Source organism: Sturnira hondurensis, unplaced genomic scaffold (assembly GCF_014824575.4).
Source record: "Sturnira hondurensis isolate 20B ecotype Veracruz unplaced genomic scaffold, ASM1482457v3 Scaffold0006213, whole genome shotgun sequence".
In the NCBI taxonomy this organism is placed as follows: domain Eukaryota; kingdom Metazoa; phylum Chordata; class Mammalia; order Chiroptera; family Phyllostomidae; genus Sturnira; species Sturnira hondurensis.
In genome coordinates this window covers 3274182-3562539 of record NW_028078844.1, presented here as the reverse complement: position 1 = coordinate 3562539, position 288358 = coordinate 3274182, and the positions used below count along the sequence as shown (strand labels likewise).

Sequence of the window (288358 nt, the reverse complement as noted above, 5' to 3'; positions counted from 1 at the left end):
TATATAGAATTGTACATTTGAAACCTATATAAATTGTTAACCAATGTCACCTCAATAAATGCCATAAGATTTTTTAAAATTCAGTTCATTTAAGATTCTCAAGTTTCTTCTTACTCTTACCTTCTCTTTCTAAAGGATGGAACTAAGTTATTGGAAGGGGCCAAGAGCCCTATATCATTCTGGCATTATGGGAGAGGTGTCTGAGGCATGGCAAACCGTCTACGCTGGCCTCTGCTCTGACAGCCCTGGATTTAGCATCTCTTCCCACGGCACCTGCAACCCATTGTCCACCATCCTCCCTTGCAAACATGGCCCACAGTCCTCTGTCACATCCTTATCTCTAACCCTTTCTGATCCCAAGAATGCTTCTTAGTTCTCATATCCAAGATATATGAGAATGCTTGAAGCGTAAGAATGCTTATGTTTCAAGCATTGTGCAAAAATAATTTGGTGATTACTAGTTTGTACCATCTTAATATATTAGATTTTTTTTTGTAAAATTCAGATGGACTTCCCCCTTTAGCATTTGTTCACCAGATAAATTGCCCATTTACAGTTTCAGACTAATACATGTTTGCTCAGTTCTCTTCATAGCAGGTCATTCTACATCTAAAATAGCAGCTACATTGGAAAGAGAGCAACCAAAGTTTCTTTGAAGACAGAAGGAAACCGCATATGAACTCAATTAGTTATAGTTTCTAAAATATGCAAAGATTAGGGATGTGTCCAGGGGAGTTAGGGATCTCCTATTGGTAATTGGAATATAGTTCTCATAACCTCTTTACAGTTGTGGCCATTAGGGAGTCCACAGAAAACTGAGAGTCAGATGGAAGTCAAAGCATTTGACTGCATTAATTGGTCTAGCAAGTGCTTGAGAACCTCATAGGACAGGACTGGGCCGGCCTGGAAAATGCAGCTTGGAAATGAGAACTAATTAGAGGTCTTCCTGGGAGACACTGGAAAGAGCTTGGCCTACAAAGAAAATTTAATCTCCCTCCATATCCAGCTACACAAACCTGGCTGCTAGCAAATACAGAGAAAAAGTATCAAGAGATGGGCCCGTATTATTTTTTTCAATGCATCTATCCCTTTCCCCCAATAAAAATGGTGATCAATGAATACCCCCCAAGCCCTACACAAGTGTGTCAGCTACTCTTCCTGTCTCCGTGAGATAGAGCGAAGTGACTAAGTAGGCAAGTGTTCAATTCAATATACCCCCCTCGTATGAAGGGGGGTGAGAGTTTCTCTCCCCATTGAATAATGAAAATGGGAACCTGCACATTTCCCCTTATCAACTCTCTAATAGTGCAGTCAACTACAAGGAAGATTCCAGAAGAATCTGGTACAGTAGTAGCCTAAGAAGCTGATTTAATCTTGCATATTAGCACAGCTTCCTTAAAGTGGGGCTCAGGAGACAGAGGAAAGATCTTTGAGAAGGGTAGGGTTTGCCCCTCCCTCACTCCTCTTCCCCAACAAAACTGAGGGACTCTCCTTGGCACCTTGCTCTTCCCGATTTCCACAATCTCCACAAGACATCTCATGTTCTTGCCTTACTGTTTTTAAGCTGATGACTTCAAACTCTATATCTACAGCCTGAACCAAACTTCAGTTATCTACAAACTTCAGTTACTCAACCAACTGCCTGCCAGACAGTGGTGAAATTTCCCATAAACTTTTCAAAATCAATATAGCCCAAGTAAAATACTATGGAACTTATCTTTCTTACCTGTCCCCACCCCCAAATGTTCCTCCTCCAATATTTCCAATTACTGTTACTGGCACTTTTACCATCTACCCAGGTACCAACCCAGAAAACTCAGAATGACCCTAGGCAGCCCCTCCCTTACACATTCCATCAATTGCCAGGTTCTGCTGACTTAACATTCTACAAGTTGCTGAATCTGAACCCCTAACACTACTCTGGTTGGAGTTTTCCTTCATTTTTTTAACTTTATTTTTATTGTTGACACTATTACAGATGTCCCCATCCCTCACCTTTGCCCACCTCCTCCCTGTCCCTACCCCCTACTTCTCTCTGGCTATCACCACACTGTTGTCTTTGTCTTCAAGTTATGCGTCTATGTCCTTCAGCTAATCCCTTCACCATTCATTCAGTTCCACTTTGCCCTTCCCTTTTGACAGCTGTCAGTCTATTCCACGGATCCATGCCTCTGCTTCTATTTTGTTTGTAAGTTTATTCCTATCTGAACTACAGAAGCAATCTTCTAGCAAGTCTCCTCACCCCTAATTTTGGTCCCTTCAATTCACATCCAACAATGTCATCTATCTAAAGTGCACATCTGACCTCCTGTGCTTTAAACCCTTTGGCAATTTCCCACAGCTGACAGGATAAAATGCAACCTCCTCAGCATGACTCATAAGCCTTCCAATACAAGGTGCCCACCTACCTCTTAAAACTTCTATCCCTACCTCACTTTTTAAGTTCTAGTCAGCAAACCACTTATTCCCTCCACATTCTGTGATCATTCAAATCTCTGTGACTTTGTAAATGGTCCTTTGCCCAGAATATATTTTCCAACTTTTTTCCTCTAATTTTTTTTCATCCATCACAATTCAGTTCAGGTGTTACTTCTTTCTAAAAGCTTCTCCTAACCTCCAGATTCTGCCAAGTCCCCCTTTCCACCCTGTACTTCTCTGACACCTGTACTGATCTCTTTTTCTAAATGCACAACAGTGTACTAAAGTGATCTATGTACGTTTCTGGGGCTTTTGCAGTCAATGAGTAACAACTATCTTTCTCCCACCCAAGTTATACAGCAATTGGAAAATAAGAGGCCCGGGGAGCTGCACACAAAAATCTCACCTTTATGATTGAGAAAGCTAACACTGGAGAATGCGGCAGGGGTCTGTGAGCCAGATGGGCTAGGAGTTAGACTGACCCCTGACCTGGTGGCCCGTGCAACCACAAGCCTCCCCCAACCCTCATCCACATGAGGGTCTTCCTGGCCTGAAAAGTCACTTGGAGGAGTCAGAAAGAATGCATACTTTCTTCAGGTAAGCAAAGCCCAAAGAAAAGAAGAAAGAGGAAAGAGTGGAACCATGCAGGCTCTGTTCCTTCTCAAGAGAAGCCAGCCCTTCTCAGCCAGAAGGAGTGAGAGGAGGTGGGGCAAGAGGTCACATGTGTCACTCTGCCAGGGCTCCCCTCAAACAGGAACATGAAGCCAACATAGTGAGCTTTACCCCAAACACTTCTCTCCCTCATTAGATAATAAGTCCCTTGCAGACAAGATCACATCTTATTTTTCTTATCATCTACAAAGCTGCCCTCAGTGAATGCCTATTGAATTTACATGTTTCCTCAACTGTAAATTGAAATTAATTTTGGGTGACAGTAACCAAAGGCAGCACTGGAAAAATCAAGGTAAAGCAAAAGAGAATAACATTTAGCCTAAATTAGTGAAGAATTTTAAATGTCTGCAATGTAATACCAGAGCAGAAGGATACGGAAAAATGTATTGGAAATGAAAATTATTAGAGACTTCTAGCCAAGATGGAGGGGTAGGTAGACACACCATGCCTCCTCACGCAACCAAAATAAGGACAACAAAAATTTAGAGACAAAAAACAACCAGTACCAACAGAAAATTGAACTGTATGGAAGTCCAACAACCAAGGAGTTAAAGAAGAAACATTCATCCAGACTGGTAGGAGGGGCAGAATCAGGCAGCTGGGCAGAGATGGGTCATGGCAAAGTGGTGGCTAGCGAACACGGGTTCCTGAAGTGGCAGCAGGCGACACAGTGAGGTGGCAGATTGTGGAACACGAGCGGCGCACAAGGGGGCTAGCGGATTGGGTGGTCCCATATTCGCACACAGATAAACCAAGTAAAACTGGGGAGCAAGACAGACCATGCAACCCAGGGCCCCAGCATGGGAAAATAAAGCCTCGAAACACTAACTGAAAACACCTGTGAGGGTTGAGGTGCCAGGAGAGACTCCCAGCCTCACAGGAGAGTTTGTTGGAGAGACTCACAGGGTCATAGAATGTACACAAGCCCACCCACATGGGAATCAGCACCAGAAGGGCCCAGTTTGCTTGGGGAAAGTGGCAGAAGTGACAGAAATCAGGCAGATAGTGGAGCAAGTGCCAGTGCTCCCTCTCGGACCACTGCCCCACATACAGTGTCACAACCCAGGGATTGGGTTGCCCTGCCCTGGTGAACACCTAAGGCTCCACCTCTCACTACATAACAGGTGTGACCAGACCAATAAAAATGGCCCAAACAGAACATATCAAAGCTCCAGAAAAAATACAATTAAGCAATGAAGAGATAGCCAACCTATCAGATGCACAGTTCAAAGCACTGATGACAAGGGTGCTCACAGAATTAGTTGAATTTGGTCACAAATTTAATGAGAAAATGAAGGCTACACTAAATGGAATGAAGGAAAATGCACAAGGAACCAATAGTGATGGAAAGGAAATTGGGACTCAAATTAACGGTGTGGACCAGAAGAAAGAAAGAAACATCCAACCAGAAGAGGAGGAAGAAACAAGAATTTAAAAAAATGAGGAGAGGCTTAGGAACCTCCAGGACATCTTTAAACGTTCCAACATTCAAATTATAAGGATACCAGAAGGAGAACAGGAAGAGCAACAAGTGGAAAAGATATTTGAACAAATAATAAAGGAGAACTTCCCCAGTTTGGCAAGGGAAATAGACTTCCAGGAGGTCCAGGAAGTTCAGAGAATCCCAAAGAAGGTGGACCCAAGGAGGAACACACCAAAGCACACCATAATTACATTAGCCAAGATTAAAATAAAGGAGAGAATCCTAGAAGCAGAACGAGATAAGGAGACAGTAATCTACAAAGGAGTTCCCATCAGACTATCAGCTGATTTCTCAAAAGAAACCTTGCAGGCAAGAAGGGGCTGGAAAGAAGTATTCCAAGTCATGAAATCCAAAGACCTACAGCCAAGATTGCTCTATCCAGCAAGCTTTCATTTAAAATGGAAAGACAGATAAAGTGCTTCTCAGATAAGGTCAAGTTAAAGGAGTTCATCATCACCAAGCCTTTATTATATAAAATGTTAGATGGACTTATCTAAGAAAAAGAAGATAAAAACCTTTACAGTAAAATGACAGCAAACTCACAAGTATTAAACACCATACCTAAAACAAAAACAAAACAAACTAAGCAAACAACTAGAACAGGAACAGAATCACAGAAATAGAGATCTCATGGAGGGTTAGCAACAGGGGAGTGGGAGGGGGAAAGAGGGGGAAAGGTACAGAGAATAACTAGCATAGATGGTAGGTAGAAAATAGACAGGGGGACAGTAAGAATAGTATGGGAAATGTAGAAGCTAAAGAACTTGTAAGTATGACCCATGGAAATGAACTAAAGTGGGGGAATGTGGGTGGGAGGGGGTGTTCAGGGTGGAGGGCAGTGAAGGGGGGAAAATGGGACAACTGTAATAGCATAATCAATAAAGTATATTAAAAAAAGAAAATTGTTACATTGCCATTATAGAATCATTGGTGATGTTTTTAAATATATTTTATTGATTATGCTATTACAGTTTTCCCATTTTTTCCCCTTTTCTCCCCTCCACCCAGTACCTTCTATTCCCTCCAGCAATTTCCCCACTTTGTTCATGTCCGTGGGTCATGCATATCAGGCTTCTCTATTTTCTATACTATTCTTAACATCCCCCTGTCTATCCTGTGTCTTCCAATTTGTACTTCTTAATCTCTGCACCTTTCCCCCCACTTTCCCTCTTCCCCCTCCCAACTGGTAACCATCCAAATGATTAACAGTTGTAGACTGTTTAAGAGGAAGCACCTGGAAATTCCACAGTTTTTTTGCTGCCCAGCCCCCATTGGTTTTTGCAGCCAGGAGTAATGGGGACTTATCTTCCTGGCACTCTAACCCAGGGCTGGGTGGTCTGGTATGGGGCTGGGATCCCTCACTCCCAATATGTCTGTCCCAATTTTTATCCATCACATGTGGGTGTGGGACCATCCATTCCATGTTTTTGCATCTCCACCCCTCCTACCCATCTGAATGAATATGACTTCTTTAATTCCTTGGTCGTTGGATTTCCAGAAAGCTTGATTTTCTGGTGATTCTGGGTGATAGGTGTTTTGTAGCATAGTTGTAATTTTCTCTGTGGTTGTGCAACGAGGTGAGCCATGTTTACCTATGCCTCCATCTTGACCAGAAGTGGGTGACATTTTTAATATTTCTCTAACACATTTTTGAGGAAATGTTTTAATATACAAGGCTGTTTAGTAGACAGTTGTTATTTTATCAGCTCAGAACAGCACCTCCCTTATTTTGTGGACCTGTTCCTTCTCATCCCCAACCATGTGATTTTGTTAGGCTCTGCCTGGCACAGCTTCTCGCTTCTGGTCAGAAGGAAGGGCACTTGACCACAGCTCAACCAGAGTGCAGGCTAATCTGGCCAGGTGGCAGGAGAAAGCATTCCCACTAGAATTCCCTGTAGTAGAAAGGTTTGGTGTGCCTTGTAAACTGCAGAAACCCTACATACACTTTCTGATTAGATTTAGTGTAGTTGAAGACAAACCTTCCCTCAGAAAAGCAGTACCTGTTGCATTCTCCTCTTCTTCCTCTCCTTACCATTTTTCTGCTAGTGCTTATGAGAACAGCTGCTCAGGCCTTGAGGATTTGCAGCATCTCCTTGTGAAACAGCCAGCAGGGAACTCTGTTGAATCACTACACCAGACCCCAGAGCCCTCTTCCCAGTCATTTCTGGGAGTACCAGCACCTATCTCTCGGTGTTGAGAAAAAAGCTGGGCCAGCTGTCAATGGCCTCTCTCAGTTTTACTGTCTCCCTCAAGTCAGCAGAGACTCTGTCACAGACAAGCAGAAAGGTTACTGTTCCCAAAGGCCTTTCCAAGTGGGGTGCAAGGGGATGGGTGCCCCAGCTCAGAAGAATGACTCCCAAAGCTCCCTGAGGAATTTAAATAAGGTGACCATGGCCATACACCACCTTCCAGAGTTGAAGAGAGCCCAGCCTTGTTCTGGCTTCAGGGCTGGAGAGCCCAGATCCTCGTGGTCATCGCCAAACCACACTTGTTTATGCCTAATTAGATGTGTGAAATGTCCTTACTGGCTAACGATGCAGAAAATGCATTAACGTGAATTGCCTCCATTTGTTCATTTGTGTTATTTCATTTGTGTTCTCCAAAAGTGGGGTAGAAATAAAATTGAAGTTAAACCTTCTGAATTTTTCTATTCAGGAAAACTCATCATTATCGTTTTGGCCATGGTGCTCCTTTAATGGAATGTTTAATGGAGTGAAGTAAAGTGAGATAATGCTTCTTCATCTTACACAATTCTTAGTGAAAATAACTATCCCATTTTCCCCTCACAGCCTGTTTTCCCAGGCCCCACATTAACGTGAGTGGGGCTGTTCCAGGTACAAAAGAAAGGTCATCAGCACCAGCATGAACCCCTGACCACCCATCCTCCAAAAGTGAAAGCTCTGTTGCCACACGTCAGAATGGTGACATTCTTGAGCCTGCCATGCACCACCACATACAGCTGCTCCCTGCAGTGGGTATAACTGGATCCTCTGAAAACTCTACAGAATATCTCCTCAGAGCAAAATGCCTAAATGCATCAGGCTATTTACCGAGGTGTTTGTATGCAAAGTACGCAAATACTGTGTGTAACCCTTCTATATCAGCCCTCTTTAATAGAACTTTCTATGAAGTGCACTGTTGATATGTGCACTGTCCAGTATAGTAACCACTGGCCACGGGGGGCAACTGCACACTTGAAATGTGGCTAATGACACTGAACAGCTGAATTTTCAACTGTATTTGATTTAATTTAAATAGCCACATGTAGTCAATGATTACCACTGGACAGACCACTTCTGCAGGGGAAAAATTTGCTTAAAGTGAGCAAGAATTCCAAAATAGGTGACTAGAAATAGGTGAATAATATTAAAGTAATGCTGCTCAAGTTTATCCTTTAAAATACTCCTGATAAATAAATAAAAATGAAATAAACTTGTAACTCTGGGGCCTTGAACATATAAAATATTTTGGAAGTACAGTTTTTTCTGATGTATGCACAGTTTCTAATCAAATCAATACTATGTATATTTTTAATTAAAAATAATGTTTGAAATTACTTTATAAGCAAAAGTGGTATTTGTGAAAGGTGCTTCCCATACCCCCAGCACACGACTTGTTTCCTCTATGTCCATGCATTCCACCTTGGAAACGGGGCATTAAATGATGGACCAAAGGTATAGCAAGATGGAGCCCAGGGAAATGCAGTTTTTCTGGCCCCAACACTCACTCTTGTCTTCTTGGGCCAGATCCCGAAGCTTACTGCCATCCCTCTGCAGATGAAGGAGAGTAGAGGTAGCACGTGTCCTAAATCCCATTCACATTTGGGGAAATCCTCAAGAGGTCTGCTACGGTGAGCTTTGGATCTCTGTGAGAGGTTAGAAGATAAACACAGTAAGAGCCCACGGAGGGCCTTCCCCAGACAGCAATGTGAGGTCACTCTTCTGTTCCGTGGACAAATGCATCCCATGTGGACACTTTCCTTCCTGATCTTTCAGTGGCCCTTCTATCAAGGCACTCAGGGCTGCCACGTGACTGGGTATCTCTGGTTAACCTAAACAGACTCAGCTCATTATCTTTTTTTAAAATTTATTTAATTATTTTTCAAGTACAGTTTTCTGTCTATTACTCCCATCCCATCCCACCTCCCATGCTCCCCCCTCCCTCCCATTTCCACCCTTCTCAGTTGTTGTCCATGTATCCTTTATATAGGTTCCTCTAAATCCCTCCCTTATTTCCCCTGAAATTCCCTCCCCTCTCCCCTCTGGTCACTGTCAGCCTGTTCTCTATTTCAGTGTCTTTGGTTATATTTTGCTTGCTTGTTTGCTTTGTTGTTTAGCTTCCTGTTAGAGGTGAGATCATATGGTATTTGTCCTTCAACACCTGGCTTATTTCACTCAGCATAATGCTTTCCAGTTCCATCCATGTTGTTGCAAAAGGTAGGAGCTCCTTCTTTCTTTCTGCAGCATAAAATTCCATTGTGTATATGTACCATAGTTTTTTGATCCATTCATTTACTGACGGGCACCTAGGTTGCTTCCAACTCTTGGCTATTGTAAATTGTGCTGCTATGAACATTGGGGTGCATAGGTTCTTTGGGATTGGTGTTTTAGGGTTCTTAGGATACAATCCCAGCAGTGGAATTGCTGGGTCAAAAGGCAAGTCCAATTTTAGTTTTCTGAGAAAATTCCATACTGTTTTCCATAATGGTTGTACCAGTCTGCAATCCCACCAACAGTGGACCAGAGTCCCCTTTTCCCCACACCCTCTCCAACATTTGTTGTTTATTGCTTTGTTTATGATAGCCATTCTCACCGGTGTAAAGTGGTATCTCATTGTAGTTTTAATTTGCATCTCTCTGATAGCTAGTGATATTGAGCATCTTTTCATGTGTCTCTGGATCCTCTGTATGTCCTCCTTGCAGAAGTGTCTGTTCAAGTCCTTTCCCCATTTTTTAATTGGGTTAGTTGTCTTCTTAGAGTGAAGTCGTGTGAGTTCTTTGTATATTTTGGAGATTAAACCTTTGTCTGAGGTATCATTGGCAAATATGTTTTCCCATACAGTTGGTTGTCTTTTTATTTTAATGCTGTTTTCTTTAGCTGCGCAGAAGCTTTTTATTTTGATGAGATCCCATTTGTTTATTCTTTCCTTTATAGTCCTTGCTCTAGGGGACATATCAGTAAAAATGTTGCTGCGTGAAATATCTGAGATTTTCCTGCCAATGTTCTCCTCTAGGACTTTAATGGTGTCATGGCTTATATTTAAGTCTTTTATCCACCTTGAATTTATTTTGGTGTATGGTGTAAGTTGGTGCTCAAGTTTCATTTTTTTACATGTAGCTGTCCAGTTCTCCCAACACCATTTTCTGAAGAGGCTTTCTTTACCCCATTTTATGTTACTGCCCCCTTTGTCGAATATTAATTGACTGTAGAGAATTGGGTTTATTTCTGGGTTCTCTGTTCTGTCCCATTGGTCTATGTGCCTGTTTTTATGCCAGTACCAGGCTGTTTTGATTACAGTGGCCTTGTAATATAGTTTGATATCAGGTATTGTGATCCCTCCTACTTTGTTCTTCTTTCTCAACATTGCAGCTGCTATTCGGGGTCGTTTATGGTTCCATATAAATTTTTGAAGTGTTTGTTCTATGTCTGTGAAATATGCCATTGGTACTTTAATAGGTATTGCATTGAATCTTTATTCACAATCAGGTGTAACTGAAAAAGTCTGTGCTTTTTCCCCAGAGTGTGTACATTTTTAAAAAGAGTTTCCTGCTGAGCTAGGTAGTTATATGTGTGACTACGCTACTAAACCAGAGCATCAGAGTATGGGAGTGTGAGACGGGATCCGACCCCGTTTCAAGGGCTGGAGGCAATGCCCATGTGACTGTGCAGTGAAGTGGAAGCCTGAAGGTTAGGTGGGGTTTGGCGAAGCAAAGAAAAATATTCCAGGGCAGAGTAATAAAATAACATGAGAGAAAAATGAAAGTTAACAGAGAGTGAGTGGGGGCTGCTAAATTCTGTTCAGTAGTGGTGCAAGAGAAGGCCACATACGTAGGCAAGGAAACATTTGGTTTGGAGAATGTTGTGGTGTACAGCTACTCAGGCCATTCATGGTGGTCTGTACTCAATTCAGTATGTTTGAGAGATCACATAGTCTTTGCTCTAGAAAGTACCCCTCCACACACACCATTCATTCACTGGAACCATGATCCCCTCGGCAGATACCAGGTCTCTTCTCCACCTCTTTCATGTAAACAGCAACTCACTTTCAGAACATCTCTTCCATGTGTATCTGTATTTGTTCGTTTCTACGCTTTAAAAATGTGGAACACCCTCAAACTGAATTGCCTTTTGAAACCATCGAAGAGTCTCATTCAGATGCAGACAATGTAGGGTCAGAATGTGTCTTCCTGGATCAGATGGTTCCAGCAAAATTAAATAGGAGACATTGCTTGCACTTTGCATGCATACCAATAAGCCAAAACAAAAATGATTACTGCATCTGACTGCCAGAAAATTAATGCAAAAGCCCCTGTGTATAACATTCCCCTCAGACACCTGTGAATGGGTTCTAATTGTGTGAAAGGAAGTCTATTCTTCCTGGACTGGCATACATAAAACACTCTGGGAAAAAACTTTCTCTAGGCCTCTAGAGAGGTGAGACTGCTACAGGCCTGCCCTCCATGATTAGGTAGGAAGTTCACTCTTTCCTGCTGTGGAGGTCAGCACACCCACGGCAAGGAGAGGCGGAGTGCCTTGGCAGGGGTTGTGAAAGTGACCCAGACAGGCACAGACGAACAACTCAGGTTTTCTACTTTGCAGTCACTGCTTAAGCTAGAAAGCCAATCAGAGTGTGTACAGATTGGCTTAGCATGTGGGACTATGAGTAATTTTTTAATATGTTTTATTGATTATGCCATTGCAGTTGTCCCATTTCCCCCCTTTATTCTCCTCCACCCTGCACACCCCCCTCCCACTATTCCCCACCCTTTAGTTCATGTCCATGTGTCACAAGTTCTTTAGCTTCTACATTTCCCATACTATTCTTGCCCTCCCCCCATCTATTTTCTACCTACCGTCTATGCTTATTCTCTGTACCTTCTCCACCTTCTCCTCCTCACATAATAAAAACTATGAGTAATTTTTAATACTTTTCAGATGTTATATCAAGCAATTATTTCTTCTATAGACCCAAATAGCCACATTTCAATATATTGACTCTATAAGACTCAATATGGCTATTTTGGTGCCTGGGGAATGTAGCTTATCTTATCTCCATCCTCCTTTCGTAATAACGATTACCTTCATTATGACGCTGCAAAATAGCTGTTTTTATTCTCTTTTCATAGATGATGAAACTGAGGCTCATAGGGAATTAATAACTTGCCCAAAGTCACAAGGTCCTAGCTGGGTAAGGAGTCAAACCCATGCACAAAGTCTGTGCTTTTTCCAAGAAGCTACCAGTTTACTAAGCTTTTAGGTTTCTGGCATGGCATCTGCTTCAGCTCAGATCTGGCCGTGGGGAGCAAAGGGCAGCTGCGATCCTCTTTCTATGAGGGGCAACCGACCACTGCGGCAAGCCAGAAGTTTCAGAGAAACTCGGGGGTTAACAGTTCTCAGATGCATCCACGCAGAAGACCCCAGCCCTAACCCCAGGGTCTCCTTCTTACTAGAGCTCTGACTTCAGTGCAGATGATTTTGTAAGGCTGCAAATGCAGCCTTTTATGAAGTTCTGCCAATTTTACAACTGGGTGTTGGGCCTGGTCTTTATCAGAATTGGACTTGACCTAAACTTACTGTTTCCGCTCTGCAATTTATAATGGTACTCAGCAACAACCAACCAATTCTGCATGGTTGGAATTGTAAATAATGTGGAGAAGTCTGAATGATGCAATTAATAATATGGGAACACCTCTGAAGCCATGTGGTAGGAGCCCTACCTAACCCCATAGCAAAACTAAGGAAAAAGTATGGGTTAATATTTAAATAGTCTTGATTAAAGAAGGTTTTCTAAGTATTTCACAACAGAAAAAAACAATATAAGAAATATAGTTTTATTTATCAACTATATCTCAATAAATCTGGAAAAAGAAAGATTGATGGTTTTAACTGATTTTTAGATTCTTCAATAGTTTCTTTTAAAAAAATCTCATAAATAAAATAAAAACCAAAGCACACAGTGGAACACTTGTAACAGGTATGACGTGCAAACATAATACATGCATGTACGTGTGCATGTCTGTGTGTGATTCCTATATTCTTATTACAGCATAAATTTCTTTGATATCTTTTGAAAAAATACATTATATAAATATAGTAGGTGGGAAGATTACCAAAAAAATTAAACTTTAAGTGGTTAGAAAACACATGGCAACTTATACAACATTATGGTTTTAAATAAATTCAAACTCAAATTGTTATTATTTAATTAGAAAAGATTTTAATAATTACTTTTCATCCCTTACATGGAAATTTAAACTGTCTAAATGTTTAATAATAGAATATTTTTAAAACATATAGTTGTACATTCCTAACAATGAAATACTCATGCATTCATTAAAATATTTTATTATTCAAAATAATATGAAATAGGAAATGAGTTCACTGTATATCACGTGAAGCAACAGTTTTCTAAACCATATGGACAGTATCACCCTATACTTTAAAAATAAGTTATGTGTCTATATGTAGAGAAAGGACCTAAACAATGTTTCCTATGAGTGATGAAATAATTTGACTTTAATATTTTTCTTTTTGTTTATCTATTTCATGTACATTTCCTAAAGTGAGCATGCATTATTTTTGAAATAATATTTGTAGTTATCAGCTTTTAAAGGTACAGTTCTCCAAACTCCTCTTAATTAATATTCATTGGGGTATTCAACCACAGTTTTAACATTTTGGAGAGGAACTTGGGAAAATACAGATTGGACAGATGGACTCCTACTAGCTCACTGGAGAGTCATGGCGTGGAGAAGGGAAGTCCCCGCGGTGGACCTTGACTTTCTCCTCCTCCCTGCCCTAACAGCCACTCCCACTGCCCCACAGGCCAGGCCTCACCGAGGTTGAACAGTGGCCTCTGCTCTCGCTGGAGGTGAGTGACAGCAGCACGACTCCATTCATAGCCTCTTCATCAGAGTACCAGCCCTGGGCTACAATGCCCCACTGTATGCTCAGAGGCAAACTGCTTCGCTGGTGATGTCAGGAGTCTTGCATTTGAGGTTGAAGGTTCTCTACACTTCACTTAGGACCAGACAGAATTCTATCAAAAACTTTATAATAGTTAGGCCAGAATATGAATCATTCAACTGCAGTATTATGGAAATTTCACAAGGGATATTTCCTCTCAGAATGACAAGTATAAGATAGGCCTATAAAATAAGTGATAGTAATATGCAAAGCTTTTTTTTCTCCTTAGCTAACAGAATTGGTCAGATTGTCCCTTGTGGGCCTTGATGCCTATCTGTCATGAAAACTACCTTTCAAGAGTTGATGATGCGTTCTGTTTGCCTCTAACATTATAATGTGATTATGGTAAAAACATTTCTCAGCCAAGCCTCACATGTGGCCAGTCAAGGAAGACTGCTTTCTGGAGAGGCAAAGAGAAGCCTCTCCCTGAAACGCAGACTTCCACAAGCACAGCAGGCAACACGGAACACAGGCCATCGGGACAGAGCCCCAGGCCGCCCCTGAGCACTGGGCGCCAGGATTCAACACGCGGCCAGGCCGTTCCGATGACGCCGATGTGGCAATGTGTGTGCATTGAGCTTTCTGCCCAGAGACAAGCTCAAGAAATGGGTGACCTGCCCCACCCAGTCTGGCTTCTTGGTTTAGAGCCTAGTGAACAAGAGTAGAATAACTGGATCATAAAAGAGTTTGGTATAAGATTATTATAGGCAGTGCTGGAAGGGAATACATTTTCTCTCTTTCTTTATGCGGCAAACCATGAGCCGTGCATTCCCTTAAATGCTGAGGAGCTGGACCAAAGACAGACTAGGAGAAAGCCGGTCAGAGCATGAAGCTGGGTCACCAACACGTTTGACCAGCCAGCACCTCCAAGACCCTCAAGAGGCAGTTGTCGAACTTTATAGCAGCTTTCATTTGTACACTTGTTTACATATGTATCTAAATTTATGTTTACACATACCATCATACATTTCCCAGGTGTTTTTCTTTATCAAAGAGGAGGAAAGCCCTGACAGACTAAATGGCTTGGCTGTGCAGCAGCAGAGATGAGGCTGGGAGCTAAGCAAAGTGTTTTCTAGCCACATTCTTCATAAGAAACGCCCTGTCAAGCGTGTTGTCTTTTGAATGAGAAACACATCTGTGGGAGACAGCACAATGTGAGGCTTCAGAATCACGATTTTATCATTTTTAATGAGCACATGCAAGGCACTGTGCTAAATGCTTTTGTTACCAGAGAAACCCTGGTTCTTCTCACCAGTAAAGAATTACAGGTCAGCAAGCCTATTAGCGCGCAAGGAAAATTTATTAGTGAATGGGAGAGCAAATGAAAGGAGGGCCAGCACTCGGCTGGCCAGAGGCCTGAGTGGCCAAAAAGGGGTGGCCAAGGGCCTTGTGGCCAGAGACCCCCAGGCCAGAGGCCAAGTGTCCAGGGGCCCCCCATGTGGCAAGAGAGCCACAAGCCAAGAGAAAAGAGTGAGTCCTTTGTTCTGAGGACTATATAGTTGGTGGTGTGGGGGTGCAGGAGTTACATATTGATTGACGGGTAAAGGGGGTGCCCACTTTCCTGGGGAGACATGACTACCCAAACATAGGTATGGGTGGGGGTCTGTTAGCCTGAATCCTTATCTTGCTTCAGACTCTATTTGCTCATTTTGTACATGTGACGGAAGGCAGGCAGTTAACCAAAGTTGTTTGTTCTTTTCTTTGGACACTGTGGACTTCCTCCCCTTCTCCCTTCTGGGCCTTCGGATGAATACACAGTCTCAAGGTTTTCCTTTTCCCAGCTAGTGGGGATGATACACAGGGACTTTCAAGGGCTCCCTGCTCCCCACACTATCATGGTCTGCTTGTATTTTTCAGAATGCCTGGCAGCCTTAATGAGCCAGGCTCAGGACTACTGGGTCAGGGGTGAGACATGTCCTCCCTTGCTTTTAGCTTCCTGTATTAAGTTCTTTGTTAGTTTGCAATGGTGAGGGCCTGCCTTCATTCTCCTTTGGGCTACTCATTCTTAGCAGCTACCTAAGTATTAAAAGGTGTTGCCTGGCGACCAGGCTGGCAGCCTCTGGCCAACAACGGTAGAGCCGTCTCAGGATTCTTCCTATGCTCCCTTCTGCAACACTTTAAGGGTTACAAATACAACTGGAGGGGATTTTTTCTGAAGGAAGAAATTTTTTTCTGAAGGAGAGAGAAAGAAGACATAAATAATCCTAAAATAAGGTAGATGGAGGCATCATAAAAAAGTACAGAGTTTAAAAGGTGTGTTTGAGGTTGCTCCTCAACAGTAAGACTTGAACAGACAGAGAAAGAGGGGAAGTGTTTCCAGGTGGAACAAAAAGAAGGGACAGAGATGCAGGACTGGAAAAGTTCAGGACAGGTTTAGGACGTCTAGAGGACGTCCAGTTGACTGGAGGTCAGGGTGTTCTTCTTAGCCTGTTGGACCCAAGGCACAAATCCACTTCCAGCTTCTGGTCCAGGGGGCCCCTCAGCAGTAGATAACAGCCTTGGAGTTGCAGTTGGGATCTAATCCTGTCTGAGTCACCTCTTAGAGGACCAATCCAGATGACACTGGGCAAGTAACTTTGTTACCTCCGGTATTTAATTATTTATACAAGACAGGGAAGCAAATGGACTTAGACACTGACTTTAATAAACTGGGGACCTTACACCTACTTGCTAGCCAGAAAGCTACAACTTTGCACTTCAGAGGGCCACAGCAGTGTGCTCCATGGAGAAGACTGATACTCCTCCCCAGCCTCTGGTACCCCATTGTTGGGTGGCACAAGGGGGACTCCACACGCAGGCTCCTTTCTGGAGCCTGAGCACCACAACACAGCAGTGGACTGCAGCTGAAAACAGGCTAAGCAGCCAGTTGCTGGGCTGGAATGGACTTTAATATGAAGTAAAACCCTATACACTGACTTTTGTCTTGGCTTGCTGAGGACGAGACTGCACTTTTTCCATGGTGAGACAAAGAGATGGGACATTGGGATGTCAGGAAGGGAACCCCCTTAATTTTACATCATCAATAAAGTTCACAGAGCCCCGCCCTCCCATGGGGTCTAAGGTAATTCTTTTCCTCTGAACACTGCAAAAACTCATTTTCTACCAATAACAACCTCACCATTCTTTTTTTTAAAGATTCTATTTATTTATTTTTAGAGAGGGGGGAAAAGAAGGAGAAAGAAAGGGAAACATCAGTGTGTGGTTGCCTCTTACATGCCCCCTACTGGGGACTTGGCCTGCAACCCAAGCATGTGCCCTGACTGGGAATGGAACCAGTGACCCTCTGGTTCACAGTCCGCACTCAATCCACTGAGCTACACCAGCCAGGACCACCATCCTGTCTTGATTTTCTCATTGGTATATGAAAACAATAACACTGACTTTGAAGACTCTGAATATTCATTTAGTCAAATTTACCAACACGTCCTCTAGAGTGCTGTCTGGTAAGGATATCAGGTACCAAACAAGTGAGAGCTATTCTTTTATCGGTTTAGAAGGCTTTTTCCTTTCTGCCTCCTCCCCAGTCTAGATTAGGTCTCTTCCCCCCTTATTTTCTCTCATAGCTCTATATACTTTTCATTCAAGATAGTTGTCTTCATTTTAAAACATAAGTTTATTCACTGATAGCTAGATGAAAAGTAGGTGAAGAAAGTTCCAAGCAGGGCACGTTCCAGAGGCCTGTGTAATGCCCTTGAGGTGCGAAGGATTTTGGACCTCTCGAGGAATGAGAAACTCTGTGGGTGGTGTGCCAAGTGACCAGGAGACAGAAGGACTCAGGACACGGTCAGGGAAACAGGTGTGGGCCAGATCACGCGGGATCTCCCAGATCCAGACCCAAAAAATTGTATTTTATTTGTATTTCCATGGGAAGCGATTGATGGTTTTAACCCCAAAACGGCTGCAGTGAACAGACTTGAGTGAACACTGCGGTTTCCTCCCTGGCAGTTATTCCATTTCCCCCCAAGTAAAGGTGAGACTGGCCCATCCACGGGCAGTTACTGGATCAGGACCCCAACTGGCAAATGGGAGTGAACTCTGAGGATTCATTTTAGCAATTAGAGAAGAGAGAAAACCCTCCTCTCGCCGGGAGAGGCACACAGCCCCAGGAGCTGCTGCCTCTTCACCGTCAGGAGGGAGGCATACACAAGAGGTCCCCGGGGAGACTTAGCAGAGAGATGGGGCAGGAGCCCCGTTCCCACTGAAAATGCCCACTGAAGCCTGCCCCACCTGTGGACTCACTGGGTACACGCCAACAAATTTCACCTGCCATTAAAAATAAACAAAAAGAACATTATGACCCAAATGGTGACCTCAGCTGTAGAGCTCTCTAACAGGAACTAGAGAAATGGGAATCTGGCCAGGAGGCCAAGACAAGGGATCAGACCTTAGGCAAAGGAGTGGGTTCCACTCAGAGCCATGGGCCCCTTGAAGCCAAAAATGGAAGATAATCAGATCGAAGACCATGTACTTTCCTCCAACTCTTCATGAATTTTCCCACTACTGTCCTGCCCCTAACATAATTCAACTCTTCTTTCTCTACTTGCAACTGGCTTTTTTGTCCTCCACCCTGTATACACGTTTTTCTATAGAATAACTGTTATTTGCAACTTTGGCTCAGTTACTCATGTCCCAGGACGGCTCTCAGATCGGCCTCTTTCTATCATATTCCTCTTCAGCTTCAGATTCTACTCCCGGCTGCCCCATTATCCCCATGTTCCCGCATTGGAGTTGCAGAGAGTGGGAATCCAGCCAGCCCGGCTTCTTCCTCCCTGAACAGAGCTCCTCACACCAGACCACCTCACAGTCCTGGGGTTGACAGCCCTTTGGTCACAGGTAACCAGAGAGGGGAATCCCTGGCTCCGCCCCCTTCTTCCTGAGAGGTCCACGACACCCATCCATACATACCCTGGGGTTGGTGGGGTGGGGAAGCAGACACCTTGGAATCTCAGTTCAAAATGTTTATACTACTAAAAGGAAAAGTTTTTCATTTTTAAAAGAGTAAAATGCTATCCGTCTGGTGTCCTTGAAAAGACTTTCTTTGAACCTAGAAATAATCATTTACTTCATTAGGAAACAAAATGAACCGTGCAAATGGAAATTGTGAGTTACTCATTTGGAGACTAATTGGGGGAAAAACAAAGTCTGCAATCGGATGTGCATCTGCTTGAGAGCAGAGTGTCTGTGACGGGGCCAATTGTACTCTGTTGTTTTTCGCATTTTCCCCAGGCTGTTTACGTAGATGACATGTAACCATAAATCCAAGAGCATTTTCCTTATTGCTACTAGAGCCCCATGGAACTCAGGCATCCAAGGTTTTTAAGGAAAATTTAAGAGAACCCTGGGATTCTGCTGCCGTAGACGCCTGTCTGTGAATCTGGCATCTGAGAATTATCGCCTCCAGTCGGATTTATTTGCAGATGATCTCCGCCTTTACAGTCGGGGTGTCAAACTCATTTTCACCAGGGGTCACATCAGTAATTTTAGGCCTGTATAAATGTAACTACTCCGTAACAGTTAAGCAAGAGCTCGGTGCTGCTGCCGGGTAGAGACAAGGTGCCGGGCGAGAGAAAACAAGGTGGAGGACNATTTTTAAAAGAGTAAAATGCTATCCGTCTGGTGTCCTTGAAAAGACTTTCTTTGAACCTAGAAATAATCATTTACTTCATTAGGAAACAAAATGAACCGTGCAAATGGAAATTGTGAGTTACTCATTTGGAGACTAATTGGGGGAAAAACAAAGTCTGCAATCGGATGTGCATCTGCTTGAGAGCAGAGTGTCTGTGACGGGGCCAATTGTACTCTGTTGTTTTTCGCATTTTCCCCAGGCTGTTTACGTAGATGACATGTAACCATAAATCCAAGAGCATTTTCCTTATTGCTACTAGAGCCCCATGGAACTCAGGCATCCAAGGTTTTTAAGGAAAATTTAAGAGAACCCTGGGATTCTGCTGCCATAGACGCCTGTCTGTGAATCTGGTATCTGAGAATTATCGCCTCCAGTCGGATTTATTTGCAGATGATCTCCGCCTTTACAGTCGGGGTGTCAAACTCATTTTCACCGGGGGTCACATCAGTAATTTTAGGACTGTATAAATGTAACTACTCCGTAACAGTTAAGCAAGAGCTCGGTGCCACTGCCAGGTAGAAACAAGGTGCCGGGCGAGATAAAACAAGGTGGAGGGCCGGATTCGGCCAGGGCCTTGTGTTTGCCACCTGTGCTTTAAAGGAAGGGAACATTAGAAACCTTAGACCTTCCATGTAAAATACTGTGTCTGCCTTCCCTGGTCCCTTCTCTTTCCTTCCTCCCCACTCCACCCATCCTTTCCTCGGCTGCCAATTGTCAAGGCTAGAAAGGCCCCATCTCTGGGCTGCTCTTTTCATCTCCCCAGCCTTGCTACCCAGTCTCTCTCCTAAACAGCAAACCTGAAGGGAGATAGAGGTGGGGCGCCTTCCTCACAGAGGGACAACCAAGAGATCACAAGTAGGATCTCAAGTGTGGCATGTTCTGATCCTTTTTTCCATTTGCCTTAGAATCAATCCCCTTCTGTGACGTGACGCCTGCTCTCCAGATTCACAGGGCACTGCCATGAGGGCCGATGCAGCGCAGACAGAGCAGAACTTGTTGGTGACTGGCACGCTCGTGAGTGCTGTGCAGAGCACAGCAGTCCCTCTGCCCCTGTCACCTCACCTCCAGCTGTCAAGTTACCTGAGAAACTGTTTTGTCTTGTCCCCCTCGTGTTACAGATCAGAGGTCCGGGGGGGGGGGGGGGGCGCAATATTTGGCCCACCCAGGGATGCCAAAAACTGCTACAGAACAACAGGGGCCCCTCCCAAGGACAGTGTACTAATACCTACTGGGCTCATCTGTCCACCGCCAGAGGAAAGACATCTCTCAATGCCAGAGATTTGTGAAAAGGAAAGGAAAGGTTTATTTACAGCTATACACAGACTTAAAGTAGTGACCCAATGTCCCCATTAATATATCAAAGTCCTTTAGGATACCCACAGATGCCCACAGCGGTTCCTTCCCCCCTGCCCCAATTCGGGGTACCGTATCTCAGGAAAAGAAGCACACGTCTGTGTTTCAGGCCGCTGGCACCGTCAACTGTGTCACCATTCAGGCAGGATCTCTAATTACTCCAAAGCCGTGTGGCACTGTCTCACGGTCCTCTGGCAAAGAGTTCTTTCACCCTTCTTCCAGGCAAAGTCCCTCCTGCTTCCCAGTCCATGTGGCCAAAGGGAGCACCCCAAAGCCGCGTGGGCCTCTTCTACCAGAGCTTCCGGGGTCTGCACTCTGGCCAAAACTGCATGGTTCTTTCTTTCATAGGGCTGCCGCATCTGCCTTTAAATCCCCGCACCAGTCCTCCTCTGCAGTCTAATTTCCAACTCCTCCCACAATTGGATACACCTGCCAGGACCCCTATATCCTCCCAGCTTTACTGGACTGCCATCGTGAGTCTGGGTAGGCGTGGCCCGGTGGTGTGGAGCCAATTATCTCCAGGCTCTCACGCAGGCGCTGTAACCAGGGGGTGTTGCCTCACAGTTACATCCTGGATGGAAGTCACTCCCTTCTCCCTGGCTCAAAGCAAGACCACAGCTATTTAACATATCTATGAAACCAGTTAGAGGTTATAGATATGTTAAATGACCATTCTAGAGGTTATCTGCAAAACCGTTGCTATGCAAAACAGCTCTCAATGTCTCTCTCTATTTGTCCCTTCCCCAACTGACACCTGGGATGGGGGGTGGGGTGAGGACATCTTAATATTTCCTGGACACCCTGAGTTCTGGACCCCATTCCAAATCCTTTTGGGGGGGCTCCCTCTTGGCTGCACCCTGTTACAATGGGATCTGTGGTAAGCAGACTACCAGAGACAGAGGGATTTGGGCGACGTGTGCATTTATCCCAGACCTAGTTGGGTAGTGCAGCTTTAACGTGACCAGAACGCTCGTATCTACCAGACACGGTGTCTCCGTGCCTGTGAGGATGACAGATTAGCAATTATAGATTCATCTGAAACACTTGCTTTGTCCGTGTTCCTTAACAGTCATCCAAGACTCTGTCATTACACACCCTTGCGATAGACATGTCACTATTTCCAAGATGACAGCCTCTCTTTCATTGGTTACATTTGAAATTGATGCTTACTTTTTCTGGGGAAGCTGGGAACAAAGAAGCTCCCTGATCTTATCAGAAACACTTATCGAAACCATGTCCTCCTGAAAAGAGTTCTGTAGATAGGCAATCTAATTCATTTATGGTGCCTTATTAACTTTAGTTTCAAGTACTGTCATCTCCTGACTTGGTCCCCAAGTGGCTGGAATAGACACAAGTCTGAACCTGCAGCTGAGTTCCAGTGCCGTGAGTTCACTGCTGAATGGACACTGGAGGTGGGGGTGGGATGCGTGAGGAGCAGAGACAAGGTCCTCACCCCCGGTGCATGCGCACTCCGGAGGTAGAATCCGTCTCCCAAACCAAGGACAGTAATACAAAAACACACAGCATGTTAAAGTGGAGATACCGACATGAGCTACACTATGCGTTCAGGCTGGACAGCTTCAGGGACTCCATACTGTTGGGCCCTGTAGTGGGCTGAATGGTGGCCCCCAAAAGATATGCCAGTGCTTTAGGCTCTGGAATCAGTGAACGGGACCTTATCTGGGAAAAGGGTATTTACAGATGTAATTCAGCTCAGGGTCTTGAAATGAGATCACCCAGGATTACCCGAGTGAGCCCTGACTCCAGTGACAACCTTCTTATAAGAGACAAAGAAGCAAGAAGAGAAGATGACATGAAGACAGAGACTGGAGTGCTATAGCCAACAGAAGCTGGAAATGAAAAAGGCAGAGTTCTCCCCGAGCACCTCGGAGGGGGTGTGGCCCTGCCAGCCAACACCCTGATTTCAGACTCGGGCCTCCAGAACCATGAGAGAAGGAATGTCCATGGTTTGTGATCATTTGTTACAGTGATACAGGATGCAGCCAAGGGGGGGCCCAGAAAAGATTTGGAATGGTGTCCAGAACTCAAAGTGTACAGGAATATTGGAGGAAATATTATTAAGATGTCCTCACCCCACCCAGGTGTCAGTTGGGGGAAGGGATGAATGGAGCAGGGCCATTGAGAGCTGTTTTACATAGCAACAGTTTTGCAGCTAACCTCTGGAATGGTATTTAACATATCTATAACCTTTAACTGGTTTCATAGATATGTTAAATAGCTGTGGCCAAGTTTTGGGCCAGGGAAAGTGAGGGGCTACTACCCAGGATGTAACTGAGGGCTGATCCTCTGAGATGATGCCTGTGGGAGAGGCATGTGGCTCTAGGAGAGTGAGGACCCCCTCTTGGCCAGGTGAGGGAGAGAGCCACTCTGTTTTGGAAAGAGATAGACCCCTGTAGCCATTAGGAGAGAGAGCCACACGGTTTCAGCAGAGTGCAGACCCCCTCTTGGCCAGGTGAAAGGGAAGACCACGCAGCTTTGCCAGAATGGAGATCCCTGCGGCCAGGTGAAGAAGAAAGATGCACTTTTGGTGGAGTGCAGCTTTGGTAGATGAAGCCCACACGGCTTTGGCGTGCTCCTTTTGGCCGAGTGGCCTGGAAAGCAGGAGAGACTTTGACTGGAACTTGGTACAAAGAACTCTTNACATGAAGACAGAGACTGGAGTGCTATAGCCAACGGAAGCTGGAAATGAAAAAGGCAGAGTTCTCCCCGAGCACCTCGGAGGGGGTGTGGCCCTGCCAGCCAACACCCTGATTTCAGACTCGGGCCTCCAGAACCATGAGAGAAGGAATGTCCATGGTTTGTGATCATTTGTTACAGTGATACAGGATGCAGCCAAGGGGGGGCCCAGAAAAGATTTGGAATGGTGTCCAGAACTCAAAGTGTACAGGAATATTGGAGGAAATATTATTAAGATGTCCTCACCCCACCCAGGTGTCAGTTGGGGGAAGGGATGAATGGAGCAGGGCCATTGAGAGCTGTTTTGCATAGCAACAGTTTTGCAGATAACCTCTGGAATGGTCATTTAACATATCTATAAACTTTAACTGCTTTCATAAACATGTTAAATAGCTGTGGCCAAGTTTTGGGCCAGGGAGAAGTGAGGGGCAGCTACCCAGGATGTAACTGGGGGCTGATCCTCTGAGATGATGCCTGTGGGAGAGGCATGTGGCTCTAGGAGAGTGAGGACCCCCTCTTGGCCAGGTGAGGGGGAGAGCCACTCTGTTTTGGAAAGATGTAGACCCCTGTAGCCATTAGGAGAGAGAGCCACACGGTTTGAGCAGAGTGCAGACCCCCTCTTGGCCAGGTGAAAGGGAAGACCACGCAGCTTTGCCAGAATGGAGATCCCTGCGGCCAGGTGAAGAAGAAAGACACGCTTTTGGTGGAGTGCAGCTTTGGTAGATGAAGCCCATGCGGCTTTGGGGTGCTCCTTTTGGCCGAGTGGCCTGGAAAGCAGGAGAGACTTTGACTGAAACTTGGTACAAAGAACTCTTGCCAGTGGAAGGTGCTGCATGACTTTGGATTACTTGGAGATCCTGCCTGGACAGGCAACACAGCTCACGTGCCAGCGACCTGAAAAAAATGGACATGTGCTCTTTTCCTGACTTACAGTACCTGGAGTTAGGACAGTGGGAGAAGGGAGCGCTGTGTGTGTGTGTGTGTAGGTGTATACCCTTAAAGACTTTAATATTTTAAGGAAGGCATTAGGCCTGAATAGCATTAAATAAACATTTTGTTTCCTTTTCACAAATCTCTGGCATTGAGAGATGTGTTTCCAATTGGCGGCGGACAGAAGAACCCTATAGATATTAGAGTATTGTCCTTGGGAGGGGCCCCTGTTTTCTGTAGCAGTTTTTGGCATCCCTCGGTGGGCCAAGTACTGCCCCCCCCTCGGACCCTTTGTTCGGTAACACCCCCTCAGTTCGGTAACAACAGCAGCCAAGGAAACTAATAGAGTCCATTTGCCTGGGACACTCCTTGTTCCCCCAACACCTGAGATCTTGGCTCTGATGTAACTTCCTCAGAGCAGCACTCTGATGCCCTACCCCCTTTCTAAAGCTAAGTGAGGTCCCTTCATTATTCTCTTAGAGCCAACTTCAAACGCTTTCCCTTCCTAGTACTAATTAAAACATATTCTCACCTAAGCTAGGCAGACAATTTATTGAGAGGCTAATTAATGTTTGTGTCTATCTAAAAATTCCTCTATTGTTCTTCTCCAAAAAAACAAAAACAGAAACAAAAACTGGTCTTTATTCCATTTTGTTTCCTTACAGCCCAAGCTGCTGGGAAAGGAGAGCAGCAGCCAGAAGAGGCACAGTCCCCCAGCGATGCAGAGAGGGGTACAGCCCCCATTCGGCCCCCTGCCAGCCCCCACAGAGGCAGGGACACCTCCCAGGAAGCCACTGCACCTCAGGCCCTGGGGTTCAGGTCCTCACAGAGATTCCCAGCCCTGAGCACAGAGTGCTGGAACACAAGGGACCCTGTGGGACAGTGGTACGCCAGCAAGATCTAGTGTGGCCAGAGGGCCAATTACTGGGCTCAGCTTCCTATTGTTTGGTGCCACAAAAGAGTAGATGCACCCTCCAGTGGGGGACAGAGGGTAGTGTGGGGCAAGAACTGCTGTCGCTTCCTGCCAAGGCACCTTAGTGTAAAATGACATTCAAAGGGAACATTTCCTGTGTTCTCAGATAAGGCTCATATTACAAAGCTAAGAATGAAGGACATTAAGTACCCACACATTCCAAAGAAAAGTACCATGTCTGCAAAACTCAGGTTGATCTCTAAAACCCAGTCCAGCAGGCGTTACCCCCACAGAGGGACAGTTAGTACTAGAAGTAGTGATTGTATGTTGCAGATTCAGTGCGGGCTTAGGGAAGCACTAAGAGGGTGACATTTCTTCTGGAATGTGGAGGAGGAAGGGGAATAAGCTATTCTAAAAGTGTGAAGCTGGCCAGACCAGCCTTTAGTGACAAAGAACCAGGGCTGCTTCAGAAGTGGCCTGTGCTCCCACAATCATCAGTACCTCCCAAGATGCAGACCCTCTGGAAGAGAGGTGGATTTTGGTCATTCTAAGGAAAAATCCCAGCCAAGAGGACCACCTTGAGGGGCTGAGTAACCCCCCAAATGAAGTGTGTGGGGGGAACAGACTGCAGACAGAGGTGAGAACTACGGGGAAGAGAGCCCCCAGGGACGAGATTCTCTAAAGAGCCCTCAGAACCATCTTTTGGGAATTGCAGTAAAAGATCAGCTTCGGCACATCCGACACCCCCAGAGAGACCTGACACCAAGTCACATGAGTTGTTTTATTTTGTTTGGCTTTGCTCCTCACCTGTCTCCTCTTTCCTGCTCCAACTGTGGTGGAGCCAGAGGCAACTCAGCGCATTGAGCCTGGGGAAGGACCTGACTAAAGCATCAACAGAGACCTCCCTTCTCAGGCAGTCTCCCAGTCTGGGAGGGCTTAGCTGGAAAAGGGAAGAAACTGTGAATTGGATGAGAGGCTGGAAGTCATATAGTAGACAGGCTTGTACTCTCAATACCAGAAAAATGGAATTATTCATTAATACGTGAGAATGACTTGATAAAGCTACAGAATTTACCCAAGATATTATCCAGAAGTAGAGAAGGAAGCTACTCTGAATCTTGTTTAAAGGCAGTTGTGGGAAAAAAGAAAGATGCTTTCTCCTCGTGCCTTTCTCAGTTAGATCAGCCCAAACAAAAGCCAGCAGAGTCCATGGGTGTCTCCCCAACAGTGGGGCTAGGTTCACACATGGCTTTGGTAGTCACCCTCACAGTCCAGCCCAGGGACCAGCTGGGCCCAGGAAGAGTATGCACTGTGACAGGGTCAGTGTGGCCCTGATTGCAGTCCCCACAGTCACTGCCCATCTTTTCTCCTCAGGACTGAGGCATTTTCTTCAGCCACCCAACATTCAGTTGGGCCTTCTCAGATCTACCCCCGAAGACAAGGTGACCAACCCCCTCCGTGTAGAACTGAAGGAGACTCTCAACATGGTTCAGTTGACTACGTTTCCCTAAGTAAGATGTGGCAGCTAAGTAATGCTCCCCGGACCAAGATCTGTTTCCAGTGACCAGTACGCTCCACCCTGAGCATTTAAAAAACCTTTCTCAATGAGCACCCTGTATATTTCTGCCTTGATAGGCTCCTGTTACGCCTATGATTCCTTAAAACAAGAAACAAGAATATTGTTTTCTGTTGAGGGATGACAGATTGAGTAAATAAGAAGAGCTGGCCTAATAAAGAAAAGATGGGCCTTGACCAGGTGGTTCAGTTGGTTGGAGCATCATCCTGTCCACCAAAAGGTTGTGAGTTCAATCCCCGGTCCAGGCACATACCTAGGTTGTAGATTTGATCCCGTCGGGCATGAACGGGAGGCAACCAATCAAAGAATCTCTCTCTCTTTCTCTCTCCCTCTCCCCCTCCCTCCCTCCCTCCTTTTCTCTTTAAAACCAATAGGTATATCTTTGGGTGAGGATTTAAGAGGAGAAGGAGAAGAAGAGATGGACTCTAGACAGGCTATCAGGAGAGAGGAAGAAGGGAAAGCACCAGATCACATACTTGGTTGCGGGACCAATGCCCAGCTTCCATCTACTCACTTCAGTTCTTCAAAATCATTTTTGAAACTGCTGACTCCTACCCATATGGAGGCTAAAGAAGACAGGCAGCCTCTCCTGGCTGTGACCCAACTGCAGCCTGGCTGGCCCCACGCTGAGCGTTTGGATGCTAAGGCCCTGAGCTATTTCTCTGCTACAGGAAGCGTGAGAACAACAGGGGTATATGGCTTCATCACAGCTTTCCAGGGCTCAGTCCATAAAAATAGCTCTAAACAAAGGTACATTAGAAAGCACCCACATTAACTATCAACTGCTAATGAGCACCTTTTTAAGACTGTCCTGTGGAAAACAGAGCTTGCCACCTAGTAGCAATTGTTCTTAAGATCAGCTAGGAAAAAGAGTAGCTTTCCCCTGAAAATCAGGGTGGCTTCCCATGGAGACGAATGCCACATGCTGCAACAAGTTTATTGAGGAGTCTCAATTGTTGGGATAAAAAAGAAGAAACCTCTTTTTCCCCCAAAAAATTGCCGCGCGATGATACTGTGACATACCCATCTTTCTATTGACTAGGTTCCATAACATTTTAGTCAATTTTGGTTTTCAAAAATGTCTTACTTGAGACATTAGGAAAGTGTCTAGGAATCAGTTCTGTTCATTGCAAAATTTCGATTTCATCTATGATCCAAAGCTTTTCTCCTAGCTCCGTCCCTCCCCGGTCCTAATTCAAGCTCTCCTTATGGTTCCAGCAGCTTGTGGTGGAGGATGGGGCATGCCTGCCTCTCTCACGCCTCCTTACATCCCTCTCTCCAGTCAGGGAAGGCAAGAGGAAGGGAGAGAAACAGACATCTCCACCCTCGACTGAGCGCGGTCTCAGTTCTCTGCATCCAGGGCCCCCTTTTTAGGGCATTGACTGTGGGCTCCCTGTGAGCTGGTCGTCATCGCAACCTGCCCTTCTAATGAGCACTCTTCTCACCAGCATCAACTCTAGGCCTCAGCCATGGTTTGGGCAATGCCCCCTCATCTTGGACACCACCAGCCCATGGGGAAATCATCATCCCTGCCTCCATGTGGACAGCCCATCTCCTTTTGGCAGTTTCCTCACCAAGGCGGTGCCCCTCTTGATTCTCTTTGTCCCTTGCTGTGGTAACACAAAGGCAATCAGCAAGCCCACTGTTTAGGCAGAAACTCAACTAGGGGATAACATGTCATTCTCCCTTTCTTCCTAACCCCTCTGCCGCATCTTTACAAGGGACCCTTCCCTCTTCACTGCAGGGATGAATGATAACCAACCCCCATCACTTCTCTGTACCAGTGTAACAGGGCGCAGCCAGGAGAGGGCCCTAAAAAAAGGATTTGGAATGGGGTCCAGAACTCAGGGTGTCCAGGAAATATTAAGATGTCCTCACCACTCCCCGCCCCCAAGGGGAAGGGACAAATGGAGAAGGGCCATTGAGAGCTGTTTTGCATAGCAACAGTTTCGAAACTAACCTCTGGAATGGTCATTTAACGTATCTATAACCTTTAACTGGTTTCATAGATATGTTAAATAGCTGTGGCCTTCCTTTGAGCCAGGGAGAAGGGCGTGGCTTCTACTTTGGATGTAACTGGGGGCAGGTCCCCTGAGTCACAGCGCCTGTGTGAGAGCTTGGCGTTGATTGGCTCCACACCATGGGGCTACACTTGTCCAGACTCACTATGGCAGCCCAGTAAATCTGGGAGTGTATGGGAGTCCTGGCAGGTGTAACTGATCGTAGGAGGAGTCGGAAATGGGGCTGCAAAGGAGGACTGGTGTGGGGATTTAAACACAGATGCGGCAGCCATTGGGGAGAGCCACGCGGTTTGGGGTAGAGTGAGGACCCCCTCTTGTCCAGGTGAAAGAGGGAGCCATGTGGTTTTGGCAGAGTGCAGACCCCCTCTTTCCCAGGTGAAAGGGAAAACCACGCAGCTTTGCCAGAATGGAGATCCCTGCGGCCAGGTAAAGAAGAAAGACGCGCTTTTGGTGGAGTACAGACGCCTACAGCTTTGGTAAAAGAGGCCCATGTGGCTTTGGGGTGCTCCCTTTGGTCACGTGGCCTGGAAAGCAGGAGAGACTTTGACTGGAAATATTGGTACAAAGAACTCTTGCCAGTGGAAGGTGCCACATGACTTTGGGTTAATTGGAGATCCTGCCTGGATATCAACACAGATGACGGTACCAGCAGCCTGGAAAAATGGACGTGTGCTCTTTTCCAGGTAACTGATATCTGGAGTTAGGACAGGAGGAGAAGGGAGCACTGTGTGTGTTTGTGTGTAGGTGTATATCCTAAAGGACTTTGATATTTTATTGAAGACATTAGGCCTGAATAGCATTGAAATAAACATTCTGTTTCCTTTTCACAAATCTCTGGTATTGCAAGATGTCTTTCCAATTAGCGGCTGATGATCGGGCCTAGTAGGGGGTCTGGACAGTATTAGTATACCATCCTCTGGAGTCTGGGCCCCTGTGTATCTGTTCTGTAACAGTTTTTTGGCATCCCTGGGTGGGCCAAACATTGCCCCCCCTTGTACCTCTGCTCAGTAACACCAGCAGGTCTTGAGGGGAGAAAAACACCATCTCATGAGGTACACCGCATCACACTTCCCAAAGGCAGCCTCCAAAAATATCTCCCTGTCTAGGAAGCAGAGAAGTAGAAGACAGGGTAAAGCAGTTGGAGGAACAGAGAGGCAATTCTAGGCCACTTCTCTGAGCTAGAATTTTTTCAGTAAGCTCTGTGAATAAATGGCCATTGTCCATTTTGGCAGTTCTCTGGATTTAGGCTAATTGTGTTTGTGGACTTTTTTATTCCTAACTTTGAAATCTTAGGACAACAGAAAAATTCTCACATGACATTCTAATGCCAAGGTTGCCATGGAATAAATATATATAGTTTTCAACAATTCCAGAAAGACTGCAAACGTTAAGAACATTATATTCTAGTACTCTTTTCCTTGGACAAGTAATTTGGTGATGGAGGAAGAAGTGATTGGAAAGGGCCCAGTGTATAGAAAATAAAGCTCAATAAACAGAAGCTGGGTGTGTTCATATATATATATATATATATATATATACAAACACANTTTCCTTGGACAAGTAATTTGGTGATGGAGGAAGAAGTGATTGGAAAGGGCCCAGTGTATAGAAAATAAAGCTCAATAAACATAAGCTGGGTGTGTTCATATATATATATATATATATATATATATATATATACACAAACACACACATACACTTAAACTGCATGTCAAATACATCATGTACTTGGGAACAGTGGAGAATATATGAGATCCATTTATAAGAAACCACATACATTTCTTCTGGGCTACAAAAATTCAAGTGATTCAGCAGGGTTTTCATTACATACAATATCCATTACTGTCACTGCCAACCTCTCTATAACTGTATGTCCTTTGTTTATATTGGTATTATTCACACTTTCTGTTACTTTCATTTCTTTTCCTCTCATTCATTCAGTCAACATTTATCAAGTACCAAAATATCTTTGGAAACAAAGACAAATAAAACCATCTCCTCCTTCAAGGAACTCCCATTCTAGTGGGAAAGCAGACACACCAATGAATCATTGAGACATAAAACTGCAAGAATGGAGATTGGCCCAGTGCACGGAGCTGGCACTCAGGGAGCACCGGCTGAAGGAATAATGGAGAGGGAAGCGGCACCCACACTCGGGGGAGACGTGGAGGGTGGGAGGTGATCAGAAACGGAGCTGCCTGGGGCGGGGGGGAGGGCATTTATGCCAAGTCCTAAATAATGATAAACTGCCTCTTTCTGTAACAATATATCATGAACATTAATCTATGTCAACAGACGTAGCTCTGAATTATCATTTTTAAAAGCAGCCTAGCACACCATAAGAGAAATATACCATAATGTAACCACAATTCACACATACACATGTGCAGGTTCCACTTTTGCACTATTTTAAGCACTTAATGGCCACAGTTGAAACTTGTACAATTATTTTCGTAGGATGTTTACAAGCAGAACTGCCAGGTCAATGAGTATGCACATTTAAATTTTTGAGTATCCTTTGGAAATGTACCAGTTTGTACTCTCACCAAAAGTGCCACTTCCCAAAATTTGCTTTTTACACAGATCAGCTTGGTAGACATCTAGAGAACAAAGCAGAGGATGTTATGAACTGAACTGCAATTTCCAAAATTCCTATATTGAAATCCTAACCCCCAGTGTGGCTATATTGAAGATAAGGCCTTTGGAAAGGTTCATTGATGTTAAAGATCATAGAGGTGGAATCCTAGCCCACTAAGACTGGTGTCTCTGTAAGAGAGCCATGCAGGGTGTGTGCGCACCAGGTGAGGGCCATGTGAGGACGCCGCAAGAAAGCGGCCACCTGCCAGCTGAGGAGAGGGGCCTCAGGACAGACCAAGCCAGCTGACACTTTGATCTTAGACTTCCTGTCTCTAGAACTGTGAGAAAATAAAGTCCTGTGGTTTAAACCATCCAGTGTGTAGTATTTTGCTGTGGGAGCCCCTAGCAAGCTTGTTCAGTAGAAATGAGACCGAGACGGGAAGCAGTAAAGCCCATTTAAGAAGATGTGGCTGTAGCCCTGGCTGGTGTAGCTCAGTGGATTGAGCATGGGCTTGTGAACCAAAGGATCGTGCTTCGATTCCCAGTCAGGACACGTGCCTGGGTTGCAGGCCAGTTCCCAGCAGGGGATGCACAAGAGGCAACCATACATTGATATTTCTCTTTCTCTCTCCTTGCCTTCCCCTCTAAAGATAAATAAATAAAAATCTAAAAAAAAAGATGCGGCTGTAACCTGAGTGAGAAACGATGAGGCTCTGAAGCGAGACTGTGAGGGCAGGGGTAAAGAAGGAGGGAAACTTGAGATATACTTAGGAGGAGAAGTCCAGTGTTGCTGAGTAATGGTGTGATGTAACGCCTTGGAAAATGTACCGCTTAGAATGTGCATTTATCTTTTAATTTATTTTTATTGTATTTTTTCCATTACCATTTATCCCCCTTATACCCACCCTCCCGCTGCAGTCACCACACTGTTGTCCAGGTCCCTGAGTCCTTTTTCCTTTTTGCTCACTCCCTCCACCCCTAACCATGCCCCGCCTCCACCAGAGCTGTCAGCCTGTTCTCTATGAGTGTGTCTCTAGTTTGTTAGTTTACTTTGTTCATTAGAATATATGGATGAGAGAAATTATATGGTATTTATCTGTCTCTGACTGGCTTATTTCATTTAGGGTAATGTTCTCCAGGTCCATCTATACTGTTACAAAGGGTAAAATTTTCTTTTACATAACCATGTAGTATCACATTGTGTATAAATGTCCCATAGTTATTTTATCCACTCATTTACTAATGGACACTTGGGCTGCTTCCATATCTCGGTGATTGTAAATAACTGCAATGAACATAGCAGTGCTTATGTTCATTCAAATTAGGATTTCGGATTTCTTCAGATAAATTCTGGGAAGTGGGATTGCTGGGTTATAAGGCAGTTCCATTTTTAATTTTTTGAGGAAATTCCATACTGCTTTCCACAGTGGCTGCACCAGTCTGCATTCCCACCAACAGTGCAAAAGGGTTCCCCTTTCTCCACATCCTCGCCAGCACTACATCTGATTAGAGGTTAATATCTGAAATTTATAAAGAACTTACAAAACTCAAAACCAAAAAAACCAAACAATTAAAAACGGCAAAGGACCTGAATAAACACTTCTCCAAAGAGGACATTCACATGGTCAACAGATAAAAGAAAAGATACTCAAGGTCACTAATCATCAGAGAATTGCAAATTAAAACTACAGTAAGATATCACCTCACACCAGTCAAAAGGGCTATTATCAAAAAATCAGGGACTTCAGACAAGATGGAGGCATAGATGGAAATACTGTAACTCCTCCCACACCAAATTTAAGGACAACAAAGATTTAGAAACAAAAACACAACCAAAACAGACAGAAAATCGAACTGTACAGATCAAACTGCACAGAAGTCCAACCACAATGAACCATTCATCCATACAGGTAAGAGGGGCAGAGTAAGCAGCCAGCAGAGAGGGGTCGTGGCAGAAAAAAGTGGTGGCTGCCAGACAGACCCAGGTGCGCAGGCGGTGGTTGGCAGACCCCGGGTGCAGAGTGGCAACTGGCAGACCCAGTGAGAGTGCAAGGTGGCTGTCTGACTTCAGTCACACATTCATGCGCAGATAAACCCGGTGAAAAAATGGACAGTGAGACAGACTGCACAATGCAGGGCCCCAATGACAGGAATTAAAGCCTAAAAGCACCAAATGGAAAAACTTTCGGGGGTTGAGGTGCCAGGAGAGGCTCTCCGCCTCACAGGAAAATTCATTGGAGAGACCCACAGGGTCCTAGAATGTGAACAAGCCCATCCATCCACCTGGGAACCAGCACCAGAAAGGACCAATTTGCTTGTGGGAAGCAGCAGAGGGGACCGAAATCCAAGAGAGAGCAGAACAAACGCCATTGCTCCTCTCTGACCCTGCCCCCACATACAGCATCACAGCCCAGCAACATGGGTCACCCCACCCTGGTGAACACCTAAGGCTCTGCCCCTCATACATAATAGGCACAAATAGACCAAAACATTATGGCTCAAACAGAAGAACAGCTCAAAGCCACAGAGCCAATACTTCTAAATGACAAAGAGATAGCCAACCTATCAGATGCACAGTTCAAAACACTGGTGATCAGGATGCTCACAGAACTGGCTGAGTATGGTTGCAAAATAGAGGGAAAAATGAAGGCTATGCTAATGAAATGAAGGAAAATGCACAGGGAACCAATAGTGATGGAAAGGAAACTGGGACTCAAATCAAGGGAGTGGACCAGAAGGAAGAAAGAAACAACCAAGCAGAAAAGAATGAAGAAATAAGAATTCAAAAAAATGAGGAGAGGCTTAGGAACCTACAGGATATCTTTAAACATTCCAACATCTGAATTATAGGGGTACCAGAAGGGGAAGAGGAAGACCAGCAAGTAAAAAGCTTATTTGAACAAATAATAAAGGAGAACTTCCCCAATCTGGCAAAGGAAATAGACTTCCAGGAAATCCAGGAAGCTCAGAGAGTCCCAAAGGAGGTGGACCCAAGGAGGAACACACCAAGGCACATCATAATTACATTACCCAAGGTGAAAATGAAGGAGAAAATCCTAGAAGCAGCAAGAAATAAGGGGACAGTCACCTACAAAGGAGTTCCCATCAGACTGTCAGCTGGTTTCTCAAAAGAGACCTTGCAGGCAAGAAGGGGCTGGAAAGAAGTATTCCAAGTCATGAAAGGCAAGAACCTACAAGCAAGATTGCTCTGTCCAGCAAAGCTTTCATTTAGAATGGAAGGACAGATAAAGTTCTTCTCAGATAAGGTCAAGTTCAAGGAGTTCATCATCACCAAACCCTTATTATATGAAATGTTAGAGGGACTTATCTGAGAAAAAGGAGTTAAAAAATATGAACAGCGAAAAAACAGCAAACTCACAGTTATTAACAGCCACACCTAAAACAAACTAAGAGGACAGCTAGATCAGGAGAGGAACCATAGAAATGGAGATCAAATGGAGGGTTAGCAACAGGGGAGTGGGAGGAGGAGAAGGGGGGAGAAGGTAAAGAGAATAAGTAGCATAAATGGTAGGTAGAAAATACACAGGGGGAGGATATGAACAGTATGGGAAATGTAGAATCTAAAGAACTTGTGACACATGGACTTGAACTAAAGAGGGGAATAGGATGGAGGGGTGTGCAAGGTGGAGGGGAATGAAGGGGGCAAAATGGGACAGCTGTAATGGCATAATCAATAAAATATATTTTTAAAAAATCAACAAACAAGTTCTGGTAAGGATGTGGGGAATGTGCATAGATAATAATAACAGAAGATAGAAATCAAAAAGGCTTTCTTAAAAAGTGTATGTTTAGCCCTGACTGGTGTGGCTCAGTGGGTTGGGTGTCATCCCACAAACCAAAATGGCCACTGGTTCAATTCCCTGGTTGGGAGTGTGCAAGAGGTAATGTTTGTCTCCCTCTCTCCTTCCCTTCCCCTCTCTCTTAAAGCAAATAAAATCTTTTTAAAAATAAATAAAAGGTATACATTTCTTTCTTTTCACAAATGAAGTGGCTTTACAGAGAGGGAGGACCAGTGTAATAGATCCATGGAGTCATCAAGGACACTGGTTCCTTCCACGTTTCTCTGGCTTTCCTTAACATTTCACTCCTGGACCACGATGGCTGCCAGAGCTCCAGCCATCATATCTACAGTGCAAGCAGAAGGAAAGAGGAAAAAGAAAATTTTACTCTATTTTTAAAAGCTTTTCTGGAATTTCCTCTCAATCAGTTCCAATAAATCTCAATGTCAAGAACATAATCCTATAGCCAAGGCTCATTGCGTGAGATTAAGTATGATCTGGTCTAATGTTGCTAGTTTTTTAAATCAAGAAAGAAGGAAAGAAGCCACATTGGTATCTAGCAACTGGTAGACTCTGCTGTAACAGGGGGGCACTGCTAAATAAAAACCGCTAATATTAACACAGCTGCTAATAAAAACAATGGTTTTGCCCAATAAACAAGAAAATCTCATTCTGTAGCTGCTCATGCTTATACCAGCACAACCACATCCCACTTCCATGCACTATTTTCTATAAATTCTTACCTTCAACGTTTTCTATGTGACCAGTTTGTTAAGCACACTGAAATTGAAGGGGAACATAGAGAAAACGCTTTCTCCCTCCGCTGCCACCAATCTGCTTACTTAGATCTCTCCTCCCTTTATGATAAGGCAGGTGTCATAGCTCTTTAATCTATTTGGGGATGAAAATGGCTGGTCCACCTCAATCAAACCTAAGTCTGTCTTCCCATTGCATACTGTTCCCTTCCTAGTTAGTTCGGGCTTGACTCTGAGGGTTTGAGACCCACCACAGGGAAGGGGGAAGCGTCCCGAGTCTGCTCTGACCATGCTCCTGACTTCTTTTGATCATTTCCCTGCCACCCAAGTTCTAATGTTTCGGGCTCTTCTCAGGAGAGTGTCACAGACGGGGGTGGATTAGAGAAAATGGAGCTGAGATCTAAGTGGCTAAGGCTGTCGTGTCTGGTTACTGGCAACTTATTATAACAGACATTGAAAAGTGGGCCCTCTCAGCCCTGGCCAGGTAGCTCAGTCCGTTAGAGCGTTGTCCCAGTATGCCAAGTATGAACTGAACTGGGTTCAGTTCCCAGCCAGGACACATACCAGAATTAGCCAATGAATGCATCAATAAGTGGAACAACAAATCAATGTTTCTCTCTCTCTCTCTAAAAATAAATAAAATAAAACTAAATAAAGTTTAAAAAGAGAAAATGTGGGGCATATCTGTAGGTTCTCCAAAAATAGAGCAACCTACAGCAACTTTGCACTGTTCTTTCCGATAGGGATCATTACTCTGGCTCAACTTTGACCCTTGTCCCCCACCTCACCTCCTCAATGCCACCCAGCAATACCCCATGGCCTATTTCTGCTGAGGACCCCTCGCTCTGGTTGGCAGCCCCAAGGTCAGGGTTGGCTCTTCCCTGGCAGCCACCTGGCCTGAGGGGACTCACACATTTTTTCATCTCTCAACAAAGGCTGCTTTCATGACCTGCTGCCACCCTGCAGGCGGTTTCAGCCAGCTTCCTGTCTTCCGGATGGGGCCAGTTACCTTCCTTTGAAAATTTTTGCTGGGACATGTAAAGAAGTTTTATTTATCATATATGCTAATATTTGCATTTACTTCAGACCAGAGTCACAGAGAGGAGTGGAGGCAGCTATCGTAGGGGTCGGGGGCTAGCACAGCACCTGGAACACAGTAGATTGTTTAGTGAAGACTTACATTATTTCTGTGCCAACTTTCGGTACATTAAACTGACAGTCATTTGCTACGTCAATGCCTATTTTGGATGTTACACTATAATTTGGGTAATGAAATATTTTATTCCATTTTTTGCTTGTTTTTCAGGGGTTTTTTTGTTGGGGTGTGTGTGTGTGTGCAGTTATCTTTACCAGGGGCCACATCAGCCCCGCAGTTGCCTTCAAAGGGCCAAATGTAATTTTAGGGCTGTATAAATGTAACTACTCTTTAATAGTAAAGCGAGAGCTCAGCACTGCTGCCAGGTAGAAACAAGGCGCTGGGCTGGATAAAACAAAGTGGAGGGCCGATTCGGCCCGAGGGCCCTGTGTCTGCCACCTGTGCTTTCGAGGTTAGATGGTAGGGCCCATCCCTCCTCCTCCCACGACAGAATAGTATCCTTATTAGAAGTTCCTCAATCGCGGTTCGATTCCCAGTCAGGGCACATTCCTGGGTTGCAGGCCAATTCCCAGCAGGGGCCAGTTCCCAGCAGGGGATGCACGAGAAGCAACCATACATTGATGTTTCTCTTCCTCTCTCCTTCCCTACCCCTCTAAAAAGATAAATAAATAAAATATTTTTTAAAAAAAGAAGTTCCTGAGACAGCAGCAAGTCCAGCATGCAAAGTGTGAAGGGACACAGCCGGGAAGAAGAGGAATGGGAACCATCATCAAAGGATAATATCCGTCATCGCCGTTGCTCCTGGCAGCCTGCAGGTCCTCTTGTCCCCGTCACCACCCTCTCCATAAAACCCACTAACATGCAGGATCCTCATTTGCTTCACCTGGCACTTTCACCAGGTTCTCCAGCCACAGCAGGGAGTGCGTGGCCAGTGGACCTGCTTGGCCTTCTGCAGCCCCCTCTTGATCTTTTTGTTGGCCTCATGCCGCGCCTTCTTGTCGTTGTGCTTGTCCTGGGTCTTACTGTTTCCAACACAGCCCATAGTGGCGGTGGTGGGGCACGGGGTGCTCTGCTTCATGTGTGCCCTCAAACTCATGGGATCTGTTTTAGCACCTTCCAAAAACTCTCACTATGCTCCAGATCTGCAGCCATTCCAGGATGGACCTAGGTATTTCTACAGCTAAGTAAGCCCCCAGCCAGGGAGTGAGGTACCGATTTCCCTTCTTACAACTTCCAATTTTTCCCTCTTGGAGGTCCCAATCTCTGAGTCTTTTCCTTGGAAACTTCTATCACTTGGCTGGAAGGGGAGAAAGAGGACAAAAAAACAAGGCATTCTTCACTCTTACAGATTCTTTAAGTGAATGTCTTTGACACACCCAGTCTCCTCCTACACAGAGTGGAGGTGAGCGATAGATACCCTGCTTCATCTTCGTGCAGGTCTGTATGGGCAAGTCTAACGTCTCTGCTTAGAAAGTAAGAGAATACCCTCCCTATCACCCTTAGCTATGAGGCTTCTGCTGAAATTAGGAGGCAAGGACGTATGTCCCCTTTAACAACCTATTTATTGTATTTGGAAAAGAAACTTGACAGTTCTTTCCAAGAGTGAAGAATCAGTTTCTGTTTCATTTGATCTTAGTTACTGGGTGGCCAGAAGTCCTTTAGGATATTCACCATTTTCTTTAGAGAATGGGGAAGAAAAAGAAGCCAGAAACAGTGCCTTACCACCAAAAATTCCTTTTCATCTTTGGTATGTGTGAGTAACCAACTTGAACTTGTTTATAAACTTACTAGAAAGACTGGGGAAAAGGTAGATCCATTGCTTTTCTCTTTTGATACTTTTGGCAATGTAGAGCTTCCAAAAACTAAATTTGGACAAAGAGTAAGGAAGGCCATGAATGACTCAAGGGCATTCATTTCTTTCCAAGTTAAAAATCTAGTTGGTTGGGGTGGGCTGTAGGGGAATGGGAAACACAATGAGCAAGGTATCCATCCACTCTATTCAAGTGACAAGTATTTACTGAGCACCAGTTATATGTTAGGCTCTGTGTCTTACTGACCAGACTAAGACTTTAATATTGTCTTTGGATTTGTTCATTAAAATAGCAGCATCAGCCATGGCTGGGTGGCTCAGTTGGTTGGAGCATCACCCCATACAAAAAAAGGTGCAGGTTCCATCCCCAGTCAGGGTAGGCAGAAGAGGCATCTGATGGATCTTTCTCTCTCCCTTCCCCTCCCTCTCAAATCAATAACTGTATCCTCAAGTGAGAATTCAAATAAAGTAAAATAGATAAAATAAAATAGCAGTATTCTTCACTTTTATAGATGGCAAAATCTTCCACTGTTTCAAAGATGTAGTTTTCTTACATTTCCTAGCAATGAATAGAAATCAGGATTCAAGCCACATTACCCAATCAGATCTGTGAATATGTTTGGTCTGTTAGTATTCCTTGCCTGAGTGTGCAGCTTATAAAGATTCTAAGTATAGTTTTAACACAGCTGTGAACTCAGTAACAACTTTGGGGTGTGTTAGCTTCATGAGCCACACAGTGCCTCCTTTCTGACTTAGGGTCTCACTTAATGAGACCTTGTGAACTCAAGTTAAGTTGGTTCAGCCGTAGCCTTGGTCAGGACAGAAGGTTAGCTGGCAATTCTGGAGATGAGAATATTTTTCACAAAACTGAGAAGAGTTTCTGACTCAAGAAAAGTTATGCTCTCATAAAAAAATATCAAACTCTCATTGATTCCACATAAAGCTGTTAATATTAGATTCATTTCCTCCTAATACGCAGGAATACAAAGGGATGAAGGAAGAATTGGTTGTGACAGGCAAGGACAACTTTGGGATGCAGAAAGAGAGAAGAAAAATCTCACCATTGCTAAGTTTTTATTTCATAAAACCATTTAACAACAGGGTGTAAAATAAACAAGGCTCATAAACATCTATTTTATTTGCACCTGTGATCAGATGTAACTAGATAGTAAATTCAATTGAGAGGCAAAAAAATAAAATTTGAAGGGGAACACTCAACTTTTTTTTCCCACTAGATGCATCACATTCGCTCAGCATAGCTTTTCAGCCAATAACCCCTGAAGGCAGCTTTCTTTGAAGCTTGTTAGTCCTGTTTCATCGATTGAGTGGGCATTAGATTGACTTAAAAATTGCACTTAGGTTGCTAAGGCACCTAAAATGGGATAAAGCCAATCAGCAATTATTTACTGGGTATGATGATATGTTAAATAAGTAATAAGTATTACCTCATACCATTTATTAGTGTATGAGAAAATAATTATATATACTTATTAGACAACAAGTATAAGACACAATTCCTACTCTTAAGAAGCTTAGCATCTATTTCAAGAAATATTCTTTAACTTGCTGCTTCTTACAGGAGGAGGCAAGTTGGCTGCTTGAGGAATATTTGGATTTGAGTAATTATGACAAAAGTCCATTTTTGTGCCTGGCTCACTCACAAGATGTGTGAATGCACTCTATTGTCTTAATCCTTTCTAAGGTGGGTACCGAGTTTCCAGGTGAACTTTGTCTCCAAGCAATGGATCTAATCACAATTCCAGGGTTCTGGGTCCTTGGTGAGGAGGACCAGAGCTGACGACCACAGTGCACAGTAGTGCCTGAGTTCAGAAGAGGACCTGGTATCGTCACATCTGCCTATGAAGTTCACCTCTACACAGAAGCAAAGAACATTGCACAGTCCTCATGCATAGAGATGGCTCTTCTGGTTCCAACAGCCTGCATATCACTGCAAGAACAGTTGTTTTTATTGCAAAAGAAAACACTGAATAAAATGCATTTCTTTCATCAAGAAAGTGAGGTTCCATCTAATGCATGTTTCCAAATGACGGAGTATATTAGGCTGGTAAGTACTTGGCCCGTACTATGAATATACTTGGGAATGCAATTTACTTTTTATCATCTTTGGTTGGGTCATGAATTGAAATCACAGTAGGAGCACAAGGCTGCCAGGGCATAGCTAAGGAGGAAAACAGGGGTTGTTTCACAGAACATTCAGACCCAGTCAAGAAAACATGCTCAATGAGGCTTAAAAGGAAGTTTTTCTATCCCTATTCCACAAGTTCAGATCCATGGGGAAATAATTCCCCCCCGCACCGTAATACTTTCCACTTGGATAAAGCACTATAATCGCATTCACACTGATTACAACCAAGTGCACTGCATGATGATCCTTCAGTGACTCAGGTGGGCGAGCTGAAGGGCATCAAATTCAGAATCCGAAGACCAGGAATTTCATTTGCGCTCTGCTACTGACCAGCTGGTAACACTGGGCAAACTACAACCTCTCAGAGCTTCAGCTTTGTACGTGTAGAAGATAATACACAACCTGCCTATCTCACCCAGCTATTATAAATCTTTTTCTCTCCCTTCACACTCAAACCTCTAGAAAAATGGAGCTGTCACAATTTCAACTTCTCCACCTTTCCCCAACATAAAACTGACCTTCCACATAAATGCTCTGCCTAAGATCACTGTTGTCAAATCTAACAATGCACTGCAACCCTTCACATACTCTCAAATACCTTCACCAACACTGAACACTGCTCCATGGCTTTGTCCTTGGCCTCTACATTTTTATTGACTCTTTCCAGTCTTATTGAGATAAACTGACATGTAACATGTGTAAGTTTAAGGTATACAACATAATGGTTTGATAGAATATGCACATATTACAAAATGATTACCAGTTTAATTAACATCCATCACTTCATACAGTGACAAGGTTTTTTCTTGTGATGAGAACTTTTAAGACCTGCTCTCTAAGAACTTTCAAATGCACAGCATGGTATTGTTAACTATAGCCCTCCTGCTGTGCACTACATCTCCAGAACTTACTCACATCACTTTGGTTAATGCCATTCAGGCTACTCGGATTCAACTACTATCCATGAGCTGATGACAAGCAGATTCATCTCTAGGGTCACCACTCTCCTGAAGTCTATTGCACTTTTAAAACTCTCCTCTTGAATGTCCTACAGCTCACAAAATTCAAAAAATCTAAAATGAACTTCATTTTGTTTATCTCCCCTGACCACTCTCTAAACTGCTTCTTTCTCCTCCTGTGTTCCCTCTACCCATCTGAAATCTGGTACCTATCTGTGACCCATTTCCAAAATACTTCTCAAATATATTTTTACCTGCTATTGCCACTTCCTTGGTCCACGTCCTTTTCATCTCTTGAGTGGGTTATACTGCAAATGCCTGTAAATTAATCTCCCTTCTCTTGTGTCAGGTCCTCCTGAGGCATCTTCCACATGGGTGACAAAGTGATCCTTCTAAACAACAAATCAGATCCCTCTACACTGCCTTAAAATTGTTAATCATTCCCTTTACCCACAGATAAAGTCCTAACTTGTGAGTACAGAATAAATGTCCTCACCAGTATCAGTTTTTGGGTCTCCTACATTCTCACCTTAGGTTATAGCCATTCTGAATATTTGTTATCTCTACTTGCTAAATGACAACATGATGAGTTTGCAGTAGGTTGTCCCTTTCTGCCAATGTTCTCTCGTCTTCTGCTTATTGAAACACCATTCATCTGTCAAGGCTCACTTCCCACCTTCTTCCCTGTCACATGCTCCTGACCTACCTCCTACCTCAAGTCCTTTAATTCCCTCCACAACACCTTGTGCACACCTGTATCCCAACATACATGTCCCCCCATTGTCATTGTCACATATCTCAGCCTTTCTAAGAATAGGAAGGAACCATGCATGTCCTGCAAGGCCTCGGTAATTTCCGCATCTGGCCCCCACCATTTGCTTCAAATTCTCTAGCATTTATCTGGTTTCCCTGGGGTTTTTTTGACCCATTGTCTCCCACCTAGATTCTCTGTCTCAGCTTAGCCTTCTTGGCTCAACAACCCAATTGGATGTTCTGCACCAGTTGACAGAGCTCAGCCCAAGGTGGCAGCCTATGAATGCTGCTCTTCAGCTCCACACTCAGAGAGGGTAGTGGTACCCAGTCCCAGGTTCCTCAAAGAGCAGTCCAGAACCAGTGCTCTGAGCACCCACCTGTCAGATGTGAGAGACAAAGAACAGAGAGGGAGAGGCTGAAAACGTGGACCATATGGTCGCATCTCATGTTCTAATGGCAGCATTTTGAAAAACAACTGTGTACTAAGATGGCAGGTGCTCCGCTGACAAGCATCACTGCACTGCTGAAAGGACAGAAAACCACTGAGTGAACTGGAATAAGCATAGGAAAGAACACCAAGGTATGACTTAAGAAAATAATGAACAACATTGTTCTCAACCTGCATTCTTCCCATGCTGTCTTTTGTGATGTAATCAGAGGGATGGGCTAGTCTGAAGTCAGGTCAAACTGTCACCTGTCAGCTTTGCTGCATTGCTGCTGAAATGCACAGGAAGGCAGGTATCCAATGAAAATGCCAGACTATTTATTGTCTGCTCTTAGCTTTGAAAGACAAAAAATGGTGTTTTACCAATGTGTAAACTATTTCATCTAAGGTGGAAGTCAAACAACTAAAGATTTAGACAGCCAACCAGGAAATGTAGTATATAAACAAGAACACACTCTGTGCGTGCTCCCAGTCAACTCAAGGTTCAATAGTCTTACACCAAAGATGTTGAAATGAAGTATGTAAATTAAAAATCCTAGCATCTGTCATTGTTAGAAAAACAAACATGGGAGATTCTCTGGACATTATCTTTCAACAATAATGTTGAGTTAAGCATATGTCAGGTTGTCACAAACTCAAAGAGAATCTATAAAGGAACTCATTGTAGCATTCACACCTAGATTATGGTCCTTCTGGATTATAGGTTATTTTTTTAATCTTTTTAAAAACTGATTTGAGAGAGAGACACATCAATTTATTGTTCCATTTATTTATGCACTCTTTGGCTGATTCTTGTATGTGCTCTGACTGGGAATCAAACCCACAACCTTGGCATATTGGGACGATGCTGTAATCAACTGAGCTACCCAGTCAGAGCTGCATTATAGTTTTGAAGACTGCTGGAAAATGTTTGAGTACTTACCAGCTCCCTGTGTCATGAGTGTGATTATTTTCACTTCCAATAAGAAGATCCTGACGTAATGCGAATTCCCTTCAGATTCTAGGCTGAGACTTATTAACAAAATTTGCTTTCCTGCTAAGATTAAGAATTGTGCTTGTCCTTCCAGCTGGGCCCACAACTCCAACTATATATGGCAGAAAGAACACATGGTCTCTGAAGTGAAAAAAATGAGAACTGGAATGTTAGGTCCACACATTACCAACAGGACCATTATGACAATTGCGCAATGTATGAACTGCTCTGCCCCAAGGGTGCCATCTCCTAGGCTATGATGTGATGATGTCCCTGGTGCTGGGTAATGTGCTAGCCTTGGTGTGCCTTCAATTGCCTGGTAGAAAACTTGTGACCAGATGGAAGGCTAAAGAAATGCAGAGGGCTGGCCATAAGAATTTGGAGTCAGCTAACCAATACAAGAGGTTGCCTATACTCAGACTTGTAGTTACATGAAAACATTAAGTTTTACTTCACAAGTCACAGTAAATTACTCCAGTTGCAGCTGAACACATTCTAACCACTTCAGTATTTCTTACTCATCAAAAGAAAATACAATTATATGCCTTAACAAACCTGATCTCATGCTAAGTAAAATAAGTCACAGAAAAAAATCAAGAACCATATGATTTCACTCATATGTGGAATATAAAACAGAAAGCAACAAAGAAACAAATAAAGCTAACAAAAACTCATAGACACAGACAAGAGTGTGGCAGTTACCAGAAGGGAAGGAGGTAGGAGAGGTAGAGGAGGGAAGAGGGGGTTGCACATACTTTGACAGGAAAACTGACTTTGGATGGTGAACACTCAATGCAATATATAGATGAAGTTTTATAGAACTGTACACTCAAAACCCATATGATCTTATTAACCAATGTCACCCCAATAAATTCAATAAAAGTTTTAAAAGTATACCCGATAAGCTCTGTCCTGTACTTTGAGTCATTTGGCTAATGGACTCTTTATCAGTAACAACAGATTCCACTGTAATTTCCCACAGAAAGCTCATACAGGACTTCTCTTCCTGCTACGTCTCACCAGGTTATACCCAGGCATCTCTAGGGATATCTCACAGATACTCACAGTCCAGCTTATCATCTCTACTACTCCAGTCCTCTGCTTGGTGTCTGCTACCCATGACACCACAGAGGGTACCTCATCATTGCCTCAAGTTGCCTACCATAACGTTGCTGACATACATTTCAAGAAAATATCCTGTACTGTTCTCAAATCTGCCAACTCTGAAGGCATCAGAGCAGCACTTTGTTATACATAGAAATGGAAAGCATAACAATAATTATAAGTTATCAAGCACTTACCATGCCCCAGCCTAAATGATTTACACAGGGTATCTCATTTATTTCCTATGATAATCCTATTAATACATTACCTGTATTTACAAACAGGTGGAGTGACTTGTCCAAGATCACAAAACTAGTGGTAAAGTCCAAAGTCAAATTTAAATTTAACTTCACCGCAACTAGCCTCCTTTTCCTGGAACCTAAGGAGAATGAAATGTTAAATTGGAAGTTTTTTTAATGAGGTTCCACCATAAAACAGGCATAAAATTCCATAGTGATTTGTTACAAGGTGCAGACTTTGCAAGGAAGTTGGACGACTCTAAACTCGTATCAGGGATATAAAAGTGGAGAGTCAGAGAGGATTTGTGAAAACATTTGGAGAGAGCAAGAGAGTGCAATGAGAACTGTCCATTTCCAAAAGAGGAGGGGCAAAGGTGCAGCCCTACTTCCTTCCCTCAAGTCTACGGAGAGGACCTTCAGTGGGATCACTCCAAAAGCTTGACAGGTATCTTCTGAAGTTTGGAAGAAACAGTGGACTAAAGTCTGACACCTGCCTGAGAAATCTAATGGCTTTTCCTCCATAACAATGTGACCAGCTTGGTGTCCGAGGGTCACAGCAAAGTAGAGGCAGCTGTGCAGGGATTGCCCTGCCCTCTGAAGCCCTGTGAGTCGGAGGATTCATGACTGTTTTCCACAGACCAATTGTGAGTTCCAGGGGGACAGACACCAGACTGGAGCCTGCCCAGACTAGGGCTGTGAGGCAAGTGGCAATGGAGAAAGAGAGTTCATCACATGTGACAGTCAGTACAGCCCAGCTGGGGACCCTCCGAAAGGCCCTGAATGTGGCCACAGGGCAGTCATCCTTCTTCATCTGCCAGACCCAGAAAGCCTGAAGTTACTGCAAGACCTACTCACTGAAACTCTCTGGTCTCCTTTCCCCTTTCCCACTCACAGTCAGTAACAAGAGTAGCTAGTAAAGGAGAAGAAAAAAGAGCAAAAGTCAACCACACCCTCTTCCAGAGAGGGTAGGGGTCCACCCACTACAGGGCCTGATCAGAGAATAGGAAGTCTATACATCAGAATGAAGAGTTTTCTAACATATCAAACAAAGCATTTTGAACTAAGGAATCAGCAACTTAGAGTTACCTACTGTTAGGTAACATTACCTAATACTAGTCAGGAAAGCTATGAGCCTGCCCAAGTTTCATCCAGGGGTCTGGGGGAAACTTCCTCCACTGTATAACTTTCAAGAAAGTAAGGAAGACTCAAAAGGTGGCATTCAAGAATCCTGCAAATGGCCCTGGCTAGTGTAGTTCAGTGGATTGAGCTCGGGCCTGCAAACCACATGATCGCGGTTCGATTCCCAGTCAGGGCACATGCCTGGGTTGCAGGCCAGTTCCCAGCAGGGGCCAGTTCCCAGCAGGGGACCCACGAGAGGCAACCATATTGTTGATTTTAAAAAAAAGAGTCTTGCAAATGGATCAATACACAAATAATGCATCGGTGTCTAATCCTCCCTCAGAAACCATACAAAAAAGTTTCCTCAGCTTTTACATAGGACTTTATTGCCCCATGGAGCTTAAACAAAATCTACGGGAACTAAGGGAGAAAACAGACTTTCACCTGTAACTCAGGCACCCACTTATTCTCCTCCCCAGTACAGCAAAAAACTCAAAAACTTCAGGCAAAGTAATGCATACAGATCGATGTCTCGTGGGCCTCAGCACCCACTCAGTAAACACATATAGTCATTGTTTACTCATAGTGATGTCTCAGGGCAATATCCCTGCTGTGCTAGCAAATGGTCAACCCAGTTGTTAACAGGGGCAGTACTGCCCCCTAGGGGAAATTCTGGAGATCTATGGGGACATTATTCTAACCATGTCTGTACCCAAGAAATAAGCCATTAAAAAACATAATCTTTCAGCTCCCAAGATGGTAGAGGAATGAATGGAAGTCACGCTAACTTCTCCCCAGGACCACTCTGGAATTACATCTAAATTGTGGAGAAATCACCCGGAACAAACAATTGAACAATAGCAAGAGAGAAGTCTTGTAACCACAGAGAGAAGGAAGAATCAGCTTCAGCTCAGCCTGACTGGTAAGAAGTAAAGAAGAGATGCAAGAGGGCTGGCTGGGTGCCCACAGGTGGTAGTGCCAGAGATACCTGGTTGCTGGTTGGGTCACCCTGAGAAGAATGAGGTCTAAACCCTAAGCTGGGATCCCCAACTAGAACACCAGAGTCTGAAAAGTATATAGATAACATTCATCAGAGAAAAACAGCAGAGTTGCTCTCTACCAGAAACAGACAGCTGGAGATGCAAAGAGCCATTTAAAGGGCCAGTGCACAATTTTTCATTTGCAGTCACTTACCTTGGGCTCCAGTAAAGGAGCAGGGGAGACACTGAGGGCTAGAGATACCTGAGGAGAGACTGGGGACAGAAACTCTGGGGAGAGAACTGAAACAGTAGACGCTGGGATCCTGGTGCTAAGTCATCACCCATATGGCAGCAGCCAGCTTGCTCAGGCAAACCACTCTCCCACGAGCAGCAGCCTGAGGTGAAACAAAAGCCTGACTCTAGGAGGAACTCTGCCCCTACCACATGGTGCTTAAGCCTGATGGCTGATTGCAATCTGACTATATTAACAACTGAAGGAATTAGTCACAGACAGTTGATCCCTGGAAGTCTCAAACAGACTGACCATCTCAAATGGTCAGAGTGGATCAACATCTAACATCACCAGAGGCAGATCCAGAAAGAAAACACAGTGGTCAACACTAAATGCTACCAAGATGAAATCCACCATGATCTGCTCCGTGATTTGTGATATTTTCTTTCCTACATAGCTTTTGGGTCATCTCACATCCTTTTTCTCCATTCTTTTTTTTAAATATATTTTATTGATTATACCATTACAGTTGTTCTATTCCCCCCCTTCATTCCCCTCCACCCGTACACTCCCTCCCCCACCATTCTCCCCCCCTTAGTTTATGACCACGTGTCTCAAGTTCTTTAGATTCTATATTTCCCCCACTATTCTTGCCCTCCCCCTTATCTATTTTCTACCTACTGTCTATGCTATTTTCTGTGCCTTCTCCCCCCTTCTCCTCCTCCCACCCCCCTGTTGCTAACCCTCCATGTGTTCTTCATTTCTATGGTCCCACTCCTGATCTAGCTGTCCTCTTGGTTTGCTTTTCTTTTAGGTGTGGTTGTTAATAACTGTGAGTTTGTTGTCCTTTCACTGTTAATATTTTTCATCTTCTTTTTCTTATATAAGTCCCTTTAGCATTTCATATAATAAGGGCTTGGTGATGATGAACTCCTTGAACTTGACCTTATCTGAGAAGCACTTTATCTGTCCTTCCATTCTAAATGAAAGTTTTGCTGGATAAAGCAATCTTGGCTGTAGGTCTTTGGATTTCATGACTTGGAATACTTCTTTCCAGCCCCTTCTTGCCTGTAAGGTCTCTTTTGAGAAATCCGCTGACAGTCTGATGGGTACTCCTTTGTAGGTGACTGTCCCCTTATCCCTTGCTGCTTCTAGGATTCTCTCCTTCATTTTGGTCTTGGCTAATGTAATTATGATGTGCCTTGGTGTGTTCCTTCTTGGGTCCAACTTCTTTGGCACTCTCTGAGCTTCCTGGATTTCCTGGAAGTCTATTTCCTTTGCCAGACTGGGGAAGTTCTCCTGTATTATTTGTTCAAATAAGTTTTCCACTCGTGACTGTTTCTTTCCCCCTTCTGGTACCCCTATAATTCGGATATTGGAACATTTAAAGATGTCCTGGAGGTTCCTAAGCCTCTCCTCATTTTTTTGAATTCTCATTTCTTCATTCCTTTCTGGTTGGATGTTTCGTTCTTCCTTCTGGTCCATTCCATTGATTTGAGTCCCAGTTTCCTTTCCATCGCTATTGGATTCCTGGACATCTCCCTTCATTTCAATTAGTTTAGCCTTCATATGTTCCTCTAATTTGTGACTATAATCAACCAGTTCTGTTAGCATCCTGATAAACAGTGTCTTGAATTGTGCTTCTGAGAGGCTGGCAATTTCTCGGTTGCTTAGAGTTATGGGCTCTGGGACTTTGAGTTCTTCTTGCGCCATCTTTAGGGCTGTTCGTGCCTACTCCGTAGCAGGATTGGAGCCCTACGGTGCTCACTAGTGCAGGGCAACTAAGTCGCTGCCGCTGGGTTGTGACGCTGTATGTGGGGGCGGGGTCAAAGAGGGACTATGGCGTCCCATCTGCCGCCTGCCGCCGAGGCCCTCACCGGTGCTGCAGCTGCTGCTGTCACCGTCCCACTGCACGCAAGTGTGCCACCACCGTCAGCCCTCGCCCCCTGGGGCCTGCATGGTCCATCTCACTGTGCGCGAATGTGCGACTGTGGTCAGTCTGCCCCGCACCCCAACTGGTTCCGGGCTGCCTGCATGCCTGGGTTGGGGGCCCTGTCCTGCCCAACCCTGCTCGCTGCTGGCTCCGCCCCTCTTACCGTCCCGTTGAACGGTTAGATGTAGTCAGACTTCCGTATAATTCAATTTTCTGTCCCCTGGCTGTGTCTTTGTTTCTCCAAACCTTTGTTGTATTCAAACTTGGTTGTGGGAGAAGGCACAGTGTTTCCATCTATGCCTCCATCTTGGCGGAAGTCTTTTCTCCATTCTTATAGTAACTGCATTCTCTCCAACTTTAGCAACTCTTGTGTGTTGATATGGATAGGGTAGTTGTTGCATTTTTTGAATTTTATTTCTAGAGCTTCACTAATTTTTTATTTCAAATCTCAAATTTTACTAATCTCCTCTCCTACTTTTTTGTCACTAATTTTAATTTTTCCATTTTGGCCTTTTTTTACTTTTTTCTTCTTTTTCTTCTATCCTACACTTTTCTTTTTGTACTTTTTTTTCTTTTTTCATCTCAAACTTTAATTTTTCCCTGTCTTAGCCTGGTTTTGTTCCTCACTCTTAGTATTCCCTCTCCCTCTATCATCTCAAAATCACTTCCCATTCCTCTAGACATCTCTTAATCTTTTCTTTCTTCTTTTTCCCTCCTATTCCCATCCCACCTATATTAATTTTAGATCATTTATTGTTGATAGTGCTGTGGCGGATCTTTCTCTCCAATCGGCTCCTATTTTTTTATTATTCTTTTCTTTTCTTTCTCTCTTATTTTATTTTTTTTTTAGATTTCTGCTTAAACCTAATACTACATGCTTCCCTTTTCTTACTCCACTCCACCTTCTTTATTTCCTTTTTTATTTATGATGTAAATTTTACTTTATCTGTTCGCATTGCTCTGATTTCCAACTCTTATTAGTGCCCCTTCTCATATCCACTCAAAATCATTTTTCTTTCAGTAGGTCATCTCATATTAGCTCTCCTTTCTTAAAATAGTCTTAATCTCTTTACACTCTTATAAATTTTGATTCACTTGTTCTTGATAGTGGGAATGCAGGGGGGTATGGAGTTATTTTTGCAGGTATGGGTTTGTTTCCTGGGCTGTATGGTTGTTTTGGCAATACCTACACAACAGCACATAAGATGTGGTGGGCAGAGTGGCCCTCAGTCAACCAGCTAGAGAGAAGGAGCCACCAAAGAATGACTCAACAATCAAAACCCAATTAAATCTATAAAGCCAACATAAATGGCATAAAGTTCATTCCAAGAGCAGCAAGTTCAGGTGATCAAGAAGGCAGCACCATGGAATCTCACAGGTCTCCTACCATAGAAGTTCACAAACAAAGTCAGGGAGGCAAAACAAGTGAATTTAAGAAGCAGAAGTGGCCCTGGCTGGTGTAGCTGAGTAGATTGAGCTCGGGCCTGCAAACCACATGATCGCAGTTCGATTCCCAGTCAGGGCATATGCCTGGGTTGCAGGCCAGTTCCCAGCAGGAGAGGAACTCTCCCTCACGAGAGGCAACAATACATTGATATTTCTCTCCTTCTCTTCTTCCCTTCCTCTCTAAAGATAAATAAATAAAATCTTTTTTAAAAAAGAAGCAGAAGTGTAGGGAGATGTTTCATGTGGTGTGGGAATGTAGCTCAGCCCCCACTTGGAAAGGCCAGTGGGGAATGAGTCAGCAAATAGGAGCTACGTCCACAGATAGGTTTCCCCATGGGGAATCTGGCCTGCATTGTACCTAGGCTTCTATGAGACTTGCTTTTGCTAAAACTCCCTCACCCTGGATTGAGGCAGAAAATGCTTACTGCACATCTCTAAAGTAACTTTCTAAAATCTGTGCTAAACCTCCCAAGTATGGAGTGTAACCAGTCCAACCACTTTTCCTTATGATCTGTAATATTCTTCTCTTTGAAGTAATTAGCTACATTCTTTCCTTTGTTATCTGTAAAAGGTAATCACCTACAGCAAACTTGTACATAGTAAATGAGGACCATCTTCAATGTAACGTACCCAGAAAAGCAATAAAAGCCTGTCCAGGCTGAGGCTGGCCAGGGTCCTCTCTCTCACTTAGAGAGTGGCCATGCCATCCCTTTTTCTCTGCAGGACTTCTGTAGTCTATGTGTATTTGTTAATAGCTGCCACAACACAGAGATCCTGCCAGCCAGGATCTGCATCACAGAAGCAAACAAGAAGAGTCTCCCCAAAAATGGGACGACAAAGAAACAACTCCAATCAAAAGGAAAGAAGGAATTCTGAGGAGGAGGGTGAAACAAAATGAAAGCAAGTCAACTATCAGATATTGAGATCAAAACAATGGCTATAAGGAAGCTCAATGAGCTCACAAAGAATTACCAAAAACTACAGGGAAGCTACAAGGAACTTGCTGTGAACTACATCAACATGAAAAAGGACATAGAAACTATCAACAAGAGCCAAGAGGAAATGAAGAATACAATTTGTGAGTTGAAGAACACAACTCACAACTCTTGGAGTCTTCTACTCCAAGAACACCGTAGAAGAAATCAAAAGCAGGTTAGATGAAGCAGAGGACTATATCAGTGAGCTGAAGAACAAGATAGAAAAAGCTCCCAGAAAGAGCAAGAAAAGAAAAAAAGACATAAAAATCACAAAGAGGGTTTAAGAGAACTGCAGGAGAACATGAAATATGATAATATCTGGTAATAGGGATACCAGAAGGAGAAGAAGAAGAGAAAGGGATAGAAGACCTGTTTGAAAAGGTAATGATGGAAAACTTCTCTAATTTGATGAGAGAAAAAGTCACACAAATCCAGGAAACATAGAGAGTCCCAATCAAGAAGAACTCAAAGAGGCCCACTCCAAGACACATCATAATTAAAATAGCAATATTCAAAGACAAAGAGAGAATCTTAAAGGCAGCACGGGAGAAACAGAAAGTAACATACAAGGGAGCTCCAATAAGCCCAGCAGCTGATTTCTGAACAGAAACACTAAAGCCAGAAGGGAATGGCAAGAAAGTCTCCAAATAATGAAAAGCAAAGGCCTGCAACCAAGACTATTCCACTCAGCAAGACTCTCAATTAAAATGCAAGGCAAAATAAGCAGTTTCCCAGACAAAAGAAGGCTCAAAGAATACAACTCTACAAACCAGCACTGCAAGACATGCTAAAGGGACTGCTTTAGGAAGAAGAAAAAGAGGAAGAGAGAGGAACACAGGTACAAAGGGGAAAAATGAATAAGTAAGTACCTATCAATAATAATCTTAAATGTAAGTGGATTAAATGCTCCCATCAAACGTTATAGGGTAACTGAATGGATAAGAAAACATGGCCCACACAAATGCTGCCAACAAGAGACCCACCTCACAACAAAAGACCTACAGACTGAAAGTGAGGGGCTGGAACAAAATATTCCAAGCAAAGGGACAGGAAAAAATGCTGATGTAGCAATACTTGTATCAGACAAAATAGACTTCAAAATAAAGGCCATAAAAAGATACACTGAAATACACTTTGTAATACTCAATGGAAGAATCCATCAAGAAGACACAAATATTATAAACATGTATGCACCCAACATAGGAGCACGCAAATATATTTACAAAATCTTGGAGGACTTCAAGAAAGATATAGACAGCAACACACTTATAGTAGGGAATTTTAACTCCCCACTGTGAACAATCTTCCAAACAAAGAATCAACAAGGATATTGTGGAACTGAATGACGCAATAGATCAAATGGACTTAACTGATATATATAGAGCTTTTTATCCCAGAGAAGCAAAACACACATTCTTTTCAAATACACATGAAATATTGTTAAAGGCAGACCACATGATAGGACAGAAAACAAGCCTCAACAAATTTAAGAAAACTGAAATCCTATCAAGCATTTTCTCAGTCCACAAGGGCTGGAAACTAGAAACCAAACTTAAGGAAAAAACTCAAAAACTTTCAAACTCATAGAGAATGAGTAGCATACCATTAAACAATCAGTGAGATCAAGGAAGAAATCAAAAAGTTTCTAGAAACAAGTGAAAATGAACACACAACAGTCTAAAACCTATGGGACACAGCAAAGGCAGTCCTGCAAGGGAAGTTCATAATGATACAGGCCTATCTAAAAAAAAGAAACATTTCAAAAAAAACAACCTAACCCTATATCTACAAAAACTGGACGAATAACAACAATCAAAGCCCAGACTGAGTAGAAATAAGGAAATGATCAAGATCAGAGCAGAATTAAATGACATAGAAACTAAAATAACAATTCAAAGAACCAATAAACCCAGGAGCTGGTTCATTGAAAAGATAAACAAAGTTGACAAGCCTTTAACAAGACTCCTCAAGAAGAAAACAGAGAGGACCCTAATGAACAAAATCAGAAATGAAAGAGGAGGAGTTACAACTGATATCACAGAAATGCAAAGGACTGTAAGAAATTACAAGGAACAACTATATGCTGAGAAATATGAAAACCTGGGTGAAATGGACAAATTTCTGGAAACATGTAATCTTCCCAAACTGAATGAAGAAGAGGCAGAAAGCCTGAACAGACCTATAACAGCTAGTGAAATTAAAGCAGTAATCAAAAACTCCCAGCACACAAAAGCCCTGGACTGGGTGGTTTCAGAGGAGAATTTTTACAAAACATTTGAGGAAGACCTAACCTCTATTCTTCCTAAACTACTACAAAATATCCAAGAAGAAGGAAGACTCACAAACTCTTTTTATGAGGCAAGTATCATCCTACTCCCAAAACCAGATAAAGATACAACAAAGAAAGAAAACTACAGGCCAATATCACTGATGAACATAGACGCTAAAATCCTCAACATAATATTGGCAAACCACATCCAGAAATACATTAAAAAAATCATCCACCATGATCAAATGGGATTCTTCCCAGGGGTGCAAGAATGGTTCAATATTCACAAAATAATAAATATAATATATCACATAAACAAAAAGACAAAAATCACATCATCATATCAATTGATGCTGAAAAAGCATTTGATAATGTATAGCATTCATTTAGGATAAAAAACACTCATCAAAATGGGAGTACAGGAAGCATATCTCAACATAATAAAGGCCATATGTGAGACACCTACATCAAGCATCATACTTAACAGGCAAAAACTAAAAGCTTTCCAAGTAAGATCAGGAACAAGACAAAGGTGTCTGTTTTCACCACTCCTCTTCAATATAGTTTGGGAAGCTCCAGCCACAGTGATAAGACAAGAAAAAGAAATAAAAGGCATCCAAATTGGAAAGGAGGAAGCAAAACTGCCATTGTTTGCAGATGATGTGATAGTGTACATAGAAAATCCTATAGGCTCCACCAAAAAACTGCTCAACATAAGTGAATTTGGCAAAACAGTGGGGTACAAAGTCAATATTCAGAAATCAAAGCTATTTTTGTATATCAACAATGAAATGTCAAAAACAGATATCAGGGGAAAAATCCTATTTGATATAGAAACAAGAAATATAAAGTACCTAGAAATAATCTCAATCAAGGAGATAAAAGACCTGTACTCACAGGTCTACACAACACTGAAGAAAGAAATTAAGGAAGACACAAATGGAAGCATACACCATGTTCATGGATTGGAAGAATTAACATCATCAAAATGTCCACACTACCTAAAGCAATTTATAGACTCAATGCTATTCCTATTAAAGTACCAATAGCATATTTCACAGATACAGAACAAATACTTCAGAAATTCATATGGAACCATAAATGATCCTGAATAGCTGCATCAATTTTGAGAAAGAAAAACGAAGCAGGAGCGATCACAATACCTGATATCAAACTGTATTACAAGGCCACTGAAATCAGAACAGCCTGGTACTGGCATAAAAACAGACACATAGACCAACTGAACAGAACAGAGAGCCCAGAAATATACCCAAGTCTCTACAGTCAATTAGTATTTGACAAAGGGGGCAGCAGCATAAAAATGGATTAAAAATGGCCTCTTCAATAAACAGTGTTGGGAGATCTAGACAGCTACATGCAAAAAATTAAACTTGATCACCAACTTACACCATACACAAAAATAAATTCAAGGTAGATAAAAGACTTAAACATAAGTGGTGACACCATAAAAGTCCTCAAGAGAACACATGCAGGAAAATCTCAGGTATTCCATGCAGTAATATTTTTGCCAATATGTCCCCTAGAGAAAGGGGCATAAAGGAAAGAATAAACAAATGGGGTCTCATCAAAATAGAAAGCTTCTGCATGGCTAAAGAAAACATTATTAAAATAAAAAGAGAACCAACCATATGGGAAAACATATTTGCCAATGATATCTCAGACAAGGGTTTGATCTCCAAAATATATAAAGAGCTCACACAACTCCACTCTAGGAAGACAAAAAAAAAAACAATTAAAAAAATGGACAAAGGACTTGAACAGACACTTCTCCAAGGAGGACAGAAAGGTTCAGAAACAATTGAAGAGGTGCAAATTAAAACCACAATGAGATACCACTTCACAGTGATGAAATTGGCCATCATAAACAAAGCAACAAACAAGTGTTGGAGAGGATGTGGAGAAAAGGGAACCCTACTACACTGTTGATGGGACTGCAGACTGGTGCAACCATTATGGACAATAGTATGGAGTTTCCTCAGAAAACTAAAAATGGAACTGCCTTTTTTCCCAGCAATTTCACTGCTGGGATTATATCCTAAGAACCCTGAAACACCAATCCAAAAGAACCTATGCACACCAATGTTCATAGCAATACAATTTGTAATAGCCAAGTGCTGAAAGCTACCCATCAGTAAATGAGTGGGTCAAAAAACTGTGACACAATTCCATTTACACAATGGAATATTATGCAACAGTAAGGAGCTCCTACTCTTTGTGACAGCATGGATGGAACTGGAGAGCATTATGCTATGTGAAATAAGCCAGGTAGTGAGAGACAAATACCAAATGATCTCACCTTTAAGTGGAACCTAATTAACAAAACAAACAAACAAGCAAGCAAAATACAACCAGAGACACTGAAATTAAGAACAAACTGAGAGTAACCAGAGGGGAAGTGGGAGGGGATAATGGGGAAAAAGGGTACAGGGCCATCAGGAACAACTACAAAGTACACATGGACAAAACCACGGTGCGGGGCAGAATCAGAGGAGGGAGTTGAGGATGGCTGGGGTCGGGGCGAGGATGAGGGGAAAAAGCAGACAACTGTACCTGAACAATAAAATTTTTTTAAATGAAAAAAACAGTAACACTAAAAAAAGAATATGTATTATGAAAATGAGAATTGGGTATGATATAATTTACAACTGGATGCACACTACTTTACATTGCTCACCCAATCTAATTTTCAATGATTTGTATATACATTACCAACTTTTTTATTATGAAAAAATTTTATGCATTCACTATTTGAAGAACAATACACTGAATACCTGTTTGATATTGTTCCCTAGATTCACCAGTTTTAACATTTTGCCTCATTTATGCACGTGTTCTCCCTCTCGCTTTATATAGATAGGTAGGAAGATATATAGATAGATGATAGATACAGATATTGATACATAGATATCTCCCCCAACATTTGAGAGCTACTTGCAGACTTTGACTTTTCATTGCTAAATACTTCAGCGTGCATCTCCAAAAACATTCTCCTACATAACTCACTACAACTCACTGCACTCTAGAAATTCAACATTGATAGAACACTAGTACTTGAGATACAACCTCTTTTTAATCCATTTGTTCCCATTGAATTTTGCCAACTGTTCCTTTATAGTTGTTTTCTTTTTCTCATCTAAGAATTACTCAGGAAACATGCCTTGCATTTAATTGTCAGTTTTTATAAAAAGTATCCTCCAATCTAATCAGTTCATCAGCGTCTTTGTGCCTTTTATGTCTTTGTATTTCTGTATGTCTAGGTCCCTTGGGGCCCACGCACACTTTAAGTCCAAGTGCCAGATTACTAAGTAGCTAGATAAGCAGAATCTTACCACTGTTATGTAAAATCTCTTCTAAGAATACACCCTCTGGGGGCAGGTTTTTGAATTCAATGAATAATTCATAAGATTTAATCACAGTAAACCACTTGAGAAAAAAATAGTTTTTGTCTTCTAATAGAATGTTACCATGGGCATTCAATTTCCTTGATCACTGATTTGCTGCTGACCTATTCGGTTCTCATTTAGAGGTTTTAAAGATGAATCTGAGCAGACCATAATAATTTGAAATATTCAAGGAAGGTCTAAAAAATGGAGCAGTTTATCTCCTACTTACTAGAAAAGTAAGCTCCTTTGAATATTATGTACACTTTGTATAGTGATACAGAAATCAAAAAAATTATATCAGCCAATAATTTAATACATCTCAATGAAGCATTCTTCTTTATTCCCTTGAGTTAGATTCTAAAAAAAAAAAAAAAAAGTCTAAAGAAACACATTCTAAAGAAAAATTCTCTTTACAATGATTCCAAATAAGACTTCTTGTATTGGCGGCAAAATCTAAATAAACTGAAGGAGGTTGCATTTAACTTGTTGCTACAGTATTTTCATTTTAAATCCAAAAATACAATGCTGTTAGATTACTGACTTGTATAATGCATCCAGTGGGCAGTCTGACATTGAGCAGCACTAAATGATGCTAAATATAATGAAATATGACCATTGTGCAAGTGATAATCAACACCTTACTGTTCAGTACATAAAAGATAACTAATAGTAAGGTTGGCATGTCTTACTGTTTGTCATTTAAATGTTTCTGAATCAAGACTACTAATTAGAAAGGTAAGATTGATGAAAAGCACTAACTATACAATAAATTCTGTTATCACAGATTTCATAGAGATAAATCCAGGATGACCATAGGGGAGCACAGAGATGCCAATAAATCATCAAGAAAGAAATGCCCTTTTTACCAACAGGGTTTGTGATATTTGAAAGTTACTGCTGAAAGATCCCAAAAGTTTATCAACTTTTTTTTTTAAATATTTTATTTATTTATCTTTAGAGGGGAAGGAAAGGAGAGAGGAAGAGAAACTTCAATGTATGGTTGCTTCTCCTGCATACCCTGCTGGGAACTGGCCCCTGCCGGGAACTGGCCTGCAACCCAGGTATGTGCCCTGACTGGGAATCGAACCGCGATCGTCTGGTTCGCAGGCCCGTGCTCAATCCACTGAGCTACGCCAGCCAGGGCAGTTTATCAACTTTTATCTAGATGTTTAAGAGATCGGGATTGTCTGGGTATGTTTAACTCAGGCAATCACCTCTTCTCTCCAAAAGCTGACTCCCGGTTGTGCTGAGGTCAATAGCTGACAGATTCTCTCTCCAGTACTTTAAATTGACCCCTTCTAATGATATAAAAATGCAAATGATTAAAGAAAAGAAGGAAAAGTGTAAGTAACAAAATTTCATTTACGTGCTGTTCTTTATGAATATCGCGGGGCCATAGAAGCCTGCTCCAATTCTTTCTACCTGAACAGGGAGAATGTAGCATGTGTTGGGTTGGCTAAAAAGTCCATTTAGTTTATTCCATAACAATAAAAGACGCATTTTTCATTTTCAACAACAACTTTATTGATTAAGATATTTGAATATGTCGGCTATCTCCCACGTGGTATAACATCGATTGTTCCCAATTAATGTCTCGATTTGATCTCTATCAACTTCAACTAATGCACCCAAAGCTGGAACATTGTTCAGCGAGAAATCTCCAGCACGAAACTTCACAAACCACTTCCGACATGTTCGATCAGTCACAGCACCTTCTCCATACACTGCACAAATCTTTTCTTGCATTTTGGTTGCGTTTTTACCTTTCATGAAATAATAAAGCATAACACTCTGAAAATGTTGCATATTTTTCCATCTTCAATATTAAATGGCTACACAAAACCTCACTAATTTTGATGTTTTTTTAAATGTGCACTGATGTGACAGCTGTCACAATACAATCTAATGAAATTGTTTTGAATGAAGTTAAAGACAACTAAGCTCTACTAGAGCCATCTCACAGAGAAAAGCAAATGAACAATGAACTTTTTGACCAACCCACATCACAAAAGAGGCACAGATCAGTATCTCAAAAGGAGCTCTAACTCGCTGCCTTTGTTCCTTCAGCAGCACTCTGTTCCTTTATCGCTACACTGGTGTGTCTGTGGGAGGTTTGGCCAAAACTGCAACAATTATTCCAGCCCTTCCTTTGTTACAACAAGATGATTGCAAGACCTTCCCAATGACTTCATGGATTTTACATACTCTCTTCCAGGTTCATTTCTTAATACACCACTGCAGGCAGGTTATCATTTTTTTAAAGCCTGCACCAATGCCACAATACTGGTAGGGAAAAGCCAAAATTGCTTAGACTGAGTATTTCCAAAATTTGTCCCAAATCCTTCAGGGTATTTTTATCTCCAAGAATTCCCCAAATGACTTTTGCAGAAATAGTTAGTTTACTTGTTATCCTCCAAACAGGCCTTTTCTATTTCCCACCTCCACACTGTTCTCACACTGTTCCACCCAACCAGAACACCCTATCCTACAACTCGGTCTAGTCAAATCTTATCCTTTGACCTACTGGAAATTCCATAGTTCTCTAAACTTTCTCCACCCTAAGCTACCTCTCATTCCCTTAAGAAACTTTTGATGTGGTCTGCAAGTTTTTAGTTTTTTTAAAAATATCAACAATTTTAACATGGTTAAACTTTCATAATATAATGTCTTTCGACTGTAATCTCCTTGAAGATAGAAAGCCCATCCTACTCTTTCCCACATTTCCACCATGTCCAACAGTTGGCTGATTATAGCAGGTACTCAGTAAATATTTGCTAATTTGACTCTGCCCTTATTTAATGAATAAACTGTGGGAAATGGAAGGAGACCAGATTGCAAAGCACAAACCATGACCTTCCTCCTTAGATCCACATTCCATACAAAACCGGTCAAATTTGGTGCTGTCTCTAAATATAGACTGACAATCTTTTCTGTTGGTATGGATTTAAAACTTCCATTCTATTATAGGTTTTCTATTTAACCATATGCCTTATGTTCTTTTCTTTCTCCTTTCTTATTCTCTCTTGTTATCCCATATTCCCCATCTATTAGTTTAGTAAACATATTCTTAATTGTCTTATAGAGATTAATTAGCCATTACATTATGTATCCTTGACTTTTCAAAGTCTAATGTTAGTGGATACTCTTGCCTTCTTCAGTGCAAAGTCTTGAAGTCTTTAGCTCCATTTACCTCCCATAACAAATTGTATTTTCCAAAAACGTTTCTGTAATTTTTTTTATTCTGCATGCTCTTCCAGTATCTTGCTATTCCCCTAGCAAAAGGAGGAGTCTTTCGCCTTCCTCTGCAATGGGATGACCAGCGTGGCTGGCTGAATAAAAAATGCAGCAGATGCAGTGCTGCAAATCAGTAAGGGTTCAGGAATCAGTAAGCCCAGAGGCAAAGCGATACCAAATGCTGGACTTCTCAGAGTGTTCCATCTCTCCTAGACCTTCACTGCTCTGTGAGTTGTTCTATACCTTCACACAGTGGGCTTGGTTTACGTAGCACGGTTTTCACTGGCTGGAAGGACTGAGATGAGCATACAGAGAAAGAAGTGACCATAGAGGTGTAGGATAAAGTCACATTATGAAGAATGTTTGTTTCACGTTGAGGAATTTGGGCTCCATCCTACAGGTCAAGAAGAACCCTTGAAGAGGTGTGACCTGTAGAGAAACAATTCTGATTTACCGAAGGGAAATGACCATCGTAGTAATGCAGAAGAGGGATGAAGAGGCCTTACCACACAGAAACAAGGAGGCTGTCTGAGAGGTGTTAAGGGAATATATTATTCAAGACATGATTGCTGACTGAATGTAGAAGATGCAAAAGATGACTCCTGAGTTTATGGGGGTTCATTTACGAAACCTGGAACTATATGAGGAGGAAAAACTTGAAGATAAATATAATGTGTTTTCTTTTGGATATGTTGGTTCTGATATGCCTATGGGGTATGTAGATAGAGAACTCATTTAAGGACTATACAAAGAAAAGGGAACCAGAAACTATGTCAATAAGAAACAATCAGAGAATGAGAAAATAGAGGCAAGACTCCAATGAAGTAAGAAGAGTTTCAAGCAATATTCAAGAATGTTCAGTCCTACAGAGGAAATACTGGGTTGGCCAAAAAGTTCGTTAATTTTTTTCCATTCGATAACTCTAGTAGTGCTTAGTTTTTCAAAACAATTTTGTTAGATTGCATTGTGACAGCTGTCATGTCAGGGTGTATTTAAAAAATCTTATCCAAACTGGTGACTTTTTGTGCAGACATTTTAATACTGAAGATGGAAGAAAATATGCAACATTTCTGGCATATTATGCTCCAGCATTTCAAGAAAGAAAAAAATGCAACTGAAATGCAAGAAAAGATTTGTGCAGTATGTGGAGAAGGTGCTGTGGCTGATTGAACATGTCAAAAGTGGTTTGTGAAGTTTCTCAATACTACTGACATTTTGGCGAAATAATTCTTGGCTGTCCTATGCATTGGAAGATGTTTAGCAGTACCCCTGACCCCTACCCACTGGAAGCCAATAGCAGGAGATAGACATACTCAAAATATCCAACTCAATAAAGTTATTGGTGAAAATGAAAAGTGTATTTTTTATTTTATGGAAAAAACGAAGTGGACTTTTTGGCCAACCCAATAAGTAAGATGAAGACTGAAAAAAGTCTTTTCAGTTAATTTGCTTTGAATTGGGCAACTGGATCAACACTGTTATTGTGGCTTCCAAAAATAAGTAGCGACTAGAGAAAACAGTGCAAATGGCTGGAGATAAATGCGCTAACCTATGAAAATTGGACAATGGAAGTGACTTTTGAAGTCACTGGTCAGTGACTAGACACTGAGTTGGGAAATAATTTAAATCCCACAGGTGCTAGAGATTTAAATTATTTAAATAATTTAAATCCCTCAGTGCTAGACACTGAGTTGGGAAATAATTTAAATCCCACAGGTCTTCCCGAATGGGAAAGATTCCTAGCCAGATGATGTAAACTCTGACACAAAATATTCAATATCTCAGAAACAACACAGAAATCAGCAATTCCAACAAAACAAGAACCTATCTCAACCACACCTCCAACCTCCACCTTGCCCTACAATTCCCTCAGGCTACAAAAAATGTAGAGAATATAAAATATCCAGGCCTTGGACTATAGAACTGATTGGAAAACAAACTGATCCAAGTTAAAGTGTGAAGAAAATCAAGTGATACCATTTTTCACAGCACGCACAGCACAGACCTCCAGCATGAGCAAGATGAAAAGTAACATCCCAGTAACAATGCATACACACTGTGACAAAAGTATTAATAAAAGAATAAATGTACAAATTGGAACACAGCATGCAAACTACAAAGAACATGACCAAAAACACCTCACACAAAAGTAATAAATTTCTATAAACTACTTCTTAAGGAACTTGATGAAAATTTAAATATAATAAGCACGAGCTCAAAAACAAGATGATTTAACAAAAAGGAATTTGTAAGATCATCAAACTATAAAAAATGAGCGAACAACATTACTACATAATGAATTAGAAACAGCAGGAAACAGAAGTGGCAAGGCTGAAAAAAAAATTTACGCCCACTTGCTTAGGTGACATCAAATGTGAATTTGAATCAAGTCAAAGGAATGCAGAGTGCTGGGAATTGCCAGCATTTGAATAAATGTAGAATATTTTTCTTATGAAAAGTTACTTTGAAATAGAAATAGGTGTTTGGAACTAAAATAATAATGTATTCTGTGGATTACAATGGATACAGAAGTAAAACGTAAGAGAAGGAAGAACAAGATCAGAGAAATGAAAGTTTTAACGTTCTTAAAATGTGAAGGGGCATACTTTTGGTGGACAAATCCTTAGGGTGGGTGGCTTCCATTATGCTCTACTCCTGGTGTTCACATCCTTGTGTGATCCCAGCCCTGAGTGTGACATGCCTCTGACCAATAGTATATGGCAATGGATGTATGTGATTTTGTGTGATAGCGTGATTGCATCATGAAAGAGGTCAGTGGTCATTTGCTGGAATCTCATTCCCGGCTGCTGGTTGTGAGGAAGTGAGTGGCCATGCTGGAGAACCCCATGTGGTAAGAAACTGCTGATGCCCTATAGTTTTAGAGGGGCAGCCTCTGACCAACAGCTGGTAAAAAAACAAAAACAAAAACCCTCAAACAAACAAACAAACAAACAAAAAAACCAGAGGCTTTTAGTCCTACTTGCAAGAACTAAATGCTGCAAAGAACCACATAAGTGGGCAAGGGCACCTCTTCCCAGTTTGGCCTGCAGATGAGAACCCTGTCCTGGCCGACACCTCAATTACAGTCTGAGCAGGGTGTCCAACCTGTGGCCCGAGGACCACACGCAGCCCAGGATGGCTGTGAATGAGGCCCAACACAAAATCGTAAATTTACTTAAAACGTTATGAGACATTTCTGGGATTATGTGTTGTGATATATGCAATGTGTGGCCCAAGACAACTCTTCTTCCAGTGTGGTGCAGAGATGCCAAAAGGTTGGACAGACCTAAGCAAAGGATGGGCAGGCTGTGCCTGAACTCCTGCCCCACAGACGCAGGGAGAGAAAACATGTGTGTTTCTGTACGCTTCGACTGTGGTTGCCATGCAGTGACAAAAAGTGAATATTGATAGAATGTTTAGGTTTAAATTTATCATCTTGTGTGTTTTGTTTGTCCTATATGTACTTTATTTCCCTATTCCTCTTTTTCTGCATTCATTTGGATTGATATTATCTTATGTTCCATTTTATCTTTTTTGACTTGTTAAAAATCTTTATTTGCTTATTTTCTCATCTTAGAGTCTGCTTTAGAGTTCAAAACTATACATCTTTATCACAGTCTAAATTTGTTATATTATAATGCTTCAAGTGTAGTATGACAACTTTGTAATAGTACACTTCCATTTCTCCCTGCCAACCTTTGCATTCTTGTCATTTATGTCATTTTACATGTTATAAACCTCACACTAATTTTTTGTTTAAACAGTAAAATATCAAAGAAATTTAAAGAAAAAAATAAAATCATGTATTTACCCAGGCGGTTACCATTTCAGTGCTTCTTTGTATGCCTGATAATTTCTGACTACAGGCCAGGCACTTTGAATTTTGTGTTGTGACTACTAGATCTATTTATATCCCTATAAATATTTCTGAGCTTTGTTCTGGGATACATTTAAGTTACTTAGAAACAGTCTGATCCTTCAGCCTCTTGCTTTTAAGATTTGTCTGTCTGCTCTACCACACACTACCATTCTGCGTTCTCTACCCAATTCCTGGTCAGTCTTGAAACTTTCCATTCGAGCTAGTGGGAAATGCCAGCCTCTACTCCACTCAGGTAGGTCAGTCTTGGTCTCTCAGGTATTCAAGTTTCCTCACATGTAGCACCAACCAGGGCACGGACACTTGAAAGGGGCCCTCGGAGGGTTTCCGGAGCTCTCTGTGCACCCGTCCCTTCTTTAGGAACCTGTTCTGTTGTCTTATCTCCTCAGACGCACATAACTCTATTTCCTCACTCCGGTTCTTTCAATAGGCTCTGGCCAGACTCCCCTGCCTTAACACGAGACGGGAACGCTCTGGAAGCAATCAGGGCGGGCAATGCCAGGGCTCATCTCATTTGTTTCCCACCTCTTAGGAATCATTGTACCTCTTTGCCTGATATCCCATGTCTTGAAAACCACCATTTCATAGGTGTCTCTTTGTAGGTTGTTTCAGTCAGGAGGATAATATGGTTCCTTGGCCTTAGGTGGGAACATAAGTCTTGATTTATTTCTAATGAAAAATAAAGGCTGACTCAGAGTTGAACCAAAGGTACACAATGGCCCAGCCAGGAGCCCATAAAATTACTCTCAAGAAGGAAGACTATGACCCTAATCAAGCAACTGACAACACAGGTTCGACTTAATTTTAGAATACTAGCAAATAGGGATTGCAATGTCCCTCAGGTTCCGGTCTTTCCCAACGAATGTGCCCACTGCTATTGTTGCACGCTTCTCTTACTATTCTGCTTGGTGCCTGTGTGTGTAGTGCAGATAATGCACCTCTGAAGTTCCCAGGTCTTCAGAGCTGAAGCACTTGAACAGCCCCATCTCCATCTGGACTGATTTGGACAGGATCTTCAATCTCAAGTCTCAGCTTAGCATCCTACCGAGATAAGGCTTTTCTGAAGGATTTGAATACACAGAGTCTTGCAGAAGTCAGTCCTGCTTGAATTCAGTTGGTAGGGTATTAACACAGGTATAATTCATATTTCTAATTTGAACATTTCACCTGAAATATCATATGCTGTGCCTAAATGTGACATTGTTATGTTACAGAATTACATGCTTATGATTTTGTAAATTAAGATTTTGTAATAAAAGGGGGTGTTATTTGTGCCAGATCCTGTATTTGTCATGGAGGGGGGAGGAGTATGAATCTGGGGCCAATGAGTAGACTGCGGTGGATTGCAGATGGCCACAAACTATTTGATACTACTTCTATCAGGAGGTAGGGTCATGACCCTTCTTGAACGTAGGTGGGCAGACAACTATAAAACAGGTCACAACTTCGACGAACAGAATACAGCAAAAATGAAGCTGTGCTAGTTTCTGGCTTTATTCCCCCAAAAGACCCCTAGTCCTATAAAAGTGGCACCTTCCACCTCTCCTCTCTTGGAACTGTCTTTCAGAATGGCTGCTCTGGAAAAAGCCAAAAGCCACACAGCAAGTCCAACGTCCCTGAAATTTCCATAAAGAAGTGTCATCACCCCTCGCCGTTCCAGTCATTTCAGTGCAGACACCAGTCTGCGCGGGAAGGAGCATCTTGGCTCTTACAGCTCCGGCACATACCATGTAAGGAACAGAGGCCTGTGCACATGGCCCCAGTCATTCCAGATGCTTCTGCAACTCCAGTTGAGGCACCACACAGATCATCTACCTGAGCCCTGACTAGATTCCTCATGTATGAAACTATGAGATATAACGGCTTTTATAAATAACAAATGGGAAAAACAGAGATCACTTTGGATGTTCCTATGACAGATACAGACGCAACAGAGATGCCAAGTTGATATGGTATCTGGGTGTACGATTGTGAAGTTCATTGAAGAGGTCCAGAGTGAAGATATAAATTTGGGAGACAGCTCCTCATTCTGTTCTACTTACTTTTCCTTTTTTTCATGGTACTTTTTGCCTCTGACATTTTCTAGACAATTTATTTATTATGTCTAAGGACTACTGTCTGTCTTCCCTCAATACAATGTAAACTCCACACAGACAAGGATTTTTGTTTTATTCAGCATATCCCCTGCCTGCAAAACAGTGACTGGCATAAAGAGACACTGAAATATTTGTTAAGTAAATGAACCAAGTTAAAAATGTTATTAAGGCCACTTTACTGATGAAACTACTTTGAGAGTGAGTATACTAAAGACAGGTTTGAGAATGGGCATTTCAACACTTAGAGGTTAAAAAGATTTAAAAAACCAGCAAAGGAGATCGAGAGGATACAGCCACTAAGAAAGAAGGATGATAAGAGATGATGCTCTGGAAGCAAAGTAGACAGTGTTTCAGGAAGGGGAGGTGACCGTGTATGTCACCCATGCTGGTGGATAGGGTAACGTGAGTACCGAGCACCAACTACTTGATTAGTCCCTGTAGAAAGTTCTCCAAAAGTTTAAAATAATGTTTTAGAAGAAACAGATTTTAAAATAATGAATTTTGCTGTCAACTGAATAAATGGTTAAGGGGGATAGGATGCCACGGTTTGTTGTTGATATATTATACAATGATTTGTATGCTAAATAGGAATAATCTCATGGGGAGGGAAAACCCTAGTAACACTGAGAGAGTAGGGGCAACTGAGTCGGTAAAAAGGGGTGAAGTCCAGTTCATAAAAGAGTGGATTAGCCCTAGATAAGAATAACAACATAATTTATCTACACTTAGCAAGAAGGAAAGTATAGTACATGGGTATGGATTGCAGGTAGAGTGGAAGAAATTCCCTTCTGTTTGCTTCTGTTTTCTCAGTAAAACAGGACAAGATCATCAGCTAAGAAGGAAGACAAAGGAGATGTAAAACAGCCCCTTAGCACTGTGTTTGAAAACACTTGGCACATGCCTCATTTGGATTTACATTGTGCTGTCATTACTGATGGACTGTCTCTCCACTGAACCTTCACATCACTTAAGGTAGGGAAAGTAGTTTTTAGTTTTACACTACTAGCATGTAACAAAATGCCCTGCCAGCAACTGTTTGGTGACTCACCGACACAGAATAAATGAATGGCATAGACTCCTCTAAGGTACTAGAGCAAAGCCAAAAGTTGGAAAACAGCAATAAAGAAATACTATCAAGGACCTATTTGATAAACATTTAAATTGCAAATACCAAGAAACTGAACCCATTAAACTTCAATTTATTGTGAAATTTAAAAACTATAGATAGAACAAAACCATTTTTTAACATAATGAAATAAGATGTCAATATTAAAAATTAATACACAGAATTTTAAGTTAATCTAGAACACTCATTACACTGATCCCAGGCATTCAACATTTCATTACAAAATGTCAAGGATCAGCTCCAAAAAACCAACATCTTCCAAATATATCTTCCACACTAAAAACAGCAGGAGAACTCTTACACCATGGCCATATTTTATAGGGACACCATGTGTAAGAATAAGGAAACCTGAAGAAACTTAGATCAAGTGGGGTATAATAGAATGTGCTTCTGACATTTAGCATCCTCTTATCATGTAAGACTTTATAGTAACCAATACAGAGCAACAGTGACGATTTGTCTAAAATTAACGTTCATGCAAATCCCAAACTACTATATACATTGTGTTACTTAGAACTGTTAGTGTTTGATATCTTCAACAGGAAAACACGACTTGCCTCCCCACACAACCATATCAAAATTACAACTAAAATATACAACCACCATCAAGTGGAAGTCTTACAATTACGTAAAGAAACCACGTCCAACCAGACTGGTAAGAGGGGCGGAGATGCAGAACAGGTTGGTCCCACAACCATGTGTGGTGGATAAAAATTTGGGAGGGATATCTCAGGAGCAAGGAGTCCCAGCCCCACACCAGGCCCCCCAGCACAGTGCTCCAGTACCAGGAATACAAGTCCCCACAACTGGCCATCAAGACCAGCAGGGATTGAGTGGAGCCCCAAGAAACTTCTGGAGTCCCAAGTTGTTCCCCTTAAAAAGCCAGTTGTAGGGACTTACTCAGACTCACTCCCTCTGAGCTCCAGCACCAGGGCAGCAGCTTGCAAGGTACCAGCAGCATACAGAGAGGAACTGAAGTGTCTGGCATCAAGGCAAGAGCTGGCAGACAGTTTTCTCCCAGACAGAAAGGCGAGCAGAAGCCACTGTCCCTTTTCTGAGCCCTCCCCTCACAGAGACACAGAGCCAGCAGGCGGGTGCCATATCTGAGACTCCACCAACCTGGCTAACACTGTTTGCCCTGCCCTGGAGATCCCCAAGACTGCATTCCACCCAACTCATGGGCCCACCCAAACTGTTAACTGTGACTTTCCCATATGAATGGCTGGTCTTGTCTCCTACCTCACATCTTCCTAAATCCTTTCAAACAAGAAGCAGTTAAGTGGCCCCATGGCTGACACTGGCAGCAGCCAGCCTGGATTCACAGCCTCACTTTACCTGGGGATCTCCAAGCCCAGCACAAGTAGCAGCCATCTCAGGTTGCTTTACAGCTCATATAGGGTGGCCCCAGGCAGAAAACAGGTGGAAGCTAGCTTGGGCCTGTATCACCCAGGAAACCCCAGAGCCTGCAAACCCAGTGGACAGCTGCAGACCATGCTGGAGCACCAACACCCAGCTCCAGGAGAGCTAATCCTCCACAGACAGTGGAGGTTGGTGGTCAGTGGCCAGTCAGTCCTTACAGCTGACCGGCCTGGGTAAATCACCCCCACTGACCTTCCAGCAGCAATCAAGGCTCAACTACAAGAGGAGGGTATACTCAGCCCATCCAAAGGGCACACCTCGAGTACCCACCTTTGGTGATAAAGGAGGCTGTGTCACTGGACCCTACAGGGCACTGACTACATTAGGCCATGCCACCAGGACACAAAGCCAAAGCAGCTCTACCTCATACATAGAAACAAACAGGGAGGCTACCAAGATGAGGAGACAAAGAAACATGGCCCAAATGAAAGAACAGATCAAGACTCCAGAAAACAAAGTGGAGATAAGCAATCTATCAGATACAGAGTTGAAAACACTGGTTATTAGGATGCTCAAGGAACTCGGTGGGTACTTCAACAGCATAAAAATGATCCAATTTGAAATGAAGAAGACACTAAGTGGAATGAAAAACAATTTACAGGGAAACAACAGTGAAGTGGATGAAGCTGAGAAACAAATCAATGATTTGGAACATAAGGAAGAAAAACATATCCAATTAGTATAGCAAGAAGAAAAAAGAATCCAAACAATCAAGGACAGTGTAAAAAGCCTCTGGGACAACTTCAAGCCATCCAACACCCACATCATAGGGGTGCCAGAAGGAGGAGAGAAAACGCAAGAAATTGGAAATCTATTTGAAAGAATAATGAGAGAAAACTTCCCTAATTTGGTGAAAGACATAGACATGCAAGACAGGAAGCACAGAGAGACCCAAACAGGATGGATGCAAAGAGGCCCACTCCAAGACACACCATAATTAAAATGCCAAAGGTTAAAGATAAAGAAACACTCTTAAAAGCAGCAAGAGAAAAGAAGTTAGTTAACTACAGTGGAGTTCCCATAAAAATGTCAGCTGATTGCTCAGAAGAAACTTTGAAGGATAGAAGGGATTGGCAAGAAATATCTGAGGTCATGAAAAGCAGGGACCTATAGCCAAGGTTGCCCTACTCAGCAAAGCTATCATTTAGAATTGAAGGGCAGATAAAGAGCTTCCCAGACAAGAAAGAAACTAAAGGAGTTATCACCCAGGGGGGCTGAGTTAATTATCACCCAGCCCTTATTATATGAAATGTTGAAGGGACTTTTCAAGAAAAGATCAAAACTATGAATAATAAAATGACAATGAATACATATCTATCATCAGTTGAATCTAAAAAACAAACTAAGCAAACAAGAACAGAGACAGAACCATGGATATAGAAAGTGTTTTGATGGTTGCCAGATGGGAGAGAGTTGTAGGGCAACGGCTGCAGAGGTGAAAGGATTAAGAAGCACAAATAGGTAGTTACAGAATAGCCAGGGGGACATAAGGTACAGTCCAGGAAATGGAGTAGCCAAAGAACTTATATGCATGGCCCTTGGACTTGAACAATGGTATGGGGACTGCCTGAGAGAGTGGGGGATACTGGGTAGAAGCAGGCTAGGGGAGAAAAATTGGGACAACTGTAATACCATAATCAATAAAATATAATTTTAAAAAATCATATTTTAGAACAATTATTTTTAAAATCACTGAAATTCAAACACTATTTTAAAATCTAGAATTAAAAATAAATCATACACGTTATATATAGTCCATGTAATTCTTTTTTAAATTAATGTATTTTTAATTTTATTTCTTATTTTTAGAGAGAAAGGAAGGGAAGGAGAAAGAAAGGGAGAGAAACATTGATGTGAAAGAGAACCACCCATCAGTTGCCTCCCATACGCACCTCAACTGGAGACTGAACCTGCAACCCAGCGTGTGCCCTGACCAGGATCCGTTCCGGCGATCCTTCACTCCACGAAACAACACCCAACCAAATAAGCTACACCAGTCAGAGCCTTCATTCAATTCTTTATTACCTTGGAACATTCTTTTTCCTTTAATAAAAAGAATCGCAGTGATACATACATATACACACAATACTGGTAGAAGATTAAGAGATCTTCTATAAAATGCTATGAAACAAATTTCATGTATTATTACTGAATATGCCAACTCTTAATTTTAAAAATGCAAAAGAAGTCCATCAATAGACTCAACCTTGAAGCCAACCCATCTCTTTCTCAACCAATGATTTGTTATACTTCTTAGCTAATCCTTTGGAAAAGTCTTTCTATATATTCACTGATGAGTTCAGAACACCAAGGTGTGGGTACAGAACAGGAACGTGAGCAGGTCACCCAACACATCCGGTCTCAGTCCCAGTTACTGCAATGAAGTCCACAGGAGCAGGTGGGGGAGGGAACAACACAATCCAGTGATGCACAGTGTCAGAGATCCGGAGCAGGACTTTCCCCGTGACCCGAGGGTCAATGGTATAGGAGGTGCTATGGAAATAAAGCTGAAAAAAATCTGAAGAGGAAATAAAACTCGAAAGGTATGACTCAACATTTTTTACTTTTGGTAAAGTCAAATGGTTTCCACCACTGGGCAAACTGCAGTGCTTTCTTCCTCTGATCCTCAAAGCTTTCTCGGACCCCTTTCCTCCAAAGTCTTGGTTCTATATCCAGCATCCCACCAATGATTTCCTTTTAAAGAATGAGAAGAATACAAACACATATGTATAAATACTGAAAACAGGAATGAAACTATTTGCTTATTCTGCTACTAAATATAGCACTAAGTTGTTCTCCATGAAAATGTTCCAATTTTACATAAATATTAGTTTCAAGTTAAACATGTCTTGTTTTCATTTAGTTCTAACTATGTTCTAACTATGCAAACCTAGGGGTCCCAGCTGTGTCTCCTTGTGAAGCAGTTTGTCCATTTTGTTGTTCATTACCACATCTACCAGATAGCAGCCAAGTGGAGAAAGAGAAAGTGAATTTTAATTAAGTTACTCCTTATTAGCTGCTCCAGTGTGAAGAAAGAGTTAATCAATATCTAATAATTATTAATTTTGTTTTTCAACTGCAGTTGAATCTCAGATGAATGTTTGCTAGCCAGTATACTTATAAACCAATTTCTTCCACTGTTATCTTTTTCAGGAATCAAAAGCAAATTTTAATACAATCCATATAAATCAAGAATAAAAAGTATAAATCATCTTCATGTTAAAAGTCACACTCCCAATCCCTAAAAAATGATTTTATCTCCTCATTATTCTACATTATTTCCTTCATGATCCTCTTTCTATGCTATTAGCTACAGAAATTAATCAAATATGTGCTTTTGAGTATCCACGTACAAAAAGGTACAGGCCGACTATAATATTTATAGAGGCAGTCTAGGTAAACAACGGGATAAGGGTTGAATTCTGCATGTTCAATCCAGCTCTGTGGTGGTAAAATCTTGGACATAGTCTAAGATGTAGATTTTTCAACTCAACAGCCATACCAAGGGAACCTACTGCGTAGAGGGAGAGTGAAATACTGTCGGGGATACAAAGAAACTACCATACACATGAGCTCTCTGTCTTCAGAGAGCTCATAACAGAATGCGGAGTTGTGGTGAAAGCCAGAGTAATAATCCAACTATAAAAAGGAATGTCTTACAAAGTAGAATAGGCAAGAGCAAATTATAAGGAGACTAAAAAAAAAACATTCTATTTGTTAAATGTATCAGGAAAAGTTTCATGGAAATGGGAATCTCCATCACTGAGGCTGGGAAATAAAGAAGCCAACATTTTGCAGAAGACATCAGGAGAAATGAGGTAAATTTAGATTTAATGCAAGAGTTCCTTGGCATCAGCCCAAGTAAGCAACATAGTTTAAGAAAGCCTATCTTATAAACTGACCTAATGTTGCCTCTATAAAACATCAAGCTTTGTCTCACGTGTACCAGACAGGGTTCACTCGTGTTTGTTACTAACACAGTGTTAATGGAAACAGACAACTCCTTCCTGCTTTGCGAACAACTGCTGAGGCAGCAGAATCAAGGAATTCTCGGGCTCACAAGCCAATTCTTCAAAAGCAATTTTTGTGAAAAATCAGTGATGCAATGTTAACCAAGGAAGCTTTCATTTTAGTATTAAAACAGTATCATATTAACTACAAATATGCATAACAGTTGAGGGAAGACTATTTTCCAATTAAATTTACACAAGTAAATGATAATTTGCTTCATTTTCATTAGAATCAAGTTTAAAAAAAGTAAATCCACAGATATGTTCAATGACAAAATTCTGTCATCACTGAATAACAACAGGGCAATGAAAACAAATTTCTTCTAGTTAACTTTGGAAAAAAATATTCTGAAAATTTCTCAAACTAGTTTCTCTAATATACTTCAACAGTTCAAAGACACACGTGATTTGGGGCCCCTGATTAATCCTTTAAGGGCAACAGCATGAAGTCTGTAACCCCAACCTCTGGAGTTGAGATTCCTCTTGACATGTCCCTATTCATTGTAGATGATGGCCTTTTACAGGGGATGAAAGTGAGGAGGAAGAACAGGGAACCCTGGGAACTCATCAACTCTCCTCGATTTAGGAGACGACCTGAGCAGAAAGGCCGAGCTACACTAGTTTGAAAGGTCACTTCTAGAGCTCTTATTGCCTGGACGTCCTTTGAGTGCTCCAGTGGCTACATAATTGATTCCAGTCCCCAATACTACTTACACACTACCTACATGCTCAGTAGACACATGTAAGGGTTATGCCCCTAGAAGGCAGTCTGTAGTACTGAAAGGAGCCTACTGACCACCAAAAGATCTGCACTCTAGTATCTGGCCAGAAACTACACGTGAAATGAATTGTATAATTCTTGAACTACATGGTACTTAATTATAAATGAAGAGATGAGATCATTTGTTTTCTAGTTAAATTACAAGTACACGGTTACCCCTGGTTCTCTCATTTGTTAGCAAACAACATTGAGCAAATTATGTAACCTCTCTGCAGTTCAGTTTCTTCACCTGCAAAATAAAAGTAGTAACAATATCTACACAACAGAATTATTGTGAGAATTAAGTGAGTGCTTAGAATAACACCTGCATCAGTGTAAACCCTCAATAAATGCTGCTAAGTATCATTCTCAGCACAGGGCTGGCTGACTCCACTGTAGTCACCGCTGACACTCTAACAAATCTTTCATTCCAAAGTGACACTTCTGACTGTACCAAACATTCTGGGGTGATCATTAATACTTTGTAGGTTGTCCCTCTAAAACCTGGGTAGAATAGTACTGAACAACCTGGCTGTATCTTGTGACCAAAGTTTTGACTTCCCTTCAAAAGAAAAGGGAATGGCTAAACATTGAAATTTTATTAAATTTATGAATATACCTTTCCAAAGTAATGAGGAAATTTGTGTTGATCTTCGATGATATGGGCAAACCCTCCTTGGAGGCCAAAATCCACAGAGAAATATGGTAAGCCTTTGGGTACCTAAACAAACAGAAAAATGGCAATGTGAAATCAGAAAGGCTGGGGGAGTGGGCTGGGATGGGGGTAGAAGGAAGAAAACTGTACTTGAACAACAATTAAAATTTTAAAAAAATAGAAAAGAAAGCCATGCTTAGTCCCTCTTCTTGCTCTCTCGCACGGCAGTAATTCAGTATCCCTCAAGAAAAAGTATACAATGACTTTCCAAATCCCGGAGTGCTGACTCAATGACAGTCGACACTGAAGCAACGACCTAACTTTCATTTGGTAGCCTTCTGGCCAGACGGCTCTTCACAACATTCAACAATTATGATCAGAGCCAATTATTTCCCTGTCTTTGGGAAAAACAGAAAAGAAAGGTATATTTCGAAAATGTAACAGCAGAATAATTTTCTCTAGACTATACAAATAGAGAGTAAAAATAAGCTTTCTTGTATTTTTCTCACAATGCAGAATAGGAAGAGGGGCCTAGCCATATACATAAAGCTTTGTTTATAATACCACTGAGACTTTATTACTATTTATTTGTCAAAGATAAATTAAACGCAAACAATCATAATTTTTATTAACTAGGGAGATGGGCCTGGCAATACTTAGTTTACCAACCTCATTTCAAAGTACGTCCAGTATTAAAAACAGTTGACCCTTGAACAATTCAGCGGTTAAGGGTCCTGAGCCCACACAGTTGAAAATCCCCATGTATCTTGACTCCAGACGAACTTAACTACCCTCAGTACCCCTGGGGGGCTGGCCCCAGGACCGCCACGGATATTAACATCTAAAAATGCTCCAATCCCTCATTACGAAGTGGCACAGATCAATGCACACAGGCAGTCGGCCCTCTGCATCCATGGACTCCCAACCACAGACCAAAAACAATACAGTGATTTATTTTAAAACTTCTACATTAAGTGGACCAATGCAATTCAAATCTACATTGGTCAAGGGTCCTTACCTTCCCCTCCCTTTCCTTTCTCTCTCTTTCCACACACACACACAGTATTTTAAACTCTATCTTGATTGGAAAAGGCTGTAACTTATTTATTTATCAATTAAGTAAATCTTTGTGCATGCAAGTTTTCCCTCCAAGCTCCAATTCTGTCAGTAGAAATTATTCGAATGAGTCACATAATAGTATTATCTGTCCTTTCCAATCCCCTCACACCATCAGCATTTACTCTGACTCACATCTATGTATTCTGTATTTTGTCTTCCAGAAGGCATGACTTGAAGAGAGATGGGATAGTATTGTGGAACGAAATAACATAAAGCATTTAAAATTGGGGCTAATAAGGAGTTATGCATGTCATAGGAAAAATATAAGTAAAAACCAATCAGTCTATAAAATATGCAGAGAAATAGATTACTGTTTTATGACTTTGGTTTTTTTGCACCTTCATATTTTTAAAATATAAACATGTATGACCTAGATAATTAAGAAAAAATAAAGAGACAGGCTCTAATCACAGGCCCGATCCTTACAGCTGTGCAACTACAGGCAAGCTATTTGACATCTCTGAGTCTCATGAGAACTGTGAAGAGCTCAGAGGTTTGCTGTGAGAATCAGAACTAAAGTGCACATAAAGTACGAGGCCCAGTGTTTGGCCAGTCAAGATCTCCAAATATCACTTGTATTTCTGTCTCCCAAACACTACTGTCTTGTGCCAAACTGGTGGGGAAAAAAAAAGGACAGAGGGCTCCATGACAGTATCTCTGCTCTCTGTAGTAAATGCTCATGTGTGAAACACAAATCTGAATGGCTAAAACAGTATTACAGGAATACACCAACCAAAGGACAGCACCGGGAAGGAGAGATAACTTAAGGGAGCAATCTGAAATGACAGTGCCCTTGCCTTTTGTTTGTATTATACTGTGTTTGGCAGAATAATGACCTCCTAAAAATACACCAATAATCTAATCCATTATCTTGCCATGAATATGCTACTATACATGGCAAAAGGGACTTTGCAGATGCAATTAAGTTTTGAAATCCTGAAATGGGGATACTATTCTGGGTTATCCAGTGGGCCCAATATAATCACAAAGGTACTTACAAGAGAGAAAAAGGTGGGTGAGACTCAGAGAAAGATTGGAAGATCACACACCGCTGGGTTTAAAGATGAAGCCATAGAATGCAGATGACTTATAGAAGCTGGAAAAAGTCTACTCGAGAGGCTCCAGAAAGAATGCAGGCCTGCTGACCACCTTAATTTCAGGCCAGTGAAACTCATTTCGTATTTGTGACCTCCAGAATTATAAGATAATAAATCTGTGGTGTTTAAAACCCCGAGTGTGTGGCAATTTGTTACAGCAGCACCAGGAAACCAATACACACACCAAATGTCAACAGTCTAGGGCAAAACTGCCAAGATGCCACAACAGACTCTGAACTACTTCTACACGAAGAACAACTTCTACCACAACTTCTCCTCTGTGTTCTTGCTGCAAAAGGTACAAGCTATGGTTTTCCTGGTATCAAAATATATGCACATTTAGCACTTATCTCTTCTTGCCTAACCAGCCAGAGGGAAAGAAGTTAAAACCTTGACACCACTCTTGAAAAGGTACTGTGAGTTACCTGTTTTTTATAACCACCATAATTGAAAAAAAATATTTATGGTAGAAAAACAGTAATATTTTAACATTCTCCTTTTAATTAACATTCTAGATGTTACTCCTGACTTCATATAATTGTCTCTGAGTTTGAAGGTCTCTGGGTAAATCCAAAATTTTCTTGAGACTGACTTTCCTTAGTTTAAAAAAAATCAGTCTCTAAATGTGTTAGATGTTTTTTAAAAAATCAGCCCCTAAAGTGTTAGCTGTCTTTCACAAAATTAAACATAAAAATTACAACATTTAAAAGTTCAGAAAGAGGACTTCTGCCAAGATGGAGGCATAGGTGGAAACACTGTGCCTTCTCCCACAACCAAGTTTGAATACAACAAAGGTTTGGAGAACTAGGACACACCCAAAGACCAGAAAACGGAATTATACAGAAGTCCGACAACTACGAACCATTCAACGGGACGGTAAGAGAGGCGGAGCCAGCAGCGGAGCTGGGTTGGGCAGGACAGATCCCCCGACCTAGGCGCGCAGGCAGCCCGGAACCAGTCGGGGTGTGGGGCAGACTGACCGTGGTCGCACATTCGCGCACAGTGAGACGGACCACGCAGGCCCCAGGGGGCGAACCCAGTGGTGGAGGGCTGACGGCAGTGGCACACTCGCGTGCAGTGGAACGAAACGCATGGGCCTGGTGATGGTGGTGGCGCCGGTGGGGGCTGAGGCGGCAGACGGCAGACGGGAAGCCATTGTCCCTCTTTGACCCCGCCCCCACATACAACGTCACAACCCAGCGACTTAGTTGCCCTGCTCTAGTGAACACTTTAGGGCTCTGATCCTGCTACGGAACAGGCACGAACAGCCCGAAAGATGGCGCAAGAAGAACTCAAAGTCCCAGAGCCAATAACTCTCAGTGACTGAGAAATTGCCAGCCTCTCAGAAGCACAATTCAAGACACTATTTATCAGGATGCTCACAGAATTGGTAGATTATAGTCACAAATTAGAGGAACATATGAAGGCTAAAGTAATTGAAATGAAGGGAGATGTCCAGAAAACCAATAGTGATGGAAAGGAAACTGGGACTCAAATCAATAGAATGGACCAGAAGGAAGAACAAAACATCCAACCAGAAAGGAATGAAGAAATGAGAATTCAAAAAAATGAGGAGAGGCTTAGGAACCTCCAGGACATCTTTAAACGTTCCAACATCCGGATTATAGGGGTACCAGAAGGGGGAAAGAAACAGCCACGAGTGGAAAACTTATTTGAACAAATAATAAAGGAGAACTTCCCCAGTCTGGCAAAGGAAATAGACTTCCAGGAAATCCAGGAAGCTCAGAGAGTCCCAAAGAAGTTGGACCCAAGAAGGAACACACCAAGGCACATCATAATTACATTAGCCAAGACCAAAATGAAGGAGAGAATCCTAGAAGCAGCAAGGGATAAGGGGACAGTCACCTACAAAGGAGTACCCATCAGACTGTCAGCGGATTTCTCAAAAGAGACCTTACAGGCAAGAAGGGGCTGGAAAGAAGTATTCCAAGTCATGAAATCCAAAGACCTACAGCCAAGATTGCTTTATCCAGCAAAACTTTCATTTAGAATGGAAGGACAGATAAAGTGCTTCTCAGATAAGGTCAAGTTCAAGGAGTTCATCATCACCAAGCCCTTATTATGTGAAATGCTAAAGGGACTTATATAAGAAAAAGAAGATGAAAAATATGAACAGTGAAAGGACAGCAAACACACAGTTATTAACAACCACATCTAAAACAAAAGCAAACCAAGAGGACAGCTAGATCAGGAGTGGAACCATAGAAATGAAGAACACATGGAGGGTTAGAAACAGGGGGGTGGGAGGAGGAGGCACAGAAAATAACATAGACAGTAGGTAGAAAATAGATAGGGGGGAGGGTGAGAATAGTGGGGGAAATATAGAATCTAAAGAACTTGAGACACGTGGTTATAAACTAAGGGGGGGAGAATGGTGGGGGAGGGAGTGTGCGGGTGGAGGGGAATGAAGAGGGGGGAATAGAATAACTGTAATGGTATAATCAATAAAATATATTTTTAAAAAATAAAAAAATAAAAGTTCAGAAAGAACTCATATGAAATCTCAATAAAACAGCTATGTAAAAAACGACCACCTTTTGACAAGTTATTTAATATCATGTCAACTCCCCTACAATAAATATTCAGATCTGCTTCCCTTGTGTGTTTCCATAAACTTCAGACTACAGTGCAAAGACATCAAAAGACCCACAGAGAGCAAACAAAACAGGCATAAAAACAGAAGCTTATACTCACACAGCAAGGAAAACCATAAATCAACAAAGAATCAGAATGAATTACAAATACATGAATCTCTACTGAAAGCTAAGACTCTTCTTCAGGGAAAAAAACACCCCACCCACAGTAAGGAAGGTAAATCACTTCCTGAAACTGCCAAGGACCCAGCACTCTTAGAAGAAGGATAGTGAGACTTTTTTCAGAATAAAAATAACGTTAAAATAACTCAAGACTGTTCATTTCATGCTCAAAACACTTTTATAATTTAAAAACGATATTGGAAAGCTTATTAACCTAAGAAGTGACCTGCTTTGGAATTATTCTTATACTCAAGTTCTCTCCACAATTCCATCCACTAATTACTAATTACTAAGTCCTACAGCTAAAAAGGACCTTAACAAGTCACCTGGCTCATTCCCCATCCGCTGGGGCTCTCAGATGCAATGCTACCCAGTGACTTAACAAAGGCAACTGGTGCTATATTTGAAATACTTCAAAGCTGAATATACTACCAAGAATCTGTATCTGTTTCTTATTTTCCACATTGGTTAAGTTAAAATATTAGAACCCTGTGGGTTCTTAAGTATTTACCTAGATTTTTAAAAAACAAACTTATACTCGGTAGGTGGTTGTTTACCAGTAAGAAAACTGCATACATAATGCAAATGGAGAACATATTTTTTTCAAAATTTCTTCTTCAAAATATTTTTAACTGCCATTAAAATCATGTTCTAAAAGAATATTTAATGGCATTGGAAATTATGGTATGACAAGTGAAAAACAGGCACAAAAGCTGTATGTACATTACATACATTTTTCTACAGGCTTGTAAAACAGAAGTACATAGGACCTTTAGGAGGGTTTTTATGATTTGTTTTTAAATACATTATCTAGCTCAATTCACCAGAAATGGAAGAAAAAAGATGGTAGAGAATATTTTATCTTTGAGTTAAAACTATCTTCAATAATGCAGTGGAATTTGAGTCTTCTGACTGGGATATAATAAATGTAATGAGGAAACCTATCAGTCACCGGTAACAGGAGTCTAGCTTCCCGAAAGAAGAAATGGGAGAGAAATACTCTAGTGACAATTACTACTAGAACAGGGGTCAGCAAATTTAAAAAAGCTTATAGAACTTTCAATAAAATATTTGAGGGGGTAGGCTTCGCAGATCATACAGTCTCTGTCACAACTCTCTGTCTGCCCTTGCAGCGCAAAATCTGCCAAAGACAAAACATAAACAAATGGGTGCAGCTGTCTCCCAATAAAATTTCGTTTATGCAAGCAGGCAGTAGACTGGAATTAGCACCCAGGCTGGCGCTAAATCCTGCACAAAAATATAAGCTCCATCAAGTCAGGGTTCTTCTCTGTCTTGTTCCACTATGCAAGCACCTAAATAGTGCTGGGTAAATAGGAGACACTCAATAAACATTTGTAAACTAAATCACTTATTCAATAAAAAAACAAAATGAAAGTCACAATTCTACTTCTATTCCCTTTAATTTGTATTTCTAGAAAAGAGAAGTCATTTATTACAAAACAACTTATGTGAACCTTGTATCTAAAACTTGTTCTGTAAGTCAACATTGAACTAAGAAAAATGGTGAAAAAACTCCCCAACAGAATAATGAACCTGTAGTCTACTTTATTTTTTATTTAATCTTATTTCATTTAATACTGTCTACTTCTCAGGAACAAAAATGCACTTATATGTTATATGTGAGATCAATTAATTTTTGCAGTCTGTATATTTCTTTTTTAAATTACATTTTATTGATTATACTATTACAGTTGTCCCAGTTTTTCCCCCTTTACCCCCTCCGCCCAGCACCCCTACTCCCTCAGGCAATCCCCACACTGTTGTTCATGTCCATGGGTCACGAGTAGGTTTTTTAGCTACTCCATTTCCTATAATGTATTTTAGATCCCTATGGCTATTCTCTAACTACCTACTTATATTTATTTTAAAGGGATTTAACAGGAAACCTTGTGTAAGAAAAACAAACGAATGAAAAACAAGTTCCAAATTCAAAATAAAACCTCTAGGAAAATGTTTCTCATTGTAATTCTATTGACAAGAAAGCCTCTGTCACCACTCGCCCCACAGAGGCTGAGAAGCCCAGGAGCAGAACTCCCATGGCAGGGTCTGACGGCCATCACCGCCAGTTACAGGCACGACCACAGCAGAGGGCCAGGAGGTCCGGAATAAACATCCCGACAAGCATTGGAGCAAGTGTGCCTTCGCTAGATTAAGCAAAATGGAAAGAGTATCTTCTTTATTTGTAGAACCAGACAAATGTCTTTCTCAAATAAGATATGGAAATTAAAGAGGATCCTTAACTGTATTTCTAATATTAGGGGAAAAGAAGATACTTACAGCCTTTCTGATATTTTTGGAAGAGAGATCAATCAATTTCTTGTTCATAGACCACTCTTCATCAGACTCCATTATGGCTTTCTAAGAAACAGCCATTTGTTAATGAAAAATAACATATATGCAAATACAATGAGACAACTGAAAAATGAAATAACGTAGTAAACCAACTACAGGGTATATTATACATGGTAAGCGATTCTGAATGGATAGGCTTTAATTTCTATTATTTAAAATTAGAACTCCTTGATTTTTTAAAGTCTTACCCTTTAGCCAAGCTATATTTTTTCTCACTCTTAACTCTTGTACTGATGTTAACCTCAGCTCAACTTCATATGATAAAAAAATCCTTAATAATACAAAGCAATTTAATATTGCACATAAATTATGAATTTAAAAGTTTACAAATTCCTTACTCCATTCACAGAAATCTATTCAAAGAAATACACTTAGTTTTACAGCTCTTCTTCCTAGTATGAAAAGAGTAACTTATATGCTTTTTAGCAACCAAGTAGTTGAACTATTTCTGGCTATATAACACAGACATAAAAAAAATGCAGGGGAAAAACTATACGGATGGCATTATAAGACTTTCTAGGCTAGGCAATATGACTAATATTTATGGTGAGTAAATATTTAATAGAAAGGCCAGGGTGTTAAGCACAAAATAATCTCATTTTTGTGCTTAATCTCATACTGCATTTTTGTACAGTATCATTATTAACAAAGCCAATTTTAATGATGAAATTAACATTCAAATAATGACAATTAAAATGCATCAGATATACTGTTTCCCAATTAAAAGGCATGAGTCACTTGCGTTGACACTACAATGTGCCCATTCCACATAAAATTGAAGCTGAATCCAAAAAATGTATTTTAATGATCATATGTTGTACTCTATACCTCAATGCCTATATTCACAATTACCTAAGACTATACTGAGGAAGAACCAAAAAACTCCACTGAAGACCAGTATAATAATCTCTTTCTCAACTGACTCAAATGACTTTTTTAACATAGGGTTGGCATGGATTTGGGGATTATCTGGCTTATCCTCCTATACAGTAATAGCATAATTCTTTAAATCAAACATTCAGATTTTTTTAAAAAAGGTCTAGAGAGAAAGTAGATTTTCACCACCTCACTAGCCTTAAAACATTTTATAATCTTTTTTACTGAAATGTATAGTTCACATTAATAAACATTACCATCCTATACTGTCTAAACATTGCATCTGTAAGTCTCCCAAAACCATCACTCAAAATATTACCTTTTTTCATTGTGCATGTTACCATTTCATATATGGTTCTACATTTATATATTTACATAAGTCTATAAACTACCAATATATCATATTCAGATCAGCATCAAACACATGCTATTTAGTAAAAGTTGCTTGAATATTATGACACCTAATTAAGAACTCTAGTCATTTACTATATATCCAAAAGTGTATGTCAAGGTTAAATATTAGTTTCTTTTTACAAATAGCATAATGAGGTGCTAAATACTAAAACTTACAGCTATAACTTCTGTCAGCAATTGCTATTTGTACTGTTTATATGTAACTAAGGCTCTCATGAATTTCAATGATAAGTTTTCTACAGTTATGACTATAATTTTGATGTGGAAGTACTCAAGATAAAACTGATTTTTCATTTAAGAAAATGAAATAGTAATTATAAATTACCATTTGCTAGCATATTCACACTTATTTTAAAAAGCATGCTTTTAGAGGTCAAAATCCTAAATTTCTTTCTATAAAAATTTATATAGCATTATTTATTTACTTAATTATTAATATAAAATTTCACATAACTGTATTGAAGAAAAATACAAGAATAAAGATGACTGTATTTATATAACAGCACTGTAGCAAAATATATGTATGCATGTAAAGATTATCTATAAATACCTTAAAGTAGATGGGAGCCATATCACCCACTTCTTTTGGAAGAGGAATGCATTCATAAACCATATGATACTGTTTCTTCATGCTCATATTAGTTTCTAAAAAGATGCAGTCCAATCCTTTATCTTCAAACATCTTTACCAATGATTTTCTAAACAACTGAAGAAAGAAAAATAGTTAGTCAAACATGGTCAAAAAATGAAAGAACAAATGAAAGATACCCAAAATGAAATACAGCAAAATATTCAGGGAACCAACAGTGACAAGAAGGAAACCAGGATTCAAAGCAACGATTTGGAACAAAAGAAAGAAATAAACATCCAACTAGATCAGAACAAAGAAACAAGAATCCAAAAAAAATGAAGAGATGTTGAAGACTCTCTGGGACAACCTGAAACGTTCCAATATGCAAATTATAAAAGGGCCAGAAGGAGAAGAAGAGCAGCAAGAAACTGAAAACTTATTTGAACAAATAATGTAGGAAATCTTCCCCAATCTGGCAAAGGAAACAGACTTTCAGGAAGTCCAGGAAGCTCAGAGAGTCCCAAAGAAGTTGGACCCAAGAAGGAACACACCAAGGCACATCATAATTACATTAGCCAAGATTAAAATGCAGGAGAGAATCCTAGAAGCAGCAAGAGATAAGGGGACAGTCACCTACAAAGGAGTTCCCATCAGACTGTCAGCTGATTTCTCAAAAGAGACCTTGCAGGCAAGGAGGGGCTGAAAAGAAGTATTCCAAGTCATGAAATCCAAAGACCTACATTCCATATTGCTCTATCCAGCTAAGCTTTCATTTAGAATGGAAGGGCAGATAAAGTGCTTCTCAGATAAGGTCAAGTTAATCGAGCTCACCATCACCAAGCCCTTATTATATGAAATGTTAAAGGGACTTATCTAAGAAAAAGAAGATAAATATGAACAACAAAATGACAATTAACTCATAACTATTAACAAATGAACCTAAACAAAATGAAAACAAAAACTAAGGAAACAACCAGAACAGGAACAAAATCAGAGAAATGGACATCACACACAGGGAGTTCAGTGGGAATGGGGAAGGGAGGAATCGAGGAAAACAGTAGAGAAGAAGAAGCATAATTAGTAGGCATAAAATAGATGGGGGAAGATAAAAAATGGTATAGGAAACAGAGAACTCAAAGAACTTACATGTACAACCCACGGACATAAAGTAAGGCGGGGGAAATGCTGGAGGGTTGGGGAGGAGGTAGGGGGCTAAAGGGCGAAACACTGGGAAAACTGTAATAGCATAATCAATAAAAATACTTTAAAAAATAAAATAAAAGGAGGGGCAGGGGAACACACCCCCATTCAAGACACACACACACACACACACAAAAAGAAAAGTCATTACCAGAGTGGAACTATATATTTGAAAACCAAACATTTTTGAAGAAGGGGAAAAGTAGATAAAAAGCAACAACAATAATAATAATCAAAAATCAAAATTTAGGCAATCCAAAGATTACCTCACAAACTTTCTTCCTTCATGTTTGTTCATAATCCTTTCCAGTTTAACTATTGGAAGTAATGCAGACAGACTCAAGATGTCACGAATTATAAATGAAAACTCAACAAAGTACTAAATTAGTGATGACACAAGAATAGTTCAATATTATAAAATATATAAACATCACACTAATATCTGTAAAGAGGACATACATACGCATTTAAGTATTCCTCCTCTCTACATAAAAGACTTTAATTTTCAAATAAATTTTAATGGTTATCATCTGAGGTTATCAACTTCATTAAAGTTCAACATAATAAATAAAATGTACATGTTTAATATTTATTTTTTACAGTTTTATTACAACTAAACAATGAAGAAAGCTTTTTCATTCATTATCAAAACTATGTCATGCTTCAGACACAGACAGCTCATGCTATGGGGGTCACATAAAATTTCCATGTCCCTAGTAGCAAATACTTCATCCTTTAGGTAATCATTGTTTTCCACATTTCTAAACTAACTGCCACTCTTTGGTTAGTTAACACACCTAGACTAAAATTCCTTACAATATATTTTTATGTGGTAAAAATAATGTTCAATTTTTTTTGTTTTTTAACACTTTTTGTATAGCTCCCCTACAATATATTTAAATAAACTATACTACAGGGTGTTAGAATTCTTAATATGTATCAAGTCATACTACAAAAATATCAAGTAGATAAGTAAACAATTTTGAAATAAAAAATTATTTTCCTTAAAAATATCAATGCTATCATGTAATATCAATACAATTATTTACTCAAGTTTCCTAAATAGAACATCTCTAAAGATAAAGTTATATCCACAGATATATGAAACAGAATAGAATGTACATATTTAATCCTATGCCCTTCACAGGGGAACATCTCAAAAATGATATTAATTTCCTAAAACAGTACAAAACTACTAGAACAAAGAATGAGAGAAAATACACTGAAAATACACTGAAAATACACCCGTGACTATCTGACTTAAATACAAGAAGCTGGTTCATATCTGGGTGGTACAGAGGGAAGGGCTTATGAGGGACAGTAAAGAAGAAAGCCAAGCTGCAGATCCTCAAAAGGCTTAGGAACTGGCAACACTATATTACTGTGGAAGTAAGAGTGAAGTGCTGTGAAAAACATAGGGCTATGTAAAGTCTTTAGAAAAGCAACTAACAAGCCAGAGTTCCTCCTCCACACCAGCCAAACGCTGTAGGATTATCCTTTGGAGAAGGTGGCTGGGCTGGGAAAACCAGGTAATTGAGAATATACAGTCTGAAAACTGGGGCATTACTGGAAGTGTTACTTAATTTTCTTAAATGTTCAACATCCTGCCTGCCACCCAGCCATCTTCCCCCATTGTACTCCCTGAACACTGGCAAGCTGGCTTCAATGCTCCAGGTAAGAGAATAAAGGGCTTTTCTAGAGATTCTGATTGGCCCAAAGAAAAAGACCAAAAGGTACCAACACTGGAGGTTTCCCAATGAAACAGGCCTATTTACATCACTCCAAAGTGAAGCCCTCTGTGGAGGAGAATCCACGACTCACCACCATACTGTTAATGCTGAATATTTTAAAAATGGACCTACAGTGTCCGGCTGTAACATATGATCAAGCACATTTGTCAAACTGATAAAAATAAACTTAGAAGAGACAGAGTTTCACTATGTTTTAAATAAAACTAAAAAAAAAAGGAACTTATTCAAAATTTGTGATTATTCCCATAGGCTCTGCTGAAGCTTGTATTTGTATTTTTTATTAAATATAAAATATTAAATTTAAATGTTACTAGAGGATGATGAGAAAAATCACTTGAAGGGGCTCCTGTATTTGCCAAGAATGTATTTTGCTAAATCTAATCATTTTTGTAATTATGTTCTCTATAAGAGGTGAACGACCATAAGGATATTCACCAAGACATAACTTGAGTTTTTATACATATTTGAAAGTAAAAATAAAAATCAGAAAAGTCTATTTCTTTAAATAAGCTGGAATTCAGGTATCTTATTCATTTACTATGTTACAATAATTTACAACTTCCAACATATTCTTTTATCACACACACAAAGAGAGCTATAATGCCATTATTCACACAAAACAGTTGGGCTTTTCCTCCCTCACTCAATTTTCTGTAATGCATAGGCTTACAAGATCTGCTAAACTATAATGTAACCTGTACTAGAAAATACCATACCTTTGGGCAGAATTAATAAATGCTTTTGTGTCTGAATTTCTCACAACACTTGGATTATCTTATACTCATGCACTCACACGTATTACGCTGAACAAGTTTCTTCTTTATCCACCCCAATGTTTTCATCAAGTAGCTTAACTTCTTACAGAAATATAAAACACACAGACTTGATTTCTATATTATTTAAAATCCATTTGGCACTATATTTTGCTCTAAGTTAAATACATTTTCCATATATAAATTTTTAAAAAGCATTTTAGAAAAGTCCAAAAATAACTGAAAACTAAATTTGCATCCTTTCTACTTTAAATTATTTTTTGCACTGCCATCCAATACTAGGAAAAAACAAATTCTCACATCAAATACATTTGTCCACATTCTTACCCTTGCTTAGCCATAGATGCATTACTTTCACATAATAAGCAAGTCTGGCCTTTAACTTTCACAGCATAAACTTAAATATTACAGGGAGAAAGAGACTGAATTTCAGGAACACAGTCAAAGTGTCCCCTCTTTTGGCATATTTATCTACATGATGAAAAGACCTTTATCAGCATGATGAAAGAGACCAGTATACAGTCTCTTTTGAAGTCTTAAATGTTCTCACACATTTTTCTAACTAGGAGTCCCTGTAGCCCCCATTTAGTTGTCAGGTATCAGAAAAACAGTTTCTGTTCCCTCCCTCCCTCCACCTTGCCCTCGCCTTTCTCTCTTTCTCTCCCTGCTCACCCCCATCACTATGAGGTCTTGAAATAATTCTGCAGCAATTTCACCTATATTGTGCTTTTCAATTTCTTAAGGCCACACACACACACACACAAAAGATAAGAAAAAGAGTCCCTGAATCCAAACTCTGGGCCAGATTATTAAAGAACAGAAATTAAAGCTGGTAATAAAATCTCCACAAAAATCACAGCAGCAGAGACAGTCAGTTCCATTATAAAAATAAAGCAACTGCTAAATGTATATTCATTCATCTGACTTCCAAATTTTATTTTCTTTTTTTAAATATAGTTTATTGATTATACCATTACAGTTGTTCTATTCCCCCCTTCATTCCCCTCCACCCGCACACTCCCTCCCCCACCCTTCTCCCCCCTTAGTTTATAACCACGTGTCTCAAGTTCTTTAGATTCTATATTTCCCCCACTATTCTCGCCCTCCCCCTATCTATTTTCTACCTACCATTTATGCTATTTTCTGTGTCTTCTCCCCTCTTCTCCTCCTCCCACCCCCCTGTTGCTAACCCTCCATGTGTTCTTCATTTCTATGGTTCCACTCCTGATCTAGCTGTCCTCTTGGTTTGCTTTTGTTTTAGGTGTGGTTGTTAATAACTGTGTGTTTGCTGTCCTTTCACTGTTCATATTTTTCATCTTCTTTTTCTTATATAAGTCCCTTTAGCATTTCATATAATAAGGGCTTGGTGATGATGAACTCCTTGAACTTGACCTTATCTGAGAAGCACTTTATCTGTCCTTCCATTCTAAATGAAAGTTTTGCTGGATAAAGCAATCTTGGCTGTAGGTCTTTGGATTTCATGACTTGGAATACTTCTTTCCAGCCCCTTCTTGCCTGTAAGGTCTCTTTTGAGAAATCCGCTGACAGTCTGATGGGTACTCCTTTGTAGGTGACTGTCCCCTTATCCCTTGCTGCTTCTAGGATTCTCTCCTTCATTTTAGTCTTGGCTAATGTAATTATGATGTGCCTTGGTGTGTTCCTTCTTGGGTCCAACTTCTTTGGGACTCGCTGAGCTTCCTGGATTTCCTGGAAGTCTATTTCCTTTGCCAGACTGGGGAAGTTCTCCTTTATTATTTGTTCAAATACGTTTTCCACTCGTGGCTGTTTCTTTCTCCCTTCTGGTACCCCTATAATCTGGATGTTGGAAGGTTTAAAGATGTCCTGGAGGTTCCTAAGCCTCTCCTCATTTTTTGGAATTCTCATTTCTTCATTCCTTTCTGGTTGGATATTTTGTTCTTCCTTCTGGTCCATTCCATTGATTTGAGTCCCAGTTTCCTTTCCATCGCTATTTGTTTCCTGGACATCTCCCTTCATTTCAATTAGTTTAGCCTTCATATGTTCCTCTAATTTGTGACTATAATCTACCAATTCTGTGAGCATCCTGATAAATAGTGTTTTAAATTGGGCTTCTGAGAGCCTGGCAATCTGTTGGTCGCTTAGAGTTATTGGCTCTGGGACTTTGAGTTCTTGCGCCATCTTTTGGGCTTTTCGTGCCTGTTAAATAGCAGGATCGGAGCCCTAGGTTTTCACCAGAGCAGGGCAACTAAGTCGCTGGGTTGTGACGTTGTATGTGGAGGCGGGGTCAAAGAGGGACAATGGCTTCCCTCCGGCGCCCGCCTCCGTGACCCCCACCCAAATTTTATTTTTTATTTTTTGAAAATGTCTTTTCTTTTGGCTGTATTGTATTATCTTACTGTGGTTAGAATGATTATCTCACGTTTCACAAATGCAGGTCAGAAATATTACACTGATTTTTTAAAATTTATTTTCATTTTTGTTCAAGTACAGTTTTCTGTCTTTTACTCCCATCCCAGCCCACCCCCACCGGCCTTCCCCACCTTCCTCCCATTTCCACCCACCTTAGTTTTTGTCCATGTGTCCTTTAGACTTGTTCCTGTACACCCTTCCCCCTTTCCCCTGAACTTCTCTCCTCTCTCCCCTCTGGTCACTGTCAGCCTGTTCTCTATTTCAGTGTCTTTGGTTATATTTTGCTTGCTTGTTTGTTTTGTTGTTTAGGTTCCTGTTAAAGGTGATATCATACAGTATTTGTCTTTCACCGCCTGACTTATTTCACTTAGCATAATGCTTTCCAGTTCCATCCATGCTGTTGCAAAGGGTAGGAGCTCCTTCTTTCTTTCTGCTGCATAGAATTCCATTGTACACTGATTTTTTAAAAGTGCAAATAGTAATTGCTTTGTCAGTTTATTTGTAGACAAACACTTTCAGCCACACACCTGAAACTACATGTTATATGTCAATATATCTCAATAAAATTTTTAAAAGGGCTTTCAAAGCCTGCAGCACATGAGGGATCATGGTGAAAACATCATACTCCACAGATACGCACAACTGCAGAAATGTATAAAAGATTTTAAGTTCAGAAAGTTAAAATCAGTGAAGGTATAAAACCTGTTGGGATTTATCACAATAGTTTTGTAAATATTGCTCATGAGTGTTACAATAATAATGAACATTATCATGCTAACCTGAATTTCCTCCCAGATGTCTTCATCCAATAAGGTAGCTGCTCTATGGTGCTGCAAAGGGACTATCAAGCAGTGACCCTCGGTAAGAGATCGAAAATTGGGTAAACATAAGTATACCTACAAAGAAAAAAATTGCAAATGTGAAATGTTATTGCTATTTATTCTCAGATGCAACAGATAAACCCTTAGTATGGAAATATGAGTAACACTTAATAAAGCATACTTGTTTATAAGCAATATATTCTAATATTTTAAAGATATTTAATATTTTATAAGCCATGAAGATAGCTTTTAGTCAACTGCAAAGTAACTTTCAGTTTTAACTGTTACATATCAAAGATCAAGCTTCCCCAAGGGCAGAATGAATGACACTTTTTCCTTGATCTGAGAAAGCTGCATGCTTTAAAAGCCCTTGACATAATTTTGCAAAAAAAAACCAAAAAAACAAAACATGGCCTGGTAATAGCAGAGATGTCTAACTAATGTTTATTAATTCAGTCCTTCTTCCTCTCACTGGCTGAGAAAAGAGAATTAACCCAACTAAGAGAAAACGGAAATAACCCCTGTATGGCTTTACTTCTTTAGCTAAGTTCCATTTATTTACATACATGTATTACCTATAAGCTGGTGCTATTTTTCCATGATAAGCTATCGTTTTTTCAAAAAGGTCAATTGGTATGTCTGAGGTCTATCTGGAAAATGTCAAGCTACTGTTAATATAACAAGAATAGTTTGCACAACATTAATGTAACCTGGCAGCCAAGGAGAGTGGACTGGAATGCGCATGTCTGAACTATGATGACTTCACTGTACCAGTCAATGGGGGTGGTAGATGCTGCTGAGTGAGACTGTGTACTGTGTGGCCATCACATTCAAAATGACTGAGCGGGTAGAACAACAGTGAATCCAAATCAAATTTTGCATTAAACCTGAACATTGCTCCATAGAAATTACTCGGGTGATGCAGACAGAAGGCGGCAGCTATGGGCAACAGGTGATTGGCAGTTTCATCAAACACCACACCTGCTGAGGTACTACATCTTGTGTAGAGCTTTTAAGTGAAACATCAAATCACACACATGACTCAGCACCCTACAACCCAGATTTGGTGCCCTGTGACTTCTGGCTTTTCCCAACACTAAAATCACCTTTGACAGGGAAGAGATTTCACACTGTTGATGAGATTCTAGAAAACAAGATGGTGCAACTAATGGCAACTGGGAAAACTGTGAGGTCTCAAGGTGCCTACTCTGAAGGGGATTGAGGCAACATTGTCTTATGTAAAAAGTTTCTTGTATCTTCTTCAATAACTGTCGCTATTTTCCATATTACATGGCTAGATACCCTCTGGACAGACCTCATGTATGCTGAGCAAAAGGCACTCATGAGAAACACAAATAGTATTCTGCAAAGGGGCTTGATCTCATTTTCTACTTTTTTGGGGTAGATTTTAGCTAGAAATAGTTTGTATGGCAGACAATATTTCTGTATTTCATTTATTTATTTAAAATAATGCACATTTTTAAAACTTTCCTGAGAAAGGACAGGGCAGAAGTAGATATAAATACCTAAAATAAATACTGTAAATACCTACGTTTACAGTAAAATCACAAACATATTCACAATTAAACACAATGTCAGCAGTGAGTCATTAATTGTAACAAATTTACTATACCTACTATAAGATGTAATAACAGAGGAAACTGGGTGTGAGGTATATAGAAACTTGTACTATCTTCTCAATTTTTCTATAAATCCAAAACTGCTCTTAAAAAACAAAGTCAAAAAAATCAAATACAATAAAAAATAAACTATTAAAAGCCCTGGCTGGTGTAGCTCAGTGGATTGAGCTCAAGCCTGCGAACCAGAGGATCACGGTTCGATTCCCAGTCAGGGCACATGCCTGGGTTGCAGGCCGGTTCCTTGCAGGCCAACTACCAGCAGGGGATGCACGAAAGGCAACCATACATTGATGTTTCTCTCCCTCTCTCCTTCCCCTCTAAATATAAATAAATAAATAAAATATTTTTAAAATAAATAAATAAATAAATAAACTATTAAAAAACTAAAAAAGTCAATTCTTCTTTTTTAAGAAAAGCATGTGGTAAGACACAGAAGTAGCGAAGTAACTTTTATTTTACAAAAAGGAAAGAGAAGGCAGAGACAGCTGATGATCAGCCTGCTATTTAACTGTCTGACCCTAATGAGGACCAATGCAGTTCCATTAATACATTTGGATTTAAAACACTAACTTTAAATATCAGAAAATCAAGCAGAGTGAGAATCTGAATTGTTTTGAAATACTATATATCATTTCTGCTTAACAGCAAAGAAACTGTTCGCCGTATAAAACAGGAGACCAACAGAGGTCTGCACACTTTGCATCTCCCCAAACCCAGACTGTCTTTGGGCAGTAGAGAAATGAAGTCACTGAAAATAAACCCACACTGCTCCTGAAACGCTGCAGGAAAAATTTAAGTGTTACTTTATTCTTACTTATTTTAAAGGTAGGGATCAGACTAAAAGGGAATAAAATATTTATATATAATATCATAATTATAAAATTTTACATAATGGTCTGCAAAAGAACTTAATAAAAATTTATACAAGTAACCAGTTAACATGCGTTTTCTTTAATTGACCAAATTTTGAAAGGAATTTTTACATTTATCTTTTTTCATAAAGTACAGAGGAAAAGAAGAAAAAAAAATTGACTATCTTAATGACCTAAATACTAAAGGTGGAATTGAAGAGCCATTGGATATATAGGGGTGTTTATGCATGTATACAAAACAAACAAATTAATGAAATTAAGAAAAATGTATATGTATGTTCCCCAAACTATGATTTCCTAAAATTAGCATGCATTCATACTATTTCTCCCATCATTTTTTCTCACTCACTCCACTCCATCTACACTAGTCCTCCTTCGGTTCCATGAATGCCAAGTTCATTTCCTCTTCAAGGCTTTTCACTCACTGATGCCCCTTCCTGAAACATTATTCATTCATATCCTCATGTTGTTTGCTCCTTCTCATCTTTCATATCTTTACAAAATACCTCCTCAGAAGCCTTTTCTATCACCTTCTCAAAAATACTTCCCATCATTTCATCCCAGTCTGTTGCTTAATCTGCTTTGTGACAAGTAACACTTTCTTAGATCAAAGAAATTATTACTTTATTTTCTTCCCTAATTCACTAGAATAACAAGTTCCATAATTACATCCGAGTCTCTCTTTTCCTCAGTGACTAATTAGGGTATGGCATATATCAGGGACATAATAAGGATTTACCTAGTACAAGAATCAAATAACCTAATATTTATTGAAATAAGTGATAATTAAATGATTATTAAGTTTATTGAAATAAGTGATCATTTCAACAACATATAAACTTAATGAAATATTATTAACATCTATGCTTGGCATACAATGATGAGGAAAAGTTATCTATATCCTCATAGAACTTATAGACTATTGGGGAGGAGACACAACAAACAAGTAAACTAAAACAGAGTAAACTTCTTCGACTTATGAGGTATTCTATGAAGAAATAAATAGCTTCCATGAGAAAGTAAGGGAAGAAGAAGAAGCTGCTTTAGACTGAATTTATCTCCGAGGTGATTTTAATAGGGAGAATCAAGGGCCAATCATAAGGTCACACACCTGGTAAACGGCAGAGCTAGAGTTTGAATTGAGGTCGTCTGGCTCCCAAAGTTCAGGGCCTCAACTACTACCCAACGCTGCCTCTCTAACGAGCAGAATCATGTCACTTAAATACGTACACTCACTCTAAAAGTGATTTTAAGAATTGGGGGTCACGAGACCCTAGAAACGAAAAATATCTGAAACACAGAACAAAAGAAGACAGATTCCTTAGGAATAGCATGAGTATGAAAAAAGAAGCAAATCTACCTACACCACTGAATTGTTTCCTTAGGACAATAAATGTTGTATTTCTTACCTTAGTACCTATTGCAACAATAAGGTGCTTGGGAAACTGAGAGCTGTCAAAACAATACAGGCATTTTTCCATTTGTGCAGCAAGACTCCGGTGTTCAGCAATAGCTTTTTTCCTCTGGTTCTCTTCCTCTTCGCCGAAATGCCCTCTCTCAGCTGCTTTGGAGACAAACATGTCATCCAGAGTATAATAGTCTCCATCTGTTTTTCCCATAAACTGAAAAACCAAAACAGTAGAGGCAGGTAAAAGGTAGTAGTTAAGATTTTATTGTACTATGGCACATTTAAATCATATCTGTAAATTCTATGATAAAACTCTTACATTAAAAACAAGAGAAAAAGAAAACATGACTAAAATTTCAGTTTGACCTTCAAGGGTCAATCCATCACCACCACCATCATTGTCGTCATCACAGCTAAAGTTTACTGAGTAATTACTACATGCAATTCTATGCACAGTGATTGTTTTCCATTCCTGCAAAGAGAGGACCATTCTCATTTCCATTTACTAGATGAGAAACTGAACCACATACAACCATTTTCACTTTAAAATCCGCATATATTCCACACAGAACATGAAACATTTTTCAACTATATCTCTAGGTGCCTTCTTCACACCACCCCCAACATAAACTGTACCCGGGGTGATGCTTTTATAACACAGAACACAAATTTATGTTCCTGATTAAAATCCTCAAAGAGCTATCTGCATTGTGAACCCAATCAAGTCCAAACTCTGGTTTAGTCTACTAAATCAAAGACACAGAAAGGTATAATGGTTAAAAGCTTGAACTTGATAGAATGACCATGGTAAAATTTTATTGCCTATCTATAAAATGTTGGGCGAGTTATTTAATCTCTCTGTGCTGTCTATGCTTTATTTCCTTGTTTTACAATGGTTATAACAATATTATCTGTCTAATAGGGTTATCCCACTTAATGCTCACAACACATGTCTGGCCCACAGTAAGAACTTATAAATGTCAACCACCATTATTATTATTATTACAAATCTATTTGTGATTTGGAATTGAAACCACTCACATCTGATCACATCCCTATGCAAACTCCATGCTCCAGCACCCTATTTTTAGTCCCCCAAAGTACTGTTATGGTCAGGCTTCACACATACCACTCTCTGGCCCATTTTGTCAATCTACTCCTACTCATATTCCAACATGAGGCTTAGAGTTAGTTGTCACCTCCATGAAATAACTTTCCTAGATCTTCTAAGCTTCTCCAGTATCGTACTCACCAGTCATATGATGACCACCCTGTATCATAACTGCCCACTAACTTGTGTTTTCACTTCCATTAGACTCAGTTCTAAGTTCTACTTAGATTACTAAGCACCAAAAAGAAAACTATCTTTTATCATGAGCTACAAAGCAAAAGCAAGATGCTTGGATCTTAGCAGATATTTTAAAAGATCTGAAGAAAGCTGAAGTGGCTCTGTGAATTTCAGAGAAAGTAGATTTCAAATTAAAGAACATTGTGAAGGACAAAGGTCATTTCATAATGACAAGAGTCATACCATCAACAGGACACAACAATCCTCAAGTTTATATACCTAATAACAGTTTCAAAAGATATAAAGCAAAACTTGACAGAATGACAGGAAAAATAGAAAAACCCACAATTATAGTAAGAAATTCAAATACCACTGTTTCAAAAATTTATAGAACAAGTATAAAGTCACTAAGCATATAGGAGATTTAAACAAACTATCAACCAACTTGACCTCACTGACAATGACAGAAGATTTATCCAACATCAGCAGAATATACATTCTTCTCAAGTGCATGTAGGACATTTACTAAGATAGATGACATTTGTGGCCATAACACAAGTCTCAATAAATTTTAAAGGATTCAGGTAACATAAAGTATGTACACTGAATACAATGGAATTATATTAGAACTCATAACATAAAGATATGTGGAATATTGCCAACTATTTGGACACTAAAAAGCACACTTCCAAATAGCCCATGGATCAACAACAACAACAAAAAAGAAAATTAGAGAGTCTTTTTGCATAGCAAAAAAGCCTCCAAAAAACCCAATATATGAGAACATGTGGCATGTTGGTAACGCAGAATTACCTAGGGCAATGAAAGCACTGAACACCTGTATTAGAAAACAAGAAAGGCCTCAAACGTCAACTCCTACCTTAAATAACTGTAAGAGAAAATGGAAGAAAATGTAAACAGAAGAAAATATCTCAAAATCATTGAGAGAATCAGGAAAAATATTACTGCTTAGGTATTTCCCAGAACACATGAGCTCCCTTGTCCATAATAGGAATTTATTTGTATCTTCTTTTTCTCTATATTAATCCTGGTATATCTCTTTATTCTTTCAGGTTTGTCTATTTATGTAAACTGCCCTAACTTACAAATTATTTTAAGTGGAGACCCATATCTCAACCATTTAAAAATTACACATTCTTAAAAATATCGTAACTGATCTTTTTCATAACAGTGAGCAACTATGCACTAGGTAATAATAAAAACTTTTAAGTACTCTCTCATCCAAATATCCCTACAACATAGGAACTGTCATTCTCCCTTGACAGATTAAAAAGCTGAGGCTAAGAGAGACTACATAACAATCAAAACCACAGGTACGAAGAGGCAGGGTGAGGAATCCAACACAGGTGACTCTAAGTGTAAAACTGAAGGGTGCCTAGTGTTATACATACTGGGCCTCTCATACTTAAGAAACCCATCTTTAAAAAGAGAGAGAGTATACTTTGAATAGCAGTCTTTCAAGCAGAATAGAGAATTCAAAGAAAACTTAAATTTCATCCAAAATAAACATACCCAATTGTAATAGTATTTATCTTCTCTAAAAATATATTTTATTTTTTTAGAGAATATTCACTTTTATATATAACTGAGACTTCATATACTATAAAAACATTGTTATTAAAAATTAGTTCATAACTGATCAGAGAATATTATTCAATATAAATAAAATCTTCTGTATACAGAAGACAATATTCCTATTCTTTATCTCTGTGTTCATGGACACTGCCAAACTTTCTGACTTATTGATAGTGTTTGAATTAAATAGGGTACAGTCTTGCCAATTACACCTGAATGATACTTCAATATGACTAAAATAAAATATGATACTTGGCTATCCAAGAACAAAAACTAAAATCCCCTACTCCCATACCATCTTCCTATATTTGGCAACAATGCTCAACATTTTTTAAAAACATTTTTAATGGACAAATTGTTAATAGATTGTGAAGAATGCATTAAGTCTTGGGGGGAAGTGAAAAAAATTGTGAGAGGGAAAGAGATCAAATAACCACCAGGTAATGACCCAGCACATTGAATTCGCCATGTTTCCCATCATTCTGCTAAAACCACATAACCAGTTTCAGAAATTAATACTATAATAGTTATAGTAGCCTTTCAATGTTTTATATGAACATGTATATGTAAATATACATGTAAATATTAACCATTCCTCTTCTTCTCCTTTTATCCCCTTACCATCTAACACAAAATATATTAATAGTAGCTTTGTATTCTATTCTGGGAAAAGGGTTAGAAAGCTTTTGGTTGTTTATGGAATAGATATAACATGTCAGAAGCATGACTTCATTCTTTTATTTGGAAATTAAATACAATTTAAAGAGATGTACCAAGGTAACAAGGCATGGGTTGTGGTCACTGTCAGTTTGACTCATCTGTCACACATTTACCAGAATTCCTTTATCTGTGTTACAGTTAGGGCAGGCAACAAAAGAGATTCTTATAGGAGGCTTGGAGAATAGAAATGACACAGCAACACTGCAGACACTCACTTTGCTGCAGTTCACCTCTTGTTTTAAGGTAGCAGCTGCACCTGCAACTGCTCTCCCTTTCCTTCCATCCTCATCCTCCTTCAGCTTCTCCAACTTTCAGGCCAGCTGTGTGCATTTAGCTCCTGGCCTGGGCTATAGGATATCCACACCACCAAGGTCAGAGGCAGTAAGAACTGGCACGTGGTTCTGTCTGTCCCTGGCAGTTCCAACTCATGCTTGTGGATTCCAGCTTCTTCTCCTTTTACATTCACTTTTCCCTCCAAAGTGCCTGCCCTCAGGACTTCAACCTCCCACATCAGATACAAACACAAAAGCCTTCAAGAGACTGCTTAACCAGCTCCCACAGCTTCTTAAGAAATCCCTTAAGGTCAAATCCCTGTCTGTGTATCTCTTGTAGGTCTGTTTCTGTAGCAGAAAGGTGACTGATGCAGATTTAACCTTCTACAAATAGCAGAAACAAGCTGCTTTTGTTCAAGGGTTCTGCTTGTATAACATTTTTTCAAGAATATTCCAGGAATAATTATTTTAATATCATTATCCACTGTTCACAAACAATGTATAACACTATTAAAATTCAGATGTTTCAAATGTCAATTGTATAATATGATGGTTGAAAATAAAGCAAAACCCCTCTTCTGTTTCAGTCTACTATTCCTAATGACCAAATCCAATACTATTTTAGTGTATTCTGAATGCAGTCAATCATCTTCGTTCTCTGGTCCTACATATGTTATTATAGAACAGTTACTAAATTTTGCTCCAAGTTCCACTATAAACTCATAAGCTGAACTGGCTCTTCCACACAGAAAAACCTGCTATTTTCCAGAGTGGCTACTGCAGAAGACCACCATTCAACTTTGGGCACTCCTCCAACTCCCCTCTCACTCTCGGTAGATGGCCTCAAGAATTAAAATGAGAAAAGATTTTCCTCATCTTTCTACCACACTAAGCCTGCAAACCACCCAAACACAGGGCTTGTACTCCCTCCCTCCTGCTATAATGGAAGGGCACATGTGCTCCTATTAAGCTAATCCTGCCATCCAGGCACTGAACCCTAACCCCTCTGTATACACTCTGGATAGGATTTGACTCTCCATAGTCTGCTCAGATACACTACTCCTAACTTCTCCCTTTCTTCCTTCATTACTGCCCTTTCTTTCCCTTGCCAGCAACTCTTCCAAATCAGAATTTAAGTATTTAGGCATGTTAAAGAATATTCTGTTAAACACTCCTTTGGAATACATATCACAGTCAAGAGCTAAACCTCTTAAATATATTTTCAAGGGAAGAGAAATCAGGATTTTATTCAATAGTGACTCATAACATAATTGGTAAAAACGTGGGAGATGTCAAATTATGACTGATGTTCATAAGACAACTGTCATTGTGAACTGGTAGAGGACTAAGTCTTTCTGAACAGCCAAATTTCCAAATAGCTAATGGATTACCATTGAAGCATAAAAACATTTATTTTATTTTGAAAGGAAATGTTCCCAATGTTATAAACCTTCCTGCCTTTTAAAGCATAGTATGTGGAAACATAAATCCCGCCCTGGCAATACAGGGTAGTGTTTGAGACAATTACTATAATGTGTCATAACTCCAGGACTGCCCTCTGGAAGGTTGGCTGCTTCTGTGAGAGCTCTATCAGCTAAGATGTGTGTGGTCTGTTAGTTATTTCCCTCCATTTTTTCCATCTTATTCTTTGCTCTCAATATTGACTCACTGTCAGTTTCCATTACTGCAAGCATTTCTTGTGGTAGTCTGTTTCCCCACTTTTGATTTGCTGCTTTGATTATACATTCTGTCAAAAACTGTATAACCAGCACATTAGCATTATATATACCATGTTTTGCCACGTAGAATGCACAGCCACGTTTTAAGCCCAAACTTTCAGGAAAAAAATCTTTAATTTAAAATTTTTAATTCAATTTTTATTCAGTTATATTTAGCTAACTTGTATTTTGCATTATAAAGGAATTTTAGCATTTATTTTTAATATATTATGGTATAGGAAATTTTATATAACAAATAATTACAGAACACAAGATCAGATACAAGTTATTTCAGGTACTACACATGTATAATGCACGCTTTTATTTCCCCTCAAAAATGTGGGCAAAAAGTGCACATTATACAGGGCAAAAACAGTAATAAAAAAAATAGGGCTCCTAAGGTACCTTCTCCAAGTAATCAATAAATACTTGTTACATTTAGAGCAAAAAATTTTAAAACCTAGCCTACAATCTATTAACATTTGATTAGCATCAAGAGAAGAAACCAAAATGCTGTATTTTAACACTCACCTGAGGATATATTTACTAATGAGAGAGAGAGAGAGAGAGAGAGAGAAAGAGAAAGAGAGAGAGAGAGAGAGAGAGATGTGAGGGAGGAACACTGACTGGGAGAAACATGTCCTGACCAGGGATAGAACCTGTAGCCTAGGTACGTGCCCTGACTGGGGAACAAACCAACAGCCCTTTAGTGTTCAGGACAACACGTCAACCAACCAGGCTACCCAGTCAGGGCATGAAATGCTATATTTTAAAACTATGACATATCATGGGAAGAAATTCACATCCCTCTTATTCTCTGGTCTATAATGACATTTTATCTAGTAGCAACTTTTTGAATCCTGTTCCTCCTACTACCAATTACCCTTTATATATTGTAGCATTATGATACTGAAATATTCACTATAATTTGTTAGAGGTATAAAATTAAAAAATGATTTTAGCCCTGGCTGGTGTAGCTCAGTGGATTGAGCACAGGCCTGTGAAGCAAAGGGTTGCCGGTTCGATTCCCAGTCAGGGCACATGCCTGGGTTGCAGGCCAGGTCCCCAGTAGGGGATAAGTGAGAGGCAACCACACATTGATGTTTCTCTCCCACTTTCTCCTTCCCTTCCCCTCTCTCTAAAAATAAATAAATAAAATACTTTTAAAATTTTTTTAAAATTATTTTATACATTTTTAAAGATTTAAAACTCAAAGACTAACAAGGAATTATTTTTCAAAGTGGAACTAAAGCCACTGACAAAGATAAATAAGAGCAAATGATGTATTAAGACAACGTAATTTGAGTTGTGATTTTGGTCTTCACCTTATACATTCTTAATATGGGAAGTACCATATTCCCAAAACTTTTTTAGAGATAATTCAAACAGTCATAGTTCATAAAGAACCAGCATCATTATAAACTACTTTATTGATGAATATTAATTTGCAAGTATCAGCTTTATGAAATGCCTAAAAATATACCCATGTTCCAGTTATGAATACAAGTAAGCATACAAGAAAGTCAATCTTTTGATGCACTGCCTGGTGACAAATAACCATTAAGTTTAAGTTGTAGTTGAGATACAGATCTCAAACGAAATACATCCTACTATAGCAACTCTCAGCTGAAAATCTCTCTACAAATTGCTCTCCTGTTAAATCATGTACCTCCACAATGCTAAAAAGTCAGCAGCTAACTAGTATGCCAAATGGACGATACATAATTTTAGGTACTATCAAAGTCTATTTAAAAAAGTGGAATTCCAATAAACCATATTAAAATCTGATGAGGTAACATTAACAAATCATTTACTTCCAGACAATTAAATTCTGAAGTTGATTTCTTATTATCTTTGCTCCTCATAAACCACGTAAGAATTAAAACTAACTTGTTAGAAATGTAAGTTTTTATGACACAAGAATGAGTCATTCTGTCATAAGTGATTATTTTCTTCATGAAGAAAAAAACAATCACACACAAACAAATGATCATGCTCCAAGAAAAGAGAAGGAATCACTGATGTTGTATTACAGAATTAAGAAAACCTCATATTAGAGGACTTCCAGCCAAGATGGAGGTGTAGGTAAACACAGTGCCTCCTTGAACAAACAAAATAAGGACAACAACAATTTAAAAACAAACTAACAATCAGAACTGATAGAAAATTGAACTGTATGGAAGTCCAATAACCAAGGAGTTAAAATAGCCACATTCATCCACAGTAGTAGGAGGGGCAGAGCCCAGTGGCCAGAAGAGGGGTCATGGCAAAAAAAAAAAGTGGTGGCACCGGCACACAAAGCAGAAGCTGACAAACCCCTGGTGCACAAGACAGCAGCGGGCGGACCCTGGGTACACATGTGGCTGGCAGACTCCAGGCAAGGGGTGGCAACAGGCAGACCCAGTGAGGTGGCGATTGTGAAGTGGGGCAGGGTACACAAGGCGGCTGGCTGACCAGGGGTCCCACATTCACGTGCAGATAAACCAGGCAAAACTGGGGAGCAAGACAGACCACGCAACCAAGGGCCCCACTGTGGGGAAATAAAACCTCAAAACATTGATTGAAAACGCCTGTGGGGGTTGAGATGCTGGGAGAGATTCCCAACCTCACAGGAGAGTTCATTGGAGAGACCCACAGGATCCTAGAACATGCACAAACCCATCCACCTGGGAATCAGCACCAGAAAGGCCCAGTTTGCTTCAGGAAAGTGGCGGAAGGGGCTGAAATCCAACAGAGAGCAGAGCAAGTGCCATTGTTCCCTCTCGAACCCCTACCCCCCACACAGCATCACAACCCAGCGACCAGGCTGCCCCTCCCTGGTGAACATCTAAGGCTCCGCCCCTCACTACCTAACAGGCACGACAAGACCACCCCCAAAATATGGCCCAAACAGAAAAAGAGATCAAAGCTCCAGAAAAAAACACAACTAAGCAACAAAGAGATAGCCAATCTATCAGATGCACAGTTCAAAGCACTGGTGACCAGGATGCTCACAGAACTGGTTGAATTTGGTTACAAATCAGATGAAAAAATGAAGGCTACACTAAGTGAAATAAAGGAAAATGCACAGGGAACTGAAAGTGATGGGAAGAAAACTGGGACTCAAATCAATGGAATGGACTAGAAACAAGAAAGAAACAACCAAATAGAAAAGAATGAAGAAACAAGAATTCAAAAAATGAAGAGAGGTTCAAAAAACAAGAACCTTTAAACATTCCAACATCTGAATTATAGGGGTACCAGAAGGGGAAGAGGAACAACAACAAGTGGAAAACTTATTTGAACAAATAATAAAGGAGAACTTCCCCAATCTGGCAAAGGAAATAGACCTTCAGGAAGTCCAGGAAGCTCAGAGAATCCTGAAGAAGTTGGATCCAAGGAGGAACACACCAATGCACATAACTACACTAGCCAAGTTTAAAATGATGGAGAGAATTCTAGAAACAGCAACAGAAAAGGGGATAGTCACCTACAAAGGAGTTCCCATCAGACTATCAGCTGATTTCTCAAAAGAGACCTTACACACAAGAAAGGACTAGAAAGAACTATTCCAAGTCATGAAAGGCAAGGACCTACATCCAAGATTGCTCTATCCAGCAAAGCTTTCATTTAGAATGGAAGGGCAAATAAAGTGATTCCTAGATAAGGTCAAATTGAAGGAATTCATCATCACCAAGCCCTTATTATATGAAATGTTAAGGGGATTTATCTAAGAAAAAGAAGATAAAAAATATGAACAGTAAAATGACAGTAAATTCACATTTATTAACAACCACACCTAAAACAAAAACAAAAACAAACTAAGCAAACAACTACAACAGGAACAGAACCACAGAAATGGAGATCACATGGAGGGTTAGCAACAGGGGAGTGGGAGGAGGAGAAGGGGCGAGAAGGTACAGAGAGTAAGTAGCATAGATGGTAGGAAGAAAATAGACAGGAGAAAGGCAAGAATGATATGGGAAATGTAGAAGCTAAACAACTTACGAAACATGGACATGAACTAAAGGGGGGTAATGTGGGTGGGAGAGGGTGTGCAGGGTAGAGGGAAATGACGGGGGGGAATGGGACAACTGTAATGGTATAATCAATAAAATATATTTTTAAAAAAGAAAAGCCCATCTTAAATACAGAACATTAAAGTTGAAATTTCTGATGCCGTAAGTAGTATAAGAGATCTGACCTATCAAAAAGCAACATCAGGGCAGTTTTTAATTTCACAATCTCTTATTAGCTACAGAAATAAAAATAAACTTTAATGTTCGCTTTTACAAACAACTGGCAATGGTTTTCATTAGGATCTTTCTGTGTCTAAAAGACCTGAGAACATTATAAATAATACCTCTCATCCATGTTTTGTTGTATAAATAATACAACACCTTTAAAAGAACTATTTCAAAAGGTTTGTTCACGTTTTTAAAAACTGGTATTGTATAATTTTAAGTTTACTTTTCCGGTGTTTCCATCTATGGCTTTATTGAGTCATGTACATTAATCCAGCAAGTATAACAGGTATTAGGCATAAAACTCAAGAATATTCTCCACAATAGTATTATTGGCTGATGTGTAATTCCATGTATTAGATGTTCAAATGAATGCATGGGTTACATACAAGTGTTTATTTTTTAAAAGGGTGCTATTAAACTTTTACTAGTTTTATTCATGCAGCTTAATAGTTAACATGTTTTCATAGTGCTATTTGTTAAGTGTGTGAGCTTTCAAACATATCACTATTCTGAAATTTTAAAACATATATTCAATTCTTGATTCTGTGTACTACAAATTACCCACACATTCCGGGAAAGTGGCCCCATTATCTGACTGTCCCTATGACCACACCTCTTCTATCTGATAAAACTTACACTATTTATTTCTCTGCAGTTCAGTTGTATGATCACTTTGAAATTCTTAGAAATGTAGAAAAGGTTCATAATAAAGATGGCCAACAATGACCAGAGATGAGAGATTGTGCTTGCTTTAAAAATAATACTGTTTGTAAATCAAAACAACAGGCATTATTGAGAAAAACAGAAAACATCTGAACTTTCTATGAAATATAGTAGTAAAGAAGGTGTTTTTGCACTCAACTTCAAGGTTCAAGTATGTAATTCTGGACAACAAATACTTACTGAATGCTCTTACGTGCTAAGGACTCTAATGGATGGATAGCTAGGATACAAGGGTGAGCAAAACAAACATAATGTCCAAAATATAGAATCTATACAGTGGTGGGAAAGATAGACATTAACTAAAGAGTTGCTCAGTAAAAAAGTCAAATTAAAGCTACAATGGCAATCTGAAATCCTAACAGAGGGAACCGACACAGGGGAAAGCAGCTTCCCTGAAAGAGTGCGCACGAGCAGGAAGAGCCGACTAGACTGCAGGTGGTAAAGGACAGCAGAGACATCACAAGCAGAGTCTGTGGCAGCCGAGGTGAAAGCACATGTGAGGGACCGAGGGAAAATCAGCATGGCTGAACCAGGGAAGCAAAGCAAAGCAAACAAGATTCAATATGAGGCTAGAGAGGCAAAGAGCAGATCATTCAAGGTCCTGTTTAAGCCATGTTTAAAAATCGAGTCTTTAACCTAATAGCAGCCAAATGTTAAGCCATTTGAAATGTCTTACTTAACACAGAGGCCAAAGTATCAGATACACATTTGGGGGTGGGGTGGAAATTACTCTGCCTTCTGTAAGGTAGAGTTTCAAAGGACCCAGAAAAAAGGTAAGAAATGCCAGCAAACCAGTTACAGGGCTATTTTCATACACCTGGTGCAGCAATGGGAATGGAGAGAAGCAGAGTGATCAGGAGTAGGGGGAGGACAAGCCTGGTGACAGATTTGATGTGGCAAAGGAGGGGGAGAGAGGTGTCACCGATAAATCCTAACCTTCTATCCAGGGTAGATAGTAGTATCATCTACTGATACAGGAAAAGCTCTGAAAATGAACCAGGTTCAAGAAAGGGATATGGGACCACCGGCGGCATATCGAGTATCTCTGAGCATCAGTTCCTGTTTATTTCATGGGGTTAACAATACCAAGACCGTCAGATAATTATAAGCATCAATGTATAGAAACAGCCTGATACCTAGCAAGCCCTCAAAAAAACAGTAGTTACTATTCTCTCCTAGAGGAGTATTCTCAACTGGGGGTGACTTTCTTAGCAGGGGACATGTGGCAACATCTGGAGACATTTTCAGCTGTCACAATATGGGGTGCGTGTGGATACTACTGGCATCTACTGAGTAGAGGGCAGGGAGGCCGCTAAACATTCTGTAGTAAACAAACCCACAATAGAGTCGGCCAGCCCAAAATATCAGTAATGCCACCGCTGAGAAACTGTTTCAGAAGGATTACGATCTTGTATTATTATTTGTTAATTAGTGTATTATTTTTCATAAAAAATAAAACATAAAGGATTTAGGTCCTAGTATATATTATGGAAATATGTACTTGGCATTTTAAAGACTACTTCCATCAGAAGATATATCAAGCACTGAGTGTCACAAATTCAGAAAAGTAAAACTCAAATGAAAATAAAAACAGAAACAAAAGCATCTTTAATTAGAAAATGAAATCTTGTTTTCTTACAATTTAAAGTAAAACCCTAATTACTTTGAGTCTCTCTCTCCTATCCTTTTCTTATACCTGCCACCTCCCCTCCCCTGCAGTCTGTTTTTACCATACCACCAGTACAAAAAGTAAAAAATTACTGCCCACAGTGCTAACAAAATTAAATGAGGAAAGATGTATATAGATCTCATGAAGATGTGCCTAAGTTTACGTTGCCAAGGAAACACTGACGTCTTAGATTTTAAATGGAAGAGTTTATATTTAAAGGATGTTGGAGTCAATAGAATGTATTTTAAGAAAGAGCAAAGCACATACCACTTATTCCCAAATACCAACAAATGACACATGGGAATTGTACAAAGACAATTAAATTTGGGCAACAATCAACAACTATCAATTAACCTGAGTCATCTGAAAGGCAGTGCAGTTTAATGAACACTGGACTGGGAGTTAAAGGTTGAGACTCCTGGTACTGGCTTTTGCAAGTCATTAGCTATGCGAACTTGGAAAAGTTACTTAGCTTCGCATAAGCAGTTTAATTCTCTTCGAGTCTTCATTTCATCATTAGTAAAATGTGAGAAGTTAAGCAAGATTAGTGAAGTCCCTTTCTAGAATTAAATATTCTTTAGTTTTATCATTTTGAAGGAAGATACTTCCAAAAAGTTACTCTATACCTATTTTCTTCTAAGAAATCATAATAAATACAGTCATCCATACTCTAAGTCACATACATACTATATGATAACAGATTCACATACTCTTTTTTGTCAGGATATATTTTTATTAGTCCTTTCCATTAATTATGTTATACATATTCAGAAAAAATATAGAAAGGATTAAAAACCACCAACCATAATCATCCTATCCAAATATAAAAATATAATCCAGTTTATATTTGACATGAGTCAGCTTTGTTAACCTGGTCATAAGAGATGCTATTAAAAATTTAATGGTAAAAAATGACTGCAAACACAACATAATCTGAATTTCAGAATTATAATAAAAGAATGGACAGTAAAAGTGAAATAAATATGTATAACACAAAAGGACAGAACTATATATGAACCATAACTAGTATCAAATTTTCTGTAAAACCAGAAATATTTCCTTCTTTCCAGTTTAGTTCCAGATACCCTGGTGTTGCTCTCAGTAGACTTTGCACTTGTCTGTGACAGTCGTTTTCACAACCACAATCACTGGATTCATGTCTCCAAATTATTTACTGAATGCTTCTTTTCCCTCACTAGCCTACAATCTCCCTCAAGGCGAGGACCGTGTCTCCCTAAGGTGCCGTGAATCCTCTTCCTGACAGAACCTCTCACACACTCGGGGCAACCAATTAGCATTTGCTGACTGAATAAACAAATAAACAGGAACTTGATCTATATCACCCATTCCTGACCTGGGTCACCTCCCAATGTCTCTTAAGATCAATTTTCACAGTAACTACTAAGTAAAGGAATCACCCAAATTCAAAGACATCTGCCATAAAAAATATGAACATTTAGTTATTCTATACCAAAGATGGACAGACCATGGCGCACAGGCCAAATCAGGACAGCCACCTGTGTTTTTGTAAATAAAGTTTTATTGGAATATAACCACATGACTCATCATATACTGCCTACAGCTGCTTTTATGCCACAAGAGCAGAGCTAGCAGTTGCAACAGAAGGCTGAAAATACTTACTGTCTAACCATTTAGGGAAAAGCGTGCCGACCTCTATCCTAGACCAATGCCTTTTAACAAATAAAAGAAGCATAGGGTAATGAGCTCTTGTGGTGTGTTCAAGAAAATACTTAATATATCTAAGTTATATACCAATGATATCACTATCTCTAAACATTTAATAACAGCTATATTAATTTGTAAATTTTTAAGAGTGAAGGGATTAAGCACAGTACTAAGAGAAGGGGTCAATATTCCAAATAATTTGTTTTTATAAACTTTGAGAATTACTTCAAATTTTTAGCATAGCTGATTCTAATTATTAAACATACAAAAAATTGCTACTATGCTATGGTTAATTATTAGCCATGATGAACAAAAATCGCAATGCCAAATCGACATTTCTTCTATAGTAATCTGTAATTCCATTAGTTCTACCACATAGACAGTAGGGACAGGCATTCCTTTTTGTATTTAAACATAAAGTTTATCCTTTTCTATAAGAAATTACTGAACATAAGCCTGGCTGGTGTAGCTCAGTGGATTGAGCGCGGGCCTGCGAACCAAACAATCGAGGTTCAATTCCCAGTCAGGGCACCTGCCTGAGTTGCAGGCCAGTTCCGGGCAAGGGACACACCAGAAGCAACCATACATTGATATTTCTCTCCCTCTCTCTTTCCCTTCCCCTCTAAAGATAAATAACTAAAATCTTAAAAAAATAAGAAATTACCTAACACGATTCAAGCCAACCCTCTTGCTTTTGTTAGCACATACAAACCAATCTTTAGCCAAAAAAGAGAAGATGTGATCAAGTTAAAACCACCGGCTGCAGGAGGGCCCGGCAGGATGGCACTTCTCTGCTTCAACAGAACTAACAACTCCATTCAATAATACACAGGAAAAACTTGCTCCGAATAAAACAACATGCTTTTCAAAATCTTAATAGCAGGACTTTCACCAAGATGGAGGCGTAGGTGGAAACACTGTGCCTTCTCCCACAACCAAGTTTGAACACAACAAAGGTTTAGTAAACAAAGACACAGCCAAAGAACAGAAAATTGAATTATACAGAAGTCCAACCACAGTGAACCGAGACCGGTGAGAGGGGCGGAGCCAGCAGCAGAGCAGGGTTGGGCAGGAAAGATCCCCCAGCCCAAGCACACAGACAGCTTGGACTCAGTCGGGGTGTGGGGCAGACTGACCGAGGTCGAACATTCGCGCACAGTAACGGACTGTGCAGGCCCCAGCGGGCGAAACCAGTGGCAGAGGGCTGATGCCGGTTGCACATTCATGCACAGTGGGATGGAACTCCAGGGCCCCAGTAATGGTGGCAGCTGCGGCAGGCGGCAGATGGAACCGCCATTGCTCCTCTTTGACCCCACCCCCACATACAGCGTCACAACCCAGCGACTTAGTTGCCCCCCTCTGGTGAACACCTTAGGGCTCCGATCCTGCTACATAACAGGCACGAACAGTCCAAAATATGGCTCAAGAAGAACTCAAAGTCCCAGAGCCAATAACTCTAAGCAACCGAGAAATTGCCAGCCTCTCAGATGCACAATTCAAGACACTGGTGATCAGGATGCTCACAGAACTGGTTGATTATAGTCACAAATTAGAGGAACATATGAAGGCTAAACTAACTGAAATGAAGAGAAATGCACAGGAAACCAATAGTGATGAAAAGGAAACTGGGACTCAAATCAATGGAATGGACCAGAAGGAAGAACGAAACATCCCACCAGAAAGGAATGAAGAAATGAGAATTCAAAAAAATGAGGAGAGGCTTAGGAACCTCCAGGACATATTTAAACATTCCAACATCTGAATTCTAGGGGTACCAGAAGGGGAAGAGGAAGACCAGCAAGTAAAAAACTTATTTGAACAAATAATAAAGGAGAACTTCCCCAGTCTGGCAAAGGAAATAGACTTCCAGGAAATCCAGGAAGCTCAGAGAGTCCCAAAGAAGTTGGACCCAAGAAGGAACACACCAAGGCACATCGTAATTACATTAGCCAAGACCAAAATGAAGGAGAGAATCCTAGAAGCATCCAGGGATAAGGGGACAGTCACCTACAAAGGAGTACCTGTCAGACTGTCAGCGGATTTCTCAAAAGAGACCTTACAGGCAAGAAGGGGCTGGAAAGAAGTATTCCAAGTCATGAAATCCAAAGACCTACAGCCAAGATTGCTTTATCCAGCAAAACTTTCATTTAGAATGGAAGGACAGATAAAGTGCTTCTCAGATAAGGTCAAGTTCAAGGAGTTCATCATCACCAAACCCTTATTATATGAAATGCTAAAGGGACTTATATAAGAAAAAGAAGATGAAAAATATGAACAGTGAAAGGACAGCAAACTCACAGTTATCAACAATCACACCTAAAACAAAAGCAAACCAAGAGGACAGCTAGATCAGGAGTGGAACCACAGAAATGAAGAACACATGGAGGGTTAGCAACAGGGGGGGTGGAAGGAGGAGAAGGGGGGAGAAGGTACAGAAAATAGCATAGACAGTAGGTAGAAAATAGATAGGGGGAAGGACAAGAATAGTGGGGGAAATATAGAATCTAAAGAACTTGAGACACGTGGTCATAAACTAAGGGGGGTAATGGTGGGGGGAGGAGGTGTGCTGGGTGGAGGGGAATGAAGGGGGGGAATAGAACAACTGTAATGGTATAATCAATAAAATATTTTAAAAAATCTTAATAACAAGTACAAATTCAATATATAACAATACATAAATAATACATAAACAATACATAAATTGGTCAATTAATGCTTTTTAAAAAAAATCTGAATTTTATGCATATCAGTTACACACTCAAAAGCTTGTCCAGTTTGTAGGTTTACTTATTGCTATCAGTTCTGGCTAATTTCTTCCAATTATTAGACAATATCTAAACCATTTAAAAAGAAGAATTTACTTATGACTAGTGTAAAAACTGAATGGAAGATAAGAAAAATATTTAATGAGTGCCTACTATCTATACTAGGGAGAATTCTTATAAATTCATTTAATAAGGGTGATTTCATGTGAGTATTTAATCCAAAATGTCATTTTATAGAATTAGGACAGAATTTTCTAAGTCAAAAACTTCTGTTGTAGCAAACATAGACTGGAATGAAACTTTTAAGGATCAAATACTATTGATAAAAAATTTTCTAGCTGTATTGAGATATAATTGACATACAACACTATGTAAGTTTAAGATGTACAATGTGATGATCTGACATGTACATACTGTAAAATGTTTATTACAGAAAGATTCATTAACATACCCATTATATTATATAATTACCATTTTATAATTGCTGTTCCTTTAAGACTATTAAAACTCTACTCTCAGAGCACCTTTCAAGTACCGTCAACCATTGTGACTATGCTGTATTTAGGTCCCCTCACCATATTCAACTTATAACTGAAAGGTTATACCTTCGAACCAGCACCTCCTTTCTTCCCTCCCTCTCAGCCTTAGCAACCACCACTCTCTGCTTCTACGGGTGTGGTGTTCTGGATTCCCAATATGCTGAAATCACATACCATTTGTCTTTGCTGCCTGACTCATTTCACTTACCATCATGCCCTCAAGGTCTATATGTGCATAAACATATATATGTATCTATATACACACATACATACATTTTCTTTATCCACTTCTCTGTTGGTGGACACTTAGGTTATTTGCATGCCTGGGCTACTGTGAAAAATGCTGCAATTAGTAAGGAGCTGCAGATGTTATCTTCTCTGTGTATATACCCAGAAGTGGAATTGGAGATCATGTGGTAGATCATGTTCTATTTTTAATTTTTTGAGGAGTTTCCACATTGTTTTCCTCAGCTGTTGCACCAATTAAAATTCACACCAACAGTGCACAGAGTTCCTTTTTCTCCAAATCCTCAGCGGCGTATATCTCTTCTCTTTTTGAAAACAGCATTCTAACAGGTGTGAGATGGTATCTCATTCTGGTTTTGATTTGTATTTCCCTGATGATTAGTGATACTGAACATCTTTTCATGTATTTAATAGACATTCTGTAAGTCATCTTTACAAAAATTTGTTTATTCAATACCTCTACCTATTTTAAAATGAATTATTTGGTTTTTTGCTATTGAGTTGGTTGAGTCCTTTATGTATTTTGGACATTAATCCTTCATCAGAGAGATAGTTTGCCAATACTTTCTCCCACTCAGTAGATTTCCTTTACATTTTGCTGAGCTTCTTTTACTGTGCAGACACTTTTTTGTTTGATGTAGTCCACACGGACCACTCCCCCACTTTGTCCAGACTCTGTTGAAATATCACCCCCCAAAGGTCTTCAATCAACAATCTACTGAAGATACCACCCTATCTTCATTTTGCTTTATTCCCTAAAAAAATTCTTTGTGATACATTATTTATATTATATAATATGTTATATCATGTGTTTGTTCATTTTCTGTCAGCCTTTGAAGGGAGTAACTCTGACCTGACCACATACAGCACAAATTAGGTGTTCAATAAACCAATGTTGAATCCATAAATGACTATTACAATTTTTAACAAGTTTTTACCTTGTGTATAAACCTAAATGGACTATGATAAGATTACTAAAACTATACTTAATTCAGATTTCCACATTAAGTGATCTGTCCCATTTCTGAGAAAACATTTATAAAAATGTCATTATTTCTGCACTGAATTTCCAGACCTGAGGCAACTGCTAGTATTTCCTCCAAAATAAAGAAAAGTAAAATGTTTCTAATGTGCTAACCTTAAGATCTGACACACTTTTTGGTGATGGGAAGAATGGCCATTCCTATTGAAACCCAAGATTGTTTTACCCCTCCCACAGACACACCTGCACTCAGGTACCTTGGTTACCTTTAGTCCAGTTTTATGTTATTTTTTTTCCACCAGGTAATATGTTCACATTGTTTTTTAAAAAGTCTGAAAAAGTACAGTACAAAGTGTCCCTCCTGTCCTTCAGATACCTAGTTCAAATTTCTACCATCACAAAGTAACCAGTAGTATCATAAAGCAGGGATGGGCAATTTTCTATAAAGGACCAGATAGTAAATAATACTAGCTTTGTAGGCTATAGAAGTCTGCCATGACTGTTCCACCTGGCTATACACAGTATGTAACCAAATGTGCACAGTTGTATCCCAATAAAACTTTATTTGCAAATACAGGCAGTGAGCTCAATTTTTCCAGTGGGGTAAAACTTTGTTATAAAGCTAAGTTAAGTAATTCTCTTTTATACAAATCTTTAATGGTAGTGTTTGGAAAGGAATGCAAGGGAACAGATTGAAACAAAAAAATGCTGTTTGAAAAAAAAATTCATCCTACTACCCATACTCATGTATTAATATACATTCTCATGCAAAAATACAATTTTCATATAAATAGACAATATTATTCCAAGATGTCTTCTATATAACCTACAATATATTATACCAAATATACTCTCGTGGCGTAATTATGAAGAACCAGAGGAACATCATGACAAAAAAGACTGTAACCTAATAGCACCATACTGTCAACATTAAACTCTGACCTAAAACTTACCTTTAAATGATAGATCAAATATATAATTAACATTTTCATGCAACACATTAAAAAACTAACCAGAGTTCATATATAAAAACAAACTAAATCTTAAACCTGTATTTCCCAATCAAATCAATTCCAAAATGCATGTTCCTAATATGTCTTACCCAGGTTTGGTTTTGTTTTTCCCCCCCAGATTTTAATTTAATAAAATTAATCAGGATTAGAGAGAACCAGCTCTGTCTGAAAAGTACATCGATACTAGATTGAGTAACCAGTAACCAGCTTCTCAAAATCCAAAGGCATCCAAGAATATATCTTACCTTAGATGCCATTCTCATAAAAAGTTTGTTTTGATTTTCTGCTGTTCCCATCTTCTCGTTCTTGACTAAATCATTTAGGCTTAGTTTATCATCATCGTGGAAGTATCTGACCCTTTCCTTTTCCTCATGGGTTGAAGCCTATGACAAAATGAACATTAATTTAGTGAAAACATAAGTTTCTGAAGCATTTTAATGAATTACCTAGAAATCTGATATGAAATGTACAAGTCCCACTATGTATCACAATCTTACCTTCCTCTAAATTCCTATTCTATTTGTTTCCATGTGGAAGAATTTCCATTAGAGTAACACTCCCTACTTTTCTGCCTCTTTCCTTTCTGCCAGGAAACAAGGCACAACATTTGGGGATTTCTGAGTTTGGGGGAAAAGGGAGAATAATTGTAGACTTTCTGTCCCCTCCACTCACCTCCTCTTGTAGGAAAAATTCCCTACCGCCATGGAGGGAAGTCTGCAGTTATCCAGAAATTAAGTAAGTACATTGAAAACAGAGAAGTATTAGCAAACCCAAATTGAACATTTCTCTCAGAAACAAGGAAGATATTTTGATTCTTTACTAAATCAATCCTGTGTTTTCCTACCAGATGGTCCCATACCTACTTGTGAAAAACAAAAGTGCTATTTATTCCCTCCCAAATCAAATCCCCCCAATACTATTTGCACATTTTCTTATACAAATAAAACCCACTCCTTAATTTCTTTGAAATCTCTGGAACCACAGTCCCAATATTTCTCCCCAACTATTCCTGTCTTCACTAGCTTAAATCTCATATTCCATAACTTCAATCATCCTCTGGCTCCAGGTCCTTCATTTGTGGCCCCATTATCCTTTCACTGCGCTCAAAGAGCAAACCTCCACCTTGAGAAACTGTGCCCACCCTCTTCACTCCTACGCCCAGACTGTTTGGTAACGAGCAATTCTAAAAGAGCCCTCGATGCCCTCTGGCAATGCAACTACGGGTCCCTAGTCAGCTCTATCATTTCACATAGTCCACACCTTTCCTATTCTCCTGCCGCATCCCTCCTCCAAACCTCGAATCTGCCACATTTCATTAGAAGAGCTATCTCTCCCAGGTCTATTTGCTGAATGAGGTCATTATTATCTCTAGCAACATAGATACTCAACAGGCAAATAATAAACACTTGACAGAAAAACTGAATGAACTAAACTTTCGTGGACTAAACTACCACTTGTATGATCTTACAAATTTTTTTTAAAAAACCCTAATTTGGGAAAACTGAATACATTGTTTTTGCCATCTCAGGAGCCTCAAGGTAGTGACAAAAATGAACTGCTAGAGCTGGAAGATGGAAAAGAAAATTAGGTTCATAAAGATCACAGCAACTACATAATTAAGACATTGTGCATGTCCATCCCACCACCAGGTCTCAAAGTAGCTAACACAGATAAGAGGCCTAGATCAAAGTTTTCCATAAAACCTATGGAAAGTACATAAAAGGAAACTAGAAATAATGGTAAAGAAATGTGAATTAAAGTTAAAATTGCCTTAAAAAGTCAATGTTCACAGTTTTTTGAAAGCTGTAGTGAATTACATTCCATTTTATAAAAGGCAATGGGATTCTTTTAACTAAGAATAAAAGTAATAACATAATTTACTGCCTTCTAACATTTGCATTATGCAGCGACTTTTCAGAAAATAATCTGAAGTAGTCTGATGAAAAGAAAGCCCCAAGAAGAAAAAAGAGGAATTCTCAAGAAACACAAATGTGTGCTACACGTACCATCTGTCGTTTCCTTCTTCCTCCTTTAGATTCCCGAGCTTTTCCTGGTGCGTTCACAGGCCAGACTCTTCCCAGCTGATCTGTGCTAACGAGAATCACTTCTCGCTGGTCTTCACCCTACGGAAATATTTAGAGATAACTTTCAAAACTACTGTGAAGAGTGTTGAAGGCTTATATTTAATAATGACGAGGACAGAAAAGCATAGAAATGATTGAGCTTTCACATAATATTATGGATTTTCTTAAGTCTCCTAGACTTTTATTATCCACCATAATGTAATTATGAAAACAATCCTTTTAGAGAAAAAGTAGGGGAAAATATCAAAAGTTTACCTTATTTTTTTTTAAAGGAATCATAGAAGCAAACTTCAAATAAGGTGATTAACTAAGATGATAAAGAACCAATATTTAAAGAGACACTGTATGAGGTTTATCACTTATGCAGTAGATGTCATTTTTATAAATGTTTCTTCAATTTAAAAAAATCCTAAAACTCAATTATAAGAAATAGAGCAACTAAATGACAAAACAAGCTTTTTAAATCAGCCACTCTCCACAACTGCGAAATTAGCTCTTCCACACAACTTCTATTTTCTTCCTTCTCAGTTCTGAAATGCTTTCCACTTTCCTGGGTCTTCGGAGGAAGTTGTATCTCACACACTTCCCATCTGTAATCTTTTCCTACAGATTTTTAACCAAATACATACATGCCTGGTCCTTATTCTATGATGAAGAGAATGTTATTGGAAAGGTTTTAATAAGGAACTACATAAAGACTACTAGTAAACTGTTACAAATCAAGTTGAAGCATGAGAAAGCAAAATATTCTCATTTTAATTTTATTCTTGATCTTACATTCACATACAATAAGTGGATAGTAAAAATTATCACTATTTTTCTTCTTTAATTAATAAACATTAATTAGTGAAGTGTCATGTTTTAAAGGGCATCTCTCCACTCACTCTCTTACTTACAGTGTTTTGCTCAGCAGAGATGGGCAAAACACTATAATCTGGTTTCTAAATTTATATCACTGCTAATGCTAATCTCCTAAGGACTTTCAAATTACTAACTCTAATAAATACCAATTATCATCTAACTTGATCAGAAATAATTTGATTCTGGTTATTATATAGGGCCCAGCACAAATAACGCCCCTTTCTTATTAAAAAAAATTTTATTACAAAATCATAAGCATGTAGTTCTGTAACATAACAATATCACACATAAGCACACCACATGACATTTTAGGTGAAATGTTCAAATTAAAACTATAAATTATTATACCCATATTATTATCCTACCAATCACACTCCGCCAGACCCCATATTATCTGCCTAAAAGTTTTTTTTCCCCAATTTTAAGCACTTCACTTATCTTTTTAAGGCAGAACCAGGGTTCTGCCTTACCTCTCTGACTCATTCATTCATTCATTATTTTTTAAATGCCTACCCTGTGTAGTAACTAAAAAATATATAGTTGCTGCCTATAAGAAGCTTATAACCTATTGAAATAATTATTCTCTACGTGAATTATCAGTATAAAGAAAGTCAAATTCACTAACAAGTCAGTGAAACTTTTGCAATTGCAAGCAAAAGAATAAAATATCTAGAAATAAACTTAACAAAGGATGTGAAGGACCTATATGGTTACAATGGCCATATTACCCAAAGCAATATTTTGAATTTAAGGCAATCCCCATCAAAATTCCAGTGTCATTTTTTAAAGAAATAGAACAAAATAATCATCAGATTTGTAAGGAACCACAAAACACTGTGAATAGCCAAAGCAATCCTGAGAAAAGAGAACAAAGCTGGAGATATCACACTTCCTGACTTCACATTATACTACTGAGCCATGATAATCAAATCAGCATGGTACTGACAGAAAAACCAGATACATAGACCAGTGGAAGAGATCTGAGAGCCCAGAAATGAAACCACATATATATGGCAAATATTTTTTGACAAAGGAGCCAAAAACACACAATGGAAAAAAGAAAGCCTCTTCAATAGTGCTGGGAAAATAGGAAAACCACATGCAAAATAATGAAACTAGATAACAGTTTGTTCTCATATACAAAAAGTAATTCGAAATGGATCAAAGAACTAAATAAAAGATCTGAAATAAGAAATTGCATTGAAGAACACATAGGTACTAAATTTACACACTTTGGCCATAGAGAACATTTTATAATTTTGAACCCAAAGGCAAAGGAAGTAAAGACAAAAACAAATGAGTGGGTCTAGACCAAATTAAAAACGTCCGCACAGCATAGAATCCAACAATAAAACAAAAAGGCAACCAACCAAACAGGAGATAACTGCAAACAGCTCTGAAAAGGGGTTAATATGCAAAATATACAAAACATTCATACAATTCAACAATAAACAAACAATCCAATTAAAAAATGAGTAGAGGACCTGAAAAGACCCTTCTCCCAAGATAGACAAACGACCAACAGATATATGAAAAGATGTTCAACTTCACCAGCTACTAGGAAATGAAATCAAAACTACAATGATATACCATCTCACCCCTTAGTTAGCTAGGCTATGATCAATAAGACAGGTAATAAAAAGTACTGGAGAGACTGTGAAGAAAAAGGAACCCTCATTCACTGCTGGTAGGAATGTAAACTGGTATAGCCACTATGGAACACAGTATGGCAATTGGTACACAGTATGTCAAAAAGTTAAGAATAGAGTTGCCATGTGATTCAGCAATCCCTCCTCTGGGTATCTATTTGAAAAACTCAAACGCATTTATTCACAAAGATATATGCACACCTATGTTCACTGTAGCATTATTCATAGTCACCAAGACATGGAGAAAACCAAAGTATCCTTTGACAGAAGAATGGATAATGAATGGATAATGAAGTGGTAAATACATATGGTCTGTCCAGAAGGTATCCAGCCATGTAATATGAAAAATAGAAACATTTATTGGAAGAAGATATAAGATACAAGAAACACTGAACATAGGACAATGACATCTCAGTCCCCTTCAAAAAACTCTGCACAAGACAATGAGCAAGTGTGTTGTCATGATGAAGCTGCCAATCACCAGATGTCTATACCTGCGGCCTTCTGAATTATCCAAATAGTTTCCATGGAGCAACATTCAAGCTTAATGTAAAATTTAATGCAGATTCATCATTGCTCAACTTACTCAAGACATTTTGTGTGGTTTGCAGGCCCGCGCTCAATCCACTGAGCTACTTACTCAAGACATTTTGAATGTGACAGCCACAAGGTACACAGGCTCACTCAATGGCATCTACCACCCCCACTGACTAGCACAGTGAAGTCATCATTGTTCATGCATGCTCATTTCAGTCCACTCTCCCTGGATGCCAGGTTACATTGGTGCCACACTAACCATTCTTGTCATATTAACAACAGCTGGACTTTTTCCAGACAACCTTATATACAATAGAATACTACTGAGGCATAAGAAAAAGATAAAATACTGCCATTTGCAACAACATGAATGAACCCTGAGAACATTATGCTAAGTGAAAGAAATCAGTCAGAAAAAATAAGGACCGTATGATTTCTCTCATATATGGGCTATAAAATTGAAACTCAGACACAGACAATAGGATAGTGGTTACCAAATGGAAGGGGACTGAGGAATAGTAAAAGGTAAAGGGGGCTGGCCAAATATGTGTTGATGGAAGATCATTTGACTTTGGTGGTGGGCACACAGTGCAGTGTAGAGATCACGTGTCACAGAAATGTGCACTTGAAACCTATATAATCCTAGTAACCAATGTCATCCCAATAAATTTTAATAAAATAAAAGATAGGTTAAATTAAACAATTAAAAATTTACATTTTTTAAAAAGTATTTCTGCATAAACTCAAGATGGATAAAAGACTTAACCATCCATAAGTTGCAACACCATAAAATTCCTAGAAGAGAACAAAGGCAGGAAAACCTCAAATATTCCATGCAGTAATATTTTCGCCAATACGTCCCTTAGAGCAAGGGGCATAAAGGAAAGAATAAAGAAATGGGACTTCATCAAAATTAAAAGCTTCTGCAGAGCTAAAGAAAACATAAGCAAAATGAAAAGGGGACAAACCATATGGAAAAATATATTTGCCAATGATACCTCGGACAAGAGTTTGATCTCCAAAATGTATAAAGAATTCACGGGACTCCACTCCAGGAAAAAAAACAACCCAATTGAAAAATGGGCAAAGAACCTCAACAGACACTTCTCCAAGGAGGACACAGAGAGGGCCCAGAGACATATGAAAGGATGCTCAGCATCACTAGCAATCAGAGAGATGCAAATTAAAAACACAGTATCACCTCATACCAGTCAGAATGGCCATCAACAAACAACAAGTGCTGGCAAGGTTATGGAGAAAAGGGAACCCCAGTGCACTATTGGTAGGATTGTAGACTGGTGCAACCACTATGGAAAACAGTATGGAATTTCCTCAGAAAACTAAAAATGGAGCTGTCTTTTGACCTGGCAATTCCACTGCTGGGATTATACCCTAAGAATCCTGAAACACCAATTCAAATGAACCTATGTACCCCAATGTTCATAGCAGTGCAATTTGCAATAGCCAAGTGCTGGAAGGAACCTAAATGCTCACCAGTAAATGAGTGGACAAAAAAACTGTGGTACATTTACACGATGGAATACCACGCAGCAGAAATAAAGAAGGAACTCTTATCCTTCACAACAGCATGGATGGAACTGGAAAACATTATGCTAAGTGAAATAAGCCAGGCAGCAAAAGACAAATACCATATGATCTCACCTACAAATGGAACCTAATCAACAGAACAAACAAGCAGCAAAATATAACCAGAGACATAGAAATAAAGAACAAACTGACAGTAACCAGGGTGGGGAGGAGTGGGTAGCGGGGGAAAGTAAGGGGAGGGTCATTAAGGAACATGTATAAAGGTCACATGGACAAAGCCAAAGGGGGAGTAGGATGAAGGGTGTAAGGTGGGGATGGGTGGAGCCAGGGGGAGGGGTGGGGGAAAATGGAGAGCACTGTATTTGAACAACAATAAAAATTAAAAATTAAAAGTTAAAAAAAACATTTGTTGAATAAAGGTCAAACCTCACTGCTTAAAAATGAAAGGCAAATAATCATTACTGTACTTTTTAAATCTTGTAATAAAAACTTCTTTTTTTCTGTTTTACAGTTTTTCTAGGTATCGGTTGCAGAGGTTGGAATGCCAAAACATAGAAAATACTGTAGACATACACACAGTCTATGAATCACAGCAATGGTAATACAATGAACTTAAAATGTATCCAGGAATCCAACTTAAAAACACAGTGTTACAGCAATAATGAATTATGGTCAAACTACTGGAAATACTTTCAAATGCCTGATTTCATGTACAAAATGCCACAGAGTTTATCTATTTCTTTAATTAGTCATTAGTTAATGTTTCTCTATGACCCTCTAAGGCCCTCAGTTAATTTCTCCAATTGCTTTCAAGAAGATGTCTATGAAACAACCTTTACACAGCTGCTTACAGGTTATAATACCGTATTTCTCTTCCTTGCCTGCAGTGTGAACTAAACATTTAAGCCACTGCACCATTCATTATGAAGTGACTATTTCATTATTTACTGCAAAGTACACTGAATTTCCAACAATGCTAGAAAAAAGAAAAAATGTAGAGTTGAATTCCCTTAAATTAAATGTGTCCATGATGTGAGTACCCTGAAGGACTGCTGACTGGTTAAAAAAGGGCAGATTAGCATCAAATAATATTAAAGAATAAGATTAGATTTGTCCTGATACAGAACTGGCGATTTGTCAGTGACACAGAGCCAGTGGATCTCATCACCTGGTGCCCAAGCTCGAGTCAGGTGAAGATGCTATGCAACTGAGTGATTATTTGGATAAGGAAGCTACGCTCAGAGGAAGGCCAGACTAGAGGATTTACTAAATTCATGGAGTTTTAAGGTTTCCCATAGAAAACTATAGGGAAGAAAATAAACTGTAGACACTCACACAACACATATTTTAAGTATTTCTTGGTTACAATGTGTCAAGCATTATCTTAGGCGCTATAAATGAACTAAAAGAAAGAGTCCTTCCCCCACATACTAAATATTTCACCCTGTTAAGGGGAATAGAAGTAAGCAAATCAATAATTACAAGTGCTGCCTGTTTTTCACTAAAGCCAAATGATATTCATAGATCATTAAATCAAGAGATTCACCTTATTCATATAACCTAACATTTCTAACAAGCTAAAAAATGAGAGGATTCCTCCCAGTTCCACTGTTCTATGAATGGGATTTTCTTTCCTCTGACAGGGCAAAATTTCTATCAGAAATACTCCAAGATTTTCCTCTACAAAGTCAGCACATTTCTGTGGTGTAGTAAATAAATCTGAATTCCATTCTCATGCCTTAACAAAACTACTGTACTTTGAAAGGCAGATGAACCATCAGGCCCTGACCCTGATGGAATAAATATTTTAATGGTAGTAGAAAATTACTTCAGAATTGTTGGCAGGGATTTGTTTCAATAAAACCTGAACTAAAAGTGAAAATATCTCATCTCTGCAAAGAAGATAAATTTTCCTTCTGGTCAAAGAATCCTTAATATAAAAATGTTTCTTTGAGAGCATCAAAGAACAAAACATTTTCCCCCAAAAAGCTGAAAAATAGAAATTCTACTTTGTACACTACTTTGAACACAAGTTTGAATTCTACTCCATTGAGTTATAAGGTCCAGTGTTCAAAAGCTAGGAGGAGCTAAAATGCCTAAGGGCATCAACAATAGTCCAAAGTTATACATTCAAGGGATGAGATACAATCTGTCCATTCGTCTACAGTATCCTTAATCAGAAGAAATGTTATTTAACAGATCTGCTTTAATTTTTTTATGTTGAAGTGCTTTCAATTTCAAGGATAGCCTGAAGTCCAGCCACAACTTTAGAACTTTTCACACACACTGTCAGGAAAAGACAGGTACAGATTAGAGGGTAATGACAAGAATACAAATGTGAACAAAGTCCACTGAGAATTCTTAGGGTTCATAAAGGAGGCAGAGAGGAACTGAAAAGTGGGCAAGGCAAAGAGGGTGGACCTGACACAGGTAACTAATAGCATATGTGAATGGTGAAGAGACAGGTAGGTCATGTATAAGACAGCTTTGGGGTGGGGTTAACAAATGGGACCATGCTGTGGGAGGCTACACTGCAGGAAGATCCAGTGTTTGATGCAGTCAGCACCAAGGAACCACAAAAGTTCCCGAGGACAGAATTATTACGACCACAATGACACCTGGAAAAATAAATGTGGCAAAAGTATATGATAGACTGTATAGTACTTAGTTTTAGCTTTTTAAATTTAGTCCCTACTTTTTAATCCTATAAAGTTTCTCATTCTTAATTCCTTAAGCTGTGCAAGAAGTTCTCAATTACCAACTTCTAAAAACATTAGCTAGTACAACTTAGTAAAAACAGCCAATTTCATAAACATACACTCTGTAATATTGTCTAAATCATTAATGTTAGCTTGAAGAAAATTTTATGGAACTTAATATATTCTCACCTCCACTGCAAACATTTTCATCTCCTTTCATACTGATATTATGTAAATTAATCTTTGAATATGGCCCTTTAAAATTAGTTATATGCCTTGCTATTAACTTCTCAACATTCTAATGCACCCAACTCAGTCCTTCAACTTTTTCTCCCTACCTTTATTCTCATGGTGACTTCATGCAACACTGGTTTAAATACCACGCATATGCAAATAACTACTAACATGCTAATTTATTATTTTATTATTTATTGTTTCTTTCTCCCTACCCACATGAAACTCCGTGCAGGAGGTATTTTTATCTGTTTTGTTCACTAATAGATGGATGGATGAACCATGGAACAAACTAATTTGTTTTACATAACATTCACACCAAACCCAAGTCTCTCATTCTAAAGGGCAAGAACTTAAAAACCAGTGTGAGGAGCACAGAGTCAGTAAATGACAGAATGCACAACAAAAGCAGGTCTCCTTGGCCTGGGCTTTTTCCCATCAGGACACACTAGGGCACAGGTGGCAAACACAAGGCCCGCGGGCTGAATCTAGCCCTCCACCTTGTTTTATCAGGCCCAGTACCTTGCTTCTACCTGGTTGCAGTGCTGAGCTCTCACTTAACTGTTAAAGAGTAGTCACATTTATACAGTCCTAAAGTTACATTTGGCCCTTTGAAGGTAACCACAGGCTAATGTGGCCCCTGGTGAAAATGAGTTTGACATCCCTGCACTACTGGAACATAAAACAATTCACATGAAAATAAATTTCAAAAACAAGCAAACAATCACATACCACACACAGAAAAAAACTGACAGTTAGAGATACCTTTCATATTAAAATACTACCACTGCCCAGTAGTACTGTACAAGGTAATTTTGTACCTACAAACTCTCATTACTTACCTCTACCCCAGACTTTTTTGGTGATATCTGTGTTACAGTTTCTTTGAATTTATTTGCCTTTTCAAGTTGGGCTTTAAGATGTTCAGCTAATTCCTTCAAACAGAAAAACAGGTGTGAATATAGATAGTTTAATTCCTCACTGTGTAATATTTTAAATTTATACAACAAAAAGAAAAAACATAGTAAACTCCCACGTAGCCATCACCTAAATTCAGTTACCAAATCACAGCTTATATGACTTCTAAACAAACTTACTTCAGTTACAAACTTCTCAAATACCTGTGGCACTTGTTTGCATTTTGAAAGTAAATAATTATAACAATAAATATTTTAGGGAAGATAGGAAGACAGAAGATATATATAACCTTAAGAATAACATTTTTATAGTTTCTTAAGTACTATGACTTCCAATCCTCAAAAGCTTAGTTATTTGTAAGATGGGAGACATCATAAGACTTAAAATATGACCTTCTTTATTGATGATAAGTAATTTAGATAAAAATTCTAAATTTATTTTTACACTAGAAACTCTACATGAATTTATATGAATAACCACACCAAAGCAATAAATCACAAAGATATATGTAGATTTATACAACAAGCAAAAAATAGCATTCTCCATTGTAGTACACAGAAACGCTTCTTTTAACATGTTAACCCCCTTGCTTTCCAAACTCAAACCTTATTTTCTTGTTATTCTTTTTGTTGTCATTTTTCATATTATCAATTTCTGGTTTAAAGTTCTGAGTTGAAGTTCATTGTCACCAAGAACCAGATTCAAAGAGGAAGAGCAGCATATGCAAGATATGCCTTTTATTAGACAAACAAATAAGTAAAAATATAAGTATATTATTTGGCCACCTTCCCTTCTACTAAAAAGTGTTGAACTGATAGCATACCAAAACAGAAGACTACTTATATTTGAGTTTCAGGTGAGTACATTTATGTGACCATGCAGGAATTTCTTTTGTCAAGACAAAAAAGCTACCTGACTTTGCTAATCTGCCATGTGCAATGTCACATGTGTCAGTACAACAGAAATGTGGCAATGTAACAGAGAGATGCTGCTCTTACCAAATCATCACTATTTCTACTCAATTTTGAGGCAAATCAGTCTAAATGCCATCATTACATAATTTAAATGAGCTAATCCAACGATTTTCAAATTTTTTCCACATAAACTACTACAATTCTGCAGCAAACCAAAAAAATTATTGTTTTTTTGTTGATCTGACAAAAATAGTATAATTTGGATTTATTTATACTAGATGGCAATTGTTGTAGTGACTGCTATGATTTTTTTTAAATTTAGCAATCTAAGGAAAAAGAGGTCAGTGCCCCTGACTAAATAGTCAGGTATTGCCTGTTTTAAAAATTCTTGTAGCACACCAGTTGAAAAATCACTGAAGTAACCTATACAAAAGTATCTAACACATTACCAGACACAAATACATTGCCTTAAAATTTGAATAAATTAATGAACCATCCTTATAAAGAGCTCATATTTTAGCTTCCTATGTAAGGGAATTTAAGAAAGTAATACATGTCGTTTAAAACACATGACTAAAAAATTAACATAAAAATCCTAGAAGAAAACACAGGCAATAAAATCTCAAACATCTCTTGTACAAGTACTTTTGCCAATATTCTTGGGCAAGGGAAACAAAAAATAAATAAATAAATAAATAAATAGGAATCCATCAAACTAAAAAGCCTCTTCAGAACAAAAGAAACCATCAACAAATAAAAAAGAAACCCATTCTATAAGAGAACATATTTGCCAATGAGACATCTGATAAGGGGTTAATTTCCAAAATATATAAAGAATTTACACAGCTCAACATCAGGAAGACAAACAATCCAATTAAAAAATGGGGGACTTCCGCCAAGACGGAGGCATAAGTGGAAACACTGTGCCTTCTCCCACAACCAAGGTTGAATACAACAAAGGTTTGGAGAACTAGGACACGCCCAAAGACCAGAAAACAGAATTATACGGAAGTCCGACAACTACGAACCATTCAAGGGGGACGGTAAGAGAGACAGAGACAGATCCCCCGACCTAGGCGCGCAGGCAGCCCGGAACCGGTCGGGGTGTGGGGCAGACTGACCGCAGTCGCACATTCGCGCACAGTGAGATGGACCATGCAGGCCCCAGGGGGCGAACCCAGGGGTGGAGGGCTGACGGCAGTGGCACACTCGCGTGCTGTGGAACAAAACGCGTGGGCCTGGTGACGGTGGTGGCTGCGGCGCCAGTGGGGGCTGAGGCGGCAGAGGGAAGCCATTGTGCCTCTTTGACCTCGCCCCCACATACAACGTCACAACCCAGCAACTGAGTGGCCCTGCTCTAGTGAACACTTTAGGGCTCCGATCCTGCTACATAACAGGCACCAACAGCCCAAAAGATGGCGCAAGAAGAACTCAAAGTCACAGAGCCAATAACTCTAAACTACCAAGAAATTGCCAGCCTCTCAGAAACACAATTCAAGACACTATTTATCAGGATGCTCACAGAACTGGTAGATTATAGTCACAAATTAGAGGAACATATGAAGGCTTAACTAATTGAAATGAAGGAAGATGCACAGGAAACCAATAGCGATGGAAAGGAAACTGGGACTCAAATCAATGGAATGGACCAGGAGGAAGAACGAAACATCCGACCAGAAAGGAATGAAGAAATGAGAATTCAAAAAAATGAGGAGAGGCTTAAGAACCTCCAGGACAGCCTTAAACTTTCCAACATCCGAATTATAGGGGTACCAGAAGGGGGAAAGAAACAGCCACGAGTGGAAAACTTATTTGAACAAATAATAAAGGAGAACTTCCCCAGTCTGGCAAAGGAAACAGACTTCCAGGAAATCCAGGAAGCTCAGAGAGTCCCAAAGAAGTTGGACCCAAGAAGGAACACACCAAGGCACATCATAATTACATTAGCCAAGACCAAAATGAAGGAGAGAATCCTAGAAGCAGCAAGGGATAAGGGGACAGTCACCTACAAAGGAGTACCCATCAGACTGTCAGCGGATTTCTCAAAAGAGACCTTACAGGCAAGAAGGGGCTGGAAAGAAGTATTCCAAGTCATGAAATCCAAAGACCTACAGCCAAGATTGCTTTATCCAGCAAAACTTTCATTTAGAATGGAAGGACAGATAAAGTGCTTCTCAGATAAGGTCAAGTTCAAGGAGTTCATCATCACCAAGCCCTTATTATATGAAATGCTAAAGGGACTTATATAAGAAAAAGAAGATGAAAAATATGAACAGTGAAAGGACAGCAAACTCACAGTTATTAACAACCACACCTAAAACAAAAGCAAACCAAGAGGACAGCTAGATCAGGAGTGGAACCATAGAAATGAAGAACACATGGAGGGTTAGAAACAGGGGGGGTGGGAGGAGGAGAAGGGGGGAGAAGGTACAGAAAATAGCATAGATGGTAGGTAGAAAATAGATAGGGGGGAGGGCGAGAATAGTGGGGGAAATATAGATTCTAAAGAACTTGAGACACGTGGTTATAAACTAAGGGGGGGAGAATGGGGGAGGGAGTGTGCGGGTGGAAGGGAATGAAGGGGGGAATAGAACAACTGTAATGGTATAATCAATAAAATATATTTTTTTAAAAATGGGCAAAAGACCTGAGTAGACACTTCTCCAAAGAGGATATACAGATGGCCAATATCATATGAAAAAAATTTTCAACATCACTAGTCATAAAAGAGAGGCAAATTAAAACCACAATTAGACTTCCAGTCCAGATGGACACATAGCTAGACACACTGCCTCATTGCACAACCAAAAGGACAACAACAAATTTAAAAACAAAAAACAACCAGAACTGACAGAAAATTGAACTTTATGGAAATCCAACAACCCAGGAGTTAAAGAAGAAACATTCATCCAGACCCATAGGAGGGGCAGAGTTGGGCAGCCAGGGCAGAGAGGACTCGAGGCCAGGCAACATCTGGCGTACCAGTGGTCCCACATTTGTGTGCAGATAAACCGGGAGGAACAACTGGGAGTGAGACAAACCTCACAACCCAGCGTTCCATCACAGGAAAATAAAGCCTCAAAGCCTCTGACTGAATACACCTGTGTGGATTGAGGCAGCAGGAGAAATTCACAGCCTCACAGAAGAGTTCGTTAGACCCACAGATTTCCAGAACATGCACATTCAGGAATCAGCACCAGAAGGGGCCAATTTGCTTGTGAGAAGAGGGGGAAATGACTGAAAGCCAGAGCAAAGCAGAGCAAATGGCACTGTTCCCTCTAGGACCCCTCCCCCACATATAGCATCAAAACACAGAGACGTGGGTTGCCCCACCCTGGTGAACACCTAAGGTTCCCCCCGCTTACTACATAATAGGCATGCCAAGACAAAAAATTGGCCAAAATGAAAGAATAGATCACAGCTCCAGGGAAAACACAATCAAGAAACAAAGAGATAGCCAACCTATCAGATGCACAGTTCAAAACACTGGAAATCAGGATGCTCACAAAACTGGCTGAGTATGGTCACAAAATAAAGAAAAAAATGAAGGCTATGCTAAGTGAAATAAAGGAAAATGTCCAGAGAACCAACAGTGACAGGAAGGAAACCAGGACTCTAATCAATAGTTTGGACCAGAAGGAAGAAAGAAACAGTCAACCAGAACAGAATGCAGAAACAAGAATTCAAAAAAATGAGGAGAGGCTCAGGAACCGCTGGAACATCTTCAAACATTCCAACATCTGAATCATAAGAGTGCTAGAAGAGGAAGAGCAAGAAATTGAAAACTTATTTGAACAAATAATGAAGGAGAACTTCTCCAATCTGGGAAAGGAAATAGACTTCCAGGAAGCTCAGAGAGTCCCAAAGAAGTTGGACCCAAGGAGGAACACACCAAGGCACATCATAATTACATTAGCCAAGATTAAAGCTAAGAAGAGAATCTTAAAAGCAGCAAGAGAAAAGGAGACAGTTACCTACAACGGAGTTCCCATAAGGCTATCAGCTGATTTCTCAAAAGAGACCTTACAGGCAAGAAGGGGCTGGAAAGAAGTATTCAAAGACATGAAAGGCAAGGACCTACACCCAAAATTGCTCTATCCAGGAAAGGTATCATTTAGAATGGAAGGGCAGATAAAGTGCTTCCCAGATAAGGTCAAGTTAACGGAGTTCATCATCACCAAAAAAAATATTTATAGTAAAGTGCCAACAAACTCACAGCTATTAATAACCAACCCTAAAAGCAAACAAAAACAAATTAAGCAAACAACAACAGGAACAGAACCACAGAAATGGAGATCACATGGAGGGTTATCAGAGGGGGAGTGGGAGCGGGAGAGCAGGGAGAAAAGGTACAGAGAATAAGTAGCATAAATGGTAGGTAGGAGATAGACAGGGGGAGGTTAAAAATAGTATAGGAAATGTTGAAGCCAAAGACCTTGGACATGTATGACCTCAGACATGAACTAAAGGTGGGGGGAATGCATGTGGGAGGGGGTATGCAGGGCAGAGAGGAATAAAAGGGGGGAAATGAGACAACTATAATAGTATAATTAATAAAATATTTTTAAAAAACAAAAACAAAAAATAGTTTCAAAACAACCATATTATAGTCTTAGCAAACTATGCCCAGTTTAATATTTTAAAACATTCATACTATATCTGGCATTGGTTATCCAATACTTATAAACTTATTTCTATAACCATTAATAAAATTTATAATTTATAAAGAATACAGCCCTGGCTGGTGTAGCTCAGTGGATTGAGAGCAGGCCTGCGAACCACACGATCACCATTCGATTCCCAGTCAGGGCACATGCCTGGGTTGCAGGCCAGTTCCGAGGAGGGGACTCACGAGAGGCAACCATACATTGATATTTCTCTCCTTCCCTTCTCCTCTATAGATAAATAAATAAAATCTTTAAAAAACTTATAAAAAAAGAATACAAACAAAAATTTCATAATATTGTCATGTGAAATGGTTAGATGTGTTGTGGTCTTAATAAAATAAAAAATAAAACCACAATTAGAATATCACCTCATACCTGCCAGAATAGCCACAATAAAACAGTAAGTGTTGGAGAGTATGGGGAAAAAGGGGAAGCTTAGCGCACTGCTGGTAGAAATGCAGACTGGTGCAGCCACTGTGGAAAACAGCATGGAGTGTCATCAAGAAATTAAAAATGGAACTGCCTTTTGATCCAGTGATCCCACTTGTAGAAATATATCCTAAGAGTCCCAAACTACCAATTTGAAAGAATATTTGCACCCCTATGTTCATTGCAGCATTGTTTACAATAGCCAAGATCTAAAAATAACCCCAAAGCCCATCAGTAGATAAGTATAAGAAAGCTGTGGTACATTTACTCAATGGAGTACTAGTCAGTAAAAAAGGAAGGAGCTCTTACCTTTTGTGACAGCATGGATGGAACTGGAGATTATTATACTAAATGAAGTAAGCCAGTCAAAGAAAGATAAATACTATATGATCTCACTTATATGTGGAATCTAATGAACGAATAAACTGATGAACAAAATAGAAATAGAGGCATGAATATATGAAACAGATTGAGAGCTGTCAGAGGGACAAGGGAGTAGGGATTAGATGGATCAAGGTGAAGGGATTAGTCAAAGAACATATATATATGCATAAGCCATGGATACAGACAACACTGTTATTATGGCCAGAAGGAGGGAGGAGGAGATGGGGGCTGGGTGTAGGTGGGAAAAGGGGAGTGGGGTCAATGGAGACATCTGTAATTGTGTCCAGAATAAAAATAAAAAGGGAAAGAAGTCGATGATATCTCCATCCCTTCAAAAATGCTCAATAAGTTGCCCAGTGTAATTTGTTTGAATTCCAAATTAGAAATGCAGGAACAAAGCAAATAGTAAAAATGACATTAAAAATATTTAGTTCCCTAGAATCTTAAATTTCAGAAATCTGACAGAGAAAATAGGTAATTTATTTAGAAGCAGACAGCTCTGTTTTTAGAGGTGTTCAATAATTTCTTTAAATGATCAATAAGTAGGAGGTATCCTCAGAGTGCTATATCCACTTGCTAAGGAAATTCCAAAATCACTAATCTAAAATGATTTAATTATTATTTAATTACTATTAAATATTTAATTACTATTTAATTACTATTCTCCAAAATAACATACAAGTCTTACCGTATTTCCCATCATCTCTGCCTTGATAATCTTGGCTCCCAACTTGTTCTTCTCATCAACACTCAGGATGTGGACCGACTCATCCTCTGGACCACTTCTATTTGAACAGGAGAGATTAAGAGCATATGAAACATAGCTATGATACAAGTAACAGCATCAAGACTCAAATCTTACTATAACTAGCCTCAAGAAAGCATCAATACCAAGAGACCATGATTCATAAGTAAATACATATAATCTCAATCTTCCACCATAAATTAATAGTTTAAGGTTCTTGTCACAATGCTATGATGGTTTATGACAGTCATAAAGGTAACTAAAAAAGACCACTAATAATGAGGTAAATAATATGTCAACTATTCGGAGAGATAAGATGGCAGTTAGGTAAGAGGAAGCAGATTCCACTTCCCCCTACACACAGGAGAGAAACCTGGCTGATCTACGGAGGAACAGAGCAGAAAACCAACAGTACCACAGCATATGTGAAAATAGGAGATAAAAAATTATAGCAGACATTGGAAAACCAGATGGTAAGGAGAATGCTTCAGGACAATAAGGGCCCAGAGATCAGCACAGGGGCCAGAGAGGCTGCAGCGCCAGGCCCAGGGCCCAGTGGGCTCTCTTGGGAGAGCCCTGGGTTGGCACTCCCTCCCCAGCCAAGCAGGGTTTGAGCAGCACTGGGGGAGATCTGGTTGCTTGAACTTGTAGAGAGGGGAGTAGGACTGAGGGGCAAACACATGGGGGCTGTGAACACCCATGCATAGCCCTGAGAAGAGTGTGTACCCGAACCGAACCCATGTGACCAGAGGCAGCCTGGCCAGGTGCATGCACTCTCAACCTGGGGGGAGAGAGCTTTGTGGAACACCAGGGGATCACACCTGTGGGCCCAGAGAGAGCATGCTAGCCCCAGGAGACCCGGTGCCTGTACCCTTAAACCTGCCCCTCAGCCTGATGCAGGCAGCAAGAACAGAAAAACCAGTTTGGCCACCTTGAAAACAGCAAGAGGAGGATTTTTTTTTTTGGGNACACATTGGAGGCAGGTGGGGGTTTTGTTTGATTTTTTAAAGTAATTTAGTTTTTAAATTTTATTATTTCCCTAGAAATTTTACCTCTCAATTCCTTTTGCTTTTCTTCCCTTCTTTCTTGTTTTATTCCTTCTTCCTTTCTTTCCAATTTTATCTCTTCTACCTTCCTTAGTCTGCTTTTTTTTAAATACCCACAAATGAGACAAAAAAACTCGAAACTGTGAAAAGACCAGAGTCGGGCCCAAACAGGGGGCATCCCAACAGCTGAGACAGAGAGACAAATTTCACTTTGCTATTACAGAGAACCTGTAAGATATTGCATATTTGTATTATTATCTTTTCATTATTCTTCTATCTTTGATTTGAATAATATCTTTGCATTCCTCTTCTTTCTGATTAGTGTCCTTTGCTTGGCTAGTTATATTGTATCATTTCACAGGTTTCTCCTTGTTCTCTCTTTCATAGTATATTGCTAATTACTGTCCTTCACGTCACTTGTGTTCCTTTAGCACACTACTCAAAAGTTCTATACACACTTGATTCATGTTATCCAGATCACATAGATTCTGTCATGATTGTTGCTCTAATATTATTGTAAATAATAGCTGTTCCATATTATTGTAAATACTACACAACACGCCTTCCAGATCTTAGCCCACTTCAGTTTCCTGAACTCTATTACTGTAGTGGTTAACTTTACTCTCTCACACACTACACCTATTTACTATCCTTTACTCTCACCTTACCTCAGAATCTGACCTCCCACAACCTCACTGCTTTCTAGACCCAACTCACAATCCTTCCCTCCCCAACGAGAGTCTTATCTTCTTTCCACCCTTTCTAAAAAGTGGCTAGTTGGGTGGAAAAACAGGGTTAACACTATACATAGCCAAAGCACCTCCTATCTCTTGTTTACCGGCTGCTACTGTAAGTAGCATAGAATACTCTCCTGCTGTCATAAACCATTTCGCCTTCCCCTCCAACTGATCACAAAAAAGAGTAGGTGGAAGAAGTGAACACCAGGATACCCAAAGGAGACTGCACCACTGAGTCTAACAGGTATTCTACCACAGAAGCTCACATCATAACATAAACCCAGAGAGTCAGAACAGATCAATTTAAGAAGCAGAGGCTAACAAGAAAAGTCTCATAAACAATGGGAAGACAAAGAAACAATCGCCAAACAAAAGGAAAGGAGGAAGCCTCAGAAAGAATGCTAAATGAAATACAGGCAACTCAACTATCACATATTGAGTTCAAAGCAATGGTTATCAGAAAGCTCCATGAGCTCATAGCAAATTACCAGAAACTGCAGGGAAACTACAATGAACTTGCTGCGAATGATATCAACATGAAAAAGAAAAGAGTACCTATCAACAATGGCCAAGAGGAAATGAACAGTACAATTTCTGAACTGAAGAGCACAGCAGAAGGAATCAAAAGCAAGATTGATGAAGCAGAAGATCAGATCAGCGAGTTGGAGGACAAAGTAGAAAAAAACACGCAGAAAGAGCAAGAAAAGGAAAAGAGGCTCAGAAAAAATGAAGAGAGATTAAGAGAAATTCAAACCAAGATGAAATGTAATAATGGCAGAATAATAGAAATACCAGAAGGAAAAGAAGAAGATCAAGGGATAGAAAACCTATTTGAGAAAGTGATGATGGAAAACGTCCCTTATTTGATGAGAGAAAAAAATCACACAAATCCAGGAAACATACAAAGTCCCAATCGAGAGGAACCCAAAGAGGCCCACTTCAAGACACATCATCATTGAAATGGCAAAACTCCAAGACAAAGAGAGAATCTTAAAAGCAGGAAGGGAGAAAAAAGAAATAACATACAATGGAGCCCCAATAAGGAATGCAACTGACTCCTCAATGGAAACACTCTAAGCAAGGAGAGAATGGCAAGAAATATTCCAAGTAATGAGAACCAGAGGCCTGCAACCAAGGCTACCTTACCCAGAAAGGCTCTCAATCAAGATAGAAGGCCAAATAAAAAGTTTCCAAGACAGAAGAAGTCTAAAAGAATACACCTCCACCAAACCAGCTCTGCAGGAAATGCTAAAACGACTGCTTTAAGGAAAGGAAGGAAAAGAGAGAGACAGAGAGGAACTCAGGTACAAAAATGGCAATGAATAAGTACCTATCAATAATAACCTTAACTGTAAATGGATTAAATGCTCCAATCAAAAGACACGGAATAGCTGAGTGGATAAGAAAGCATGACTCACATGTATGTTGCCTACAAAGACCCACCTCGGGACAAAAGACCAACACAGACTAAAAGTGAAGGGGTGGAAACAAATTTTCCAAGAAAATGGACATAAAAAAAAGCTGGGGTAGTAATACTCATATCAGACAAAATACACTTCAAAAAAGGGCCATACAGAGAGACCCAGAAGGTCATTTCATAATACTCAAGGGAAGACTCCACCAAGAAGACACTAACATCGTAAATATACATGCACTCAACATAGGAGCACCCAAATGTATAAAGAAAATCTTGGAGGACTTTGAGAATAATACTGACAGCAACACAATTATAGTTGGGGATTTTAACACCCCACTGTCAAAAATGGACAGATCTTCCCCGAAAAATCAACAAAAATATTGTGGCATTGAACAACACCCTAGATGAAATGGACTTAACTAATATATACAGAGCCCTTCACCCCAAAGAAGCTAAATACACATTCTTTTCAAATGCACATAAACATTTTCAAAGATAGACTACATGACAGGACACAAAACAACCCTCAACAAATTCAAGAAAACTGAAATCATATCAAGCATTTTCTCTGACCACAAGGGACTGAAAATAGAAACCAACCCCAAGAGAAAAATCCCCAAACACTCAAAATCATGGAGATTGAATAGCATGCTATTAAACAATGAATGAAATTGTTTGGGTCAAGAATGAAATTAGAGAAGAAATCAAAAAGCTTCTGGAAACAAATGAAAATGAACTTACAACAACTCAAAATGTATGGGACACAGCGAACGCAGTCCTGAGAGGGAAGTTCATAGGAATACAGGCCTACCTAAAAAAGATGGAAACATTTCAATCAAACAACCTAACCTTACACCTACAAGAACTCGAGGAACAACAACAGAGACAACCCAGAGCAAGTAGACAGAAATAACCAAGATCAGAGTAGAATTAAATGACATAGAGACTAAAAGCACAATTCTAAGGATCAATGAACCTAGAAGCTGTTTTTTGAAAAGATAAACAAAATTGACAAGCCTTCAAGGTGGTTCATCAAGAAAAAGAGAGAGAAGACCCAAATAAACCCAATCAAAAATGAAAGAGGAGAGATTAAAACTCACACCACAGAAACACAAAGGATTGTAAGAAATTACTATGGAGAACTGTATGCCAAGAAATCTGAAAACCTAGGTGAAATGGACAAATTTCTAAAAAAATATAATCTACCAAAACTCAATGAAGAAGAAGCAGAAAGCCTAAACAGACCAATAACAGCAGAAGAAATTGAAACAGTAATCAAAAAACTCCCGACACATGAAAGCCCTGGACCACATGGTTTCACAGGAGAATTCTACAAAAAAATTTAAGGAAGAGCTGACCCCTATCCTTCACAGACTATTCCAAAAAATTCAAAATGATGGAAGACTCCCAAACTCTTTTTCAAGCCAACATCATCCTAATCCCCAAACCAGATAAAGACACAAGAAAGAAAGAAAACTTCAGGGCAATATCACTAATGAATATAGATGCTAAAATCCTCAACAAAATATTGGCAAACCACATCCAACAATACATTAAAAAGATCATACACCATGACCAAGTGGGATTCATCCCAGGGATGCAAGGATGGCTCAACATTCACAAATCAGTAACTATAATATACCACATAAACAAAAGCAAAGACAAAAAACACATGATCATACCAACAGATTCAGAAAAAGCATTTGATAAGGTACAGCACCCATTTACGATAAAAAACACTCAGCAAAGTGGAAATAGAAGGAGCATTCCTCAACATAATAAAAGCCATATATGAGACCCACAACCAACATCATACTCAATGGGCAAAAACTAAAATCTTTTCCACTAAGACCCGGAACAAGACAAGGCTGTCCACTTTCACTACTTCTATTCAATATAGTAGCAGAAGTCCTAGCCACGGGAATCACACAACAAAAGGAAATAAAAGGCATCCAAATCGGAAAGGAGGAAACCACTGTCACTGTTTGCAGATGACATGATAGTGTACATGGAAAATCATACAGACTCTGCCAAAAAAACCTCTCGACCTAATAAATGAATTTGAAAAAACAGTGGGATACAAAGTCAATATCCAGAAATCAAAGGCATTTTTGTATACCAACAATGAAACAGCAGAAGCAGAAATCAAGAAAAATCCCATTTGATATAGCAGAAAAAAAATTAAATACCTAGGAATAAACCTAACCAAGGAGGTCAAAGACCTGTACGCAGAAAACTACACAATACTGAAGAAAGAAATCAAGGAAGATGCAAACAAATGGAAACATGTACTGTGTTCATGGATTGGAAGAATTAACATCATCAAAATGTCCACACTACCCAAAGCAATTTTCATATTCAATGCAATACCTATTAAAGTACCAATGGCATATTTCACAGACATAGAACAAACACTTCAAAAATTTATATGGAATCATAAATGACCCCAAATAGCTGCTGCAATTTTGAGTAAGAAGAACAAAGTAGGAGGGATCACAATACCTGATACCAAACTGTATTACAAGGCCACTGTAATTAAAACAGGCTGGTACTGGCATAAAAACAGGCACATAGACCAATGGAATAGAACAGCGAGCCCAGAAATAAACCCAAGAGTCTATGGTCAATTCATATTCAACAAAGGGGGCAGCAACATAAAATGGAGTAAAAATAGCCTCTTCACCAAATGGTGTTGGGAGATCTGGAGAGCTACATATAAAAAAATGAAACTCAAACACCAACTTACACCATACACAAAAATAAATTCAATGTGGATAAAATATTTAAATATAAGATGTAACACCATTAAAGTCCTAAAGGTGAACATAGGCAGGAAAATCTCAGATATTTCATGCAGCAACATTTTTACTGTTATGTCCCCTAGAGCAAGGGATATAAAGGAAAGAATAAACAAATGGGATCGCATCAAGAAAAAAGCTTCTGCAAGGCTAATGAAAACAGTATTAAAATAAAAGAGAACCAGCCATATGGGAAAACATATTTGCCAATGATACCTCAGACAAGGGTTTAATCTCCAAATATATAGAGAACTTCCATGACTCTACTCTAAGACAAGCAACTCAATTAAAAAAATGAGCCCTGGCTGGTGTAGCTCAGTGGATTGAGAGCGGGCCTGTGAACCACACAATCGCGGTTTGATTCCCAGTCAGGGCACATGCCTGGGTTACAGGCCAGTTCCCAGAAGGGGACTCACGAGAGGCAACCATACACTGATATTTCTCTCCTTCTCTTCCCCTCTAAAGATAAATAAAATATATATTTTTTTTAAAAATGGGCAAAGGACTTGAACAGACACTTCTCCAAAGAGGACATACAGAAGATCCAGAGACACATGAAAAGACACTCAATACCACTAGCTATCAGAGAGATGCAAATTAAAACCATAATGAGATACCACTTCACACCAGTCAGAATGGCCATCATCAACAAAGCAACAACAAGTATTGGAGAGGTTGTGGGGAAAAGGGGACCCTAGTTCACTGTTGGTGGGATTGCAGATTGGTACAACCACTATGGAAAACAGTATGGAATTTTCTCAGAAAACTAAAAAATGGATTTGCCTTTTGACCTAGCAATTCCACTGCTAGGATTATACCCTAAGAACCCTGAAACACCAATCCAAAAGCACCTGTGCACCCCAATGTTCATAGTAGCACAATTTACAATAGCCAAGTACTGGAAGCAACCTAGGTGCCCATCAGTAAATGGATAAAAAAACTATGGTACATTTCCAAAATGGAATTCTATGCAGCAGAAAGAAGGAAGGAGCTTCTACCCTTTGCAACAGCATGGACAGAACTGGAAAGCATTATGCTGAGGGAAATAAGTCAAGTGTTGAAGGACAAATACCACATGATCTTACCTTTAACATGAACCTAAACAAACAAGCAAAATATAACCAAAGACACTCAAATAGAGAACAGGCTGACAGTGTCCAGAGGGGAGAGGGGAGGGAGTTTCAGGGGAAAGGGGGAAGGTTTTACAGGAACAAATATAAAGGACACATGGCCAAAAACAGGGGGGTGGAAATGGGAGGGAAGGGGGAGGGCTAGGTGGGTGGGCTGTGATGGGAGTAAAAACAAAAAACTATACTTGAACAACAATTAAAATTTAAAAAAATATGTCAACTATTCATTATTTAATTTTCCCATACACATTCTAATACAAGCAAGTAAAAATAAATAAAAACACTGTAATCAGGCCATTACACACAACTGCAGAAACTCTTCATCCAATGTGATACCACTGATAATCTAAAGAAATGACATATTTAACTACATTCAAAGAATAAAAATGATGATCATGTGTCCTTTTGCAAAGTCAACCCAGAATTATTCAGACAACTGAAACTAATTTACAATTAATATAATGTACCAAGTCTATACTATGGAAGCTTCACAAAAGAAAAGAGAAATTTCAATCCAATGTCATATTCCTGGAACATACAGCTGCTCTGGCTTACTGCCCTAAGAAAGATTAGCAATAAGAGGAATGAAACAATCACAAAAAGTACTCAATCCAAAAGAAGCCAGATACAAAGGAAAAAGAATACAAAGGACAGGATAAATAGAAAACAAATAAGTAAAGACAGATTGGAACCTAATTATACCACATTATATATAAATGGTCTAAACACCTAAATTAAAAAGCAAAAACCGTCATACGAATAACAAAGCAAAACTCAACTACAAGAATGTACTATAAGGCATAAATATGTTAAACATAAAAGAATGGGAAAAGATATATCATGTTTTAAAACTAGTCAAAAGAAAGCTGAAGTGGCTTCTTTAATATTGGATAAATTAGAGTACAGAATAAAAAATATCACTAGAGACCAAAAAAAGTCACTTCATAAAGAAGAGGTTAAGACATCAAGTGCACAGAAGAATCTCTAAACATTATGCACCTAATAATAGAGCTTCAAAATACTGACAAAACTGTCAAGAGAAACAGACAAAGCTACAATTACAACTGACTTCAACCCTTTACTCTCAGTACTTAATAGAACAAGCATCTAAAAAATCAGCAAAGATATAAAAGATGAGCATAACACCATCAACTAAACCTACCAGACATTCAGGAACACTCCACACAAAAACAGTAGGAAACACATTCTTTCTAAGTGTACACCAAATATTTACCAAGCTAAACAATATTCTGAGTCATAAAACAAGTCTCAGTAAATTTAAAGGAATCAAGTCATACAAACTATGTTGTCGGACCACAATGAAATTAAATTAGAAACCATCAACAAAGATCACTGGAAAAGTCTTCAACTATTTGGAAACTAAATAGCATACCTATGGCTTACCTATAAATCACCCATGGGACAAGAACAAAATCAAAGAGAAATTTTAAAGTATTTGGAACTGAATGGAAATATAAATACAACGTATCAGAATTTGTCAGATGCAGCTAAAGCACTGCTTATGCAGAAATTTATAGCACTAAATATTTGTTAGAAAAGTTTTCAAATTAATGATATCAGCTTATAACCAATAAAGCAGAAAAAGGAGCAAAATAAACTTCAAATAAGCAAAATACAAGAAAAAAATAAGATCAGAGTAGAATTAGTAAAAAGCAGAATAAAGACATGCAGTGAAACCAAAAGCTGGTTAAGACATTCTATAAAACTGATAAAGTTCTAGCCTTACTGATCAAAAAATACAAAAGATACAAATGACCAACAAAGAGCTGAGAGAACTAAAAATACTACACAATCTATAAGCACTTACAAAAAGATATCTGGATGACAAATAAGCACATGAGTAGATGCTCAACATCAGTGGTCATTAGGGGAATGCAATTAAGGCCCTGAAGAGACACTTCTACACATCCACCAGAATAGTTAAAATTAAAAAGACTGACCATTACAAGTTCCTGGAAGATTACAGAGGAACTAAAAGTCTCATGTATTTTTGGTGGTAATGTAAAATGATACAATCATGTGGTGAAACATCCAGTTTCTCAACATTTAAACCTGTGGTTACCACATGATCTAGCCATTCCTCTTCTAGGTATTTACTCAAAAGGAAAAGAAGCCCCATACCTACAAAGATTTGTAGCTGAAAGTTCAAAGCAGCTGTACTTACAATAGCTCCAAACTGGAAATATTCTAAACATCCACCAATGCAGGAATGGAAAAACAAGTTGTGATATACCTAACAGTAGTATACTACTCATCCAAAAAAAAAGGGGGGGGGGGATGAGCTACTGTTATAAACAACAAAATGGACAAAACTGAAAATTATGCTTAGTAAAAGACGTCAGACCAGAAAGAAAGTGTGAAATATGACCCCATGTATGTAAGACTTCAAAAAATGTGAACAAGTCTTTAATGAAACAAAGAAGATAAATGGTTGTCTAAAGGGGTTGGAAGGGTATGGAGACAGGTGGAAGCGAGGGATTATGAAAGGGTACCAGGAAACTTTTGGGAATGATGGTTTTGTTGGAATATACATATTTCAAAACTCACCAAATTGCACACTCCAGAGTATAAGTGCAACTTATTATATGTCAATTATACCTCAATAAAGTTTTTACTTATTTCTTTAAAGACTTTAATTATTTACTTTTAGAGAGAGGGGAAGGGAGAAAGAGAGGGAGTGAAACATTAGTCTGTGGTTACCTCCCGAGCGCCCCCTACTAACAACAGATGTTCTAAAAATCCAGGCCCTACTGGACCTGGCCCGCAACCCAGGCATGTGCCCTGACTGGGAATTGAACCGGCAACCCTTAGATTCGCAGGCCCAATCTCAATCCACTGAGCTACAACAGTCAAGACTCAGTAAAGTTGTTTTTAAAAATCATCACAGGAGAGTAATAAAAAATTTAAAAAACAGAAAAAAAATTTTGTTATAAACTTCAAATATAAAGAGTGTATCTATGATATTAAGTTTCTATGAATTCTCAGAAATCATCATACTCTACTGAAATTAATCTGAGTTTTCAACATACATTCTGAGAAAGTAATAGAAAAATACATAAACAGACTTCCGAATCAAAACCTGACCTAATAACCAACCGTATATGAAAATTACTTTTAAATAGTGAATTTCTTTTGGGCACAAAAATAACATCTTTTCAGAGACACCATTTGAGCTTTTATTCTCATATTGGTGAAAAGAAAGGCAGTATTCTGGTGTTGAAACTAAGACACCTAAATTTTTCACGTAAAACATCATTAGAAAGTAACATATTTTTGTTCCCCTCAAGGTCTTTCAGTGTACATTTTAAAAACTAATCAAGACAAACAGTATGGGCATGCATTTGTGTAAAGAGGATAACTTCATTACTTTTTATACGCTTCTGTGGATTGAGGTACTGCTGATATCATTAGCTGTCCTTTTTTTTGTATGGAAAATAGTTTCCAATCACTCTTTTAAATTAAATTCTGAGATACAAGTCATTTCTATTGTCTTGTAAATGTAATTTGTTTGAATTCCAGGCAACCCAATCATATTTCAATAAAAATTCTGACTTACTAATCAACATAATTTTTCTCAATTTGCATTCTTTCCCATTCAGTTAATTCCAAAATTCTCTGCTTTAAAAATTTACTATTCCTGTCCTTTATGTGGAATTTATAAATATTAAATTTTTATATGCATGTACAATGTAAAACAAATTAACAGTCGTGCCCATTCCCAAGAGTATCAGTGCAATTATTCTCTCAGAAGCCGGCCTGCCCCACAGTCTGCCACCACTGCCAGATTCCTAAGTGAGAAACATTCCTGGCTGCTTTTCATTCTTTTTTCCACTTTTCTTCAGTGACCAGGGGTTTTTTTTCCCCTACAAAGTCCCATCCTAGTTCATCTATTTTCATCTCAACACCAGCCAACTGAGAAAATTAAAAAATGGAGGAAGAAGAAAATGGATGAGGGGGTGGTTTCCCCAGTATTTCTCAAAAACTTTCTCTGTTAATCCAATGGATGTTCATTACAATTCAGATACAAGCCCACACAGGAGTTCTTACTGAGTTCACTTATTTTGAAAATCAGCCATTCTGCAAGTAAGCTGAAATTTGATAAAGTCAAAAAAAATTAAGGCCCAAAGGCACCCATCAATCCATTTCCTTCTGAGAAGGACTAGAAATGTTAATAAACGACTACATCAAATGTCAAGGGAATCATGCCTACTAACAGATATGCACCAAAATAAAAGTATAAATACCTAAAAACAGACTCCTAAATTCTGAGTTACTAATGCAAATTTTTAATAAAGCACTAAAAGCTACTTCTTTAGAACACCAATCATTATCTTGCACCATCCCTTCAAGAAATCCCTCTTAGTATTATAAGAAGTTTGCAGTCAAGTTCACATGAGTTCAAATCCATACCCTGCCATGTATTAGCTTCATGGTCAGGCAAGTACCGTAACCTCCTGGAGGCCATAGAGTCGACAAAATGATTAATAGTTACCCTCACCTTACCAGGATTAAATGTAATAATGTATAAAAATATTACAGTAACTATAGCAATATATTTATAGAAATATGAACAAAAAGAATTTATAAGCCCTGGCTGGTGTAGCTCAGTGGATTGAGCACAGGCCTGCGAACCAGAGGATTGCGGTTCGATTCCCAGTCAGGGCACATTCCTGGGTTGCAGGCCAATTCCCTGCAGGCCAACTCCCAGCAGGGGATGTGCAAAAGGCAACCATACATTGATGTTTCTCTCCCTCTCTCCTTCCCCTCTAAAGATAAATAAATAATTAAAAAAAAAGAATTTATAAAGTTATCTAATTTAAATTCCAAGGGACATGTCAGATATAAAAATAAGCCCCTGTTCACACCAGATACTTTTTTCCCCACAACTGAATGAGTAAAAGAAACAAACATTCCCAAAACAGAACACTTAACATGGTACTCTCAGAAAGGTTAGTCCCCTTTGCCAGTGAAAGCCAATTACTGATTCAAAGAAGAATCCTCTCCAATCAGTGCTTTGTTCATCATGCTTCAAATCCAATTGTGAAATCTGGTCATGAACAGTTTAACAGGGTTTAGAGCTGGTGCACAGGTAAGAAGTAACCAAATCCTTTGGAGGGGCCACAAATTAAAAGCTTCCTCACTGAGTCACAGCTGCCATCCAAGCTCCTCCTCTACATTCACTCCTCTGGCTCATGACTGCTTTTCTCTTAGCTATATTCTCCCAATGAGCAATATCAGCCTTAAATCTGTTCCACTTCCCAAACTAACCTTCACACTACCTTGGAATCTAAAATCCAAGTACGATGTATTTCAAATCCTTGAGATATTTATTCCCTATCACTACAGGATATTGTCCAACTCATAAAAATGCTTCAGGAGCCATTTATAGGACAAAAAAGGCAATATCTGTACTATCTGCTTACCCATTTTTCTCCCACTCAGTACAGAAGCTAATGCATGCTAAGCATTCTAACAAGATTTAAAGATGCTACTGTACCTATGTTCCAAAACACTAAATGCTGAACTATATCATGCCCTCTCTCTCCACATTTTCCCTCAATGTTGGCTGCCCTTCCCCAGGTAGTGCCTAATGGGTTACCCTTCAAAAAACTCACTACTTTTCTCCACACAACTTTCCTGGATTCTGTTCCTCTTAATCTTAACCCAGAAGAGTTAAATTGCCCCTTCTTGAATGCAAGTACTGTAACTGTTAACCACCTGTACTCATAAATATCTTGGCATTTATGTACCATATCTGTTCACATGTCTATATAACTGCCTCTTCAATCTTGTGAGGTCTTTCAAGGCAGATACCATGTCAATTATTTTTATATAACCAGATTTAAGTAGAAGCATCCATAAAATGTAAGATGAAAAGCAAAAAGCATTTGTCAACATCATATAAGTTAGTTCCAAGAGACATCCCTGATACAAAAATAACCTCCCCTTCAGAGCATATTTTCTCAAATTTGAATGAATGAAAGAAACAATCTGTTTCTCAAACTTCCAGTTTCCAAGGAATACTTAAAGCAATCATGATGTGCAAGTGGATTAACAATTTTAAGATGACTGTGTTCCAAAGGTTTAGCAATATTTTTGGTAAAAGTAAAATAACCTAATCTCAGTAGGTCAAACAAGGTGAGGACATTTCAGTTGTGTGAGCTGTAATGTGAACTTTGTTACATTACTTTTTTTTTTCTGAAGCTACCATATTCATTGTAGTCCATATATAGACCAAAAAGGGAACACTAAAATTCTGGGGATGGTATGTTGAAAAGCACTAAGTCCTCAGAAAAGAATTCCCGTAATTTTCTCCTGTCACCCAGAACCTGTAGCCACAATTTCCATTTCTTTAACATTGCCACCCAAAGTGAACGCTTCTATTTTGTATGAGTACACTGGATCCTAGGATCCTATATTCATCCACACTAATCTTGGGGTATCGCTCAATTAGTTCTTCTATCATCTCTCCATGTATTAGCTTCTTCTGAAAATGACACTGACTCTTTCCCATTAAAATATAAACACACTCAAGTATTTTCATCTTAAAAGAAAAAAAGGTAGAGAGTGAGGAGGCACTTCATTTAATCCATAGATGCCACATATACTTTCTATCTCTATCATTTCATAACCTGTAATCATAACTTAGTCTATGAAATCTAGCTTATAAATCCTCTTTTGCAATGATGCTTTTTTTAAGCCTCGCCCAAGGACATGCTTATTGATTTTTAGAGTGGGGAAGAGAGGGAGAGAAAGGAGAAACATCCATACAAGATAGAAACATCAATCAGTTGCCCCTGCTACATGACCCAACCAGGGACTGAACCCACAACCGAGGCATGTGCCCTGACTGGGAATCAAACCTGTGACCTTCCAGTGCACAGGATAATATTCCAAGTGACTTAGCCACAGAGGCCAGGGCCAATAATAATACGGTTAAGCAAATTGCTAATGACCTCTATTACTGTTTATCTAAAGGTACATCTTTGAAGCCCTGGCTGGCGTAGCTCAGTGGATTGGGCGCGGGCCTGCGAACCAGATGATCGTGGTTCGATTCCCAGTCAGGGCACATGTCTGGGTTGCAAACAGGTTCCTTGCAGGCTAACTACCAGCAGGGGATGCACAAAAGGCAACCATACATTGATGTTTCTCTCCCTCTCTCCTTCCCCTCTAAAAATAAATAAACAAAATCTAAAAAATAAATAAATAAAATGCTAAAAAAAAAAAATAAAGGTACATCTTTGTATTTTACTTGACCCTGCCCTTTTTTTGAGAAATGTTACTCTTCCCCTTCACTTTTTGATACAAGTTTAAACATTCAATCAAAAGAGGAAAATGAAGATATGCTAAAATCCAACCAAAGCTCACAAGTTTCAAGAAGATATTGGAAGCACAATAGACCTTTAAAACAGGCCACATTCACTGTCATGAAATTCACGCTCTACAACATTTTGAGGAGTGGGAATATTTTCTAACAGGAATTACATTGTTTATTAGTAGATGAATAAGTGAGGATAAATGAAAGGATATACTAGAATTCTAAAAATGTCTAATGCTTAATATGTTAAATATTAATAGATACTTAATACACTTAATAAGACAGTAATAGGTATCACATAAAGATATTACATAAGAATTGGTGGGCACACATCAACCAAGGAATACACTACTTCATCTCGCTAATACCAGGGAACTGCTCTGCAGCCAACAGTGCAGAATGGACCCTCACTTTCCGTAAGATTTTACAAGGATGAGTACGCGCTCTAAAAGAAACACCTCCATGGTATGTGCAATTATCCTACAAAAGAGAGAAAAGGATAAGCTTTTCTCATTTTCCAGGATACCTGCTATTTCAGAAGTCTTTTTCATAATTAATTTCTAAAAAGAAAATCCTATTTTCACATTAAAATGTGTTCTCTTTACAACACACACACAAACACCGCTCTGGCTGGAAACTTCTGATGAACAAGTAACCAAAAGAGGTTCAAATACCTAAAAGAGCTCTATCCCAACGACCTTTCTAAAACCTTAAGTATATGATATTGCGATTTTTTTTGCACGCTGACAGTGTTCCAAGATCTCTTTCCTTTAATTATTCTTTTCTCACCACTTATCCTCAAATATTGTCTCTGGTCTAAGGCTCTCATGACTCTTTAAAGCCTTTAGAACCGGGCATCCTTCTTTTGTGTATCCAGGCCACAATAATGAACTGCCAAGAATGATACTCAAAGATTAAAGTATTACATAATATGAATTCCTTATATTAACTTTATAAAATCTAAATTAAGGACATCACGTTAGTTTTGTTCATATTATTTACTACTCTAGGTTTCAAATTCCTCAAAATACATAGCTAACATATTTTCCCACAAAACAAACTATATACAAACACATTTTATTTCTAAGGATAATAAGCTTAAAGTTCTTAATCATGTGGGCCAATGCTATAGGACCCAAAAAGGACAAAAAAAAAAGAATGATAAATATGATCACATTAAGAATGAATGAAAGAATGAATAAAAAAAGAAAAATAAAGAAATGGAAAACTATAAATGACAAAAAAACAATATACATTGCATGACAACTATAAAGAGTTCTCGCAAAAAGAGTAAAAAAAAATAGGCAAAACATTAGTTAACAAAAAATACAAATGATCATTTATAAAAATACAACCAACTTCACTCATACTTATATGTAAATCAAAGAGAGTTCCTGTTGCTCAACAATGTCTATGGCAAAAATTAACAAGTTCAATAACACTATCAGCAAAGAAGGAAAAAAGTCATTCTCATGTATGACTGGTAAGAGTGTAAATCGGTTAATACAACAAAACATAATTCCACTCCTTGGAATTCATTTTACAGCGATACTTAAATAGTGTGCAAAGAGGCAGATACAAAATATTCAGTGCAACATTATTTGTAAGAGCAACAAACTACAAACCTATTTTGTCCAGGAGCTATTGAAGTTTTATAGTAGAATATGAAGGAGCCTTTAAAATGAAAAAAGTACATACATATAGGCTGATGTAAAAAGATATTTAAGATATATTGGCTGGAAAAAACAAGGGTCAAAATAGTACATGCACTGTGAAACTACATCACACATATATAACGTTTTTTGTATATAATTATATTACAAACATATAATTATATGTTCTTTCTTGTAAAAAGATCACAGACCCAGGAAATGACTGACACATATAGTTGCAGATAAAATTCATTATACCCAATTAAATCTGAATTCCAGATAACAAATATTTTAGTACAGGTATGTCCAAATATTGCAAGGAACTTTTTCTTATTTGCTGAATCTGGCAGCCCTAGTTACATAACAGTATGCAGTTCATAACCTCAGTTACCTTAATTTCTGCACCTGAAAAATGTAGGCGTCAGATCATGATTTCTTCTAACTCTAAAATCAATTCTATGATTTTTTTTCTAGTCCTAAAATTAATCAGTTCTAAACTGATTAATGTCTAAAACTCTGACATTTTATAAAGAATTCAACATATACCACCAGCCCAGGATAACGTTGAGATAAACTAAGAGCTTCTAATAATCCTTCAATGAAATCTTTCCAGTCCCTAAAAACAGGCATTCTTCAGGGTCCTGTGCTGGCCTCTTACTTTGACCTCAGGGTGTACACATGTGGATGACTCCTAGATTGTTCTTTCCCCCTCCAGTTAATCAAGGAATTTGTGGAAAGCGTCAAACCATCTGCAACATCAAAATTACTGCAGCTAACAAAGAATACTGTCTTCGTACCAAAAAACATGGCTTTTAGTAAATGCCTGTATTAGAATACATGTACCAGAAGCTTACCATTTAAATATAACATGCAAATATGAAGCAACCAGAGAAAGACCAAGAATCTTAGAGAGTGCACGGCTGCTGCACACAATCTGCTTAGCTGCAGTCACAGAATTGGATGACCTACAGATGATCCAAGTGTTGTCCATCCTAATGGAATCAGGAAATAAGAGCTTCATCCCACTAACAGCTGGGGACTGGAAAGAGACTACCCTCTTGACTATCTGGAGTAAAGCCTGGTCAATTATACAGGCACACAGCCTTAAACATTCTCTAATCCCTGCCATCTTTATAAAATCAATACAACTAGGTTTCTCCTTTGGTTTCCCAGGAGCAAAGCCCTGGCTTGAACCAGAGCCCATTTAACTGTCCAAATTTTGCCATCTTCCTTCCACTGAAAGCAGCACACTGTGCTTTATAATGCACAGCTTCAGATGGAGTCATTAACAAAAGCAATTTATCAGACTTACGACCCAGGACCACAATGCTTAAAACCTATGCCTGCCACCACTGACTCCTATTATTTCCTAAAACCTCTTCCTTTAGTGTCACATTCATTTGGTGATATTTTAAACATATTTTGATCATTCAAGTATAATTTAGTCATTATCCTTTGGATACTAATTTTCTACTTACAGTTATCTCCTACAGACCTACCTCTATGGCTAACTCAAGTCGTCCTAGGTCTGACTCCACTCTAACTGGGTTTCCTATTCTACTGACCCAGCCCTATGTATAAGTATATAATAAATACAAGAATAATAAAACCAGTATGTACTACCTATTTCTCTAGTTATTACAGATACAACCACTATCCTACCTATATTTTGCTTTGAAAACTCTAACACTAGCTTTAAAACCTGTTAACAATGAAAAGTAGATTATGTTTTTCCTCTGTAAAACCACCACTATACAATTCATGCTGCCCTGTGCAGGATCTTTCACATTCCTTTTTCACTTTTCATTTAGGCTATGGCAACATATTTTCCTTCAGTCTTCCAAACCGCTAGTAGACATGGGAGATTTACAATTATAATTATTCTTAATGGAACCATTCCTTTTGAAAGTAACATGGAAACAGTAACATACCAAAATGTTTCCTGTAGCTATCCGCTTAAAAGGATTATTAACTTCTTCAGTTTAAGTTGCAAAAAGGCAACAAATTTTAAGCAAATATAGATATTGAATTCTTCCAGCTTTTTATGTTAAATAAAACTGTGAAATGAAATGCAATCCATAAAATGAAATGACTGAATTGTTAAATGTGCATATCTTATCTCTTCCACCAAATTTAAGAGATCATAACTCACATCTAATTAACAACAGATGTTCTAAAAATACAGTTCACTTCTCTGAATCATACAGACCTTAATATTATCAGTTTAAAAAACAAATGACAAAATACCCAGCAAATGAAGACTCGGTGTCCTGTAGACATTCTTTTTTCAGAGAGTCATCCCTCAAGCTTTCATTCTGTGATTTTTCTTTTGCATCTTCTGAAGTGTGTCCATAGTCAACACCACGAGAGGTTTCTAATGGCTTTTGATTTGAATGTTTCCTCTTTCCTCTCTCATCAAAATGAACCTGTGATAATAAACTTTCTTTGCTGTTCTCTGTGGGTTTTTGAAAACCAAAATGCACAGAACCCTTAGAAGCCAGTGCTGAAGATGAACCAGATGGTTCAAAATTTCTCCTCTTGCAGTGATATGAAAGTTCTTTGTCATCAGAAGGTCTTAAAAATTTAGGTCTCAAATTTCCAAGAGAAGAAAACTCTTTATTTTGCCTTGAATTAAAGTCTCTTCTATATGTTTCTGAAGGCCCAGATCTATTATCTTTTTCATCACCACAAAACTTATCTTCATTACTAGTCATACCTGTTGAACTGTATCTATCCCTTAAATTTTTATTAGATTCTATCAAGTCTGATTTTCTACTTTCTTGACCACTTTGTGCTTTTTCTGAATATGCTGGCTTCCTCCAACGTTCTCTTCTACAGTCTTCTTTTGTGGATGCAGTTTTTTCAGCTTCTTCTAATTTCGACTGAAATATTTCCATTGACTAAAAAAGAGAAAAAATTAAGAAGATATATAAAATTTTAAAAGGTTCAATAACTTACACCCTATATGACTCTGTGCCATGATGCACTGTTGAAGCACAATGAAAGAAAAAACCAACAAAAGGGGAAGAAAGGCCAATCACCCTACCTGGTATGGGCTGAACAGTGCCTCCCCTCTCCCAGACCAAAGTTTTATGTTGAAGTTCTAACCCATCATACCTCGGAACGTGACCATACTGAGAAACAGCCTTAAAAGAGGTGATTCCAAGTGACTTAAAATGAGGTTGTTAAGTTAGGCCCCAATCCGCTCTGATTGATGTGCTTGTGAAAAGAAATTTGGACACACAAAGATGCCAGGTAAGAATACAGAGAAAATAACATGTGAGAACACCTTGGGAAGGCAGCCAAAAAGAGAGGCCTCAGAAGAAACCAAACCTGCTGACACCTAGAGCTTGGACTTCCATTCTCCTGAACTGAAAGAAAATAAATGTTTTTTTGTTTAAGCATTCAGTCTGTAGAACTTTGGTCTGGCAGCCAAGCAAACTACTATACTGCCTCAAAATGAATACTTTAAAAAATATGACTAATCAATGAAAATTTACCAAATTAAAGAAATCTGGGAAGTTAAAAGAAGCCTCTTAAGTAAAATATATAATACAGAAGACAGTAAAATAATTATTTAAAATAATTTCTATCATCACTGAGATTCAAGCAGTTGCCATTGCACATTGCCAAAAACATAACAGACTCCATGGAAAAAAGCAGAGTTCGAGAACAAGAAAGACTTGTAAATAAAAATTGTGTGTCTATAAGCATGCAGATACAGCGAGTGGATAAATCAAAAGTACTGAATACAAATTAGTGGATTCAACAGTAGCCCAGGAATTCTCTATACTTAGGAAAAGATGGTAAATAGATATGTTACAAGAAAAAAATATGGACAGTTAATCGAAGATAATTTAACATGAATGTACTAGTACTTCCAGAAAGAAAGAGCAAAGAGAGAAGAAAGCACTAACAAAATATAATAATGTAAGAAAATTTCCCCAACTAATTTTCTAGATCCAAAGGGCTCACCCAACACCCTTAGGAGAGGGAAGAAGATGAAGCACACAAAGACTCACACATTAAAAACCCTAATTCCTGAGCCTCAAAATTCACATACAGAGCATATAAACAGATGGGAATAGGTAAATGAATAACACACTACCTACAAAGAAAAGAAAGTAAGACTGTTAACAACTTCTTATCTACAATACCAAATGTTATAAGATAATAAAATAAACATCAATTTAAAAAAAATTCTAAGGCAATAACTCTACATTCCATTCACAATCAAGCTACCCTACCCTGGTATGGACAAAAGAAAATCATTTTCAAAAATGCAGAAGGTCAGAAAGCAAATCACTTACTAATTTAGGGGGCAGGGGCAGAGGAAATTACGCAGGATCAGAATGACAAACCAGAAATGAATTAGAGCAAAGATCACTGAAAAACGGAAGGAAGACACGCTATAAAGCAAATGGCAAAAGCAATGAGTAAGTCTAAATAATTGTTCTGGTAGTTGAGAAGTTTAACATAATTGTCAAGAATAAGATGTAAATTTTTAAATTTACAGCAAACTGGAATTAAAATCTCAAATTAAAATCTCAAATTTAATTTCAATAAAATCTAACAGGTTTTATTGAACCTGTTAGATGGGGAATCAAAACATGCTGAAGTTATTACCTTGCACTAGGCATACATAATCCATAACATTTCATTCAAAAATTTTTTAAAATATAGATTTAAACTGTTTCTTAAATTCAGTGACAACATATATAGAACAGAAATGATGGCAGTGAGGTGGAGGAAATATTTTCATAATGAAAGTATTTCCTCATAGGCAGTTAGATACAGTGGCTTCTTAGATTCTATGAAATATGATAAAATAGAGACAATAATAACAGCAATTATCACAACTTATTCAATGCTTATTATATTACATTGATTGCATAATTTTAGTAGGCTCTACATGTTCAAATCTACGTGTTGACTATGTAATCTTGTTTCAGTTATTTAACCTGTGTCTGCCTCAGTTTCCTCATTTACAAAAGAACAATCATACTGTTATCATAACTTAAATAAGTAATTAACTTATTTAACCCAAAGATTTTAACAGTGCTTGGCATATGAAAAGCACTCAAATAATTATTAACATTCACAACAACTCTCTGAGATTGATACTAATAGTCATGCTTTTAAAATGGGAAAGAAGTGAAGCTAACTAAGATCACAAAGCAACAGAGTAATAAACCTGACATTGAAATTCAGGAGCATGTGACTACAAAGCCAATGTTCTTAACTACCAGGTCAAAATGCCTCATTCTATGATGACTCTTAACTGTTCTAAAGAATTAAGAAATTACATAAAATGTCAAAATCCAAATAATAAACATTATAGCTCCTACTATCAAAACTTAATAAAAATAACATAAAAAGATCACTGAAGGCCATATAAATATATTAAGATATAAATTCAGTAATTAAAGGAAATGTCATGACCAAATAGGCGAATGAAATCTTATCATCTGTGACATCAATGGACCTAGAGTGCATTGTGCCAAGTGAAACAGGCCAGAAGGAGAGACAGAGCATATGATTTGACTTATATGTGGAATCTAAAATCAAAACGAATAAATAAAAAAAACAGAAATGGATTCATATACAGAGAACAAACTGATGGTTGCCAGATGGGTAAAAAAAGGTGAAATGGTTAAAAATTAAAAATTAGCAGTTACAAAAATAGTCTCAGGGATGTAAATTACAGCATAGGGAATGAAGTCAGTAATACTGTAATGACTATATGTATAGTGCTGGGTTGCAAAGTAGCCTTATCTAGGGATCATTTCATAAGTTATATAAATACCCACAACTAATATAATATTGAATGGCAACTGTAATAAAAAATAAATTTTTAAAAATAGGAGTCATTCAAAGAATGCAAGAATGCTTGAACATCAGGAAATCTATTAAAATAACTCATCTCATTAACAAGAAAAGGAAAAAATATATTATCTCAAAGGACACCTATAAAGTTATTTCATAAAAATTAGCCACCTTTTCCTAATTTAAAAACAAAGGCAACCAAACAAAAAAGCATCTCTGACTAAACTCTGAATGCATACTTTTTAAAGATGATTACCTTCAGCTTAAGTATAGGAAGTTATCAATTAAAAACAGAAAAACAAGAAAACTAGCTTCCAGTGTTTTTATCAAAGTTCTGAAATTCTATTTGAGAAGTCAAGAAAGTTCAAATATTGTAATACTGAAGGGGAAAAGCCAAAAGTAGTAATCAATGGTATATACCTATCTTCCCAGATTACCCAATTAAGAATTAGATTTTATGGGACTTAAAACATCAGAGTTTAGAATACTGGCAGACCAGCACCAACAGCACATCAGAAAATAGAAGGGAAAAAAGATTCAATATACAAATGAAGAAAATATTTAAAATATCCTTAAGGATACACACATATAAAAACTGCATGCACAGGGAAATTTACTAAATAGTGTAAATAAAAATTCAAATAGAAAAATATCTAGTATTCCAGGATAACATGATTCTACATAATAAGGTATTAATTGTCCTTAATTTATCTATACATTCAATTAAATTCAAATCATAATGCCTAAAAGAGTTGAAAGGTTATAATGAATTTTGGAAAATGTTCCTATTAAGCTTGAACTTGACAAAATGATTCTAAGTTTAGCAAAATAAATAAATATATAAACATACAAGAATGAAAAACTAATTTTTAAATATCTAATAAAAGACTCCATTACATAGTAGATATTCAATAATTATTTGCTATTTGCATCAGTTACTAAAAATTATAATAATTATAACAGTATGATGGCAATTTCAGTAAGTAACAATATTAATAAAATAGGTTTGAGAGTAAAATAATACCTTTTTTATAAAAGAGTTTAATATACAATAAATCTGTCATTTCAAATTAGTAGGAAAGAATAATTCATTCAATATATTTTAAACAACAATCTGAAGATTTATGGTAAAATAGATGTCAACTTCATACCATATACAAATATTTATTACAGAAAAATATAAATGCATAAAAAATAAAACTGAACAAACACTCAAAGTAAATATAGATGCATATTTTTACGATTTGGGGAATGGAGAAGGCCTATAAGTGAATTATATCAAGAATATTAAGTCATGAAAAAAATCTAATGTATTTTGTAAGGTACAAATAAATTTATCCATGACAAACACAATCCTTCCTCTCTCTCATCCCCCCGCACATCCTGATAGAGTTCTTCTCTTCTATTACTATTCTTATTGCAGTTGGCTTGGTATTAAAGTCATTTATATATGTCTTGTTCCCTTACTAGAACATGGACTTCAAATCCTAGAAGTCCAGAACCACATCTAGTTTATCTGTATAGTTTTACACATAGTAGTCAATCAATAAATATTTGTTAAATATTATTTTTTAAATGAAACTAAGAGGAAGAAATATAGATTTATTAAAAAGTCTTAAATAAATCAATATTCCAAAGAAAAAATGGGTAAATGCTATCAAGAATCAATTCACTTAAAAGTACAAATGGCCAGAAAATATATTAAAAAATATTCCAGCCCTGGCTGGTGTGGCTCAGTAGATAGAGCACCGGACTGGGAACCAAAGGGTAGCCGGTTCAATTCCTAGTCAGGACACATGCCTGGGTTGCAGGCCAGGTCCCCAGTAGAGGGCGAGTGAGAGGCAACCACAAATTAATGTTTCTCTCCCTCTCTTTCTCCCTCCCTCCCCCTCTCCAAAAATCTACAAATAAAATCCTTAAAAAAATTAAGAAAAATATTCCAATTTACTAATAAAATAATAAAAAATAAAAGTAAAGAAAAATGTGTTTACCAAAGTCATTTTACTGAAAATGTAATTTGATCAATCTTTCTGTAGAGAAATTTGGCTATATCTATATCTCACTTTGCTATATCCTTTAAAACAGCAATTTCATTTTTAGTAATTCATCTTAAGAAAATATCCAAGTAAGCCCTGGCTGGTGTGGCTCAGTTGGGTGGAATATTGTCCCATAAAGCAAAAGGTCACAGAATCGATTTCAGGGCAGGGTACATGCCTAGGCTGCAGGTTCAGTCCCCTGCTGGGGTAAGTACAAAAGGCAACCCATTGATGTTTCCCTCTTGCGCCGATGGTTCTCTTTCTCTCCCTTCCTCCTTCTCCCTCTCTCTAAAATCAATAAGCATGTCCTCAGTGAGGATTAAAAAAAAAGGAAAGAAAATATCCACATAAATATGCAAAATGCATTTTACAAAAATGGTCAGCACAGTGCTATTTAACAGGAGAAAAAAGTAAAAACATATAAATGTCCCTCCACTGACTATTAAATAATGGTACATAATAAATACAAACAGTAAATATAATTGAAATACTAAAAGGTCATTAAAGTACATCATTTACTATGATGTACATCATTAAAAGACATCATTTACTATGTCCATATTAGTAAATATGAAAGAAACAGCATATATTCTATAAGCCTGGATATTCTCAAAGCCATCTATATATTCTGAAAGCCAGGATATATTCTATGAACTATCTCCTTAACAAAACAATTTATTTTTATCTAAAAAAATGTGTATATCAAAATGTTCACAAAGATTACCTTAAAGGATAGTTTTTCTCTCTTTTTTCAAACTCTTACTACTTTCTAAACCTGCTTCTTCTGGAAATTAAAAAAAAAGAGAGACATCAGGTAACTACAGAAACAGAAAGATTATTCACAGATGGTGAATAGGAGAACTGGTCTTAAAATATCATGTACTGTTGCATGGTTCTATTGTTTTAAAAAACACATATATTCTAAAATAAAAAAGTTATATTACAAAACTCTGGAACATAACAAAAACTCTGAGGAAAAAGCCTAAAATATAAATCGAAATGTCAACAGTGGTTATCTCTGGAGGTATACAATGGAGGCTTTCCTCACAATGAAAACATGTTATTTTTACATCAAACAGGTACATAACTTCAATTTTATATTGATACTGTGACATAAGATTACATAATAAAGGAAAAGCAGAAAAATGGTTTTAACAGTATATAGATTTAAAATTTAATGCCAAATCAGGCCTGGCTGGTGTGGCTCAGTGGCTTTAGCGCCACCCTGCAAACCAAAGGGTTGCCAGTTCAATTCCCAGTAGGGGCACCTGCCTGGGTTGCAGGCCAGGTCCTCAGTGGGGGTTGCATGAGAGGGAACCACAAAGCGATGTTTCCCTCTTTTTCTCCCTCCCTACCCTTCTCTAAAAAAGTATATAAATAAAATCTTTAAAAAAAATTAATAAAAAATCAAAGTAAAAGTGTTTCATGGTACAAAACACAAAGTTAAACACATTAATTTCAAAAACTTTTTAAAAACGGACACAATTTTCCATATAACTCTGAAATTAACAAACGATCTCCTTAATATGAATACTCACCCCATATCTTTCAGCTACAATGTCTTCAAAATTTCTATTTTGCCTCTCAGCTTGTTCCTTCATTCTTTGATAAGACTTCCTTAGCCAGCTTAATCCACCATCTTCTATTACTGAAACCACATTTCAATACTAAATGTCAGTTATTCTTTTCATGTGATATAACAGTATTAATATATATTGCTTATAAAATCACTTCTGAAGTATAAAATTGAATATTCTTCTTGAACATAAAAGGCATAAGTGTATTTTAAATTTAACATATATTTGAGTGCCTGCATATGCAAAGTTCAGAGGTCTGTGACTATGAAAAAGAAAAAATAAATAAAACTATCCTCAAAAAACTTCAATCTAAAAGAATGAGGATAAAAGGATATAAGTAATAACAGAGATAATGTTGGCCAACTATTACAAAAAAGATATAAAGAATTATTGAAAAGAGAGGATTATTTCTAAAGGAAAGGTAAGAAAAAATTTCACTAACCAGGCTTAAAAAAATGAACTGAGATTCATTAAACAAAGGTAAGAGAAGGCAAGGCATTCCCAGAAATAAATAAGAAACAAAGGTACATACATGGGGGTAAGGGGGAGAAACTATCTCCATATATCACAAAAAGAAATAAGGAAATTATAGATAATGCTTAAATGTATATTAACTCAAATTATTCTATGTTAGTCATGATTACCAACTATGAAAATCTGAATGCCTTCAACAAACTTTATTAAGTCACTTATATTTTCTTCTATACAGATTATACTTTTGATATGCATAAAGAAAAATCTGGACTTCTGCCAAGATGGAGGCGTAGGTGGAAACACTGTGCCTTCTCCCACAACCAAGTATGAATACAACAAAGGTTTGGAGAACAAAGACACAGCCAAAGAACAGAAAATTGAAGTATACGGAAATCCGACAACAACTAACCGTTCAACCCGGACGGTAAGAGGGGCGGAGCCAGCAGTGGAGCAGGGTCAGGCAGGACAGATCCCCCGACCTAGGCACACAAGTGGCCCAGACCCAGTCAGGGTGTGGGGCAGACTGACCACGGTCGCACATTCGCGCACAGTAAGACGGACCACACAGGCCCCAGAGGGCGAGGGCTGACGGTGTTGGCACACTCACGTGCAGTGGGACGAAACACAGGGGCCCCGGTGACGGTGGCAGCTGCCACACCTCTGGGGGCCACAGCGGGAGGAAGCAGACGGGACACCATTGGTCCTCTTTGATCCCGCCCTCACATACAGCATCACAACCCAGCAACCGAGTTGCCCTGCTCTGGTGAACACCTAGGGCTCCGATCCTGCTACATAACAGGCACGAACAGCCCAAAAGATGGTGCAAGAAGAACTCAAAGTCCCAGAGCCAATAACTCTAAGCAACCAAAAAATTGACAGCCTCTCAGAAGCACAGTTCAAGACACTGTTTATCAGGATGCTCACAGAACTGGTTGATTATAGTCACAAATTAGAGGAACATATGAAGGCTAAACTAATTGAAATGAAGGGAGATGCACAGGAAACCAATAGTGATGGAAAGGAAACTGGGACTCAAATCAATGGAATGGACCAGAAGGAAGAACAAAACATCCCACCAGAAAGGAATGAAGAAATGAGAATTCAAAAAAATGAGGAGAGGCTTAGGAACCTCCAGGACATCTTTAAACGTTCCAACATCCGGATTATAGGGGTACCAGAAGGGGGAAAGAAACAGCCACGAGTGGAAAACTTATTTGAACAAATAATAAAGGAGAACTTCCCCAGTCTGGCAAAGGAAATAGACTTCCAGGAAATCCAGGAAGCTCAGAGAGTGCCAAAGAAGTTGGACCCAAGAAGGAACACACCAAGGCACATCATAATTACATTAGCCAAGACTAAAATGAAGGAGAGAATCCTAGAAGCAGCAAGGGATAAGGGGACAGTCACCTACAAAGGAGTACCCATCAGACTGTCAGCGGATTTCTCAAAAGAGACCTTACAGGCAAGAAGGGGCTGGAAAGAAGTATTCCAAGTCATGAAATCCAAAGACCTACAGCCAAGATTGCTTTATCCAGCAAAACTTTCATTTAGAATGGAGGGACAGATAAAGTGCTTCTCAGATAAGGTCAAGTTCAAGGAGTTCATCATCACCAAGCCCTTATTATATGAAATGCTAAAGGGACTTAATATAAGAAAAAGAAGATGAAAAATATTAACAGTGAAAGGACAGCAAACTCACAGTTATTAACAACCATACCTAAAACAAAAGCAAACCAAGAGGACAGCTAGATCAGGAGTGGAACCATAGAAATGAAGAACACATGGAGGGTTAGAAACAGGGGGGTGGGAGGAGGAGAAGGGGGGAGAAGGTACAGAAAATAGCATAGATGGTAGGTAGAAAAGAGATAGGGGGGAGGGTGAGAACAGTGGGGGAAATATAGATTCTAAAGAATTTGAGGCACATGGTTATAAACAACAGGGGGGGGAGAATGGTGGGGGAGGGAGTGTGCGGGTGGAGGGGAATGAAGGGGGGGAATCGAACAACTGTAATGGTATAATCAATAAAATATATTTTTAAAAAAATTAAAAAAGAAAAGAAAAAATAAATAAATAAAATCACTGTTGACAATTATGGAAATCTAGCAAGAATAAAAATTCTCAGTCAATTTAGACATGAGTAAAATCCACTATTTCAGAAGTATTTATATAATAATGTTGCCTTCAAGGCCCTGGCTGGCGTAGCTCAGTGGATTGAGCGCGGGCCTGTGAACCAGACGATCGCAGTTCGATTCCCAGTCAGGGCACACGCCTGGGTTGCAAACCAGTTCCTTGCAGGCTAACTACCAGCAGGGGATGCACAAAAAGGCAACCATACATTGATGTTTCTCTCCCTCTCTCCTTCCCCTCTAAAAGTAAATAAATAAAATCTTTAAAAAAAAAATTATAATGTTGCCTTCAGTCAGTTTATATTCTATTTCAATAGTCTTATTAATTTTATTAGAGATGGCAAAAATACAATATTTTTTAAAAGATAAATAACCAGACTTAATATTTAAAAAGCAAATAAATATACCAATTTGCAGCATAAGTAATCATGAAATTCAATTCAACAAATATTTAATGAAATTTACTATGAGTATGAAAATTTGTTATGCAAAGTAGGGAGCAAAAACATGAATGAAACATAGCCCCAATCCTCTGTGCTAAGATAAACATATATCAAATAGTTGTAAGAAATTCATTGGTACACAACACTTAATATATACCTGTATTTAAAATTATTTTTATAAATCAGAAATTAAGAGACTGAAAAAAAGTATGCTTCCATCATAATTAAAAGTTACATTGTTATAGACCATATACGATGAAATGAATCAGTGCTGCACTCCCCATTATTCTCAGAAGACAGGGTAATATAACTATAGCAATAAACTTAAAAGATTCAGAAACCTAGATTTTTAGTCTTGCTGCTGCTACTAAGTAGTTCAAAAGAACTTAAGTCATTGACTTCTCTGAATCTCTGTTTATGTGTAATGTAAGACAGCATATTTAAACCACCTTTGAAATTTCTTCCAACTCAAGATTCTAAAAGACAATCAAAAAAATAGAGGGAACAGAATCTACAAAAATAACAGAAACATAAAAGAGTTCTGTGAGCAAGTATTTAGTAACTACATGGCAACAAACATAGTCTTCTCATGAAGAATCTAGATTAACTAACCCTGGACTAGAAATCAGAAAACCTGGGCTCTAGTACTACTCACAAGACTATAAGCAAATAGCTGCCGAGCTACTCTAAGCCTTGGTTTCCTGAGCTATAAAGTTAGGACAATAATGTCTACTTTACTATCTTTATCTGGTTGCTGTGAAAATAAGCTGATATGTAAATGTGCCATGTATACTTTAAAATGTACAAATATTCCCATTACTAAAATATAATTTAAAATAATTGTATATGGATGCTAAGAAGTTTACTTTCTTTTCCACTTAATTTTGTCTAAATAAAGACAACCTAAGATTAATGAATTAATGATTTAAAAACACGGCACCTCTATCATTACCAAAAAAGAAAAGTTGATAAAATCTCCCCAAAACATTTAATCATATAGAAAGTAATTTGACATCATCATTATTAAATATTTACCATATTCCAGATACTGTACCAACAGATTTTCTCATTTGATCCTCACAATAACTATATGGTAGGTACTATCATTAGTCCCTATTACAGATGAGTGAACTGGACTCAGAGAGATCAGGAAATCTTGCCAAAATCATGAAGCTAGTAAGTGGAAATGCAAAGGTCTAATCCCAAGTACCCTACCTAGAAAGTCAAAGTCCTAAACTGTGATACCACATCACCTTTACATACGTCAATACTAAATTTATAACACTTTTAAGTGCCTAACCATTTCAGCTCTAACACTGGTCTAAACAGAAAGACAACACTATCTGCATATGCAGTAAAAAGTGCAGATAACTTCTTAAAACTAATTTCAACTTTGGGATCTGAATTTCTGACGGACATAAGCTTTCTATCTTTTTTCTTTTCTATGAAAACACAATGTGGGAAAGGGAAATGGTAAAAGCATGTTATGAAGGGGAAGAAAGAATAGCTCTTTAAAAGACTTAAATATAGGTTGTAACACCATAAAAGTCCTAGAGAAACACATTGGCAGGAAAAATCCCAGACACTCCACGCAGCAACATCTTCACAGATATGTCCCCTAAAGCAAGAGACATAAAGGAAAGAATAAACAAATGGGATCTCATCAAATTAAAAAGCTTCTGCATGGCTAAAGAAAACAGCATTAAAAGGAAAAGAGAGCCAACTATATGTGAAAACATAGTTGCCAATGATACTTCGGACAAGGGTTTGATCTCCAAAATATATAAAGAACTCACACAACTCCACTCCAGGAGGACACATGGAGGGCCCAGAGACATATGAAAAGATGCTCGGCATCACTAGCCATCAGAAAGATGCAAATTAAAACCACAATGAGATACCACTTTACACCAGTCAGAATGGCTATCATAAACAAATCAAGAAACACGTGTCGGAGAGGTTGTGGGGAAAAGGGGACCCTAGTTCATTGTTGGTGGGATTGCAGACTGGTACAACCACTATGGAAAACACTATGGAATTTTCTCAGAAAACTAAAAATGGATCTGCCTTTTGACCCAGCAATTCCACTGCTAGGATTATATCCTAAGAACCCTGAAACACCAATCCAAAGAACCTATGCACCCCAATGTTCATAGCAGCACAATTTACAATAGCCAAGTACTGGAAGCAACCTAAGTGCCCATCAGTAAATGAATGGATCAAAAAACTGGTACATTTACACAATGGAATTCTACACAGCAGAAAGAAAGGAGGAGCTCTACTCTTTGCAACAGCATGGATGGAACTGGAAAGCATTATGCTGAGTGATATCAGTCAGGCAGTGAAAGACAAATACCATATGCTCTCACCTTTAACAGGAATCTAAACAACAAAACAAACAAACAAGCAAAATATAATCAAAGAACCTGAATTGAGAACAGACTGACAGGGATCAGAGGGCAAAGGGAGAGAGGGAGTTTCAGGGAAAGGGGGGAAGGGTTTGCAGGAACTAGTATGAAGGACACATGGACAATAATAAGGGTGGGGGTGGAGATGGTAGGGAGGTGAAGAAGACTTGGGGGGGTGAGCTGGGATGGGGGTAAAGGGCAGAAAACTGTACTTGAACAACAATTAAAATAAAATTTTTTAAAAAGTTGTTTTGAAAATATAGACAAAAATAATCATGAACTTGATCAAAATTATAGCATCAAACAGTAATATTAATATAACCAATGATAAAATTTAGATTTACTACATCCTAAAATCTGATTTGGATTATTAAGCATTTTTTAAATTTATAATGCATCTTGCCAATCTACCCACAAACTCAGTTCACTGCCGTCAGAATACCAAGTTTTAAGAAATGCCTGTGTAGCTACAACAAAATTATACAGATACCTTTCGTAACTGATGACGTATTACAGTCTTCTGGTGGAAGACCTGTCCCACCATCCTTCCAGTAAGGATTCAATTCTCTTTCCTGCAGCCTGGACTAGAACAAAACATTTTCATAAGTTGTAATTTAGAAACAATCCCACCATAAAATGTATTAATAAATAATATATCTGTTAACTATTTGTAACCTGGCACAAATAGTTAAAACATTCTTAAGACACTCTTTCGCAACTTTCAGGAAATAATGTTTAAATAACATTCATCCAATGCTTCCATTAAATGCCTATAGTATGCATCAGAACAGTGCTAGATACGGAAGACACAAAAATCAATATGCCTAACTCTGTCCTTGCTAGCTTATAAGAATACAGACAACAAACAAGTAAATGACAAATGCTTTATAAAAGTACAGAGTTCTAAAGCCACACATAATTCAAACTCCTCTCACACTGAAGGATTAAAGGCTTTCTAGAGTAAGCAATATGTGCAGTTAGACCTAAGAATGAGCAGAAATCAGCCAAATTTTCTTTTGTGGGAGGAAAAGGCACAGAGGTGCTCCAGGTAAAAGGAACAACAGCACGCTCATAAAACCCCAGAGAAAAGTGAAAACGTCACTTTCAGGGAACTTAAAGTAATTAGTAGCAGAAGCAAACAGTGGTTAAGAGACTAGGTCGTTCAATAACCAGGGACTAGACCACATAAGCCATTTTAAACTGCTGTTAAGGTTTTATGCTGGGAAACAGTGAGCCATAAGAGAGACTGGCTTTGTATTACACAAACAGCAAACTTGTTTCAGAGGAGACAGAGTAAAGAAAAGCAAGGTTAGAAGCAGGAGGCTCTGGGCAGGTAGGTCAGTTTGCAGCACTGTCCCAATAGCTAAGGTTGCTGGTTTGATCCCAGTTCAGAGCACACATAAGAATCAAACAATGAAAGCATAAATAAGTCAAACAATAAATCAATCTCTCTCTCTCAATATTTTCCTTCTCTCTCTCTCTCTACCCCCCTTTCCTTCTTTGCCCGCTCCCTCCCCAACCCTATTCCTTTCTCTCTAAAAATCAAACAATAAAAAAAATTTTTTTAACGATTAGCAGCAGGGATCCAGTCAGAAGATGGTAGCAAAAATCAGAAATGGTAGCCTAGTCACAAGTCACGTGCCTCCTGTGTCCCAAGCCTATGCCGGGCACTGGGGCTACAATGAATAAGCCAGGCACAGTCCTGGTCAATAAAGAAATTATGGTCTAGAGAAAGGAGAGAGACCATTAAGCAATATCAATACATTAAGTGCTATGAAGGTACAGGGTACTGTGGAATAACATACTAGGGGTTCCTAACTTGACTTCAGGAGGTCAGAAAATGTGACAATAACAGCAATTATTAGAATTAATAATGGCAATTAGATGAATGGAAAGAGTTAAATGTGAGTTTCCAATGACATGATCAACTACATTATCAAAAAGAAATATGACAGACAAAAAAATGTACATCGTCAAAGGGCAAAATTTAAGTTAAAGCTTAACTTAGAGGGATAAGCAAAACCATGGGATTTGATTTCTTTTGGACTAAAAAAGATTCTGTCATCTCTACAATATCTCATGGTATTTAAAATCAAGGAATTTCTTCCCATGGTCTTATCTAGACACTCAGAGATACACATCAGGCATCAGCAGGATGAAAGGGCTGGCATTACAGACCGAGGAGGACAGCTGACGACAGGCTAGACAAACTGAGACGCGACCTAAAACTACAGCAACGAAAACGACCGAGTGTGTAAAGAATTACTACAGATCAGCAAGTAAAAGGACACTGAAGAGAAGTAAGCAAAAGAACATGAACAGTTCATAGTAGAAGAAATCTGAATGACCAAAAACAAAAACCTCTCTCCTAGAAAACAGGCAGATATATACATAAAAACAATAAAATACCATTTCTCACCTATCAATTAGCATGACAAAAATGTTTAAGTTTGGTGATACAAATACTAAGGTAAAAGAACACACATTGTTTGAGCAGTATAGATGGCTATAATCTCTTTTAAAATATTAGTAAAAGATAGGTGCATACCATACATACAGCAGCAATTTTACATCTAGATATGCACAGGGAGAAATTTGCACATGTGCAGGAGAAAAAAATACAGACTGGGGCAAAAGTAGGTTTACAGTTATTCATGTAGGAAATATAATTAATAAATAAATAAATAAGAAGAATAAACTTTATTTTTGTTTCATATGCTAACAACTGTAAAACCTACTTTTGCCCACGCTATATATAAGGACCTTCATATAGCACTATTTGTAATAATGAAAAACAGCAAACAAAGTAGATGTTTACAGATATCCTAAAGGAATAAATATTTACAGTATGTCATAGACAATGAAAGACTATGCAGTGATTAAAAGGTGAAATAGAAATAAAACATATCAACATCAATCAATCTCTACAATGTTCTCAGGCCTTCTAGTCAAAATGGCTCATTAAAGTTCCAATCATCACAACCCCCCTGCTCAGGACAAACAGAAAAGATACACAAAATACAAAACACACTTCAGTTCAAAAAAAGATAAATAGTTCTATAGCCCAGAACAGAACAGAAATGCAAAGAAGTAATAAGCAGAACTGAAGCCACAGGCCTACTGGACTCTATGTGCAAGCAGAATTTACATAAGATCAACGCTAAAAGTGCTTCTGATGAAACAGGAGAATGAAGCCAGTCTTACCACACAAGGCCAAGCACTGGGCTGGGGTCATCTCTTGCTTGTAAAGAAACCACTGAAAAGTTGGTATGCATCTCTTCAATGCTACAGACTCATTCTATAGGTTTGCACTATAGGTCTACAGTTTATATACATCACAATGTGGGCATAAAGAGGCCCAGAGAACCCAGACATAATCTTGAGCACTGGTTTTCAAACTTTTTTGTGACCTTGACCCAAAGAGAGGTTGTGTGTGTGTGCACGTGTCTGCCTCCTCAACTAAGGAAACAAAATGTATCTTTACTGCACGAAATACATGCTGATACCTTATATTTTAAATACTGATTTTAATAAATTAAGTTCACGATCCACATTTTGAAAAACAATAGCACAGAAAACAAAAGAAACATCAAAATCAAGAAGAGACATAAAGCAACATGCTTCATATCAAGTTTTCGTTAAGGGCCATCATTTTAGACTGCTTCCCATTATTTTCACTTTGTCCCCACTCCCATTACAAGGATTAACATTGGGTTCTAAGGCTAGGGCCATTTTTTTCTCACACCAAGTATTCATCATGTGTTAAGAATATGATGACATGCAAGGACCAACACACTCAAGCTGATGTGCAGATATCTGAAAACTGGCTAGCCTCAGTCACTAGTCTCAGCGGTTTACTTCTGCATACAACAACTGGAATTCTTACTGAAGCAAAAATCAAAAATGACAAATTATGAACTTCAGAACTAAATCCAGTTAGCAACAATGTAACATCATGGGGTAAAGAATAATAAATCTTCTACAATTTCAAGTGTACAAAATATTTTAAAAGCACCACCATATGCAGAGTTCTTCACTAGCTGCTAAGGAAAACACAAATATAAACAAAACGGTTTCTCAAAAAGTTTATAATCTCATAAGGGAATTATAATCTCATAATAGGATTAAAACTATTAAATTACAGTACTTTACAGAAAACTGCAAATACTATACGGGAAAGGAAAAAATAAAGTGCTATGGAAACAAAAAGGAAGAAATTTGTTTCAGTCAAAGGAAATAGGAAGAATTTTACAGTCTATATCAAGACAGGCCTGGAAGGATAAAGAGGATGCAAACACAGAGAAGGAATTCACTCAGAAAAAAAACAGATGAACAAGAATTCAGAGACAGAAATGTACAGAGAAATACGAAAGAAAATAATTAACCTGGTTTGGCGGAGGTACGAATTACCTAAAAGAAAGAAGCCAAACTAATGTGTATGGACTCCAACTGCAGGCAGCTTCTGGGGGAGCCTTTAAAGTAAAACAATAAATGCTGCACTTTTTTTCCAACCCAGGACTGAAAAAGTTTTTTGAAAAATACAGTAAGAAACATGGGAGCGAAAAGGCAAATTACCTTATTGCTGATGAAGGCTTAACTGGAAGAGAACTTTCCTTTCAGTTAAAGTCAAATGGGCCTGTTCACTGACCCCAACAACGAGGCAGACTTTCCCAGGTACAGATGCACTGAACCATCCCCACCTCACCTCACTCCCCACACGGTCTCTGCAGACCTCATGTTCCACAAGCAGGAAAGGCAGAACTAAGCAAAGCATGTCTAGTTTATTCTCTCCAAATTCAAAACAGGTAATTTACTCCACACCCACCCTCAAGAACAGTATGAGAAAAGAGGGTGGCATGAAATACCACTAGTGGAGCTTCTTCCACCAGAAAAGAAACATCAGAAATGACACAGATACATTCTTTGTAACTTGAATCACTGAAGACACCTATACAGAACACTATGACCGAACTGCACTTTGAAAAACAACCCAACATTAGTTGTAGGGTGCTGGAAAACAAAGAGGTGACTATAACTGCCCAGGTAAGAAAGAGTAAATTAGGGCTTGAACCATAACATTTAACCTTACATGGTTCTGAGTTCCAGGGACTGTCCTCAGTTCATTACACGTAATTAACTCAACTGCAGTAGAGATGAAATAAATAAGGCTCAGAGAGGGAAGGCAGACATCTAAGAAGTGGCATTCAAACTAGAGCAGTAGCAACAGGAATGAAAAAGTTACAGATGCAAAAGACAAAAACCACATAGCCAATGAGCAAATCATTAGATGATGATTTAATAAAACCACAAGTTCATAGAAGAATTTGTAAGGAAAGATATATTAATTTAGAAAGCCTGAAATTCAAAGCTGGGAAGTTGCTATGATGAGCACAAAAGTATCATATTCTTAGGAAACAAAAGCCATTTTATTGAAAGTATTTCTAAGAAAAATAATTGTTATTTCAATCTATTAAAGATATTCATTTAAGAGATTTCATTTAAGAGATCACTATGTTCCATTGTTTGATATGGAGAACAGGCTTGAATACAGCAAAACAAAAGACCCCGAGTCAACGAGGACTAACAAAGCAGACTGTCAATGCCCACGCACAGCAGAGCATTATTTAAGGAGCAGGCATGTAATGGCAATAGGTGAAACCAACTTCAGAGGGCAGCTCCCCTTTCTCGCTCCACTGCCCACTTTTCCTTTTAGCACGAGTCTTAGCTCCTTCAGATCTGACTCAGAGACAAAGACACTTTACAGAACTTGTTGAGATATTCTAAAACCCCTAGCTTCCAATGTTTCATATAGAGAGCTGCTTAATTATAAGCCAATACTATTAACCACACCTACATTTTCAGAACTAAAATTAAACTGCAGGAAATAAAAACAGAAACAACACTGATCACAAGACTCTTATGATAACTCTTTCATATTTTTCATTTTTTAGTCCCTCCATGCTTCACCCAAGGAAAACTCTTAAAGACTCTTCTTTATCACTAATTCTCTCGGGCTCGATTCAATCTGTTGTTCAACAATGACTGAATTTCTAATTTCAACTGTAATAATTTTCATTTCTTTGTTATTTGCTCTTTCTCAAATCTGCCTTCTAAGTAAATGTTTTATTCATACTTTCTATACCTGTTACTGTACAAAACTACTCAATAGTCTAACAGATAAAGGTTTTACAGGTTTGATCCTGCTGTTCATAGTTTCAGATGGCTCTTATTCATGGGCCACCCTGGTATTTTTGTGTACTTTTCAACTTTAGATGATGAGCATGCAGTCCGCAGAACTTACTCCTGGGAACTTACGCTGTGTAAGGTGACAGTGCAGTCCTTCAGAAGGGACTGGTGCTCACCGCTGCCAAGCACTCCAGGCACTATCGACCGAAGATACTTTCAAATAAATTCTTTCCTTAAAGATTTCCAAACCACACAAGCAGGACAGTTCAAACCTTCATGAATCCAGGCCACAAACCAAACCCAATTAACTATGTATGCCCTTGATTAATAAATCAAGTACATTTTTAAAATGACTTCCTACAGGAAACTTATTTTAAAAGAACTTATATGTCATAGTTGCTTTTACTAATTTTTATTAAATACCACAAACAAATAATATCATCTTACAAGTAAAACTGCATGTGAATAAATGTCTTATCAGTTTATTAAGGCAAATTAGAAAGTTAAACTATTTTCAGAATCTTACCTGTTCAAGTGCTTGGGCCTTCTCTTGCTCTATTTTCTTTACAGTTTCCTTTCCAGCTCTGAGTGATGATGATGACACAGTTTTAACAGACATAAAATCAAGAGTCATCCATTCATCCCTCTGTTAAAAAAAAGTCATTTTGATCTAAAATCAAACTTAACACTAAGTACTTAATAATAAGAGGCACTCAAATCTAGGTTTAACCCCACATGACTATATAATGTGAAACAAGTTTCTTAGTCTCAGTCTTATTCTCTCCCCTATAAAATGAAATAAAATCCATGCTTTTCAGGACTGTTTTAAGGGGCAACAAGAAAGGAGGTTTAAGGCACCCAGACTGACACTCAACAGCCACTATAACATTAGTTCCTTTTCAGCTTCCTTCCCCCCCTGTGGCTAATAGTGTATAAACAGCATTATTCCGCAGGCATATGAACAGTAACCCGAAACCTGGGAACCATCAAACTATAAGCTTGCTACAAAAATTATGACATGAGGAGAAGAAAAAAAAAACTGGGACTGAACTCTACACACTGTAGAAAGGGCAGATAAAGGTAACAGTAAAGGCTTCAAGTATCCACGGGGGAAGTCCTACTTCTCCACCAGGAACCAGAGGGAGGAACCCTTCCAGAGGGACCCTAACGGAGATAAGCACTCACTTTCTCAGGGAAGTAGAAGGGGAATCTAAAGTCTCAGTAAACAGCATTGCTGACAAAATTATTCACAAAGTATATTGTGTTCAAAATCTAGTTTTTCTACATAAGAAATTACAATAATCGTTCATTTAATATTCACCTACACCTATAAGCTCACGCTTCTTTGTTAAAAATCAGGTGGCTTACCTGAATACCTTGGTTGGTATCTTCTCTGTCTGACTTTTCATCTTTCAGTTTCCAGGCTTTTTCCTTGCCAGGAGTCTGGGATGGAACAGCCTCAACCCATTCATCTTCAGAGCTCTAAGAATTTTTATCATATAAGTAAATTTTCCAATTTGCACACTTTCATATAAAAATTTTGTGCTGTTGTGAAACAGCAGAAAATCAGCTTCCTAGACAAAATTCATACACTCTCCTTCCCCTTTAAAAAATTACACTGAGAAATGTGAAGAAAGTACATGTGAACTCTTTTTTTTAGGAATAAACTTACAAAGCCCCAATAATATTATTCCTATGTTTTTAGTAGTTTATTATCAAACCAAGGGAAAGCAAAACACGAAGATCAGAACTGCTGGATAAAGAGCTCACTTCACCACAGAGCTATCGATCCTACCAACATCAACCAGTACTGACATTTTTGCTTAACTAGGACAAAGAAAACAGTACCCAACTAAGTGAGCTTGCCTCAAAGTTTCAACTATGAAATTCCTCTAGATGTAAAAATGCAGAGATCTCAGTTAACATCTAGGCTGGAAAGCACTTACTATGTTTAAATAACAGATTATTCAATCAATAAAGTGGTATTTAGCAGCATCCTCTATGCGCTAAACAATATGCCAGGTTTGGGGTTTTCTTTTCAACAGATATATTAATCACCTCTTCCACATTAAGTATCACAATCAGTATTTTCACATATTATTATCATGCTGACTCCTTAAAAAAACATGAAATATTAATTTGGTTTTACAGATAAGAAGAGCTCCGGGTACTTGCCTAGGTCACATGGTATCCGACTGGAAGAAAACTCATAAAAGCACTTATGACTTTAATTCCCACTATTCTCGAAGCCCAACTGCATTCCTAGATGTCCTATGCGACTCTGTAGTCCAAATGAATCGTACACGCCACTTTAAGTTTGGTTTCCGTCACCTGTACCTGAGTGCCAACTAATACATATCTCCTCCTCTCTACTCTGAAAAAGCAGCAACCCTAGATCAAACCTTCTCACGTCTCACCCAGACAACTGTAAGAACCAAATTAGTCTCCTGTTCTCCAGTCTTCCCTGATCCCCTTCCTTCTCCACCCCCCACCCTGAACACATTTAGCATAAAAGAAGGGCACGTCTGACCACAGTACTCCTCTTCTGTGACTCCCTGTCACAAAGGCTGCCAGTTGCTCCTCCTCTTTCCCACCAGTAGAACCCAATTTTATTTAGAAACATAATGTCTCCCTTGCTGGAAAGTGAAGGCTATAATAACATATGTTGGGAGCTGCCCTGCCTGGTTTCAGGAGCTGTAAACCCCCCACAGCTAAGGCTGAGTGAGCAATCTTCAGACCATAAGCCACTAAGGAGACAAAGCTTATCTCCCTGGCAGGGGCTCCGTTTCTGCTCCTTTTCCCATAACTGGCCTCCAGTACTTGGTCAGTTAGCCAATGGCAGGTAAAATTCCTCAAGGGAGGATTGACCTAAGACAGGCACAATCACATGGAGGTCCCAGGAAAGGACTTGGGGGGCTATGAAGAAACGGGGTGAGGGACCCTCGCCCCTCAGCTTTGACAAAGCCTGAAAGCCTGACTCCCCTGAGTCTGAGAGAAGTCTCCAAAAATTCCTTGTCGATCTGCCTCCTCTTAAGCCTGAAACAATGACAGAGGGTGGTACAGCCCTGTGCTGGAAAGGGTGGGCTCCCCAGGTGATCAGGCCTGAGAAAGGATATGTAAAATCCTGTGAAGCCTGCTTTGCTATGAATGCTCTTAGTTAAATGATAAAGGCCCCGGGCTGAAAATGAGTTTGTTTTCCCAAAGTTTTGTAGCCTTTTAGCTGATAGACCCTGACTCAAAAGAAGCCCTAATAGTTCTATGTATGCTATCTACTGTTTGATCCTTAGTGCCTGACAATGACTAATAAGTTGTACCTGAACTCCTGCATAAAAAAACTAATAAAAGCCTGTCTAGGCAAGGGTCAGATGCTCTCCCCTTGAGAGGGTGGCCAGGCCATTCTGAGGCGCTCCCCACTTGAGGGAGTAGCTGTGCCGCCCCATTTCCTCCATAGGACTTGGTAGTCCATGTGAATTTGTCTTATGTCTCATCCATGACACCGTAGGCACTGCAAGCCAGTGCACGGGTCAAAAGTGTCCAATGAGATGAAAATTAAAGTATTGTGTGAGACTTTCTGGAAGTTAAGAAAGAGATGATACCCTCTTTCCTATGATCTAGATTAACAGACAATGTTATAAAGGTGATGGAGGAACAAGACAGTAGATGTCTATCCTAGGAGACCACAGAATAAAGCCAGCTTTTTGTTAACAAGGTTCTATCAACTCTTACAGTTTCATTTCCACTCACTCCCCTCTTGTTTTAGAATCTAATGCTATTAAAGTGTTTATAATAATGTCTAGATACATACTTCACATACACTTATACCCCATGTTATCTCATACTCCGATGCCTTTGCTCTTACATTTCCTCTGGCATGAAATGCCGCACACCCCTTTAAATGCCAGGCTAACTCTTATTCATCCTTCAAGTCTCAGCCCACGCATCATTTCCTCAGTAAATGCCCTCTCCCCATGCTGACCTCATTCTCTTGCCAATTTTAGTTTCAATCCTCCATTTTACCTTTGGAACTCATAAACCATTATTAGTATGCCCCCTGACCTATCATAGCTCCCAGGCTCTCCTTCTCCCATGTAGCCATCATACTTAACCTCTAAGCCTAACAGTCAAAACCTAGAATATGGAACCAAGACAGAAAGTACTTCAAGTTAAAAATAAGTCAAAGGTATCTGAGGATTTCTGCTTCTGTCCATGACAAAATAAATGCCATCAGACTAAAAATATAGAAATAGAAACAAAAATAGAAAACATATGAAATAATTGTTTTGGAGTCTTAGTGCAGGTCTATGATCCTGAGAAAAAGGAAATGAATGAAATGAACACCACAATTACAATCTCTACTGCCTTCTTCCTAGTGGCACTTTCCAGACCATGGCACAAGAGAAATAACTCAAGCCAAATACAACTACCTCACTGAGCCAAGGAAACAGAATTTTAACTTTATGAAGGCTGAGACAGTACCCATGAAAAGGGAGCTATATGGAGAAAGAGTTCTAGGAACCTGCATAGGAGACCTCCCACCACCCTAGTCTTTAATTGAATACCAGACTGAACATGCTTAGGACAAAGTCCACAAAGCCCTGCAAAGAATAACTACCATTCAAGGAACAATTACTAAAGAGCTATAAGCAGAACAATTCCCAGAACCAGAATAGATACATTTTAAATACCGAAGAAAATCAGCAGAAAACCCACAAGGGCCATGCCTTAGCATGTCATGCTAGTAAAGCTAAGTCAGCTCTAGAGTTAAGGCTACTCTAGATATACACTAAGGAAACTTAAACACTAGCTTTTAAAAGGATTAAACTAATCCACAAGTAACTAACTCTATGCCAAAGAAAACTCAACACCCAAAGAAGTTAATAAAATCCAGCAGTTACAATATAACTTTCACAAGGTTCAGTATCCAACTAGTATTTACTAGACATTCAAGGCAGAAAAACGTGATCTAAAGGCAAGGAAAAGCAGTTAATTGAAAAAGAACAAAAAAAGAGGGAAAATGGCATGTCAAACTAGGACTTTGACACAGCTATTATAAATATGCTGAAGGAAAGAAAAACATGAACATAATAATGAAACAATTTGAAGATATAAAAAAGACACAACTGAAATGTCTAATGATGAAAAATACCAAAAATGGAAACATCACAGAATGGGGTAACAGCAAACTAGATGCTACAAAAGAAAAGGACAGTGAACTTGAAACTAAAGACATAACTATCATATCTATCCAAACTGAAACGCAGAAAGAAAATGAACAGAGGCTCAGTGGCCTATGGGACAATATTGAGGAGACTAGCAAAATAAAGACACTGAAAAAACATTTCACAAAACAATTACCAGAAAGTTTTTAATTTAATGGAAACTATAAACTCATAAATCAAAAAAGCACAATGAACCCAAGGCAGAGAAATACAAAGAAAACAGTATCAAGACACATCATAAATGATCTGCTTTAAAAGAAGAAGAAAAAAAGATGGTGAAGAAAAAGCATTCAGAGCAAAAAATTATACATGGAAGAAAGAAATAAAAATGTCCACAGAATTCTCATTAAGAAAAATGCTGCTGCCCTGGCTGGTATAGGTCAGTGGACTGGGCTCAGGACTGCAAATCAAAGGGCCACTCGTTGGATTCCCAGTCAGGGCACATGCCGGGGTTGCAGGCCAGGTCCCCATTAGGGGGCACACAAGAACAATCACACATTGTTGTTTTTCTCCCTCTCTTTCCTCACCCTATCCCCTGCACAACCTTGAGATGTGAAAAGATTAGGATTCCAAAAGCAATAACTAAGAAAGAATAATGAGAAAAGAAAGTAATTGACACTTTAGATTTCACAACAGAAAACACAGAATGACAAATAAAGACTTAAAATGATGCTTTACAATCATCATTGATCTTCAGGGATGACTTCCATGAAATTTACTACACACAGTAGGATGGTCAAAAGTACAGAAACTGACAATACCAAGTGTTGGTAAGAATTCAGAATAACTGGAACTGTCATCTCATACAGCTGATAAGAGTGTAAAATAGTCCTACCAAAATAGTCCTGACATTTCCCCAAGAGAAATAAAAACATGTACCCCAAAAGATTTGTACAAACATTCACAGTAATGTTACTCATAAAAGCCCCAAGCTAAAAAAACAACCCAAACGACTTTCAACAGGCAAACTGATAAACAAATTGTGGTATATTCATACACTAAAATATAGAAAATGGAATGAACTACTGATAACATGCAACTACATACCTGAGTGCAAAATATTATACTGAGCCAAAGAAACCCAACACAAAAAAGATCACATTATATGAATAATTTATATGAAATTCTAGAACAAGTAAAATTAGTCTATTGTGTCATAAAGCAAATATATGGTTGCCCATTCCCAGAGTGGGGGAGGAGGGTACCTTAATAGACAGGGTTAAACAGATGTAGTTACCAAATAGTACACTTTAAATAGAAGCATTTTATTATATGTAAATTATACCTTAGTAAAGTTGGCGTTAAAAAAATGGAGACCTTGATAAAGTCAAGATATACTGAGCAATTCATTTGCTTCTCCTTTACTGCTGAAGCAACGTTGTTTCAAATTTACATTATTTCCCCAATCCTTCCATCCTACTTCCACTCCCAAATTATCCACTCAGATGCTTCTATCTTCTCCACAAAACGGGGAACAGCAGAAACACAGCCAATAATCTGCTCCCCTTCCCTCCATTCCTCCTCATTTACCTGATTTGTGCCCATCTCTACAACTTCCCTCCTAGCTCAGAGGATGCTACTCTGGATCAAAGCTTTTCCCCTGGGGTCTTGCTAATCCACAGGTGTCATTCTCTTCACTACTTATCCTTCTTTCCCTAAAAATATTTTCTCAAAGAGACCCACCCAAATACACATGTTCCTCTAACTATCCTTCCATCTTTCCTTCCCTTCACTGTCAATATAGGCTTTTCTTTCCTTCCTAAATTCACTTCAGTATGGGTACTGAGCAGGCATTCAAACTATTCTCCCTAAAAAAAGTGTGGTATACAACTTAATAGGAATATATAAATGTACATATCATATGTTGCAACAAAAAAACTTACATCTCCAGGAAAGAACAAAAAACAGGATGTGTTTCTAACACAAGGTAACATCCCTAACCAAAGGACATGATGTTTCGTCAGCCTGGCAGCTCTAGCCCCAGGGGATGGTAGTTCTTAGCCTGTGAACCACACAAACTCAAGGAAGTCTTGTAAACCCCACAGAAATAAATAACTTTGTACATTAATTTCTTTTTAAAGAAAGGATCACTTACTTTTATCAATTTCTCCATGGAGCCCACAACCCAAACCCACAAATGTGAAGACAGTGTCTTTATCTTCTTTTCATTTTTAAGATTTTTGAACTGTATTTGCCCTGAGTTTTACTCCAAAAACATTTTTTCCTATATAATTTAAATGTTCCTACCATTACAAAATATGCTGGCTACTTGACAAAACAACCCAGCTGTACTTCTCACTCTGAATGTATACACTGCATTCTCATAAGATAGGCTTTCATGAGCGAACTATCATCGCAGGGCATGCTGCCAAAACTTTACTTTCTGACACTACAAGAGGGCCAGACTCTGGAATATGGTGATTCACCTGAAAGCACAGCCTCTGAAGATCACACCTCAGAGACCAATTATCCCTAACATCTCTGGCTCACTGCTCCGGAAGCACAGCATACCTCTTTCTTCCTGGAAACAAGTTTGAAGGGTTGGCCTGCCTTCCCGTCCTTTGTAAGTCTGCTCATCCCAGAACCAGCTAGAGACAGAGCAGGCCCAGCATTCTCTTTCTTTTGGCCCCAAAGATAAATATATAAACATATAATACTTTAAAGACTTAAATGTAAATTTCTTTTTCTATGAAAAAGCAAATACGGGTAACAGACTTTCAAACATCTTGGAACTTCCTTATTTGTAAAGCACTACTCTTCCCTGCTTCTCTTAACTTCCCAACCACCTCTACTTAACCTCTTTTTTGGCTCCTCATTGTTGGTGTTCTTTCTTTTCAGTTTCCTTTGACAATTCACTTATTCTCATGGCTTCAAAAAGCAATGGCTCGAAAATCTCATCTCCATCTTCTTACTTTTCTCTTTAACCTAAGATCTATATTTCTAACATTCCCTGAACATTTCCCAAGTAGATGTCTATCAGACATTTTCATATCCCTACTAGTAATATTTTTTAAGTTGTTGTTATCTATTAAGTTCCCATACATGATTCTTGAAACTAAATTTTTGTCAAGTGGATGCTTTGGTTAGTGTTAGTACATACTTACTGATGAACTATCAGTTGACTCATTGTTTTTTTCATACTTCTGCTTCTTGCTCCTTTTTTTCTTCTCTTTCTTTGCTTTTTTTGAATGCTTGTCTTTTTTCTTCTTTTTCTTCACAGAGTGTTCCTATAAATAATCATTTTGAAGAAAAAAGAACTTAAATCTTAACTTACATTAAAAGTATTTCAAGGAAAAAAATCTACATTCCAAAAAACTTTAAAGTTTTCAGGAAATGAAACAAGAAACATGACTACATGAATAAGATCTTCTAAAAACCTTAGCACAATTCTAAAATACATGCACTACTAATAAATCATAGACCTGACTTCTGGCCAAGATGGAGGCATAGGTGGAAACACTGTGCCTCCCCGCACAACCAAATTTAAGGACAACAAAGATTTAGAAACAAAAAACACAGCCAGAACAGACAGAAAATTGAACTGTATGGAAGTCTTGACAATGAACCATTCATCCAGACCAGTAAGAGGGACGGAGTCAGCAGCCAGTGGAGAGGGGCTGCAGCAAGAAAAAGCGGTGGTTGGCACACCTGGGTGCGCAGGCTGCACAGGGCTAGCAGACCCCAGGCACAGGGTGGAAACAAGCAGACCCAGTGAGGCACACAAGGCAGTTAGCTGACCGTGAACACACATTCAAGTACAGATAAACCAGGCAACAAATAGGCAACGAGACAGACCGCACAGCCCAGGGCCCCTGTGCCAGAAAATAAAACCTGAAAACACCGAATGAAAACACTTGCAGGAGTTGAGATGCCAGGAGAGACTCCCACCCTCACAGGAGAGTTTATTGGAGAGACCCACAGGATCTTAGAATGTAAACAAGCCCACCTACCCAGGAACCAGCATCAAAAGGGCCCAATTTGCTTGTGAGAAGCAGCAGAGGGGACTGAAATCCAAGAGAGAGATAAAGAAGCACCATTGTTTCCTCTCTGACCCCGCCCCCACATACAGCACCACCACCCAGTGACTGGGTTGACTCACCCCGGTGAACACCTAAGGCTCTGCCTCACATACAATACAGGTGCAAACAGACCAAAACATTATGGCTCAAACAGAAGAACAGCTCAAAGCGCCAGAGCCAATACTTCAAAGTGACAGAGAGCCAACCTATCATATGCACAGTTCAATACACTGGTGATCAGGATGCTCACAGAACTGGTTGAATTGGGTCGAAAATTAGATGAAAAAATGAAGGCTATACTAAGTGAAATGAAGGAAAATTCACAGGGAACTGAAAGTGATGGGAAGAAAACTGGGACTCAAATCAATGGAATGGACCAGAAGGAAGAAAGAAACATGCAACCAGAACAAAATGAAGAAATAAGAATTCAAAAAATGAGGAGAGGCTTAGGAACCTCCAGGACATCTTTAAACGTTCCAGCATCCAAATTATAGGGGTACCAGAAGGGGAAGAGGAACAGCAACAAGTGGAAAACTTATCTGACCAAATAATAAAGGAGAACTTCCCCAATCTGGCAAAGGAAATAGACTTCCAGGAAATCCAGGAAGCTCAGAGAGTCCCAAAGAAGGTGGACCCAAGGAGGAACACACCAAGGCACATCATAATTTCATTAGCCAAGATGAAAATGAAGGAGGGAATCCTAGAAGCAGCAAGAGATAAGGGGACAGTCACCTACAAAGGAGTTCCCATCAGACTGTCAGCTGATTTCTCAAAAGAAACCTTACAGGCAAGAAGGGGCTGGAAAGAAGTATTCCAAGTCATGAAATCCAAAGACCTACAACCAAGATTGCTCTATCCAGCAAAGCTTTCATTTAGAATGGAAGGGCAGATAAAGTGCTTCTCAGATAAAGTCAAGTTCAAGGAGTTCATCATCACCAAGCCCTTATTATATGAAATGTTAAAGGGACTTATCTAAGAAAAACAAGATAAAAAATATGAACAGTGAAAGGACAGCAAACTCACAGTTATTAACAACCACACCTAAAACAAAAGCAAACCAAGAGGACAGCTAGATCAGGAGCAGAACCATAGAAATGAAGATCACATGGACGGTTAGCAACAGGAGAGTAGCAGAAGGGGGGAGAAGGTACAGAGAATAAGTAGCATAGACAGTAGGTAAAAAGTAGATGGGGGGAGGGCAAGAATAGTATGGGAAATGTGGAAGCTAAAGAACTTATGACACATGGACATGAACTAAAGGGGGAGAATGTGGGGGGGAGGGGCTGTGCAGGGTAGAGGGGAATAAAGGGGGAAATAGGACAACTGTAATGGCATAGTCAATAAGATACATTAAAAATGGTATAAGAAAATAATAAATAAAAAAAGTTAATCATAGAGATGAGATCTCGGAAAATACGAGGGAAGTTTTAATTTATTTGGAGATTCATTTGACAGATATATATAATCAAATAAACACATAAATACACAAACATATGTGTGTGCATATATATATATATGTGTGTGTGTGTGTGTGTGTACATATCCTTCTATGACCCCAAAAGAACTTATAAATTATTAGGCCATTTAAAATACAACAAGATAGCATAAATTAAAATTATGAAAAAAGAAAACAAGAATTAAGACAAAAAACATGGCATTAAGTTTAAAATGCATCAGCTTGTACAAATGGTTCAGAAATTTGAAGCTAAGCTTTCTATCAGCCAATTCAAGTAACAAAATCTGTCCAATGTCATAATGTCCAGAATATCAAAATATATTATTTGCCAGAGATAAAACTATTCTGTAATGCCCACTATGTAATATTCATTCTGTAACTTTTGAAAATAGCCTATAAAGTAGCTCCTTCAATATTAACTTAAGTACAAAAAAGTCAGACATGCTTAAATCAAATAAACCTGTTAGTACTCACTAACAGGTGAGTAACCAGCAAACCTGTCAGTACTCACCTGTGAGAATTGTTCAATCCGCTCATTCACATCAGGTAGCATCCATGTATCCTCACCACGAAGTCGTTTAAGTTCTTTATGCCTTTCTTCCTTTTCAAAATTGGCTTTGGCCTAAAATGTTGGAGGAAAAAATTAACACTGATCCAATTGCTTTTCACAAAAAAGTAAAACAAATGCTCTCACTTTCATGTATGTTCTGATAAATCAATTTTCCCTTGACAGCAATTCGATTCTACCAAAGCACTTGGGAAGATTTCAGGAGAAAAAAAGAAAAGGGAAAGGAAAACCCTCTCCTTCCACATTACCATCACATTACCAATCTCTAGTGAATTGATCCACCAATCAAGGACGGAATCCTGGGGCCTACTGTAGGTTTTCCCCTTTCCTTATGCTCCCAACTTAAAGTCTGACTTCAATCTTTTGCCCCTTCATCCCAGTGCTACTGCCTGAGACTTCTATAATCGGTAAGTGACTGACCTCCATACCTTCAATCTGCAATGCCCATAACCCTCTATCCACACCCCAAAAACCCTTCAGGAAGAATTATCTTTCTAAATACAAACGATCATATTGCTAGTTTTTATTCATGCTTCACCAATAAAGTAAGTCAAATAAAGTAAATTCTTCCTAGGAGGTTGTTCCTGCCTCTTCATTCTCTCATTTGGGCTTCTCAAACTCTATGCATCTCTCTATTGTAATATTTACCACAACTTACAAACCCTACTCTCTCCCAAAACTGCCTGAAGTACTAAAGAGACAATAGTGAAAAATATTTTATTTTATATATATGTCACACATACTCAAAGAACAATACTGACCTTTCACCTGTCAAAGGTTAATCACCCACTCTTTCCCTTTAAAATCTCGCTGTATCTTTATGCCTTCTCCTTCCTGTCTCCTCTTCTGGCTCCTTCTCATCTGCATTTAAACCTGTTTAAAATCTTCCATCTTCAAACAAATAAAAACAAAAACCCTCACATACTCTATGATACTCTCCCTTTCATTTACCTCTTCAGTGACACATTTCTTACACCTTTTCAGATAATTCAATACAACTTACTTCCTTCATTCTTTCTGCATCTGTCTTAATGAGAACTACAACAGTACTTCTCAACCTTTTTCCGAGAGGTATAATTTTTTTTGGACTCTTGTGTCAAGCCTTGTTTGCATCAGTAAGGATGTATAATGAGCCAGGAACTGATACCAACAGTGCGACAGGAGAATGAAACGGTCAAACACAATTTATTCCAATGCGTCTCACATATATTCCTGAAAATGAAAGTTTTCATTTCACGCACAGCGAGACAGGGCTGGGACTGTGAAATACTCTGGGGAAACTCGTTTTTAGTGGCCAAGTCCCTCGAAAGTGCGCAGCCTATGGGACAGCAATATCAGTGACGGGATATGTGAACAAGAAAAAGAGGACAAAAACAGGGCTTCCTGAAATGAAAACGAGCAACTGCAGCCTGCCGGAGCATCTAGGAGGCGGGAGATACCCAGGAGTTCGCACGCACCCCAAAGAGAGACCCACTTCTAACCCAGATGAGGTGATACTAAGGTGAGGAGAGAAGAGAGGAGTTAGGGAGAAAGGCTAGAGGCCCAGCTCCCAGAAAACCTCCATTCCCACAATTCTACGTGGTTCCACAAGCGCCAAGACGGAGGTACCTGGCGCAACACCTCGGCCCTGGCGATCCGCGTCTGCTCCTTACGCTCCTCGATACTTCTTGCACTTTCAAAACGACCACTGGCAACCGCCATGGTGGTTGCCGTCGTAAAACTAGGAAGCCGTCACGAAACCTTAGTTTACGACTGNCGCACCCCAAAGAGAGACCCCACCCCAAAGAGAGACCCACTTCTAACCCAGATGAGGTGATACTAAGGTGAGGAGAGAAGAGAGGAGTTAGGGAGAAAGGCTAGAGGCCCAGCTCCCAGAAAACCTCCATTCCCACAATTCTACGTGGTTCCCCAAGCGCCAAGACGGAGGTACCTGGCGCAACACCTCGGCCCTGGCGATCCGCGTCTGCTCCTTACGCTCTTCGATACTTCTTGCACTTTCAAAACGACCACTGGCAGCCGCCATGGTGGTTGCCGTCGTAAAACTAGGAAGCCGTCACGAAACCTTAGTTTACGACTGTCGTAATTAATCAACAAACAGGACTTCCGACTTGGGAGAGAACGAGACTGCTCCACCAAAGGAGCATGCGCGGATCTGAGTGGCGCTTATAGTTCAGGTGATTGTTCCAACACCAGGGTTCGTAGAGGAATTGAAGACTGATCTGAGGAGGTCTCCTCTTTGGATTAATCCCCACGAGCAGGATTAATGTCACTGTATTAATTAAGCTCTTTGCGCGATACCAACAATATTCTTACCTATTTCCTCTCAAAATCACTGTAGTACGTTAGAAGCTTATAGAGTTTAAACCTGTACATCTCAAGAGTTTTCCACCGAAATGTCCTTCTCGCCAAAGTGTTTCCCTTGCTGGCGGAATGGGCTGCAGGGAAACTGGCCTGAAAAGTAGATGACAAGGCAAAAATATTTTGAAGGTTTGGTGTTTTGCTTTGGTGGGTATGTTTTCCAGTATGTGGAAAAGCCATGTGAATTTTACATTGTACTACATAATTTATTGGTTTTACTGTTTTGTTTTTTGTTTTTTATCCTTTCCTTACTTTCATTGGCTGGGTCAAGCTTTCCCTCATTGATGTGAAAATCCTACTATATATTCTAGTTGTGCTAATTGTTACCTTACTGCTCTTCTATAACATGACTAAACGTTTTATATCTTCATTATTAAGTAAAAGTAATAACTATTCATATATCCTTACCTAGATCATCTATTGCCCAACCCTCTCATTCTTATCAAAATTAAGCCTTTTGGACACCCTTTCTCCACCATCTACAATCACACACACATACACACTCTTGAGTTTTCTAAATTTAGAAAAATTTTTTGTAGGATATTTTTACTATTATGATTTCTCTATTATACCTGCTTGGCTTCAAAAATCCTCCCTTAGCATTTATAAACATCATTACCATCTGTTTTGATTTAATTATATGTTACAAGTTTCCTGGCTTACCAGATCTTTCCTTCTCCGATTTCAAAATGTTTTGCTTTTTTATTATGTAAAATTACGATAATACATTTCCACAGTAAAAATTCTAACAGTATAAACTCTCCCTTGTTCTCCTTCCCTACTTTGCCCCATATGTTTATGTCTATACACACAGATTTGCTTTCTAATCTACCAATTTACATTACCACCATTAGCATGCCTGTTATAACCCCAACTCTTCATGAATATTGTATAATAACCAGGTTCTTTTAAGTTTTTGTGAAATAGATAAATGAAATTCAAATGCTACATCACTGCTGTTTCACTTTGCTCTTCCCTGATTACTTTTGAGGGTAGCACCTTTCCATATGCATATTCACTATACTTATTTTGTAAATTACCTCTTTGACTTTATTTCTATGATAATCTCTTCTATGAATCAGGAAACTTTTTATATAGGCAATGGGAAAAATGGTCCTAAATTTAAGTTACACTAGGCCATGGTTAACAACTGTAAAATGGCTCAATTTTACAATTGCTTTCTTACAATGGCCCATGGTAGGTGTTCCTCCCAATGGTTAATTCTGCTCCATGCAGTCATTCAAGAGCCCAGACTGCTTTCATCTTGTTTCTCTGCCAGTACCTAGGGTGTTTCTTTTGGCATCCAACCAATGGGAAGGAAAAAATGTTGGAGAAGCACACCTACTTTGTAAGAAACTTGAGCCCAAAATGGAATACATTTCATCTGCTCACAAAACATTGCCAATAACTAGTCACATGGCCACACCAGAATACACAAGGGATTGGAAAAAAGTCCCCTGGCTTTGCAGCCACTTCCCAGTTAAAAATCTAGACTATGGAAGAGGAAGTAGATTTGGTAGACAGATCTGCACAGGATGTAACATGTTTTTCCATATGAGTATTCAAAAGTCCCCACATCATTTATTGATTGGCTTCATTATTTTTACATAGACTTGAAATGGTACTTTTATCATATACCCATTTCTATATCACATCCTTAGTGTATGGGACTCTATTCCTAATCCCTAACACCCTATTTTAATAGTATGTTATATGCTTTGGGAAATTCAGTGTAATTTCCATCACATATTCACATTCATTTTACAGTCCATGCTAATTTTAGACATCATTCGAAAGTACTCTTCCATTTTTCCTTCTGTTGCCCCATTGGACGAAAACACATTTTCTTTGTTTCACCAAGTATTTTAGAACAGTTTTAAATTTACAGAAAAATTGCAAAGTTAAAATAGGAAGTTTCCATCTACCCCACAATCAGTGCCCTCTATTATTAATATCTTGCAATAGTTTTGCTCAAGTCCATACTTTGTTTAGATTTCCTTAGTTTTAACCTGATGTCCGTTTTGTATGCCAGGACCCCACCCAGTGTATCACATCCCACTAGTCATCTTGTCTCCTCAGGCTCCTCGTGTCTGTAACAGTTTCTCAGGCCTGCCTTGTTTTGATGACCTTGATGGTTCTAAGGAGTATTGATCAGGTGTTTTTGTAGAATTCCCCTCAATTGAGACTTTTCTCATGCTCATTATTGAGGATGTTAACTGTGGTCACCTGGCTGAGGTATTACTTGCCAGGATTTTTGCCCTTTCCATACTGTACTCTTTAGAAGGTCACCTGGTGTGCCAGGTGGGCATTTGAATTATTGGCAGGAACACTTTGTAACCTGTATGAATTTGTATCTGCTGTGCTGTATACCCGAAACTAATACAAAATAGTGTTGAATGCAAACAATAATAAAAAAGTAAAATGATAAAAATAAGTAAATAAATAAATTGTCTGCACCATTTTACATTCCCTTTATCACTGATTAAGAGTTTCTATTGTTCCACATCCTTGCTAGCAATTGGTATAAATTTTGGGGATTTTAGCCATTCTAAATGGTACACATAATATCTGTATTGTTTTAATTTACAATTACATAGTGACAAATAATGGCGAAGATCTTTTTATGCTTATTTGCTATCTGTATATCATATGAAGTGTCTCTCCAGCTCTGTTTTCTTATGTTCAGTTATAAGAGTTCTTTCCGTATTTTGAATAGAAGTCCTTTATCAGATTTGTGTTTTATAAATCTTTTCTCCACTTCTGTGGTTTGTCTTTTTATTCTCCTGACAATGTCTTTTGCAGAGCAGCATTTTTAATTCTAATAAAGTACAACTTATTAATTTTTTCTTTCCCAGACTGGGCTTTTGGTGTATCTAAAAACCCACCACCAAGTTCAAGGTATCATAGCTTATTTTCCTCCTATGTTTCCTTCTAGAAATACTTTATATTTTTTAACTCTACATTTAGGTTTATAATATATTTTGAGTTAATTTTTCTGAAAAATGTAAGGTCTGTACCTAGCTTCATTTTTTTTTTCATTTTTCGCGTGTGTCCTTCAATTGTTCTGGTGCCATATATTGAAAAGACTGTCTTTTCTTCATTGAATTGACTTTGCTCCTTTTTCATAGATCATTGACTATATTTCTGTGGGTTATTTCTGGACTCTTTATGTTCTGTTCATTCATATGTCTATTTTTCACCAATATCTTGCTGTCTTTATTGCTGTAGCTTTATAGTAAAGTTGAAGTTGGGAAATGTGAGTCTTCTACTTTGTTTTTCAGTATTGTGTTGGCTAATCGAGGGATTTTTTTTTCTTTCCCTATAAAATTCAGAGTCAATTTGTCAGTATCTACCAAATAGCTTGCTGGGAGTACTTTCATGTTTTCTATAGTCTATATTTTTAGAAAACTTGATGAAATTTTCCACATATTGAAATATGACATTAAACATTCACATATTAAATATAATTCTTCAGTCTAAAGTTAGAGATTCTGTGCCTGCTCCAGGGGTGTGAACCTCTGATTGAGTATGAGTGACTTACACCTTCCATACTACTCAGCAACATCATCTGTTGCTATCACAGAATTATTGCTCTGGAAGGTATTGGGTTGGCCAAGAAGTTTGTTGGTTCTTCCCATAAGAGGGCTGTAGTAGCACTTAGTTGTCTTTAATTTCATTCAAAACAATTTTGTTAGATGGTATTGTGACAGCTGTCATATCAGCGTGCATTTAAAAAAACATCAAAATTGCTGAAGTGTTATGTAGCCCTTTTAATATTGAAGATGAAAGAAAATACACAACATTTTTGGTATATTATGCTTTATTGTTTCAATAAAGGAAAAAAATAAATGAAACATAAAGATTTGTGCATTGTATGGAGAAGGTGTTGTGACTGCTAGAACATGTCAGAAGGGGTTTGTGAAGTTTTGTATTGGAGATTTCTCGCTGGACAGTGCTCTATGGTTGGGGAGACCAGTTGAAGTGGATAGTGATCAAATCGAGACATTAATTGAGAACAGTCAATGTTATACCACAGAGAGGACAGCTGACATACTCAAAATATACAAATCAATACAGTTATTGATGGAAATGAAAAAAGTCTTTTATTTTATGGAAAAAACTAAATGGACTATCTGGCCAACCCAACAGCTTATTAACCAAACACATATAGGACTTATTTGTACCCAGCACTGTTCTAAGTGCTTTATAAAAGTTTATTCTCTTAGTCCTAAACAACACCCTGTGCTGTAGGAGTTACTATAATCCATTCTTCAGATGAGAAACTGAGACATAGAAATGTTAAATAATTTGCAAAGTTCACATAACTAGAAAATTATAGAGCCCCTTTTTGAATTCAGCTAATCTCTGGTTCCTGTGTGTGATCCTAACCACAATTCTATATTGCCTATCAGTGACAAATGAGGAACTTCAGCCTGTCATGAGTCACTTCTTGCTTGTTAATGAGTAAAATGGTTTAACAATAATTTTAACAAAGTATAACATTCATTTGCTTTTTCTACAAACATCTGAGAGGGTACACCATGTACAAGTCATTCTCCAATTTTTTCTACTACTTTTTAATAGTTACAGAAATAAGTTCATCAACCTTAATCATGCCAAATGAGTTTCGCATTGTAAAACCCATTCGGTGGCTTTGCATGGTAAAAAATATAGATAATTCTGAGTCAGAGAAAAAGGCTTTAAACTTGATTTCTTAGGCTCAAAATTTAAATGATTAGGCATTCTTTTGTGTTTGTTCCATTTTAATATTACCACCCTCAACAGATGATTATATCTAATCTGTGTTTCTCCAAGATAATTGGAACACATGTTCTAGAACCAGGCCCTGGGAGGAGGATAAGGGCCTAATTATCACGGACAAAAAAAAATCTTCATGTGTCATTTATTTATTATGTTCCCTCAGTGCAAGTCGTTCTGTGATGACATTTACACAACAAGGAATTACAGCAGCAAGATGATCACAGGGACACATTTTCCTTCTTGAAGACGACTGCCTATGAGACGCTGCTCTTTTGGCACCAAAGAGTTCATGTTTTTTTCTGAGTAAGATTTGACATCTGTTGTCTGTATTAAATATAAAGTCTAGACAGAGGTCTTTAAAGTTCATATTCAGTATTCAGAACTTTAGAAACAAATACTTTGTTGATATTGCTTATACATGTGACCACTGTCTCAATCTATACTTGAGCCAGAAAGGAAAAAGGACTCATGGACTTGGACAACAGTGTGGTGATTGCTGGGGGGAGTGGTATAGGAGGGTTAATCGGTAATGGAAAAAAGCACAAGAAAGATTAAATTTTTAAAACATTATTTCAAATGAATGTTCCTCACCCTTCAGGATTGGAATATGTGCTCCCACTTTTCCTTTCTTTTGTCATATTACTGCACTCCAATACAGAGTAAGCTGCTGTAACAAAGGGACCCAAAATTACAACAGCTCAAGTGAGACAGAAGTTAACCTGCAGTTGTATAACGGCCTGACTATATGAAGGTCGTTAGACAGAGGTGGTGGAACTCCTCCATCATCCAAGTGAGACTCAGACTCCTTCTTGCTTAACCAACATCTAGGGCACTGCCCTCATCTACAAGGTGGCCCAGAGCCACCGTTTCTGTATTGCCGCCCACAAGAAGAATGGCCACAAGCAACATGTGGCTACTGAGGGTTCCATCACTGGTCGGGGCACATACGGCAGGCAGGCAACTGATTGATCTCTCCCACTCCCTCCCCCTCCCCTTCCCCCTCCCCCTCCCCCTCCCCCTCTCCCTCTCCATTCCTCTGTCAGGTAAGGAGAAGGAAAAGAAAAAGAGAGAGAAAGAGAAGAAAGGAAGAGAAAGAAAAGAAAAAAAGAAAGGAAGGGGGAGGAAAAATTCAGTTTGAGAAATACAAAAATACATACAAAAATACAAAACTGCATTTTGATACAAAACTGCATTTTGTATTTTATCCCATTTTAATTCATTTAATTTAAAATAGGCACATCTAATGGGTGGCTACTAGTGTTCATTTCCTCCATTCTGCTACTAGAAATTACAGATACAGGACACTTCCATCATCACAGAAAGTTCTATTGAACAATGGTCTAGAAATTTTATTTGCTTTTTTATGATTCTGTTTCCATAGGTTGCTATAATGTGTTGGTTTCTCAGCCATCAACTTTAAAGGGGACAACAGAGGATGAGTACAGTGGTACTAAGCAGGTGCCTTGATAACTTGTCTATTGAAAATGGAAAGAATTTTTAAAATAATCTTGTCCAACAATCTCAAAGAGCAGGAAATCGAGTTCCAAAGAAATGAGTTCTCTTACCCCAGATAACTCCTAAACACTCCTGATTTCTGCTCTTTCCTTCTTCACATCACAATAGAATGTAATGCAGCAGCACAATGTAGAAGAGCACTGCCCGTGGACACACTGAATTCATTCACATCTTCACCATCCACTGAGCACCTACAAACTGAATGTTCTGCTAGGCCCCGTGGCTGTGAGCGCCCCTGCCCTCACTGAGCCTAGATTCTAGCGGATAGAAGGAATCTTCCTTCACCTTTCTTTAACCAGTCTCCTATTTCCAGAAACTCTAAAAATGCATCTCCAATCACTCAGAAGCCAATCAAACATTTCCTTTCCATTACTGTGCACGTATTTTATGCATTAAATTGGACGCCTCAACATAGGTAGAGGTAAACCGAAAGAACAGAGTGACAATTGGGTCCCACCTCATTCAGCTCTTCTTTGGTCCCCTTTCAGGGGCAGATGCATAGGGGTGATGTACAAGAAGCACACACACACAGAGGAATAAAGAGCAAAGGACTGAGAATAAAATTTTTACTTTATTCTCACCTAGGAAGTAAACACATTTGTACATTTAAAGAATTTATGGTTTTAATGATTTGCTTATTACTATGTATTTATAATTTTAATGTTATTTATTTAAAATTTTGTTTAATAATTTTATCACTTATAAGTTTTTATGTTTTATTTGTGTTAAACTGTTGCTTTTTAAATAGTTGTAATAGTAAAATGTAGGAATGACTTACAAAGTGTTACTTTCCAGGGAGCACTGTGGTTTTTGGTTTCCCATATACATTGAAGATCTGTAATAGCATGCTAATATTTTAATTTTGCCTCAGCTATCCTGTTTTAGAGACTTTCAAACCTTTCTCTGATTCAGAAAAGACTGATGAGGAAAGTTATAAATTCATTATTTTATGGCAATGAGATCCCAAGAGTGCCTTACTCTTCTCTTTCCTCCCCCTGTTCAGGACACTGAATGACTGCATTCATATGACCTTCACTCATTTATTCAACACACTTGTATCACACGTAGAATATGAGCCAGGTTCTATATAAAATCAGAGGCTACACAGATGAAAGCCATCAGCCATGTTGTTAAAAGCTCGCAGTCTAGCAGCACAGGCAAACAAGCAAACCAAAAATATTCACTGACATCCTTGCTCTTCCTGAGTGGACCAAGTGTGTGCAGGTCATTTGCACATGCTGTTCCTTCAGTGGGAATGCTCTGTTTAAATTATGTAAATATTTATACAGTTTCAACTAGACATACTCAGAGGTCTTCTTTATATTCCTGTTTACTCATTTCCCTATAAGTGATCATTTTTATTAGCCTTTGGTTATCTTTTTTTAGTTTCTTTTTTAAAACTCTAAGCACAAAAGGAAACATACCAGACATCAGACATCATGTTTTTTGCGATGTGATGCAGTAGGAAGTACACAGTATCACATTTTTTGGCCAAAAACAAAAGACATAAACACATAAATTCAATCCAACATCTAGATGGAACTAGTTCATTGAAAAACAAGTTTTAAGTGACATTGCACAGAAGCGATGGACTGCCTCCAGAATTATACCAAATACTGATAATGCATCCTGGAGGTCACTCCAGAGCAACATCTATATCTCTTCCTGATTCCTTTTTACACCTGCATAGTATCTTATTACAAGAATGTATTTATTCATTTATGGCCTGTTTTCCACCCCCAAAATAAGCCCTATCAGAGCAGGTATTTTCGTTTATTGTTGCTTCAGTGCCTAACACTGTGTCTACCATAAACACACTTTTGTTGAATACATTTCAAGGTGTGTAGTGGCTCTGACAGAGAAATCCCTGGGATGATTAGGTCTGCAGATGCTGGGGTGAGGTGGAGGATGCTCCCAGCTCAGTATTGAGGTTTCTGAAAAGGCAGTAATCCTGAACTGAATTTTGAAACACTCATAAGACTTAGCAGAGTAACGGATGGGAGGGGGAGGGGGACTTCTGGAAAAAGAGCACAGTGTGACTAAATGTGCAGAGGCTTGAAAAAACATGGCATATTCAGGAGGTAAAAAACAAACAAACTCAGGTAAACCGACTGCCCCTACATCTAACAAATTCACTGGGAGTAATTGGAGTGGTTCCTTCTCCTGCTGTAGCAAACATGGAAGAATCCTGCTTCTTGAATGGCACTCTGACACCTGACTTTACTCCTGGGCTTTTCCCTTGAAAAGTCTGCAGAGGTTGGAGGTCTAGTACTGCTTAAGCTTGGGCACAAGAGAAGTTTCCATCACCATGAGGAAAGATGCCTCAGTTATGAGATTATCTCTCACCAAGGGACCAAAGGACCTCCCCCTTTGTCTTCTTTACATCCCAATAAATAGTTCTCTGCATCAGGAGTCTGGGCATGAGTGCTTAGTCCAGTTGGCCCATGTGTGGATAAAGGAAGATTAGGGCAGGCCATTTCCCTCTCATTTTTGCCTCTGGCAACTCAGGGATACCTGGAACATACATATCTAAGGGGAGAGATCCGATTGGTAGCTGGACTTATGTGTATAAGGTAAGAATTTTTAAGAAGCCACATGCTTTTCACTCCTCCAGGATATGAATGTCATCTTTTAAGCTCCACAGTAGGTTTTAAGGGGGAAAAAGTGACAGCCTCTCAAAGAGTGTCTGATTTGATTCGCCTTATTAGGGCGGCTGCACACCTGGCGCATCTCAGGCCCGTAACAACCCAAGGCAGAGTTGATTGGCGAGGCTGCCGCACCTGCTCACCTGGCACCTAAAGCATCAAAGAGAGCGTGTCAACAAATATTGTCTAACCACCCTGGTATGGCTCACACAGCAAATTTGTATCACTATCAGTCACAAGACTTTGCAGGGTCTCTTTATCAGTGAGAAGGAAACAGCCCTTCTACTGGAAGAATAACAGTAGTGGGCACATCAGGATAGTGAAGATAAGATTTTGATCCTTCGTTTCTTGATATTCCTGTGCCCCTGCCCCATTAGGCACTATAGGGAAAAGACAATCTGATATTGTTACAACTGAAATCAGAGCTGCCTGCCATGCCCTGGCTCACCCTCACGAGCTGCCTGAGTCTGTGTTCGTCTCACAGGGTCTGCTCTGCCCTGTCCCCACCACCCTGGAAAGAAAAAGGAAGATCAGGGAGATCAGTGAGACCTGACTCCTGCCAGTGCTGACGTTGTTCGGTCCCATTCCTCTCTAAAGACCACCAAGACTCAAAGCACAATGAGGTGTTGAAAGATGGGTGGGCGAAGAAGCTCCACAGCTGCTATCCTTCCACAGCACCCCCTCACCTCACCTCCCTGCCTCACAAATACTCTGCTGCCCCAGGCGCACTAGACTCCCTCCTTCTCTCTTTCCCACCTTCGCACTTGGTGTTCTCCTTGCCAGGAACTCTGACATGATCCAACTTTCGCTCACTTGTGCCTAAGATCAAATGTCCCTTCCCTGAGTCTACTCTCCTCACACAATCTAATGTCCATACCCAGACACTACCTTTCAATTACTCTATCACATCACTCTGTTTTATCTTCCCTAGAGCACTTATCTCTACCTGCAATGACCTTGATTATTTACGTGCTTATTTGCTTGTGTCCTGCTGTATCTCTAACATGCAGCAAAGTGTCTGGCACATGGGAGCTCAACAACTTTTGTGAATAAACGAGTTGTCTAAAGAAATGCATTCATCTACTTGCAGTTTAAAACACTTCTCCAGCCCTGGCTGGTGTAGCTCAGTGGATTGAGCATGGGCCTGTGAACCACGCGATCGCGGTTTGATTCCCATTCAGGGCACATGCCTGGGTTGCAGGCCAGTTCCCAGCAGGGGACGCACAAGAGGCAACCATACATTGATATTTCTCTCCCTCTCTCCTTCCCTTCCCCTCTAAAAATAAATAAATAAAATGTTAAAAATAAATAAAACACTTCTCCAGGCTGTGGTCAAGTATCTCAGTTGGTTAGAGCATTGTCCTCATAAGCCAAGGTTGTGGGTTTAATCTCTGGTCAGGGCATATGCAAGCAGCAACAATGAATGCCTAAGTAAATGGAACAACAAATATCTCTCTCTCTCTCTCTCCACCTGCCCCTCTCTCTTTCCCTCTCTTCCTCCCTCCCTTCCTCTCTCTCTATGAAAAAATCAATAAATAGCTTTAAAAAATTTAAAACCCACTCTTTTCAAACCTCATTTATTTAGAATGCATGCTATTTCTTACAGGAAGTCAAGTTATCAGGTCATCCTGAATATCTCAATAAACATTTTTCTACCCATTAGCTAGCCTGCTGGATAAGAGAACTTGTTTGAGCCCTGGCTGGTGTGGCTCAGTGGACCGAGTGCCAAACAAAGGGCCACTGGTTTGGTTTCCAGTCAGGGCACACGCCTGGGCTGTGGGCCAGGTCCCCAGTGCAGGGCACAGGAGAAGCAGCCACACATCGGTGTTTCTCTGCCTCTCTTCTCCCTTCCTTCCCCTCTATTTAAAAATAAATAAATACAATCTTTAAACAAAGAGAGAGAGAACTTGTTTGAAAAAGTTTAACCTATTTATATAGTGAGGTCACATTCTGTGGGGGTTAAATTCCATCATCCAAGAGTAAGGCAAATGTCAAGCACAGTCAAGATCATTCTCAAAAATCCTTCAAATTTTCCTTAAAATATATGTATGGGGTCTGGAGGGAAAAAACCCACATAGAGTAATACACATTAATATGTAATGTGTACAATACTAGCGACCTCACCAGTACTCTGCATGTCTTTGAAATTGAAACATACCTTGGATGTATGATCTAGTTGTCCTAGTGAAGTGAGTAATAGTACCCCTTTTTGTTTTTGAAAGTGTCCCAATTAGGATAATATAGCATGTGGGCATCCTAGCATTATACCAATCTTTTTTAGAAAAATCCTCACCCAAAGATATTTTTTAAATTTTATTTGCAGAGAGAGGAAGGTAGAGACAGAGACAGACAGACAGACAGAAATATCAGTATGAGAGAGAAACATTGATTGGTTGCCTCTTGTTTGTGCCCTGATCAGGGATCAAACCCCCAACCTGAGTATGTGCCCTTACTGAGGATCGCACCCACAAACTTTGGTGTATAGGATGATACTCCAACCCACTGAGCCACCTGGCCAGGGCTAACATTAAACCAATCTTAATTCTTCTTCAACATGAGGCTGCCTGTCTTTAGATTAGAGTTCAAGGAAAAGTCAAGAGTCTTTACTAATAATGTGCTGAAGTCAATAACAGATTTAAAAGCCCCTGACTTCTAGCCACTATTGTAATAAAGGTATCAGCGAGGTGTTAAATGCCAGGTTCTAATGCTCAACTTCCCCAGTTAAATACTAAGTGCCACTTAACAGCTGTGCGGGTTTACACAATCTGCTTTATGCCTTGGTTCCTCACCTGTGAAATGAAAATAATAATAATATATATCTTACAGAACTTTTGTGAGAATTCAGTGAGCTAAAACATAAACCTGAGAACAGTGCCTCAAAGCTATACGTGCTCAGCTATAATGTACCAGCAACAATTATTTTTAGACTTCACTGGGGCCTTATCATACCCTTGTTAAGTACCTGATACCACCCCAAATCATCTTTTTAAAATCTTTATGGCATATGCACTGGCTAGATTGTATTGCCTTATATTCACAAGCCAGGTAAAAAACTAAGAAAACCACTCCCCTGTAAGTCTACCTGCCAGTACGTCTCCAGAATTGCCACAGATCATTGGTTCTCTGGTTTAGCACCAAAGTAGCCAGCCTATATTAAAAGACCATGTAGTCAAAAAATCATCTTCACTCCCTCTGGTCCACACTAGTTAAGTGCTAATGTGTTTAATCTAACTTCAGTTGATTGACATATTAATAATTGAATTTAAGGTTAGAGATGTCGCCGTAATGAACTCTTTATCGTCTATGGCTGTAGTAGAATTGCTTTGAAAATATTCTCTGTCTGATGGGTCCTGACTACTGAGAACATCAGAGGTCTGCTACACAATAAGTTTGGCTCACCCAATATTTGGCCAAAGTCTAAATTAGCAGGATATTGGGAGCCCAGGGAAGTAGGTGACTACCGTTTCACCAAGCACCCGGCATTCCCGGGTTGAATCTGGCACATTTGATGATTTCCTTTCACATCTTCGCTCCATGTGGTTTATCTGCATGACCAGTCCTCTCCATTTTCTAGTTTTCCCTCCATTGGGACACAACTGGGGCTCGGTTTGAGGCTGAGACCTGGCCCTGAGCCCATCTCCCCTACCTGACAGCTTCCCCTGGGGCTGGCCTCTGCTTTCATCATCTCTCACACTATTTTGAAAGGACCTCCCAAACTGTGTGACTCTGACCCCTACCGGATTACTAAGAATCCCCATGGCCTTCCCCTTGGCCTGAATCCCTTGGCCATTGACACCTGCCCTACTGAGAGCAGAACTGCTTACTTCTTTGCTCTTGATAAGTTAACAATTTTGTTTCTCCATGGAGGTGGCCGTATCTTCTGCCTCTGTTAGTTTCTCCAGCTCTTGCTGATATAGACATGCACTCCCCACTCAATAGAAACACTGATATGTTGGGTGGCAAGGGGTCAAGAAAATGGATCCCTTCCATCTTGGTAGGTTTGAGACCTCCAAGGTTTTGCCAGTTGCTTTCACTGGTTTGGGACCTGGGATGGCCAAGCTTATAGTCTTCAGATTTTTAGTAGTCTAAGATAGGAATGTAAGGAATAATAACTGTGAATTTCTATTTTTCACATGCAAAAACATCACTGTGTTTTGAGTAGCAATTAACTCTTAATTATCCAGAGTAATGGAAGGGAGTAATGACATATTTCTATACAGCATTGTCCTAAACCACATATGCTCTGGAGCACAATTATTTTACCCAGCAGCAGACATACTTTGCTAGTTATGTTGTGCTTGTAATTTTATTAAAATGAGTGTGCTTTCCCTGGGCACTGTGCCTTATAATTGTATGAGGAGACACCACAAAAGACTGTTTGGTGGCTGGAGCCAGTCAGTCTTAGTTTAGATATTTTGATTGGCTACGTACCACAAAAAAATCCCATGCATGTGTTGAAGAATCAGTCATTGTGACCTTAGATGTCAGGTGGCAAGATCATTTCTGGGATTAGGGTGCAAGAGCAGTATAAGTTAGAGTGAGGCGTGAAGCATGTGGGCATACGGGGGGACAAATGGTGATGGAAGAAGACCTGCCTTGGGGTGGTGAACACACAATACAGTGCACAGATGCCATGCTGCAGGATTGTGCACCTGAAGCCTGTGTAATCTTGTTAACCAGTGTCACCCCAACAAATTTGATAAAAAAGAAAAAAGTCTATCTCCAATAGGAGAGAATCAGCTCAGCACATGGAAAAAACCAGTTTCATTGTTTGGGTCAGACTTTTAGCTCCTGCATAACTGGCAGGTTGCCCATCCAAATGGTTGACGGTGAATATTCACTAGTTAATCCAAGGAAGTGAGCCGATGGCCCCTCTAAATGGTAGCAAGCACAAAATGGGTTGTAAAGTCAGCTGCCATCTGAATTCAGGTGGAATTTAGAAAAAAACTTGGATTAGCTATATCACTGGACCACTGGTTAGCATAACAAGCACAAAGAGAGTAAAGATTAATTGATCCAAAGAAGAGAAAAATCTGCAGCAGCACCATCCAACAGAAATATCACAGGAGCCACGTGTGTAATTTTAAATTCACTAGGAGCTGCACTTCAGAATGTAAAAACAAACAAAAAATAACATGCAGATAGTTATGGTAACCAAACACTACTAGGAGAACAACCTAGACAGAAAGGAAAGAAATTAGAGAATACATTTATTCAATGACAGCATGATGCAATGTTACATGTTTAGGAACCATGGCTGTGTACTTCATGGTAAGAGTGATGTCAAAGTGAAATGGTTCATCAAACCTTGGAGAGAGGGTGGAGAGGGAGGATCGAGAGCAGGCAAAGACAGAGACAGGGAGGGCAGAACCTCACGCTCACTGGGTGCGCTGCCCATGCCAAGAACTGTGCCAAGCAATTTACATTTACATGCGTTAGCTTTTCAGTCCTGGCAACAACCCCATAGGAAGGTACTAGTGTTATTCTCCCCTCACAGATGGGCAGCACAGAGAGTTTAAGTTACATAACAACCCCAGGCAGTCTGATTTCAATAAGAATATTACTACCCGTGATTTACTTTCTACTGCCTTTCACAGTGGAAACGGCAGTGATGCTAAGCATAACTTTAATGAAACATCTAAGAAAAAAAACATTTCTTGTAACAATTGAGCCCCTTTAATCTCAGATAAAAGATTATTCAGGTGCTAAGTAGAAAGCAGGGGTAGACAGTGGAAAACATATTCCTATATCCATCTTAATCCAATGTTACTATTTACAGGTCAAAGCATATTATGTTTTTAAAAACTGTTCCTGCTCTGTGCTGAGGTGAACTACATCTGAGGAAAAATCATGTGATAGAAAGTGAACAGTCTTTGGGAGACCAGAAAAGAGAAAAGTGAAGATCAAGCATTAGCCACATTGTCCAAGAGGAAAAAGCTGAGATGACTTTGACATGCCAATCGCCAGAGAGACGTGATCTGTTCTTTTGTCAATTCTTATCATGGCATAAGAAAAATGTTTCTCAAAACCCTTCAATTATCTGGGCTACGATTCCCAGGCTGTCATGGGGCACAAATTCAGGGGACATCATGTTCACTTTATTCGATGGATTCCACAGAGCCTTTGAGGACTAATGCTACCTCCTAAGAACCTTAATGCTGGCGAGGGAGTGCCTGGAGCTACAGGCAAGAACATACATGTAACATGCATTATTCGTTGAAGTCTAGTCTCTGGAAAGACATGCCTTCCACTGCACAGGAACAAAAAGGACTTGATCAGTCTCTCACGACCTTGGGCACTGAGCTCCTGATTAACTCTGGCCTCCCTATCAAAGATGCGTTTCCGGACATGCAAACCTGAGGCCCAAACCTAGACTGTAACTATGACCAGTGCACCTTCCACATCAGGTAGGAACCCCTTTCTGAGTGGCAGTGAGTCTCCTCATTGCTCTGTAACTGCAACAACTTTTATCATTCTCTACTCTATATTAGGTTATACTAACTGAGTACCTCTAGTGGGCACATGCTAAATATCTCAAGAAGTAAACATGGTTATACCCCAGTAAATTTGTCATCTAAAGGGGCAACTCTCCAAAGATATCAGTGTTGCCACAGAGAGTCAGATGCTAGGAGGCCTATAATATATAAGAGTGTGCTACCACTTCTCTATGGCTTCTGCTTATTTCCTCAAACTCTAGCTTATTTTTCAGCATGACTTATCATCTTGAAGGAAAGCCCAATGGTCTGCATTCTTTTTCTTTTACTTAACAAAAACCTGTGCAGTTCAATGTGAAGGTACCTCTAGAAAACAAGTAGAACAAATTCGTATCAATAGGAAACCGACCCTACTTGCTAGGCTATAGCACATTTTTCCTCCAAAGCGCCTCAGCTCACACGATGGGGATACAGCACATACTGAGAGCTTGTGTTGTATCTGACATCCAGTTGTTTTCATGAACAAGTGTCACTGAAAAAGAGAGCATGTACCAAAGGAGAGGGAGGTAAGAAGCACATCACGGCATGGTGTAGAATAATGACACCTTTTTAGACATTTCATCTCTCAAGGCAGATTTGCAGGGAAGTACTCCTGGGATTGGGGGAGTCTGTGTTATTGTACATTTTCACATAAGGTTGAAATTTCCTATACCAGCGCTGTCCAGTAGAACTTTTTGCAATGATGTAAATGTTCTTTATCTGCACTTTCTGTATAGTAGCCAAAGCTACAAGTGGTTACTGAGCACTTGCAATGTGATTAGTCCAACTGAGAAACTAAATTTTTTAATTTTATTTTAATTAATTTAAATTTTAATAGCCACATGTGGTTAGCGGCTAACATATGGGACAATGTAGCTCTAGAAGAAATAGGGGATTTTTAAAAAATTGTCTGTGTCAGAGAACCATTGAAATATTGTCTCCCTGCTTCCATAGCCCTCTGCATTGAAAAATAACAATGATGTCACTCATGGTCACCAGGACTGGGGGTGACAATAGTTGGCCATTTCTTTCTGTTGTCCTGTGAGGCATAGGAGACCAACAGCTGCCAAAGACCTAAGTATGTGTATTACCCATGGATGCTGCTTCTCAGACAAAAGCCTGGCTCACATGAGGCAGGTCCCCTGAACATGACATTTACAGATTGGGTTTACCAATAGTCAGATCCTGTAAAACAAAATACTCAGGCAAAATTTTTACCACATGTCACAGTTTCACTCAACTCATTAATGAAAGAACCAGCGGGAGGACAATATCACTCATTGTACAATCACGTGAATAACTGAAATTTATAGACTGGTAGGAAAGAAATGCTTGAATAAGATTGCTAAATTAGATACGAAGTTGGTTGGTCTCCTCCATGGCAACAAAATTTTAATCTTTGGGGTTAGCTTCTCTCTCTGACCCCAAAAGAAGGAAGAGACCCAGGTGGAAATGAGGAAGGAAGGAAGGGTGGCGCCGCAAACAGTGGAGCAACTGACACTGGATTTATCTTTCTTGACCTGCAGCGTCTCCCTCAAATATCTGGACTTTTTCCAAGGCTGCCAACTATGCTCTTCTGCCCTGGGTGTCACCCACCAAAGTACTTGTAAGTCTCTTTTCATAGAATTTCCACAGCCATTCCTTTCTTTTCCTTCCCACTGTTACCCAGCCACTTAAGTTTCTTATCATTTCATTGTCAAAACCAGTTAAGCAAACAAAAGTTTTCTGTGCCATTTAAGATTCAGGAAACATCTCAAATCACTTTCTATCTCTACTGTGATAAACTCTACTGTGAACACCTCGAAGACCAATGGAACTCTTGTGTCACAAATACCCTGCCCCTTTAATTAAGAATGCTTGGTAAGTTTTTACATTTTCAAATTAATGAATACATTTCAAAATATCTTTAATTTTTACGCTTATGATTCTGAAGTATAATTATCTGAACAATGTTTAAGAAGCATTTGAAACAAAAGTCACCAAAGGTCTTTAATCTCTCAGAAGGAAGGAAGAGAAAGAGGGGTTGAAAAAAACAAACAGTAAGCCCTCAGATTTCTGAGTGCTAAAAGAATACCTACTTTCTGTGTTCAGTTAGGTGGTTACAGATCAATTGCTGTAATGGAAAGGAACCAAGAATACATAGGGGTTGACACCTGCTCTTTGCCCTTCAGTCTCGCTGTCAAGCCCTACAGTGCTTTGAGGCTCTGCATCCCCCTTAAAGAAAAGTCATTCTTATCTTATTTTTTGTTAAGAGAGCCTTACATGTTTTTCTTTTGCTTCATCCATGAACTACTCTGCTAGCTTCCTAACTAGTCTCCTTGCACCCTGTTCTGCCTTCCCTCAGCCCAGTCCATTCTACAATACACACCTACAGCAGATTATCCTCCCTGAGTTACTGCTTTAATGTAATCATTCTGCTGCTCAGAAAACTATGACTCTGCTCCAATGATATCAGCTCCACTCTCCTTGACTGGTATGTGAAACCCTGTGTAGTCGTACCCCAACCTCCCTCTCCCGCCTCACCTCCCATTCCCCTCTCCCCTACACAGACAACATGGTCAGGAATAATGCTCAGCCTGGGCTACCCAGCAGAATCATCTGGGGATGCCTAGGCCCCAGTTCTCAGAGGATCTTGCTTCCCCAGCCTGGGGTGTGGCCCAGGCCTCTGTATGTCTGAGAGGCTCCTGAGTGGTCCTGATGTGCAGTGAGATAGAGAATTGCTGCTCTAGTCACACCAGACTCATAATGCAGGTTTGTGCCTTGTGGTTTCACCTCTTTGTAATCCGACCATTTCACCTATCGGAAGCCTCACCCATTCTTCACAGTGTAGCTAAAACCTGCCCATGAATTTCCTCCCTGGTTACCCTAGCCACATGTTTCTCTGCCTTTCTCTCAATTCCTACACCAATCTGCTCCACTTCCACTACCTCTTACTGTTATAACTAACCAATGATCATTTGTTTAGGTCTTTCCAATTCATAAAGTTCTTCCATAAATCTCTCCTCTAACCTTTGTTATTCTCTGTATAACAGAGGCTTTATCTCCCCCCAACTTATAGATGAAGAACCTCTGGTTCAGACAGTGGGTATGATTTGTTTTTTTGCCCCAAGCTCACACAGTTGGTAAGTGATGGAAGCCGCAAGCTGAGCCTGGGTCCCCTGAGCTCATTGGAAGTATTTACAACAGATACAGAATCGAATCTCCTTTTACCATTAAAGCACGAACATCACCCAGGGAGCCTGTCAAAATGCACATAGACCTGGGTCTCAGACTCAGCGATTCTCGTTTATCCAGCTGCCCAGGCCCAGGAACCTGGATTTCCATCAGGCACCACCAGGTGATTCTTTGTGCAAAGATTTGCTTTGTGCTCAAAAGCATTTTCTCTGTGATTGCCAATGTTGCTTCTTAAAACCACATCACTTGGTTTTCCAGACCAGTAGGTAATGGGCGGACCAGAGTCCGCACGGTGGTCAGTGCAGACTGCCCCCCTCTGGACTGGGACAGGTGTGCTTGCCTTGTCTCTCTCCTCAGAAGGGCTTTGGAGGAACTCGTCTGGCTTGGAGTTTTCAAGCCCAATTTTTCCTCATGAGAGACTTCTCACTGACATTTTGTTCAGCTAAGAAAATGTTCCAGACTGCCTGGAAGAAAAAAAAAAACCACAAAGCCCTCTGCCTAGATAGAAGCAGGACCATCTGCTTCTGTGGAAAGAGTTTCCAGTATTTTAAGTGATACAATTTCACAATAGTCCTGACAATCTGAAGATGTCCTTTTAGTGGAACCAGGGATAAAAACTGTCATTGGGCCATTTGGCATAAAGTTTCTCATGCTGATCAAATATGTTGACAGTATCCTGGCTTGCATGTATGAATTTTGTATAACCCAGGATTACTTGGCTCTATTCATTTCTCAAGCAGGATTTTTATCAAAATTATTCTCTAATTGGAGGCACGTAAGCTTTTTTGTTGCTGTTGTCCCTTAATGAAATCTTCCTTAACCTACGCAGCGTTTCATAGAGATAGGACAGAGCACTACAGGATGAGCCCTTCTGTCTTGTTCACACTGAACTTTAAAGTAGAGATTCTCTGACTTCAGAGCTCAGAGAACTTCTGTCTTCTCCCTTCCTGGCCCTCATTATCCTCTGATTTCTGAGGAAGGTCAGAGGTATCTGCCCAGTAATAGTAATACCTACTATAAGCTTACAAGGTATCGCTTCTGGTAAATTACCTAGTTCTGTGTCTTTCTCTATGGCAAGAATTGTCCTCACTTCCAAGGTGATATCCAGGCTTATTAGCTCCTTGGAAAGGGAAGGAGGAAACTAATTAACTATTGGGTTTCAGGCCAAATGGGAGTGAGCTGTCAGTCAGCTGTGGGGAAATCCAGTCCATACTTTCACCGGACCCTGTGCCCCAGGAGCTGATTTTGGTGGGCTGCCTTACTGGAATTCTTTGCTTTCTGGTTTCCTCTGTGGTTCAGCCAGTGAGAGACACAGGCAGAGACTGGGGACAGGAGAAGAGAGAAGTGAGGGTATTTATTCCCCTAACTCCATACCCATCTGGCTGTTAATTAGTCTGTGCTCTCGTATCAAAGGCCACAGCTGCTGTCTCCGCAGCCACCTTCTCTGGGTTCCCATAACTATGCCATTCTTCCTGGCCTCGCTGCTTCATGCCCAGGGGAAATAATGGCTCCCAGCTGCCGCCAGCATGGGCACTTCGCCTTTCTCTGATGGCTTCCCTTGACCTTGCCTTCGCGTTTGTAAACAGCCCCATCATTAAAGTTTCCCCTATTAACTAATTGAGTGTGTCATCTTGGCTGTTTGCTGGAGCCTGACTTATAAGGAGAGCAACCCTTAGATAGACCATGTTTAATGATATTGGAGCCTAACTCTGATGTGAAAAAGTTGATGATGGCTTTAATGCAACATGATAAGTAAAGAGAGATCTCAAGTAATGTTATAAATAAAACAGATCTGATTGATATACACATGAGGTCTGTTCAGAAAAAGTCCAGCCATTGTTAATAAAACAAGAACAGTTTGTGTGACATTGATATAACCAGGCAGCCAAGGAGAGTGGACTGGAATGTACATGTATGAACAATGATGACTTCACTGTACTAGTCAGTGGGAGCAGTAGACGCCATTGAGTGAACATGTGTACTGTGTGGCCATCACATTCAAAATCACTGAATGAGTAGGGCAATGAATCTGCATCAAATTTTGCATTAAGCTTAAACATTGCTCCTCAGAAACTATTCAGGTAATTCAGAAGGCCGCAGCTATGGGCAACTGGTGATTGGCAGCTTCATCACAACACACCCACTCATGCTTCATGTCTTGTGGAGAGTTTTTTGGCAAAATATCAAATCACCCAGGTAACTCAGCCCCCCTACAGCCCAGATTTGGTACCCTGTGGCTTCTAGCTTTTTCCAAAACCAAAATCACCTTTGAAAGGGAAGAGATTTTAGACCATCGATGAGATTCAGGAAAATACAAAGGGGCAGCTGATGACAATTCAGAGAACTGTGTGAGGTCCCAAGGTGCCTACTTTGAAAGGGACTGAGGTGTCACTGTCCTACATACAAAGTTTCTTGTGTCTTCAATTAATATATTTATTTTTTATATTACATGGCTGGACACCTTGCATATAGCTAGCTCAGATATTCACAAAGACTAATCATATGTTAGGCCACAAACTAAGTCTCAGTAAAATTTAAAAAGCACAAACAGCTCAGACAGCATTCTTTGATCAAAAATGCAATTAGAAAAAATTGGGGAATTTTTAAACATGTATTAGAAAATCAGAAAATAAAAGTGTTCAGTGTGCCTGGAAATTGTAAAGGTCTTTTATGTAAGTAACTCTTTGATCAAAAAGAAAATATCAGTGGAGTTGCCAGATTTCTTAAAATCAATCAAGATGGAATCGATCTTTTCAGACCCTAAACAAGAGCTTAGAGGAAATGGAAAACTTATACCAACATAAAAGGAAAAAGAAAATAAATGAATTAACTATGTGCTTCAAAAGGAAAGCAGAAGGGAGGATATTGATGAGTTAGAAAATGGAAGAAAACAGTTAAATTCAATAGCTAATTCTTTGGAGAAAAGTTAGAAAAACTACTAACTAAATCAAGTGATAAAGGGAGAAGTACAGAAACCAAACTAAAAAACAGTAAGAAAAAATAACCACTGGAAAAAAATTTTAAAGACTCATAAAAACAAACTCTGGCTGGGTGACTCAGTGGGTTACAGCATTGTTCCACACACCAGAGGGCTGCAGGTTCAATTCCCAGTCAGGGCACATATGTGGGTTGCAGATTTGATCCCTAATTGGGGTGCATACAGGAGGCAACCAATTGATGTTTCTAATATCAATGACTCTCTCTCTCTTGCTCTCTTTCTCTCTCTTCCCAACCCCCCTTCCTCTCTCTCTAAAATCAGTGAACATATCCTTGGGTGAGGATTTTAAAAAATCATAAAAGATCACTTTATTGAATCCTGTACAAATAATTATAAAAACCTGTGTAAAAGGGCTAAGATTCTAAGACCCCAGAAGAGGCAGAAGATAAAATTATATTTCCATAGAAGAAACAGAATTTGTCAAAGAGCTAATCCCCAATCAATATAACACACAAAACGACAGAATAACACAGATTACTTCACAAAGAATTCTACCAACCCTTTAAGGAGCAGATGATTCCAATATTATTTAACTACCTTAGAGCTTGAAGATGAGGTGAAAGGAAACGGACGAGAGAAAAGTTTCACATTAGTTTTATTTTTTAATTTTTATTTTTTAATCTTCACCCAAGGATATACTTACTGATTTTTAGATAGAGAGAGGGGTGCAGTGGGGAGGGAGAGAGAGAGAGAGAAACAGCAATGTGAGAGAAGCATCAATTGATTGCCTCCCGTGTGCACCCTAACTAGTGATCGAACCCACAACCTAGATATGTGCCCTGAGCAGGAACTGAACCCACAGCCCTTTTGGTATATGGAAGGACACTTCAACCAACTGAGCCACTGGGCCAGGGCTCCACATTAGTTTTATAAAGAGTATATCACATTGATACCAAGACCTCACAAAGACTGTAGATAAAAGAAAACTAAAAATAAGGCTTTTTTTACTGTACATGATTTTTTATTTTTCAGTTTCAGTTGACTTACATTATGTTCGTTTCAGGTGTACAACCCAGTGATTAGGCATTATATAAGTTATCACCTTGATAAATCTAGTACCCATCTGACACCACACATATTTATTAAATATTATTGACTATATACCCTATACTGTACTTTACATCTCCATGACTATTCTGTAACTTTCAGTTTGCATTTTGCATTTCTAAATCCCTTCACCTTTTCCACCCATATTCATACCCCCCTCCTATCTTAAAGAAGATCCTTTAACTTTTCTTCTAATACTTGTTTAGTGGTGAGGAAGTCCTTTAGCTTCTTTTTCTTGTCTGGGAAGCTGCTTATCTGTCCTCCTATTCTAACTGAGAGCTTTGCTGGGTAGAGTAATCATGGTTGATTTATCACTTTGAGTATTTCCTGCCAATCCCTTCTGATCTGCAAAGGTTGAGAAATCAACTGACAGTCTTATGGGAGCTCCCTTGCAGGTAACAAACTGCTTTTTTTCTTGCTGCTTTTTAAGAAATTTTTAAGTTTCTCTAACTTTGGCATTTTAATTATAATGTGTCTTGGTATGGACCTCTTTGAGTTCATCTTATTTGGGACTTTCTGTGATTATATGCATATTTTCTTCATCAAGTTAGGGAAGTTTTCCATCATTATTTTTTTCATATATATTTTTTCAATTTCTTGCTCTCCTTCTGGCACCTCCATGATGTGAATGTCAGTATGCTTGAAAGTGTCCCAGAGTCTCCTTAAACTATCTTCATTTGGGGGGATTCTTTTTTTTTTCTTTTTGCTGTTTTGATTGGGTGTTTTCTGCTTCATTATCTTCCAAAGCTCTGATATGACCCTCTGTTTCATCTATTCCACTGTTGATTCCCTGACATATTCTTCATTTCAGTTAATGTATTATTTGTTTCTGACTGGTTCTCTCTGTTTTTTTATCTCAGTTTTTGTGTTTCCTATCTCTTTGTTGAAGTTCTCAGTAAGTTTTTCTACTCTTCCCATAAGTTCATTGAGCATCTTTGTAACCGATGTTTTGAACTCTGCATCTGGTAGATTGTTTGTCTCCATTTTGATGAGTTTTCTTCCTGGAGTTTGTTCTGTTCTTTCATTGGGCCATGCTTCTTTGTCTACTGATTCCAGCAGCCTCCCTGTGTCAGTTTCTATGTATAATGTAGAGCTGCTAAGTCTCCCAGTCGTCCTTATGCAGTAGGTGTTCTACAGGTCATGACACACCCTCCCCATTCACCAGAGCTGGGCACTCCAGGTGTGCCCCCTATGTGGGCTGTGTACACTCTCCTGGTATAGTCGAGCCTTGATTGCTACTGGCATGTCAATTGGAGGGATTCATCCATAGGCTGATCAGCTGCAAGAACTGGCTGTGACCACCATGGAGGATTAGTTGTGCAAGGGACCACACCACAGAGTAGAACCTACCTCAGTGGGGCTCTGGTGCCCACCAAAGCCACTCCTTGAGTGTGCCACTTACCATGGTGGCTCTAGGGCATCCTGGGAGGTGTGGGGCAAGGTCAGCCGTCTTCTGTGTCCTGCCCAGGGACACCCAGCATGAGCTACAATTCAATCTGCAGATGACTGCTACTTGTACTGGGCTTGGAGGTGCCCAGGAGAGACCAGGCTACGAATCAAGGCTGTCTGCTGCTAGTGCCAGGCCTGGGACCACTTAGCAAGAAGTACATGGCATGCCAAGGCAAGGTGCTGCTTTTTTTTTAGAGATTTTAGGAAAGTCCCAAGCATAAGCCAAGAAAGGCCATTTTTAATGGAAAAACAACTGGAAACAACATGGATGGGCCCAAAACCTGTGTGGGGCAGGATCTCAGGGAATCCCCTAGGGCTGAGCCAACAGTGTTAGCCAGGTTGATGGAGATTCAGACATGGCTCCTTCTAGATCTGTGTATGGAGGGCTCAGAAAAGAACAATAGTCTCTGCCAGCAGTTTGGTGAGCTGCCCTCCAACTCTCACCCTGATGCAGACACTTCAGTTCCAGCCTTTGTGACCCCGATGCCTTTCAAGCTGCTGCCCCAGTGCCAGAGCTCAGAGTGAGTCAGTCCAATAAGTCAATAACATGTAGGACCCCAGAGGCCCCTGTGTCATTCAGCCAGTATCCTGGCTGCATTTTACAGCCAGAAGTTATGGGGACTTTCCTTCCTGGCACTGGAACCCTGGGTGTAGGGTTTGGTTTGGAGCAGGAGCTCCTCACTCCTCAGGGGAGGATCTCTGCATTTGAGATGTGCCCACCCCCAATTTTTATCTGACACACGTAGGTATGGGACCAACCTCTTCTGTGTCTCTACCCTTCCTATCAGTTTCAATGTAGTTTCCTCTTTATATCCTTAGTTGTAGGACTTCTGTTGAGCTACATTTCAGACAGATCTGAGTGGTAGTTGCTCTATAGTTTAGTTGTAATTCTGATACGGTTTTGAGAGAATGTCAGTATCATGTTTACCTACACCATCATCTTGACCAAACTCCCCAACCAATTTTCATATATAAATCTCAATGCAACAATTCTGGTTAAAATATTAGTCTATTAAAAGAAAAAGTAGAAAATGACCAAGTGGTGTTCACCTGAAAAAAATGTTAAATGATTCACTACTAACAAATCTATTAGAGTAATTTATCAGATTATAGATATAAGAAAAAATAATTACATCCATATCCTTGGGTGCTGAAATAGCATTTTAAAAAATTAACATTCTTGTTTAAACAAAACTCAATAAGGAGCTAAATTAAACAAACTAGAACAGAAATAGGCTAGATACTACAATAAAATTTCAGCCACATTGGTCTTCAAACCAGCAATGTGCCCCATGGAAACTGCAACAATCATTTCCACACTGCACAAAGGGCTAACACCTAGAAGTCAATAGACAAGAACTTAAGTCAACAGAAAAATGGTCAAAAGATGTGGAAACAATTCACAGAAAAGGAATTATACATGACTTAATACAGATTGGAAGATGGAGGCAATGTAGGGGGAGCTGAGATCCATTTGCTCATGCACCCAACTGGGACACCTAGCCAAACTTCTGAAGAACAGAGTGAACGGCCAACAGAATCCCAGCTTATGTGAAGTTTGGAAGCCAAAGACTGCACAGCATGAATGGATCTGGAGAGCATTTGCTAAGTGAAATAAGTCAGGCGACGAAAGACAAATACCATATTATCTCACCTATAAGTGGAACCTAATCAACAAAACAAATAAGCAAGCAAATTATAACCAGAGACATCGAAATAAAGAATAAATTTATAGTAACCAGGGGGTAGGTGGGCGAGGGATATTGGGGGACAATAGTGGGAAGGGTCTCCAAGGGACACATGGACAAAGCCAAAGGGTAGTAGATTTGAGGGTGGGAGGCAGGAATGGGTGGGGCAGGGGGTGTGGTGGGGGTAAACTAGAGACAACTATACTTGAACAATTAAGAACAATAAATGACTTAATACACGAAAATACATTCAATTTCACTCTAAAAGAAATGCAAATTAAATGCTCAAATTAAATTTTCCACTTATTAAACTGGCAAAATTTGCCCTGGCTAGTATGGCTTAGTGGGCTGAGCAATGGCCTGAGAACTGAAAGGTCGCATGGTTAGGACACATGCCTGGGTTGAGGGCCAGGTCCCCAGCTGGGGACATGGGAGAGGCAGCCTTTCTTGCACACTTATGTTTCTCTCCCTTTCTCCCTCCCATCCCCACTCTCTAAAAATAAATAAAGTTAAAAGACCAAATTGGCAAAATCCAACATTTTCATAATAAATTCAGGTGAGGAATTATTTCATATTGCTAGTAGGAATGAATTCCTTAATGGGTATATGAAAATATCAAAGAAATTTACATATATACATTCCCTTTGAGACAGAATCTTCTCACTGCGGAGTTGTTCCTAAATATATTACTGAGGTATATGCAAATTTATACATGTAGATGCATATTTTTATAATAGCTACAGATTTGTCTGTTACCTATTGCCGCATAATTTAGTGGTTTAAATAATGTACTGTTGGGGTCCACTCTGCCTGGTTTCAGGAATTGTAACTACCCCCCATAGCTAAGAATGAGTGAGTGACCTTCAGAATGCTGAGCCATAGGAGACAAAGCTTGTTGCCTAGGATGTAGTCTCATCTGAAGCCTCAGTTGAGGAAAAATCTGCTCCTAAGCTGATTCAGTGATTGTTACCAGCATCAGTTGCTGAAGAGCTGTTGAACTAAGGGCCTCAGTTCGTCTTTGACTGTTAGCCGAAGTCCACCCTTGCCATGTGGCCTCTCCCACACGGTAGCTGGCACCAGGGCACGTTAACCAAGAAGGAAATAGAAAGTGTGCTAGCAAGGCACAAGTGAGTCTTTTACAACCTAATCATGGAAATGACATCCCATCATTGGGCATCACAGCAAGTGCCAGGGGCCAGCCCACAACCACAGGGAGAGGATTGTACAAGGGCATGAAGGCGGAAGGCAGGGATCACTGGGGGCCATTTGCTGCCACAGTCGAAAACAGCAAGACGGTGGGGACTGGGCATATAGATGATATTCAACAGGTGTTGAATTGGTAATATTTTAATTTTTTTTAGATAATGAAAAGGTTTTCATGAAAAACTACACCTTTTCATGTTTTACATTTTATCAATGATGTGAATATATTCCTTATTAAAGTTTTTAAATTAAAAATGTATTTACTTTCTTGGTAGCCTCATCAGTCTAGAGGAGCTTTCCAGCTTTTATTCTGTGTCCACATACCCAATTTATTTCTTTAGAGCACTTACCAGCATTTATAATTCTATAATCACCTGCATATTAACTTGTTTATTGTTTGTACACCACACAACACTTTAAACTTTAGAGAAGGGCCGAGTCTGTTTCATTCACCATTGTTTACCTAGGTCCAGCCCAGTGCCTGGCATAGAGCAGGCACTTAATACCTACACTGCATATTGAGCAAACCAATGAATGGTTTGTTCAGGCACTAGGAGCGACAATGTGTCCTCTTTAAAACCCAACAGCACGATACAGGTCCTATCCCATACTAAACCTCTATCATGCCAGATTATCTTTTACACATCTGTGCGTCTTAGAGGGTAATTAAACCTCATACGAGACGTGTAATATATATAAAATTTCCTCCTCAAACTTTAGCACTAATACCTTTAATTATATTCTTTCAACCAGTAATTCTTGACTCTCTACTATGTATCAACAGGGTTCTTATTCTTAGTAAGCTTGCACTCTAAAATAAGCAAGATAATTGATATACACAAATAAGGTAAAAGGAATAAACTAGAGCACCCCAGATGAAATTATTAATTAAAAAAGAAATTATTTGGGCGGAATGGGAAAGAGTTCTCTGGAGGAGATATTGAAAGTAGGTCTCAAATAATAGGTAAGATTCGAGTATGTGAAAATAACAGGAAAGAACATTTCTGGGCGCAGGAAGTATAAGAGTCAGTAAGCAATACAGAGAAAATGTGAGGCATGCATGAGAATGGGAGCAGCACATAATTTGGTACAAATGGAGCCCTGGGTACGGGGTGGGGACCACAGAGATTTAAGAGGACAGACCTAGGGAGAACAGTTCGAACAAGTCACATCTGTTATAAACAGAAGTTAAGAGTTTGGGTAAAGAGCCCAATCTTCAGATTTTATAAAACTCATTTTGGTAGCAGCGTAGATAATCAGAGGTGAGGCTTAAGACAGGGGAGAAGAAATCAATGCATGAAATATTCAGAAGCAGGAATCAGCAGGGCTTGGTGACCTAAAATGCAAGAAATGATTGTGAACAGCACAAAGCAGAATCAATTCACAGTAATAAATTCTGAGGTACAGGCTGTAGGTGGTATGGCGTTCAGGGCAGGAGATAATTAGCGAGCTGGAGAGGCCTGGGAAGATTTTTGAATACCTAGTTATGAGGTCGTATCTTCTTTATGTCCTTAAGAGGCTGCTGCTCGTTGCTAAGTAAATCAGTTTCAATGTTAAAGAACTAAGCTTTTTATTGAAGTAGAGAACAAGAATCTAAAATGTGGCTAAGTAGTTACATTTTTTTGAAGTACTCAGATAATACAGTATTTAGCTAGAATACACTAAGAATAAGTACAATGAGTTGGGGGTGTATTTTTATAGTTAAACCAGCTGCAAACCAGGGATGAGGGGATGTGTTAACTTGCTCAAGGAATTAAACCACTCTGAACAAGCCCTGAGTTGCAGGCCAGGCCCTTCTTCCACCTCCCCTGGCCTCCGCCAGGACCAGCAGCAGCCGCAGTGAATCTGAATGAGGTGAGGGAGATCACGGATGCTCTGCTCTATGGAGACTCTGTCTCTTTGTATATGGCTTTGTGAGCAAGGAATTAATCCAGAAGCTTTATCGCCAGCTATTAAGGAACCTCCCAAGGCCACTGAAGCACGGAGGACTGCTGAAATATGACAAGCTGACTTTCTGGAGAAGCTGTGATGAGAGGTTGAGCTCTGCAGGAGGACTTGAAGATCGCATTGCAGTCAAGAATGTACAACGGAATTACTGCACGCAGCAGTGTAGCAACATTTACCTCTTCTAAAGGAATTAAAAAACCATAGCTTTATAACTCAATGAAACGTGACTTACAGAGAGAACCATCAACTGTGTTTATGTCACGTCTTACTTTTTAAAACAGCTTGGATGCTTTGGCATTGCAATGTTCATATTCATGTATTCCTTATTTATAGCTCTGTTAGCTTTAATTTTCTGAGCAGTCTGTGACTGCGCACATCTGCTGTTCGGCTGCAGTACAGTGGAAGTCATTAGTAGTAATGTACTAGTCATGACTCGTTGACATTTCCATTATAAACTAATTTTGAATCATTTATGCAAAATAACAGTGCATTGATTCTGCATTGGGCTGAGAGTTGACAGAATTTCAGCCACCATCTGTGAATTTTAAAATAACTTGAATGCTTACCTAATATAACCTGAGCAGTTATCTAATCACTCAATAGGTAACTAGTGGCCATTTAAGAACTAAGTGGGAGGTGCCATTTAATCGGTATGTTCTCTTTTCTAAAGGAATAAACATTTCCAGTTATTACAGAAAGACCAAATGAGTAAATGTTCCATGTCTAAGATTATGTTTGTGTGTGCCTACTTTTACCTTGGAAGTTATAACTAATAGAAGTTTGGTTCAAAATAAACTTAACAAAATTTAGGATAGTACTGATTCTGTTTTATAACAAAATCTTGATGGAATGTTTTTCCCAAGAGTAATGCAAATTTAATCTGGTTTTATTTTAGACTTTGTTAGCTTCCATTTAAGTGACGGAACAAGCAAGTACTCTTTAGTAGCGCTTTTTTTTTTTCAGACAAACTGAAATGATTTTAGAAAGGTTTAGTGTTATTTAAACAGAAACTTTCTGTACTGGTTTACAAATCTAGTCTTTTGATCATTTTGAATTTTAAATGCACAGTGCACTGTACGGTCTATTGTTGGGAGACAATAAGACTTTGTGATGACGAGTCATTTACCTGATAATAAAAACTGGGTGTTATTATTTATAAAGTTTGTAAAACACTTTTGTCAAGCTCCAAAATTTGCGTATACTCTTTAGGCTTTAAGAGTTAACAATTTTATTTGTCATTTTGTATATTGTTAATGTATAAGGCAAAGCAGGGAAGTATATTGAGAAGGAGTTATGTTTACAGAAGGCTTCTTTAATACATTTACTAAATATAAACATATATTTATAATGCATAGTTGTGGTATTTAAGTAAACCAAACAAAATAATGATATAATCAGTGTTGAGCATTTTGTCAGTGACAAAATAACACCATTTTTATGGCTAAAAGTTTTTTTAATTAATAAAATAATAAAACAGGAGCTGCGATTGCAGTTACGATTAAGATTGCAATGACCACAGTCATTCTCCGAGGTCCATGTCTTTTATACCAGCAAAAAGGTGAGTTTATCAGTATACGGTAAGAGTCACCACCCTTACGCCCTCCAAGTCCCTCACGGTAGCAGTAACCCCTGCAGCGGCGTGGTACTGCCTCTGGTCTACTGCTGTCCTTGTGGACGCAGGTCTGGTGGCTTCTGCTTCGGCTACAAGAGCCCTCACTCCACAGAGCACCAAGCAGGGATTCTGGCAGTTGCTGAGTACGTCTATTCCAATGATTTATTCTGGAACCAGAAAATAACTACAAGATGGGCAAAAATTCCACTGACCACCTGACCTCCGTAAGTCCCTGCTCTGACTGTGGACCACAGTGATGTCATGGGCTTCCTGGAATTAGTGTCAGATCACAGTCAGAGGCCAGTAATCCTCCAAAGATCCAATTACTTCCTTTTCCCCAGTGCACAGTCATGGGTTCAAAGGCTGTATGTCCCTTTGAGGAACTTTCTACCTTTGTTCCTCTTGGAAGCCTGACCTCAGGACTAAGTTAACTTGGTAACTATGAAATATTTGTAGGTGAAAAATAACCCGTTTGCACCCAGACTGGAACAAATTGTGAATAAACTACAAATACCCACTAATGAAACCACAGTTTTAGCTGTAAGGGCATAATTAGGTCTGACTGAGAACTCTAACTTCTTCTATTTGAATAAAGGAGTTTTGCCCTGCCTCCTGTTGGCTCAGTGGACTGAGCACTAGCCTACAAACCAAAGGGTCACGAGTTGGATTCTCAGTCAGGGCACATGCCTGGGCTGCAGGCCAGGTCCCCAGCAGGGGCCACATGAGAGGCAACCACACACTAATGTTTTTCTCTCTCCCTCCCTTTCTCTCTCTAAAAATAAATAACTAATTTTTTAAAAAAAATTAAAGGAGTTAAAAGAGCATATTTGGGTTGCCTTTAACACCTAGATCAAGGCATTAGGAATACCAGTTAACTCATAGTAATAAACTACAGTCAGGAAGAGTAGTTATTTTAGCCCTTTAGAGAGAACCTTTTGTTGCCAGGTGAAATTTCACTCCTGTTTTCACCCCCATGGCGTCTATCACTATCTGGCACGAAGCATTTATTTATTTATTTGCTTCTTGTCTGCCTTCCTTCTAAAACCTAAGCTCCACGAGGACCAGGCTTTTGTCCATTGTTGTCCACTGCTCCCCTCCCAGTGCTGAAAAGAGTACCTGGTGCACAGAAGTCCAGTAAGTGTTGGTGAAACTCCTACTACTAAACGGACAGTCTCTGATTGGCTAAAATTACTGAGCACCCACTATGTGTCAAGCCCTTTGCTGGTCAGGTGTGATCACACAGTGGTTACTGTTTGATTCTATGGATCTAAAGATCAGAGACAAAATTTCAGATAATTTTCTTCTGAAAGGAATTTTCTTTATTAAAGAGTTATATGATTTTTTCACTATGCTTCTACAAAACTGAATTCATTTAGTAACATTTTATTTTAAAAAGTTTATCTTCAAAATGCTGTACACTTACCCCAGGATCCCAAATACTTCGTAAACTATTTCAATCACTTTAAAAAACCACCCCTGTTCCTCCCTATAGAAGCCTACATTTATGGGTAAAGTGAGGTCAGCAATAGTAGTAGACTAAATGTCTCCTAACTAATCTCTATGTCAAATTTCCCTCGGGTGCACTCCTTTGGTACCTAACCACAAGTTTTCTCTTTAAAAACCCAGTTAATTCATTCTCCTTTAAAAAAAGAAGAAAGCTGAGCATTTCTTTCCTGTATATGATGGGTTCACAGGGACAATGAGACCTTTTGAAGAATCGCACACCAATTCCCTTGATCATAGTAGCTCTGCAGAATGCTGACATCACGCAGAGTCTGGCAGGCAGCTTCCAACTCTCCCTCACAGAACACGTGGTAGTAACGATGAAACACAGGACTTGCGTCTTGGGTTCCTACTGGACCAAAAGGCTCAACAGATTTTTCTTTACCAGGGTTTCCCTTAAGGTGCCATGGAACCAGTAAGTCTTGAGAATGAAAAGAAGTCCTGTTAGTGTGAACAGGCAGCTTGGAATTAGCACCTTTCTTTGAATTACATCTTCCCTTCTGAAAGTCATTAATGGAGGGGACAGAGCATGCTGAATCTTGATTGCCCATGCCAGGCATTTGCTCCACAAACATTTCTTGTACTGATGTATCACTGCTGAGCTCCTCTTTATTTTCCGGGCTAGTTCTGTGTTCTCTGAGATACTTGGACTTCTTCTTATTATATTCTTGTTCCATGGCCCAGACATAAATGAGTGCCTTCCCACCAGGCCTCAGGATTCGAACGAGTTCTTGAAGGGCTGCCACTCTGCGCTCCTAGCAAAAAACACATTGCCATTTATCAGCCAGAAGGAGAGAGATAACACAGAGAAACATAACTGACTATAGGACTGTTTTTAATTAAGATAAACAGCCTAGAACATCTAACAAAATATCTTATATAAAACTTAAATAAAGGAAACAAAGGTAAAGGGAATTTTGTTCTGTGAGTGAGAGGCTAAAAAACAGTGTTGAAGAATGAAGGAAAAGGAAATTTTTATTTCTGTTAATAAAATAGAGGCATAGAGAGCTTTCCATTCTGTTTTGTTTTGAACTCAGTGAAGGTCACAGATAAACTGAAACTGCTAGTGACTCCACACAGGGTCATCCATGAAGCTATCGCTTAGATTGGAAGAAATCACTGACATCCAGGAAAAAAAACATTTTTCCCCATAAAAATATAAAATTTCCTTATTTTAAAGTTAGGAGCATATGTGACTGATTAAAGGCATGAGTACAACAACTGAGATTACTTAATAAATATGCTGAAATACATACATATATACATATATACATACCTACACACATCAGTGACATACTACTACCAGTTAGGTACCCAACTTTTGAAAAGAGAAAAAAACAGAATGGAAAGACAGTGAGATTCCAATATTAGGGAGGAGAGTGAAAGTTGAGAAAAAAGGATGGGAAACAAATAGAGAGGAGGCTCGGGCTGAGGAAAGGGTATACTCAAGAGGCACAGAGCTGATGCTCTCTTAGTCTTCCAGATAGTATTTAAAGATGAGTAGGCTGCTGTGGATCCTGGGCCACCAAGGTCTGCAGGATCTCAAGATGGCTGGATGAAAACTTGCTATAAAGAACACTGACTGAGAAGCTTTTGGGGACATCATACTTTGAAAATAGAAGGCCACTGCTAGCTCCCCAAACTCCTGAAATGAGACCCTCACCTCCAGATTGGCCACTCTACCTGAGAATCCATGTGCTATCAACTGGGCCTCCTACAAGGCCAAGGTAGCAAAGAATGCCTTGGTAGATGGCTTTGAGAAGTTTAATGCCCTAAAGGTTCCTGTTCCAGAGGATAAATATAATGCCATGGGATGCAGTGGTCCCCAACCTTTTTGGCACCAGGGACTAGTTTCACAGAAGGCAATGTTTCCACCGATAAGGAAGGGGATGGGCAGAGAGACAGAAGGCAGGATACAGGCAGTAATGCAAGCAAAGCTTCCCTCACCACCAGCTGCTCACATCCGGCTGTATGGCCAGGTTCCTAACAGGCCACAGACTGCTAAGGGTTGGGGACTCCTGCCCTGGTGGATGCTGAAGAATAAGATGTGAAAAACTGTGCTGAGTTTTTGTTTCTCTCAAAGACTAGGACTCAGCAACAAGAGAAAGAGATGGAGAAGATGAAGAACATAATTCCACTTGATCAGATGTCCATTGAGGATCAGAATGAAGTCTTCCTAGAAACCAAACTATGCAAGAAGAAGCATCCCTACTGACCTCACAAGCCAACTGAGAATTTACAAACTTGAGTCTGGGAGAAAGTGCTTCTGGCTTTCATATTATAAACTCTGGACATTAAAAAATAATGATATAGTGAAAAACAAATTAAAAATGAGTAAGACACAAAACAGGAAAAAGGCAGAAACATGAAGCAATAAAAGCATAAAGTCCCATCAGGCTTCAATTTAACTAAGTATAGGGGGGGACCCCCCCAAAACTAGAATTATCTTCTGGAGGGTGAGACCCTTGTAAGTACAGGCTTCCCCCAATAGGTGAGTGTGCTAGGAACCCATCTGTATCAGTGTATCAGCTAGCGTTGTTGTGAGAGGCTGTGTTTGGCTTCGGAGAATTTTTTTCTAAGACTGTTTCAATGTGTTTGCCCATTTCATGATGGGTGATTGACGAGCACACCTGCCCACACCATGCTGAGTGTTCAGTAGTTTATGACCAAAAACAGCATGACCCCTGTGCCCTACCCTGCCTATCCACCCAATCTCACCCCAAGTGACTTTTTTGTTGTTTCCCTGGAAGAAATAATTCCTCAAAGGCAAATATTTTGCCATTTTGGAAGAGGTGAAACAGAGAACACAGAAGCGCTACAGTCACACCTCAGTCCTCTTTGGCCTCAGAACTTGTCAAACCCTGTACTCACTGCATTTTCACGAGAAAAAGTGTTTCGGCACTCTGTGCTTGCCTGGGACTCACCACACTTGCTAAAACTTGTATGAGTCACGACACTGCCCCTCAGGAGAAAATGCTTCATCACTCATCACTTGCTCAGTACTCGTCAGTTTCAAGACTCATCACGAGTTCTGGAACAAATTAACGATGAGTACTGAGGCACTACTGTGAAGGCATCAAAATCCACAAATTCAAATGCTGTTTTGAGCGGTGGAAAAAAACATCTTGGTGGATGTATTGCATCAAATGGAGAGGACTTTGAAAGTGACTGAAGTTTAAACATGTAAGAACAAATACACAATTTTTAATAAATAAACTCAGTATTTTGGGGGGTCCCCCCTCATATAACTCCCACCTAACTCCATTCCACACATTCTTTTAGCAAATGGCGCAAAATGTGATAACAAGAGAAAGGAAAGGAAAGACAAGCTAGTACAGGGTCCAAACCAGTGAAATCCATGAACAGTTCCCTCCACTTGAGTTACAAGTTCTGGGAAAGTGAAAAACAGTACTTACAGTTGTTGCAAAATGGTGAATAACAGCAATGGAAATGCAGGCATCACAAGTCCCACTGCGGATTGGTACTGCCAGTGCATCACAGACAAAGGCCTGAAACTGCTTCTCTCTACAAATGTCTACCAGGTTTTGGCTACGATCACAACCAATCTATAATAGAGAAAGAAAGTCATAACATCTTATTTAAGTGTCATGAGAAATTAAGAGCAATTAATTTATTCCTGACCATAAAGTTATGAGAGAGATTTCATATTCATTGTGAAATGATCTAAAACCATGATATTATCAATTCTTACAGCTAATAAAAAGTCAGAATATATAATTCACAGAACAGCATTCATTACCTTAACATGTATCAAACAGACCTCAAATTAGTGAGTGGAAACCAATGACAGTGGTGTAATGGGGGGTCCTAATTGGCATCTAATGAATCAGCATTCAGCATCTAGATCTCTTTGCAACATCACACACTTAAAGTGGAAACTCATAAACATAGTCTTTTAGGGAGCTACAAAGAGGATCTAAGGTATCTCTCATTACTGTAGAAACCAGTCTTATGGCCCAGATAGCAGAAAAATAGCTGAATTTTTCCTGCTTCTTTTTACTTTCAATATGTATTATTGTGCAGTCAGAAAATAAAATACCAAAACAATAAGAAAGTAAAATAATTTACTTCATTTTATTTTATTTTTTAACACAGTTTTAAAAAGATTTTATTTATTTATCTTTAGAGAGGAAAGGAAGGAGAGGAGAGAAACATCAATGTATGGTTGCCTCTCGTGCATCCTCTGCTGGGAACTGACCTGCAACCCAGACATGTGCCCTGACTGGGAATCTAACTGCGATGGTCTGGTTCGCAGGCCCGTGCTCAATCCACTGAGCTACACCAGCCAGGGATTTACCTCATTTTTAAAGTTATTAAGTTATTGATATTTGTTCTGCTAAATACCTAATCTCTCTCTCTATTTATATATATATATATATATATATATAGTCTGGCAGAAGTAAAGCCTGCCTGAGATATATATATATATATATAGTCTGGCAGAAGTAAAGCCTGCCTGAGTGTGGTAGATAGAGTAAAAAATATGAGTGTAATAACTTATAGTTTTAATTGGGACATTTCACCTAAATGTCATATGGTGTCCTTGAGTGTGGTATTGTTATGTTACAGAATTACATGCTTATGACTCTTCACACAACCAAGTTTAAAGACAACAAAGTTTTAGTAACAAAAATACAGCCAAAACACAGAAAATTGAACTATATGGAAGTCCAACAACAACAAACCATTCATCCAGACCGGTAAGAGGGGCGGAGTCAGCGGCAGAGCATGGTCAGGCAGGAATGATCAGTGGGACCCACCCTGGAGTGCAGGCAGAGGTTGGTGGATTCCAGACATGGGGTGGTGACGGGCAGACCCAGTGAGGGTATAAGGCGGCGGGCTGAGAGCGGTCACACATTCATGTGCAGACAAACCAAGTGAAGGAGCAAGCAGTGAGACAGACCACTTAGGCTAAAGGCCCAGCAACAGGAATTTGAGCCTGAAAGCACCAATTGGAAAGACTTTCAGGGTCAAGGTGCCGGGAGAGGCTCCCATGCTCACAGAGAGTTTTTTGGAGAGACCCACAGGGTCCTAGAGGGTGCACAGGCCCACACACCAGGGACCCAGCACCAGGGGGCCCCAGTTTGCTTCCAGGAAGCAGCAGAGGGGACCGAAATCTGAGAGAGAGAACAAATGCCATTGCCCCCTCTGACCCCGCCCCTATGTACAACGTCACAACTCAGTGACTGGGTTGCCCCACCCTCATGAACACCTAAGGCTCCGCCCCTCATAGGTAACAGGCACAAACAGACCAAAACATCATGGCTCAAGAACAGCTCAAAGCCCCAGAGCCTATAATTCTAAGCGACCATAATTCTAAGCGACCAAGAGATAGCCAACCTTTCAGATGCACAGTTCAAAATACTGGTGATCAGGATGCTCACAGAACTGGTTGATTTTAGTCACAAATTACAGGAACAAATGAAGTCCAAACTAGTTGAAATTTCGAAGGGAAATGCACAGGAAAACAATAGTGATGGAAAGGAAACTGAGACTCAAATCAAGGGAGTCGACCAGAAGGAAGAAAAAAATGACCAAACAGAAAACAGTGAAGGAACAAGAATTCAAAAAAATAAGGAGAGGCTTAGGAACCTCCAGGACATCTTTAAATGTTCCAACATCCTAATTATAGGGGTACCAGAAGGGGAAGAGGAACAGCAACAAGTGGAAAACTTACTTGAACAAATAATAAAGGAGAACTTCCCCAATCTAGCCAAGGCAATAGACTTCCAGGAAATCCAGGAAGCTCAGAGAGTGCCAAAGAAGTTGGATCCAAGAAGGAACACACCAAAGCACATCATAATTACATTAGCCAGCATTAAAATGAAGGAGAGAACCCTAAAAGCAGCAAGAGAAAAAGAGACAGTTACCTACAAGAAAGTTCCCATCAGACTATCAGCTGATTTCTCAAAAGAGACCTTACAGGCAAGAAAGGGCTGGAAAGAAGTATTCCAAGTAAAGAAAGGCAAGGACCTACATCCAAGATTGCTTTATCAACAAAGCTTTCATTTAGAATGGAAGGGCAAATAAAGTGCTTCTCAGATAAGGTCAAGTTAAAGGAGTTCATCATCACCAAGCCCTTATTATACGGAATGTTAAAGGGACTTATCTAAAAAAAAGAAGATAAAAAATATGAACAGTGAAAGGACAGCAAACTCACAGATATTAACAACCACGCCTAAAACAAAAGCAAACCAAGAGGACAGCTAGATCAGGAGTGGAACCATAGAAATAAAGATCACATGGAGGGTTAGCAACAGGGGAGTGGGAGGAGGAGAAGGGGGGAGAAGATACAGAGAATAAGTAGCATAGATGGTAGGTAGAAAGTAGACGGGGTGGGGGGAGGGCAGGAATACTATGGGAAATATAGAATCTAAAGAACTTGTGACACACGGACATGAACAAAAGGGGGGAATGATGGGGAGGGGTGTGCAGGGTGGAGGGGAGTAAAGGGGAGGAATGGGACAACTGTAATGGCATAATCAATAAAATATATTTAAAAAACAAGGGGGTGCCCCTGGCTGGTGTAGCTCAGTGGATTGAGCGTGGGCCTGCGAACCACACGATTGAGGTTCGATTCCCAGTCAGGGCACGTGCCTGGGTTGCAAGCCAGTTCCCGGTTCGTGGCAGGGGACACATAAGAGGCAACCATACATTGATATTTCTCTCTCTCTCTCCTTCTCTTCCCCTCTAAGATAAATAAATAAAATCTTTTAAAAAATAAATTTAAAAAAATAAAAATAAAAAACAAGGGGGTGTTATTTGTGCCAACCTCCTGTATATATCAAGAATAACGTGCTGGATTCAAAATTCATAAAATGACATTTAATTAAACCTGTCAGTACAACCGAACCATCCTGTGGGAATGATGACACTGAGGACAGCAAGCGGCATCCTTTTGCCTTCCCAAGCAGGCGAGGTCTCCCACACTCTGTGTGTGTGTCTACTCCTGTTGAAGTGCTTGGAGGTCAAGACTGCCTATTTCCTCTCTAGTTTTGCTGTTGTTAGTTCATATACAATACTGCTGTTTAGTTTTAACAATGTCATGGGTGCACATGTGCACAGAGAGAGAGCATGCATGTGCACAATGTGCATGTGTAAACCGAGGAAAGAATAGGAGTGTTTAAGAAATGTTAAATCACTAGCTAATAATTATCCCCAAATGTTTCTGCTTAACCCAGTCCCTACAATAGAGAAACAATGTGTACAAGTAGATTTGGTCAAACAGAAGTAGCCACCTCAAGCTTATATGTATTCACTTCACAATTCGCTTATATTTATTCACATATTAGTATAGTGGACATTGACCATTCAGATTCTCTCAATCCATCGGAGAACAAAGAATGTGAATCTTCACGTCAAGGCAATTCTTACTGAGTTAAATCACACTGCCAAGACAGTCACACTTAATACAAAGTTCCTCAATTTCTAATTGGCATTAAACAGCTTCTACATTCTATCCTAGAGCTGCATTTCTGAGGTATAATATAAGGTACCAAGCCAGAGGCAAAGTATAGCAATTTCCCTCTGACATATTTTATAATGAGAAAGTACTAAGGGCCCATAGTAACAATAGTAGCACGATTCCCAATTAGCTGCTCCTTTTACCAGGTTAAGGTACATAACTGGCTTACTATCTTGATTTCTCTCCACCAGTATTCTGTGCCACTGATTCAACAGTCACAATGTCAGGATGGCTACTACTCAAGGAACATGCAGATTAGATTTTGGTGCTTGCTAGCTTATCTTACAATAAAAGTTCGTTCATGGAAACAGAAGTTTCAAGTGCCCTATTGTGACAGATTGCTGTACTTTGCTAAAAGTCAACAGGAAGAAATCCAATTTGCCTACAAAACAAACCTCCAGAGATAGAGCTCCATAGTTAACTTTCCTCAAAGGAGGAAAGTTACTATCTGAGAACCACAGATAAAACAGAACAAGGAGAACAGCAGCCAAACAAAATCGGAGAAAATGTACTTTTTTTTCATTCCTTTCACCAACAAGTGAGCAGGGGCAATTTTAGTAATAAAGCACCAGGTCTAATGAAAAGTCCCCATGGACCAAGGACCTGGCTCATGCAGGGCTCTGTACTTTCATCTCCCACTTACTCTGACCGAGTCTTCCATATAGTACAGTGGAATCATCACTATATTTTGTCTTTCCTTTCTATTTTTAAATTCCCTAAGTTCTTATTCCAAGGATGCTGCCAGGTACTTTAAGCTCTTCCTAATAATACTGCATAATGTCAACAACAGGACAGGAAATGGCTTATTTACAAATACGGACACTGAAAGACTCACATACCTCTGTGTGTTGGGTAGAGATCAATGACAAAAAAACACATGCTGGTTTGTTTTAAAATGGATAATTATACTCCTATATAATTTTTAAATCCTCAACAAAACATACACATATAATTCTGAAAATACAGGTGAAAATGAAAAGATATTCAACTGAATAGTCAAAGGTGAAAACTAAAACAAGTTTCCATTTTTCTCCTATCAAAATATCAAAACATCTGAAAACCACAGTACACCACAGTGATAACAACGTGATTAAACTTGCTCTCACAAAGTCAGTGACAGTCCATACAAACTGGCTCACCCAACTTAAAAAACAATTTTGCAAACATTTTTAAGGAAGATAAAAATGTTCATAACTTTTGACCCAATAATTATTCTTCAAAAATTTATCCTAAGAAAATGGCCCAAAATATGGAAAAGGCTAAACAGGCTAGTATAACTGCCTTTTTACTGAGTACCACTAAGTATTAAAACAGACTTTTTGTATTAACGTACTTAACCCTCATAACACACTCTGAGTTAGGTATTATTACCACCATTTCGCAGATAAGGAGACTTCATCGCAAAGAACATAAGCAATTTGCCCCAAGGTGAGCAGTAGTGAAGTGGTGGAGCAAGGATTCAAACCTGTCTTCCTCACTTCGAGAATCCATGTCCTGCCTTTGTGTCACATTGTCTCAACATACGTGTTCATTACAATGTTGTTTGTAATAGCTCCAAACTGAACACAACCAAATGTGGAACAGTATCAACCTCATAGAAGCTTATAAAGTCCAAGAATTGTGTAACACTACAAATCAAAATGGAAATATTAATATAAATGAATCTTCAAATTGTATGCAAACTTATAACTATAAAGAATAAACTATCCACCCTGACCGGTGTAGCTCAGTAGATTGAGCTCGGGCCTGCGAACCACACAATCGCAGTTCGATTCCCAGTCAGGGCACATGCCTGGGTTGCAGGCCAGTTCCCAGCAGGGGATCATGAGAGGCAACCATACACTGATATTTCTCTCCTTCTCTCCTTCCCTTCCCCTCTAAAGATAAATAAATAAAATCTTAAAAAAAAAAGAATAAACTATCCTATAAAGAACTTACAGGATAAATACTGAAAAGACATTTCTCACAATGAACTGCTTTATTACAGTATTAGGATAACAGGTGAATACCTTTCCTTTCATTTTCTGAATTGTGACTATATTACTTTTATTTCTTAAAATACACATTTTGAAAACTTGTAACAAAATATACAATTATAGGATATAGTTTAAAGTGCAAGCAGATAGGCAAAGAAGGTAAAGTACAGTAAATGCATACTAAAATCTAGATTTCAATTTAAATTCTGGCTCCAGCAATAGCTAGCTGAGCAACATAAGAAAGCTACTTAATATCTCAAAGCCTGTTTTTCTTTATCATAAAAATACCTACTTCTCGCCCTGGCTGGTGTAGCTCAGTGGATTGAGCGCAGGCCTGCAAACCACATGATCGCAGTTAGATTCCCAGTTAGGGCACATGCCTGGGTTGTAGGCCAGTTCCCAGCAGGGGACTCATGAGAGGCAACCATACACTGATATTTCTCTCCTTCTCTCCTTCCCTTCCCCTCTAAAGATAAATAAATAAAATCTTTAAAAAAAAAAGAATAACCTATCCTATAAAGAACTTACAGGATAAATACTGAAAAGACATTTCTCACAATGAACTGCTTTATTACAGTATTAGGATAACAGGTGAATACCTTTCCTTTCATTTTCTGAATTGTGACTATATTACTTTTATTTCTTAAAATACACATTTTGAAAACTTGTAACAAAATATACAATTATAGGATATAGTTTAAAGTGCAAGCAGATAGGCAAAGAAGGTAAAGTACAGTAAAGTGCATACTAAAATCTAGATTTCAATTTAAATTCTGGCTCCAGCAATAGCTAGCTGAGCAACATAAGAAAGCTACTTAATATCTCAAAGCCTGTTTTTCTTTATCATAAAAATACCTACTTCTCGCCCTGGCTGGTGTAGCTCAGTGGATTGAGCGCAGGCCTGCAAACCACATGATCGCAGTTAGATTCCCAGTTAGGGCACATGCCTGGGTTGTAGGCCAGTTCCCAGCAGGGGACTCATGAGAGGCAACCATACATTGATATTTCTCTCCTTCTCTCCTTCCCTTCCCCTCTAAAGATAAATAAATAAAATCTTTAAAAAAATACCTACTTCTCAGGGTTGGTATGAGAATCAAATAAAATAATATATAATAAATATTTTACTAATGATAAAAATGCTATGCAAATGTTAGTTATTATTAGCATATGAAAGAAGGAGTGGACCAAAACCCTTGTCCTGGATTCTAGATATGCAGACAAATGCAAGCACCCTGAAGGTGTCTTACTCCGAGTTAAGGTCCACCCATTGGAGGCTGTCACATTTCTTTCAAGGGTGCAGAACACAGCACTGGTATATTCTGGTTTCATGTATTGAGTTGGCCAAAAAGTTCATTACATTTTTTTCTGTAAAATAAAAGACACATTTTTCATTTTCACCAATAACTTTATTGATTTGGCTATTTTGAGTATGTGGGCTATTTCCCACTATTGGCTTCTAGTGGGTAGAAGCCAGGGGTACAGCTAAATATCTTTCAATGCATTAGACAGCCTCACAGCAAAGAACTACTTGGCCAAACAGTCAATAGTACAACCATCACAAACCACTTTTGACATGTTCAGTGAGTCAAAGCACCTTCTCCATACACTGCACAAATCTTTTTTTGCATTTCAGTGGCATTTTTACTTTTCTTAAAATAATAAAGCATAACACACTGAAATTGTTGCATATTTTCTTCCACCTTCAATATTAAAATGGCTACATAAAAATTCACCAAAATTTTGATAACCTTTTTTAATGCATGCTAATATGACAGCTGTCAGAACACAAACTAACAATATTGTTTTGAATGAAGTTAAAGACAACCAAGCACTACTAGAGCCAGCGTATGGAAAAACATAATGGACTTTTTGGCCAACCCAATATGAAATCGAGACTGCCACTGTTAAAATGAATGTAGACCATAGAGAGTGACTGTACTTGTAATTTTCTAGTCCTTCTAAATATATTCCTTCTTGAATCAGCTTCCTTCAGATTTTGGTTTGGATACCTGTTTATCAATTAATCATTTTCTTAATGGTAACAGGAAAATTTTATCATTATGACTAAGTCAGTGAAGTTGACTTTAACTTAGTTTTACTGTCACAAATGGCACCTAACTAGATGAAGCCACAAGTTAGCATCAAGAAAGTATAAAAGCAGAACTTATTGGGAGACACTTTTGTACAGTACCTTAGAACACCACAAGATAGCATGCTCCTTGTTTGGAACTGTGCTTAGAGTCATGATTTTAAGTGACACATCAAAACCTAACTCACTAGCCCTGGCCAGTGTGGCTCAGCTGGTTGGAGCATCACCCCTTACACTAAAAGATTTGGGGTTTGATTCCCAGTCAGGGCACATACCTAGATTGTGGGTTTGATCCATAGTTGCACATGTGGGAGGCAACCAATTGATGTTTCTCCCTTTCTCCCTTCATTTCTCTCTAAAATCAATAAACATATTTTTAATTTTTTAAAAAATTGACTAACTAGACCTTATTGTTTATAAACTAAAATTTAATTATAAGCATGATAACAATATACAAATGCTAATGTCTGATCTTGATGAAAAGTTACTCTTTTACCTGAATGTACAAACTATACCTTTCCTACTAATTGCAATAGTAAATTTCTTTCTTGTAGGTGCGCAGTATCTAGGGCACAGGTGGCAAACACAGGCCCAGGGGCTGAATCTGGCCCTCCACCTTGTTTTATCTGACCTGGTACCTCGTTTCTACCCAGCAGCAGCACTGAGCTCCTGCTTAACTGTTAAGGAGTATTTGTTACATTTACACAGTCCTACAGTTACATTGGGCCCTTTGAAGGCAACTGCAGGGCTGATGTGGCCCCCAGGGAAAATGAGTTTGACACCCCTGATCTAGGAGGAGATAAAAATAAAGTATAATCAACCTGACATATTACCATAGCCCATGAATGAAACTGCTCTCATTTTCCTAACCTACTCCTAGTTTCTAGTCCTTCCTACCCCAATTTTAAGAAAAAGAAGCACCAGTACTCACAAAGCAGTGCTGACCTGAATATTTACAACTGCGAACTAGTGCGGGGAGGACTTCCTACTCGGTGGTACACCAAGGGGGGAAAGAGCGGTTCACAGGGAAGGAAATTAGGCAACTAAAACCAGAAACTTTGGCATCAGACAAGAAGGGGGTTCATAGCCTGTGTTCAGCACTGTAACCAAGGTCAATTTTTTAAATCTGCTTCAGCCTGAGTTTCTTCAAAAACAAGACACCAACACGTAACAACCTTTTCTGTTGTTGTTCTCCTATGAGTAAAAGGACATGAGATTTGGAGTTGGAAGGCATGGTTTCAAGTTCAGCTTATATTCCCATACTATATGACATCAGAGAAACAATATAACCTCTGTGAGCCTCAGTTTCTTTAGTTATAAAAATACGGATGAAAGTATGCCCATGAATATCTATAGGAGTAAAAAAGAATGAGAGTATTCATTAACTTTCAAGTTGTTGGTTATAATTTTTCTGCAACCTAAAAAAACCCCCCCATCATATCATGAGGAAGAAGGTGATAATACCCTAATAAATAAAGTATTGTAGAGAGAAAGCCAAAAGCAACAATTACTTGCCATATATAACTCCTTATTTATGCCAAGATACTTTCCGTTTCCACATCCAATATCAGCTACTAATGAACCACGTGGCAAAGCTTTCAAAAACTCCACAATGCGTGGCCAAGGAGTATGTCTCGTGCTGCTGAAGTGTCCTGCGATCTCTTCATAAACTCGGTGCACATATTCTTGCTCCAACCGTGAGGCTTCTTCATCATTCTCCGGAAATGATGGAGGGGGCTCCTTCCTCTGGCTGTCACAAACCATAGGGTAACCTAATGAAAAAATGGGCAATATAAAACTTTTATTTTTAATCCAAATGATTCAAAAGGTCTTTCTTAAAAAGAAAAACAATTCAAATTTGGTGACTAGGGATAAGAAACCTATAGTTCATCAGTGAAAAAATAGCTATTACCTACAAGTCTAATTATTATATGCATGATGAAGCTAATAGACAAAGAAGGGGCAAACCCATTTTCAAGAAAACATGACTGCAATTCTACATGCTTTATAATAAAGATGCCTATTCATCTTGGCATTAAGGGTCCTCTTACTCAGGAAAACATCTTGATGGGCTAGGCATAAGCAGAAGAAATTTACCTACATTAACAAGATTTAGGGTTTTCCTGGTGGGTGAAGGAGACAGAAGTTCCGGGGGCTCTAGGGATCTTAGAAGAACAAAACCTAAAAGAAACATGTCACTTGGTAATAATCACAAATATTTAATAATCACTATATAAATATTTAATAATCACTATAAAATGAGTTTATATGATTCATCTCATAGTGTTACTATGAGAAAGATACTAATATTACATCCATTTTACAGATGAGAAGCTGAAGCACAGAATATTAAATAATCATTCCAAAGTGACAACACAATAAATCCTAGAGCCAGGATTCGAACCTGGGCAGTGGATACTCTGCAACCCACATTCTCAATGACAACACTGGGTTGCCTCCTTCAGTAGAATGAGCAAATTCTAAGAACACTACCAAGTAGAGGATGTAACAGAGGAGATTTAGTTTACAATGTCTCAAGTTAATTTTGAAGTTGTTCCCTGCAATAATGGCTAATACTAATTATAAACCCCTGCCTGTTCTCTGCTGTGCTATAATTTTCCTTTGTCTTCAGCCAAGGTTTGTGACAGACATCTTTTCATGTGTAGTATTTTACCAAGTAAAATTTCTTGGTAGAAAGAAAGTTTCTCTGGGAGCACCAAGTTTCTCTGGTGGTGCTCCCAGAGAAATCACTTACAAGACTAGGACCACAATTTGCCCTGGCTGGTGTAGCTCAGTGGATTGAACACGGGCCTGCGAACCACACAATCGCGGTTCAATTCCCAGTCAGGGCACATGCCTGGGTTGCAGGCCAGTTCCCAGCAGGAGACCCATGAGAGGCAACCATACATTGATATTTCTCTCCTTTTCTCCTTCCGTTCCCCTCTAAAATATAAATTTTAAAAAAAACTTTAAAAAAAGAGAGATAAAAAAAAAAAAAGACTAGCACCACAATCAGAAGCAGAACTGGGCTGCAGCACTGATGACTTCAGATATTTTCCGTAACTAGAGTATGCCAACCCTTGAGAAAGCCTCAAATGGGTCTGGGTATCTCGTCCCTACTAATGTGTAAAGTGAAGCTCTAAACATTTTTTTAAAGAGTTTTTTTTAATTTATTTATCTTAGAGGGGAAGGGGAGGAGAGAGAGAGAGAGAAATATCAATGTATGGTTGCCTCTCGTGCGTCCCCCGCCAGGAACCGGGAACTGGCCTGCAACCTAGGCATGTGCCCTAACTGGGAATCGAACCTCAATCGTGTGGTTCGCAGGCCCGTGCTCAATCCACTGAGCCAAACCAGCCAGGGCCTGAAGCTCCAAACATTTTAAGTGGACATTTAAGAAAAGGGTGGCCCCAGAAAGCCTGAGGACTCTAAAACACACATATGTAAAAACAGATGGATTGTATTATGTTGGTTAAATCAGAATAACAATTACACTACACTATATTTACAGTTATCCTAAATTGGTCTTAGTAAAATTTTATTCTCTTAGAAATTATGAACATCTAAGTAATCTAAAGGAGTAGCAACCCTTATCATTTAAAAATCCATAAATTTTGACCAAAAGTATCCAAAAGATGGCTCTGAACTTAAAAAAAAAACAAACCTGTAAACTGACTATACGATTGGAGCTCCTTACAGGATCCCTTACATTTAACGAATGCCCACAACAAAGAAACACTTGCAATAAGAAAACTAGCTTGTCTGTCCAACTAGACTTCAAGTTTCTTGAGATCAAGGGCCACAGTAGATATTTCAAGTTCTCTAACAGGATAATGCCTTTTAGATATAATAAGGGTGTTTAATTTTAAATGTTTTCAAGATTATGATTAAATCCAAAAACAAATGATAGATATCTTCCATAAGTAAAACCCCTAGGATATAAAAAAGATCTTATATCATTGTCATTAAGAATATTATTTATAAAATTAAAGGGGTTTTTATTTGAATCTAAGAAACACAAGTCATGACACAGTTGTGTACATACCTCAGAATAAAACCCTTTCAATAAAGCATGGAGTACTTTCAGTCCCTCACAGGTTTCCAAGCCGACGGAAACCACTGTTTGTTCCCTAGAGTTATCCGCTCACTATAGAACAATCTGTCATCTCTAACTTCCCTTTTGGGTTTATGAAAAGTAATTTAACAATTTGACAAGCTGTTTCCAAGAAAACCTTTGTGATTTTTTTTAGCTGACACAAAGGCAATTTATCAACAGAAAACAATAAAAAAGGAGTCCTGCAATGTCATAATTGTAACACTCTCAACTGTAACTTCAATAAAAAATATTTATTTGGTATCCAACTATGCCTAGTACTGTTTGCAAAGAACAAACATGAATAAGATGCAGTCCCTACCTTCAAATAATGTAAACTCTAATGTGGTTAAGAAAAGTATATGCAAATACATTACCAGGCAAATGGAGGAAATACTATTAGAGAAGTTGAAACAAAGCTCTCCTCGCTTCTTTTGGGACTTTAAAGATTTTCATACTACATTTACTCCATTTTACAATAAAATCAAAATTATATACTTACTACAGTTACAAGGTGTTTGCCTCACTTTCCTAAATGTGAATGATGTCCGTATTCCCCTCTTGTTTAAAGTTAAGTCTCCAACATCATGAGTGATAATTCCACTTCTGTGACCCTTGGATGCTTGAACAGTATCAAATTTTCTAGGTGTTATTCTAAAATCAACAGTCAAAATAATTTATTTAGTACTATAATCATAAAAATATTTCAGGTGCCTTAAAAACATTAAGCAAATAGAGATCTAGAAGACTATCTTACAAATATCTATTGATTCCCTGAATTGTTAAGCACAGCAGAAAAAACAAAGAAATAGAAGTCTCTTATCTTTTAAGAAGTTGTCTTCAGGATAATCATATTAAAAGAATGTACAGCTAATAAATTACTCATGGAGGAAAAATGGAATAACAAATATTTAATTAATACCAATTCCAAGAAGGAGGGAAAAAAGGAACAATGGGGAAAAAGGAAAACAAATACATGACAAATTTAAATCCAGTATCAGTAATTATGTTAAATGTACAAGGACTAAAAGTCCAATTAAAGAACAAAGGTTTTCAGACCAGGCTGAAAAAAATAAAATCCAACTATATTACAAAAGATACATCTAAAATATGAGAACAGAAAATAGTTGAAAATAAAAAGACAGAAAAAAATACAAAGAAAAACAAATAAATTTTATACATGACAAGCAAAATCAAAAGAAAAATGGCAGAGCTCAATCAAAGTAGACTTTAAGGCAATAAGTATTATTAGAGATAAAAAAGGGCATTTCATAATGGTAACAGGATTAATCCAACAGAAACATATAAAAGCCCTAGATTTCCCTGGCTGGTGTAGCTGAGTGGATTGAGCGCGGGCTGCGAACCAAGGTTTCCCTGCTTCAATTCCCAGTCAGGGCACATGCCTAGGTTGCAGGCCAAGTCCCCACTTGGGGGCACACAAGAGGCAACCATACATTGATGTTTCTCTCCTTCCCTTCTCTCTCCAAATAAAAATAATTTTTTAAAAGATTAAAAAATAAAAAGCCCTATATTTTTGTATACACCTAACTAATAACACAGACCCAAAATAGAGGAAAAAATGAAAAAAATCTAACAGAAACAGACTACTATATAATTATCACTGGAGTTTCAAATACAATTTCCCTAATACATGAAATGAAGGGTCAAGGACATCAACATCGGAAAATAACAGATAATGAGACAAAAGAGTACATCATTAATTTTTAAATTAAAAGATTAAAAAATAAAAAGAGAGAAGTATAAGCCATGTGGATTGTTAAGAAAGTTTAAAGGGGGTCTTTGGACCAAGAGCAAATTTTCGAATGGAAAAAAAGGAGTGATCTGGTGAGGAAACAGGGCCCTTTTAAAGTTAAACTCACAGTGAGTGAAATGCACAGGTCTTAAGTGTACAGTGCGATGGCTTTTGACAACTGTATACAACCATGTAACCACAACCTCAATCAAGATACAGAGCATTCTATCACCCAAGAAAACTCCCCAGTGACTCTTCCAGTCAATTTTTCCCCACCTATGAATGGCTAATGAGCTTATTAGCCATTCGCAGATACTTTTTTTGTGTGTAGGATCTGTTCAAATCTTATGCCCAATCTTTGTTAGATATTTGTATTATGGGTATTCTCTCCTCACCTGTAGCTTGCCTGTTCATTTTGTTAATGGTATCTTTTGATGAGTGAAGTTTTTAATGTTGATGCATTTCTTTTGTCTTTTTTCCTTTTACAGTAACTGTGTTTTGATACCTTTCTAAGAAAAACTTTGCCTACCCCAAGGTTACAAAAATATCATCTTGTATTTTCTTCCAGATGTCTAATAGTTTTTGCTTTTACATTTAAATTTATGATGACCCCATATTAAGTTTGTGGATGGGGTGAGGTACATTAAGCTTCATTTTATTTCCACATGAATAACCAATTGTCTCAGCACCATCTGTTGAAAATTGTCCTTTCCACACTAAATTGCACTGGTATCTTTGTCAAAAACCAACTCATTATATGGATAGATAGAATAAGTCCCACTGGTCTATTCTTATATTCTTTTTTGATTATAAAGCTTCATAGAAAGTCTTAAAAATCAAGTAGAATAAACCCTCCAATATAGTTCTTCTATTTCAAGATTATTTTGACTATTCTAGATCCTTCGCATTTTTTAATAAATTTCAGAATCTGCTTATTAATTTCTACCAAAAAAAGACCTTTAAGATCCTGATTGGAATTACACTACATAATTAGATCAGCCCTGGCTGGGGTAGCTCAGTGGACTGAGCATGAGCTGCGAATCAAAGGGTCCTGTTTCAATTCCCAGTCAGGGCACATGCCTGAGTTGCAAGCCAGGTCCCTGGTGGGAGCCATGAGAGTGCAACCACACATTGATGTTTCTTTCCTTCTTTTCCTCCCTCCCTTTCCCTTTCTCTAAAAATAAATAAATAAATCTTTAAAAAATAATTAGATCAATCTGGGGTCTAATAATATCTTAACAACAATCAGTTTCCTATCCATGATCATGGCATCTCTATGTGTTCATTTGTTTTGGTTTTAATTTCTGTCAATAATATTTCATGATTTTCAGTGTATATGTATTGCTTATATTTTGTTAAATTTGTTCCTAAGATTTAAATCTGAGGCTAAGAGGACTTCCAGCCAAGATGGAGGCGTAAGTAGATATACTATGCCTCCTCGCACAACCAAAAGAAGAACAGCACCAAATTAAAAAACAAAAACAAACTGTAATTGACAGAAAACCGAACTGTATGGAAGTCCAACAACCAGTAGTTAAAGAAGAAACATTCACCCAGACCGGTAGGAGAGATGGAGACAGGGAGTGGGACAGAGGGGACTCGCTGTGGGGCAGCTGCTGGAAGACCCGGGTGGGCAAGGCTGTGGCTGGTGGACTGGGCAGTTCCACACTGTCAGGCATGTAGAATGAGAGGTACAACTGGGGAGCGAGACAGACCACACAACCCAGGGTTCCAGTGCAGGGAAATAAAGCCTCAAAATCTCAGACTGAAAACACCCGTAGGGGTTGAGGCAGCAGAAGAAACTCCCAATTTCACAGAAGAGTTCATTGGGAAGACCCACAGGGTGCTAGAACATACACAAACTCACCCACCCAGGAATCAGCACCAGAAGGACCCAATTTGATTGTGGGTAGCACGGGAAGTGATGGAAAACCAGCAAAGAGTGGACCAAGTAGCGGTGTTCCCTCTTGGGTCCCTCCCCCACTTTCAGGGTCACAACACAGCTGCAAGGCTTGCCCTGCCCTGGTAAACACCTAAGGCTCTACCCTTTACTACATAACAGGAGTGCCCAGAAGAAAAAAAACGACGAAAACAAAAGAACAGTTCAAAGCTCCAGAAAAAATATAAGCAACAAAGAGATAGCCAACCTATTAAATGCACAGTTCAAAACACTGGTGATCGAGATGCTCCAGGAACTCACTGGGTTCTTTGATAGCATAAAAAAGACCCAGGCAGCAATGAAGGATGCATTATGTGAAATAAAGAAAAATGTACAGGAAACCAACAGTGACGGGAAGGAAACCAGGACTCAAATCAACAGTTTGGAGCAGAAGGAAGAAACAAACATAGAACCAGAACAGAATGAAGAGACAAGAATTCAAAAGAGAGAGGAGAGGCTAAGGAACCTCCAGGACATCTTTAAACATTCCAACATTGGAATCATAGGGGTGCCAGAAGGAGAAGAGGAACAGCAAGAAATTGAAAACTTATTTGAAAAAATAATGAAAGAGAACTTTCCCAATCTGGCAAAGGAAACAGACTTCCAGGAAGTCCAGGAAGCTCAGAGTCCCAAAGAAGTTGGACCCAAGAAGGAACACACCAAAGCACATCATAATTACATTAGCCAAGATTAAAGATAAGGAGAGAATCTTAAAAGCAGTAAGAGAAAAGGAAACAGTTACCTACAAAGGAGTTTCCATAAGGCTGTCAGCTGATTTCTCAAAAGAGACCTTACAGGCAAGAAGAGGCTGGAAAGAAGTATTCCAAGGCATGAAATCCAAAGACCTACAGCCAAGATTGCTCTATCCAGCAAAGCTTTCATTTAGAATGGAAGGGCAGATAAAGATCACCAAGCCCTTATTATATGAAATGTTAAAGGGATGTATATAAGAAAAAGAAGATGAAAAATATGAACAGTAAAATGACAACAAACTCACAGCTATTAACAACTGAACCTAAAAAAAATGAACAAAAAATAAACTAAGCAAACAACTACAACAGGAACAGAATCACATAAATGGAGATCACATGGAGGGTTATCAGTGGGGGAGTGGGTAGGGGAGAGAGGGGGAAAAGGTACAGAGAATAAGTAGCATAGATGGTATGTAGAAAATAGACAGGGGGAGGTTAAGAATAGTATAGGAAATGGAGAAGCCAAAAAACTTATATGTACAATCCATGGTCATGAACTAAAGGGGGGAAATGCCCTGGTGGGAAAGTAAATTAGTGTAGTCTCTATAAAAAATAGTATAGAGGGTCCTCAAAAATTTAAGAACAGGATTACCATATGACACAGAAATTCCACTTTTGAGCATCCATCCAAAGGAAACAGAAACACTAACTCAAAAAAAATACACGTACCCTATTGGAGGGGATGTGCAGGGCAGAGGAGAATAAAGGGGGGTAATGAGACAACTGTAATAGCATAATCAATAAAATATATTTAAAAAATATAAATAAATACATCTGAGGTCAAGTATTCTGTTTTATTTACCCTACAGAAGGGGATTTCAATTTACAGAAAATATGCTAACCCTGAAAAATCTCACAAATTAGAAAAAGGTATAATTTTATTCTTAAGTTGTTGATATATTTTTATAAGAGACAAATAAGTTTTTCTAACATTCAGAATGTTTGACCATATAATTAAAATACATTTGATCCTATAATAAAATAATGTAGTGTATTTCAATTCTCAATTTTCATTTTGTCAATATTATGCTATTTCATTCAATCTGTGGTTAGAATAAGAAGTCCCAAGAGGCAACAAAAGCAAAAACAAAGAAGTGGGCTATATCAAACTAAAAAGCTCTGACAGAACCAAGAAAACCATCAACAAAATAAAAGTCAAACTATGGAATAGGTGAAAGTATGTGTAAATTACATATCTGATAAGGAGTTAATATCCAAAATACATTAAAAATGCAAACTCCTCAGTGGCAAAAAATATCACTCCAATTTGATTTAAAAATGGGCAGAGATTCTGAACAGATGTCCCAAAGAGGACACATATATGGTTAGTGGGCACATGAAAACATGCTCAACATCATTAAACAGCAGAGAATTTTAAATCAAAGCCACAGTGAGTATCCCCTTATATCTGTTGGAATGGCTATTACCGAAAAGACAAGAAATAACAAGTGTTGGCTAGGAAACGAAGACAAAAAAAGGCCTGTTCAAACCTGGTGGGAAAGTAAACTGGTGTAGTCTCTATAAAAAAAATAGTATGGAGGTTCCTCAAAAATTTAAGAACAGGATTACCTTATGACACAGAAATTTCACTTTTGAGCATCTGTCCAAAGGAAACAGAAACACTAACTCAAAAAAATACACGTACCCCATATTCGCTCCAGCATTATCCACAGTAGCCAAGATACGGAGAAAATCTAAGGGTCCATTGATGGATAAATGAATAAAGAAAATGTGACATACACACACATGCACACAACGAAATATTTTTCAGCCAATAAAGAAGGAAATTCTGCTACTAACAATAACATGGATAGACCTTGGCAGCATTATGCCAAGTGAAATAGGTCAGACAAATACAAATACCACTGATCTCACTTATATGTGGAAAGTAAAAAAGAGAGAGAAAAGAAAAAATTTATACAGAGATCAGATTGGAGACTTGGAGTGGGCAGGGGGTGCAAGTGGGGAGAAGGTTGTGAAATGAATGAAAAGTAGTGAAGAAGTACAAACTTCCATTTATAAAGTAAATCCTAGAGACGTAATATACAGTATGATGACTACAGTTAAATAAAACTATATTATAAATCTGAATGTTGCTATGAGACTAAATCTTAAAAGTTCTCATCACAAGGAAAAAATTGTAGCTGTGTGTTAACTAGACTTACTCTGAAGATCATTTCACAATATAGAGAATCACTACGTTGTGCATCCGAAACTAATACAATGTTATGTGCATGCGTTGTGAGAATTAAATCTCAACTTAAGATTTAAGACAAAGAATTAGAATTCCCAGATTGAGAGCTTTTAAATCATATCATAATTAATTCATTCATTCAGTAAAGTACTGAAAAGAAGTACTTTACAGGTCTTGATGCTATTTTATTTCTTATTAAATATTTTATTATTGTTCTAGTATAGTTGTCCTGATTTTTCCCCCTTTGCTCTCCTCTGCCCAGCACACCACCAACTCCCACAGTCAATCTCCTCCCTGTTGCTATTTTTAAATGCATTTTATTTTATTTTTCCAAAAATTAAGTTTTGAATATTGACCTGTATGCTACAACCTTGCTATATTCACTTATTAGTTCTAACACCTGTTTTGTAGATTTCTTAGGATTTTCTATTTCTACAATCATGAAAAATTTTACTTCCTTTCAAATCTGTAAGATTTTTATTTCTTTTTCTTGACTTATATCGGATAAGAATCCAATATAATATTATACAGAAGTGGTCAGAGCAGTCATCCCCACCCACTTCAATATCTTAGGAAAAAGCACTCAATATTACACATGAAGTACGATGCCAGCTGTTGGTTTTTCACAGATGCCCTTTACCAGACTGAAGAAGTTTACTTCTTGTCCTAGTCTGCCAAGTTTTTATTATGAATCGATGCTGAGTTCAGTCAAAAACATTTTCAGTATCAATCAAGATGATTATGTATTTTTCCCCTTTGTTTTTTTTAATGTGGTGAATCATAGTGTTGGGTTTCCAGATGTTAGTTAAAACCAATCTTGCAATCCTGGGATAACCTCCACTCAGTCTTGATACATTTTCAGTGTATCACAGGACTGGGTTTTCTGACATTTTGTTAAAGAGTTTTTGCATCTTACCCTGGCTGCTGTGACTCAGTTGGTTGAAGCGTTGTCCCATACACCAAAATGCTGAGAGTTTAATTCCTGATCCAGGTATGTGCTGGGGCTGCAGGTTCAATCCCCAGTAGGGGTGTGTGTAGGGGGCAACCAGTCCATGTTTCTCTCTCACATCCATGTTTATTTCTCTCTCCCCCTTCCTCTCTCTCTAAAATCAACAAACATCTTTTTTTAAGAAAAAATTTGTATCTCTAAGAGAAACTGGTCTATAATTTTCTTCTCTTGTCCTGTCCTTGACACATTTTGGTGTCAGGGTAATGCCAACTTCATGAAACAAGTTGTGAGGGTGGCTCTTTTAAAACACTTGCCCTAAGAAGGAAACAGGACTTGTGGACATGGACAACAGTGTGACGACTGGGGGGGGGGGGGGGGAGGTATGAAGGGACTAAATGGTAATGGGAAATATAATAAAGATTATATATTTTAAAAAATGAAAAAAATTAAAAACTGTCCCTAAAGGAAATTTTTTAGAAGAAAAAGCAAGTAATTATGACCTGAATTTATATGACTGCTACTCTGATAGCTTAAAATGATTAAAACTACAATATTGAACAAGGTCGAGATATTTCAGAAAAGTAAGTCTCTTGAACCTCTTGTTAGCAAACAAATTTCTCTCTTGGGGATTAAGTAGTCCTCTAATACAGTTCTCTGAAGTCAGTTGACTTTACTTGCCTAGAGTTAATCATATGCAAAGGTCAACCGCTTCCGGCATCAATCTCAGACTTTTAGGAATAGGTAATCCATGTTAAGAATAATGAATTCTTTAAACATCTCTGAATATCTTTTTACCCCTGTACTCAAGTTATAATTCAGTTGGGAAAATACTGAGGATAAAGATGAAAGCACTTTTATACATTAACTGTAAAGATGAAAACATTTTATACATTAAATACATATTTTACCATGTATAATGCACACTTTTTCACCCAAATTTTTAAAGGAAAAATAAGGATGCATATTATATGTGGGCAGTACCAATGCTATATCTACACAAATGTTTTTAATTCTTCTTATTTATGCATATGCATTAAAAGTGTAACTCTAGAAAGTAATAATGATATCCATATGCAAAAATAATACACTGAATTATGATTTTGTTAAACTTAAGATGAACTTGCAACAAAAGCAATTTCAGCCAATGATTCAATAAAATAGAAGGAAAAGTGAGGTGTTGTTACCCACAGAGTAAGACTGATGATGCTGACTATTATCCCTTTGATAAGATAGATGATGCTGATTATTAACCACCAGATAAGACAGGTGATGCCCACTTCATTACCATAGGGTGAATAGCACGACATTTCTTTTCATACACTTTAGGCAGGAGAAATTACTGGAAAATCTCTTGGAAAATGTTGAAACAGTTTTTTTACACTGCAAGCTTTAAGCTAAAAGGTATTAAATGTGCTATAAAGGTTGGCAAGAGAGCTGCTGAGAGACACTTTGGACCTCCTCCTACAGAGAGAGCCATCAGACTGCGGACATAACAGGAAGGAAAATTTCTTCAGATGCCAAGACAGAAGGAGGCAATGCAAGGTAAACCTCCCAAGTGGGTGGAGGTGAAGCAGGCGGTGAAGTCCTGGATTTGGGAGCAGTGTCAAACTGGGATCTCTGTTTCGACCAGGATGATACAAGAAGAAGGTAAGAGGATTGCACGAGAAAAAACCACTGAGGGTTTTTCAGGGACACCTAAATCAGAGGTATCCAACCTTTTGGTGTCTCAGGGCCACACTGGAAGAAGAGTTGTCTTGAGCCACACAGTAAATACACAAACACTAACGAAAACTGAGGAGCCAAAAAAGGTCTGTGCACAATTTTCATGATATCTGCCACCACAGAGAAGCAAAAAACCCTTAAGTAACCCTAATTATGCAGCAGCCCTTTCAATAATCTTTTAAAATTATTGAGCAGGTCCCATCGAGCAGGTCCCAAGTTTGTGACCACTAATATATAAAATGTACATATCTAAGTAACAAAACTTACAAAACTGAGTAATAAAACTAAGCAGTTTTAAGTAAATTTATGAACTTGTGCAGGGCCGCATTCATAGCCATCCTGGACCACCTGTGGCCCACAGGCCACAGGTTGGACACGCCTGACCTAAATGGTGTTTTCACATTATGAAGAGAGAAGGTCTAAGCATGAGGACATGAACTCAACTTGCCCCCAAACTTCCAGCAGCCTGTGAGATCAACTTTTGGAATTTCATTCTTATGTTATCAATCTTTGAAAACCTCTCAACTTTGAGCTGCCCAAATGGCCAATATGAAGGAGACGAGGTCCCACTCACACTGATGTGCCACCCAACAGAACTGTGGACACTAAAGGAGCAAAGACCGTGGCTGTTAGAACTAGTGGTCACGAGAAAACACATTTCACTGTTGTTCTAACCTGTTGTGCAGGTGGGACAAGGCTACCACCTATTATCATCTTTAAAAGATAAACATTTCTGAAAGAAAAGATTCCAAGTGTAGTTATTGTCCATGTGCATGAAAAAGGACAGATGAGTGAAGACGGCATGAAAATCTGCTTTAACAGAGTCTAGTCATGAAGGCCTGGAGCGTTACCTAAAAAAACAGCTTTGCTTGTTTTCGATCACTTAAAGCCCATGTTCCACAAAGCACAAAAGCAAGTGCAGCAGACTTGAAAACCCAACGTGCTTGTTTACCTATTGGACTAACCAGCCAACTGCAACCTCTTAGTGTTCAGTAAACAAGCCCTTCAAGGCTCTAATGAAGAAAGGGTGGTCGACATGGATGCTGTCAGCTGGTAATGATTTAACACCTACAGGCAGAAGCAAGAGATCATCCATTGCCCCAGGTTCATGATTGGATCTTGAGATCACAGAATGGTGTCAAGAAGGGAGTGGTTGTGAAATTGTTGAAAAAATGCAGCATCAGCAATGCTATGGATGGAACTGAGGGTGATGAAATTTACTGGGACGACGAACGTACTCTTCAGAGGACACCAGCAACGTAGAAATTGAAGAAGCCAATACTTCTGATGTTGACAGCAACGAAGAGTTCTTGCCCTTCTATGATGCATAAATATTGTAACTTTGTTGCCAGTACATAAAACTTCTTGTACCTTGTATCTGTTCTTGTGTTTTGTAATTATTTGTTACACAAAATTCCTTGTACCAAAATATGTTCAAAACTAAATGCTAAAACTCCTTTATAATAAAAATAACAAGTATCTGAATACACCATATTTTGCCATATATAATGAGCTCCCATGTAATGTGCACCCACATTTTTGGCCCAAACTTTCAGGAAAAAAAATCTTTCAATTTAATTTGTAATTCAATTTTAAATTTATTTATATTTAGAAACAAAAACAATTATCATATTCCAGGGTATTATCTTGCATATGGACATCATTATTGCTTTCTAGAGCTACACTTCTTTTTTTAAAAAATATATACATATTTTAATTGTCATTCAAGTACAGCTGTCTCCATTTTCCTGCCACCACTTTCCCCTGCCCCACCCACCCCACCTCCCACCCTCAATCCTACTCTCTTTGGCTTTGTCCCCGAGTCCTTTATAATGTTAATTGATGACCCCTTCCCCTTGTTTCACCCGTTATCCCCCTTCCCCCTCCCCTCTGGTTACTGTCACTTTGTTCCTTATTTCAATGTCTCTGGTTACACTTCTAATGCATAGCATAAATAAAAGAATTAAAAACATGTATATAGATATGAAATTGGTACTACCCATGTATAATGCACATCCTTATTTTTCCCTCGAAAATTTGGGCAAACAAGTGCTCATTATACATGGTAAAATACAGTAAATAAATTAAAAACAGAATTAAAAAATTAAAACAAAAATTGTTTCCCTAAAAGTTTGGGCCAAAAACATGGGTATGCATTATACACGGCAAAACATGGTAGTTTAATACAATAAAAACAACATTGCAAGACAGTAGAAAATAATATAGTCTTTTAGGAGTTAAGATACAGGAGAAATTATCTTAGGCCAATGTATATAGTCAGAAAAAGCTTTATAAATTTTAAAGGAAATAAAAGTTGAACTGTATAGAATCTTTAAAAAAGTAAATGAAAAAAAAAAGGAAATTCACTGCATTCAGAGCTGGCTAAAGTGTGAAGGTCAGAAGGCCTGCCTATCACAGGAAAGGGAGCAAGCAAGTCTAGCTACAACATCATGCTTAAGAGCACAGATCCTGAAGTCCGACTGCCTGTCCTCTGATCTTAATGGTTTTGTGAGTTTGTACAAGCCATATTACCTCCTTATGCTCCAATGTCCTTTAAAAATGGGGATAAAACCATGGAGGAAACTTTCCACTCAGACTGTGTGAGTTAAATGAGTTAATATACATAGAGCTTTCACTACAGTGCCTGGCACACAGAAAACTGCAAAAATAACCTCAAGGACAGTTCACATAAACTCATGAAATAATGCCTCCCAAGGCCAGTCAAATAACATAAATGATTGAAGCAGATGGATGTATTTAGAAATATATTGTTGCCATTAAACACATATGGATAGTCCTCATTCAAAAAAACAAAGTGTTTTCTTCCATTTTTCTTAAAACATATATTCTCATTCATTCTAGGTTTCCTTTTCCTACTTTTAATACCAACATGAGTTCAAGAAGTATTTTTCACTTAACTCTGTTATAAAACAATTATGCAAGCACAGTGATAAGTGACAGGTGATGCTGAGCCTTATTTCGAGGGTTAAAAATTGGTACAAACTTTAGAGAACTTGAAAAAGTAGGACTCATCAAAAGACAACCATTGCCCTGGCTGGTGTGGCTCAGTGGAATGAGTGCTGGCCTACAAACCAAAGGGTCAAAGGTTTGATTCCCAGTCAGGGCACATGACTGGGTTGTAGGCCAGGTCTCCAACCAGGAGCACAAGTGAGGCAAATGCACATTGATCTTTTTCTCCCTCTCCTCTCCCCTCCCTTCCCCTTTCTAAAATAAATAAATAAAATCTTAAAAAAAAAGAAAAAGACAACTACTGACAGTCTTGGCTGCCAAATGATACTGTGGCCCAGTGTTGTCAGACCTTCCCAATTTGCAAAAGCAGAAAATTCAGATTTTTATGTAAAACCTCCTAATTGTTATATGCAGGAAAATTTTTAAAGTATATTATATTAATTATGCTATTACAGTTGTCCCATTTTTTTCCTCCCCCTTATCCCCCTCTTGAGGCATTCCCACCCCTTAGTTCATGTCCATGGATCGTACATATAAGTTCTTTGGCTTCTCCATTTCCTATACTATTCTTAACCTCCCCCTGTCTATTTTGTACCTACCATTTATGCTTCTTATTCCCTGTACTTTTTCCCATTCTTCCCCTTTCTCCTCCCCACTGACAATTCCCCATGTGATCACCATTTCTGTGATTCTTTTCCTGTTTTGGTTGTTTGCTTGGCTTGTTTTTGTTTTTTAGGTTCCCTTGTTGAGAGCTGTGAGTTTATTGTCATTTTACTGTTCATAGTTTTGACCTTCTCTTTCTTAAACAAGTTCTTTTAACATTTCATATAGTAAGGGTTTGGTGATGATGAACTCCTTTAACTTGACCTTATCTGGGTAGTACTTTATCTGCCCTTCCATTCTCAATGATAGCTTTGCTGGATAATGTCATCTTGGACATAGGTCCTTGCCTTTCATGACTTGGAATACTTCTTTCCAGCCCCTTCTTGTCTGTAAGGTCTCTTTTGAGACATCAGCTGACAGTCTTATGGGAACTCCTTTGTGGGTAACTGTCTCCTTTTTTCTTGCTAATTTTAAGAGAAATTAGCAAGAAATCTCCTTTCTTCTGTAACTCCTTGATTATCAGACCTTCATACAGTTCAATTTTCTGGCAGTTCTGGTTGTTTTTTGTTTTTAAATTGGCTGTTGTCCTTGTTTTGGTTGTGCAAGGAAGCAAACCATTTCTACCTAGGCCTTCATCTTGGCCAGAAGTCCTCTATATGCAGGAAAATTTTTAAAATGCTACCATGTGGACCATAGGTGCCCCAGCCAAACAGTCTGACTGCTAATTTAGGACATGGTGGCTAGAATACTAATCTAAAACTAGATCAAATTATAAATGTTTGGAATTAATGTTATAGGGCCATGTTAATCAGCCTTCTTCTATTCAAAAGTGCTTTCTAGTGCTTTTTATAGCACAGAGATAAAAAAATTCTTAGCAAGGTTTATTTCCTATAGTTTATACATACAAGTAGGACAGAAGTAGGTTTACAGTTGTTCATACAGAAAATACAATAGTTAATAAATAATATAAGAATACACTCAGTTTCATGTACTCACAACTATAAACCTACTTTTGCCCTACCTGTAGTTTTAAGTATATTAAGTGTGCTTTTTTCCATCTATTCTCCCTTCCACACAGAAGTTTTGGTGAACTCCTCAACAGCTGGCGCACCACTCACTTGGTCAGTCTCTCCCTGTTCCTGTCTCTGTCTGTGCCCCCTCCCTCCATACACACCCCCTCCTCTCGCTCCCTTCCCAATACACACATACAATCAAATTACGAGCGAGAGTATCAATTAGAGCCTTTAAAAATAACACTGAAAAGTTCCCTTGAACTTATTGTACAGAATTTTGAGTCCAGAGACAGGTTTAAAAATAAAGGTTACCCACAATTCAATCTTCCAGAGATACTACTCTTAACATCTACAACACAGTTAGCTTTGAACAAGTGGATAATGTCACCAAAATGATGTTTAGAATTAATCTGTACCATCCATCAGAGGAAACTAAAATATTTTTAAAACAAAGGCCTATAAAAAGTAATTTGTTATTCTGTAGTTGCTATAATGCCATTACTCTTAAGTTTAAATGTTACCAATAGCAAAAATACTTGAACCTAAAAAGAGAAAATGTAAATATTCTCATAATCCTAAGAATAATTGAAACTATTGGATTACATCACCATTTTATTTCCTGTAAGTAAAAATATTTTAAACAGCCACAGAAAGCAAGAAGTCAGGCAGATTTAAGCCTCAGTGAGTGCACAAAAATCAGGCCACCTGTTTTTAAGGCTCACATTTAGGTTACAATTCATTTACATGGTCATTTCCTTGAATTCTTATAAATACATCTGCTAAATTTTCAAGCAGGTCAGTACTAAAAGTAAAGAACTCAGCAGTATTTTAAGTACAATACATGTAAATTTCAGAATAGTGATGCTTCTTTCTCAAAGGCTGAGAGATACCTTCCTGCCAAAAGTGCAAACCCATTTCTTTCAGATTAGAATCAGTTTTTCAAACCCAAATTGAGGGGTTTTCTAAACAACAACTGGCCTCCTTAAAGTGTCAATGTCATGAGAGAAAGAAAAGTTGAGGAATTGTTTCATATTAAAGAAGGCTAAAGAGAATTTACAACTAAAGGTAATGCAGGATCATGGACAGAATCCTAGATCAGAGGGAAAACCAACCATGACTTATTGATAAAGATTCTTTGTTTGAGCAAAGTTTAGTTCGATTCCTCTGAGCCTGACCAGGCTCCCTATTTGGGCATGTCCTCCAAGAGTCTAACAAGAATCCTGCAAAGTCAACTTGAGCCAGAATCCCTTACCCCTGATATCTGATCATCCTTGATAGCTGACCCTGATTCTTCATCCCCCTGATCCCCCACTACCCAATCACCCTGGCCCGCCTTCAGCAAGAATCAGATGGTTGTTCTAGCCAGAATCGCCTCCTTACCTACCATTGAGGTTTCCTCTTAGTAACCTGCCAATCCCCCACCCTGGGCTTTCTGGCTATAGATCCCCATTTATCCTTGTTGTATTTAAAACTGAACCCAGTTCTATTTTGAGGTCTCTTTCCCCTATTGCAATAATTCCCAAGTAAAATCTGGTTTTGCTACTTTAACTACTGATAGGCTCTGTTTTTTCTTCAACAGTACTATAAAGCATAACTAGTGAAAGTAAAAAGCATAACTAGTGAAAGTAAAAAATTGCTTGAATAAAAGTATGATAAGAGTACTGGTATGATAATTTTACCAATATTGAATTTCTTGAGTTTGAGGACTGCACTGAAGTTTTATAGAACAGAGACTGGCAAACTTTTTCTGTAACAAGGCCATGCAGTAAATATTTTAGGCACAGATGGCCATTTACAGTCTCTGTCACATATTGTTTTTTTGTTTGTTTGTTTTTTATAACCATTTAAAAATCTAAAAGCTATTTTTAGCTACGGAGCTCTCTAAAGCAGACTAAGGGCTGAATTTGGCCCACAAGCCATAATTTGCCAACCTTTGATGCAGAAAGTGTCCTGCTTTTAGGAAATAGGCAATGAAGTAACTTACCCTCCTAAGACAAAGCAAAAAATAATAATGACAGCAAGTGAGAGACAAAACACATGGCAAATGTTCACAATTGGTAAACCTAAGTGAAAGATGAAGAGAGTTCACAATATTGTGTCTGCAACTTTTCTTTAAATTTGAACTTTTTTCAGAAGAAAAGCTTAATATTAAAAAAAAATGCCATGTGTGTCCCTGAGGGTGTAAACCTGGAGGACACAATGTACAGGTATAGAGCAGGGTTCTGGCGGCTCCCACAGGAAAGAAGAGAATGAGAACTCTCACAGAGCAAAGGGCACCCTGCCATCAAGGTAATATCCATACCTACCCGTGGGTCCAAAGGTATCTGGATTCTCCTGTCATCACCAGCAAACTCCGACGAGGCAACATCACTGGCACTGCAACACCATCTGGATGCTTAAAATCCATGACAATCTTGAAGTAAAGACAAATCATAAAGATTAATCCAACAGTCACGCACTCCAAGGATAAGAACAATTCACTGATTCTGGCTACCTTTCTAGGATAACAGGGATTAAAATATGATAGTGCTTATAGAATAGCATAGCACATTGGTTCCCAAACTTTGGTGAACATAAAAATCAACTGAACAGCTAAAAAGCATACTTCATCCAGAGGGAGACTCGGCAAGGTCTTGGTCGAGGGGCTCAAGAATCTGCATTTCTACCAAGCACCCCAGGAAATTATGATGCAAGTAGCCTGAGGACCATACACAAAGTATTAGGGTAGAGGTCAAATGCAAGGACTTGGGAGCTGAAACATTCACAGTCTGGCTCCTCCACCTACTAGTCATATTACCTAGGGGACAAATAAGCCATTTAATCTCTGTGCCTTAGTTTTTAATAAATTAAACATGTAATGATACAATTCACAGTATCTGGCACACAGTAAATACAAAAATAGTTAGTATTATCATTAATAGAATTGTAACACTTAATAATCCCAGGAGAAATAATTATTAGATGCAGATTCTCATATAATCTATTTTGCCTTTAAAGTCATGCAACATTTTGGATATTAGAGGCTAATTTACAAGAGATCCTGAAAGAACATATGAACTTTTTCAGTCACTCTTCCCAAATTGTGTTCAAACATTATTATGAATAGCAACTTATAAAGATACAATACCCAAGAAAATGTTTTTGTTCTTGGGAATCCAAACACCAAAAAAATTAAGACTAAACACAGCAGCATTTTGACAAATATGAATTTAAAAAGCATGCCACAGGGCTTAGAAATATTTAAGTGAATATATCAATCCACTTGAAAAATAAATACAACAACCAAATCAGTGGGATGAAGAGAATTTAGCACAGTACCTTCGTTAAAGGTAAACATAGCAGAGTACCAGATACAAAGTAAGCATTTGGTAACTCTTAGCTACTGTTATTATTAATGATATTGTATCAAATTAGATAATGCACATGAGTATTTTTGGAAACTATAAAGAATCATACAGATCTAAGCTGGTTTATCCTTTTCTCATCTCACCTTCCAATCTAAATATTAAAAATAAAGTAAGATGAGAGAATTTAATTTTCCAGCAATTATCTGTTCCAAATGATTACATATAATTTCAAATAGTCTACTCCAAATGCATTCCATTTATAAACATTGTAGACGAATTGTGAAGTTTTGGAGGTAAGTATACTAATGCCTGAAACTTCCCTGAAATAGACAAATAAAAGAAGGTGAACTAAAGAGGATTGATAGATGGATAAATACCTGATAAAGCATATATGTTAAAATGCTAAATGTAGAATCCAGGTGGTAGGTATATAGGTATCTACTGTACAATTCTTTCAACTTCTCTGTATGAAAATTTCCATAATAAAATGTTGGGAATAAAAACCCACTGTGTATTGGGAACCGCCCTGCCTGGTTTCAGAAGCTGTAACCACCCTATGGCTAAGACTGAGTGAGTGAACTTTGGACCATAAGCCACTAAGGAAACAAAGCTTATCTCCCTGGTAGGGGTACTGCCTCTGCTCCTTTAACTTCACCCTGCCTGTCCCCCAATGCTTGATTGGTTAGCCAATGATGAGTAAGATTCCTCAAGGGAGGAACAACCTAAGACAGGCATGATCACGGGGAGCCCCCCAGGGAAGGACTTGGGGACTATAGCAAAAGGGGGTGATGGACCCTTGCCCCTCGGCTTTGAAACAGCCTGAGTCTTCATTCTTGTCTGCATTCTGTCGGCGAGAAGTCTCCTAATATCTTGGCTGCCTTACTTCCACTGCCTGACTTAAGCCTGAAACAATGACAGAGGTGGTGCAGCCCTGTGTTGGAAAGGGTGGGTTCCCTAGGTGATCAGGCCTAAGAAAGAATATATAAAATCCTATAAAACCTGCTTTGTTTAGAATGCTCTCAATTAAATGATAAGGGTCCGAGTAGGAAATGAATTTGTTTCCCAAAGTTTTGTAGCCCTTTAGCTAATAAGACCCTGACTCAGAATAAGCTCTTGTAGTTCTTTGTATGCTATCTGCTGTTTGATCCTTACTGCCTGACAATAATTAACGAGCTTTAACTGTATTCCTGTGCAAAATGAACCTAATTAAAATCCATTGAGGAAAAGGCTCTTGATCCTTCTCCTTTCAGAGATCAGCCACCTTTCCTCCCCAGGCAGATCATGTCTTGGTACATTTATTCTCATCTGTGGCAGACAGGGGGCTCCGCGGGCAAAGCTCCCCCACAGCTGTGGCCTCTTTTTAAACCAATACATACAGGTCTCAATTTTCTGAATAGACATTAAGGTCCACACACAGCAAAGAATAATGAGTATATTTATTAATTATTTTATGACAGACAATCATTTGTGGCTTAAAGGAATGAAAACTATCTGCATGAAAGCTGTTGATGGGAAAATGTTCTAAAAGACTATACCCCAATTCCTTCATTAGACAAATACGTATACAGCAATCATCATGTGAGGAATCCAAGGCTGCAATGGTGAATACGAGACATGTTCTCTGCACACCTCAAGGTTGCAATTTCCACCTAATTAACAGTCAACATGTTTTACAAATATACAACACCTATAATATTTGTGAAAATTTAAATATATTTTCTCCTATCTACAGAGAGTAATGATTTCAAAACAGGGAAATCTTGGTTTCAATAAATGATTAGAACTGACAAAAGAAGTGTGAACATAATACTAATTAATTTGGAAACCACTTACTATTTGCCAGTTTACAATAAAAGGATAAAATAAACATCCAGATGGAGGAAGTGCATGGGGCAAGGTATGTGGAAAGGAGCATGGAGCCTCCTCTCTGGGCTCGCCACTCTCCCAGCACCTCATGTGCTCAGCCAGCTGGAAGCTCTCCCAACCCCACACTATTAGAATTTCCATGGAGGCTTCATCATGTAGGCAGGATCAGTTAACTCCATTTCCAGCCCCTCTTCTCTATCTGAAAAATGAGGGACAGCACTGAAAATCCAAGTTGCTAATCACTACTTGGGCTTTCTGGCGACTAGCTCCCATCCAGGAGCCAATCAGAGTCATCTCATTAAACAAAAGACGTCACTATTACCCAAGAAATTCACAGGGATTTAGAAACTCTGTGTCAGGAACTAAAGTGAAAGACAAAATATCAGAACAAAAGATGCTCCTAGTCTCTTATCACTTGGGAAATTATAAGGGTTTTAGAAGTTCTGTGCCAAGAATTTGGAGCAGAGACCAATGTATCTATTTTTTATTACTTTACAGGTATATAATATTAGAGTACAATATTTTTAATTAGAAAATAATTTTACTTATAAATTAAATGCACATTTTCTTTTTAAAGCGTTCCACCACAAAAATGAAGTATTATCAGTATCCTCATACTTAAAGTATCTGTATCTAACTAAATGATGCTTGTTAAAAGATAAAAAAGATTTGCTTAAATTCACTATAGATTGACAATCAGTAATGCTCCCTGCACCTGCTGAATCATCCTACCACGTAATAGCTTTGCCCACAGGAGTTTTTTCCAATTATTTCTTTGGTTTTACCTATTTTTCTTTATTTTCTGAAATGGCAGAGTCAATAAAGATCAAGTTTCCAGAAAGCTCACAGGGCATGACTGAAGATAATGTTCAGTTCAAAGCAAACAAACATAAAACCCTAGACATTCTGATCTTATAAAACCTTTACACGTCCACAATATGACATTAAACCCCAGACAGAGCTATCACTCTACACTCAAATAAAGACTCTTAACAAAAAAGTACATGAAGGGATAAACAGATCTTCATGTTGGCTAAACAGGAAATTGAAGAATGTATTGTACACTTCTGAGAAAAAAGAGAAATTTAATCTTGATCCTGTTTGGTTAGAAATGGGCTGAGGTCATTCATCTTTTGAAATTCTGAAGGGCATATAGGCAAGAGACAGTAGAATGTGAAGAAGAATATCACGGAGAACGATGAAAGCAATGAGGACAGAAGTGACTACAACTGCAGAACACTCTTCACAGCTAAGAACTTAGCAAAATGGAGAGATGCCCACCTGTTTCCCACAGCCTGACAAATAAAAATCCTCCATAGCTGCACTAACGTCTTTACTGGACTCAAATGAAATGATTTTATCTTTTTATTTTGAAGAGAAAACAAATGATTCCACACACCTCATCAGGGCCATGTCTACCCTGTTTGAACAGTGGGAAACGAGAGATGGAAAAAGGGAAACAGACACAACTGCAAGGGCACAAATTGAAGCTATAAACCGAAAAAAACACAACAATGTCAAAAATGTCTGTTTACATATTTAGCCTGCATTTACAAATGAGATAATTAGTCCACTGTGAGGCAGAAGAAGAAATATAAATATTTTTAGTAAAATAAGTATAGTTTTCTGTCTCTCTACAAAAGATGATACTCCTAGAAGTACACTTTGCTAACCTGAGAAGCAGCTGGAAGAAAGGCTTGCTGGTATACCATATTTTTCCAAGACAGAAGAATTTATAAAAACTTTCCCTAGGACACCTTGGAGACCAAAGACTAATGTCAGTGACCTTTACGCCGTCTGCCTATGCCAGTAAGCTAGCTGGCTTAGTGTCTGTCCATCCTTGTAGAAAAGCAAGAATCAAAAACCACAACAAACCCATTTCCCCTCCCTCATTCCTACTAGCAAAGTATGTTTTAAAACAAGAACAACAAAAACAAGAGTCTTGAATCCATTTGCTAAATTTCTTGAAAACGGAATCTTGTGAAATTCAAAGGAAGGAGACAATGGCAGGAACACTCCCTGAAATCAATACACAGGACACAAGACCTCCCATTTCAAAATGACTAACCAAGCTCTGCTCCCTTGTCTACTGGCAAGAAGTAACTTTATAAAGTATGGGCCTCAATATTCTTGTCGTGAGAGGAAAAAATCTCACATCAGAACATGAAGATGAGAGGGCGCCTTATGACACAGAACGGTGGTCCAGCAAGAAGCCATATGCAGCAGCTAAATACCAGCGTAGGCCACAGGAACTTACTTCTCATTGCTCCTAAGAAAGGATGCACAAAGCAGAGCACAATTTCATGTTTATGGTGTGAAAACTCTTCCTAGTTCATCAGGTACCATGTACACAGGGCGTACCTGGGAACTTGTCTATAGTACTACATATATGAAACAAGCAAACTTAGACAAGACTAAAATTTTAAAAGGAAATACCAGAAACAAATCTACTTTATAGCACATGCCAGCAAATTCTGCCTTTCAAACACACTTCTGCCTAACAAAAAAACTAGGTCCTAGCTGCTGAATGAATAGACTCTGCTATCTCTTCCTCTTCTGCCCCCAGTACAGGTGATTTTGGTCTATTTTTATCTGGCTGAGGTCAAGTAAAATGTACAATAAACAGAGAAAGTATCTTTTAGTTTAATAGTCTGAACACACTGCTAAATGGCACAATAGAGAACAAAATTTAAAGGGGGTAAGAGAAAAATGAGCTTGTAAAGAAAAGGTGCTATATTGGAGACACTTTAGCCACATCTGAATATTCGATATTCAATACATACAACGCTAAGCTTAGATGCCCGTGAGATAATGTGATCGTGCTTATGAGTTTGCACTGACAGACTTGCTCTCAGCTCTCACCACAACGTAGTTTCATTTGTTCGCAGGAACTGTGACGGGAAATCCACCACCACCCAAAAGTGGATTCTCAAAAGAAGAGTCAATCACAAACCACTTTACTAAAATTAAGTTTTACTTCATACATGATAAGGCTACAAAGGTAATGAAACATTGTAGCTTAAAAAAATTATTTTAGATTTAATTCTTACTTACTTGTTAGACTCTGTCTAGTAGATTACACTCAAAGAATATTTTTTAATAAGTAAATGAATTCATCATAAACAATTTAGTTGAAAAAATAGGGTGGTATATCTTATATTCTGGGTCAGAACCCTTCCTAAATTCCATTTATTTATTTTCTGGGCTTTCTTCCTTATGAAAAAATAAAGCAACAGATTCTCATGCACAGATAACCAAAAGGAGACAGCCAAAGTAACAAGAACAATAACAGCCATGTACTAACAATAACATTCCTGAGGCCCTGGATTGCTCCTTATAAGGAAAAATGACCTTGCTGTATACTACCTGCCAAGATGTAGCATGAAATAGATGGTAGCTACATAATGAGGTATTACATCACACCTGTCAGAATGGCTATCAAAAAGGCAAGAAATAACAAGTGTCTGTGAGGATATGAAGAAAAGGGAACGCTTGCGCACTGTTGGTGGAATGCAAATTGGTACAGCCACTACGGAAAACAGTATGGAGGACCCTCGAAAATTTCTAAATAGAACTACTACATGATCTAGCAATTCTACTTATGGGTATGTAGCTGAAGGAAACATAAACACTAGCTTGAAAAGATAAACATATCCCCATATGCACCGCAGCATTATAAAATACAAGACATGGAAGCAACTTTACATGTTTATTGATGAACTAAATTAAAAGTGTTAGGTATATAAAGGGAATATTATCCAGTCATGAAAAAAGAGAGGAATCCTGACATTGTGACAACATGGATGGACTGTAAGGCTAAGTAAAATAACTCAGATAAAAACAAATAAATACCATATAATATGGCTTTTGTGGGAAATGTAAAAAAAAAAAAATGAACTCAGATACAGAGAATAGATTGGTCATTGCCAGGGGTATAAGGGGGAAGTAAAATGGATGAGAAGGTGGTCATAGGTACAAACTTCCTATGTCCTGGGAATGTAAGGCACATCACAGTGACTATAGTTAAAATACTGTATCATATATTTGAAAGTTGCTAAGAGAGATTTTAAACATTCTCATGAGAAGGAAAAAAATTCTAATGATGTATGGTGATGGATGTAAGCCAGACTTATTGTGGTGATTATTTCATAATATATACATGTGTCAAAGCATTAATATCTGAAATTAATATAATGTTATATGTCAATTACATCTCAGTTTAAAATATAACTGTGAGATATACACGCAAAGAACGGGTGGTTGCTGGTAACGACGACCATGGTAATGGCAGCGTTGGAGGTAGGAGTGGAAGGAACAGTAGCTGCTATTATTACTACTAAATGCTTACCAACTCTTTATGACAACTAAAATTTAAGAACTGTATGTCAACTTCAATTTATGACAGAAAGCACAGAAATGAAAGCACTCCACTAATAGGAATGTCCTAAAACCCAAGTCTCCTGACTTATCCAAAGCTGAATCCAGTCACAGTGCAAACACTTTTCATAAGGATATAAAAACAATAAACACAGGCTTTAACTTTTTCCGTTTCTAGCACTGCATTGGAATATTTAATTGAATAATGATGAGAACTGCCACTGGGGGCCTATATTACTTCAATTTACTCTTTGTCTGAAGGATTAATCTGAAATCCTACTATCTTTGGAGTTGATATTACACAGATTTAGCATTTCAGCATTTTCTAACTCAGTGGTTCAAAATCCTATTTAAATGTCACAATTGCCTGTGAGCTTTCTATAAATATAAAAAACCATCCTTCATCTCAGGCTCTCCAAATCTGCTCTGAAAAAAGATAGTCTAGCAGGGAGAACAGAAATGAGCCACAGAAACCTCAAATATTCAAATCAGATAGAGGCTATCAAGCAAAGATGGTTATCGTATTAAGAGATATAAACACTAAGCTCAGAAATTTCAGCAGAGAACTGGAAATGATATTTTTAAAAAGACACTAAATCTGAACAAAAGCCAAACAGATATCCTCAAGTAGAAAAATACCATGACTGAATTAGGCCACTGAAGAAAAGGTTTAACAGCAAATCAGACAAGATTAAAAAAAGAATCAGTGGTGGATTGAGCGCGGGCCTGCGACTCAGACGATCGCGGTTCGATTCCCAGTCAGGGCACATGTCTGGGTTGCAGGCCAGTTCCCTGCAGGCCAACTCCCAGCAGGGGATGCCTGAAAGGCAACCATACATTGATGTTTCTCTCCCTCTCTCCTTCCCTTCCCCTCTAAAGATAAATAAATAAAATCTTAAAAAAAAAAAAAGAATAGAGCTTTAATATTTAAAAAAAAAAAAAAAAAGAATCAGTGACAGAAAAACCTATTTGAAGTAAAGCATGGGAGACATAATACAGAAAACACAGGAGACAAGGTACATGAACCAGAGAATACAGAAAAAAGTAAATAAAGAGAAAAAATGAAACTGAGGCAAAATCTACAAAGATAATGAACGAGAGTTTTCCAAAACCGATAGAAAGAAACAAGAAATCCAATAAATCCTATGCAGAATAAACAAACCCATCAATATAAGCAAAATAATTAGGCAAGCAAAATAATACTGTCAGGGGAAAAAAAGATAAAAAGCATTAAAAGAGGCCAGAGGCCACAGAGGCTACCTTCAAAAGTAAAAGGGCAATAGGAAAGCCAGAAGAAAATAAATGAAAGCTTTTGTGTACCAAAATAACTGCCAACTTCAAATTCTACAGCCGGTGAAAATAGCCTTGAAGAATGAAAATGAAATAAAGACACTTGCTAACCAAAAATATAATGGAGTTATCCAACAGCAGATCTAGAATAAAGGAAATTTAAATGTTGTATGTTATATAAAAGGACCATGATCCCAGATGGAAGGTGTGAGATACAAGAAAGAATGAAGAGCAAAGAAAATGGTAAATAGGTCTAAATGAAACCAAATGAAACCTATCTAAACCAAAGAAATATGTTTAAAAATTAAGAGAATTCAACACAAAATAATAGTAGGATATAAAATAGACAGGAGTAATGTGGAGTTAAAGTGTACTAATGTTCCTGCATTGCTCATCAGGAAGTAAAGATACCAATTAAGCTTAGACTTTGACTGAATCTCAAATAATCCTGTAAAGTGAAAGAAGCCACACAGCAAAGAGTATATATTGTATGATTCCTGTATAAAAATATTCTGGAAATACAAAGTAATCTAAGGTGTTGAGTAACAGGGGGAGATGAGGAAAAATTGGAGGATGATGAACATATTCATTGGAGTGTGGTGAAGATTTCATGCGAGTATACATAAATATGTGTGGTTTATTGTATGACAATCACACCTCTAGAATGCTGTGGGGTTTGTTTGTGTTTTTTTTTTTAAGAAAATGTTGTGGCATATAGTAAAAATAGTGCTTGAGAGAAAAATTCATCATCTTCAAAATACAGGTCAAGAATATTTCCCAGGTTTTAAATTAATCAGTGGGGGAGGGGGGTGGGTGCAGTTACCCAGAGCAGGAACCCCAGGAAGAGCAAAAGTCTGTTTTGTTTTCTGTAAAAGAACAGCAGTGGGTGGTAAACGGCTGAAAATAAAAGATAATGAGTTTTGATTTAGAGAGACAATGTCTTTCAGAGAGTTGGATATTCAGGTCCAAAATCTGAGGGGAAAAATTATCAAGGCTGCAAATGTTTTGGTATCTCCACAGTGCCTGAGGCAATGTTGGCCACAAAAATAAAAGCTATTTTAACAGACATCCATTAAACCAATCAATATGCTCCATTTCTTCTCTAAAGCATATTCATGCCCTGTTTATTGATAATAGGAAACTCTTCAATAGGTTCATGTACTTCTATTCTTACCAGTTGAGTCATATGCTTAACAAGTCAATGTGTATGTTCCCAGACCTTTGTGCTGGCTACACTGGTTTGCAATTATTTAATTTAATTTAATATTATGTAAACCAATGAAAATTGAGTATGAAAAGGCAGGGGGTTTTTTCTGTATAAACTAAGTTGAATGTTGTTGAAAGGCTCAAAGAAAATAAACAAATTAATAAGCTGTTGTAATGTGATTTGATAATAAAATCTTCGAAATTAAAATTAAAAAGATGGATGTCTTTAAGCTTTGTATCACTTTAAAGAAATAAAAACTGGAAGGCAAAGGCAGACTGTGTACCCTCACCCTCTCTACCTTGGTGAGTAAATTTATTTATAAGTTAAAATAAAATGTTTGAAATCTGTATGTATCTTCTAGTATTATTATTGCCAAAATTAAATGACTTCAATTAACAACTATGCAAATGATAAATTTTATTGTAGTTCTACACTATAGATAGAATGGTATAAGACTCCTGCCTTGCTACAAATTCTTTTTAAAATTCTATCTGATTATGCTATTACAGTTGTCCTAATTGTCCCCCCTTTGCCCACTTACGCCAGCACTTCCCGGTCTCTGAGGCAATCTCCACACCATTGTTCACTTACGTCTAGGGGTCCTGCTGTATGTTCTTTGGCTACTCCATTTCCTATACTGTGCTTTACATCCCCAGGGCTATTCTGTAACTACCTATTTGTATTTCTTAATCTCCTCACCTCTTCACCATTGTACCACACCCTCCTCCCATCTAGCAACCAGCAAAACGCTCTCCATATCCACGATTCTGTCTCTGTTCTTGTTTGTGTAGCTTGGTGGTTTTTTTTCATTCAGTTGCTGATATGTATTTATTGCCATTTTATTGTTCAAAGTTTTGATCTTCTTATTATTAAATGAGTCCCTTTAACATTTCATATAATTATGGCTTTGTGATGATGAACTCCTTCAGTTTTTTCTTGTCTGGGAAGCTTCTTATTTGCCCTTCTATTCTAAATGATAGCTTTTGCTGGGTAGAGCAATCTTGGCTGTAGGTCCCTGCTTTTCATGACTGAATATTTCTTGTCAATCCCTCCTAGCCTGAAAAGTTTGAGAAATCAGCTGATAGTCTTATAGGAACTCTCCTGAAGACAACTAACTTCTTTTATTTATTTATTTTATTATTTATCTTTATACAGAGGGGAAGGGAGGGAGAAAAAGGAGAAGAAAAACATCAAAACATCAATGTGTGGTTGCCCCTCACGCTCCCCCTACCACAACCCAGGCATGTGACCTGATGGGGAATCAAACCAGCAACCCTTTGGTTCTCAGACTGGTGCTCAATCCACTAAGCCACACCAGCCAGGGCATAACTTCTTTTCTCTTGGTGCTTTAAAGATTCTCTTTTTATCTTTAACCTTTGGCATTTTAATTATGATGCGTCTTAGACTGGGTCTCTTTGCATCACTCTTGTTTGGGACTCTCTGTGCTTCCTGGATTTGCATGTCTATTTCCTTTACCAAATTAGGGAAGTTTTCTTTCATTATTTTGACAAAGAGATTTCCAACTTCTTGGTCTTTCTCCTCTCATTCTGACACCCCTATGATATAAATGTTGAAACACTTGAAGTTGTCACAGAGACTCCTTATTTTATCCTCATTTTTTTTGCATTCTTTTTTCTTCTTATCGTTCTGATTGGTTAGTTTTTGCTTCCGTATGTTCCAAATAATTGATTTGATTCTTGGCTTCATCACTCTACTGTTGTTTGCCTGCAAATTCTCCTTTATTTCAATGAGCGTATCCTGCATTTTTGACTGGATCTTTTTTATGCTGCTTAAGTTCTCACTATGTTCCTTGAGCATCCTTATAACCAACCAGTGTTTTGAACTCTGAATCTGATAGATTGCTTATTTCCCTTTCATTTAGTTCTTTTTCTGGAGTTTTGATCTGTTCTTTCATTGGGGCCATTTTTCTTTGACTCCTCATTTCAGCAGCCTCCCTATGTTTGTTTCTACATATTAGACAGAGCTGGTATGAGTCTGTCTTGGTAGTGTGGCCTAATGTAGTAGGTGTCCTATAGGGTCCAGTGGCACGGCCTCCTCTATCACCCAAGCTGGGTACTCGAGGTGTGCCCTAGTTGTGGGCTATGTACACCCTCCTCTTGTAGTTCAGCCTTGATTGCTGTTAGCAGGTCAATGGGAGAGATTTACCCAGGCCAGTCAGCTGCAAGGACTGGCTGTGTCCACTGTCCACCAACCACTGCCTTCTGTGGCAGATCAGCTGTGCTTATCCTCAGTGGCTGGGGGCTCACTGAGGCTGGCTACTGCTTGTTTGGGAATATTTCGGAAGTTGTGAAGCATGAGCCAGACCAGACATTCATATGGAAAAGAAGCTTGGGTGGGACTGTAAATTTGCTGGGACTTAGTCTCTGGGGATCTCCAGGGTGGGGCAACAGTGTTAGCCAGGTTGATGGGTGTCTCTGATATGGTACCACCCTACCAGCCCTGTGTGTCTGCAGGGGGAAGGTTCAGAAAAAGGACTTTGGCCTCTGCCTGTCTTTCTGTCTGGGAGAAAGCTGTCCCCCCAGCTCTCATTTTGATGCCACACACTTCAGTTTCTCTCTATGTGCCATTGGCGCCTTTCAAGCTGCTACCCTGGTGCTGAAGCTCAGATAGAATAAGTATGAGTAAGTCTATGTGTGGATTCTTTAAGAGAAACTGCTTGGGACTCCAGAAATTTCTCCCACCAACTCATTCCCCACTGGTTTTTGCAGGCAGAAATTACGGGGTCTTATCTTCCTAGCACTAGAATCCCAGACCGGAGAGCCTTGTGTGGGCCTGGGACTCCTCACTCCTGTGATATCCCTCTCAAATTTGTATCCACCACACATGGGTAAGGGACCAAACTGTTCCTCATCTGTGCCCCTCCTACCCATCTGGATGCATGTGGTTTCTTTAATTCTGTAATCTTCAAACTTGCATTCAACTTGATTTCTGATGGTTCTAAATTATGGTTATTATATATTTTAGCTGTAATTTTGATGTGGTTGTTTTTAATTTTGTGTGAGAAGGTAGGCCATGTTTACCTATGCCACCATCTTGAATGAAAGTTGCTACAAATTATAACTAAAAAGACAGAAGAATTGATACTCTGAAGGCTCCAAATAAAACAAAATGTTCTATTTTATGATGCCACACTATGAAACAGACAGATAGCAGATTGCTGGCTGAAATAGATTTATCTCTTTATCATCATCCTTATTGCAGAAGCATGAATAAAGGAGATCTAATTCCATATAAGCAAGATAAAGAGTACACTTTAAGAACTGCCAGCAGAATCTCTTTTGCCCAATTTACTCAAAGCGAATTTTAGCTTCCAAGAGATCTTAAAAGATGAGAAAATTATACAAAAGCTGGATCTTTAGAACATAACTTGGTAGAGAAAATGCTGAAAAGTGAAAAGTGAATTCCGTGTACAAAAGCAAACATGATCAAACAAGACAGAGCATTTATTTCTGGCCCACAAACAGATCTGCTTGTCCACATAAATTTTGAATGTTAGAGACATATTGGGTAAAAAAATTAATTTTGTCCTATGCCACATCAATTGTACTATGATGCAAGTAAATATCCTGTGTCAGAGTTATGTTTTCTTTCCCCATCTACATCAATATACACAGCCATATAAAAATAACCATGGCAGCCCTGGCTGGTGTGGCTCAGTGGACTGAATGCTGGCCTAAGAACAAAGGGGTCAACAGTTTGATTCCCAGTCAGGGTACATGCCTGGGTTGCAGGCCAGGTCCCCAGTAGGAGGCACAAGAGGCAACCACACACTGGTGTTTCTCTCCCTCTCTCCCTCCCTTCCCCTCTGTCTAAAATTAAATAAAAAATATTTTAAAAAATAAAACCATGGAAGATATAAAGCATGCACAGGTACACATATACACAAATGCAAAAGAAATATACTCCCACTAGGGTGGCAAACCATTATCCTTTTAATGCTAAGGGCACTGCTGAGAAGATGGAAAATATAATAAATAACCCATAAAAGGTAGTAGAGAGATCAAAGCTGCACAGCAGAGACAATCCGTTTGACAGAACTTAGTAAGTGTAAATATTCCAAGGACTAGCAGGTAAGGATAAAGTCTGGGTCCTGGGATCAAGATAAAAATGGGAAGGAGAAACTACTTGGCTTCTGAAGCTATAAATATTGTTTATATACGCAAATTGTGAAGGCTGAATATGAACTTGGAGATGTGGTTACTATGCCCAGGGTCCATATTGTACTTGTTTTTTAAGCTCTATATATAAAATATCTTTTTTCCCCAATCTGTGTTGAATATCAGAAAATATTGAAATGTTTGCCTGTTAAAGCAATAAACCCCTAAATAAGAAATACTCTGTGAGTCACTCCTGACAAATAAGTGATGAGAATTGCTCCAGCAGCAGAACATCTCTGGGGAAAACTGCACAGATACCAGCCTGAGAAAACCCAAAGAAACCCTAAAACCATCCAGGTGGCAGTAAAGAAACTGGGTAGCTCAGGACATTTCACAAAAGATCTGTATTCAATACCCTATTTCATGAGATTAAGCAGGACACAATAACTTCTTACATGAGCCTGGAAAGAGAACAGATAATATAATGAAAGATGAAGCCCCCTAGTAGGCACTCAATAAACAGAGTCTTCATTAGCAAAATACCTAATTACCCAGGTCACTCAGTAGTAAAAGCCATAATAAGAAATACTTTCTGATGAACCAGCTTCTTTAAAATTAGTACTAGCCCAGATATTTCTTAGTTCAATACCATCAGATACCTTTATTCACTGTGATAACCCTTTTGGTCAGTCTTTCAGTGAGTCTTGATGCTATAAATATTAGCCAATGCAATGTAAATACAAAAAAAATAAAATAAAAATTCTTGCCAAAGAAAGAAGATTTCCTGAAGATGATGAAAGGGATGTCATTGAACCACTTAATATTTGAAGATCTGGTAGAATCAGGACTTTTATAACTGAAGAAAAGAGATAAAATAACAATGATATACAATTGTTCCTTCAAAATGAAATAATTTGTATTATCAAAGGAGTAAGAGAGGCTTTAGAAAAACTGATAAAGCCTTTAACAACTTTTTTTGGGGGGGAGGCTCTATTATAATCAAGCCACAAAAGTGAACTGCTGGAGTTCCACCCAAGATGGAGGTGTAGGTAAAAACCCTTCGCTTCCTCGCACAACCAAAAGAAGGATAATAACCAATCTAAAATTAATAAACAACCAGAAGTGCCAGAAAATCAAACTGCATGGAACTCTGACAACTACGGAATTAAAGAAACAGTCAAACAGACCAACCAGACCAGTAGGGCAGCAGAGGGAGAGAAGCCACAGCAAGGCCAAATGAAGGATACCCAAAATGAAATAAAGCAAAATATTCAGGGAACCAATAGTGACCGGAAGGAAACCAGGACTCAAATCAATGACTTGGAACAAAAGGAAGAAATAAGCACCCAACCAGAACAGAATCGAGAAACAAGAATTTTTTAAAAAATGAAGAGAGACTTTTGAACCTCAAAAGGACAATTTGAAACATTCCAATAATTGACTCATAGGGGTACCAGCGGGAGAACTACAGCAAGAAACTAAAAACTTATTTGAACAAATAATGAAGGACAACTTCCTCAATCTGGTGAAGGAAACAGACTTCTAGGAAGTTCAGAAAGCCCAGAGAGTCTCAAAGAAGTTGGACCCAAAGTGGAACACACCAAAGCACATCATCATTAAGTTACCCAAGATTAAAGACAAAGAGAGAATCTTAAAAGCATCAAGAGGAAAGGAGAGTTACCTACAAAGGAGTGCCCATAAAGCTATCAGCTGATTTCTCAAAAGACACCTTGCAGGCAAGAAGGGGTTGGAAAGAAGTATTCAAAATCATGAAAAGCAAGATTACATCCAAGATTGCTCTATCCAGCAAAGCTTTCACTTAGAATGGAAGGGCAGATAAAGTGCTTCTCAGATACGGTCAAATTCAAGGAGTTCATCAAGACCAACCCTTATTCTATGAAGTGTTAAAGGGACTTATCTAAGAAAAGGAAGATCAAAAATATGAACAGTAAAATAACAACAAACTCACAGCTATCAACCAATGAACCTAAAAAAAAAAAAAGAAAGAAAAACAACAAAAACTAAGCAAACAAGTAGAACAGGAACAAAATCAGCAAAATAGACATCATATGGAGGGTTTTCAGTGGGGAGGGGAAAGGGATGAATGGGGCGAAGGTACAGAGAAGAAGAAGCATAATTGGTAGGCATTAAATAGGGGAGAAGTCAAAAATGGTATAGGAAAAAAAAGAACTCAAAGAACTTATATGTACAACCCATGACATGAACTAAGAGTGGGGGGAATGCTGGAGGGATCGGGGTGCAGGTTGGAGGTGGGGTAAGGTAAAGGGGCGAAAGTTGGGAAAACCGTAACATCATAATCAATAAAACATACTTTTAAAAAGTGAACTATCATATTAGAAAAATAACACTAAAACAAAGGTATATGACTTATTCACTGTTCTAAAAATTACTGCATATTTGAAATATAATCTAAATTTTGCTAAATAAAACTTTTAAAGTATCTTCACAATTTTTAGTTTATTTTTTTCCAGGTAAGTACTAATCAAAACAAGGTTTTTTTTTCTTATTTACAATACATATTTGGTTCTAGTTTTAAGTAGATGTACATTAAATGGTCATTTTCACCCTTAGCTGACCAAGGCTATAGTACTTGCAGAACTAATTACTTGTCCAATAACATTACTAGTTCATTATCACAAGGAGGTTTATGTCAAGGGTGTATCTCAAAATACGCATGTAAAACAAATGCAGGCTGTGTTTTACAGCAGAAAAACCTATCAGAGAAGGAGTATTTAAGAGCAAAAGTCTACTCGACTCCACAGGGGGTATATTATTCCCACACGTCCTAATACATCCTACCCCTTGTTGGATACTTCCCCTGTGTTCGCCCTTAGGTAGGGAACCACTATTTACTAGTACTATAGTAAACAGTTTTTCCTCTAGGAACAAAATCAGATTTTGAAGCAACTCTACTTAGATTAGATGACCTCATATTGATTCTTCTAGATTTAAAATTCTGGTTCCTATCTGAAGTTTGTATGGATCATTTTAAATCATATTTCTTCTTTTGTTTTACTGGGATGACATGTAAGTTTCAGGTGTCCAATTCCATAGTCCGTTACATTGTGTGTTCACCACCCAAAGTCAAGTCTCCTTCCATCACCATGTATCCCACCTTTACCATTTTTTACCTCCCCCATCCCCCATTCCCTCTGCTAGCCTCCATACTATCTTCTGTCTATGAGGTTTTCTGGTTTTGTTTTTGCTTTTTTGGTTGCTTCTCTAGCAGTTCAGTAAAATGCAGCTATACAAACAAGTCAATGAATAAACATGAATCTCTTACTCTTCATTTGTAAAAATGAAATCATTACCCTGCACTACTCAAAGTTTTTGAAGACAGTGAATCTGGTAATATAGGTGAAAAAGTTTACAAAATTCCAGACACATTTTTAGTTGCTTCACTTTTCTACAGCCTACAGCTACTACCTTTTGCCACTAGGTGGCAATGCTGCTTCAGTAAATTATTGTGCCAAGGGGAAAAAAAAAAGTCTGTATCTTATATAACTTTTAAAAGTAAAATGTGTAAAAAAATTAAATTACAGAAATTTTCCTGGCATCTGAAGAACTTACAGATAAAACTTTTGACACTTAAAAGAAACTCTGATAACTTCACATTCTGTAAGAAATAAAAGTGCTAATAGTTGTTTTTCATTTTAAAAATCTTCATCTGAATTAATAAATGTGGAAAATCCTATGAAAAAGGACACTATATATAAGGTAAGGCATTTGTTGATAACTAATAAAAAATCTAAATATTTACCTCCGATCCCAAACTGAGAGAAATGATCTCATCCTCAAAAGCAGAATGTGTGTCAGTATGAGCAGGAATTCCTGAGATAGAAGATAATACATCACTTCATTTTCTCTTTTAATAGATTCAAGATATCTCTAAAGATAGCCCCACATTATTATGGTGAAAACATTATTGGATAATCAAAAACACACTATAATTTTAGCTAAAAAGAAACATTTAGGGTCAATGTGACTAAATACATAAACTAAATTAAATACACACTAAAGATATCCTAACTTCATGTTTAAGTGAGACTTGATTCTAAAAGCAAGGCTTGAAAGTCACTGCTTAACTAAAACATTTACTCCACCCCAGCCCAAGAGAAAGCTATGAGAAATAAATAAGTCATTTTTTCCCTTAAACACTCAATTCCCAAGAATAAAAGCAATAGTCAGGTATGAAAGCTAAGCATACAAATAATTAAGATATGGTTTCCTTTACCAATCTCTCAATCTATGTTAACTAAGCATCTCTTAAGTGAAAGGAACTTTGCTACCTGGTGAGACTATATAAAGCAAATAAGATAGTCCCTGTTCTCAAGGAGCCTACAGATCACTGTTAGGATTGTTTGGCAAATAAGCAATCGTAAGACAGGGTGATAAATGCAGGAGAAAAATCCATGACTGCTGCCATTAATAAAACTTTTAAGATCATTCGATGACTACAAATATCAGATGAAGATGCTGCTAACAAGTGTAAAAAATCAATAACCTAAAAATTTTTCAGGAACATGTCATCCTAGAATTGTCTTCCACATTCTCAACAGAGAAAAAAAGAACAACATCATCCAACCAGTTAGCCTTCTTCTCTGTACAGATATAGCTCAATTCCAGATCACTGCAATAAAGTGAGTCATAATATTTTTGTGGGTGGAAGGTCTATGTCTTCAATTTGTAAAAAGTGCCAACATCTGTAACACGATAAAGCAAAGGGCAATAAAACAAGGTATGTTGGCATTTGCAAATTATTTGATTTCTTCCATTAGACATGTCTCCTATGTTTTTAAAGGAATCTTCTCCCTCTCTAAATAAAATACTGTGAGGGGAACAAAAAAAAGTCAAAAATAGCAATTGGGTCTTTTTACACTTTGAGACGCAAGTTTCTCAAGAGACTGACACAGATTTGCAAGGGATTTAAAGTCAACACAGCAAAACATAAGCAAGTTATTCTGAAAGTTTGAGAAAAAATAGTATATTTGATCTTAGAGAGTTATATTCTGCTTAGTTATGAACTGACTGTAATTTTAAAAGAAGAAATACTCACCATGCCCAGGTTCATACTGGTTCACAGTCAATTGATCAGGTTTATGCCTAATGACACCTTCCTTCAACCATTTCTCCAAGATGCTATCACAAATGTCAGGAAGACCTGAAGTCATTTGTCATAAAGGTGAAGCATATTAAAATACTTACTTTGCATATTTTATCTAAGATTAAAAAATAGTCACTGTGATAAAAATCTAGCAGCTTTTAATTTAGTAATCAGATCCAAATATAACAATAAACCCACAAGCAAAGCAAAATAGAAAGAAACCTTCCTACAAATCTTTTAAAGTGTGTGTGGGGGGGGGAGATGGGACAACTGTAATAGCATTATCAATACAATATATTTTTTAAAAAGAAAAAAATACAAAACCTGTGTGCATGTGAATACAGATGAATGCTCAAATAAATAAATATATAAAGTTATATTGATTTTATCAAATTAAACAAACAAAAATAACAATTTTGCTGACCGTAATTTCAGTATTTTGTAAAACAGCAAGAAAATTATAAAATCCGCCATGTTCAATACTGTAAATTAAACTGATCACTTTTTAAATTTAAATTATTCAATATGTTTTAAACCCATTTTAAATTATTTCTCTTTAAAAAAACACTTTTCAAAATGGAACTTTCACTGAAGTTATAAATGTTATTTCATGGCAGAAGGTAACCCTTAAATAAGACCAAAGTTATAAAAATATAGATAAATTAAACTCAACAAACAATTCAATCAAAGGATTAATATCCACATTATATAGTAAATTCTTAATAATAAATTAAACACTAGCAAAAACTTGTAAAAATATGAAAAAGAATTCACAGAAAAAGAAATACAAATGACCAATCTCACTACTAATCAGGTAATTATAAATTTAAAAATTTAACAATTACCACATGTTGGTTAGGAAGGGGGGAAGGGGTGTACAGTTGGTAAGAACAGCATGTTATAGTTGTTTTAGGGGCAATTTGTCAGTATCTAGTAACATTTTTAAATCCTCACCCAAGGATATGCCTTTGTCAATGTTTTAAAGAGAGAGAGAAACATCAATGTGAGAGAAAAATAAACCCATTTGCTTGCTTCCCATACATGCCCATACCCTAGGGATGTACCCTGACTGGGATTGGTACAGCAACCCTCTGGTGTACAGGACAACACTTCAGCCAACTGAGCCACTCAGACAGGGCTCTATTAACAGTTTTAAATAAACATAACTGACATCATTCTAATTTACTAATCTCCCTTTAGAAACTCTTTATTGATGCATAAAGAAGCATGTTCAAAGATAGTCACTGAAGCACTACTTCCAAAAAAGCTAACAACTAGAAAAAAGTCTATCAAAAGAGAACTAATTGAATAAGCTATTACTATCATTCAAAAAAATGAAAAACTATATAAGGTCTCCAAGATATATATATATCATAAAGGGACAAGAACAAGTTGGAGTACTACATGTAATGTATGACTATACAATTTATACAATACAGTGCTACATATTTATAACTATACACTCTTAAATTTGGATCTAAACTCATTTTGTAAAGGTTTGGAATAGCATATGCTAATCTGTTAACAGTACTACTTTTAAGAAGAAGTAGGTAAGTACAAACAATGTTCAAGAGAAACTTTAGCTTTATCTGTATGCATGAAGTTTATTAACACAAAACTCCACTATCTAGCTAATTAAAATGTTTCAAGTTTAATCAACTTAAAACTTGTTTTGAAAGTTTACCTAAAAATGACAAATGGAACACCCTAAACTATGATATATTAATAATATATTAAATTATTTCTGGACCAGCCCTGGCTGGTGTAGCTCAGTGGATTGAGCACAGGCCTGTGAACCACACGATCGCGGTTCGATTCCCAGTCAGGGCACATGCCTGGGTTGCAGGCCAGTTCCCAGCAGGGGACTCATGAGAGGCAACCATACATTGATATTTCTCTCATCCTCTCCTTCTCTTCCTCTCTAAAGATAAATAAATAAAATCTTTTAAAAATGTTTAAAAAAATTATTTCTGGACCAGTTTGATTAACAATCACTTACCCCCAGGTAATGGCTTGTCTTTATCTATATTATTATTCTCATAGTGGAATTCATAACCAAAGTGCTTTACTCTTCTGTGTTTTAAGGATTTTTGAACTGTATGAAGAGAAGAAAATAACCTATTTGCTAAAAAAGAATTTCATTCTTTCATGTATTTCAGAGTCAACATTATAAGTAAAGATTACTTTAGTAACAGTAACTTTTGTTAACTGCTAAATTATTGTCTTTAATAAAATTAATCATTCTATCTCATAACTTAAGAGTTTTTCTCCCAATCAATCTGGAAGACATGTACACTGCCACTCACAAGACTGCTAATGATCTGGAAAGAGTCAGAGTAACTAATTTGCAAATACGTCCACAAGGCTCTAACTGCGTAATAAAGGAATGGCAATGAGGGATATGCTGAGTCCTCACAGGAAATCTCCTTGTGAAGGAGAGGATCGAATAAGATGATACACATAAAACTGCTTACAAATGCTTACAACGTTGGCTAGTCTATATTAATCAGTTTGGAGTTTAAAATTAATAGCTATATAAATATCATTTATTATTAATGCTACTAAGATCTGCTGGTAAGACTTGCCTAACATTGGGTCCAGACTACTTTAAGTAATTTTGAGGAAATATCAGAGTTTTAATAAACCAAAGAGGGGGGAAAAAAGAAGGATCGCTAACATAGCATTTTGCACTTTTAAAAATCAAATTTAAAAGGTTTTACTCACAATTTTGATTGTCTTTATCTTCCGTCCAGTTAATGCTTTCCAAAAGCAGTTTCTCATCCTCAGCAGAAACAATTTCTTCCACTACTTTGAGGCCTGGAGGGAGGGCTTCAAGACCCAACTCTTTCCACTGCGCTGTAGAAAAACAAATTAAAATAGTCACATACAAAACTTAAACTTCCTATATACAAATAACTCTATCCAATAGCCATTTATCAGTTCAAAAAATTCCCAATCCTCATTTTATAAAACAAATGCTAAAAGGCATAAACATATTAAAAGTGCAAAACAAAGACCAAGATAAAAATTATGGTACGTTTTATCCACTGCAATTACCCACAGCAAATAGAACAGTTACTTAAATATTCTATTTGAACACGATCGAGTCATGTTTTAAATCTCACTAAGAAACAAAGTTTCTTGGTTCTGGACAAGATGGCGGCGTAGCCAAACACAGTATCCCCATCTTCCCACAACCACATCAAACTTACAACTAAACTATGGAACAACCATCACTCAGAACCACCTGAAATCTAGCTGAACAGAAGTCTTACCACTCAGGATATAAAAAAGAAGCCCATCAGGATTTGTATGAGGGGCAGAGACATGGAATGAGCTAGTCCTACACCCACATGTGGTGGGAAAAGAAGTTCCCCAGACTCTACTGGCTGTAAAAGCCAGTGCGGACTGCAGCTGAGCGAGAGGGAGGGCCTCTGAAGCGCCAAGCATCCCTCTTAAAAGAGCCACACACAGACTTACTGGGACTCATTCCTCCCAGCTCCAGCATAAGGGCAGCAGCTCAAAAGGCACCAGGGACACATGAGCAGGAACTGAATTGTCCGGCATCCAGGTGAGAGCTGGAGGGGCAGCTTTCTCCCAGCAGAATGCTATCCGAGGCTACCAATCCTTTTCTGAGCCCTCCTCCTACAGAGCCAGCAGGTGAGCACCATATCTGAGTAACATTGTTCACCCCACCCTGTAGATTTCCTGAGACCTCACCTCAACCAACTTGTGGGCCCACTCAAGCCCTTGCCAGTGGCTTTTCCATAGTTTGCCATAGTTCATGCTTCAGACTTTTCTGACATCTCTTAAGCATGCAGCATCTGGTCCCAGTGTGCCCCATACCTCTTAACTAAGTGGCCCTAGGCCAGGCACAAGCAGCAGCCACCCTGGGTTTGTAGCCTGCCCTTTCCCAGTCACCTCTAAAACAAGCAAGAGCAGCAGCCACCTGCAGGTCACTTTATAGCTCATGCCAGGTGGCAGCTCGCCTTGGCCGGCACCTCCCAGGAGGCCCCAGAGCCAGCTTCAGACCACATCAGTACCACCAACCACCTCCAAAAGCAACTCACTCAAGGGGTGGACTCAGGGGGCACCAGAACCCTGCTGAAGTAAGGCTGGTGGGTCCCTGTACAGCTGATCCTCCACTGTGGTCAAACCTAGCCCTTGCAGCCCATCAGCATAGAGATAGTAACTTCCTCCCATTGAGGTGCCAACAACAATTAAGGCTCAACTACAACAGGAAGGTATGTACAGCCCACAGAAGGAGAGTATCTGGAGTGCCCAGCTTGGGCAATAGGAGAGGCTGTCCTACGGACCCTACAGGACACCTACTACATTAGGCCACCCTACCAAGACAAGGAGTCAAAGCAGCTCTACCTAATACATAGAAACAGACACAAGGAGGCTGCCAAAAAGAGAAGACAAAGAAACATGGCCCAATGAACGAACAGATCAAAATTCCAGAAAAAGAACTGAACAAAAATCCAGAAAAGGAACCAAACAAAATGGAGACAGACAATCTATCAGATGCAGAGTTCAAAACACTGGTATATTATAAGAATGCTCAAGGAACTTAGTGAGGACTTCACAGCATAAAAAGATCCAGTCAGAAACAAAGGTTACACTAATTGATTTAAAACAATTCATAAAGAACAATGATATAAAGAAAATGAGGACATAATAAAACGCATCCCAAATGAAAGGACAGAACAAAACTCCAGAAAAAGAACTAAACAAAATGGAGACAAGCAATCTACCGGGTGCAAAGTTCAAAACACTAGTTATACGGATGTTCAATGAACTCAGGGGAGAAGTAGATGGACTTAGTGAGAATTTCAACAAGGAAGAGGAAAAATAGAATGGAGATAGAAAACATAAAAAAGCACCAGTCAGAAATGAAGACCACATTAACTGAAATGAAGGACACATTATAGGGAATCAACAGTGGAGTAGATAAAGCAGAGGATCAAACCAGAGATCTGCAAAATAAAGCAGAAAACACCCAATCAGAACAGCAAAAAGAATGCAAAAAAAATGAGGATAGTCTAAGGAACCTCTGGGACACCTTCAAGCATATCAATATTTGAATCTTTGGGGTACCAAAAGAAGAGAGAATGCAAGGAATTGAAAACTTGTGTGAAAAAATAATGATGGAAAATTTCCCTCAACTGGTGAAGGAAATAGACATACAAGTCCAGGAAGCACAGAGTCCCAAACATTATGAACCCAAAGAGGGCCACATCAAAACACATCACACTTAAAATGCAAAAGGTCGAAGACAAAGAGAGAATCTTAAAAGCAGCAAGAGAAAAGCACAGAGTTACCTACAAAGGAGTACCCATTAGACTGTCGGCTGATTTCTCAAAAGAAACTTTGCAGGCCAAAACAATTGTCAAGACAAATTTAAGTGATAAAAAGCAAAGAACTACAACCAAGATTACTCTACCCAGCAAAGTTATCATTTAGAATGGAAGGACAGATAAAAGAGCTTCCCAGACAAGAAAAAACTAAGTGTTCATCACCACCAAACCAGTATTACAAAAAAATGTTAAAGGATCTTCTTCAAAAAGAAAAACATTTAAATAAAATGGCAATAAATCCATAACTATCGACAATTACTTTACATGCACATGGATTTAAAAATGTTCCAATCAAAAGACATACAGAGGCTGAATGGATAACAAAGCAAACCCCTTACATATGCTGTCTACAAGAGACTCACTATAGATTCAAATTACACATAGACTAAAAGCAAAGAGATGGAAAAATACATTTCCTGAAAATGGAAATAAGCAAACAAAAAAAGCTGGGGTAACAATACTTACATCAGACAAAACAGACTTTAAAACAAAGGCTGTATAACAAGAGACAAAGAAAAACCCAGCAATTCCACTTCTGGGTGGTTATCCAAAGAAACCCAAAACACTAAATGGAAAGACAGACACATCTGTATGCTCACTGCAGCGTCAGTTACAATAGCCAAGATAAGGAAGCAACCCCGAGCATCCATCAATAATTGAATGGATAAGTGGTACATATATACAATAGAATGTGACTCAGCCATAAAAAAAGATGAAATATTGCCATCTGCAACATGGATGAACCTAAACGTTACTGTGTTGGGTGAAATAAGTCAGAGAAACACAAATGCCATATGACATCACTTATATATGGAATCTAAAATGCAAATTAAACTAAGAAAAAGAACAGCAACAGCCTCATAGACAGAACATGTTGACAGTCGGCAGATGACTGGGGATTTGGGGAAATGGGTAAAAAAGGTGAAGGGATTGAGAAGTACAAATAGAAGTTACAGAATAGTCATGGGGAAGTAAAGTACAGTGTAGGGAATGTAGTCAATAATGTTGTAATAACTATGTACAGTATCATATGGGTACTAGATTTATCAAGGTGATCATTTAATTAGTCACATAATATCTAATCACTGGGTGGTACATCTGGAACTAATATAATACTGTATATCAGCTATAATTGAAAAAGGGAAAGTTATTTAAAGCAAAAAAAAGCACAAAGAAACAAAGTTTCTCATGATATCTACAATACGTCCCTCTATAAACACATGAGGTTGTCTACACACACTGACACTCAACTTATGAAAGGTAAACTCAAACAGAAGCAAGAACTAATTTTAAAAAGATACATGAATGGTCATACCTTTTTCCACATAATTCAAGTACAGAATGATCCTTTGTCCTAGGTCATCAGCTATTTCTTTTCCATTGAGGGAAACATAGGCTTTCTCGGACTCTTCCACAGTTTTGTATCTCACGAATGAGTAGGGCTTCCTGGGTGGCATCAAGAGAGCGTCCACCTGTCCGAGTTTCTCCAGCACCGGAAGCAGCTGGTTCCTACTCACACCGTTACCCAAACCACCATTGGCAACAACCAGAATCTTTAAAGAACAATCAAAAAAAGACAGTTAACATGAAAAATTGGTATCAACCTGTTTATTTTGAAAGAATATTTTTAAATATTATAAAATAGTATTATTTTAAAATAAGATTTCTACAAGGGTGCAATCATTTTTCAAAAAGCGGGGGTTCCTTACAGTGGTTATTTGGTTTTCTAATTTCATGCAAAGTATGTACATCAATTTATTATATTCGGGAATTAAAAATACTCCTACATTTTAAATAATAGATATTTTAAATAGTCTTTTCAGTAAATAGTCTTTTTAAATAGTCTTTTCAGTCATTCTTTATGACCTACATACAAATTAAAAGGTAACTTTTTACTGTTCATAAATAAAGCTTAATAAAAGCAAAAGAGGAGGGGAAAAGGAGAAGGAACAAGGAGTTACTAACACTCGAGTTTTGCTGGACACTGGCTATGTACCTTGCCCTACTCAAACCTCATGACCATAATCTTCACAACAATTCTACAAAGTGTAGTATTAGCTTCACTTCATCCAGAAAGAAACTGAAGATCAGAGAATCAGATTAAGGTCCTGATTAGAAGAAGCTGGTTTCAAACTTATTCTTGTCAGTTTCCAGAATTCACACTTTGGTATCACCATTACACAGATTTTAGCAAAAACTAAAAGTAAAGGTACTGGCTCAAAGAAAAACCAATTACAGATTATATTATATATAAAATAGGAAAATTTTCCTCCAGGCCTGAATCATTCATTTTGTAATTAAATTTTTTCCCTTTTTAAACTTCATGCTACTTCCTGCCATTTGTAGTCCTGCACTAAACTTCATTCCAGGGATTCTGATGATTACAGCCTAGTGCCCTTCTAATCTCTGTACTTAAAAAATAAAAAATAAAAACACTCTTCATGGTGTTAAGATCTTTAATTTATAATTCATGACTCCTAAAAAATTTGTAGCATAACAAAAGTAAACCACTGACAGCCTACTCTCATCAGTTCCATCATTTATACCAGATATTGGCCAACTTCTGAAAAGGGTCACATAGTAAATATTTTAGGCTCCACGGGTCATATAAGTCTCTGTCACACAGTCTTGTTTTTATTTAACAACATTTAAAAATGTAAAACTCTCTATGCCCAGTGTGGCTCAGTTTGTTGGGCATTGTACCGAAAACAGAAGTGCCTCTAGTTCAATCCCTTTTCAGGGCACGTGCCTTGGTTGTGGATTCAGTTCTGGTCAGCGTGCATGCAAGGGGCACTGATTGATGTTTCTCTCTCTCACCTTCTCCCTCCCTTCCCCTCTCTCTAAAAATAAATAAAATCTTTTTTATTTGTTTAAATTTATTTTTAGAGAGAGGGGAAGGAAAAGAGAAAGAGAGGGAAAGAAACATCAAAGTGTAGTTGCCTCACATGCCCCCTACTGGGGCCCTGGCCCACAATCCAGGCATGTGCCCTGGACTGGGAATCAAACTGGCGACCCTTTGGTTTGTAGGCCTGTGCTCAATCCACTAAGCTACACCAGCCAGAACAATACATAAAATCTTTTTAAAAAATATAAAACTCACTCTTACCTCACGAGCCAGATTTGACCTGAGGATAGTAGTTAGCTGACACCTGATTTATACTAAATTGGAGATTAGAACATAATACACTAGTTTTATTATATAAAAAATGGGAATATCTAGAACCTTGTTTTAAAAGTATGTAATAGAATTGTCATAAAATTGGATAATAAGAAAAGTAAATCGCTATTCTTTTTTGGGACAACCAATACTTTATATAAGCACGTGTACATGTACCATAATAAACAAACACTAATATAAAACTATAAAATGCAGTGTAAAATTTAGCCTCAGATGGCTTGTCCTGGACCTCATTCAGGGAGGTTCATAATTTGGTTATATACAGCCATAATTACAAAAACATTTCCATATTCCCCAATCTAAGAAACTGCAAAGGTTTTATAACTGGCAAGTGTCCACTGAGGAGCTGAGGAAGATGATGAGGTGTGACTTGGAGAATACTAGCAGTACTCAAAGATGCTATCTAAGTGATTTGCAGGCAATTCTAAGGGCAAATGACAAACATAAAAAGTTCAGTGTTTCCCATTACATATGAGTTATACAATGTAATTAAATGTGATAATTGATTTATTTATAATTTTCGCCCAAGCAATTTTCCTAAAAATATGAAGAAGGAAATCCGGAAATGTTTTAAAAGTTATCTTCAGTCCTGACAATCTGAAGATCACTGTTCTAGAAAACTCTCACAATGTCCATAAATTTACACAAAAGCCCCTACATGTATAACACATGGTGAAAAGAGCATTTGTTCTCCCCTGGATAGATAACACATAATTAGAGGTCCTTCTATAATTGTATTCTTTTCCCTTAAAAATATTGTGGAGGAAAATATCAAGCCTAAATAAGATGACATTTTGGAAGTCACAAAGGTAAGAAGAAAGCTTCTAGAGATACGAGAGAAAAGACCGGCCCAACCAAAAACCCGCTTCAGTAGCAGCAAAGACCTTGAGCGCATTTTTCTTACCACTTCCCTTCATGACTCACGTGGGGAAGAGAAAGCAAGTTACACTTGGGAAGAAATGAGTACAGGGTACGTCAGTATAGTTTTCTGAATACCACACAGCTTCAGGCCTCTTGGGAGAAAATGTTTGCAGACATATTAACCCTAATCTATTGTCTATCCCAACCTTTTAAAATGTATTTGGTTTAAATTCTCTGAAGTCCTTCGTACGTAAGAAAATTTAAGTAAGGGCCTTTTACCTGCTAAATTTCAACCTTCCTCAACAAAGTACTCACTCCTAAACTGTGAAGCGGCACAGAGGACAGCACTCACAGGATACAAGGGAAGAGTACTAGTATCGGTCTAAGAGACAAGAGACCTAAATTTTAATACCAGCTTCACCTTCTCAGCTGTTGTCTTTGGTCCTCAGTTAAATGATGGCTAAGCTCCCTTCCTACTCTTAGCCTACATCATAAGAATACTTGATATATTTTCCCTGGCTGGTGTAGCTCAGTGGATTGAGAGCGGGCCTGCAAACTAAGGGATCACGGTTTGATTCCCAGTCAGGGCACGTGTCTGGGTTGCAGGCCAGTTCCCAGTGGGGGACACACAAGAGGCAACCATACATTGATATTCTCTCTCTCCCTCTCTCCTATCTTCCCCTCTAAAGATAAATAAATAAAATCCTTAAAAAAAGAATACTTGATATTCACACGGTACTTTAATAAGTACTATCATGTACATGTTCTTTTAGAATCTAACAATCCAGTGGCATAAAAAAATATGCAATACTATGTCCTTTCAAATTAAGAAAGCTGAGGTTAAAAGATGCTGCTCATGTCCAAATAAGTGGAAGACCTAAGAGTCAAAGTAAGTTCTTCTCACTCATGGCCCAGGAAGTCTCAGTCCCACAATACGTAATTGTTGCCATTAAAAGGCTTTGTAAATGAAATCTAATACATAAAAAGTGGCTTTTTGCATATAGTCAAAACACTTTATAATAGAGATGAGGAAAGAAGAGAGAAGACTACAAAAGATCTAGCTTTAGGTTTCAGCCACCTAATATCAATGGACACATCACAACCCCTCAAAACATTAGTTTTCTCATCTATTTCATCGGGATTTTTAGCAAATTAAATATAATAAAGGATGTGAGTATGCTTTATAAACTGTAAACAGTGGTACAGTTAATACATACAACTTCCTCTCAATCAATCAACATAATCAATGGAAATTCCAAGTACACTAAGGTTTTGTCCAAAAATAAAAAGTTAGCAGGTCCTAACGTGTATATTTAATAAAGATGTAATACATGACTGAACAATTACAGCCTTCTTCTCTGAGCAATTATTAACAAATATCACTCTAACACATTAACATGGCAATACATTTACATTCAAATGGTAATAACAGTTGTAGGTCACCTGAGTGGCATAGGATACTGTTTCAACGCCTTCGTGTCTCAGCAAAGTATGCCTGGCTTTAATCTGTTTCCTTAAGAACTTCTTCTCAGTTTTGTTGAGTTTGCAACTTTGACGGTTGCTATCCATGGCAATACTGGAAAAAAAAAAAGCACAAAATGTCAACCTTAAGAGTCCTGAAGGGGCAGGAAAAGATCTGCCCCTTTTTATGTATTAGATTTTATTTACAAAGCCTTTTAATGGCAATAATTATGTATTGTGGGACTGAGACTTCCTGGGCCATGAGTGAGAAAAACTTACTTTGACTCTGGAATAAATAAACTTACTTTTATTTATATTGGTGCTATTCATATATAAGTACTCTATAGTTCATAAATATTTCTACATGACAATTTTTTAAATGCTTACTTTACCTTTTACCAACCAAAAGAAATGAAAACAAACAGATGCATGGACAATAAAGAAATACTGAGGTAACAAAGATGCAAAAACATCTAACAGCATCTCTTAGGGTTCTACAAAACTTTCCAATGCTCCAGCTCTATTAAGTGAGCTATTTTACCATAAGTGACATATTCCTTTACTTATAAAGTTCTAGGTAAAATGTGCCATAGGCAAATTTCACAAACATAATGTCAGGAAAGAAAAAAAAAGAAACAAAAAAAATTCACAGAAGAATATACAGTATAATTCCATTTACATAAAGTTCAAAACCCCAAAGTAAAGCATAGAGTGTTTAGAAATATATACAGCAAAATGCAAAGAAAAGTAAGGAAATGATAATCACAAAGTTCAGATGAGAAGTTTTTCTGGGAGGAAAGAGAGGAATGTGATATGAAAGAGACACATAAAGTCATTCCAGGTATTTCTTGAGCTACAGAGTGTTAAAAGGAGAGGGATATCTCTCTTTTTTAACATCTATCTCAAGAGGTTAGAAAGTTGTAGGAGTCATTAGATGGGAAGGAGGTAGTGGCTATAGGGATATTTTTAACATTGCACTAATTATAATGTTTTTTTTTAACGTATGTCCATGACCCTGACTGGTGTGGCTCAACGGATTGAGTACTAGCCTGTGAACTAATGTATGTCCCCTTCTACCAAGCTATGAGTTCCTTGAAAACAGGGATTAAATTGAATTTTTTTGTTTGTTTCCCCAGAGCCTTCTGCAGTGCTATCAGACAGTGTAAGTATGTTTAGGGGTTCAAGTTCCAGGTTCAAATCTCAGCTCTACCACTTAAGCTGATCCAGTGTGAGTTAATTATTTATTTCTGTGCTTAGGTTTCTTCCCCAATAAAATAGGAATACTGCCTATGGGTACATAACTCCATCCAAACCCTGGACTAAAAAATCTGACCAAACTCTAGCATGGCTTACAGCAGCATAACGCCAAGTCCCCAAATGACCCCAGCTACCCATTAAAATGCCCACCTGAGAAAACTCAAAATGCTGCCAGGACATTCCACTATTCATTCTAGCAAAATCTGACCACAGACTCCTGACCCCACTTTCTTAGCGCATTCACTAAAAGGGCTTAGGATTGTAAGCATGTATCTCTTGCAACTCAGAAATGTCTCAGAGCCATTCCTTCTAAATGCAATCATCAGGAAGGAGAGGGCCTGGCTCCCAGTCTCCGGGGCAGCATAGAATCAAACTCTGACCATTGCCAGCAGCAAACACGGCTGGCTGACTTGCATTTGCAGTGACCAACCTTTTCCACTCCAGAAGGAGTAGGGTGGAACCAAAAACAAACCTGGAATTTATTTCTAAAAAATTGTGTATTTATTACATGTTTAAACTTGTCACACTTCAAAGTACTCTCCATTTGATACAACACACCTATCAAGATTTTTTTCCACTGCTCAAAACAGTTTGTGAACTTGTTGATTTTGATGCCTTTTAAGTGCTTCTGCTGTTTTTTGTTTCACCTATTCCACATCAGCAAAACACTTCCCTTTGAGGACTTTTTTCATTAGGGAAACAAAAGAAGTCACTCAGAGGGAGATCAGATGAATAGGGAGGGTGGGACACAGGGGTTATGCTGGTTTCGGTCAAAAGCTGCTTAACACTCAGCGCAGTGTGGGCAGGTGCATTAGAAAATCACCCATGAAGAGTCTAAAGAACTTGTGACACATGGACATGAACGAAAGGGGGGGAATGGTGGGGGAGGGGTGTGCAGGGTGGAGGGGAGTGAAGGGGGAGAATGGGACAACTGTAATGGCATAATCAATAAAATATATTTTAAAAATGGACAAACACACTGAAACAGTCTTCAAAAAAATTCACTGAAGACAAAGCAGCCTCTTACAACACCACCAGCTGGTACACCGATCGATACACATGGGTTCCTAGAACACTTGCCTTGTGGGGGAAGCCTATACTACAAGGGGCCCGACCCCCAGAAGATAATTACAGGGGCTTTTTTAGGGATCCCTCCTTGTATTTTCAATTCTCTCAGACACTATTATGCACCTCATTCTACGCCCTACCCATTCTCCCTATAAAACAAAATGAGGGCTGAGCCTTTGGAGGGCTTTCTGCAGACAAAAATTGCTTTGGCCAGCGATTTCTACAGGTGCTACTACATTGGGCACAAGGGCAGGTTTGGACACAAGTTTCTGGAGTTCGAGTTCCAGCCAGATGGGAAACTTAGATACGCCAACAACAGCAATCATAAAAATGATGTCATGATCAAAAAGAGGTTTACATACACAAGGGTGTAATGGAAGAACTGACGAGAATTATTGATGACAGTGAAATTACAAAGGACGATGATGCTTTGTGGCCTCCCCCTGACAGGGTTGGCCAACAGGACCTTGAAATTACAATCAGAGATGAACACATTTCTTTTACTACATCAAAAATAGGTTCTCTCGTTGATGTAAATCAGTCAAAGAATCCCAAAGGACTTCAAGTATTTTACTATTTGGTATAGGACCCGAAATATTTAGTTTTCAGTCTTATTGGGTTACATTTCAATATTAAACAATCTAAATTATATGTTTTTGAAGCTGTTTTTATATTTAATCAAGGAATCGGTAAGGGGGGTCATCATTCACAATATCGGGATTTTTATGCATGTGAAGCAAACACATTTTTGTATGCAAATTGAAAATAAGAAAAAATAGAAACAGGCTTAATGGTTGTCTTCACTTGTGTACAAGTGGGCTGGACAGTGCCCCCACACATTAAATTCTGTAAATAAAAGGCACTTTTTGTTGAAATTTTGCTCCAATAAAACTTACTAAAGCCTGAAAAGAAATGAATTTGTGCAGTTCTTTCCTTACTGTTAGTAGTTACTGAATAAAAAGTTTTTATTGCTTTAACTCATGTCTAGCTGTGTTAATCCTTGACACTATCACATAACTGTTAAAAGGATTAAATACATCTATTACTAAATTAGTTTCCAGAAGAGCCAGATCAGAATGGTTTAAAAAGAAAAGCTGAGGACCCTCAAAGGAACTATCTTATTGCCATTACATTCCCAGGTCATCATCTTTGGAACGGCATCTTTGCTGTATGCAATGGAAAACAAGGGATAAATGCACTAATTTTTTTCTTAGTACATAACATGAGCAAAGACTGCAAAGTGGAAGAAATGAGAGAGAAATGTTGCAAACATCTTTTAAAAAGTCTGACATTAAGAGTTCAGCACCAGCAGGTGGAGCCTCATTTCTGTCATTCCCCTTCCCTTCTCCTCCACTCAGTCACGCAATATCATCATTACATGTGAAGAAACAAATCTCAACAGCTCTGGAGGCTCATTTGTTCCCCATTCCAGTGACTTGGCAATGCACCAGCCCAGCAAGTCTGAGTCACCTCAACAAGGAATAGTAGGCTGATACCAGTTGTTGAGCTCTGGAGATGGTCCCTTTCTGACAAGGCCACATCCCTGGCCAAGGAACTTCCACTATTGCACAAAGGCTTGGATGCTCCTTGCCATGTTGCGGGAGTGTTATGGGATGTTATAGGAGTGAGTTCACTATTCACTGGAATACTACCTATCTGAGTCAAGTCTAATCATGTCCAGCCTAAGCACACTCTCTGTAGGATAACAAAAGTTGAAAGGTCACACATGCTCTGCTAGTAAGTTTAACCCCAATATACTCAATTGAATATTGCCCTAAGTGGTAACATTAGTGTGTCCACACCCCTCCTTGAACAACAGAATGACTACAATGAACCAAGCACTATAGACAAACATTCCTGTGCTTATATATAAACTATATTTAATTAACAGCAAAGATTAGAAAGAACTTAAATTCCTATGAAATGAGGGCTGATGATGAAATATAGGACAGATATACAGGGTGTACATACAAATCTCCAGGACATACAAGAAATTTGTTTTATGGGTTGCCTTCAGGAAAAGGAAATAGGTAGGTTGGTCTGGGAATGAAAGGGATTCCTCTTTTGTAACTTTTGAATTTTACAGCTAATCAAATTGTGTTGCCTATTTAATTTTTTTTAATTTAAAATAATTAGAAAAAAATTGACCCCATCATTTTTTCATATCACCCCTTTTTAATTCTTTGAACACCTACTCTCTATTTTTATGCCCTCACCCTCCATCTTCCTCCTCTAATTTACTAAGAAGTAAGCTCTATGAAAAGGGACATTTGTCTAGATTGTTCACACTGTAGCACTCAGCATCTAGAACAGAATCTAGCACCTCATAAACGTTTATTGTGAAAGCCTAAACTTAAACTTACTAACCTTGCCATCTTACCTCCTAAACCTCTTCTTCATAATTCTGAATTCGGTGGTCGCTTTAAATGCTTTCATTAATACTGGGTGAGCATCTCTATCTCTGTTGTTACAGAGATACAACTGCTTGTTTGTGTGTTGCTCTCACCCAGAAGGCTGTCATGAACTTAAGGGGACAGACTTGACAGCCTGGCATACAGCAGGCGCTAAGTATTCATTAACTGAAATCAAAACCAAAAGCTGACACTAGCCCAAGGGTCTCTGGGATTACTCAAATAATAACACAGGAAGAGTCAACTGTGTGAGTTACCAGACCTCTGGAAATGCCTTTCCTTCACTGGATTGGCTCGGGTCATAAAACCCCAAGAAGTGCCGAAATAATACTCCCCAGGTTGCAACCGCCAGTTCCCAAAGGAGAAATTGATTGACACAAACGTCACATGGGCATCTGCACTAAACACAAACACATGCACTTCAAACATTGACAGAACCACCCAACAGAAAGACAACCTACTGCCCAGAGACTACACTAGAGTAAGGCTGGGGACATCATCCCTACCCTGCTCCCTAGGTTTTCAGCCCAACACCGTGAAGCCGATAGAGACCCGAACAGGCCGACAGGAAAGAGCGACTATTTCCAGTCATGCCCGCAAGTAAGAAGTGCCACAAACCTCCGCCTCTGCTTAGGGGAGTGTTCTTGCGACGTGGGTGCACTCTCCTACGCAAGACTCACCCATCAACCCCAGGAAGCTGCCGAGGGTACTCGTAAATCACCTCACCTGGGCGCAGCCATGTTGGGGAAGACTGCACTACACTTCCCATGAGTCTGCAGGGCGACGAAGGGAGCTCCCACAATCCCCTTCGCCTCACCCAGGGCTCCAGAAGGAGTCGTTCACGGTTAAGACGTTTAGCCAAAAAATCTTTGTCTGTTACGGTGAAAATTCGCTTGTCTTATTTGGGGAAATAGAAAGGGTTGGGAGTGCAGCCTATTTAGGGTAGCTCCCCAGAGACACACGGTCAAGCACATTTGTGTTCCTCGGTCCCTCAGTAACGCACCCCCTTCTTGGGCTATTTGTGCAGTTCTTCTGAATACTCCAGGAATGGGAGCGGGGCCCGGAGTCTGAGAGATGGCATTGCATGGGCAAGAGAGGGAGGTGAATATACGTGAACAGGACAGGGGAATGGTGAATACCACAGAGTGGTAGGAAGAATGTAGAGGGTGGTAGGACAGGAAAGGGCTGTGCCAGATGATAGAAGATTACGTAATTCTATTCTGCAAGCGTAAAGGGGTCCCTGGAAGGAATGGAGCAGTCGAACCAGAGCTTCTCCTGGAATGCGGAAGGAGAGACTGGAATTAAGACGACTGATTAACAAGCTGTTTCAATGGTAAAGTGGAAAGGAACAAATTAACTGGAACACAGCAGTGGCAGACAGGAAATTTTGAAATAAAAAGATACAGCATAGAGTGATGATTAGCCATTGTTCCTGCTCTAATATTATTTGTGTGATATAAATATGTTTTAATCATTGTGCTCACGTTGGATTTTGAGCTATCAAGTGCCGGGAAGGAAACGTAGGAGTGGAGAGGAAATTACCGTACTTCCCTGAAGTCTCGATGCAATACCCTTATTCCACACCCGCACCACAACGGACTAACAAAAAGTTAAGTCTGGCTGATCGGTCAGTGCCATTAGTGGCACTGACAAAAGACTGCTGTTGGGAGGAATGGTTTGTATGAAGAACAGACTGGAAGTGAAGAAGCTGGGAGGCAGATAGGCGCAGTTGCAATAGTCCAGGAAGAGTAATGAGGTTAGAACTGAAAAGCAAAAGTGAGACTAGCAAATGTAGGCTGAAGAGGTCAGATCCACCAGACTTTGCAAACTACTGAAGAGGGCATAGAGAAAACCCTCCGTCAAGGTCTTGCTTCCACACTACCGGTTGCTTTCAAAAACACGTTTTTATAGGACTTCCTTTTATGATGGAAATGTTTTATAATGTGAGTTTTCTAATATGGTAGCCACAGGCACGTGTCTTTTGAGCATTTCAAGTATGGTTAGTACAACTAAGGAACTGAAGCTTAAATTTTTTAAATTATAAATACCTGCATGTGACTACTGGCTACCAAATTGAACAGCAATGTAAAATATTCCCCTATGTCCTATTGGCCACATTCAATTATTTCATTTCTGTATCCATCCTACTTGAAGGTACTGAAGCTTTTAAAACTTTTGAAATCCTTAGCCTCCTTGAAACTACTCTCACTTAGCTCTCTTTACACATTCTAATCAGTTATTTTCAGAGTTTTTCACTAGCTTCCCTCCCTATTTCCCCAATTAAATGCAGGCAGTGCTTCAGGTTTTGTGTCTGAACCTTTTTTTCTTATTCCGTAGTCTTCCCCTGGGTGTCTCCCAGAGTTTTGATGAGATTTGCAGATCATTCCCTAATACTTATTTTCAGGCTTGACTTTTCTTTCTTCAGCCCAGGCTTCCATTTAGGAGGTAGTTTAGTTTAGTAAAAACAATATGGACATTAGGGTATGACCTGAAGTAGAAACTGCAAAGTAGCATTTACATATTGGGATTGAAGTAATAATTAACTACCACACCTAAAGTAGCTGTAAATGGTTGTTCATTCCTTTTCTAGTCTTCTGCTCCTAAGTTACAGGCCCAAATTTCCAATAACCTACTATCTGTCCTTGCCTCCATGTCCTTAGGAAACGGTGGATACATGTAAAATTTTGCATGCAACCCTTTTTTTGCAGGCTTTTATCTTGTCTCTCAGAGCAGGTGTTTCCCTGAGCCAATTTTTAGTTACATTAAGACCCTGTTTTATTTATTATATAATTCCAATGTCTTCCATAGTCTTCAACAATTCAATAAATGTTGAACCGAAGAAATTAATTTGAAGATAAACTCTATCTTCACCTGTGCCAAAAGCTTTCCAAGGTGATGTGTTCTTCTTCAAAGGTGTTGCCTGCTGACCTAATGATTCTTAGTAAAAGCCTAGTCTCGGCTTCAATCCTGTACGTAACTAATGCAGGGGTTGGCAGGATTTTTCTCTGAAGAACCAGATAATATTGTCTGGTTGTCAGATATATTGTCAGATAATATTGGCTTTGTCTCTGATCACATATTCTGTTTTTGCTTTGTTTGGTTTGGTTTTGTATAAACAACCCTTTTAAAATGTAAAAAGCATGCTTAGCTCCTCTGACTTATACTAGTGGGATTTTGCTCATGGCCTATAGTTTGATGACCCCTGGACCCTCTTTTTGGATGACTCTATAATCCTAAGCACAGTCTCGGGGTGAAGCTAAGACTGGCATCACCATTGAAGACATTTATTATGAATTACAGTATAAATAAATTTAATTAGATTAGCTGACGCTGTATTTTAAAGTTGGAAAAGTTGAGATCTGTCCTACAGTTGAGTTCCGGAAATTAAGGCTAGGAGAAGCATATCATTTAGAATTACTTCTAGTTGCCAGTGATAGGAAACTGGTCTGATTGCTTAAATAAATAGCCGTTTTTCCTCATATGACAAGCTATCAGGAAAGAGTAATCACTGGCCTTGATTCTGCTATTCAAAAATGTCATCAAGAACCCAGGTGCTTTCTAGTCTCCTGCTCCACCATCCTTAGTATGTTGACTTTTTATCCTCATTCTCGATGTCTCCTGGTGTGAGGGGGCTATTGCCACTCCAGACAACTTGTCCACATACTAGCACCTCTAGCTGGAAAAAGGCAGGAGAGTCTCTGTCTTTTCATCTGTGGGGGCAACTTTGCCCACAAGTCCCCCAGTCCACCACGGATGAAAATAAACACTACCAAGACATAATCTGCTTGGGGAAGAGAGGTGGCCAATTTCTCAGGGAAAAAAGTCCAGGAGACCCTTCCTCCAGGGACTTTTATTGGGTTGTAATACACAGGAATACAGGGTGGCAAGGATCAAACAGTAGATAACATTTCAAAGAGATCTGAGGGCTTAGTCTGAGTCAGAGTCTGTCAGGGAAGGGGGTTTGCAGAAACTTTGGGAGATATACTCATTTCCTGCTTGGACCCTTAACATATGAATGAAAACACTCTTAGCAAAGCAGGTTTTGCAGGATTTTTAGGAATTCTTTCTTATGCCAGATTTATTCTGGATAGTGCTCTAGCAAGGCAAGGAGCTGCACTGCCTCTCAATGGGTTGTGAGGTTTCCATAATAGGTTTTCGGGCATAAGTGGATCAGAACCAGGAAGCGTTTCCCCCAGAGAACATGGGGACTTGGGCTGTGTCACGTAGCCGGGGAGGCAAGGGTCCATTGTTCCCTCTTTGTCACAGCCCCCCAAGTTCTTCCATGAAGGCTTCCCAAGTGATCATGTCTGGCTTAGGTTGCCCCCCACTGTGAGGAGTCTTACCCATCATCAACACTGACCATGCTTTGGGGGCAGGGGGAGTAAACTGAGGCAGCATTTGCTAACAGAGACAAGCCTTGTCTCCTGTGGCTCGAGTTCCGGAGGTTGCTCACTCATCCTTAGCCATGGGGGGTAGCTACAATTCCTGAAACCAGGCAGAGTGGTTCCCAACATTCATCCAAGAAATAAAGCTGCCAGTGGGCCCTCCCCGTTACTTTGATCATACATGGGTTACATCACAGGTAGAACAATGGGCCCCCAAAGATAACCACACTCTAATCCTTGGAACCTGTGACTATACAGATATGATTAAATCTATAGGCCTTAAAATAAATTTTCTAGAGGCACGGTAAAACCCCACAATTTCCCAAGAGCAGAATATTTTCTCTGGCTTGAGCAAGAGAGATCAAGCAGAAGTCAGATCCCAAGTGTGAAGGAACATTAGGCGAAGACCATGTGCAAGGGCAAAAGAAAGATTTCTATGACCTAGGGGCAGCCCCCAGCTGATGGCCAGCAAGGAAATGGGAACCTCAGTCCTACAACCAAACAAAGAATCCAACAAAGACCTGGATTCTGCCAACAATGTGAATAGGCTTACCAGAACATCTTGATAAGAGCCTGGCCAGCAGACGACTTAATTCTGTTCTTATGAAACTCAAAGATGAGAAACCAAATGAGCCAAGCCAAACTAATAACAAACAGAACTGTGAAATAATAAATGTGCTGATTTGTTACAGCAGCAATAGAAACTATTCCACATGCTCACCCCAGACCACTCACTAGCTAAAGGAAGGAGAATTGCTGTGGCTGCTTTAGGACAGTCATGATTAATTCCATGGGGCTGGGATAAGGCCTGTCCCTGAGATCAGGACACTTTGATAGACTACACTCTGTCTGCAGAAAAATAAAGTTAGGGTTCTATTAGCACAAAAAACGTGGGCAGTTAACAGGATGCTTCAGAAGGGAGTTAAACACCATCTGGCTGGCTTATTATAATCTGATCTGTCTCAAAACCTAAGAGAAGGGGATGCTAGAAGGGTAAGCACTCCCATAACCAATAAAGCATTCAAAGGTAGAATCGCAATAGCTATTATATTTCTACTTCAAGGTTCATCAATCAGGAAAGGTCAAAAGTGTTCCCAACAATTCTTGAAAACGTATGTTTTTACTGTGGCTCCAAAATGTGATACCGTTTCACTGCAGTTTCACTGCAGTTTCCGATTCACTTCCTGTATATTCATGAGGTTTCTAATTTCCCTTCCCCTTCTCCTCAACCCAGATCATGTTTGCTTTTGGCCCCTGTCTGAATTTTCCCCCCTTGTCCCCAGAGGCAAGTATAGTAGTTTTTGCTTTTTTTCTCATTTATAGTTAAAAAAAAATACCACTTTCATTCCTCAGTCTTTCCTCTCCACTTATTCTTTTGCTACTTACTATATCCCTCCTGAGTAAATAACAAATTTGTGTCAAATTTCCTTTTCAAACTTTTGGATTCTCTGCTGCTTCCCTCGATCGTTGGCTTCTTGAAACTGCAGCGAAAATGCATTGTATGAAACCGTTTGATGTTCACTGTGACGTTTCGGGACTCAGCGCATTATTCATGCTGTGGTGATAAAAGTTCAGTGAAAATTGTAGTTTTACAAGTCATATGGTGAAAGTAATCCCATTCGATAATTAGAGGAAAAGTAACCAAAAAATACATATGAGAAAAGAAAAGGGGCCAGCCTTCTAATTTGTAATACAGACTATATAAAACTCTGCTTTGAAGATTTAGTCAGTTCCAAAACAGGATGTATTTGTAAAGCATTAACCTCCACCCCAGAAATGGTTAATTTATTCTTGAAGTTGAAGTCCTGCTTGCTTCATAATTGTTTTTTGCATCATACTTTCAAGTAGAAGAGAATTAAGAGAGACAGCTCAGAGTGCAGGAAAATCTTTAAGGCGGCCAGAGGAGTGGGATTTGTGGAATTTTAAAGGTTATGATAAAATGGAACAGTTTTCAAAAAATGTTTCCTTTAACTCCACGAGAAAAAAGTCTCTTAAAAGTTTAAAACAATTCATAAAAAAATGTCTAACTACTTTGATGGATACTGTCATTAATCTCTCAAAGATCCAAAAATACTAAGATACTTGCTCAAAGAGGGCAAGCTTCCCCACTAACTGTACTGGATGCCAGTCATTTCGTATCTTTATGATCATCTCTGTTTTGGGAAGCAGATTTTTGGTTATAGCTGATTACATGGTCTCTTAGTTTTTAATTGTATTGTGGCTAACTAAGACTTTAGGGTAAGAGCATCGATTTTGCCATTTTCTATTGGCTATTTCTACTTGAATTATCATCTTTATTCATCTTCACTGTAGAAAATTTAGAATTTTCTAACCCACTTGTTCATTTTGCAAAAATAGTTTTTTGGTTATATAAGCATTTACCAGGCACAAAAAATCATGGCTTGCTTAAAGTAAAGGAGG

The 288358-nt window shown here is 38.9% G+C and overlaps 2 protein-coding genes and 3 pseudogenes across 6 annotated transcripts; 2 read left to right on the top strand and 3 right to left on the bottom strand.

Moving 5' to 3' along the window:
- Positions 1-37782: 37782 nt before the first annotated feature.
- Positions 37783-38192, bottom strand: LOC118988279 (guanine nucleotide-binding protein G(s) subunit alpha-like; annotated as a pseudogene).
- A 33995-nt stretch (positions 38193-72187) lies between these two features.
- On the bottom strand, positions 72188-182775 carry CWF19L2 (CWF19 like cell cycle control factor 2). 4 transcript variants are annotated; one of them, XM_037047727.1, is made up of 18 exons: positions 182648-182775; positions 180661-180771; positions 177779-177901; positions 170824-170937; positions 169982-170101; positions 163760-163853; positions 157780-157895; positions 150627-151279; positions 132204-132303; positions 125046-125138; positions 116598-116714; positions 114837-114974; positions 95150-95362; positions 91187-91303; positions 84275-84430; positions 82360-82440; positions 75033-75134; positions 72188-72337 (listed from the first exon to the last, which is right to left on the bottom strand). In XM_037047727.1, exons 1-18 carry the CDS (start codon positions 182738-182740, stop codon positions 72194-72196), a joined length of 2685 nt encoding a protein of 894 aa, XP_036903622.1. In that variant the 5' UTR covers positions 182741-182775; the 3' UTR covers positions 72188-72193. The 4 variants fall into 4 exon arrangements, with proteins under 4 accessions (XP_036903622.1, XP_036903624.1, XP_036903621.1 ...); XM_037047729.1 differs by having other exon boundaries at positions 132204-132300; positions 182648-182774; XM_037047726.1 differs by lacking the exon at positions 182648-182775 and adding an exon at positions 182326-182430.
- A 31611-nt stretch (positions 182776-214386) lies between these two features.
- ALKBH8 (alkB homolog 8, tRNA methyltransferase) lies at positions 214387-282334 on the bottom strand. 2 transcript variants are annotated; one of them, XM_037047724.1, is made up of 12 exons: positions 282233-282334; positions 276799-276931; positions 272632-272869; positions 268681-268812; positions 267956-268051; positions 265909-266013; positions 264613-264683; positions 246933-247039; positions 231234-231385; positions 228157-228413; positions 218507-218656; positions 214387-215845 (listed from the first exon to the last, which is right to left on the bottom strand). In XM_037047724.1, the coding sequence occupies exons 1-12, from the start codon at positions 282319-282321 to the stop codon at positions 215276-215278; spliced, it is 2100 nt and encodes a 699-aa protein (XP_036903619.1). In that variant the 5' UTR covers positions 282322-282334; the 3' UTR covers positions 214387-215275. The 2 variants fall into 2 exon arrangements, with proteins under 2 accessions (XP_036903619.1, XP_036903620.1); XM_037047725.1 differs by having other exon boundaries at positions 282171-282305.
- On the top strand, positions 216638-217338 carry LOC118988271 (ATP synthase subunit d, mitochondrial-like; annotated as a pseudogene).
- On the top strand, positions 279303-282156 carry LOC118988270 (protein mago nashi homolog; annotated as a pseudogene).
- Positions 282335-288358: the final 6024 nt, after the last annotated feature.

Excerpts from the sequence above, each read along its gene's own strand:
- CWF19L2 (XM_037047727.1), bottom strand. The coding sequence starts at position 182,740 with ATGGCGGCTGCCAGTGGTCGTTTTGAAAGTGCAAGAAGTATCGAAGAG. Across the intron at positions 125,139-132,203 it reads CAGAGATGATGGGAAATACG|GAATTAGCTGAACATCTTAA; the intron begins GTAAGACTTGTA and ends TTCTGTTTGAAG. Across the intron at positions 75,135-82,359 it reads CCAAAAATATCAGAAAGGCT|GTACCCAAAGGCTTACCATA; the intron begins GTAAGTATCTTC and ends CTGTTTGTTTAG.
- ALKBH8 (XM_037047724.1), bottom strand. The coding sequence starts at position 282,321 with ATGGGAAGTGTAGTGCAGTCTTCCCCAACATGGCTGCGCCCAGGTGAG. Across the intron at positions 268,052-268,680 it reads AGATAAAGACAATCAAAATT|TTCAAAAATCCTTAAAACAC; the intron begins GTGAGTAAAACC and ends CTCTTCATACAG. Across the intron at positions 231,386-246,932 it reads AGATACCTTTGGACCCACGG|AATAACACCTAGAAAATTTG; the intron begins GTAGGTATGGAT and ends TGTTGATTTTAG.